The 265,869-nt window shown below is 38.6% G+C and overlaps 5 protein-coding genes, 1 long non-coding RNA gene and 1 other non-coding gene across 13 annotated transcripts; 3 read left to right on the forward strand and 4 right to left on the reverse strand.

The window, feature by feature from the left end:
- Positions 1 to 312: 312 nt before the first annotated feature.
- On the reverse strand, positions 313 to 94,143 carry LOC134657532 (disintegrin and metalloproteinase domain-containing protein 12-like). The gene is made up of 18 exons (XM_063513108.1): positions 93,817 to 94,143; positions 32,547 to 32,638; positions 30,626 to 30,781; positions 30,040 to 30,172; positions 29,446 to 29,609; positions 28,622 to 28,795; positions 27,262 to 27,431; positions 24,586 to 24,751; positions 22,008 to 22,144; positions 20,161 to 20,362; positions 18,906 to 19,046; positions 18,184 to 18,302; positions 17,645 to 17,805; positions 15,451 to 15,548; positions 11,817 to 11,931; positions 10,457 to 10,552; positions 5,838 to 5,967; positions 313 to 2,571 (listed from the first exon to the last, which is right to left on the reverse strand). Exons 1-18 carry the CDS (start codon positions 93,941 to 93,943, stop codon positions 363 to 365), a joined length of 4,590 nt encoding a protein of 1,529 aa, XP_063369178.1. The 5' UTR covers positions 93,944 to 94,143; the 3' UTR covers positions 313 to 362.
- A 3,645-nt stretch (positions 94,144 to 97,788) lies between these two features.
- Positions 97,789 to 108,721, forward strand: LOC134657387 (uncharacterized). 3 transcript variants are annotated; one of them, XM_063512933.1, is made up of 7 exons: positions 97,789 to 97,892; positions 99,978 to 100,166; positions 103,151 to 103,274; positions 104,162 to 104,352; positions 104,683 to 106,122; positions 106,794 to 106,895; positions 108,571 to 108,721. In XM_063512933.1, the coding sequence occupies exons 2-7, from the start codon at positions 99,984 to 99,986 to the stop codon at positions 108,700 to 108,702; spliced, it is 2,172 nt and encodes a 723-aa protein (XP_063369003.1). In that variant the 5' UTR covers positions 97,789 to 97,892; positions 99,978 to 99,983; the 3' UTR covers positions 108,703 to 108,721. The 3 variants fall into 3 exon arrangements, with proteins under 3 accessions (XP_063369003.1, XP_063369001.1, XP_063369002.1); XM_063512931.1 differs by having other exon boundaries at positions 97,795 to 97,813; XM_063512932.1 differs by lacking the exon at positions 97,789 to 97,892 and adding an exon at positions 97,998 to 98,027.
- A 9,461-nt stretch (positions 108,722 to 118,182) lies between these two features.
- LOC134657642 (uncharacterized) lies at positions 118,183 to 119,692 on the reverse strand. The gene is made up of 2 exons (XR_010097641.1): positions 119,367 to 119,692; positions 118,183 to 119,177 (listed from the first exon to the last, which is right to left on the reverse strand). It is a non-coding gene; the product is annotated as an uncharacterized LOC134657642 (long non-coding RNA).
- A 3,577-nt stretch (positions 119,693 to 123,269) lies between these two features.
- Positions 123,270 to 198,786, reverse strand: LOC134657462 (protein phosphatase PP2A 55 kDa regulatory subunit). Of its 4 annotated transcripts, XM_063513022.1 has the most exons (12): positions 198,717 to 198,786; positions 153,036 to 153,189; positions 142,514 to 142,668; positions 137,336 to 137,536; positions 133,347 to 133,483; positions 129,711 to 129,885; positions 128,140 to 128,203; positions 127,510 to 127,657; positions 126,906 to 126,984; positions 126,577 to 126,704; positions 125,706 to 125,835; positions 123,270 to 123,472 (listed from the first exon to the last, which is right to left on the reverse strand). In XM_063513022.1, exons 2-12 carry the CDS (start codon positions 153,169 to 153,171, stop codon positions 123,347 to 123,349), a joined length of 1,479 nt encoding a protein of 492 aa, XP_063369092.1. In that variant the 5' UTR covers positions 153,172 to 153,189; positions 198,717 to 198,786; the 3' UTR covers positions 123,270 to 123,346. The 4 variants fall into 4 exon arrangements, with proteins under 4 accessions (XP_063369092.1, XP_063369096.1, XP_063369094.1 ...); XM_063513026.1 differs by lacking the exons at positions 153,036 to 153,189; positions 198,717 to 198,786 and adding an exon at positions 148,828 to 149,008; XM_063513024.1 differs by lacking the exons at positions 153,036 to 153,189; positions 198,717 to 198,786 and adding an exon at positions 148,734 to 149,008.
- Positions 164,620 to 169,755, forward strand: LOC134657735 (uncharacterized). The gene is made up of 2 exons (XM_063513299.1): positions 164,620 to 164,755; positions 166,250 to 169,755. The coding sequence occupies exons 1-2, from the start codon at positions 164,620 to 164,622 to the stop codon at positions 169,753 to 169,755; spliced, it is 3,642 nt and encodes a 1,213-aa protein (XP_063369369.1).
- A 4,612-nt stretch (positions 198,787 to 203,398) lies between the features above and the next one.
- LOC134657442 (ABC transporter G family member 20-like) lies at positions 203,399 to 233,727 on the reverse strand. 2 transcript variants are annotated; one of them, XM_063512996.1, is made up of 15 exons: positions 233,574 to 233,727; positions 227,630 to 227,789; positions 226,260 to 226,522; positions 214,766 to 214,856; positions 211,818 to 211,956; positions 210,900 to 211,009; positions 209,801 to 209,904; positions 209,315 to 209,436; positions 208,758 to 208,882; positions 208,357 to 208,531; positions 207,986 to 208,089; positions 207,123 to 207,205; positions 206,019 to 206,172; positions 205,110 to 205,308; positions 203,399 to 203,650 (listed from the first exon to the last, which is right to left on the reverse strand). In XM_063512996.1, the coding sequence occupies exons 1-15, from the start codon at positions 233,693 to 233,695 to the stop codon at positions 203,436 to 203,438; spliced, it is 2,166 nt and encodes a 721-aa protein (XP_063369066.1). In that variant the 5' UTR covers positions 233,696 to 233,727; the 3' UTR covers positions 203,399 to 203,435. The 2 variants fall into 2 exon arrangements, with proteins under 2 accessions (XP_063369066.1, XP_063369067.1); XM_063512997.1 differs by having other exon boundaries at positions 233,441 to 233,713.
- A 5,318-nt stretch (positions 233,728 to 239,045) lies between these two features.
- Positions 239,046 to 239,117, forward strand: Trnat-cgu (transfer RNA threonine (anticodon CGU)). The gene has a single exon. It is a non-coding gene; the product is annotated as a tRNA-Thr (tRNA).
- Positions 239,118 to 265,869: the final 26,752 nt, after the last annotated feature.

Below are 265,869 nucleotides of genomic sequence, written 5' to 3' on the forward strand. Positions count from 1 at the left end.
ACAAAGTTTCGTACATAGTTAAGGCTTAATTTAATACATTATACATTGTGTAACATATTGGTAACACAATGGAAATAATTTGTTAATTTATTAAGGTCTTCATCTTCAAGTCTGATTTTATTTATTAGATTCGCACAGCGCCGGCTACTGTATCGATGCATAAATTCCAGTCGCCATCAGATATATCGGAGCGGCCGAGGTGCTCAGAATATCTGAACACGCACTCTAGCGCCTTGACAATAGAGGCGTGTTCAGATACTTGTGATCACCTTGGCCGCCCCGATATATCTGATGGCGACTGTACCTACTTGTAAATAAAACTGCTGAAGCTAAATACAAAAAAATAGCAGTTTTCCTTAAAACTATTTCTTAGCTACCGGCTCTTTGCCTATCGATTTTCTATTTTCAAACTTCTGCTGCAAACTAGCCACGTTTGACGGTTTAGACGTCAACCTACTAGCGTTAGGTTTAACATTCGAGTCTGTTCTTTGCAAACCCGTAGGTTTAGGGACAACTTTAGGTTTGTTTTTATTAATGTTGTCCGCTATAGCAGCTATGTTAGAGTCTACTTTGGAATTTGTACGGTTTATTTGAGGTTTTACATTAGTGACCGGTTTGAGTGTAGTTTTGATTGTTGGTTTTTTATCGACAGCCGGAGCGGGCCGCAAAGGCGGTCTATTGTCGTTAGGTTTGGCTGTGATGCTAGGTTTCGCGGCTACTTTCGGAGTATCACTTATTTTATTGTTGTTTATAACGTCAGGGGCTTTAACAGTTTTGTCAGCCACAGCACAGCTTGACACCACATCTGGACTGTTAGTTATTTTCTGATTTATTTTATTTGCAGCTTTAGGTGACTGTGGGACTGTTTTGAAAGTCTTCAAATTAGGGGGAGTCACCTGTCTCGCGAATTGTGGTATTTTTGAGTTCGCTTTTGGAGAAGGCGGCGCTTTTTCTTCCTGCTTATTTTCCACTTTACCTTTATTCAAGTACGTAGGTACATTAACCGCCGATGGATGTAAGTATCCACTGCTAGTGGTAGAAGCGACACTTTTTCCTCCAGAGTTGCTGTACACGCTTTCCGGGGCCGTGTTCATGTACGTGCTATCTCTGTCACCCTCATTCGCTCTCCCTTTCTTTTTTCTCAAGGTCGAAGCTGAGTATATAGAATCAAAGTTCCTGTTTTGAATCTCGTCAACGATTTCTCCAAGGAGACCCATGCTTTCTGTGCTGCCAGAATTACAGGAGATGGGTTTAGGAGTGTTGTATCCTACTGGTGGTGCTTGGGGTATCGTTTTTATAGGCAGAGGTACCCCAGGGAGGGGTTTCGAATGTTTCTCGGGGCTTTCCTCAATAATAGCATAGATATTATCGCCGGATTCTTCGTCTATATGAGCGAGAGGTGCCTGCTTTTCTTCTATACAGTCGACATAGTCTGTTTGTTTAAGATCTATCGGTTTAGGGTTCTGGTAGACTGGAGTTTCTTCTATAGGTGCTGGCGGGGGTGGGGCGGTTGGTCGGCCTACCCCTGAAACGGGTCGCGGGGCACCTGAGGGTTGCCTCATGGAGCCAAAGGTTTGTAAAGGCGCTTTAGGCACAACCGGCGCCGCTCTCATACTTTGAGTCCTGTTCACGAACGCTTTAGGATCATCCGCGTCCTCAGAATCTGAGACAACCGGTACCGTAGCTACTGGGAGTTCGATTCCCTTCTGTAAAATTGGATTTGATATCTGCAGGTTCCTCAGAGCAACTTTATCTACTGCTTTTGGTACTTTTATCTGATGAATAGGGTTTTTAGGGAGGGAGTGGCTTCTTTCAACCGGATTGCGTTCCTTTTCCTTCGGCTTGTCGTGTTTCAAGAAGGATGCTATCCTGTTTAACGATATACCTTCTTTGACCTTTTTAGGTTCTTCGGGGAGCGGTTTCTGGGGGACCGTACTCGCGTGCATACTTAATGGTCTCTTTGGTAAATCTGGGGACATAGTAGGAACATTCGGGGCCGCTCGCACCGGGCCTAAAGTCTTCGAGCCGAGCGGGGATATCAACTCCTTGGCCGTACAAGTGGAGGCTTCAAGTATAGGGCTGGATATGACCGGGCGAGACGGCGGGGTCGCCATGACGGGGGGCCCGTCTTCCCTCTCAGCATTCATGAGCGCTTTTATCCTCTGGACGGAGCTGTTGGTCCTTTTAATAGACGGACTGGTCCTCGGGCTGTTTGGAACTACTGGCAAAGGCGGCGCGCTGCGCAGAACAGGCTTTAAAACGCCCTGATTGGCTAAATTGTTACTACTGCTGCCGCTCCGATGTACAGGTGTTATCTTCGCGCTTTTGACCGGTTCCTTGGCCTGTTCCTTGTCCTCCTCTTTTTCGATAGGGGCGAGGGAGAAGCCCTTGAAGTTGCCGAAGAAGTTGACGGGGGGGTGGAGGGGCGGGGGGCTGGTGTTGTCGAGCAGGCTGGAGCTGTCGTCGGCGCGGGGGGTGGGGGGTGGGGGGGGGTGTGGCGTGAAGTTAGCGGCGAGTTTGTGTGCGCCGAGGGAGATGCGGTGCTGGAGGCTACTCTTCGGTGATTGGACCCTGCGGGGATAATAATTGTGTTAGTTATAGGTGGCAAGATATTGGCAGAATATTATCTAGTTATGATCCCTTTACATTAGTTTACATGATAAGAAGAAGTTATAGTTGAATATCAGATACGGACATTTTATGCTGTCTATGGGCCCTGCGGTGATAAAAATATTTTCATAAAACGCTGAAAGTTGAATTTTAAAATATTCCTGAATAATGAGAGATATCTCATATCCGACCGGGATAATATGACCCAACGTGCGTAAAATCCTAAAATAGATGTTCAGCTTCGAAATTAATTATAAAACTCGTAATTTTTTTCAACTGTTCTAATATTTAGCTGAAGTAAAAGAGAAAAAAAATCATTTGTACATGCTAATTTTTCCTAGATATTGTTTTCCACGTCCACATGAATGTGAGTTATATTTAAAGACACCCATTATTACCTACATTACAAAATTCGATTACAATGATTTCCAAATGACATCCTTATGGCAATAAATCTGTATGGCAATTTCAAGTTACATTTTAAACACTTGTTACCACATGCATACATATAAATGCTAATTTATTAGTACTTAAAAATATTTACAGAAGTTACTCGTTATTAAAGATGTGTTAAAGAAACATGCGATGTCAATTAATTTATTTTACAAATAAATACATAAAATTCAAACCAAAAACAGAGTTAGTAAATGAAAACGTTTTGTAAAACAATGAACTCACCAAAATGCAGAAAATCAAACCACCAACTAAAGATATATTAAATGATACCAGTTTTATTTTATTTAAAATTATTTTTTACCAAGAAAATATACAGGTTTCTAAACATAACATTTGGAAGTTACAAAATACACGTGTTGTAAGTTGCAATATGCCTATGTAGTTGCAAGTTGCAATATTTGTAATATTTATAATTTGGGGTTTAAATAGTGATTATTAAAAAAACTGGTAACATTTTTAGGAAGAAGGAAAAGAAGAAAGAGAAATGTTATAAAATTTTAATACAAAAATATATACAGTTTTAGTAAAAACATTTGTAAATCTTTGGAATAATGACTAATTTACAGTGAATTTCGTAGGTAATGTTAAAGCTTATCTTTATCCACATTGATAATAAAATAGTTATAATACAATGAGAAAAACCTTTTTAACAGTAAAGAAAATCGTTATCGCATTATAAGTTGAGGTCTCGCATACAACGTCTATCTAGCACAATTAGGGTTTGCACAACGGATCCGAAATGTATGGGAACATCCGCGGATCCGGATCCAGATAATTTCATACATTTCGGATCCGGATTGCAAACCCTAAGCACAATTTAAATTTAATCTCTGTTCTTTTTTCATACTACCGTTAACTGTTTAAGTAAAATATCTGAGTGACCGAGCTTCGCTCGGAAAACATATAAAAACTCGAAAATGCGCGTTTTCCCAGAGATAAGACCTAGCTAGATCGATTTTTCGCCCCCGAAAACCCCCATATAGCAAATTTCATCGAAATCGTTAGAGCCGTTTCCGAGATCCCCGAAATATATATATAAATAAATAAATAAATATATAAATAAACAAGAATTGCTCGTTTAAAGGTATTAGATAGATACCTACCATTCGTTCCATTCGTCTCAACTTAAAATGCGGTAACTATGTCTTAAAAGATAATTCGGACGACAAGCCAAACCACAAATCCCACAAAACATGCATGGTGACTAAGTTAACTTTTTACATTAACTATATTTGTATATCCAGAATTAGAAAGAGTAAACTGGGGCCGTAGCCAAGATGACAATCGTTTATCGACAAAGGCCAATCGAAAGTTAAAGTGTATCGGGATGTAACAGATACAAACGTAAAGTCACATGATCAGTTCCGCACATTATTTGAAGCTTTGATTGGCATTTACTATAAACGATTAAGCTTATAATGTCTGGGTGCCTAGCGTACGAAACGCAACTGTTTCCGTCGCACTAATATGGAAGAGTGATAGAAATAGACGACTACGCTACGCCACGGAGTGTTAACGATTTGCACGTTGGCTAGGCTCCCTGGTATGTACACCTCCTGCGATTGCGCGAACTCGGATTACACGCATTTGGGACCTATTTATTAGGTATTAAAACGATTTCCAGCTTGTTGGGAATTATTCATCGAAAAATCTACCTAATCTAAAAATTCAAATACTTAGTAAGGCCCTTACAGTCGCGGGCACGTATTTTACGAGATCGTTTAAACTTACTTCTTATAACTTGCTTCTCAACCATATTATTTTTAATAATTGTCAGTTTACTCTTCCTTATTGTGGATATTACTGTAAAATATCGGGACTAGAACTATACGCCCACAATATAAAAAAATAATCTTTAGAGAGCTAGTTTTTTCAGGCGTTTTCAAGCATAAATGTCTACAGCACATGTACAAACAGCAACACTCCTAACTATACATCGGTGGACCTTATTACAAAAGGCATAAGATCCACCGATGTACAGTTAACAGTGTGGGCGATGGTATGGTCGAGTTCACAAACATTTTTACAAGCCAATGTTGCAAAAACAAATGAACACAACCTTATTTTCAGTATCCTAGAGGCGTGTAAATATGTATTGGACTGTACACTAGTGTTTTAAGACTGGCATTTAGCTCTACTTCCAACTATTTCTAAAGCACTATTTAGTAACTTTACGTAGCTTAGATCTCTGGTTCACAAGCTCATTGGTTGTAGAAGCGAGACCAGTGTTTATTACCTCCGGTTTAGGTTTACTATCGCCTGGCAACTTCGGTATCACATTAGGCTTAGGGCTAACACCAGGCTTCGGGCTTAAATTAGATTTTAGTATTATAGATTTTTGTGCTGCCACCGGTGATTCAAAATTCTTTACAATTTCTACCTTAGATTTATTTAGGTCATGAATATAATTGGCGTTATTTTTTGTCAATTTCTTCGTTAAAACCGCTTTAGGTTTAATTTTAACATCTAATTTAGGAACAGCATTAGAATCAGCAATAACAATATCGTCTTTATTTATTTTCCGACCAAATTTTCCAGACTCTATATTTTTCTTATCATACACAGTTTTTTTTACTTGCACAGAAGGGGCCGTTTTTTCCGCATTTATAACACTAGATATATTCGCATAATGCGGCGTTTCAACTAGCTTATACTTAGAACTACTAGCCTCTTCTACAACCAACTTGTCCACACTAGTTTTCTTATCATTATTCAGCCATTTACTGAATGTAGTGAAGTTAGGCAGGGCCATGGAGGGGGTGTGTACGTACGATTTTCGGGGTTTCTTCCACCAGAGTAGAACGTTGTGTCGCGAGTAGTAGACCAGGAGTAGTACCAGCAGGATGCCTGGTATGATCCCGAGGAAGATCACGTACATGACCACCATGAAGTTCCTTTGGACTGTGGACAAAATAATGTGAATGAGTATTTTTTAGGGTTCCGTACCCAAAGGGTAAAAACGGGACCCTATTACTAAGACTCCGCTGTCCGTCCGTCCGTCCGTCCGTCCGTCTGTCACCAGGCTGTATCTTACGAACCGTGATAGCTAGACAGTTGAAATTTTCACAGGTGATGGTATTTCTGTTGCCGCTATAACAACAAATACTAAAGACAGAATAAAATAAAGATTTAAGTGGGGCTCCCATACAACAAACGTGATTTTTGACCGAAGTTAAGCAACGTCGGGCGGGGTCAGTACTTGGATGGGTGACCGTTTTTTTGCTTGTTTTGCTCTATTTTTTGTTGATGGTGCGGAACCCTCCGTGCGCGAGTCTGACTCGCACTTGGCCGGTTTTTTAATTACTAGCGACCCGCCCCGGCTTCGCACGGGTTAACAAATTATATTATCCAATATTATTATGGAATAATAACATCAATAAATTGCTCTGATAATTAGCTTAAGATAATTTATAAGTATGTTACGATTCATAAGTGCTTGTTGCTAGGCCTACATGAATAAAGATATTTTTGACTTTGACTTTGACTTTGACTATACATAAACCTTCCTCCTGAATCACTCTATCTATTAAATAAATATCCGTTGCGTAGTTTTAAAGATCTAAGCATACATAGGGAAAGACAGCGGGAAGCGACTTTGTTTTATATTATGTAGTGATAACTATAATGAGAATGAGTAAAAAAATACTATAATAAAAACAGCGGGTATTTCGTGGTAAGTTTGACGAAATATAAAGTGAGCTGATGTCTTGAACAAGTTAGAACAAGATCGGTGCACTTTATATTTCGTCAACTTTACTATTGCTGCTTTTCTAGTTACTCAAAAATTATCTCTTAGACAGACATACTAATATGTATTGGGACTGGTTAGATCATTTTCCCAAAATCATAATTTACCTGTAGCATAATTTCTATTCGCATTTTTTCCTATTCTTAATTTACACCAGACGCATTAATTCCTAACATGATTTTTCCATCCGCATTTTTTCCTATTCTTAATTTACACCAGACGCATTTATTCCTAGGTAAAATTTTTCTCATCATTAATACTTTCCAAGTCGTTTTAATCGTTTTATTCGCATTCTTTTTATTTCTTAGGCGATAATATTACCATGGTCCCACTGCACTGCTTCTTTTCAAAAAAACATTTAGTTTACAACTTAGCTAGCGGGGCTCCTAAACTAAACACATTAATTAACTCACACTTATAGACGGGTCTATCGCGAAATTTATTTTATTACCTTTATTTACCGACGTTTCGAAACAGGTTTCACTGGTCGTGGTCAGTTAGCCGCGACCACGATCAGTGGAACCTGTGTCGAAACGTCGGTAAATAAAAGTAATAAAATAATTTTCGCGATAGACCCGTCTATAAATGTGTGTTAACATGTGTTCAAAACGCGAAAGTTTTCAATATTATAAACACATTAACATAAAAAATAAACTTAAATAAATAAATAAATAAATATTATAGGAAATTTTTACACAAATTGACTAAGCCCCACGGTAAGCTCAAGAAAGCTTGTGTTGTGGGTACTCAGACAACGATATATATAATATACAAATACTTAAATACATAGATAACAACCATGACTCAGGAACAAATATCTGTGCTCATCACACAAATAAATGCCCTTACTGGGATTCGAACCCAGGACCGCGGCTTCACAGGCAGGGTCACTACCCACTAGGCCAGACTTGCTTTGCTTAATACAATTTAATGTGGTTGGCTGGCCGTGCGTGGACCTTATCTCGATATAAGATCTACGTTTGGTTAGTTGAGTGTGATGCTGTCCCGCAAGATAGATTTAAGATACATACATGTAAGTAAATTTATGTTCCTAATGCTAATGTGAGGTGGGGAAAATACTAAAGAGACAGTTAACAATAATTTTAATGTTTATAGAATAACCAAAATTCCAATCCATATATATTTATCTATACATATAGTAATTGTTTACTTGTTACATGTGTTCGTCTCCATTAATGTTTCGATCCTAGGTACCTACAGCTTTAGTCACCTCGTCATCATTTAAAAATGAGTCAATTCTCGAGTTTATTATATGATATATCCGTATATCCTTATGACTTGCAAGTCTATCCATTTTTTTTATATATATTTATTTAAGACGTCACTTTACAGGTTTTTTTTTTACATAAACACTTGAAGTGGGCATTTTATATGCATCACTTTTGGCAAGGGTACACAACGCTTTTATACACGTGGTCGGCCGACCTTAATATTTATTTATTTATTTGGCTCAGGATACAAGGATATTTTATTTTTGCGCGCGCACACATACATATATTTCTATTCACATTCAGGCAGTTCTTTTAACACTTCCTTACATCATAACCTTCCATGTGTCCAAGGTGTCTCCACAATTGATACTCGACCGAATCATGGTCAGACATCCAAGGATTCCGTGCCTGCCTTGTATCCTGGCGTACCCTTGTTAACCTAATCGCCCAAGGCCGCCTCTCGGGCCACCGAAGATGCGATAGGCATATTTAATTCTTGTAACAGCCTGTTATTAAATCTTCCTTACAAAACAAAACTTTCAATACTCGATCAAATATCACAGACACCATGAAAACTTCAATATATAAGAATTTCAACAACTCTTAGTTGATCAGGCCAATCGTTCTTTGAAAAACTTATACAAATCAGTGTTCCCAACAACTACCTATCTTAAACGCCATCCAAAAATCAATCAAATTCCATCTTGCCATTTAGAACTCTGAAACCAAACCAATCAATCAATTCACAATCAATTTACGTATTTATTTTACCTCTACAGTCTACACTACCTATACCTTTCTAAGTACACATGCAATACCAACAAACGTTTAACGATACATCCATCCATATACTCCATCATTGAAACAAACCAAATCATTATTTTTCCAACATAACTATAACTTTTCCACCTCGTAACTTTGTATCAAAATGTCACATCCGTATTCAATTGTCATGTCAGATACACATTATTATAAAATAATAACAAAATGATAAGTCCGGTACACTAATTCTTTAAAACTAAAATCTTAAATACAAACATAAACATTGATGTACTAAAATACCAAATCTATATCATGGTTAAAAATAATAAGTACCATTATGATTATAATTTAAATAATCTAAAACTGTGCACATTGCTTCATTTTATGACACCTGTGACTGAAATTTGAGATGTAATAACATACTCTCTGCATACCAAACCGTTTATGGGAACGCTTTTGCAACGCCGTGCTATATTTGTATTGTAAGTACCTAATACTCGTATAATGATTTACAACGAATGAAATATAAATATTTTTAATTATTTTCGGAACGTTATAAATGACACAATTATATAAATTAAAAAAAAAAAACATGTACACATGGCTGGAGAAACACTGGTCAAATGTATATATAAACTTAGGTCACATTAAAAAAAACTATTATTATAAAAGTGAGAAAATATATAAGTATTTTTTTGACTAACCGTCCTTTTAACCCTTTAAACTTAAAGTACTATATTTTCACTACTAAAACAAAAAAAAATAGTTCAAAAGGTTAATCAACAAAGAAATTAAAATTCTAAAAATATTATTTACGTACCGACAACCCTTATTAAAAAAAAATTATAATCACAACCTAGCCAATCAATTCACGTTAAGCACTTCTCTGTTTGCGCTGTTGTCGCCGAACTCGTATTGTACCTCCTGCCCCGGGCTCCTGTGCAAGGACACCGACAACTCCCGGCTGCATACTATCCCAAATCGTTTATAATCACTGTCCGTTTTTTTTCAATCACCGCCCGTTTTTAATTTTAAGTCCAGTCATCTTGTACGTACGTAAAAACTCGTGAAACACGTTCCATTCAATTAATACAATATGTAGGTATTTTAAAAGTTCACTTCTTTACTTATTTGAGTCACTCCACTAAATGATTTTGCAATGTTATTCACATAGTCTATTTATAACTGTTCGAGCACTTTCTCAATTTTATGTGTTGATTTTAAATATCAATTAAACAAGGTCACATATTAATTACTATCTTCTCTGGCTCATCAATCTCGAACTTCACTGGCTGGCGCGGCGCGCCGCCAGTGCAGCGCAAGGCCGCACTGGCAGGATCGCCATGTGAGGTTGGGCGTTAAAGGAAAACAACTAGCTTCGAGTATAGACGTATAATGCCCGTCAAATGATACATGTGTAGCCTTATATACTCTAACACTGTATATGTGTGGGTAAGGTATAGCACACACTACACTAACTTGTTACTATTAATAATTAGTGTACCTAATTTAGCTTAAGATTACTCTAGAGCGCACCGCCAACAAACTGTCTCACAGTTGGCGAAACATTAGATTAAGGTACTAAAATGCTGTATTTTTATGTATAATTAAAAAAAAAAAAAAGACCGGTCGTCAAGTTAATACTCACCACTAGGATCAGTAGCAGGGCCCGAGTCGTGGGAGCCCCCGGGGCCGGGCAGCGCGCACAGCGGCGGCGCGAACCCGGCCTCGCAGTGACAATTCCCTGCAACACATATTTCGATTATGTTCAACTGGGGCACTAAAACACTAAAAACACTAATTTGTAACAACAACACATAAAACACATTTTTTTTTAAATTTTTGACTCATTTATTATTAACTAGCGACCCGCCCCGGCTTCGCACGGGTTAACAAATTATACATAAACCTTCCTCTTGAATTACTCTAATCTAATATCTATGTAGTGTATAGAACTATAGATGCTCATGTACGTGTATTTCAATGCTATATAATCAATTATCTTTATGAATAAAGTTTAGTCTTATTTAGAATCTGGTTGTATCAATACACCTCCCGACATCCATCCTCATATCTATTAAAAAAAACCGCATCAAAATCCGTTGCGTAGTTTTAAAAATCAAAGCATACATAGGGATAGACAGACAGCACGAAGCGTCTTTGTTTTATACTGTGTAGTGATGGCCTAACACCCCGCACCCTAGTTGAGCTATAGCAACCTTACTCACCGGCAGGAACACACCACTATTAGTACCAGGGTCTAGTGTTATTTAGCTGCGGTTTTCTATAAGGAGGTATTTTCCCAGCTCAACAAGGGTGCGGAGTGTTAGCAACGCGCATGTAACACCTCTGGAGTAGCAGTCGTCCATAGGCTACGGTGATCGATTACCATCAGGAGGGCTGTAAGCTTGTTTGCCCCCGACGTAGCATAAATTGTATTTGTACTATTTGTTACTTCCCCAGGTCAACGAGGGTGCGGGGTGTTATGGTCGGCAACGCGCATGTAACACCTCTGGAGCAGGGATGTTGCGAACATCCGCATCCACATCCGCAACCGCGGAACTTCCGCATTATTTTCAACATCCGCATCTGCATCCGCATCCGCATAAAATCGATGTGGAGCTTATGCGGATGCGGATGTCGAACAAGTCGGGACAGGAACGCCTTAGAGGCGGCGTAAGTGCTAGGTAATTTCGTCATTACCTATAACGAAATCGTCTAGACTCTAGATCCAGTAAAGTCGGCCAAGTTACTGTTTATTAAATATAACGCACCTATATTCTTGCTCAAATACTAAACGGTTCGTTTTTTTTTATTACAAAAATACAAAAAATGTAATATTTGACGTTTTCTCAGTACCTAATCTTGACATCCGCATCCGCATCCACATCCGCGGATGTGAGCCTTTAAATATCCGCATCCGCATCCGCGGATGTCAAAAAATCTGCATCCGCAACATCCCTGCTCTGGAGTAGCAGTCGTCCATAGGCTACAGTGGTATTGGTTACCGTTAGAGTTGCAGATGCCGTGTCCGGAGCAGTTGGAGGGGCACACGGAACCCTCTCGCGTCGCCATGGCCGCTCGCACCTCGTCCACCGGCACGCACTTCTGTTGCATACACATCTGGAAACATTTCATTATTATAGTATTTTTTCTACTCCCGTACTTTTATTTGTCATTTAAAAGGTCGTACACACACCTTTAAACCCCTATGTTATAGTTGTCAAGACAAGTCTTTAGTCTATTCCCCAAAAAAGTATTTGTGCATACACGCAGTATCTTTTTGGTACTTTTACGATACTTCGTGTAATCACCACTAAAAAAATATTGTATGAAATACATTGTTGCCAACCTAATTTTAATTGTCATCTCTGTCAGATGAGTACTAACTAGTAGAAACAATAAAATTGCTTTAGAAATCAGAAACGCGCATGTGACACCCGTAATATAGCAAGACCCATAGACTACGAACACCGCTTAGCGTTGCTTGTTAGTCTCCATAGGCTACTGTGGCCAAAATCGAGAAAAAACTGTCCAAAATTGTAATTTAACTAAGAGCAAGTACCAGGGCCTCATGAGTTACAAGAAGGTGTCGCTGACCAACCGGCCGTGGGGTGCGGGGCGCGGTGGCCGGGTCGCGTATTTTAGCTGTATACTTTTGGTTTGTTTACCTACATATATGTCCTATATGATTCCACTTGTTTAAAGTATTATTTTTGTTGAATGAAAAATATTTTTTAATTTTTTTTTTCAAAGTAAGTGCTTGGTCGTAGAAAAAGTATTGTATGCAACGTTGTTTAACTGAGTCAAAAAATACTCGTGGCGTCTTTATTAACAATTTTCGGCTTCGCCTCAAATTGTTACTCACGCCACTCGCCTTTTTTGACCCCTTTTAAACAACGGTTGCATAAAATACTATTATGCAACCGTTGTTTAAGAGAGGTCAAAAAAGGCGAGTGGCGTGAGTAACAATTTGAGGCGAACCCGAAAATTGTTAATAAATACGTTACGAGTATTACAACGTTGCATACAATACTTTTTCTACGACCAAGCACTTACTTTGAAATAAAATTGTAAATTTAACAAATATTTTTAATTCGAGAAGTAGCAAAAATGGAGGGTACGGGCGGGAAAAGAATGAACGAACGAATGAAATTAAAAAAAAACATGTCTATGGTTCACTTATTTGACAGAGATGACATTTAAAATAAGGTTGCCAACACTGTATTTCATTCAATATTTTTTAAGTGGTCATTACACGAAGTATCGTAAAATCGCCAAAAAGATACTGCGTGTATGCACAAATTCTTTTTTGGGCCATAGACTAAAGACTTGTCTGGACAACTATAAGGTAGGGTTTTAAAGGTGTGTGCACGACCCTTTAAATGACAAATAAAAGTACGGGAGTAGAAAAAACCTATTAACCTAACTCTAATGGATCTAAATGTGCCAAACAAAAAACAACCCAGTTTTAAAATTAGAATTGTTTTTTGATACTTCTTGCTGACTATAATTTTATAATGTCATGTAAGGTAAACGTACTGGTGCTCGACGCGGTACCAGTACATGTCATCTTGAAACTTAAGTCATTGTCAATAGAGGTGACAGCAGGGTGCCATCTATTGGGCATTAGCGTGTCGAGCACTAGTACGTCTACCTTACTACAACACAGTGGTATAGTGAAAGTTTTCAGAAGATTACGTGTCAGGGCTGTCATTTAGATTTTAGATCGAAGTTAGGTATTTTCATCTCAACTGTCTTATTCAAGTTATGCACATCCATATTGTGGATATATCTTATACCTTCAAACGAGCAATTCTTGCATATTTATTTATTTATATATATATATATATATTATTATTTATTTATATATGTATATATCGGCGAAGGATGGTCCTAACGGCGGTGGGCGCGTGGGGTAGTACCTAGATGTATTACTTCACAGCCAAAATAGTAGGTATGCTACCAACGCATGAAATAAACATTCGGACTCATTAACCATACTAGTGCCTACTATTATTTCAGTACTAAATAATCAAAATAAACGATCTTACGATGGAATCGGATTCAATAAAAATAAAAAGATCACATGAAATCGTTCAAATCTTTATTTAAGTCAAACTACACCGGCTCCAACCCTACACCTCTGACCCGAGAAGATTTAACCCGGCAACAAACTCGGCGGGACACATCTTTTCAAAACAACACATAGTTTCTTTATTTTACAAAAGTAAGCTTATAATGGCACATAAGAAATCAAAATAACACTTGGAATAAAACACTTAGCTAAACGGTTAAACAACGTGAGAATCTATAAGCTTTCAGAATAATCCTTCAGGTGTAAGCCTTCAGGAACGTAGCGAATTAGGCACGAGCTTGGCTAACGTCCGATCTCTAGCGCGGTCCGATCAAGAAGAAGGAAGCCAGTTCCCGCGGCGGAGCCAACCGCTCCCGCCTCCAATTCAAGTTGGTAAACCTGCCTGACCAGTCTACCAACATAACGACAAAAATGCCTGCCCGTGCCTACGTTCACTCAAGATAGGTACACATCTTGACGTTCCAAAGCCTGTTCAAAACCTGTCATTTTAGTTCAACAATACGCCAAACATTGCTAATCGATTTTATACAGGCGTCTAACTATGAACTGTAATGCTGCAATACGTCTTTCTGGTGTCTCGCTCCGACATATATATATATATATATATATATTTCGGGGATCTCGGAAACGGCTCTAACGATTTCGATGAAATTTGGTATATGGCGGTTTTCGGGGGCGAAAAATCGATCTAGCTGGGTCTTATCTCTGGGAAAACGCAAACTTTTGAGATTTTATATGTTTTCCGAGCAAAGCTCGGTCTCCCAGATATTATTATGGATATGAGAATGAGGTTGTAGTAGTTTAGTATTCATATTTATTAGGTACTTCATATTCTATTAATTTGAGTGATAATCAAGCATACCTATAGGCGTATAGGAGATTTATTCATTGATATAAACATTGTTGAGGTATGAAAACAAAAGATATGGTCGAAGAAATTAATATTAATAATTAATTACCTTATTAACTCACATTTATAGACGGGTCTAACGCGAATTTTATAAATACCGACCCGTCTATAAATGTGAGTTAATATGTGTTCAAAACGCGAAAGTTTTAAATATTATAATTAATACCTTATCTAATTTAATTTTTAACAAGCAGAAACGTCTGCGACCGATGCTAGAAAAAGTAGAAAAATTACTGTCTCGGGTGAGACTCTGGAGAGGCCGTGAGTTCAAGTCTCAACCAAGACAGTAATTTTTCCACTTTTAAATTTAATACAGTGTATGTATTGTATTAAATTTAAAAGTGGAAAAATTACTGTGTCAAATACATTATATATTTCAGGATATTTCTATACTTCCTTTTTTTTTAGGATTAGAAATTTGGTAAACAATCTTGATGTGTCTTTTAATTGAGAAACACATTTTAAAAATAAGTTACGGTAAATATGTAACAATTATGAATCTAATACGATCTTTTATAGTTCTGCTTTCATAAGTAATAGTTATTGATTTTTAAAAAGTGTTTTTCAATTAAAAGACACATCAAGATTGTTTACCAAATTTCTAATCCTAAAAAAAACGAAGTATAATGCCTACCTTATCGGGTCCACACTTAGCACCATCGGGTACGAGACCGGGATCCACGTCGCTGAGACCAAGATCGATGATCACAGTGCGGCAAGGAATTATTATACCTGCAAAAATAAACACAATGTAACTTTGGTTCAAAATGTTTTACCGTATCATCCCACACAGTAGGGTGACATAATACGTGTAGTCAGCTTTAAAAAAAATCTTTTTTAGACATTATTTTTTCATTAAATACACTAGGAGCCTGTTATCCTTCCCAAATTTGACCAAAAATAAAATGGCGTCAATAGGGAATATTACGCGAAACTCTGCGCAGGGGGCGACACTCCCACAATAAGTCTAACAGTCTTGCATATTCGAGCGATAAAGAGGCAGATAGCTGAGATAGCCGAGTTTCGATTTCGCGTTTCTTTCCCGATAGGCCTTTTGTAAACAAACCGCCTTGATGTATCAATGTCATATTTGATTGGAACAATTTAAGGTAAAGTATGTATAAGTTACTCTATGGTTTACTAAAGTCGCTAGTGCTGCACTCTGGCGGCAAAACATTGCAGTAATACTCCCTATTTACTGTATACCACGGTGAGTAGTGAGTTTAAAGTTGTGCGCTTAAACTATACCTGTAAGCCGTAGGTCAACATTTTGTCCCTGGCATGCTATGGATATAGGTACACTGGTATATCAGACCCTGTTAGCATCAGCTCATTGTGGACCTATAACTCACCGTTGTTGTTGATGAAGGTAGCCGTGAGTACTGCCGCGTTCTCCATGCCGAACTCGAGCCGCTCGTTGAGATGGCGACACTGCAGCATGCCGCACATCACTGGTTACGTTGTATATAACTCACCGTTGTTGTTTATGAAGGTAGCCGTGAGTACTGCCGCGTTCTCCATGCCGAACTCGAGCCGCTCGTTGAGGTGGCGACACTGCAGCATGCCGCACATCACTGGTTACGTTGTATATAACTCACCGTTGTTGTTGATGAAGGTAGCCGTGAGTACTGCCGCGTTCTCCATGCCGAACTCGAGCCGCTCGTTGAGATGGCGACACTGCAGCATGCCGCACATCACTGGTTACGTTGTATATAACTCACCGTTGTTGTTGATGAAGGTAGCCGTGAGTACTGCCGCGTTCTCCATGCCGAACTCGAGCCGCTCGTTGAGATGGCGACACTGCAGCATGCCGCACATCACTGGTTACGTTGTATATAACTCACCGTTGTTGTTGATGAAGGTAGCCGTGAGTACTGCCGCGTTCTCCATGCCGAACTCGAGCCGCTCGTTGAGATGGCGACACTGCAGCATGCCGCACATCACTGGTTACGTTGTATATAACTCACCGTTGTTGTTGATGAAGGTAGCCGTGAGTACTGCCGCGTTCTCCATGCCGAACTCGAGCCGCTCGTTGAGATGGCGACACTGCAGCATGCCGCACATCACTGGTTACGTTGTATATAACTCACCGTTGTTGTTGATGAAGGTAGCCGTGAGTACTGCCGCGTTCTCCATGCCGAACTCGAGCCGCTCGTTGAGATGGCGACACTGCAGCATGCCGCACATCACTGGTTACGTTGTATATAACTCACCGTTGTTGTTGATGAAGGTAGCCGTGAGGACTGCCGCGTTCTCCATGCCGAACTCGAGCCGCTCGTGGAGGTGGCGACACTGCAGCATGCCGCACATCACTGGTTACGTTGTATATAACTCACCGTTGTTGTTTATGAAGGTGGCCGTGAGTACTGCCGCGTTCTCCATGCCGAACTCGAGCCGCTCGTGGAGGTGGCGACACTGCAGCATGCCGCACATCACTGGTTACGTTGTATATAACTCACCGTTGTTGTTGATGAAGGTAGCCGTGAGTACTGCCGCGTTCTCCATGCCGAACTCGAGCCGCTCGTGGAGGTGGCGACACTGCAGCATGCCGCACATCACTGGTTACGTTGTATATAACTCACCGTTGTTGTTTATGAAGGTGGCCGTGAGTACTGCCGCGTTCTCCATGCCGAACTCGAGCCGCTCGTGGAGGTGGCGACACTGCAGCATGCCGCACATCACTGGTTACGTTGTATATAACTCACCGTTGTTGTTGATGAAGGTAGCCGTGAGTACTGCCGCGTTCTCCATGCCGAACTCGAGCCGCTCGTGGAGGTGGCGACACTGCAGCATGCCGCACATCACTGGTTACGTTGTATATAACTCACCGTTGTTGTTGATGAAGGTAGCCGTGAGTACTGCCGCGTTCTCCATGCCGAACTCGAGCCGCTCGTTGAGGTGGCGACACTGCAGCATGCCGCACATCACGTCTTGCGCTGCGCAGCGCCGGTAGATCTGGTTCACGCGGTCGTAGCCGCAGTTGCCGTGGCTATAAAACGGAGCATTTTAAGGGAAACTACAGAAATTATAGATGGGATGAGACATGTTTGAAAACCATTGTCTAATGGGCTTGGCAACTGTCAATGGTTTGCATAGATGGCGCCATCATAGCTTGCTCCTTTTTCTATGAGATTTGGCTTACAGGGCATCCAGGGTATAAAAAACAAAAATTTTACACAATTCTAGGGATTGACAGGGCAAGCTATGATGGCAGTACTGATAATTCCGCTACTCGATGCTAGATGTCGACACTGAAAATAATAGTCTTTTTGGTACCAAAACAGATGTATACGAGTGAGCATTCTATGTATTTTTTTTGTCTATGGTATAGGCGACAGAGTGAATCTAAAGCTTGATGAACACTTACTCATCGCCCTTTATGTTGGAGTTGTTGTAACACTTGTCATCGGAGGAAGCGCCCGTGACGCCCCACAGCAGCCTGCACTGGTCTGTGTGTGACCGACATGAACCACGCACGCAGTAAGCCTGGAAAAAGATATTTAAATGGATAATATAGTCTGTCAAGCCATTTCCGTCAGTAGAAAAAGCGGCAAATTTAAAAAATGTAGGCGCGTAAGGTAGAACATTTGAATTTCGCGCTTTTTGCTACTGACAAACTTGTTTGACCGGCTATATTAATAAACACTGAAGAAAATCAACCAGACTTCCAGAGAACAGATCGCATTTGAAATATACTCTTCTAGCTTGTATTAATTGACAAATAATTTTATTTCTATTAAATGAGTTGCAAATTATAAATTCAGCAGATTATTCAGAGAGATTTTTTGCAGATTTAGCTTGTATTTCGCTTTCTGTGTATTTTTTCTTAAGGTGCACAATCACTTCATAGTATAAAACAATAAAGTCGCTTCCCGCTGTCTGTCTGTCCCTATGTATGGTTACATCTTTAAAACTACGCAACGGATTTTGATGCGGATTTTAATATAGATAGAATGATTCAAGAGGAAGGTTTTTAGTAAAGAATTTTTACTTACTTACTTACACTCTATAGTCATATTATTTGACAGTTTTCTATTAACATCAACCAGGTGAATATTGCTGGGTTATTTCGATAGTCTCAGAATGTACCTGGTCTCTCCCGCATAGCGTGGCGTCCATCTTGTGAACGTCATGCGGACAGAACTGCGAATGGCCGCTGCAGTACTCGGGTAAATCACACTCGCGGTCGGCGGCGCGGCATACTGTACCCGCCGCTTTGGGACGACACGTCTGGATAACAAATTGGTACAATAAATATCACTACATAGTATAAAGTCGCTTCCCGATGTCTGTCTGTCCCTATTGTGTGCTTAGATCTTTAAAAATTCAAGAAAAAAAGCGCTGGTGGCCTAGCGGTAAGAGCGTGCGACTTGCAATCCGGAGGTCGCGGGTTCGAACCCCGGCTCGTACCAATGAGTTTTTCGGAACTTATGTATGATATATCATTTGATATTTACCAGTCGCTTTTCGGTGAAGGAAAACATCGTGAGGAAACCGGACTAATCCCAATACGGGCCTAGTTTACCCTCTGGGTTGGAAGGTCAGATGGCAGTCGCTTTCGTAAAAACTAGTGCCCACGCCAATTACTGGGATTAGTTGCCAAGCGGACCCCAGGCTCCCATGAGCCGTGGCAAAATGCCGGGACAACGCGAGGAAGATGATTATGTAGAGTGATTCAAGAGGAAGGTTTATGTATAATGACGTACCGATTGTCACTAGTTTGAGAGTCGTTATAAATAAGCAGATTACCGAGAAACTTACCGTCAGATCGCAGCACTGTCCGTGTCCACACGTGGCGTTGGCTCTCAGAGTGCAGTCAGGTTTGCAACAAGCCGTGCAAGCGCTGCGGTCGCTGTCTTCAGGAGAGTATGCGCCGGGCGCGGTGCCGCAGTCGCACTGCTCGCCTTCCTCCAGGAACCCGTTGCCGCAGGTCGCGCGGGTTTGTTCCTGGAAGTTACCGTGAGATCGCAGCACTGTCCGTGGCCACACGTGGCGTTGGCTCTCAGAGTGCAGTCAGGTTTGCAACAAGCCGTGCAAGCGCTGCGGTCGCTGTCTTCAGGAGAGTATGCGCCGGGCGCGGTGCCGCAGTCGCACTGCTCGCCTTCCTCCAGGAACCCGTTGCCGCAGGTCGCGCGGGTTTGTTCCTGGAAGTTACCGTGAGATCGCAGCACTGTCCGTGGCCACACGTCGCATTGGCTCTCAGAGTGCAGTCAGGTTTGCAATAAGCCGTGCAGGCGCTGCGGTCGCTGTCTTCAGGAGAGTATGCACCGGGCGCGGTGCCGCAGTCGCACTGCTCGCCTTCCTCCAGGAACCCAAGCTGTGCGGGTTTGTTTCTGGAAGTTACCGTCAGATCGCAGCACTGTCCGTGGCCACACGTGGCGTTGGCTCTCAGAGTGCAGTCAGGTTTGCAACAAGCCGTGCAAGCGCTGCGGTCGCTGTCTTCAGGAGAGTATGCACCGGGCGCGGTGCCGCAGTCGCACTGCTCGCCTTCCTCCAGGAACCCGTTGCCGCAGGTCGGGGACTCGGCCAGCTGCGCGGGTTTGTTTCTGGAAGAACAAAAATCTAAGTGTAAGTGTAAGGCCTGAGTGGACGCTCGAGTTGGGCGTGCAGCGGGGCGGGGCGTGCGGCGTGCATGTTAAACAAATGCAAGCGTATAGGAGCGGCCTTAGTGCACGCTGCTCACATCACGCGTGAGCCCACAGCCACGCTGCACGCTCCGCCGAACGCTCCGCTTCGAGCGTCCACTCAGGCCTTACATGCTTTATCGAAGAACGGACGCGATATAAAGTTACCTCTTAACACTCATGGACGCTGTACAAATTGTAAGCGATTTTATAAAAAAAAACGTATGAAACGTGAAAACTAATCCGTTTTTGGAGATTGAAGAGCTGCGACCTGCGACTAGAGGAATCAATTTCTACAAACAACACATTTTACAAGTTTAACCCTTGGGTAATTCTAAGTTTGCCCTATAAGCGCCACTTGCACCATCCCACTAACCCGGAGTTAACCGGTTAGTCCGTTAACCCAGTGTCAAATTGTTATGGTAACAGGTTTAACCGGTTAACCCCGGGTTAGTGCATGGTGCAAGTGACCCTAAAGGGTTAATAAAACCTTCCGTTTTAATAACGAATTCAATCAAATTCTCACTGACAAACTTCAAATCGAAACCACAACCTGCTTGTTTATATTTCATTTCAATATATAATCATCATATATAGGCTTACCTGAGACAGTAGTCCATGCCTCTCTCGAAAGACAAGGCCAGGGACTTGAGACTGCAGGAAGACCAGTGTACCGGCGTCACAGAAGTGCTCGACGGACTCATGATGCACTTCTTGTCGGGACACTCGCAGTCCGGTTCCTGTGGAGATCAGAATAGGCTTACCTGAGACAGTAGTCCATGCCTCTCTCGAAAGACAAGGCCAGGGACTTGAGACTGCAGGAAGACACTGCACCGGCGTCACCGAGGTGCTCGACGGACTCATGATGCACTTCTTGTCTGGACACTCGCAGTCCTGTTCCTGTGGAGATCAGAATAGGCTTACCTGAGACAGTAGTCCAAGCCTCTCTCGAAAGACAGGGCCAGGGACTTGAGACTGCAGGAAGACCAGAGCACCGGCGTCACAGAAGTGCTCGACGGACTCATGATGCACTTCTTGTCGGGACACTCGCAGTCCGGTTCCTGTGGAGATCAGAATAGGCTTACCTGAGACAGTAGTCCATGCCTCTCTCGAAAGACAAGGCCAGGGACTTGAGACTGCAGGAAGACCAGTGTACCGGCGTCACCGAGGTGCTCGACGGACTCATGATGCACTTCTTGTCGGGACACTCGCAGTCCGGTTCCTGTGGAGATCAGAATAGGCTTACCTGAGACAGTAGTCCAAGCCTCTCTCGAAAGACAGGGCCAGGGACTTGAGACTGCAGGAAGACACTGCACCGGCGTCACCGAGGTGCTCGACGGACTCATGATGCACTTCTTGTCTGGACACTCGCAGTCCTGTTCCTGTGGAGATCAGAATAGGCTTACCTGAGACAGTAGTCCAAGCCTCTCTCGAAAGACAGGGCCAGGGACTTGAGACTGCAGGAAGACCAGAGCACCGGCGTCACAGAAGTGCTCGACGGACTCATGATGCACTTCTTGTCGGGACACTCGCAGTCCGGTTCCTGTGGAGATCAGAATAGGCTTACCTGAGACAGTAGTCCATGCCTCTCTCGAAAGACAAGGCCAGGGACTTGAGACTGCAGGAAGACCAGTGTACCGGCGTCACAGAAGTGCTCGACGGACTCATGATGCACTTCTTGTCGGGACACTCGCAGTCCGGTTCCTGTCAAAATCAGAATGCCATGAAAATCTATCTGAGGGTGGTATTCCATCCGTCCAATCTCATGGCGTCTCACTCTCTGTCTCATGTAAAATGTGAGACAAAACACACATTGGACAAAGAAATTTGACAGGTGGAATACACCTTGCAATACTGAAAAACAAAATAATTGAAAGTTATTTTAAAACGGGTTTTTCATATAATTTTAGTCTTATCGCTCGTCATGTTCGCCGTAAATGTTGCTGTTGCTCCAATTGATGATCCTCGAAACGGATCAAAATTTGTCGAGTGATAATGGTTAAAATTGCGCGAGTGGCCTGGTTTAAAATGATTTCAAGTGATAGTTTCAGATTTAGATGGCCACTCATTTAGATGGTATTTAAATCAATAAAGAAAAACTCAATGACATAATTCAATAAAGCTACTTCTTGATGAAATCGCTAATAAAAGTGAACTCTAGTACTGGTGAATAAAACTCAAAATATCATGACCAAATATATTTAGATGCGAGGTCTGCAAGGTAACTTTACAATTTCTATTCGAATTTTAAACAATTAGAGTAAGACCAAAGAAAGTCTGCAGCGCAATAATTTCACAGCGAATTAAAAAACTATATATGGCAATGTTTTTTAGCAGTCAGTAAACGTCATTCACTATGGTATGTGTTTGTCAAAATCGTTTAAATATTCGTTGTGTTTTGTGATGAACGGAAAAAACATGGTGAAACCTTACAAAACCGGCGTGCGGGAGTTACTTTTCCACGTGAATATATAATAATTTTACACCAGCACGAGGCGATTCAAGCTCAAAAACGACAATGTTTACAAAATTTGTAGTTGATGGCGGGTAAGTGGAAGGAAACATCTTAATACTTGCACCATATTATGTACATAATATAATATTGGTTTAGACTAAGGTTTCACAGCAAATTGAACACACCTAATAACTAATAGGTATAGGCATACTTACCTTATGAACTTCCTCTAACATTTCGAGAAACTCATTGGTACTAGCTGGGTTTCGAGCTCGAACCCACAGCCTCTATGCTTATGCTTACGGCATGGGTACCTACTAGTTAAAGCTTAAATTTATTCTTAATATATGTTTATTGTTTTACTGGTTTATTTAGTTTTTCCGCAAACCGAAGTTCGCAAGTTGCGGGCAATTTCTCTGTCAATCTAAATACGCCTTGATGGGAGTAAAAGAGACAGATGCCTGCAATTTCCGAACTTCGGTGTTCGCGGTAGGCCCTCTGTACCTATTTACCACTAGGCCGTCGCGGATTTTACAAAAGCTCAATAATTTTGATGATGCCAAAAAATTTCACATTCTCCCAATGTTATTTATCAATATTATTTTATGTATACATATTAATAGTGACATCTATTGTTTGAATTAAATTTATTTAACCATGATGCACAGCTTAATTTTTTCATAGACGGTAAATATGGTAGAAATTTCACAAGTCTCAAGACTATTTAATCCATTTTCTGTGGTGTTGTCACATACTGATTTTTAAAAACTACTTTTAATTTAGCGCTGCAGACTTTCTTTGGTTTTACTCTAACGCTACAAATTTGAATTTCGAATTTTAAACAAGCTCACCAGCAACCAGCGACCAGCAATTTCGGAACTAAAGTTCTTCAATAGAAAGGAGGATGGATCAATTAATATTATACATAGGGCTGCAGACATTTTGGACCAGTCATTGAGTTTTCACTTCTGTCGGCACTCCCGGAGTGCAACCCGTTGTTTTTTTTTTAGTTAGAGTATAGAGACGAATACCTGGTCATGCTCCATGCCGAAGTTGTGTCCCATCTCGTGCGCGATGGTCATGGCCACGAGCCCTATAACCCGCGAGTGGTTGGTGGCGACCCCGGCCGAGTAGTTGTAGGAACACATGAACCCCTTGAGGGCTTTACCGACCACGCCGGCTTTGAAGTTCTGCTGGTTGTAGAGGGGTTAACGCTTGGAGGATACAACTAAACGGAGTAGCCATTAACAGGCTTTCCCCTCTGTCGAAAATAGGCGGCCAACGGTCATACACAATGTATGGAGTGACGTTTATCTGACATGGCTATTTTTACGTTACGCATACATTTGACGTTCCCCTCCCCCGCAAAAATCGGCAGACTGTTTTGTACAGAAAATTACAGACATGGCGTCTCCGTTTGATTATATCCTCCAAGGGTTAACGTCACAACTCTGAACTAGTATAGAGACGAATACCTGGTCATGCTCCATGCCGAAGTTGTGTCCCATCTCGTGCGCGATGGTCATGGCCACGAGTCCTATAACCCGCGAGTGGTTGGTGGCGACCCCGGCCGAGTAGTTGTAGGAACACATGAACCCCTTGAGGGCTTTACCGACCACGCCGGCTTTGAAGTTCTGCTGGTTGTAGAGGGGTTAACGTCACAACTCTGAACTAGTATAGAGATGATTACCTGGTCATGCTCCATGCCGAAGTTGTGTCCCATCTCGTGCGCGATGGTCATGGCCACGAGCCCTATAACCCGCGAGTGGTTGGTGGCGACCCCGGCCGAGTAGTTGTAGGAACACATGAACCCCTTGAGGGCTTTACCGACCACGCCCGCTTTGAAGTTCTGCCGGCTGTGAAGGGGTTCAACTGTTTATATGATTGTAAAGTTTGGTTGAGGTGGAGGTTATTTACTAAGCAAATATTAATATTGGTTAGTAAAAATATGGTCTGTTGCGATATGTTTATTTGTATTTCTCTATGTAAGTGAATTGTAATATTCTTTTGGAGAAATAAATTCTTAAATCATAACCATAAACCATATGACACGAGTGTTGAGTTTATATCAACTCCTTAAGAATATATAAGAACATTATGATTTACACTATTACGATTTGAAAACAATGAATATCCATGAAAAAAAATCCTTAAAATTTTACTAGAACATATAGGTACAAAACAAAGTCAATAAACGCTAAATAAATACATTTTATAACGAAATGTTTAAAGCGTAGGTATCTATCTAATCAATGTAATAATAAAAAATTAGTGTAGTTTAGACCAGAAAACCTTTTGACAAATACATAACTCCCCACATTTAAGCGCGGGTTTAGACTTAGGCAGATTTTGATCTTTTATGTTTTTGTCTGTGCAAATAGTGGATCTTTTTAATGTCGAATCATTTACTTGTGAAAAGCTATACTCCGTCCTCTCTGACCTGCGATTCCTTTGCAAAACAACAGATTATAGTATGAATTATCTCAGACGAATTTTTCGGACTCGAGCACTAATCTGTTAAACAAAAGCCTTTGTTTCTTTTAAGAGCGGTCTTCAGCACGTGCCAAAGTAACCATGTCGTTTAAAAAGCAACTATCGTGATAGTATTAAGGTTCAAATTTATGCGACAGCTCATTCTGAGGACTATCAGGGTGGTTTTTTCTTTGGAGATAACAAAACGTGTTATCTCCAAATGGGTTGTTTCATGAATTTGAACCATATAAATAGAATGGTAAATTTGCTTTTTAAAACGGGTTTGTTCCCGTTACTTATGTAGGGTCTATTAGCAGTAAACAGGTGTAAGCACTGCATAAAGGAAACAATACCTTTTGTTTAATAGACTAGGGCCCGAGCCCGAAAAATTCATCTGAGATAATTCATACTATACCAAAATTACACTCACAAATGTGGTTTCGTGTAGTCGTAGTGAAATTCTTCTTTTTTGACGAATCGAGTTCCCCTGCGGTGAGATTAAATGGCTGAAAGACTATGCGTTAAACATCCCAAGCGGCTACTGATACACATGCAGTATCTACAAACAGTCACCGAACATGCACAACACAACAGAAAAGAAAATGTGGGCTAGGAAAAAGAAATAATAAAATATGCTCGGTAAACATCGAGACAAACAAAATCGTCAAAAATAGATGACGTAATTTATTAACAGCCCCTTAGACGGCGCGCGAACTCGTATACGATTTTAGCATAAAGTAGATTTTAGTTTAGTATATATGCTGTCTGTGATTTTAGTTACATTGCGGATTATTGAGGTTACATCAATTCAGCCGACCGATCAAATGACGCAATGTAATGAAACTCGCATGCGAGTTTTCGCACCGTCTAAACGAGCCCCTCTATAAATAAATACATCTATTTTTATTTTAACACATAAACAGTCTGATTTGCGACTTTTTTTATGATTTTTTTCTGGAGTGTCAAAGTAATTTTGAATACCATAAGCAGTAGAACAGAAAGTTGAAGAAAAGTAGTTCCAAACACCACAATATGACCAGAACCCATAAGCACTAATTGAAGGCCAACGGAACGTCATAAAGCTATGGTAAACTATCTAAACTTTACTGAAACATTATTTATTATAGTTGGTCTAACCAATTTGGCAGTAAATAAGAACAAAAAAAACTATACTCATCCTTTTCTTTTGGGTGCTAGTACTAGTGTAAAACAAAGATAGTATAATTCTCTCTGTCTGTTTGAAATCTATATATCTGTGTTTTTGACAAACTATATATCTGTGTTGTTTCTTACCAAATAATGTCAGTTGGTCGACAAACAAGTGAATAATTTCATTCCTTTTTGACAGCTGATGTGTTCAGTAACAGTGACGATTAATTTACTTAAAAAAAAAACAACAACGGGTTGCACTCCGGGAGTGCCGGCAGAAGTGAAAACTCAATGACATTGTAACAGTTTTTCGATCAGGTCACGTGTCCGTCTTACGAGTTTTCAATCTATCGAATCTGTCGGTCACGTGACCTGTCGCGAGTTTAACATTTTTTCCCCACCTCAAAAAGTGCACAGCGCCGCTAAAGATTTCACATCAAACATTATTTAATCCATGTTTACATTCTTTATGTCATTACGTTGGTCTTGCCAAATTTGTGACTTACGTGCAAAGTTAAAAGTTGATTATGAACATACCAAAGAGAGAAGAGTTGGACATGTCTGTCAGTTACTCCCCTGAAGATATGACACCAGCGGCGGTATCACACTTAAATCGCAATTTTATCACTTGTCATGTCATGCGTCACTTTCGCACTTACATACTTGTTAGAACGTGACAGGCATGATGACAAATGACAAAAAACCGACCATCTTAGCCCTACTGATGTTCTATTGCAGAACTTACGTAAGCAGTTGAGCGTTGTCGTTAGGTATCCTAGTGACTAGTACAGTCTTCCGGTAGTGCAGGAACTTGTTGAGAGTGGCGTCTCCGTCCTCTTCCAGCACGATTTCGTCGTTTTCTGACCAGATTTCTACGCCCACGAGCGCTATGAAGATGTTTAACGGAGCGTATACCTGAAAGTATAAATAGAGTCATAATTATAATTTATAATCATAATTGTTTATTGTAGCCATGGTATTACAAGATGTATTGATGATTAGTGGATTTATAGACCCTACTAGGGTTTGGCAACATTTTATAACCATAACCAGTGTTAACAACCAACCAACCATACCTTTCATCGGAATAAGTTCTGCTGTTTAAGCGTGAAGAGGTAACAGACAGATACTTCCGCATTTCTAGTATGGATTATGATTTTTATATCCTCTTAAGGCCCAAGGTCCTACATCTAGTACCTATTCAGTTCGATGTAATTTAAACCATGTTCAATTGGAATCAACGCAAAATCAACTCTATTTCCTACAATTTCAGTCGCAAATTTTGGATGTTTCGTTTGTATGGCTGATATTAGGCAAAAGATGTATCCATGCCTTGGACTCTCACGCTTATTTTCTGCGGGCCGAATTGTATAGTCTTTGGCTTTTTCGCTTCCATTCCGTGGGCCACAAGGCTCGCGCGCCTGAAATCTAGTGTCTCACCGAGTTGATGATGTTGGCCAGGTCCTTCATCTGCCGGTGGACCAGCTGCAGGTCTCCGCCGCTGGCGAGGAACTCCCCGTGGTCCACCACCAGCACGAGCCCCACGTGCGGTCGTTGTACTCTAGTGTCTCACCGAGTTGATGATGTTGGCCAGGTCCTTCATCTGCCGGTGGACCAGCTGCAGGTCTCCGCCGCTGGCGAGGAACTCCCCGTGGTCCACCACCAGCACGAGCCCCACGTGCGGTCGTTGTACTCTAGTGTCTCACCGAGTTGATGATGTTGGCCAGGTCCTTCATCTGCCGGTGGACCAGCTGCAGGTCTCCGCCGCTGGCGAGGAACTCCCCGTGGTCCACCACCAGCACGAGCCCCACGTGCGGTCGTTGTACTCTAGTGTCTCACCGAGTTGATGATGTTGGCCAGGTCCTTCATCTGCCGGTGGACCAGCTGCAGGTCTCCGCCGCTGGCGAGGAACTCCCCGTGGTCCACCACCAGCACGAGCCCCACGTGCGGTCGTTGTACTCTAGTGTCTCACCGAGTTGATGATGTTGGCCAGGTCCTTCATCTGCCGGTGGACCAGCTGCAGGTCTCCGCCGCTGGCGAGGAACTCCCCGTGGTCCACCACCAGCACGAGCCCCACGTGCGGTCGTTGTACTCTAGTGTCTCACCGAGTTGATGATGTTGGCCAGGTCCTTCATCTGCCGGTGGACCAGCTGCAGGTCTCCGCCGCTGGCGAGGAACTCCCCGTGGTCCACCACCAGCACGAGCTCCACGTAGCGCGAGCGACGGTCCGCGTTGTACGGCTCTCGGACTAGCGTGTCTTCGTAGGTGTCGCGTTTGTACTGGAATAAAGGTGATGAATCTTAAGAGGATATTCGCCATATGGAAATTATACGCACGTACACATTTGAAAGAACCAAGCTTTGGTATCGATGTTCATATGACACACAAGTTGAAAACATGACATACATGACATGTTCATATGACATACGTATCAGCCAACGAGAAATTAATAATATTAAGACCACTCAGACCAAAAGTCACTAATTACTATAAAATATTTAAACAAAAATCAACCTTCGTTTCATACTAATATGGTTCACTATGGCTATGAACTTGTGGTGGTACTTAGTGACTTTTGCTTGTCACCTGACGATATGTGGTACGAGTATTTACACGAGATTACACATTTAACACGAGATCCATCCAAAAGCTGTCTACACCAGCAACCTGAACTGAACCTTAATGCAAGATGCTAAGTTCATCAAATCATCACCCATGTACCTTGTTTTGTGGTTAACACTCGTGATGGTAGGTGTGCAGTGCTCTTCAAAATCTGAACAGAATCGAGCTCAGAAACTAACTTGAACTTAAAACATTAGTGGGCTTAGTACGAGTGCGCTGTGACAGTATACCGCACGCGAGATACGACTTCCAGACTTTTTCTAACTACAAATAAGCCTACAGAAAAGACACGCTTGGGATGACTCACCCGACTGACTCGAGACCTCTTGCGCGCTAGCTCTTCAGTCCTCTGTTGGAACAACATAGGGTCGAAGCTGGAGTTGTGTGTGGTGCCGCCTTCGTAGCCACAGCGGTGCTCTTTTGCCAAGTGTTCGTGGGAATACAGGAAGTGCTCCGCGTTTATTTCGTTGTCTAAAATAAAAAAAATAAAAAACGAAAAAATAAATAGACAACAAGCACAGAGCTGTCACATGAGACATCTTCAAAAAGGTAATGTTGCAGAGTTTTTGGTGTTTTTGTTCAGTAGCTAAATCCCGTTCTGATAACCACAGACAAGAACTGAATAACATAAACTGACGATGATTGAATACCTAAATAATGTTGCAGTTTCAGAAGTTCAAAACTTCATTCAGTGAAAATTTGTATAGTAGATCCTTAACGCCTTCAAGAAATAGGAGTGATTATGTCTTCCCTCTTTGTCAGTTTATTATATAGGGCTAGAGTAACTAAGTGGTACTGGCATCCTTACTTCGCCTATGAGCTTCGCCTCTGCTTATCTTTCGGTTCACTACAATACAGCCAAAGTTTTATTCATTGATGAAGAAATGAATGAAAGACTAACCATGTGCAGGCTCAATGTACCGAAGCTGTCGTCCATCGTAGATGACGCCTTTAACCCCGTGGCAGGTTGACACCGCGGCCCACGAGCCCGCCTTGCCTCGCACGCGTCCGGAGTACTGGCATATATCTAGCTCCTGGAATCACATGAAGTGCCGTTAGCTTATGGAGTAGGTATATCTAATGTATGTTTGTAAGAGTTGTTTCCTTGTTCGTCACGCCATATAGTGAAATTTCATGGCGATTGAAAAATCTTCTGATAATCATTATGGAAGTGCAGACACTGCCTCCTGTCACGGACAAGACGGATTGGGTTATCTTTATCCCAGCCTAGCGCAGATTAGGGACTTAACACATCTTTGATTATTTCACCTACGGCTGCACCTGTCCTCACATTCGGTTGACTTTTATAACTAGCCTATAATTGTATGCCCACCTCTTTCTCTGGTACATGAACCCTGCTGGTAGCTCAGCGAGTGTCCCCGCGGCACCAATGCCTCGTTCAGTCGCAGATCCAACTCGTGTTCTTCGCCGTCTATGCTGTTAGCCACTCTGTATGAGCCAGAGTGAGAGTCATACTGTTATCTTACCTCTTTCTCTGGCACATGAACCCTGGTCCGACCACCCTGCTGGTAGCTCAGCGAGTGTCCCCGCGGCACCAGCGCCTCGTTCAGTCGCAGGTCCAACTTGTGCTCTTCGCCGTCTATGCTCACTGTTAGCGTCACCTCGGGATGATGTGAACCCGTCTGAAACGTAAACAATTACGTTAGGTTGCCAGTCCAGGAGGTACAAGTTAAAATCGTACAGAGTGTAAACAGGTCCCTGTTTCACGACGATTCTCCGTTTATAATAAATTATAGATAATGGATTTCCTTTTAGAAAAGGGAAGTACAAATCAATAGAAAAACTTGGAGAATCCCAAACAGCGTGTTATTAAGGAAAATGTTCAATAGGTATTGGATTGAGGTGTCATTCAATAGAACTTGCTAACTATGTAAATAAAAGTTACTGTATATTGACATTCAGTGTCAATTTTAGTATGGCGGTTTGTTTACATACGAGGGGCGTTCAAAATATTCTCGGTATTGATATCTTACGACCTCTTCTAAAATTTCTTTCGTTACTGGCCGCTAAGGTTTATTCATTGACATTAAAAAAAAGTATAATTCGAACCGAGATGGTCTTTTGTTTTTCTGCAATTGCTGAACAAACATGAACATCCTGTGCGAATTGACAATGTTAACTAAATTAGAACATCGATGCGTGATAAAATTCTTGACAAAACAGGGTAAAAATCAAAAAACCATAAAAGAGGAAATGGATTGTGTTTACCGTGAGTCTGCTCCTTCTTTATCTACCATTCAAAAGTGGTCAAGCGAGTTTAAACGCGGAAGGGAGAGTATTGAAGATGACCCTAGACCTGGCCGGCCTGTAGTAGCTACTTCACAAGAAAATATTGATAAAGTGGAAAAACTTATATTGGAAGATGGTCGAGTGAAGGTAAAATCTATAGCACAAGTAACCAATCTCTCTATTGGTACCGTACATGATATTATACATGACCATCTTAATATGTCAAAAGTAAGTGCAAGATGGGTTCCGCGAATGCTGACTCGGCTTCAAAAAGACATGCGTGTAGCTTGTTGTTCCGATTTTATTGACCTGTGCGGTGAAAATCCTGATGAGGTGCTGCAAAGAATAGTTACTGGAGATGAAACCTGTGTTCATCATTATGACCCAGAGAGTAAACAAGAGTCCATGCAGTGGCACATTAAGGGTTCAGCTCATCCCAAGAAGTTGAAGGTCATCCCTTCAGCTGGCAAGGTCATGGCCACGATATTTTGGGATTGTGAAGGAGTATTACTAATCGATTATAAAGAAAAAGGTGTAAATATCACAGGACAGTACTACGCTAACATTCTACGTCAATTAAAGGATGTAATTAAAGAAAAGAGGCGAGGAAAGTTAACCAAAGGTATTCTGCTTCTGCATGACAACGCCCCCGTCTATACTGCTCATATTGCCAAGGCAGCTATTGTTGAACGTGGGTTTAAAACTGTTACTCACCCACCGTATAGTCCGGACTTAGCCCCCAGCGACTTCTTTTTGCTCCCCAATCTTAAAAAGGATCTGCGTGGAAATAAATTTTCTGACGATGAAGCATTGAAGGCGGCAGTGGAGGAGCATTTTTACACGAAAGATAAAAAATATTTTTACGAGGGATTAAAAAAAATAATTGATCGATCTTTTATGTGTATGAACATAGGGGGGGAGTATATTGAAAAATAAAAATATCAAACTTTTCGTACTTGTTTGTTTTCATTCTCATACCGAGAATATTTTGAATACCCCTCGTAGTTAGCAAGTTCTATTGAATGACATTACATCCGATCACCCGAATGACAGAAGACGTGTCATAAAAATAGTTATTTTGTGTTCATACCTATCTTTATCTGAAATTGTTGAATAATTTAAAACAATTGGAACTTCATATTATAAATATGTACTAACCTCATCTTGTGTCGTCGTAATTTCTCTTTTCGTCCTAGTGTGGTGAAATGTCGGCCTAACTATACTATGTTTACTGAAGTCTGAAGAGGGATCTGAAACCATAAAGAAATTAATTATTAGAAGGAGTTTGACTGTTTGACTACTGTTGTTGAACGGTAAGAAAAATAACGTACTACATATAACAATAAGATATACTTTGTACTTAAAGTTAAATATTTAAAGGTACAATTTACGTCCTTTGTTGGCGGAAAGGAATGGTTACGTTTTGTCTTATTACTAGCTGATTATTATTAAGTAAACTACTTTATTGATGACATGTATACTTATCCTTTTTCAATAATTGTGAATCATTATTTTAACAATAGTAAGACTTGCTAAATAGTAATGATTAGCATCATGTAAATAAACTTTATAGCGACATCATACATAAATGCAAATGTAGTAGGAAACGGCCGTTGCCAAGAAAGAAAATGAATCAGAATCATGAGACAACGTAACTTACTAAGAAACAGGAAATACGTACAAAGATATCATTTGTACTTGTATCTGTTTAAGTAATATAGATGGTCATGCAAATCTTGTCAGAAAAAAAAGGCGCAAATTCAAATTTTCTATGGCACGATATCCCTTCGCGCCTACATTTTTCAAATTTGCCGCCTTTTTCTACTGACAAGATCTGCTTGACCAAGTATATTTTACATATGCCTACTTTTTTTTTACAAACTTATTTATGCGTATGGGTATTGTACCTACATAGCTAACAATGTGTATGCGCACCTTAACAACACTTAGATCCCAAGGTTGCTAAGTGTGCGTCGTATTGTTCTATTGTTATATGCATTTGTAGAATCCTATCCCCTTCTGTTAGCTACTTTAGCACATACATTATATAAGTACATGCAATGATAACTGGCAGTTTTGTATGAAAATTGCCATAGAAAGTTTTCATTCCTCTTTCGTTATTGACACGCGTTCTATACATAGGTACCTCTAATTATTTAATGGTGGTTTGCACCCATTATAAATAGACTAATAAGTATCCTTTTTTTCTCTAACAAAAAAAAGTGTCCCCTAGACTTTTTTTTCAAAATTGGGTTTTTTTATGTTATTTTTACTCAGAATCATGAGCTCTTTTGATCCTAATGGGGAAAAAAGTGTCCTAAAATTTCCATACATTTTTCGATCTTTCCATTCCGTGACCGCCTATACAAAGTCTAAAAATGGTAAGGGAATGGGAAAAAACCTTGGGACACATTTTTCTCTAAGGATAGAAAGAGCACGTGATTCTGAGTAGAAATAACATAGAAATTCACAAATTAAAAAAAAAGTGTAGGGGACAACTTTAAATAAAATGGCCCTATTAGGTATGTCAATGCGAAAAAGATCACTTTTACCAAGGATCAGTTGTGTTCGGTATGTTTATCCAAAGGTCATACTTAATGTAGGTATTATAATATACATACCAAGTATTGATTACATTAGTCCTTGCCATAATCATGTATGTATTGCAAGGCTCAAAAACAGGAACAGAAATGCCGGATGCAAATATCCTGCGAGCTGTAATTTCCTTTTGCATGTTTACCCCATTTGCCAGAGAAGATAAGGCTTCGTCACACAGGCGCGTTTTCCAGGCGGGGCGCGAGCGGGGCGCGCCGCTTTTATATATAAAACGCTCACGCCTCGCTCACGCCCCGCCCGGAAAAGGCGCCTGTGTGACGGAACCTTTAGGTCGTACGGAAATTTAATTTGTCTTTCCTGTACCCGATATTTTACAAATTGAGAGCTTATATACTATGTAGACTTTCCTACCACGGTGCAGTATAGGGTACTATGAGGATATAGTACCGTATAAAACAGGAATTTGCAGTGGCCTTCCTAGTTCCTACTTAGGCATGGCCTGTTGGATTTTAGTTTCAAAAACCACTAGCAAACTTATATATCTATTGTTTAATATACATGCAACTTTAATCCCCATGAATGGTTTTGGTCCGGGTACCCCACGCGTCGCGTCCAATTTCGGCGTAACCCAGTTACGCTTTATTTTTACACGTTCACTTACGTCACTTTACCGCCAGTTATGCAAGTTGTTAGATTTACGCGAAATGCAGTTATTGGTTACGTTACGTTTCATTGAGTTGCGTGAGTTGTGGTTGTGGTAATATAGTTACATTTTGCATCTTTGCTGCATTGCAATTGTACAATGTAACGTGCGCTGCATCTAGCCATAGAGAAATATAGTAAGACAAGAGTGCTCACTCCATACATCAGTTCAGACTATTAATTTCAGTGTCTACATCTAGCATCGAGTAGCGGAACTATCAGTACTGCTACTTGACAATAGATGTAGCACCGACCGGAAAGTCGTATGCTGTTGAGATAAGACTTTCCGGTCGGTGCTACATCTATTGTCAAGTAGTAGTACTGATAGTTCCGCTACTCGATGCTAGATGCTAATAGTCTTTTTGGTACTAAAACTGATGTATGGAGTGAGCACTCTATGTATTTTTTTCTCTATGATCTAGCCGATTCCCCTTTAAGCAGGAACTTATCTTACAAAAGTGAAAGTTTTGAGTTCTTAGACACAATCCCACGCTTGTGCACATATGCTTCAAAACCAACATTGATAATAAAACTATATATGTATAAACATCCGTTATCCCGCAGCGTCCTCGAGCCCTGATCTCAAGCGCTCGGTGTCCCGATTACTGATAACGAATGATTTACGGAGACTGTTCCCTGTTCAGGCGGTCTAGCATGAGTTTGATCACTTGATGAGTTGCGTTCTCGCGCGCGGCTCCATACTTGAAGTCGCGCAAGATGTATGGAGTCGCGCGAACGCAACTCATGCTAGACCGCCTGATATGAGAGCAAGTATACGAGAGACACATCACTAGCCCTGTTTACTTAGAGACATGCAACAGAAGTCTGTGACAAGCTCGTGGTAAGGCTACTTGCCTCAAGTTCATTGCTAGTGTTGCTACCTAGGGTTAGGACATGTATATCGTATAAATGGGCACTATTCATTCCTGTCATAAGCCGATCTGGTCATATCTAATTTGCGACCACTACGTAACAGTTATAAAGACATAAACTTAACTTATCCGCTTTAGATATCAATATGGCGTTACCAGATCAACTTTCTATAAAAGTACTGAAACTTGTTCAAAAGGAGATAACAAGTAGGTACTTAAGTATATAAGGACTTATAAGATTATTCTATTACGGGCGTACGATGGGTTGAATTATCGACATGGTAAAGTCACTTTTTAACACCGCGTGATAAAACGAGATGGATATTACGAATGATAGAAGAACCTTCATGAATCTTATCAACAACAACACAACATCCGAAATGGCGTACAAAACATCCAATTCGAATATTTGCGTAAACTAACCAAAAATATATGATTTATGTTCTAAAGCTCACTATTCGAGTAAAATCGAAGTCGTAAAATACAAAGCACTTAGGTTTAAGTGTCTAAATTGCATTTTCAATAAAAACTTTCTACGTTTGAACACTATTTCGACTTTAAGTACCTATATGCTTTTTGGTCTACTCAATCTAATGTGCGCTTTCTAGTTTTATGATTACTTACTCTTAGGTACTAAAGTATAAGTAGTCAGTATCAGCCTCTGTGGTTAGGGCTAGATCTAGTTTAGAAGTATGAATCACCATTTCTTACATTCTTGTCCTTAAATACAACAAAGGAACTTTGGAATTAGTACCGTTCGGATTCTTTGGAGAGTTCAAATTGCGTTCTAATTGAAATTGTTTTAAACTCACTTGTATCTTGAAAGTTTAGTTCGTTGCTGCAATGTGTTTAAAGTTTTTAGCGAAGTATTGGGAAAGACAATGCACATTTCGTTTGAAATACATTTATACTTACCTATTTGATTTGATTCTACATCTTATTATTATGTGACAACGGACTAAGATGTTCAGGTACACACACTAAAGTGGTTCAGTCCACCTTCAAGCGGTGGCGTTCTTTCTATCCTTTTCATCATTTAGCTTGACACCCGCGAGTAAAAGAGTACCAATGTATTTCAATGTTTCTTTGACACATTCTGGTCACAACATCACCACCGTTTTTATGGCTCCCTGGTCACGACGTCCATAAAACTGAAAAGCATAATGATTTTAACAATGGGGTTTTTGGTATATTGTAGATTTGATCTTTTGACGTATAGCTGGATATCCAGTTTCGTCTAGTGTTCGACCGAAGATTCGGATTCGGTTTCGGTTTTGGCCAAAAAACGGCCGAACCTTTCGGCCGGGCCGAAACTTACAAAATGGTACTTCGTACTATGATGAATAACTGAAACTTAATTACGTGATAACGAGCAAAAGTTGAGGAACGAGTAGGACAACAATATTAATGTAGGTGATTTATTTATGTATACAGAAATGAATTGGTTTGTTAGAAAACACAATTCCCATAACGAGGGCGCCACTGGACGATCGGACGCAGTCTTAATAGTAATCGTGTATTAAAGCGGTTTTATGACATTTTTTCAACGATTTTAACAGGTCTACTAAAGTTTCGGTTTCGGTTTCGGCCGAAACTAGAGCCAAAGCCGAACCTTCGTTTTCGGTTTCGGCAAAAAAACATGTTTCGGTCGGACACTAGTTTCGTCCAAGCTATAGAATAGAAGCCAAAAATTAGGCATCTTCCCCTCGACAACGTAATATTTTGTGTTGTAAAACTTGTAAAGTGTGTCCCGCCCATTACGATTCGCTGCGCACCCGGCCAGACGGCGTGAGTAACGCCGGTGCATAATGCATTTTATGCATTTTAACGACACGCATCGACCCATGACCCCTGCTTAAATTGTTACCAAAACATTGTGTCTTGGCTGTAAGCGTGTGTCTAATATAACTTGACCTGAAGGTGTATGGTGGACACGATTGTCGGCGATTAAAGTATTGGGCACAAAGAGAGAAGTAATGCATTGGCCTTCTCTCTTTATAAACCAGATATAATATGATTCATATGATACTGGCCACGCCCCAGTCTAGCCGATTGAAAGTCTTGAATTTGAAACATTATATATTCTTTGTAGGGCTCCTAAATAGCCTTTTTTTTAATTCAACCCCAAAAGTGGTGCAATGAAGTAGTTAACATTAAATTAGGTATGGTATTGCTACTATAATAATAAAACAGCACTCTTGAGATCAGTGATCATGTCATCAATAACGGTCTTTACATTGGATTACAGGATGTGAACTAGATAGCGGCGAGCGGACCTGTAGGGGCTGTAGGCCTAGCACAGGGGGGTCGCGACAGTAAAGGAACATTTAGACAGCGCGCGAACTCGTATACGATTTTAGTTACATTGCGGACCATTGAGGTTACATAAATTCAGCCGACCGATCAAACGACGCAATGTAATCAAACTCGCATGCGAGTTCTCGCACCGTCTAAATGAGCCCTAACTCGCCCGCGAGATAGACTACCCGCCTTTTTCTAACTGTATTAATTAAAGAGGGACGGGTAGTCTATCTCGCGGGCGAGATACTGTCGCGTCAATCATGTGTTACCCACATCAGTGTGATGGATAACCGCGTTTACTGGTCAGACTAAGACGATATGCTATCACAAATATTAAGAATAACACCCCATGATGGTTCAACCCTACCAGAAAGCATGACCTACAACAGTGAGCCGCAACATTCAAACCAGGGCTCTCATCATTATGGTGGTGTTATAGTCTGCCGAACCTTTACCAAACACGGTTAGCATTAGAATCAAAACGGATGTTAGGTTGACAAAGAACTGAATGTTGATGCAGTCCAAACATCTGATTAGGATTCTATTGTCGATCAGTTGAATGGGATCGATTTTAAAGTTAAGGTTGGTCACGATCTCATTTATGATTGAATTGATTGAAATTATTATGATGTACCCAACAGCAAAAAAAAACCGGCCAAGTGCGAGTCGGACTCGCGCACGGAGGGTTCCGCACCATCAACAAAAAATAGAGCAAAACAAGCAAAAAAAACGGTCACCCATCCAAGTACTGACCCCGCCCGACGTTGCTTAACTTCGGTCAAAAATCACGTTTGTTGTATCCCATACCCCCACTTAAATCTTTATTTTATTCTGTTTTCAGTATTTGTTGTTATAGCGCCAACAGAAATAAATCATCTGTGAAAATTTCAACTGTCTAGCTATCACGGTTCGTGAGATACAGCCTGGTGACAGACGGACGGACGGACGGACGGACGGACGGACGGACGGACAGCGGAGTCTTAGTAATAGGGTCCCGTTTTTACCCTTTGGGTACGGAACCCTAAAAAGCAGAGAATCAGAGTAGCATTTCAGTGTCACTTATCTGTCGATATTTCATGAGAATGCTGCCAGTAGAGTTTTAATTCAACACTCAATTTTGAAACCAAACAAAATCTTAATACAAGTTCAATTTACTAAGAAGCTTAGCAGCTTGAACTAACATGCCCTTGGTTCTAAAAATATACCGTTTCAACAACATTGCCTGATGGAGTTACATGCAGTTTGTTAGTTGCATGTGTGGATATTACATCAGTACGTCAAATGTCTTAAGTTATAATATTTTATTACCCCTTTCTACCCATGTCCAGTCAGCAGCAGAAGTTGCTAAGCGGGCCAGGTGTTCACAATTACCTGGACACGCTCTTATAACCTTAACAATAAAGTTGCGTCAAGATAATTTTGAACACCTCGCCCGCTTAGTAGCTTCTGCTGCTGACTATGGTGAAATCCGTCAAGCAAGAAAGATAAGGTAAGTAAGAGTTGTTTTATTTTAGGGGTACTCCAAAAAGGAAATAACGTTTTTAAAGGGCAGATAACGTATATGTAACACCGACACCCCACGCTCTGAATAACATGATGCAGCTAGGGATCGGATAATACCGGTATTTTTTGTATGGAAACTAAAACTGTATTTATTCGTTCTTTGTTAATTATTTCATTTCTAATTGGGCAATCTAATAATAAGAAGTCTTTACCTAAAAACACAACTGAGTCCTGCATTTCGAGTATAAAATAATTCGAAATATATGGTTATTTTATTTTTTATTTAGAAGTTTTTGCAAAAAACCGGTTCCGATCCCTGACATGATGATTGTTGTTTTCTTCATAGATTGCGGCGACCGCTAACAATCACGCTGGTCGCCGAGAGCGAAAAAAATGCTAATTCTACTTAATATGCACAAACACGCCTCGGAAACAAAACAAATTTGCCGAGGGTTTATACTTTTTATCTCCACTTGTCAGTTTCAAAACAGGAATTTAGCGCCAAGGCCGCTGTAACCGTGTTTAAAAACAAAAGCGGACCATAGATATAATATGCACGGGCATGCACCAGTACTAGCAGCAACACTTAACTAACCATTGGTGAACCTTATGCCTTTGGAATAAGGTTTATGATACAACAATTTACAATGTGGACGATATGTGCGATTTGCATGAAATTTGAATTCTGCTCTGTATGCTGGTAGCGCAATGATCTGAATTCTGAATCTAGATAAAAGTCAAGGGTGACAGTAGAATCCAGAGTGACACCCGGAAAATTGTTGAATGTAGGTAAACGTGTTATGCACGAAACCGAAATCAAGCAAGGTAATATGAATCTAGGTAAGCAGGTATCTAGGTAGAGTGAGTCATACTTTGTATTGTTATAGTAGCATTTTTTACGGTATTGGACAGATTGTTCTCGGTACTGTAGTAAATTATACATTACATTACTTTAAGAGTATATAGTAAGTGTTACGAATTCGTTTAATAGCGCTACCTCGTTTCATGCAAAATAGGCACAACGATTGTCGATTTGCGGAAAATGCACAGATGCACTACCTAACTACGATTTGGTTTTAGTTTCGTAAGTACCTAATGCAACCCAGTAAACGAATGCATTATTAAATTACACGCCTACCAGGGTAACAGGGGTCAAAAGGAGGTTGAAAAGGTCTGACAATGGAAGGAAGTTCACACAGGCAAATGACTCATCGTCCCATCGCAGACACAAAGACGTTTTGACCCCAAAGAGGTTTTGTTTAAATATGAGTCTGATAGCACAATAAAAATTATACGGGACTGTAATAAAGTGCCATTTATTATGAGAACAGTGACAGTTTTTTTACGCTAGGTACCTACTCAAGATTGCTTGAGTAAGAACCTACTTGAATGCTTCAGATTTGTCTGAGCTTTAAGGAGTAAAGATGGGTGGTATGTATATACAACGACCACTAAAAGACTTTTTATACCTATTTAGTCCAGTATCTATCGCCAAACTGTGCACACAATGTTCCCTATTGACAGTCTCCTTCCGAACCAGGTTAGATTTTATCAACGCCAAGAATACTCTGCTCCGTTTATAGCCTCTTTCCTAATCTACCGGCAAAGGTCGGGGTCGCTTCCGATCTGAGATTTCTATTTTTGGAACCTTTCCCGATACCTATCTTATGTTGCCCTACCTTTACCAAGGGGCTACATTTTTAATGATCGTTAATTCGTTATCTATAAATCTACCGATCATAAAAAATAGGGAATAGGGAATCGAACCCTCTAAATAAAAATAAGTAGGCACATAGGTTTAAGTATGTACATATCTATCTAAGTATTTACCTAAGATTAAGTAAGTATGTATATCGAGACATGTAAGCTATGTAGCTGCAAAAGTGAATAGATACATTATGATTGAATTCATTCATGTTCAAATAGCAACACTCTTAACTGTCCATCGGTGGACCTTATGCCTTTTGTAATAAGGTTTACGAACTGTGAGGTATATTTGTCGAAGCGAAATCAAATAAAACATGATTATTTTTACGATTAAGTAGGCAAAGCCATTCATTCATGAGAATGTCTCGTCTCATCGAAATTACGAGGGGCGTTCAAAATATTCTCGGTATTGATATCTTACAACCTCTTCTAAAATTTCTTTCGTTACTGGCCGCTAAGGTTTATTCATTGACATTAAAAAAAAGTATAATTCGAACCGAGATGTTCTTTTGTTTTTCTGCAATTGCTGAACAAACATGAACATCATGTGGGAATTGACAATGTTAACTAAATTAGAACATCGATGCGTGATAAAATTCTTGACAAAACAGGGTAAAAATCAAAAAACTATAAAAGAGGAAATGGATTGTGTTTACCGTGAGTCTGCTCCTTCTTTATCTACCATTCAAAAGTGGTCAAGCGAGTTTAAACGTGGAAGGGAGAGTGTTGAAGACGACCCTAGACCTGGCCGGCCTGTAGTAGCTACTTCACAAGAAAATATTGATAAAGTGGAAAAACTTATATTGGAAGATGGTCGAGTGAAGGTAAAATCTATAGCACAAGTAACCAATCTCTCTATTGGTACCGTACATGATATTATCCATGACCATCTTAATATGTCAAAAGTAAGTGCAAGATGGGTTCCGCGAATGCTGACTCGGCTTCAAAAAGACATGCGTGTAGCTTGTTGTTCCGATTTTATTGACCTGTGCGGTGAAAATCCTGATGAGGTGCTGCAAAGAATAGTTACTGGAGATGAAACCTGGGTTCATCATTATGACCCAGAGAGTAAACAAGAGTCCATGCAGTGGCACATTAAGGGTTCAGCTCATCCCAAGAAGTTCAAGGTCATCCCTTCAGCTGGCAAGGTCATGGCCACGATATTTTGGGATTGTGAAGGAGTATTACTGATCGATTATAAAGAAAAAGGTGTAAATATCACAGGACAGTACTACGCTAACATTCTACGTCAATTAAAGGATGCAATCAAAGAAAAGAGGCGAGGAAAGTTAACCAAAGGTGTTATGCTTCTGCATGACAACGCCCCCGTCCATACTGCTCATATTGCCAAGGCAGCTATTGTTGAATGGGGGTTTGAAACTGTTACTCACCCACCGTATAGTCCGGACTTAGCCCCCAGCGACTTCTTTTTGTTCCCCAATCTTAAAAAGGATCTGCGTGGAAATAAATTTTCCGATGATGAAGCATTGAAGGCGGCAGTGGAGGAGCATTTTTACACCAAAGATAAAAAATATTTTTATGCAGGATTAAAAAAAATAATTGATCGATCTTTTAAGTGTATGAACATAGGGGGGGAGTATATTGAAAAATAAAAATATCAAACTTTTCGTACTTGTTTGTTTTCATTCTCATACCGAGAATATTTTGAACACCCCTCGTAGCACTAAATTATGTAAATGACTGAAATTTGTATCTACACATACTTATTACAATCTGTATAAATATATAGCAATAAATGTATAACGAGTAGTTCTCATGATTTCCAGTATGATTATCATAAAGGCACGTTTTGCACGTGTGTTAACAAGAAATATTACCAATAATATGCCATTTGACACGACTGCAAACGCAGAGATTGTAGTAAAACAATTCCTGATCCGCAATTAACTGAGTATTATAATAATACATTATAACAACGGTTACTGTTGGGGCTACCACACTTTCCTTAAAAAACACGTTAGCTATATTTTAAGAAGAACAATAACATATACTACGAGTACTTCAGTAAATCTTTATAAAAAATAAATCACGTCTTCCGAGAAACTAATTGATAACCAGTTTGATAACAGAACAAGTTTTTGCGAAACTATAAAAAATCACAAACACAAGAATTGTTTGTTTACAAAGATAATAAACCCAAGCAAACGTTGATAAATGACATAATAAAACTTGCACTAATTAAACAATAGATAAGATAGATCGTGCATAAAACACATAAAAAGAGTTGATAAATGATAAGTATGATAACCGATAAGTATCAAAACAAGCGTAAGATGGCGATGACTCACTTTGACGTCTATGACTCAAGCATTTTCCGATGAATCTCATGTTTTTTCCCGATATTTAAGATGACTCTTTGCTAATTTGCACTTGCTATAATACATATGTATAAGTAAACAACCAGTTTAAGGTCACGGACTTTAAGCCATTTATGCGGTTATCTCTCTGACACGGTTCCGTTAGACTTAGCCGCCATTTCAATAACTTGGATGTTTTCATTTCTCATGCTCTGAAAGAGGGCCATTGTTGTTCTAAAAGGTGTGCAGAAAGTGATACGTTTCTGCACTAGTGCATTTATCTTTCCAAGTACGATTTTTTTAATTTTTTTTAAGATAAACCATTTAAATTTGGTTTTAAATGGATTTATTAACATTTCCATTCTGATTTTTAACTCCTCATTCCGTGAATAACGATTCTTTTACCTAAATTGTTAATTGAAAGTACCCTCGAGAAACAGTATAAAAATCATGTCAGTCATGTTTTTTAAAATCACATGCATTTTACTTTCCTCGTATTCGTGTTTAACTCGGGTGAAAGGCATCATTTCAGCCTCGGACTACTGGCGTTGGCAGAAATGAGTGCCTTTCACCCCTTGGTTAACAATCTACTATAGATAGGTACTTCCTCTATGAAATAAGGGAACCCATACATTCTATGACACTTCTCTTTCGTCACAGACTATCAATAAAGTCCGCGACTGCACAAAAGTATCTATTATGCTAAAACTCTTTATTTGAATTCAAATGGACAATGAATAAGACGCAAATTTAAACATTTGCATGTCTTTTTTATAAGGACTATGTAAAATCGATGTTAATTTTACATACACTTATGTGCTAAAAGGAAACAGTTAGAGCATGTATGTAAAAGTATTAAAACAAAAGGTGCAATACACAAGCTTAATGGTCTCATATTATACCAAAATACTCCTAGCATTAAACTACGAGTACAAGCCCATATAAGACAACTCACCTCACAGCTTAGTACTGTGGAGGTAGTAGGTAGTGTAGGTAATGCACACATCTTACTAAAAATAAACACTCCTTATGTCGGCGAAAGAAGAAATAGGTATTACCTACCTAATGAGACATATTTTTGTGTAAGTTGTATATAGGTAACTAGCCTATCCATATTTTAACACGACTGTGTATAGGTATACACAGTCGTGTTAAAATATGGATAGGCTCAGGTGATCCTGATGGTCTAATACTAATTCAATAAGGGAGTGCAAGGCATGCACATGCGTTATAAGTATAATATGTGTCGTAAAGTCGAAATAGTGTTATGTGTATAAGTTAAAATATGGATAGGATCAGGTGATCCTGATGGTCTAATACTAATTCAATAAGGGAGTGCAAGGCATGCACATGCGTTATAAGTATAGGTATAGTATAGTATGTATAAGACAGCGTATTGTACAGTCGCCATCAGATATATCGGAGCGACCCAGGTGTTCACAATATCTGAACACGCACTCTAACGCCCTGACAACAGAGGCGTGTTCAGATATTTGTGAACGCCTTAGCCGCTCCGATATATCTGATGGCGACTGTATAATGACAGCGTATTGCAAAATGACAATACTTACAAATGCCTTGGTGGTCTACCTAATACATACATAAATCAGCTTTGTCAACTTTACATGCTATCAAGCAGTTCTGCAATTATAAAAAAAACTGCTATATAGATAAGGTAGAGCCATTTCCTTTATATGCAGACTGATAAACGCATAATTAAACAAACTAATTAGCAATTTACGAGTATTATACCTATTCGTCCCGAGTTATAAAATCATTTTTCCTCGTGAACACATTATATTATGACCATTGCGTTTAATGGGAAAATTGCATAAATCGCTAAGCGGGATCTCCTTTTTTGAATGTCTGTTAAAAACTGCCTTTATAAGTAGGTATAGTCTGGCAATCCAGCTTTGCCAGAAGAATAAGGCGGCTAATTTATTTTGTATTTTTACTTTATTGTAATGTTGGACATGTGTTATTTTGGCATTAAATATTTTGAAAATGAAATTGAATTTGAAAAATGTAGGCGCGAAGGAAGGCTTTTCCTACTGACAAAGTTGCCTTGCCAGGGTATAAATGTACATATTCACCTATAATTTAATGTGGAAGGCCAATGAAAGCTAATCCAAGATGGCGCTCTCGGCGATGGCATATTATGTAGGGAATCCGACAATACCACAGCCAATCAAAATGTCAATTTCTTGCCCATTATTAACATATAGAACAACGACTCTTGTCAGTGTTGTAAATAACGCTTATTTTTAGGCTTAAAGACTCGAGCCCTCGAGACTCGTAAGTCTTGAAGTCTCGACTATATTTGTATTTATTTATTTTACGCGTATGGATGTAAGAAATTGTCTTTGCCGCCTACGAGGCGTTAAGCCTCGAGAGTCTTAAGGGTTCGAGTCTTTAAGCCTCGAAATTAGCGTTATTCACAACACTAACTCTTGTTCATAATGAGGACTAGAATTGATCGAATCAATGACAGATGCTCCCATACATATTACACTACCGTAATACCGCCATACACTACGATAATTAAAGATACTTATTTTCATTGCTGTAACGTGTAGCTGTAGTTTCTTACTAGGGCCGCGTCCTTTCGCCCTCGGTGTAATATAATAGGTCATTATGACACGGCCTGACCTGACCCAGTCTTAGACGGTCTAATTTACGCGGTCCCTAGAGCTTTAATAACCATGACCCGTGTTATTTATGGCGATTCTTGAGTAGCTTCTAGTATATAGAAGGTATTTAATAACAAGTAGGTATGGGTCATTTGGGGATTTTCAATGATACTGGAAACCAAAAAAAATGTCTTCCAACTTAATTTTGACTGCAAAGTATGGATAAGTCTTCGGTATGTTTCTGTAGATATATCTGGAGGTATGCTTAGTTTGGTAGAGTGGAGGAAGGGAGGGGAGGCCTTTGCCCAGCAGTGGGACACAAAACCAGGCTAACAAAAAAAAATGCTTAGTTTGGGGTTGATCAGTGTAAGAGTGTCCCTAAATATTTATGATATTTATTTGTTATTTGAGAAAACTAATTAATAACAAGCATAAAATGTTTTCAAAACTTTTGCGTTAGAAAGAAGTGAAGCTGACAATCTGGGGTATGGACACGGTACGGTTGTAATAAAGTTTGTAATGTTTTAACTTGTACTAATGCGGCATATTAATAGCCTAATTTCCGTTCCTGCCCGGCGCTTAATGCGACGTTTTCCATAAAATTTCGAATATTACAGACAGCTTACTGCGCACCGCGTTTGCAGGTATAATGCCTTAAAGAGATAAAGTGAACACTGATTACAATAGACACCTGCTATATAGTCAATGCGACAAAGAATAAATGTTGAAAGTGCGAATCTTATCAATATACTAATGGCGTTATTCATAAACGGCTGCTAACTTAATCAATTGATGATCGTCGTTTGTCCCTATCTGTCGTTATGCCATAGAGAGGGACAACCGACGATCATCAGCTGATTATACTACATCCAGATACTATCACTATCACACATCACCACATTCAGTTACAATTACAATAGACACCTGCTAGTCAATGAGACAGCTGTTCGCTGACTCACTTGCGTAGGCGCAGCTTGCAAAACCCACTCATACACACCTCAATTTCAACTGTATCATTAATGTTTTAAGGTTGAATTCGGATTACAGGTTCCGGCGGCTGTTTTTGTATAGCTATGAGTAAATTAATAGAAAATTCGCTTGCGTTATTGTTATACAGATTGGCGATAAATTATCTGAACGCCATGGTGGCAATCAGTGAGAAGCGAATAACGATGAGTGATTATTTTTCTTAGCACAAGTGTACCACCGCATATAGGTACCTGTTTATATCGTACGTGGAGATATATATGGTCTCGGCCCGCTCGTGCCAAACCTACAGGTACATTGTATAGTATGTAACCTAAGTTAAAATTGCTAGAAAGTATAAAAGGTTTAAAAGAAAAGGGCTGGCATGTTTTTTTTTCACTTGAAGAAGCTTTAGACTTTTCTAAGTCAACCGAGGTAAATGAGTCTCTTGTGGTAAATGCGTCATTTGAAGATATCTTCGAAACGCAACATATTATAACTATTATAGCCGTCTGCATTAAAAGTTGAGTGACCACACTTCAAACAGAGAGGGTTGCAATAGTTCTAAAATGTCCGTTTAGAAGAAATCTTTAAAAGACGCATTTACCTCATTTGACGCATTTACCTCGGTTGACCTTACATCTTTTCTGTCTACATCTTTGTGCTGATCAGACGACAGGAAAGTACATACGGCAAAACTTTTTAGACTCCTAAAAGGCGACATAAAAAGAGCATTTTCACTATTAAACTTATCTTCTACTGCAGAAGACTTCGCCGCAGCAACGGTACATAACCGCTTTAATTTAATCCTTAATGTAAGTCCACTTGCAACCTGCACTAATTGCACTAATCTACTTTCCTAACAGCGGAAACGCCATTGCAAACTCTACTTTATCACCGAGCAATAAGACTTAATTACGTAATAGCAAGTATTTACGAGTTACGACATTACGTAAGTAGTTAATGGTTTGGCCAGACGAGTTCTTGACCTCTCTAGTCAGTAGTCTTGAGACAATAATTAATACCAAGATATATTGCGTATGTTGCAGCTCGTGGGACAGTGGCACAGAGCTCAAATTTGCGTGTTTTAATCATTTGCTTTGCTGGTCTTTCTAAATGCAATTAAACCATATAACCGCGAAATATGCATGCGTAAGTATGTGATGTGAATGTGAAAAACCGTTGACATATTTTTCTATGCTTTATCATCTTTATTAAGGTAAGTAATTCCAATAACTCATTGTCTGTGGATGTCGCGGTTTGCGGTCAGCGTTCGATAAACGGACAGGATTTACATTATTCAAACATTTTATACAAATGCATGCTATGGAATGGGTCCTATAATACATTTTTTAAATGCAGGCGTATGAATATATGGTATCCATGGGCAACGGTTTCGTCTTACCATTAGGCGGATCCTAGCTTGTTTGACCCCGCATTGTAATATTAGTAATACAAATAAATAAATCTTTCTTGGATTGCTGTACATTTGGTCATACCTAAGCAGAATCTTCTTTTAAGGAACTCCTTTTCATGACAACTTGAGTACCAACCACACCACAGTTTTAACTGACATTTTGTAAAAGTTAATGCAAACTCAAATGGTCTATCGATAGTCGGTTAAGATTGTTAGCTTGTTAGGGTTACCAGACCTGCTAGCATGAGTTGCGTTCTCGCGCGCGACTCCATACTTCTTACGAGACTTCAAGTATGGACTTGCACGCGAGAACGCATCTCATGTTAGACGGTCGGGTCAATTTCCTTTCGTTGTGTAACATATTATTGCAGGTGACTGTACAAATTTACAACGATTTACCATGATTAGCATGCACGCAAACCATGGAAAGCGAGTGTCGGTCAAACTACAATTATTAAGTGAAACTGGCGCTGCCGTGCTTGCAAGGAATCTCGATGGTTTCTAATTTAAAAAGATTTTTATGATTTTTATCAATAATACTACTAGCAGAAAAAGATTACGGAAAATCAACCGACTGGACCTAAGTTTGTAGTGTAATTAAAGAATACATAGGTATAGTTCGAGTTTACATTCAATGTTACCTATCTAGTATCAGTAGTATGCATATCTTACTTATAGTACATCATGAGTGTCATGTCATGACATGTAAAAAGTGCTCTATAACTTGATTTTTACTTGCTGCTGTAAATTGGTGCAAGCGGTGTGTTGCGCGCACACGCAATTTTCGGGAGATTTCAAATAGGAGAGTCTCTTTCTGTGACAGTAAAGTGTTTCCAAAATCTAATACACAGACCAAATACAAGCGCTTGTACAGAAAAGACCTGTAGCTTGCAATAAGTCGGATGGCTCTAAATGTATTTTTGGACGTAATTCCTCGAAAGACCTAAGCATATAATTTCGGGACCCTCAACACAATACCCCATACAAAAAAAACTACCATTTGTCCAAACAAATCACACTCGAGACACACAAACCAATCTTCACCCTTCACCCCACCCACCACCTCCTGCGACAAGGTTCCATTGTTAACAATCAGTGAGTGAGATGGAACCGTGTAACAGTAGCGTAGTGTGAAGACAATTTCAATTTGTCGCCTATTGTTGTCACAACGCGTGTAGAGTGGCTTCATTGTTATTATAATAGATGGACGTCTGGCGTCCGGTTCGAAGGACCATCTATTTAGTAATTAATTTTAATTTAGAAATATGTAATTAACAAAAACAAACTTAGTTAAAATGAAGTACTTACTTAACCCCCATTAAGCTTTTAGTAAAAAATTAAATTACATTTATCTAATACCTTTAAACGAGCAATTCTTGTTTATTTATATATAAATAAATAAATAAATATTGGGGGACATCGTACACAGATCAACCTAGCCCCAAACTAAGCAAAGCTTGTACTATGGGTACTAGGCGACGATATACATACTTATATAGATAAATACATACTTATATACATAGAAAACATCCGGGGGATGAATTTTTAAAAACGCTGAAATTAGTTTTCTTGTTTTTTAATTTAATACCTTTTTGCAAAGTTTCAAGGTCCTAGCTTATAATAAAATTTGCACCCCAAGACAAAGTTTCATCCCCATTTTTACCCCCTTAGGGGTTGAATTTCCTAAAACGTCGCAATTACTTTTTTTTGTACATATTTATATACATAGAAAACATCCATGGCTCCGGAGCAAATATTAGTGTTCATCACACAAATAAATGCCCTTACCGGGATTCGAACCCAGGACCATCGGCTTAGCAGGCAGGGTCAGGGTCACTATCCACTAGGCTAGACCGGTCGTCGATTTATATATATATTTCGGGGATCTCGGAAACGGCTCTAACGATTTCGATGAAATTTACTATATGGGGGTTTTCGGGGGCGAGAAATCGATCTAGCTAGGTCTTATCTCTGGGAAAACGCGCGTTTATGAGTTTTTATATGAAGCTCGGTCACCCAGATATTTTTTATAAAGTTATAATAAATGTTTTTATAAAACGTAAGTTTTTTTAAACAGAGGAAATTGTTATTATGATTCCTTGTTTGTCTATATCTAAATCCGTGTTCCCTCATGACCTTGCCAGTTAATAAAATGCCTAACAAGTCAATCAAGCATTTAAAGTAGTTAAACAATTTCCACTGTATAGTCGCCATCAGATATACCGGAGCGGTCAAGCCGCTCACAAATATCTGAACACGCCTCTGTTGTCAGGGTGTTAGAGTGCGTGTTCAGATATTGTGAACACCTTGGCCGCTCCGATATATCCGATGGCGACTGTACAACCAGAGCGATAAAACTGGAATGAAGAGTCTAATACGATCTACACAAGGCCACAGAATAACTAATAGTACTACCGTACTAGCTATGAGCGCCGCGCCGGCGCGCCGCCGCCGCCGACAAAATTTTCGCGCCGCCGCCGCCGACGCTGCGCTATCGGCGTGGCATCGGCGTGACCTTGGTAGTTACTACTACTTTCGGAATCAGATAATATATTTTTAATCGAGTTTAGATCATTAACGGCGCCACTTCGAATAGTTTATAGGCATTCAAAAGGTATTTTAGGCCCATATAATTCAAAAATATCGAAGGCAAATGCAAACTTATCTGTCTAGTAACCGCGCTACTAGTCTTGGGGAAACGAAATTATTTAATATCAATTTTAACATCAATATGCTTGTAATAAACATACTGATTCCCTTCCATTTTTATTGTGGAACGTTCCACATTACAATTTATAGAGTGTATATATACACTAGACATATGTCAATCACAATGAAAAAATTAACTGTGATCAATTCTGGCTAACGTGAGCTCGAACTCGAACCCACATCTTTGCATTACCGTACCGATCTTAATTTTGCCAGCTAACCATCATTTACCGCGAATTTAGCCATTGCAAGCATGGTTAAACGTCTTTAAAAGGTATAAAATGGGGTTAATTTTAAGATATTAAGCGTTTCCACGTCCAAGTCCAAATGTCCGGCCGTTGGCTTCGCACGGAAGGGCGTCGGAATCATGTCTCAATTAAACTTGGCCACTGTTCAAATTTCAAGCTTTGCTCTCTCGCAGCTCAATATATGGCCTTGCATCGCTCCCATGGAATTAAGCCGCTATCTGAACCTGCAAGTTTTTGGCCCTGTTTGGAGCTCAACTTTCGGCCTGTTTTAAAACGCTTGAGCCTTGGTCCTTATCCGATCTTAGCTCCATTGCAGCTCGGCCTTTGGCGTCGCACGAATGCGCCCGCCGGAAAGCTCCAGATCTTTAACACTATGGCTTCAGTCTTTATTGGCCTGCGCCCTCGCTCTGCTCTCATGCAGCTCGGCCTCGCACAGAAGCGCGCCGCAATTGGCGCTCCAGGCGTTCGGCCGTCAGCCAATCTAACACTTGGCGTTCGATTCTTAGCTGTATACTTACCTGCAGCTCATCCTCTGGCCTCGCATTGGGAGGCGTCGAAATCAAGTCTTCGGTGTTACATGGAGCTCGGCGTTGGGCCTCACTTTGGGCCTCACTATGGTTATCGATATTGGTTATCGATACGGAGACGGAGCTCGATTTCTTTTGGACTGTCGAGTCTGTCGACAAGACGTTTCCCTGATACAGTCAATCCGCAATTTTTAACTTAGCATTAGCACAAAAGAGTGCCTCGCTAAGATCTTCCGGCCAGAACCTCTCCAAGATTAAGTCCGCCTCTGATGCCGCGCGATACCGCTTATCCACTGTTTATACGATATCAATTTTTTTCGTACCATTATTCAATAAATTACCCTTGAAAATAAAAAATGCATTTATTTCATAACTTTCTTACAGCAAAAACATGTTTTTTCGGTAAAATTTTGGTTTGATTCTTTTTTCATTAATCGAAGGTGTTTCAAGGCCACGCCGCCGATTCGCCGCCGCCGCCGACCAATTTTGACCGGCGCGCCGCCGCCGGCTATATGCCTATCGGCGCTCATATCTATACCGTACAGAAAATTCACTCCTTCACAAAAGTCAGATTAGGTATAAAATTACACCTATATCGCCGCCTGCAAGCAAAATTGAAACTTATAACCGCGCACGAACCGTGAATCTCCTTTGCGCGCCGCAGTTTTATGACCGAGCTGTGAGTGTCGGCACGGGGTTATCACTTGACAAGTTTTTATACCTATACCCACTGATTTATTATTTTTAAGATAAATATGTAGGAATTACAAACGTTGATTATGTAAACATACATATTTTATCCGGAGATAGTATGCCTGAATCTCACGGAAGTTAGTTTCGAAGCCATTGTGTATTTTTAATTTTGCGCGAGCGCCGCGTGACACGACTATCGTGCGCAAGAGCGGCAGCCCACTGCCATACGCCTGTCCGATGGGCGCGCCGGCCAAATGTACCTAAACTGCGGAGTGACACCCCCCTGACAAGGCTTTAATGTCAAGAGAATAAAGCTCATTTACATACGACCTTATTAAAATCATATCCTCAAGGCGCCCTATAAAAAGGTCTCCTGTTGCATTCTAATTTGAATCTTTTTTTTTGACATGTCAATATTACATTTTAATTGGCAAGTTTTGACGTCTGAGGATCCGAGCTACCGCGAAAACCGAAAATCGCAAATTGCGGGGATCTTTCTCTTTTACTCCAATGAAGACGTAATTGGAGTGACAGAGAAAAATGCCCGCAATTTGCGAATTTCGCGGTTATAGCCCTGGGTGGCTAGGGGATATTAGACTTCATATTTTGCCGAGCAAATATTCTTACAGGCAGAGCTACTTATATAAAACAGGGGAGAAAAAAAGGAGAAAAATACACTACACAATAGTAAAAGCGGTTTTTTATACCTAACAAATTGTTCGGGCCTCGATCTTAACCCCAATTTTGCAATAGCCACTTATTATCATTATCGTTATTATTTAATTAAAACATTCAAACGGAAATCGATACTTGAATAGCCAGTTTTAACTTTTTATATCCGTTTCTTTTTATGATGTTTATATCAAAGCTTGAATTTGCAAGTTAAAGAGAATATAGGTACAACCAATACAATCAATTGAACACCATATTAATAATAACCGAAAGCTTTTTTTCTACTTTATTAAATTATTAATAATCTACTAACTACATTAAATTGTATTTACCTCGGTACCTCGGTTATATTTTCATTGTGACAACGCGCAATTCAAATTCCTTGACCGTATCGTATGTGATGTATGTATTTATAATTGTAACATATGTTATTATAACATAAATTATTTATTACTATTACTTAAGCAAGACTGCCAGTAAGTATCACTATAATTAGCATTATCAGTCCGCGTCCGCGGACAGGTTCAACTTTCCCCCCAATTCTGACACTGTGCCGTTGCAACATCCACTGCAATATTGCATGCGACCTTTAAATTAACTTACCAGTAAGGAGGGCTATCGGGCGAAAATCGAATTTCGCAAATTGCGGGCATCTTCTCTGTCACTCTTATTACGCCTTCATTGGAGTAAAAGAGAAAGATCCCCGCAATTTGCTAATTTCGGTTTTCGCGGCAGGCCCCCAGATATACATGGTATTACTGTGGTTTGGGAAGTAAATAGGTTAGGTTCATTGATAAATTAAACCGAAGGTTATTGTTTCTTTATGGTTTACATGTAGGTATACACTATCTATACAATCCTCTGAAATCACTAGTGTTACGTTCTATTAGAATTTAGGTATCTTAGGGTACCTATATTATCGCTCCGTCTGTGACTGGCCTAAACATCAAAATTCTATTACTGTTTAATTGATTTGAACAATGCAAATAAGTCGACCCACATTTGGAAATTAAATTGTTAAGTTTTCATTAGGTATGTTCGCGAAATGCCAGCAGCGTTACGAATTTATGAAACATCTGTTAATGAAATATAAACTTAATTATAAAGTGTGCCAATCGCAATATGTCCCGCTGAGATCATTGATCCTCAGAGTTTTAAAAACTTTAGTTATGTACAGTTTTTTAGTTACTTCGTAAGTTAATTTGGGTAAGAAAACTCGATAAAAAATGTTATCCGTTAAGAGTTTGATTATATTGATAACGTTATATGAGACATTTGTCTCTTGGGGTATTTACCCCAGAACAAAAATACATATGTAACGAAATACTGTAAAAAATACCCTTCCTGCATATAAAAGTTAAGGACAAAGAAAGAGAAGTAACCTAAGTTTTGACTCTGATAACTAATGGAATCGACGTAGATTTTGTAAATTTTTCGAAGATCGTAAAAAAATCGATCCTAATAGTAATAATACTTGCTAATATTACAAAAGGTATTTCTACTAGGACTACCTAGTGAATACAGACTACTGTATTCTACTATTTATACTTAAACCCCTACTCACTGTAAATAACTGGACAGAAAGCATTAACAAGGTATTTTCCCAACATATTCAACACATGCCATATAAAAACCTTGTAAAACTAAAAATGTGCATTAAGAAAACCATAACCGTGCGAAATATGCCGGCCGTGACAGCGGGTATTCCTCTCGAGAGTGGAGTGACGCACACAGCTGTTTAAATGTCGCGGAGATAAAAATACGAGATTTAAGACCAATGCACCGTACTACATTCAATATAAATACTAATTGCTAAATTTTATTGTAGATATTGTAATAGGTAAGTTTAAGTTAACAACAACAATAGGACGCGCACTTCCCCCTACTTCCCGTACGCCACTTGCACATTGTCAATTTGTCATAATCGTAACTTATACAACTCATAGTTTATGTTTATGTTTAAATACACAGTCGTGTCAAGATGATTTTGAACACCTCGGGCGCTTAGCAACATCTGCTGCTGACTGTACCTAACCTACTATGATTGTAATCTAAAGAAGACCAAGACGGAAATGTTATTTAAGCGTAACGCTCCATTCCACGCTATCTGCAAATGGACAATGACAGGCTTAATCCATTAAACGACCAACCCAGGTACGAGTCATTGACCTGAATTACGGGTCGGCTAACTTTTATTAAGTTTTTTTTATAGTACGTCGGAGGCAAACAAGCATACGGCCCGCCTCGTGGTAAGCGGTCATCGTAGCCTATGGACGCCTGCAACTCCAGAGGTGTTACACGTTTATATGCGCGTTGCGCCTAACACCACCCCGCACCCTCGTAGAGCTCTGAGGGGCTACCGCGAAAATCGAAAATCGCAAATTGCGGGCATCTTTCTCTTATACTCCAATGAAGGCGTAATTAGAGTGACAGAGAAAGATGCCCGCAATTTGCGATTTTCGATTTTTACGGTTATAGCCCTGGCAAGTAACTAATACGATACGTTATGTAAAATACAGCAGCCATCTGCCAGACAGGACAGGACAAGACAACGGGCAGCGGACGCTAGCTAGTAATAAGAATATAACCTGAAATTAACTCTGGAAACTCTGGTGCGCTGGTGGCCTAGCGGTAAGAGCGTGCGACTTGCAATCCGGAGGTCATGGGTTCGAACCCCGGCTCGTACCAATGAGTTTTTCGGAACTTATGTACGAAATATCATTTGATATTTATCTGTCGCTTTTCGGTGAAGGAAAACATCGTGTGGAAACCGGACTAATCCCATATACGGGCCTAGTTTACCCTCTGGGTTGGAAGGTCAGATGGCAGTCGTTTTCGTAAAAACTAGTGCCCACGCCAATTACTGGGATTAGTTGCCAAGCGAACCCCAGGCTCCCATGAGCCGTGGCAAAAATGCCGGGACAACGCGAGGAAGATGATGATGAACCCTGGAAACTGTAAGTACATAATTCTACTTACTCGTAATTAATGATGAATGAAGATTGACGATTGATTAGTTACTTACCTGAAATAAAAATTTCATATTAGTTATAATATTTACACTTCATATTATTTATTAATGTATTATATTTAAATTACTGTGATAAAACAGTTTGTTTTGCCGTGGCAATCGCACAATCGCTACGGCTATTTGGTTGGTTTTGGATCGTTGATTGTTTTAAGCTAATCTGTGTATTGATTGGATAACCAGCAGAAAATTACTCCCGTCTACAACAGTAAATCAAATGGCAGTTAGACAAGGACAGACGACAGATGTTTATACAGCTGTCACTTTTCATAAACCACGGTCCATTCTAGCGACCAATTTAGAACTATTACTGTAATTCGTTTTGCATCTCTTTCAATTTGCATATGTGTGATAAAGATAAAAGCCACAAGATGCTGCGCTTATTTTAGTTATCTTCACAAATAATCATTTCTTTGCGCTCATGTTATTTCAGCAACAGCAGGTGAATCTCTAAACAATACAAAACAGATTATACGTTCATGTAAATAAACATCACTTTCCATTGTATGACTCAAAGAGGCTATTCCTTTGACGACTTTATATCGCGAAAGTAAACACGTGTGGAGAAATTTTGTTAATGGAATTAGGACTGAGGATGAAGATATTATCACTTTAAAAGTAACCTTAAAGTGTTGACAATAAAGTTTATTTTTCCTAACCTGTCATTAAAGGTGCTGCGATGAATATTAACAACACCCTAAAAGTAACCTTATTTTTTTCTCCATAAGGTTTATATTTCGTAATCTGTTGTAGTCAAAGGTGTTTTTCGTCGGTAAACTGACTCGGCCCTTAGCCAAAGACAAGACTAGGGCAAAGGAAGTCTCAATTTAACGTAACTCGATAATGGTAACAGTTTCCTCCGCTCTTCCGTACGTTAGATCAGTTGGATGGCATGCTGGTTCCAATTTTGAATTTGCGTCGAGGATTGTGTAACAAAGGCTATTTCCTGTCTATAGTTTTAAAAATAAATGAACGAATAGAGGCCAGTGATGTTTTCTTTTCTATTAATTTATGGTTCGTTAGGATTAGCAGAAAAAATAGGTGTTTTTAGGGTTCCGTACCCAAAGGGTAAAAACGGGACCCTATTACTAAGACTCCGCTGTCCGTCCGTCCGTTCGTCTGTCACCAGGCTGTATCTCACGAACCGTGATAGCTAGACAGTTGAAATTTTCACAGATGATGTATTTCTGTTGCCGCTATAAAAACAAATACTAAAAACAGAATAAAATAAAGATTTAAGTGGGGCTCCCATACAACAAACGTGATTTTTTACCGAAGTTAAGCAACGTCGGGCGGGGTCAGTACTTGGATGGGTGACCGTTTTTTTGTTTGTTTTTTTTTGCTTGTTTTGCTCTATTTTTTGTTGATGGTGCGGAACCCTCCGTGCGCGAGTCCGACTCGCACTTGGCCGGTTTTTTTAATTTAGACACCAAACGGTGGATCAAACCAGATATACCTATGCATTCTATGTATTGCTCCTCTAATTAAAAATAAACTAAACAACCGTTCAAACATAACACACGTGTCTGACGTGTCATATAAACTTGCCCAAACTACCATAAAAACGCGTAAATTTCGTTCTAAACTGAAAAACCTAACGGGACATTTTTAGTAAAAATTTTTTACCAAAACTCGGCAGACGACCGCTAAGGCGTAAAAAGCTCGTAAATCGTACGGAAACTTTTTACAACTTATGCTAATAGTACATTACTGCAGACGCCGGGAAAGAAGGGCTTGCCGGGTGAGTAGGTATAGCCGGCCGACCGTAGGGAGGCCGGATAGTGATACGAAGCCGGCAAGACCTTTTCACGGCTAGGCATGTATAGTGCTTTTCTCAAACATGCAATGAAATAAAAAAATACACCACTCAAAAAAAAAAAACAAATTTATAATCTTTATAATAAAAATCTAACTTCACAACAAAAGTTTTTTAATTTTCCTTCCAATCCCGCCATAATTGTTTTTTTTTTACGGAAGTCGTCCGTATTTTGCGTGTGTTCGAATAGACCTTATTAGGGCCATTATACACAATCTGATAATAAGAATCTCAATTTCTATAAATAAAATAAATGCAGAGGATTTTAAATATTGTCTATGGTCTCTGATGAATTACGTATAGACAAAATTTTTAATTTATTCATCAACACATTGAATCATACAGATTCGTATTCTTAATATCAGTACGTTCGTGTATAACAGGCGTTAACACGGATATTTTGGTCCGATAACCATTCATTCACTAAAAATATTAAAAAAAAATATAATTCGGCTGTTTAGCCTGTTTATGGACACAGACTCCATGTTTACATTAGAATTTAAAAAAAAATTACTTCCCGGCCTAGGCCTTCAATTTCGTATGAAATTCCTTTACAGTTCTCTGGAGTTGCTCCGCCCTAAACGTGATACTTCGAAGCCTGATATAACGCCCGGAGCGACGACATTTCAGTGCATGTTTGAGAAAACTTTTTTTGTAGTTCGGTGATGCAAGGACTCACAAGGAGATATCCAACATCTGCTCTTCCTATAAATCGAGCCAAATTTAGACGCAGATGACAAAATGAGACTTTTTGCGGTCTGACTTTTTTTCTTAACCACCTTGGCACGCGGCAAATTTCGACCGTGTTTTTTTTTTTAATTTTAATATAACAACTGGAGCATACAGCCATTAAAGCGAAAAGATCATGTTATTTAATTAGACTGAAACATCTGGTTTCGTTTAATCGCCACCTGGCTGTTTAAAATAAACTGACACTAAATATCAAATGTAACAATGCAGTCGATCAGCCATCCAAAGGATCTGGCCACTGTAATTATTCCAAACACTTATCTGGTATTCGTCTCAAGCGGCCCAGGATGTGTGACCTAAAGATACAAAACTATGCTTATTTCGCATAATGACTAAATAGTATTTGGACATGTGGGATCTATGGGAACACCGGAAAGTAGATAAACTGCTATTTATTCTTCTGATCATCCAAAATGAAACAGCAATTATTTTTCCCCTATTTCGGGTTTGGTCCCATAGTAAAGCTTGTGCAATATGATCTACACACATGATAATAATATTCATCTCGCAAAATAAATATGGCTAAAAGTTGAAAAGACACCGTGAAGGAAGAACTTATGTTTTTTTATATTCCACTTAAGCCTTCGTCTCGCGCAAGCTTTGTAATACTTTGGAGCTCTACCACTGTATTTAGCTTTGACTTTTTGCCGTGCAGTTGGCAACACAGCATGCTCAGACGCGCTACGCAATTTTAAATATAGAACGCGCTTGACAGTTCGACGGTTTCAAATATGGAACGGACAATGGTTGGGCCACTGTCTTCACGCAACACTTTTTACCTTTACCAATGGTAGACCTTATGAGACTCACAATAAGGTTTACAAATGATCAGTTAATTGAGTCGATGATGGTACCTAAGTGGCAGTTTAGCAAACGCTTGACGTAATAGAGGTACCATTTTTCGTTGTGGGCTAATAACGATCCATTTGCAGTGTAAATAAACAAATTAGCGTAGAGAATCACATTAAAATAACAATTTGTAAGGGTTTTGCTAATAAACAAGAGTTAATAGCCTTTTCTCAAACATGCAATGAAATGTCGTCGCTCCGGGCGTTATATCAGGCTTCGAAGTATCACGTTTAGGGCGGAGCAACTCCAGAGAACTGTAAAGGAATTTCATACGAAATTGAAGGCCTAGGCCGGGAAGTAATTTTTTTTTAAATTCTAATGTAAACATGGGGTCTGTGTCCATGAACAGACTAAACAGCCGAATTATATTTTTTTTTTGGTGAATGAATGGTAATCGGACCAAAATATCCGTGTTAACGCCTGTTATACACGAACGTACTGATATTAAGAATACGAATCTGTATGATTCAATGTGTTGATGAATAAATTTAAAATTTTGTCTATACGTAAGTCACCAGAGACCATAGACAATATTTAAAATCCTCTGCATTTATTTTATTTATAGAAATTGAAATTCTTATTATCAGATTGTGTATAATGGCCCTAATAAGGTCTATTCGAACACTACACACGCGAAATACGGACGACTTCCGTAAAAAAAAAACTATTATGGCGGGATTGGAAGGAAAATTAAAAAACTTTTGTTGTGAAGTTGGATTTTTATTATAAAGATTATAAATTTGTTTTTTTGAGTGGTGTATTTTTTATTTCATTGCATTTTTGAGAAAAGCACTATACATGCCTAGCCGTGAAAAGGTCTTGCCGGCTTCGTATCACTATCCGGCCTCCCTACGGTCGGCCGGCTATACCTACTCACCCGGCAAGCCCTTCTTTCCCGGCGTCTGCAGTAATGTACTATTTTTGCGCAAGTTTTACTTTAAAACTCTTACTTAATAGTCCGCAGCAAGGTCGTTTCTCCATACAAACGTAGCTCGTAGTTACATTTAAAACGACTAGCTAGATTGCTCTGAAACTTTATACATACTTACAATCTGTAAAAGTTTATGTAGCTTCAGATACCATATGTCCATAGTAAAAAAAATACAGAGAATTTACGTTTATCGTTCGGAAAACATAAAAACTCAAAAATGCGCGTTTTCCCAGAGGAAAACGCGCATTTTTGAGTTTTTATGTTTTCCGAGTCCGAGCAAGGCTCAGTCTCCCAGATATTGACTATTATGAGAGTAAAAGACCTATGAGTATTAGTTTCCGCGTAAATTCTTCAGCTACTTATGTGACGTTATCTATGAAAAGGGACCTTATTGTCGATGTCAGTTACGCCATTATTAATGATGCTCCCATAATTCCCATATTATAAATACAATGCCGCGCGACTCTGTGCGGCGTAAGCGCCATCGACAATAAGGTCCCTTTTCATAGATAATGCCCCGTATAAGCGCCTCCGCTCCGCCTCGGCCTCGGGCAAGCAACGGACGCTAAGTGCAAGAACTGGTTTGACTGTATAAAGCTGCCGATCGATATACATGTGACTCATGTGAGACTTATAGTTGGTCAAACCAATTTGTCATTCAGTAAGAACCAGGATAATCTATACTCATCCTTTTCTTTTGGGTGCTAGTACTAGTGTAAGACAAAGATGGTATGATTCTCTCTGTCTATGTTTGAAATGAGACAGTCCTTTGACAAACTATATCTATATCTATACTTGCGAGAGGTTCCACATACAAATCATACAATGCAAATTTCAGTATTTAATTATTTATTCAGCAAGTTTTAGTTAAATTATATTTCAAGGAATTACTAATAGAGAAACTACTAATATTTTGGATACTGAAGGGATGTCTGTCCGCAAAATGTATGAATGTTAAGCCGGAATAGGTAGATTTTTAGAACCTACCTATTATTTTTAGAATAATTCTAACATAATCGAAATAGCTGGAAATAAATCGATCCCAAAACTTCGTAACACCAATTCTAATAAACTAATAATTATAAAATAAAACAACAGGCTAAAGACTTGCAAAATGACCGCATATAGCTAAATCGAGTTGCCAAACGTAATGGATTGCATTGCACAGATAACACACGCTCGGCCAATTCAATATGGCCGACCTTTTCAATCAACGGGATAAAAACTGCACAGTTAAAGTATACTTAGCAGTACTGTGAAATCTCGATAATTCAGCACTTCGATGGTCCGGTACATCCAGTGGCCTATTTTATAAAGCTACAAGTTACAATTTACAAGCGGAAGTCTCTTTCTAACCCTATGTGTTAGAACGAGACTTCCGCTTGTAAATTGTAACTTGTAGCTTTATAAAATAGGCTACAGTAATCCGGCACTAAAATAGAGGTGCAAGTGGTAATTCTATGTCCAAGTTGATTATCTACGCTTAGGTACACTATCACACTGCGTTCTCTTTAAATGTGGTTAAATTAAAAACCAGATATCGGTCGAATTTTCTTTGAACTTGTTATTTTAACGTCACATTGTCGGTTGTCGATAAGGTTGATTTCATATTGAAGTTATGTACCTATATGGAAATAGCTCCTTATTGACAACGGACAACAAGTATATACCCTTTTGGGTTGAAAAAGGCACAATTGTTAAGATACTGCTCATCAATAAATAACCTGTGTTGTATTGTCATTATACAGTAGTTAGTTTAGCATGCTTCTATTAAAGAGTATTAAGACCTTGTCTGAAATGAGATAACAGCAAACGCTTCAAACACTTGTACATACAAAACACGACACACATGCGCGTATTTATACGCTTGAATTGATGTGTGTAAATGTTTTTATGATAAGTAATTTGTAATGTGAATACTGTGCATGTAGGTATTTGAGTACTTTAATTGCTTGCTGCTGAATGTTTTTGACAGCTACATAAGTGGTATGGTAGATGACATTCGTTCGGCTCTGAACAACTTAGAGCATTCCGAACAATATGTTGGTTGTCAAAGTCAAAAGTTGACGTTCGATAAATCATGCTATACCACAAAATATAGTGCCGCTGCCGTATTATAGAGCCACCTTTTTCTACTGAAACACGCACGGGCGCAAACGGGCACGATTTTTCTTAAGGGGCCTGTCAGTTAGAACAAAAAGTTGACAGCTCCGAACAACTGGCAGGCCGATATCGTCCGGCGGACTGGTAATCAGTGGGCCCCTTTGCACATCATATAAAATCAACAAATTGCTTCATACGTAAGCTATATATACGTTTTTCTGTCACTTGGTTCATTTTCATAACAGAAAACGTTGCCTAAGACCGCATTTTGAGTTCATAAAAAATAATTATAATTTCGCTTCAACAACATTCTAGAATCTAATATGGCTTTAAGGGCACTAATATAGAACATAATTGCTTTAGTAACTTAAAAGCTGTAAAGGAGCTTTTAAGCTCGCGCCAGAGCAAGGTCACGAGATAACCGTCTACATTTACCTACGTAATGATTGATAATTACATGTTGTAACGTAGTTTTATGATCTACTAATTAACTGCTAGAAATATTACGCCACATCATAATCATATCAGCCCTTTATCGCCCACTGCTGAGCATAGGCCTCTCTTCTAGTACGCCACTTGTCCCGGTCCTGAGCTACTCTCATCCAAAAATGACCCGCAATTTTCCGGATGCCGTCAACCCAAAGAGCCAACGGAAAGGAACGGGTTCGTATTATGCCACATTTCTATTTTACAACTGAATCAATTTGCTTTTAGTTTTCTCAAAAACTCTACTAGATACCGCTGTATTTTAATACAAGTCTAAAATGGCATAAATTTGTGTTCGGGATGGCGGTCTGACAAGTTTTTCCAAGTAACCAACGGCAGTAGGACTCTACAGCATTAGACCGGACTGGTCCAAGATAACTCTGCACAGACTTCGCAGGTGCAGAGTTTGGAAGTGCTACTATAAACGACATCATACTATAAATTAATCGTTGGTAAAGGCTGCAGAGAGTTAACTTAGATAATCTTTTAATATGCCGAAAGTAAAAATGCAAGCAACAAGTCTACAATAATGATGGGGCAAGCAGTGGTGTAAGTACATTCTCTTTAGTTCAATCTTCATTAATATTATAGCCTCTGCTACTATTATGATTTATAAATCGTTTAGTATGAACAGCTTCGTCATAAGACTCATAATCATAGCTCGTAACAGTCGTGTAAGTGAATTAGCAGCAACTAAACAGAGCGCCTACCGCGAACCACGTTCGACGTGTTGCCTCTCTGTCGCACTTGTAAATTCGAACGTAAGTGTGACAGGGAGGTAGCACGTCGAAAGTGGTTCGCGGTTGGCCCTCAGTACTCAAAGCAAGGACGAAGATAACGACCAGCCATTCACTGATAATGACCAGCCTGTGTTACAGTCGCCCATATAGTGCAGAAATGCTTATCCTATTCGTTATCTCCCTCTTCATTGCACTTGTATTAGAGTGAAAGAGACGCATAACACATATAGACACACGATAGCTAAATCTCGATTTCCTGTGATCGCGGTAGCCGTCCAGGCGACGCAAGCACTGAGATATCTTGCGAATCTCTGAAGATCACAAACACAAGCGATAATGAACCTTAACCTTACATCAGATTAGTATATTTTTTAATATCGGGGTCAGCCGGTCAGGTTATACAGAGCCATTTTGTGAATGATAGACCATCAGCTACATTGCAGCTACACGCTTATGATCTCCTAGTGGTTCGCAGTTTGCAAACCCGCTTGAGATATAAAAACCATCATTATGTGCTAGCTCTTATGACACGGACTGCGATCTAAATATAACGAGTCTTAGATAAGGACTAGTAATTGAGTGAAGGGCTCTGCCGGCTTTGACTGGTCACCGCTTAATAACTGTCCTATATCAATTGCGAGATTTGCGAGACATAATATAATATTTATCATCTATTAGGTATTTACAATCACCTGAAATAATATCTTAGAAACAAACAAAAACTCTTAAATATTTAGAACTAGCGACCCGCCCCGGATTCGCACGGGTAAACCTAAACAAATTATACACCTAAGTCCTAAACCTTAGCGCTTCTATGGGAATCACTTTATTGATAAGTGAAAACCGCATGAAAATCCATTCTGAAGTTTTTGAGTTTATCGCGAATATACAGACAGACAGACGCGGCGGGGGACTTCGTTTTTGATTATTCCGTTTTAATTAAGTATTATTAGCTATCTGTTATAAAGTTGCGATTACATACAAACGAAAACAAAAACATAATATCGCCCACAACAAATGCGTGGGCCGGGATACAAGCTGAAACTACCAACACAGTCATATAAACTGTTATATTAATGTCTTCACTTTAATGTACAATGTAGACACACTTAATATAACAAAATATACCTAAGGACCGAGTAAATTTGAATTTAATATAGCTTTCTTTATTTCCGTACTGCAATATGTTAAGTCATGTGTTCAATGCTGTCTGCCACTTTCAAACTATACCTTCAACGGCTTCAACTCCATTATCAAACGTCGACCAAGTCAAGGTCACGACCGTTAAAGCGTGTCTTAACGCCGTGCTTAACGGATTTCCGCCATAACTGCGCGTTCTACTTTCAAATTAGTTTAGTTTCAGAACCGTTGACGGCTTGAGGCTTTAAGATTACTTTATTACTTACTTTAAATTCAAGGTTTTTTTAACCGACTTAAAAAAAATGAAGAGGATTAGTACCTATTCAATTTATCGGAACCTCTTTAAGAATGAGCTATGACGTATGGACTTGGACCTGACAAGACGAAATGCTCTCTTCTAAGTCCAACCATCTAGTAAAAAATCCCGTTCAGAAAACTCTCTGTAGTTATGTTTTTTTAATCTAAAACCCTTCAAACTCCCTCAAGGCAGCAGGCAGAAAAGTTACCTCCGCTTTCAATTCAACCATCGCGATTTACTGATTTTGTACAAATGATACGAAAAATCAATACCTCCCGACTCTCGAATTTAAAAACAATACGAACGAAAATAATGATGAATTTAGGAGGCAAAAACAGGAAGACTTGTACAATAACTATACTTAGCTCTAGGCTTCATGACCAAGTATATAACTGACAACGTCGTTCGCCGTTTTATTAGACAATTATTTGAAGCAGGCAAATTGGTGCGTTCACCGACCCGCACGATTGGTCCTCAATGCCTGGAGGCATGCCAACGATGTCAATTTGTGAAATCATCAATCCGTAGTCCGTATTCTAGGCATTCGCGAAGCGCTACCATTTCTATGAATGTGGACCAATTGAGTAAAAGCTCGTCTCAGAAGTCAGAAGGCCTTTCGAGAACTTTGAAAATTGAAATTGGTGTATGTCTATTATGTCTGGCATGCCACTCCAATACCCACAGAAAGAGAGATGGACATGTACGATTTTCGAATGTTGCATGTTCGTGGTAGCGGTACAGTATTCTTCTTCTTACTTCTTTTGAATACGAGGTTCTGGCGTCTGTTCCTCAGCAAGCGTATGTTCTCTTGCAGTTTTAATTGCACATATTATAAGCTTTCCCTCCATAAGGTTATCTATCCTAAAGAGAACTGGAAACGTGGCTGGTTCCCTCGTCTGTATTCTCTGAAAAGCCCATGAGTTTTAGTAAATCCCTAACTAAATATGTAAAATCTGTAGGTTAAATTATACTAGAAGCCTGATGTGAATACAAAACGCTTCGTGAAGAATAGCATCATTCTCTAAGAATATCCACCTAATTTCAAGGCACTACGGTATTTTTTCCTATAACACGTCACAGATAGTCAGTAGGCACGCTTCGGAAGTCGCTGATTGACGAAATGGCACCAGCAGAATGAAATAGGAAATAAATGAGAGAATCGTTTCTATATTGGCGCTCGTGAAGCTAAGATTGTGAATTGTGCGAATTGCTAGTGCCGTATAAAGTAACACGCAGTAAGTATCTATTGAAGTGTTTCAATTTAACTATAAGAGAGCTATGAAAGATATTAATGTTATTGTCACCGAGGCGAGATTCAACGAGGCTCAGAATTCATGCGTGTGTGTTGGGTAACTCGGAAACAATAAGCTGCACCGAAAATCTGATCATGATTTCAGGATCAGGATCGGATCGTTAGATAAAGAGGTTTTTTGGGAATATTTAACAGCGCACGGCCAATCCTTGTATAACTCCTCGGGGAAAACTTATGTCTAGCTATCAGCCAAGCCAACTGAAATAAAATGACAACAAACTGTGGGACCATTCACAGGGTCTTAAATAATAGAACATATGTATTTCGATCTGTAGAAAACGTTACAGTTTAGATAGATATCAAAACTCTTGAGTTGAAGTCCTTTGTTCCGAATGTCACTAATTATGGCATATTTGCCCCAGATCAAGGTTCCTTCCGCGAATCCGCGATGAGTCAACATGGTAATGTGGGTAAGCAAGACCAATGCCGTGATGATGCAAATTGGAACCAGTTTTTATTAGATAATCTTTGGAATTCAGCGCCTACACATGTTTTTGTTGGTCATCAAGTAGGGGTAAAAGTTTATGTATGCTAGTACAATGACCCCTATCCCTCGCTACCCATCGACGCGAATCGGTTCAGGGGAGACAATCACAATTAAATAAAAGACTACAAGGTCGTTTTTGGTAATGTTTAGACTTTGGGCGTTGAGTAATTAAATCACAACAGTAGCTGAGGATGAAACCGAGGTCAATAAGATAAGGAGAGAGAAAGAGTTTTGGTAACTCTGTGTGGTGGTGGGTTAGTTAGTCGACATATGAGGCAAAAAACAGATCATACATGCGTTCGCTGTTACATGATTACACCATAATTCAGTGTGCAAACACTGCAAACATGCAAAAAAGTTCAATGATTTCAAGTCTGCTATAACAAAACGTTCTAATCACAAATTAATTCAATTACGAAGAATGATTAGACTAAATTAAGTCCATAAAACAAATTACTTTACATTGTCTACTGTCACGCGAACACAAAATTTGCAGAAAATTAGAACAGAAAATACGTAGGTAGATGTAGCAGTTATTCATTATACATTTTGATTTGAGGTCAAGTTTAAGGCAAAACTGGCTGGTTTATCATGCAGGATCTTAGGAATCCTCCGGCAATCCGGCAACGCCAATGCGGTATTTGGGTACGCTAAATTTCCAAACATTAGACCCATTTTTATGCGAAATTACACATAAAGTAAAGCATTTTACTGGGATATCCCTTACGAATGCTAGGCTCTAGGAAGCAGACTTGTGATATGCCACTGCTATATTTTATATTCCAAACCATGTAATATATCAAAAGTGTAAAAATAGTAGCGCTAGTAAATGCTGCTCTGGCGGAAAGCCCCACTCCAAATTATGATCTTCGCCTGACCGGAAGAGCAATAAAAAAACATTTCAAGAGCAATTAAATCCCAATTTTGCACCTCAAGAGCTGCGTGGCGCTAAACTGTGCTAAACGGTTGCAAAAAACGTAAACATACGCCTACTTTGGTTGTCTGTTGTCTGTGTGGCGGGCAGTCAAGCGAGTTTAGAGGTTTAGATAACGTTGCGTTAGCATTTAGCACATGTCTAATTACGTTGGCAGATGTGGAATTGTGGATTGTGTCGATAAGTATAACGAATCCAAGCATAACATTTTTGATTTGGCGTAATTTATAAAAAAAGTTAGTATTGATTAGGTAAAATCTCTACTGCCAAAAGAGAAAACTGCTAGTGCTCCATCTCATAAACATAAAGCATATTAAACAATTTTCACATGTGAAGAGTGATGAAAATTCGGTCACACATCTTCGGTCTTCGGTCTTGTTGGGGCTCCTCTGTATGTCTTCGAGGTTTATTTCTAGCCCAAAGGCTATCGATACTTGAATCTATACTCCCTCCTTCCGCTACCACTTACGTCAGCCAAGTTGTCGGTCTCCTGCGGAACTCCTCATTTTCGATAGTGGATCTCTAATTGTACACATAGACAAAGATCAAATCTACAAAGCCTAAGTTAGTTGTCTGAAATAAATTTATTTTATTTATTTATTTATTTATTTATTTAAGTGTCAATGTCCAAAATCCGTACTTGCTTGAGTGACTTGAGTCATCAATACGTGAGAATCATTACGATTCAGTAGAGACGTTATTGATGACGAGTGTTGGTGAAGGAATGTTTATGCCTTCCGACCGGTTTGCGGACACGGTTATATTTGACTTTTTACGAATAGAATAAAATAAAATAATAATAGAATATTTTTTTTTTTTTTTTTTTTATAGCTGGCGGTTGGATATTTAATTTTGTCGCACACTGGTGGAATCCCGCCTTTGTATTAGTGGCAACTCGTATTTTTCTGCGAGAAACAGCAGTAATGGGGATAAATGCGAGCAAAACATTGTTTACGACTTGTCTCGAGTAAACAAGATATAAAGCGTATTTGTCTCTTATTTCTTTGTCTTAGGATTTTTTGGAATTGTTGGATGTTAAAGAAATATACAACAAATCTAGTTATGTATTAGGAAATTCATCCGAATGTCGCCGGTGAGCAAGTGAGAAAATATGGGTTCACTTTTCTGGACCATCAAGCGCGCAAATAAAATAAAAAAACAAAAAAATACCAAAATCATATATCAAACACTGCAACCCAACCCCAAGTTTTCGTCGAAAAATAACCGATAAACACAAACTGTATACCTATTGTGTACCTAAACGAACTTTACTCAGACTTGATTGGTCAATAAATCCCCATTTATTCCATTAGCAAAAACATTTCAGCATTCCGGCTAGAATTTCAGTCCAATTATCTAATGGAACAACACCTTGTTTTAGGCGTTTGTGGGTTCCCTAACCTAGGCGTGTCTGGATAGCACAGATCGCATCGCTAGATGGCACATTTAAGATTTATGTACAGTCACCTGCAATAATATGTTACTCTTCGAAGGCCGCAAAAATATGTGACACGCTCTTATGGCTCTACAAATAAAATCGTGTCAGATAATTTTGCGGCCTTCGTTGTGTCACATATTATTGCAGGTGACTGTACATCTTTATGTGATATCTGTCGTGGACCGAAGTCATACGGATGACCAGTGCTGGCTACACTGAGTATACCTAATGCTAGAGGTATACTCAGGTGTACCCAATTGTGTACAACGGACGCCAATGAAATGAATTTAGTATAAAAATGCGAGCCCTCGCTTTATTTGACCTAAATAGTGATGTGCCGTTCTCGAGAAAGTGCGAGAACATGAGAATGTTGCGGGCATGTTCTCGAGAACATTCTCTCGGGCGGAAATTTCCGAGAAAGTGTCCGAAATGTATAAAATATTTGTTTTTTTTTCATTGACATTTAAATATATTTACTATTTATAGCTTTATGTGAAACATTTAATCTCCACCGAATATTCTAGGAGGAAATTCTCAATGCTCTCGAGAATTTTCCCAGAATGTTCTCGGGAATGTTCTCCGGAGAACTTTCTCTGCGGCTATCTGGGTCATGTTAAAGGAGTTTTTATGTTAATAAAACACAGTGCGATATAAAAAAAAGTATTATAATGATTTTTGTATTGCACATACATATACTCTTAAATATTTGAATCATTTTCAATGATTATTACCTATATACAAAATCAACAATTAGAAATATAAACTAAAATCGTATCGCTTTCATTATCTACACAGTGTTCTTCAATGACCTCTTCGGAAGCTGCTGAATGATTATGGACAGTTTCTTTAAGTTTTTTTGGTTCCAAATCCCGTTTTACCTCAGTGGGGCTATTTTTACAGTTCAAAACTATGTGCCGCGCGAATCTTGTTGCATTTTTGTTCATATAAATTACAAAACAAACACACATATTTAACTCGGTTATTGTCTGTTAACGTTCTAAAATATTCAAAAACTTTACTTTTCTTCATTTTTAGTAACAAACTCGAGTACCATTTTACATAAAATGACAACTGTTCGGCGTATGAGCTGTGATGACACTTAGTCAAATGTGGCTAAACTAAATCCTAAGTAGACGTGTGCGCCGCGCCGGCGCGCCGCCGCCGCCGGCCTTTTTTGCCACGCCGCTGCCGCCGATAAATGATCGGCGTGAAATCGGCGTGACCTTGAATGTTGTTAATTAGCTATTCCGAGTTGGTATTTGGATTACAATATGAATTTTTTGTATAATATATGTTAGAGTTGTCAAATATACATCAATTATTAATTAAATGAAACAGAATAGCCAAGTTGCATAAACAATTTGACATACCAAGTAAAGTGTCACCGCAAAATCGCGAAGGAAATGATATCCCAATTTGCAAGAAAACAGTAAAAAACCGACATTTAAGTGCGTGTAAATAACCAGGAAGCAGCCATCAACCCGCAGAAGCTTCTGCCAGCTGCAGAACACAAAACTACAGGCATAGACTAAGAATCCTCTAGACGGAGTTTAGAGCAATTATTTCATGAAACCGATGCTGCCAAAAATTCTGGGGTGCGGGGGACGAGGTGAGCGAGTCCCCTTGCCGTGTTTGGTCCGTTCAAAGACACGGACGTCACACAAAGACACTTTGACTCGAAGATGGAGTAAAACTACCGTATATTTGTGGCAGAGGGGGGTAGCGCTACTATGCTCAGTCTAGAGGATGTCTTGTCTGTGACTACCGGTAAGCCCAGTCACCTTCCTTTAGGTCAGTATAGTGTATAGTACAGGTACAGCAATTACAGTCCACCACGATTGGCTTAACGCCACATTTTCTGGTATTGTTGATAAACAATTTGACACACCAAGTAAAGTAACTGAGTAATCCTAAGTATTCAAGAAAGATGAGGGGGCGATAATTATGAAGTAGGATTTGATCCTGTTAATTGGGAATTCACATTACCTCACATACGAAGGCAGAATGCTCTATCATAGAAAGACTTACAATTAACTAGGCAACGAAAACAGGGCTCATGTAGTGGAGTCAAGCAAAAATCTGAGAACATTGGTGTGCGAAAATTCACGAGACCCTGACTAAAAATGTCGAGAAGAAAGAGACAGAGTGACAACACTATAGATTCACTGTCAATCTGGCGAACAGCGCAAATGCTTGCCCAGCGGTAATGTGCAAGCTGTAAATGGGTAAAGCAACATTATCATGTCACTCGATGCTATTTCTTGTAACAAATTGTGCTACCTACTATTGTCGCCTTCCTGACGGGATTAACAAGAAGAAATACATCGACGACTCTTCTAAAGAAATTTGAAGATGAAAGTTCTAGAGAGGTCTTAAGATCAACAATTCCAAAACCAAAGTAAGGCGATTACGAAAAAGCGAGAATCTTGGGTTGATAACCAGTGCTGGTGGTTGCACGCCGAGATACGCCGCAAAGCTGGCATGGCTAAGAGTGCTATGGCTAAGGCTAACGTCGACAAGATCTGGAAGAAGAGAGGTATTCGAATTCGACGTGCAACTAAAGTACGCTTGCGCTTGATACGAGCTCTCGTCTTTTCAATATTCCAGTATGGTGCCGAAACGTGGAGCCTCAAAAAGTGTGAAGGATAATTTAGGAATGAATGGCAAACGTGCTCGAGTTGGAGCATTGTGAGATGGTAGAGAACGCTATGAAGAGGTCGGCTTGCGGCAGTCTGACCTCGCGAAATGGAGACAAAGTAAATGTGGTCGTAATCCTCAGCAATGTGAAAACGAAAAAGAAGATACGTCTCAGTGAACCTGGTGCTTCCTGCTTGTACGACAAGAAAACCAATAAATAAAAGCCATAGCAGTCCACTATGTCTAGCAAACTTCAAGGATATTTGGAGTTCTGTTTTGTTAAAGTACCTACGTCATTTTTAATACGATAAGGCAATGAAATCATGAGAATATTGAGAGTTACCGATCGAATCGATAGTCATTGGGACCAGGTAACCCCTTAATGCAAGCCAGTTACTAGAGAAATTTAAGTTATTATAGCTATGCTATATTAATTTACAAACCCAATTTTACTCAGTCTATTCAAAACAATACATTGTAGTTCATTACCCAGCAACCTGGATTGATACAATTTTCAAGAAAAACAACAAATTAATGATTTTTCTTAAGAAACCTGAAAGTCAAGGTCACGCCGAAAACACGCCGCCGCCGCCGATTTTTTGGCATACGCCGCCGCCGATCATTTTTTAATCGGCGCACACGTCTAATCCTAAGGGAACAAATGAGGTGATAGGAGTGGGGTCATCGCTGAAGAATCTTTATCTATACCGCAAACCCCACGTGTGGTTTAAAGATTTCTTTGTTTAAAAATTACCTGAAGAAGTAATTCGAGAGTCTCAAGCATTGTTGAAAATATGTCATGGTAATTAACGAACAGTAGTTGTCTTATCTCTTCTTACCTGGTGTAAAGGGTAATCCCTACTTAGAGTTAAAAGTTATAATGCTAAAAACTATTTAATTCTAAAGTAAACTCCTGTATTTGCTAAAACAAGGTTTTAAGTAAAAAATATATTTGTACTAAAAACAACATGGAGATCGTAGGAGATAAAATTGATAATTGATTAAATAACAAAGGAATGTATAAAAGTTTGCGAGCAGCATCAATTAATTAATTTTATAATAAATTAATTCTATTTATAATATTGAGTAGTTTCATTTCTGTAATTACTGTTTAATTGCGGTATGTACTAATGTAAAATAACAAGCAAATCGATAATTTCAAAAATTATCTCCTATTTTATTCGAAATTTTCGCCAGAACGTTCTCATCAAGAAAGTCCCAAGAACATTCTGGAGAATATTCTCGGGACTTTCTTGAGAACGTAGAGAAAGTAGTCTTTGAAATCTATTATTGTTTAACGGTCTTGCCGACACCTATTAGCCGCTTAAAGAAAAATATAAAATACAATAAAAACCCAAACTTTGCATTTATTTAATACACTTTCTCAGAAATTTCCGTTTAAGAGAATGTTCTCGAGAAAGTGGGGAAATTCTCACGAGAAGGAATTTCCGAGAGCGAGAACATTCTCACCGGCACATCTCTAGACCTAAATGATTTGGGTTCACGTTTGGTGTGGGTTCGTTTATTAAAAACAGCTTATTGTAGTTTATAATATACATTGGTGTGGGATACAACTAACTCGCGCTCACTAATTTTTCACAAATAAAAGACTGCCAGTATTTGTTGACACTAGCAACTAATGTTAACTATAGTTGGTCAAACCAATTTGTCAGTAAATAAGAACAAAAAAAACTATACTCATCCTTTTCTTTTGGGTGCTAGTACTAGTGTAAGATAAAGATAGTAAATGATTATCTCTGTCTATGTTTGAAATGACAAACTATACTTACTATTCTTCACAATGCGAAGTTCATGGGGGGGTTCAGTTCACAATGCGAAGTTCATAGTCTATGTCAGCCAAAACAGGCCAAACTGATTTAGTGGTCGTTTTCCCATAGATTTATTTAAATGAGCAATGAATTATGTTTGAGGCGTTTTTATGGCCTTGCTATAATTGAAGCTACAGTGGACAATTATTAGGAATTTAATGATTTTATAGCAGCAGCAGTAAATATAGTTGGTCAAACAATTTGTCAGTAAATAAGAACCAAAAAAACTATACTCATCCTTTTCTTGTGGGTGCTAGTCTAAGACAAAGATAGTATGATTATATCTATCTATGTTTGAAATGAGATAGTCCTTTGACAAACTATATATCACACGAAATACCCATTGTCAGAATGAAAACTAGGATTCTCATTAAAGTACATAATTCACATTACTGGGCCTAAGATGGTCGCAATTTTATCCTCTTTCACTCTGTGGCCTAACAAGTGTGGTCACTCTCGAGTCTCGAGCTCTCATGACACAATCTGCGACATATATGACAAGAGTTTATATATTTCTCAAATTGAAGAGTATACCTTCAGCTTCAGGTTACCATAATCTTGATCTAATGACAATGAAACGAACTGTAAACACTTTCAAACAAAAATAATAAAACATTCCCAATCGACCTATTGGTCGATGGTTGGATGATTATAGTCATGCGCAAAATGTGTCACTAAAAAGAAAAGATTGATATGCATCTTTCGTACGCTCTGAAGTACTTCACTCCTTTAGTTCACTAGTTCAGTAGCTCAACAGATCCATCTATATCAATAGTACTGGTTTCATTTCTCTCATTTGCGGATATATTGAGTTGAGTGAAGAATTTGATAGAATGAGTTTGATTCAATATGAATCACTCAAACAAATTAATTTATGAATCGTAGGTTTAACATGGCGTCCTTGTTACTCTCTAAGCAAATGAGCAAGTAAATGAAAAGGTTTATAAACTGAACTACTGAAGTAAAGAACTAAATGAATCCGAACTGAACTCTAATGAATGAACGAGTGACATCAAGTGAAGTACTTCAATTGAATCTTTCATTCGCGAACTACCCATGTCTAGATGATTATAATCATCTAATATGAGAAATTGGGGACCGTCAAAAAATCCCGACGAAACAAAAACCTCCTCCTTCCTAATTCCGAAGTCAATCTTAAAAATCAGCACAGGATTATCTTTATACTTACGTATTACGCACAATACCAACCCAACCCAAGGCCTGGGGCCCGGTTCTCAACAGCTTGTAACTTGTAATACAAGTGGAAGTCCCTTTCTAACAAATGCTGTCAAAAAGTAACATCCGCTTGTATTACAAGTTACAAGCTGTAACTCCAACACTATGAATTACAGCCCTGTATCTGGGACAGATGATCTATAACCGAACCCAGGACGGAAAAGCGTGCACGTGCACAATTGTGTCAGCCACGTAACAATGGTACGATTAGATCGAGATAAACTTCACATTAAGACGTGCTGTACCAGCTGTTTCGACGGTTAGTGTTTAGAAATTATACGCAATTCGAGACCGATTTTCGAAGTCGTTTCCTGCAATAAGTTATACAAACATAACTGAAATGAATACAGTTTGTCCAGAACTAAAACTTTCCGAGAGCATTCCCTCAACACACTTTGACGTCACCCTAAAGAAATGGTTGTGTTTTACGCACATCGACGAACGAACTGACACACACACAACACACAATTTGTTGCAATCGTCAAAAACAAGTGACTATCGGCAATAGAAGCAGGTGACAATAACAATCAAGCGTCTATGCGTAACAGAGTCATCTTTAATCTTCAACCAAGATTGTCGTCATACAAGCATTGTCTTTTTTTCTCAAGTGCAATTTGTGTTACATACTCTTATGCGTCGCGACCACATGTCCGAACACCCAGGAGATAATGGTCGTAAGTGGTATTGAATGTAGTATGTTTTGACGTCGTTTGGTTAGTGATGGTCTGGGATGTGACGTTTATGGGGCAATGTCAAAGGCGTGGGAATGAGGAAGCTTGTGAAAGTGTTACGGAGTGCAGAATGGTCTCTTACTCTGTCTTATTCAACAATCAGCTCACACTTACCGATGAAGGGTGTGGTTATAGATGTCAATCGTACTATTGCATATTTCTTATCACGCTTATCTTTTATCTACTTCGCACGTCTATGTAAAGTCTATTTTTTTATTCGGTAGACTGAAATGACAGTTAATAGTATGAAATGACATTTCATGTTGATACTATTAACTGTCATTTCAGTCTACCGAATAAAAAAATAGACTTTAGGTACCTGTTTAAGTGTTTAGTGTTTATGTCAATTTTACTAGCTCATCTTCTTAGTGTTTCTTGGTCAATGGTAATACTGTTTCACTCGTATATTCTAATTATTCTCTCGCGAATGGAAGGCCTTTATCGTCTGGTTGCGTTCTAATCCTTTACACGTATAAGTAGGTAATATGTATATGACATGATAAACTACGTTTCATTTGTCATCTCATATAAATGAAGACACTGTACAGAAGCATACTGTGACTAAAGAATATAGAGGACATTTTTAACCTCTAGCCGCCCAGAGACCTATAAAAAGGTCTCCTGTTCCATTCTAATTTGAACTTTGTGTTGACAAAATAAAATTTCATTTTGCTTGGCAAGGTTTGACGTATGGGCGGCTAGACTACATATAATAAGAATAACTTCCTTATTACGTTGCATGTAATTTAAACGTAAATTTAGTATCGTTAACCAAAAACTAAAGGCCGCAATGACATTAAGTATGAATTAAAAATGTTATTTACTCGGCAACTAGAAAGGTGTGCCAAGATTATTACGCCTCTGTAGGTTCTGTACAACCATTTTTTGGGACCACCAGCGCTGTGACCCTGTGTCCATTATCGGACTATATTTAATTCACCTTCGCGTATTATTTAAAAAAGCTTTATTACTTTCGGGTTATAACTTTGTACTTATAACATTGTGGTCGATTTCTGAGCTATAACTACGAATTTATCAGAGAAACTGATCATAAATATTAAAACACGTAAAACAGTTACATTCAGTTGTACTTGTTGTACGTAACAGTCTTAGTAACTAGCGAGCGCGTCTGAGTTGGAGAAAAAAATATGTCTGACTAGTTAGAATAGACTAGTTTGACATTCATAACAAGACTAAATTAAAAAAACCGGCCAAGTGCGAGTCGGACTCGCGTTCCAAAGGTTCCGTACATTAAGTCCGACTCACGCTTGACTGCACATTTCTAATAGGTTTTCCTGTCATCTATAGGTAAAGAACTAGGTTGTGTATTTTTTCAAAATTTTCAACCCAATAGTTTCGGAGATAAAGGGGGGGGGGGGGGATTGTCGGACAGACAGACAGACGCACGAGTGATACTATAAGGATTCCGATTTTTAGCTTTTGAGGTACCTAACCTAACCCTAAAAAAACCGGCCAAGTGCGAGTCGGACTCGCGCACGGAGGGTTCCGCACCATCAACAAAAAATAGAGCAAAACAAACAAAAAAAACAAGCAAAAAAACGGTCACCCATCCAAATACTGACCCCGCCCGACGTTGCTTAACTTCGGTCAAAAATCACGTTTGTTGTATGGGAGCCCCACTTAAATCTTTATTTTATTCTGTTTTTAACCGCCTTCAAAAAAAAGGAGGTTCTCAGTTTGACCCGTATGTATGTATGTATGTATATTTGTTCGCGATTATCTCGCGTTTGGCTGAACTGATTTTGATGCGGTTTTCAGAAAAGTGTTTCTTACATTCTAGAGAAGGTTTTAGTATACATAGATCTGAGCTGATGCTTAACCCTGGCTGTACCTAGTGGAACTCAGGTTTGGTGCAACATAGGCTCACGCTGTTTTGGTCATGGGACACGCCTTGATGAGCACTTGGGAGAGCAGTACCCAAGATAGAGCTGATGCTGAACCCTGGATGTACCTAGTGGAACTCGGGATGTACCTAGTGGAACTCAGGTTTGGTGCAACATAGGCCCACGCTGTTTTGGTTATCCGTCTCATCTTGATGAGCACTTGGGAGAGCAGTACCCAAGATAGAGCTGATGCTGAACCCTGGCTGTACCTAGTGGAACTCAAGTTTGGTGCAACATAGGCCCGCGCTATTTTGGTCATCCGTCATATCTTGATGAGCACTTGGGAGAGCAGTACCCGAGATAGAGCTGATGCTGAACCTTGGCTGTACTTAGTGGAACTCAGGTTTGGTGCAACATAGGCCCACGCTATTTTCGTCATCCATCACATCATGATCAGCACTTGGGAGAGCAGTACCCAAGATTAAGCTGATGCTGAACCCTGGCTGTACCTAGTGGAACTCAGGTTTGGTGCAACATAGGCCAACGCTATTTTGGCCATCCATCACATCTTGATGAGCACTTGGGAGAGCAGTACCCAAGATAGAGCTGATGCTGAACCCTGGCTGTACCTAGTTGAACTCAGGTTTGGTGCAACATAGGCCCACGCTATTTTGGTCATCCGTCACATCTTGATGAGCACTTGGGAGAGCAGTACCCAAGATAGAGCTGATGCTGAACCCTTGCTGTACCTAGTGGAACTCAGTTTTGGTGCAAAATAGGCCCACGCTATTTTGGTAATCTGTCACATCTTGATGAGCACTTGGGAGAGCAGTACCCAAGATGGAGCTGATGCTGAACCCTGGCTGTACCTAGTGGAACTTAGGTTTGGTGCAACATAGGCACACTTTGTTTTGGTTATCCGACTTGTCGTCGTGTGCCTATGTTGCGGAGTTCCACTAGGTGGGTCGATGAACTTTTTTTTTCTAACTGCCTTTAAAAAAAGGACGTTCTCAGTTTGACCCGTATGTATGTACGTATGTATGTGTGTATGTTTGTTCGTGATTATCTCGCGTTTGGCTGAACCGATTTTGATGCGGTTTTCAGAAAAGTGTTTGTTACATTCTGGAGAAGGTTTTAGTGTACAGTACATGGATGGTTTGAAAAACCAATTTGACCCGATAGGTGGCCATGCTATCGGTATACCTACCAACAAATTTATGTTGCTAAAACCGATTTAGATAAAATAGTGGGAGTCGGACTCGCACTGGGACTGGGAATGGGAGTGGAAGTGGGAGCAATATACATACAAATCATATTAACTCACATTTATAGACGGGTCTAACGCGAAATTTATTCAATTACCTTTATATACCGACGTTTCGACACAGGTTTCACTGGTCATGGTCGCGGCCAACTAAATCAAATCAACGTCTATAAATGTGAGTTAATATGTATTCAAAACGCGAAGGTTTTAAATATTATACATACAAATCGTTTAGCACCAAAACGTCATATTATGTTGTGTCGCGATAATCATCGAGTTAGGCCATCACCAACATTAGTAGACTAAATGGAGAGCCTAACAAACTAGTATTTTAGCCCAAAACATAAAATAAATGAAGTATCTATCACTAAAAAGTAAAAAATAAAATAAAATAAATAAAAAATAATTAAAAAATTAAAAATAAACAAAAATAAAACCAAAATAAAATAACTTAATATAATATCTTTTTTAAAAAAAGGGAACCGCCTTCAAAAAACCAACCCACTGAAAAGTACAAAATAATTTTTATATGGCACCCCTTTACGTCTCCAGTCCCTATCCCACGGCGTAAAGCAATTTTTTGCCAAAAAGTAATTAATACCTAATAATAAGAAAATTAATAATCATCCGGGTAATTACTTAGTTTTTGAAGGCGGTGCCAAACCAACAAAAACAGTCTTTACTACCAATCAGAAAAACAATACGAGTACGTAGTACCTACAAGAACTAAATTAATGAGTAAACTAAGTATGTCTTTATAATGCAAGTAGGGCTTGCAATTCGAATATTCGAATATTCGAATTTGTCGAATATTCGACCTGTTTTGATATTCGAATATTCGGCCGCTCAGGTTTCGAATATTCGAATATTTTTTATTACTATAAAAAAATCTATGTCATCCGCTGTAGTTACAGTTTCTGTGTGTTTTACGGGTATTTACAGTGAATGAGGAACGGTAGGTACCCAAATACGAAGGAAATAATATTTTTACTGTATTCCTATTTAAAAGAAAACGAAATCAAAAAGTATGTTATTTTTACGGTGCGTAAGTTTTAAGTTAAAGGGTCAAAACTTCGAAAATTCGCTTAACGTACGCTTGTACTGAATATACATAAGTATATTCAGTACAAGCGTACGTTAAGCGAATTTTTGAAGTCTAAACCATGCCACTTATCGCAATTCTCAAATTTAATCATACCAAACCTGCCCAACTTGGTAATCTAACCATGCACCTTTAGCTGACGAATAATCCACCCAGTACTCACTCAACTAACTTTTCCCCTTAAATATTCCAATATTATTATAATTAGCCGGCCATTAGGAATAATAACTTGCCAAAACAAATAAAGTCAATAAAGATTCAAAATACAATGAAATTAAAGGCCTTTTTACAGACCTCTGAGTGACAAGTTAATTTAAATCGGAAAATAATTACCTACTAAAAAAATATCTTACATACCTAGGTGTTTGGATGGTTAAAGTTATATTATTTCACGCAACGACGCATTTATAATAAGTTTTATCAAGAAATATTAAATACGTCTAATTTTGGCGTTTTACTTGTTTTTATAAATGTGGGCATCTTATAAATAGTAGGATGATAAAATCTAGTCAATTAAGTGGATTTCTGCCAAATATCCTTAGTTTTAGCAATATGTGAAAAAAGCTTTTGAATAAAACGATAATAATCCGATTTCTCGTTCCTTTTCTTATTTTTTATAATATTCGAATAATTATTCGAATATTCGAATACGTCGTCAGAAAAAGTCGAATATTCGAATATCTGAAAGTTTCGAATATTTGCAAGCCCTAAATGCAAGTAAGTACAGCGTTCTTCGTTGTCTAAAATATCGGTTCTCAAAAATTTTGGTTTGGCACCGACTTCAAAAACTAAGTAATTACCCGGATGATTATTAATTTTCTTATTATTAGGTATTAATTACTTTTTGGCAAAAAATTGCTTTACGCCGTGGGATAGGGACTGGAGACGTAAAGGGGTGCCATATAAAAATTATTTTGTACTTTTCAGTGGGTTGGTTTTTTGAAGGCGGTTCCCTTTTTTTAAAAAATATATTATATTAAGTTATTTTATTCTGGTTTTATTTTTGTTTTTAGTATTTGTTGTTATAGCGGCAACAGAAATACATCATCTGTGAAAATTTCAACTGTCTAGCTATCACGGTTCGTGAGATACAGCCTGGTGACAGACGGACGGACGGACGGACGGACGGACGGACAGCGGAGTCTTAGTAATAGGGTCCCGTTTTTACCCTTTGGGTACGGAACCCTAAAAATAGAGTACCTACTATTATGATAGACAAGCATGTCGGTTAGTAGGTAATGCAGTCTTCGAGTGATATATTATATTATATCAATATCAATATGATAGCCGCATAAATGTGACGTTATCTATGAAAAGGGACCTTATTGTCGATGGCGCTTACGCCATTATTAACGATGCTCCGATATAAATACAATGCCGCACAACGCTGTGCGGCGTAAGCGCCATCGACAATAAGGTCCCTTTTCATAGATAATGCCCCAAATGTCCTCGAATGTACGAAACCAACGGCCACAGGTTACAACTGAATGGGAAGTGGACTTCCCTACTAATTTCCATGACCTACTGCGTGTTCCGTTGACGAATTAGAGCTCACACAAATATGCATACTTGCCTAGTCCTACATTATCGCAGTAATGACTATAGGCATAGCAAGATAATATAATATGTTTGCACAGTATTTTGACTACTTTGTAAGGACGTTATGGCCCAAAAAAGCAAAAAAAAAAAATACTACCATAAAGCCCGTCACAGACGGAGCGATAATAATATATACCGTAAGATACGGTATCTTACGATATATTTTACATACTATTAGAGTCCACACACGAAGCTGTAATATATATTGTGATATCTTACGATTGCTCAGAAACTTGTGACTCCATTTTGACATATAGCTTACATATTAGAGAGCACGTATAGTCATACATAATCGTAGTTTTATAGTCACATAACACATTACATTTGCTAGCTTTATTACATTTGCACAGTGCAAATATGAACAGTTATTTGACTTGGGTTGACTGACCGAATGGCCCAGTGTTTTTGCAAATAGCCCAGAGAGCAGAGAGTTGCAGTCAGTTCAGCCAAGAAAATGTTTGAAGATTGAAGATCACTAAGATCAGTAGCAACGTACCTACACATTAGTACCGACGTTTTTACTATGTCACTGTGTTGTAGGTATATTTGTGATCCCGTTACTAGATCTGTGAGTGAATGCGTTTAGTTAATGATTAGCATATCCGTGTTATCGTGTTTTAACGTGTCAATGTACTGCTTGTATAATGTATACTTGTAATACTGTTACTAGGTCTCCGAGTGAATGCCCTTAGTTTATGACTATTGTTCGACGCCTAGTGGAATAGATTGGTGGGTGTGTTTTCGCTTGGTGATAAGGCAGTATTAAGGTTATGTCCAATTTACTATTGCTCTATTTAGGTATACATTCATGGGACAGCAGGGACGAGATACGTTCACAGAGAGAGGCCATGGTTGAGCGGATGAACCTGACCCTTAATCTCGTTTCCCAGTGGGGGGGGGGGGACACAATCTGGTCGCGTTCAATGCCTCCAAAACGCAAGCGTGTCTGTTTTCCGCAAAACGGAGTCCATTCGAACTGACTCCTTCTTTCAGAGGTGCATCTGTACCTAGTACTGACCGCCTGGAACTCCTCGGCGTGGAGTTGAGTTCAGTCCTCAACTTCGGCACCTTCATTGAATCTAAAGCACAGACTGCGGCCAGAAAGCAGACTTCTGGGCAGACTCGCTCCATCGTAGGCCACGTCTTCGCCTCGGCTAGTCTGTGGCCATGAGTAAGCACATTTTTAATTAAAAAAAAATACACACTTTTCGACAAATTACATACGTTGTTATTACTCGTATTAATAACTGCGACGTTTTATTTCATGTTAAAATCATCATCACTGGTCAGTTGGTACAGTGAGCAACAGAATTCGCTAAGCGGGCCAGGTGTTCAGAATGATCTTGACGCGACTTTATTGTTATGCGAATAAGAGCGTGTCAATGTCAAGGTAATTTTGAACACCTCGCCCACTTAGCAACTTCTGCTGCTGACTGTACGAACTCGGGGTTCGAACTTCGAACCACGATCTCCCATTTGGAAACCGCATGCCATACCGTTCGTCTATCTGTGTTTCCGGTCCAGATATTACAATATATTATTATATTTATATTATCTATAGGTAAAGCATTTACTCTTTATTGTACTTTACAATGCATAATAAAAAAACAATACAGGAATTTATTTCATATGCATTTGGGCGAATCTACATTTTATTATCATTCGTTGCCAGTTGCCATGGTTACGTTCAAAAATTGTTTTAGCCGCTAGCTAAAAGCCGCTGTTTTAGATACAGCGTAGATAGAGACATAGATACATTTAAAAATATGCTTTAGTAGATTAGATATTTCCAGTGTAGCACGATAACTAAGATCTCCATATGCTTGTCATTTCCAATAGCTCCCATACCAATGTCATTACACTTAAATCGGACGTGACGTGTCCAGAGGAAACGCTCCGTGTCCCTCCATGGAAGCCGTTCCCATCCTGGTCCCATCCAGAAATAACCTCCACCATACGCTACCACTAACTTAGTAAACCTCAACCTTAACTTAAAGAGTTAAGGTGCATTTTAGAACAGTCATCTGTCGATCCGTGCGATTCAAAATAGCGAATGCGCCTGAGGCGTATTTCAAAGTTTTGACGTTTCGACATGAGACGCGAATACAAGAAAACTTTACCGCCTTAACTCAAAGGCATAAGACATACTTTTGTAAAAAGTTTCTTAGAGTAACAAGGTCGTAAGTGTGTAGACTTTATTACTAGAATAAGACGTTTTAGTGTAAGTTGAATTGTACGAGGATCAATGTACGATGGTTGTTCTAAAAACAGCTGTGGATGCGTTCGCTTCGGTTTTTTCTTTATTGCTAGTGATTTAATTAAAGTTTAAGTGTGCTTGGGAAACAATCGGTACTTGTCGGTACAGTTAGCTGAAGTTAAATCTACATAGACAAAGTTCAGAAGAAACTCCAAAACGAGTGTAATGTATGACCAAGCGCATATTAAGTATTAGATTTCAAAGATATTTAAAGCTTTTATACAGTAGCTACATGCTATTTTTAAGAAAAATAACTACATAAAGAGTCATTCTATGAAACTTACTAACTATGTAAACAAACCGCCATATTGAAATTGTCTCTGAATTATGAATTTACTAGTGAGTTTTGTTTACATAGTTAGCAAGTTCCAATTCCAAGGTAGGCTATATACTTAACTTTTGTACAAAAGTAACCTTTAAGTTTTAAATACAGGTAAAGAAAAAATATTTTCCTGTTCTGTGAAAAAAGCGTGCGCCAGTAGCAAAAGCAAACAAGCATACAGCCCGAATGATGGCTAATATGTAGTTACTGTAGCTTACGGACGCTTCGGTATGTTCGTTTTATAGAATATTAGGGCCTGCAGGAATGCATTCCACACTGAGGTATGTATTTGAATGAAACCTATAACACTAAAATATTATTATTATTGTTTGATGTTTCAATCCAAACATTTAAAGCTTCTTCGCGTTATCAATGCACTTACATTATTTAGATATTTCACTTTAACGAAACACGGTTTAATCAAAACTGAACTCTAATTTGTGGGTAAAAAGAACGAAAACTCTTGGATTTGAGATAAACATCAAATTCTCTACGATACGACCACGAGACGACATTTACGATTCGACATAACATCATCGAATAGAAACAGTCTTAAGCGACACTGATGTGAGCCCCGAATTTAACTCCTATCGATAACTAAATAAAGCATAGTTTCGACTGAACTACTAGAATTCATGAAATGCAACTATAACTCAGGATAGTGCATCAGTCACCGTGCTACACTCATAAAAGTTCCTGGCGACTAATAAATATAAAGCTACGTTAAAAAATAAACAAAAGAATACATTACACGCACATGTGACGTAGGCACAACGGATGTCGGACGCGTTTTGTTTTTAGAATTCGATGATGCATTTGGAAAAACGGCTGCGGGTGCCACTTCTAAAGTTCTATATGACGTCTCCTCGTAGTTTTAATCAGGGATGTTGCGGATGTAGATTTTTTGACATCCGCGGATGCGGATGCGGATATTTAAAGGCTCACATCCGCGGATGCGGATGTCAAGATTAGGTACTTAGAAAACATCAAATATGTATTACATTTTTAGTATTTTTTTATTGAAAAAAACCGAAACGTTTAGTATTTGAGCAAGAATATAGGTGCGTTTTATTTAATAAACAGTAACTTGGCCGACTTTTCTGGATCTTGACGATTTCGTTATAGGTAATGACGAAATTACCTAGCACTTACGCCGCCGCTAAGACGTTCCTGTACCGACTTGTTTGACATCCGCATCCGCATAAGCTCGCGATTTAATGCGGATGCGAATGCAGATGCGGATGTTGAAAATAATGCGGAAGTTCCGCGGTTGCGGATGCGTATGTTCGCAACATCCCTGGTTCAAACTATATTATGGCGTTTCCTCGTAGTTTTAGTTGCATAGAGTCGGAGGCCGAGCTAACTCTATGTCAAGTGAAAGTTCTAAGAAAATATGACCTTTGTAGTGACACTACCACTCAATGTCACTACAAAGTAAGCTTAGACGAACTCTAGAAATAATTTAAAACAGCAGAGCAATAAAAAATCATGCCTATATGTGTGACAAGTGCATAATGAATCAGCCATATAAAAAAACAATTGTTAGCTAATCGGAAGCCATGATTCATACAGGAAATACATGATTGTATGCAACCGAGAGGCAATTACAACATCCGAGGTGTACTATACAATATTGACAACTTTGGCAAGGTTTGCCTGAGACTTCGCGTAGAACTCGTAGGTTACATTTTCGTGCCTTTTACCCTGTTTTGTATGTGAGATTTTTCGGCTATAGGGCTGCTATAGGACTCTATAGCCATCGACGGCGATGCTGGACCCCGTGAACCCACAAACGCCGCAACAAACATCTACAACATATGCTGTGGCCAATAATGATGATATATTATTTTAACTTATTCTTGAAATTGGCTTATCATATTATTTTTAATTATTGAATAATAAAGTTACAGTTAATATTACTACAAGACCCAATCGTGGGCAAAACCTTGAAGAGGTTCTCTAATAGAGGAGGTAATCTGTTTGTTATTCGAACGCCTACCGAAATAGGCCTGCAAGTCATCAAATATAGTTCGTTAAGTGAACGAACGGGACACTGAATACTCGAATAGCTAACGCGTGTCGCGTTAGGCATCTTAATGTGTCCCGCTTTGGCGAGCGTGTCTTGTGCTTAAAATGTACTCTACTGATACTACTGATTATTCGCAATGTATCATCACAGAATCACTTTTGTCAACAGCAATATATTCGAGCATCATTCCGGAAATTAGTCCTTAAAGCCAGTAATGTGTATCAAAACAAAACGTCGTAGATACACAAGCCTTCTAAAGACGTACGTCGTTTCTAGTTCAGGCCACTTGGGACTTCTTTAGAACATGTGGGCTGTCATGTCAGTGCTAGACTCGGCTTGACTCATCAGATCGAAATACAACGGGTATTTGTAGCATTATGGTTGTCGATGAGACACGGTGCGTTTAGAGGGAGAAAAACGGTTGTAGATTTGTTGTATTTAGGGTAAATCTTTTCTTGTCAGTCTTGTCACTCGTTGCCATGGTTACGTTCCCTGGGTCACTCTTTAAAACCTGGTTTTTAGGCATTTAAATTCTCCAAACACGCTTTTTTGTGAAACTTATAAACCCTTTCCATTGCGGGTCGTCTACCAAGCGTGTCAGAAAAAGGTGGTGGACAATGTCTTCTAACAAACTATGCTACTATTGTCTCTTGGCTGAACGGACAGAATAACAACAAGAAATAGTTGATCCACCCTTTAAACACATTGAGATTGTACAGTCAGCAGCAATAATTGCTAAGCAGGCGAGGTGTTCAAAATTATCTTGACGCGACTTTATTGTTAAGAGAATAAGAGCGCGTCAAGGTAATTTGAACACCTCGCCCGCTTAGCAAGTTCCGCTGCTGACTGTATAGTCTTGCAAATTAACCAGCAGTGCTTATTATAATATCCATTTCAGATGCAGACAAAGAAGCAATGGTCCAGCCAGCCCGAGCCGTCTGTGTCAAGCGAAGAAAAGGTACAGTCGCCATCAGGTATATCGGAGCGGCTAAGGCGTTCACAAATATCAGAACACGCCTCTATTGTCAGGGCGTTAGAGTGCGTGTTCAGATATTGTGAACACCTTGGCCGCTCCGATATATCTGATGGCGACTGTACAGCGAACATTATGGTTGCGTTTATAGCATTCTAATGACCAGATGAAGTTTGCGTCTCTAATTGTGTTTGCGATGTTTATTGTTATTTTGCGCTATATAAGTTGACAGCCAAAATCCTTATCTGCCTCTCTATCACTATCGCATATTCGAGAGAGAGGCAAATAGACGAACGAAAGAAATTGTTCGCGGTAGGCCGTGGCTTTAGGGCCAAATGCGATGCGAGCTCAGTCATTTAATGAAATGTAAACATGCCTTTAGATTGACGACGCGACGTTACTTAAGGAAGTTAAGGATCTCAGAAATGTTACCACGAACTCAAGTACCTATTTACATACATTATGCACCAATGCAATAATGTTTTTTGCTATATAGGGTAATTCGCCATTAACTGGTCACCCTAAACTAAAAATAAATTATATTCACCTATAAACAAAATTCATTTTAGTATAAAGGTTCAATAACTGGCCAGCCTTCAATAACTAGCCAATTCATTTTTAGTTTAGGGTGGCCAGTTACTGGCGAATTAGCGTAATTAACCATCGGAAATGCTGTCAACTATAGCCATTTTTATACGCCGCCATATCAGTACATCTGACAACTTCCTTTCTTACAAATAGCGTATGCAATGCGAAGTATGGTCAGAGACTTGTGGGGATTCAGGAAGGTCATTCAACTTGGCAGCCGCAAAGGATAATAACGACATACTTGGTGCTATATCATATCACTGTCAGCCCATTAGCATGGAAGAAATAGGAACTTAAGTAGATACATATAGCCTAAGCACAATTAGGTAAAGTGTCATTCTATGGAACTTGCTAACTATGTAAACAAAAGTCACTAGTAAATTGACATTCAGATACAATTTTAATATGGCAGTTTGTTTACATAGCTAGCAAGTTCCATAGAATGACACTTTAGATTTTAGATGGTACCCATGGGTATAGTCAGCAGCAGAAGTTGCTAAGCGGGCGAGGAGTTTAAAATTACCTTGACGCGCTCTTATTTTCTTAACAATAAAGCAGTGTTGCCAGATGGGTTTTACGTTCCGTTACGCGCACCTCTTAAAAATAGTACGCAAATTCAAGTTTGAGTACGCAGTATAAAATTTACTGTAAAATAGTAGTTTGTGCAACTGGGGCATAATGAGAGGCCTTAAAATTCGAAAGTGGTTTTATGAAACGAGAATTATAGCTGTTCAAGCAAATCTTGTCAGTAAAAAAAGGCGCGAAATTCAAATTCTCTATGAGACGATATCCCTTCGCGCCTACATTTTTCAAATTTGCCGCCTTTTTCTACTGACAAGATCTGCTTAACCAGCTATATGTACAGTTGCATACAATTCCTTATATACACACATATTAAAAGTACTTACTCTAGAGCCCCCTCCAGACCATGTGCGTGAATCGCGGCGCGAAGTTCGAAAATCGATTCCACACTCGCGTTCGCGCTTCGCGCTGCGATTCGTGCGCGAGTGTGGAGGGGCTAAGTCATCAGTAAACTAGCTTTGGTGAATATCGTCTGAGGGCCTACCGCGAACCACGTTCGACGTGTTGCCTCCCTGTCACACTTACGTACGAATTTACAAGTGCGACGGAGAGGCAACACGTCGAACGTGGTTCGCGGTAGACCCTCTGGACACAGAGCGCCTACCGCGAACCACGTTCGACGTGTTGCCTCTCTATCGCACTCATAAATTCGTACGTAAGTGTGACGGGGAGGTAACACGTCGAACGTGGTTCGCGGTAGGCCCTCAGCTATATCATTTCGTCAGCTGACAACAGTGACAACCAAAACTCACTAGTTATTGTTAAGGCCCCAGTACACAATGGGCCATCGCCGGCCACTCCAAGGGACGCATTTATGCGTTAGAGGGAGCAAGTGATATTGCTATCTCATTCTACCGCATGGCTGAAAAAGGCGGCAAATTTGAAAAATGTAGGCGCGAAGGGATATATTATCATCCCATACAAAATTTGAATTTGGCGCCTTGTTTTACTGACAAGATTTGCTTGAAGAAATACAATAAAACTTCGTTTTCTGTAGGGTGAAAAGAGGTATGAAACCAAGTTACAGGTACAAATGTAAAATGGAGTATTACGCGGAAAATTGTATTATCGTTTTAAAATGTATGTATTATGTCTATAATTCACCTGTTAACATATGGTTAACATCCGATCCAATTAAAGAAAAGAATGTATAGTAATACTAACTCGCAATTTGATCCTTTTTTGATCGATATATTAACTATTATAAACAACAAACATGAAAATATTGAAAATTAAACCGCCAAAGAAAACTTAGAAAACTACAAACCAAAGCGCCAACACAACAACAGCAGAGCATAGCGCAAACCAAATTAACCAAAACAAAACATACAGGGGGCCTAGCCAAAACGCGTTTTGAAAAACGATATCGCTAACGAAACGATAAAAAATGTATGGGAATGACAGGTACCGTTGATGAGTTAAACTAAACAAAATCAAACTGTAATGCACAGCTAACATGTTCGATTTTGCCTTGACGATGTTGATGGTGCTAATGTCATTAGATTGACCATTGGCAGCAAAGAGTAAATAAAGTAAGTAGTGATTGGCAGTGTCACTTGCTTGTCGTGCGTGCGACAGGCACAGATAATCTATAGAAGTATGTTTGAGTAGTAAAAATTATTTGAGTGCGTTCCTAAATAATATTAATCGGAAAACCTAAAAAATATTTATTCTGTTCAAGTGTAGTAACAGGTGATAAAATATAAAAATAGTACGCAAATCGCCGGATGAGTACGCGAGTACGCATGACCATAAAATAGTACGCAAGGCGTACTATGGCGTACCCATCTGGCAACGCTGCAATAAAGTCGCGTTAAGATCATTTTGAACACTTGGCCCGCTTAGTAACTATTGCTGCTGACTGTACCTAAGGGCGTCTGCTAGCTGGCGCGGTTGCACGGAGCGGGTAAGTGGGTTGACGAAAAATTGTATGAGGGTGGTATTCCACCTGTCCAATTTCTTTGTCCAATGTCAATGCGTCCCACTCTCACATTCAAACAAAATGTGAGATGCAAATACACATTGCCACCCTAGAATACCACCCTGAGCAACGCTAGCTGACGCGTGTGAACAGAGCGGGCGCCATTGTAGGTATAGTTGGTCAAACCAAATTGACAGTAAATAAGAACAAAAAAATATATACTCATCCTTTTCTTTTGGGTGCTAGTACTAGTGTAAGACAAAGACAGTATGATTCTCTCTGTCTATGTTTGAAATGAGACAGTCCTTTGACAAACTATAAAATCCGTCGCATGCGTCCGCGCGAGTTAGCGTCCGTCACTGACACTATTTTACGAACGCCCTAAAAGGATGGTGCTTTTAGCGATAATTTTATAACAGCATAGGAAATTAAAAAAAATAATTGGTAATATTTCCGACTGCATCCAGTGACACAGCAGGCCATATCTCCGGTTGTGTCAACGACACGTCGCTTCGCAATAACGGAAGTTGTCCTACTGTTCCACATCCTTTGATAATGGGCTTTTACTCTGCTGGTACTTTTGTCAATTATTAATATAAATTACACTGCGGTAATTAGCTGTAGCAGAGTGGTAAGTTTTCACATTGGATGTTGTATGTTACGATGAGCGGGATATAGTCGCCATCAGATATATCGGAGTGGCCAAGGTGATCAAAATATCTGAACACACACTCTAACGCACTGACAATGACAATAGAGGCGTGTTCAGATATTTGTGAGTAGCGTAGCGTTGTCTTGCTCACACCGGTGCGGCATGCGGATCCATATCAGTGTAATCAATGTGTAATGCTAAATTTCCAAATTTATGACTGGAGGTCATTCTTTAAACCCTGGCCTGGGTATACGAATAACTCTATTGTTCGGGTATGCTACACTCGGCTCAAGACTTCTAGAACATTGTACAGTCGCCATCAGATATATCGGAGCGGCCAAGGTGCTCACAAATATCTGCACACACCTTTATTGTAAAGGCGTTAGAGTGCGCGTTCAAATATTGTGAACACCTTGGCCGCTCCGATACATCTGATGACGACTGTATGAGATCCAATATTATAAACGTCAAACTTCTATGAAATTATGACACTTGCACTGGGTGTGCTATCAAAATCGTTGCAGACTACAATACAAAACTAGAGTTACAATAAAACCGGCCAAGTGCGAGTCGGACTCGCGCACGGAGGGTTCCGCACCATCAACAAAAAATAGAGCAAAACAAGCAAAAAAACGGTCACCCATCCAAGTACTGACCCCGCCCGACGTTGCTTAACTTCGGTCAAAAATCACGATTGTTGTATGGGAGCCCCACTTAAATCTTTATTTTATTCTGTTTTTAGTATTTGTTGTTATAGCGGCAACAGAAATACATCATCTGTGAAAATTTCAAATGTCTAGCTATCACGGTTCGTGAGATACAGCCTGGTGACAGACGGACGGACGGACGGACGGACAGCGGAGTCTTAGTAATAGGGTCCCGTTTTTACCCTTTGGATACGGAACCCTAAAAACGATGAATCTTACCATATCAGTCTATGCACAGTTTTTCCACTTACAGTAGTGTCATAAATTGCATTTTATCTCTGTAGACTATACAAAGAGGTGCATCATTAAATCAATATGCATATTAACACAGTAAGGCTTCGCTGCATTGCAATAGTTTGTGTAGGACTACAATTACCATAAGAATGCATGATAAACAGGTTTACAATACTTGCAGGGCCATGAATTATGATTTGTGCTAATTTTATTTGTTTCAATTATTTATTTATTTAAACTTTATTGTGGGGTGGAGTGGCGGGAGTGTGCATTGGACAGAGTCAAGTGGCGGGAAAGAGGGGAGGCCTTTGCCCAGCAGTGGGACACACCAATAGGCTAAAGTAAAAAAAAAACTTTATTGCACAAAAGAGAACTTATCGTACAAAAGGCGGACTTAATGCCAAAAGCATTCTCTGCCAGCTGCTCTTCTTAATGCCAAAAGCATTATAACTTTGACTGTGTCTTGATGTATAGAGAAACAATACAAAATTACTGACCAACTTACCAACAGCAACACTCTTTAACTGTCCATCGGTGGACCTTATGCCTTATGTAATAAGGTTTACAAACTGTCTGTCACAATGGATGTGAAAAATGCTCAGTAAAATAGTAAGTCTTGAAATGTTGAAAAACTAGGTAATATACCAAATAAAATGTATTTGTATGGGAGCGCTCATGGAATGCTCCCGGAGGTCCACTATACAGTGTAAACTCCTTATAACATCACTCGATATAACTTTTCACTCCCTATAACGCCGACATTTTTGCCTCTAGTTGGTTTACTTTAATATTATTTTCTCTCTATTTAACGAAAACTCTCTATAACGCCAAAAAGTGTCCAGTCCCTTGAGTGTCGCTATATAGAGTTTACACTGTATGTCCAAAAAAATCTGATTGAGGGACAGCCAGACATTCTGGATTTTGTGTTTGTTATCCCAGCTTCCCAGGTTGGTGGGTGACTAATTTTGCCTCTTGCAAGGTAGCATGGCAACCAAGGACAAAACTATCCTGCCCTCCTAATGTCACAGAATACATAATAGTACTAAGTACAGAAGACTCACTCACAAAACGCGTCTGTTACGATCAGCACAGATATGGCCGCTAGGTGGCGACAGCGCCACGCACGGCTTATGGCTTTCCCCAAAATTTGGGCCCAATGGATGTACTTTTAGCTACCTGTAGCAAAGCGACGAAATCCCAGAGTGAGACACGCCTGCTAATGTTAAATGCAATAACTAATTTTGAAATCTCATTCAATATGAGAACAAGGTAAACAATTATTTTTGTCAGATGATGCACTCTTGTACTAACAGGGTGTCTAATTGTCTATGTTATGTTGTTGTATTGTTTCTCTACATGATACATTATTTATGAATAGTAAAACTTAACAGTATTTCGGAATTGTTTTCTACAATAATAATAGGAAAATTCAGTTTTTGTACTTACAATTACATTAGCATTTGTGTACTTTAACAAAATTCCAATAAGAACAACAAATTATCTTCCAGATTTCCCAAATGAAATGAACTTTGAAGGATCTAAGAATATTTGTAAGTATAAAAAATACTTAAAAAATTAAACACTTCAAGTATAGTTACAGTTACTAACAAATTACACCAATAAATGTATTGTAATATATATTACCTATTACTCCCAAATACTTGTGTTAAGCTATTTGTTTTTGTTTAATATCCCATGGAGCGTATGACTGTCTAGTGTTTGTTTACTGATAACAAACTTAAAAAAATAAGTTTTCGTTTCAATGCTTTAAATATAGCAATGACTTACTTCCATAAGCTTCGGTGCAGCGCGTCGCCAAGTCCAGTAATATCAGGAAATACACAAGATACAAGCACCAGACACATGAACCATCACCTCTAAACATTTTACCACTTCTTTTTGTGTTTTGTGACATGATTAACAACCAAACACTATTAGGGCTGTAAGCTACTATTTACACCATAAATATCAACTAAACTTTACATTTTTATTATAAAAAGTTAAAGTTTTTGTTCTAACAAAGCAATTCACGACACAACGTTCATAAAAACAACTCGACTGTGACTTGTCCGTTTCGACGCGCACTCAGTACGAGACAATGCGACGCACTCGCCTCGCCTCACTTCACAACATTTGCTCACGTCAATGTCAACGTCAAAGAATACCACGAATACCATAGAAGGTAGCATTCTATAGAAGTGGTCTACGCGTGCCTCCGTGAGGGACAAAACATATAAATTCGACCAATCATAGCGTCGCATTGCGCCGCTATGATTGGTCGAATTTATTTGTTATGGGGGCAACAAATGAATTCGACCAATCACGGTGGTCAATTTACGGTGGGAATAAAACAGGATGTGAGACTGTGACAAGGACAAACAATAATAGCGCTTTCGCTGCTACTCCTACTGAAAGATACATAAGACTATCCCGTTCTGTCAGTTATCCCCACCACTCATGCCCAATCCAGTTATACTAGATTCATGACGAATACATTGTATGTTATCTGTGATCAAAACGTCAAAGTGTTGGCTTTTTGTTATGTTGGTCAAACTGAATTTTTGATCATTTATTATAGTTATAATCGTACGTGAAATTCTAGTAAAAATTTATCGAAGAACCTTATCTGTGGTTGCGCATTAGTGTTGCTATATTACTAAATATAAAGAGAAACGGGGTATTTTTAAGTTACGTAATCATAATAATTGTTATGGCCCCAGCATGCAGGGCCGGATCTAGGGTAGAGCGAGTGGAGCGGCCGCTCTAGGCGCCGGATGGCAAGGGGGGCGCCAAAATGGCAAATGATAAAAAAAAAGTTTTAAAAGACGCGACTGTGGCGGGGGCCCAAAATACGCTTGAAAACTTCAACGAAGGGCGCCAAAACCCGATTTCGCTCTACCCTGATCAAGGGCTAGGGCCGGCACTGCCAGCATGGAGTTATATTTTTGTTTATTAACTCTAAATCCGTGGACCCCAGTACACAATGGGCATGAATCTATACTTGGTCAACCAGATCTTGACAGTAGAAAAAAGCGGCAAATTTGAAAAATGTAGGCGCGAAGGGATATCGTCCCATAGAAAATTTGAATTTCGCGCCTTTTTTACTGACAAGATTTGGTTGACCAGCTATAGTATTAAACTGGATTGGGCATGAGTGGCGGGGATAACTGACAGAATGGGATAGTCTAATGTATCTTTCAGTAGGAGTAGCAGCGAAAGCGCTATTATTGTTTGTCCTTGTCACAGTCTCACTTTTTTTTATTCCCCACCATAAATTATAATAGTATGATGATTGGTCGAATTTATTTGTTGCCCACCATAACAAATAAATTCGACCAATCAGCGTCGCATTGCGTATTATGTTTTGTCCCTCACGGAGGCACGCGTAGACCACTTCTATAGGATGCTACCTTCTATGACAATGGGCCATCGCCGGCCACTCCAAGGGACGCATTTATGCGTTAGAGAGAGCAAGTGATATTGCTATCTCATTCTACCGCATGGCTGCGTCCCTTGGAGTGGCCGGCGATGGCCCATTGTGTACTGGGGCCTTAACATATATTAGAGTCTGTTATCAGATTAAATTATCTTTCCTTTTCTCAAAAATGGACGGCAAAGTCGACGTTGCTGGTTAAAAAATTGGTCGCGAAGTGCGTAGTTTATGGTCAGTCAAAAAATTAAAAAGTTAAAAACATTGCAGTCTCGATTTCGGGACTGCAATGTTGCATACAAATTCCATTATTTAACGAGTCCCAAACTTTTTAAAATTTGAAATGAAATGGAATGAAAAAAAAAATTAAATGAAGGCATAGGTCCAATTAACAGCCAAGCACATGATCAGCACTTATTATTATAATGTTGGTAGAGTCAGACCAAGAAAAGTCTGCAGCGGATTTGATAGCCCACGCAGTGCACGTGTCATTTTAAACGTCAAACTTCTATGAAATTATGACGTATAAATAACACTTGCACTGCGTGGGCTATCAAAATCGCTGCAGACTTTTCTTGGTCTAACTCTACCGCGACTATTTAGGTGTCTCAAAACGGTTGGCGTACTTTCAGCAGAAAAATATATTTTTTTTTTAAGGCGGCAAAGGAAATATTTTCAATGGTTTTATTTTTTTCAGACCGTTGCTCCGGTAAATAATTTCTATTTCTTGACCATTTTTGAGAAAAGCACTATATACTAAAGTCCGTCAACCAAATCTTGTCAGTAGTAAAAGGCGGCAAATTTGAAAAATCGCGGGTTAGCAACACTGTGTTCGAATAATTCCAAAATGCGTGTCATCTGTGTTTTATCTGTGGAATGTGGATCGTGAAATTCGTGAACGACAGCCGTCACCTTATTTGTTTTCATTTGGTTTTCATTCTGAATCGTTTCTGTTTCAAGAGATATTTCTGCTGTCACCATTAAATACCAATACATTAAATGAGAATAAGCAAAGCTAAGGGGCCTACAATGTACAATCATGCTCGTTGATGGTAAACATTACTAAAAATTGAGGTTATGACAAGTACATGGAAGAACTCTTTCGAACTTTTAAGATTATGTTCAGTTTTTTTGTTTTAGGGTTAAAAGGCATAAATAAAATTAAAACGTATCCTAAGCCTAAATCTATCCAACAAGACCATAAATTGTGTCCTGGAAACCGTCCATAGGCCCACATGTCTAATATTTTCAGCAATCAGTTGTGACTATTTACAAAGATGCAATAGAATACTACAGAGTATTATGCTTGGTTGAAGTGACCCGGTAACATTGGTAACTTCATTATATTTTTTCAAATAATGACCTGAATTATAGTGTAAGCTAAAGTGACCCTTATCTTATTTACCTTTAAATTAAATAAACACCCAAATATCAGTTGTTTTATTTTCAATATGTAATCCTATTTTACAATATAATTATACCAATCAAAAAAATTACACAGGTATGTCATATTCATCCAGAAGAGTACACTAATTTACATTAACAAGTGGCATATTATATTGTAAATAACAAATATATGCACTATCTAATTATCTGCATTTTGATATGATTTTATTTTAGTAAACTTAGAAGACATAGATAGGGAACAAAGAGAATATAAGCACTACGATAGGGAGTTGTTTTTGATATCTTCAAATTTGTTCATCATTTTGATTAACATTGTTTTAACATCGCTTTTAAATTGTCCGTCCGTTTCAAATTTTTTCAATAAACCGCGAGTGACAATTTGAATTGACGTACGCAGGGCGCGCTCAGCGGAAAAAAAAATTCTTTTGGTTCGACGTACATTGCTGCTTTTCTTAGCGCAATACTGCTCTTTGAGTGTTGCCCTACTTTAGTTTGCTTTACATTGCTACTGACAAGATTTGGTTGACGGACATGACTCGGCTGGAAGGCTACTATGCTGGCTTCGGATTCAATTAAACGGACTCCCAAGGTCGTCCGTTTAAAACGAATCCTCAGCCAGCAAGTAGCTACTTCCGAACCTCGACAATAATGTACTATTATTTGCCAAGTTTTATAAAGTTAGTATTTAAAGAACAAGGCTTGGAATAAAAGAACTGTGATAAATGGTAGAATGGTACGGACAATTCTACTATAATAGTAACTGGCAACTTGATAAAACTGTCATTTCTGTCTTCTGTCATTGCCATTTTTCAAAATTACCCTTGTTGTTTCAAAATAAATACGTTGTATAAAAAGCTTGTTAATCTTGTTATGTGAACTGTGTCTTAGAATTAATAAAAGTACTAAATAGTAGGCATCTTCTTCAAGGGTGACCGTTTTAAAATTAATGTTTGTCTAAGGAAAAAACGTAAGCAAGGGGATTTCTGTACGCGCAATTGTCGCCCAATGAAAAAATACAAATTCATTCGTAAGTACGTGTATAAAATCAAATGATTCATGGCTTAGGGGCTTAGTTTGCTCAGAAACCCCGTAGTGCCACACGCGTAGCAAATATTGATAAATTACAGTACAACTGCTTTTGTCGGGTTTGCTGGTCAATGAAGTAAGTAGATCATTATTTCTCATTTAAGAATACATACGCTTTTCTACTCTAGACAATATGTTTTGCCCAAGAAAACGAAAAATTGAATTATATTTTTTACATTGGTAGGTATACCTCGGCTTGCATTTCAAATCCCAGAGGCATGCTCACCTACACCCACCTTTTCCCAGTGGTAAAAGGTGGGAAAAAAATCCCAGTAGTTACCACTGGTAACAACTTGGTGGTAACTAGTGGGAATAACCCAAATTACAGATAAAAGAGCTTAAATTCTATTCTGCTATTTAGCTATTCTGGGGAAGTTTATTATTTAAATTAACCCCGTACTGCAAGTAAAACTAATTCAGTAATTTTGAACTTTAATAGCTGTCAATAGAGTTGAATATTATATCCGCCATAATTGGCTTCGTATGCGGTAAAGGGTTAAAAACAAGTAGAAATAATTACCTGTATATTTCTAGTGTAGTATGTAAGTACAATTAACCTAGTTATAAGTAGCTGAGTAACAAATGTGGACTGTATATTGTCTGAATAAAGAAAATTATTATTATTATTAAATTGCATTCCAAAATTATCAACATCCCTCACTTGCTCCTTAACTAAAAATAGATATCAGTGGCGGCGCATCAAACATATCCATAGGCAAGCCTAATTTGGCTTACATATTTCCTTTACAACTCTGCTTCAACGTCCAAAAGCAGGCAAGCCGGTGGGAGTCGGCTTTTATGGATGCACCGCCACTGATAGATATTCCCTAAAATATGTAGGAAAACCTATGAAGGTAAATCTTAAATATTGAGATTACATAGGTACTGTAATTACTTTTATATAATATAGTATTTTCATCACAATAGTGAGGTAAAAATTGGCTTGACTTGACAGGAAAGTTTGTATGCTTCTTAGTGTAAGGCCTGAGTGGACGCTCGAGTTGGGCGTGCAGCGGAGCGGGGCTTGCGGTGTGCATGTTAAACAAATGCAAGCATATAGAAGCAGCCTTAGTACACGCTGCTCACATCACTCACTCGTGAGCCCGACGCCACGCTGCATGCCCCGCCGAACGCTCTGCTTCGAGCGTTCACTCAGGCCTTACACTTATGCTTTGCGTCCCTAGTAACACTTGAAACTGTACCCTAATAACCCCCATTGAGTATGTTGCCTACTTAAGAAGTAGGTAGGTATGAGTATATATGAGTAAGCTGAGTAGCTTTCAATATAAGTTCAAACTGTATCACATTGCAGCCACAATTAATTACAAATTAAAACAAAATTTCCTAAAACAGTGTGGTTTAGGCTAATAGCATAGCTTGCTCAATATCCTGTTGAACCATAGCTCTTAATCCAAAGAACTAAAGTCTATATTTGAATGAACTTATTACATTGTTGATATGAGCTCAAATACAAACTGTTGAGTCAGTAGTCAGTAAAGGACTTTGTTTTGGCTGAGTGGGTGCTTATCAAGACTCATTACTTAATGTGTTATTAAATATCTTTAGTTATACATACTACTTGTTCATGTTGACACCATGAAGGTTAGTTTAGTTTATAATAGAGATGTGTTGTCACCTAATCCTGTTTTAAATTTGTTATGTTATATTATGTTTCTATAAATTCAAAGTGTATTGTCACCAAATAGTTTTGTGTCAGCCATTAATGTTTGGAACATTTTTATTTCTTTATGTATCATCTAATTTAAATAATAACAATGTCTTCAAATATTATTGGTTTATTTCTATGTTGAAATGAAAATCCCAATTTTTGTAGAAAAGGTAAAATAGAAAAATATCAGTGCCTTGAATTTGGAGAGAGACTGAGATACCAGACCGCCTAGCACCATATAGCTAGCGCGACTTCAAATATGGAGTCGCGCGCGACAGCACTAGTCAGTGAGTAGTGCTAGGTGGTATGGTAGGGTATTACTAACTTTAACTGTCCTTATTGTTTTTAAATCAACAGGTGAACATGTCTTCAGTATTCAGTAAAAACTCGATACTGACGGGATGTGTGGATTACTTCTGCTTGGCCTGCGAGTCCCAGCTCCGGGGTGACGAGGATGCCATCCAGCACATCGGCAAACCCATACACAAGAAGAACCTGGACGCCACCAGCTTTCTGGACAAGCATAAGGATGACCGTGTTAGGAAGGTATGTTTCTACCAGGGATGTTGCGAACATCCGCATCCGCATCCGCAACCGCGGAACTTCCGCATTATTTTCGACATCCGCATCTGCATCCGCATCCGCATAAAATCGATGCGGAGCTTATGCGGATGCGGATGTCGAACAAGTTGGTACAGGAACGTCTTAGCGGCGGCGTAAGTGCTGGGTAATTTCGTCATTACCTATAACGAAATCGTCTAGATCCAGAAAAGTCGGCCAAGTTACTGTTTATTAAATATAACGCACCTATATTCTTGCTCAAATACTAAACGTTTCGTTTTTTTTTAATAAAAAAATACTCAAAATTTAATATTTGACGTTTTCTAAGTACCTAATCTTGACATCCGCATCCGCATCCGCGGATGTTAGCCTTTAAATATCCGCATCCGCATCCGCGGATGTCAAAAAATCTACATCCGCAACATGCCTGGTTTCTACATGTCTACATTATTATTCTTGTTGTTAGGGGCTATATGAGGCTCCATAGCCTACGAGTATGCATCACTGCGACCATTACTGATCTATTGCACAGTATAATAAAGAGTACTAGCATACAGTATGGACGCTCCCTGCCTCGTTGAAAGTGCCGCCCACCGAGACCACTGAGACCCGCTCTCGGTTACCTCAGTTACCCTACAATGTCTTATCTCACTCACACAAGCATGGTACGCGTTCACCTACACGAGCTTAGGCTGTGTGCGTAGGAACGCGTTTGTTTCATACATTTGATCGCCAGTGTCCGAGGTGTGTCTATTGTAATGTAAATTAGTATAGTTTCAGGCCTTTTTTTAATCCCTACATATGTAATAGTTATAATGACTATGTATTAACAGTATAAGTGTTTTGGCATATCTAGAGCTGTAAACTTATACCTGTATTTATTTAAAGAATAAAGAATAAAGTAATCGCCACCTACTACAACTCTCGATCCAAGCCTGCAACTTCAAACAGCTGCAGGATCTTTTTGATCTCGAGAGACTTTAATTCCATGTTTCTACATGTCTACTTCGTTTATGTTAAAATTATTCTAGGCCTACTAGTAAAGATTGCATGATACATTTGATGGGGGCAAAGCATAGTTATGAAGGTGTAAATATCCTTAGGCTAATAATTATGATGATGATGATTCTTAAATAATGTTACAGAAAACTCTCAAACTTTAAATTGAAAACCATATAAAGCAGAGCTCTGAAATGCATTGCATTTGTAATGCATTGTAGCCGTTATTTATACGTTTTTAGGGTTCCGTACCCAAAGGGTAAAAACGGGACCTTATTACTAATTTTTGTCGCTCTGTGTCGGAAACGGCCTACAGTTAACGCATTGATTATAATAACAAATGTCCTCGTTGTTTGACACATTAGGTACTTAGATAAATAAAAATGATAAGATAATATATGTCCGGAACTGATACAAATAATTAATGTAAACAATACTATCTTACTATAAATGTAAGTCACAAAAGGCGGACTTAAATGCCATGTGGGGTTCTCTACCTATATATAGGGACCTTGGCTGTTACAGTATTTATGGTCTGATGCCTATTTTTTCATGGTCTCAATCTATTCTGTTTTTATCATATCGCCTCATTTAATCATATGTATAAATGAGGCGAACTTCATTTATGCAATAAAAACAACTGTTGCCAGATATGTTCGTTTCTTCGTAGAATGAATGAATGAATGAATCAAATCTTTATAATAAAGAATAATAAAGGGTATTGTATAATAAAGGGCCTTCCACTGTGGCTTCATATTGTGACTCATGTTTGTATACCTACTTCCGAATATATTCGTCACATTTAATATATATTATGACACCGTAAGATTGTGAACCCGTTAGTTTATAATCTAACGTAGGTTTAGGTTAGGTTAGATTGTAATCTCCCTACCGTCAGTTTATAATGTAACTAGCGAGATTATAATATGACGAGTGTTTACAATTTTACGGTGACATATATAAACAGGATGAAATCCTCCTCCTCCCTATATCCTATGGCACCCCAGAGGTGCAAAGAGCCTTTACAAGCTCGCGCCACGCCTTCATCTTCAGCGACCTTTCTGGCCTCGCTCCAGCCGGGTTAGCACATGATTGGCGCGACAGTATCTCGTGGCGAGATAAACGACCCGTCCCTCTTTTATTAACATAGTTAGAAAAAGACGGGCAGTCTGTCTCGCCGCGAGATACTGTCGCGCCAATCATGTGCTAGGGGTGCTGCTCAACCCGACCGCTCGTAGCTCATTTGTGACTGACCGTGGCCAAGAGTGTACACTGTACAGGGCGCCCGCCCACGGTTTCTTCTGTCGGGCGGCAGGCGTGGCTCACTCCGCGATTTCGTCGCGTCGCAACAAGTACCTAAAAGTACATCCGTCCCATACCAATTTTGGTGGTTAGCCATAAGCGGTCATATCTTTCCTAATCGTAACATACGCGTTTTGTTAGAGTTCGACTCTTCTGTACCTAGGGGCTATTCATAAATTACGACATCTGGACATGGGATGATGGAATCATGTCGTAGGAGGAAACGGGGTCATTTGAAGCACGATTTTTGGACGATATTAGGGGGTCGGGGTCAAAAATCGTCAAAAATAGATGACGTAATTTATGAACAGCCCCCTAGTACTATTATAAATAAAATAAATAAATAAATATTCGGGGACATCTTACACAGATCAACCTAGCCCCAAACTAAGCAAAGCTTGTACTATGGGTGCTAGGCGACGATATACATACTTATATAGATAAATACATACTTATATACATAGAAAACATCCATGACTCCGGAACAAATATTAGTGTTCATCACACAAATAAATGCCCTTACCGGGATTCGAACCCAGGACCATCGGCTTAGCAGGCAGGGTCACTACCCACTAGGCCAGACCGGCCGGTCAAATTATTTATTCTGTGCCGGCGGTTCTGTTTGAGGATGAAATAAGGGCATAAATATATGAAATAAATTGCTTCAGGTCAAGAAAGGCTACTACTGCGAGTACTGCAACGTGTTCCTGCGAACTGCGGCCAAAGTAGGCCCCCATGTGGCGGAACCCGCGCACCGCGAAAACAAGGTCGCGCGACCGTTCAGGAGAGAGGGTAAGCAATGTATCAGAGTAAACTAGTGGCCAGAGCCACTAGTACTACCTAGTAGCACTCCCTATTCGCGGAGTCTACAGGTCACAGATGACCTGTAGACTCCGCGAATAGGGAGTGCTCCCGGTACTGGTTTTCTATACAAATACAGTACCGGAACCGGAATTACCGGTTCTCGCCAAAACAAACTACAACACAAACTCAGTACCGGGAGCATTCCTTATTCGCATACCGCCGTATTGAAAAATTCCAAACTCTATTTCCACAAAAAACGAATCTAAGTAGTCGATCATTTATCTGGGGGTTTACAGAAAAAGTGTAACATTTACTTTTTTACGAAAAACTAACATTTTTAGGGCCATTTTGACTCAGAATCACGAGGAATATTGATCAAAAGAAAGAAAAAAGATGTCCCAATTTTTCATACAAATTTTGGCAGTCCGTTTTGTTACGGTTCATACAAAATGTATGAGAAAATGAGTCAAAAAACTGACAATACACTTTTTGTCAGTTTGTAGAAACAACCCAAAAAAATAATGAAAAAAAAGTAAATGCTACACTTTTTTCTAAAAAATGCGTATTAAATTACATGACCATCCCACACCGTGCCGCTTCAAATATATGAGAGGTTTTCTATAAAAACAACAATAAACAAATTAAATATTATAAGACATTAAGTGTAAGGCCTGAGTGGACGCTCGGAGCGGAGCGTTCGGCGGGGCGTGCAGCGTGGCTGTGGGCTCACGCGTGATGTGAGCAGCGTGCACTAAGGCCGCTCCTATACGTGCGCATTTGTTTAACATGCACGCCGCATGCGCCCCGCTGCACGCCCAACTCGAGCGTCCACTCAGGCCTTACACTAAGTCCCAAGTAATAACGTTGTGTTAAAGGCAACGGCGTGCTAGCGTTCGACAGCGTGTTCATAACCGAAAACGCGTGGCACGGCCTCATCGACGACACGTGTGCGGTCTGCGACGCGGAGTTCGACAACGCACAGATACACAGGACCGACACCTGGCACTCTCTCAATCTGGTGTTAATTGAGATTGAGATCGGCGATGGCAATAATGTGTATAGAAAGGTAACGTTATAGCGAACTTTCGTCACAATTAACATTAACATCATCATCATTGCACAGATTTACTGAAGCCAAAAGCGATCATCATGCATTACTTTTTCTTTTGGATTAGTCATCACTTTTTCACTGATTGGTTTGTGTTATATTACCATCACTCACCCATTAAGTCTCTGTTAAAATCCGTTTCTACCTTAAGAATTAAACCGGTTTCCTAATTACCGGTATTTAAACTGCCACTTATTAACCGTTAACCGGTTTTCAGTGCGGTATTATCATATACGTACGACGTACGTATCCGCCTAGTTATATACATTTTATAAATATTGTTTTTAGGTTGACGAGTCCACATTCCAATGCCTGACGTGCAACTTGGTTTGCGCCCAAAACACAATGGCGGAGCATTTCGAAGACGCCGAACACAAGAAACTGTACGAACAGTGCTGTGTATCTGCCAAAACAAAAAACAACGAGAAACAAAACGGTATAGAAACGGCAAAAAATGAAGCGTCGATTAAATCCTCGGAAGAAGATGTAAAGGAAGAAAAAGCACAAAAGACAGCTGAAAAAGAAACAGCAAAGGATGATAAACCTAGCAAATCACCTGAAAGTCCAACGAAAAAGTCAAGGAAATCGCCTGAAAAAGAATCTAAACAGGAAACAAAGAAAACAGAAGTAGAAAAGAAGCCCGAAGCAAAAGCACCCGAAAAGAAGGAAATAAAGACTGCAGAAGTTGCAAAGAAGGAAGATAAAAAACTAGGCAAAGGAGGCAAGGATGCGCTTGGCAAAACCGATAGAGACATCGTCAAAGGCCTAGGAGCCGTGAACTATATCACCAGAGATGTCTGCGGGAAGCAATGGTGCATCCTCTGCGACTGGGCCATGGACGACAGCGCTGTCAAAAGTCACATCGAAAGCAGACATCACCAAACCTTACTCAAGATGCACAAAGAAAGACAAGATAAGAACCAAAACGGTGAACTCGATAATGGCGAAGACCTGAATGAAAACATGAGCAGAATCTCTGATTCCGCGAGTGAGTTTCAGAAGAACGATATCAAGTTGGATTTGATCGCTGGTGGTGCGTACTGTAGGAAATGCTCGAAGAGTATTGACTTCGATTATGACGTGATTAAGGATCATATTGAAGAGCATAAAAACAAAGCGGCCAAAGAAGTAAAAGAGGTGAAACCATTCCCAACTGGAAGTGAAACGAAATCTTCAACGAACCTCTTCACGGCCCCCGTTCACAAGAACGACCCTAAACCGAAACAGGAAAAAAGAGAATCGCGAGCATCGTCAGTAGCTTCCAATCGGGAAGAAGACGAAGTTGACGCATTCGCAAAACAGCACAACTTGACACACAACACTGGCAACAGCAATGTATTCTGCCGCCTCTGCGTGACCAAAATACCGGCTTCAATGAAAAACATGAGAGAGCACGTGAACGGAACAGGGCACAAGAGTAAAATCGCCAGAACGACCGTCAAATCAACAGTCAACGCGCCCACTATGACGGCTTCGCATGTCTTCGTGGACAGCGTGATAACTGTTGAGAACATGTTCTCCAAGGACATTGTGATAAATGAGAAGTATGTGGTGAATATACTGAGTTTTATGATGATCACGAAAAACGGCGCGAAGCTGAGGTGTCAGGCTTGTGAGGTGAATTTGGCCATGTCGGACATAGACAGGCATAAGAACACGCCGAAACACGAGAGGACTATGAACGAGGCTATGGTCGCTTCGTCTGAGGATTCCGAATTCATTAGAGAGGTATTTCTTAAATCCTTTTTAGGGTTCCGTACCCAAAGGGTAAAAACGGGACCCTATTACTAAGACTCCGCTGTCCGTTCGTCCGTCCGTCCGTCCGTCTGTCACCAGGCTGTATCTCACGAACCGTGATAGCTAGACAGTTGAAAATTTCACAGATGATGTATTTCTGTTGCCGCTATAACAACAAATACTAAAAACAGAATAAAATAAAGATTTAAGTGGGGCTCCCATACAACAAACGTGATTTTTGACCGAAGTTAAGCAACGTCGGGCGGGGTCAGTACTTGGATGGGTGACCGTTTTTTTGCTTGTTTTGCTCTATTTTTTGTTGATGGTGCGGAACCCTCCGTGCGCGAGTCCGACTCGCACTTGGCCGGTTTTTTCATTTGACTTAGTAAATGTGATTTCATACTGATTAATTTCAAATACACCACCACACTTTATAATCTTTTCAATGAATATTAACCGGTTATTTTAACCGGTTAAAACATCGTTTACTCAGGTCAATTTTCTTATGCTACAAGTCAATAAACCATAAAATAAAATTAGTATGGTTCCAGCAAATACTTTACAGAAAAATATAGAGATTTTTTAGCGCATACAATATTTTAATCACTTGTTTTCTCATGGCTGCTTCGTTAAGGTATTTTTAACCGGTTTTAATGTTACAGATCCGTGAGAACCTGTTCCACTGCGGTTACTGCAACCAGCTGGAAGCCACGTGGGCCACCATGAACACTCACCTCAAGAGCACAGCGCACCGTGAAGCTAAGGTTCCTATTCCAGATTTATCTATTTTACCTGACCCTGATTTACGACTGTGTAGTGCGAGAAACAACAACAACAAAGGCCCTTACTCGATGTCCATTCGAATATATAACCAGGTCCCCCAGTACATAAAAAATGAAAATAAATATGATAACTTTGTAAATAAGCTCAAGACTTACCTTTTAACCGAATGCTCATACACTCTGCAAGAGTTTATGGACAATTAATTAGTTTAATTTCCCTTATATACCTATGTATAATATTATTACGTTGCCACGCCCTTGTAGGCTCCATGCTGTACCTAATCTAAGTTAACACCTGTAATACCATGGATTGCGATTAAATGATTATGATTATGATTATGAAACTCTATATTAATATGTCTAAGGGTGTGTTGCGTCTCACATTTTGCTTAATGAGAGAGTGAGACGCAATGACATATACCACCTTAAACTTTTGAATGGCGTTTCGAAAATGACCCAAAATTTTGAATTGGAATCAACTGGTGTCCAATAAAAACAGAAATAAAAGAAAAATATGGAGAGGCTAACAGCCTATGTTTCTCTCTTATCGTATGGCATCTGGAAAAGTCCATACAATTTCACCGACTATACGGAACCGGTGCTTAACTTAACACGATTAGTGCTTGAAAATGTGAATTTAGATTCTCTGAATAATCCCGTGAGCCGTGAGTGACCATACTCTGGCAATAAGCCGGCTTATCCCGGGTTGCGCCATTCCACTAACCCGGGGTTAACCGGTTAAACCTGAAGGTACCATGGTTACCAGTACAATTTGTCACTAGGTTAACGGTTTAACCGCTTAATCCCGCGTTAGTGGGATGGTGCTAGTGGGCCTTAGTTACTAACTTCTACTGTAGAAAAAGGCAGCAAATTTGAAAATGTAGGCGCAATACAAACTTCGCGCCTTTTCTACTGACAAAAGTATAAAACAGTTATTTTCACACCACCTATTCGGAAATGAGCTTTTTATTCCCTGTTAGGAGGGATCAAAGTAACACTTTTCTGTTCTAGCACACTATTGTTACATTTTTTTGCACATTATTTTTTTAGCTTAAATAATCTGTTTAAGCATCAGATTGTGTCAACACTAAGATTTTTTTATTTTCCTCATAGTTGATGTGAAAAGCAGTATGTGTCACACGGTATCAAAATGATTTCGTCTTGGGCGTTAACACTTAAATCCCTCATTACGCTCAGGATTCTACTTTAGAATCCATCACTTCATTCAGGATTCAATGTACGCCCTTGACGGAAATATATCATTTTGATCCCTTGTATAGTTTGTAGCTTTCTAGTAGAGCCCGAAGGCTTATCCTATTGTCTATTGTTCAGTAAAACCGCACGTGCTACTTACCTGCAAAAAAGGGTCCTAATTATTCTATTTGGCACCTGAGCGCGGGCTAGTCCAACGCTCAAAAAACCAGTGTAGGTGCGCTCTCCGATAACGCGCATTTGTTACGCATCTCGATGACACATTTTAGACTGGTTCTGTAGCGTTCGACTCGCCGGCACTCAGTAACCGAAGTACCGATTTTTTATGCAGGTGGTTGTGGCACGTGGCACGAGCGGTTTTACTTAACAATAGACAATAGGATTAGCCTTCGGGCTCTATTAGAAAGCTACAAACTATAACACAAACCACTATTTTGTTTTCCAGACGTCTGCGTCGTGGCGCCTGCACGAGTACGTGCCGATGATCGCGCAGCACAAGATGCGCCAGCGCATGCAACTCGACCTCTTCACCAGGATGCTCATGGGACAGATGTTCGGAGACGACTCGGACGACTAAACACGTCATACTGTTAGGGACACCCCACACTGTTAGCGTCTCCCGGGGCCAGTTTTTCAAAACCTTGTAACTTGTAATACAAGTGGAAGTCCCTTTCTAACAAAAGCTGTCAAAAAGCGTTGGCGTCTAGTCAACTCTATGGCTGCTGCTCGACGCAACGTTCGCGCAATAGGGTATTATACATATACGTACTGCATTTAAAATAAATTATTTCACACCATGCATGAAATAAAGCACCAGATAATTATAAGAAAAACATAGATAGCAGTTATTTTTAAACACACGTTCTATCATAGAGAAAAAAAATACATAGAGTGCTCACTCCATACATTAGTTTTAGTACCGAAAAGACTATTAGCATCTAGCATCGAGTAGCGGAACTATCAGTACTGCTACATCTATTGTCAAGTAGCAGTACTGATAGTTCCGCTACTCGATGCTAGATGTAGATACTGAAATTAATAGTCTGAACTGATGTATGGAGTGAGCACTCTTGTCTTACTTATTTCTCTATGGTTCTATTTAATAAAACTGATATAAATATAAAAAGTAGGCGAGTTGACCGTGACGTCACGATGTAATGTTTAATATAAATTCCATATTAGCAAATCGTTTTGACAGTTCTAAAAAAGAAACTGATTTGACTATAGTTTGTTTTTTTTAGCATTAGAAAAAAAGGTAAACAACCTTGATGTGTCTTTTAAATGAAATACACGTTTTAAAAATAAGTCACGGCAAATATGTAACAATTATTAATCTAATACGATCATTTATATTCTTCAGCTTTCATAAACAATAGTTACGGATTTTCAAAAAGCGTTTTTTAATTAAAAGACATGTCAAGATCGGTTACCTTCTTTCTAATGCTAAAAAAAACGAACTATAATAATAGGAGAATACCCTAATTGCGCAGTGACGTGATTTTCCATAGCGCTGACTAGACGCCGACATTCAAAAGATGCTAGTGTGGGGTGACTCTTAAATACTGATTATGATCGATGAAGTTCCTCTCTAAAGCTACATATAGAGAATCCGGTATGTTTAACCAAAAAACCCATTTATTCATTAACCGGTTAAACCTGTAGATTTCGTCATTTTTATTGGCAAAAGAAATACAGATAATCGGAGACGACTAGAGATCGAAACCGTATGTTTTTATTTGAAATATCCGTTAATCAATTAACCGGTTAAGACACGTGTTACTTGGAACCATAATTTGAATAGAAGTTTTCACATTTACCGGTTGCCGAAATATTTCCGGTTTTTGTTGATTTAACGGTTAATGAATATAATTAATCCATTTTATAGACTGTATTATATGCCATTCTTAAACCGGTTCCAAATTACGTAATCGTAACGTACCAACTGTAAGATTTAAAACCGGTATTTTTTTAATGATTCAACTGATTAACGTTAAGTGTAGTATTATAGATTTAGGTATTCTAAGTTTTGTTACGTATCTTAAGCGGTTAAAATGAACACTAGCTTTTTAAGTACCTAAACGAGATCTAAAAACGGACTATTGAAAGTTTTTCAATGGCGACGAAGTGATATATGGCTACTCAAATCCATAATGATGTATAGTCGCCGTCAGATATATCGGAGCGGCCAAGGTGCTCACAATATCTGAACACGCACTCTAACGCCCTGACAATAGAGGCGTGTTCAGATATTTGTGAGCGCCTTAGCCGCTCCGATATACCTGATGACGACTGTACATCATGGTGCTTGCACGTGCGATTTAATGTTATTAATAATTGCCATCTAAATTTACGTTGTATAATTATTAAAGTGATTTTTGATTTGATCATTATTTGCCTATAGTTAGTAAGTTCCACCTAATATCGTTATGTAATCGTTTGTAATGTCCAGGTATCGGATTTTTGGGGACAATATTAAATGACAAGGAGTTCTTATGTCGATAAACTCAATCATTCTATTAGGTATCCTGTCGTTTAATTTCGCCCCCAAAAATCCGATGTCACTACTAATGTCGTAGCTTAAGCATAATATTTAAGTTTTTTTTCTCAAAAATGGACGGCAAAGTCGACGTTGCCGGTTAAAAAATAGGTCGCGAAGTGCGTAGTTTATGGTCATTCAAAAAATTAAAAACATTGCAGTCTCGATTTCGGGACTGCAATGTCGCATACAAATTCCATTATTTAACGAGTTCCAAACTTTTTAAAACTTCAAATGGCCATATCAAATGAAGGCATAGGTCCCTTAAACAGCCAAACAGATGATCAGCACTTATTATTATAAAGCCTATAACAGACTATCGCACCGCACCGCGACCTTGGAGCGTCGCACCCATAAGTGAGAGCGAGAAACAGATATCTCTTTCTCGCTCTCACTTATGGGTGCGACGCTCCAAGGTCGCGGTGCGGTGCGATAGTTTGTTACAGGCTTAATGTTGGTACCGCGACTATTTAGGTGTCTCAAATAGGTTGGCGTATTTTCAGCAGAAAAATACACTTCTTTTTTTTTAAGGCGGCAAGCTAATTTTTTTAATGGTTGTTTTTTTTCTGTGAAAATTAATGGAAAATTAGAACGTTGCTTCTGTAAGTTCTGTAAAATATTTCTATTTCTTGCACCATTTTTGAGAAAAGCACTATATATGACTCGGCTGGAAGGCTACTTGCTGGCTTCGGATTCAATTAAACGGACTCCCAAGGTCGTCCGTTTAAAACGAATCCTCAGCCTGCAAGTAGCTACTTCCGAACCTCGACAATAATGTACTATTCCATGTCTAGAATTGCCTTTTTAAAATATGATAAGCAAATTCTTCGTTGTCTTCATCCTATTACCTATATAAAATGTTGAATACTAGCTTCATGATTTGTGAATTCCAAATACTATGATAATCATCTGGTCAATTTCTTGTGATAAAATAGTTACTTTTACCAAAATAAAAATTATTCATCGTACTTTTGGATTGTTTTTATTATTTATAAAGTATACTGAAATGACGGTTTTATAGTCTTATTTACTAGAGTCGGGCTAAGATAACTGAACCGTATTTCATAACACAGTGTGGATATGTCATCATAAGCGTCAAATGTCCATGAAACTGATGATTTTTGTGTTCATTATTTAAGTCCATTTTTCGCGCTGGTGGCCTAGCGGTAAGAGCGTGCGACTTGCAATCCGGAGGTCTCGGGTTCGAACCCCGGCTCGTACCAATGAGTTTTTCGGAATTTATGTACGAAATATCATTTGATATTTACCAGTCTCTTTTTGGTGAAGGAAAACATCGTGAGGAAACCGGACTAATCCCAATACGGGCCTAGTTTACCCTCTGGGTTGGAAGGTCAGATGGCAGTCGCTTTCGTAAAACTAGTGCCCACGCCAATTACTGGGATTAGTTGCCAAGCGGACCCCAGGCTTCCATGAGCCGTGGCAAAAGGCCGGGACAACGCGAGGAAGATAGATTTAAGTCCATTTTCCTATTACACCTATTGGCAAACCTTAATAATAAATAACTTAATATTATAAAATAACCTAAGTGAGAGAAATAAAAGAAATAAAATAAAATTGACGTTTATAATGACACTTTGTTCAGTGAAAGTCAGTGTAGGGCTAAGATGGCCGGCTCTTTATGACTTGTCACCATGGCTGTCACCTTCTAACAAATATGTAAGTGCGAAAGTGATGCATAGCGTGACAGGTGATAAAAATGCGAAGGTTTTGATTTTTATTACACTTTAAAGTTTATTCTAAGACGCAATGTATTGCAAATTTTGTTATGTTTAAAGCGTGACAAGCAACGTCAAACACACTGATGTCAGCGTACATTGAAGGCAATATTTATTTTGTATGAAAAAGAGGAAGTCTAAAGGATTCATAATTTTCAAAAGTTGCTGAACAAATGTTGGTCAGTTTGAGGAGTACAGCCTACAGTTTAATTTATTGCTCCTATTACAGGAAGCACTCTGTATAAGAAAAAACAAATACATGTGGCGTCAACAACCAGCTGTTTAAACTTAATAACAAAATTAACAAGTGTGTGGTAGTTGGGTGTTCTTATTTATAAAAGTATAAAAAAGTGGAATTATATTATTTGTTAAGGGCCACTTGCACCATCACTAACCCGGGGTTAAGCGGTTAAACCATTACCCCGTGTCAAAATGTACTGGTAATCATGGTAACTCCAGGTTTAACCGGTTAACCCCGGGTTAGTGGAATGGTGCAAGTGGCACTAAGTCGTCTGCTGCTAGCACAAGAAGCGTTTATCGTTAAGAAAAATCGGTTCAGCCAAGCACGAGATAATCGCGAACAAACATACATACATACGGGTCAAACTGAGAACCTCCTTTTTATTTTAAAGCGGTTAACCCATTCAGGGCCAGCGACTCAGCGTATGGGTCATGCTCAAACAGTTCCGCAGGGCCAGTGACTCACATGTGAGTCCTGAATAAATTCTGATTTAAACTTAAACGAAACGTAATTTGATGTAATAACGTAAGTAACATATAAGCTAACAATCATTTCTATAAGGCATATTAGGATAAAAATTATAAACACGTTTTTTTTAATGAAAACAGGGTCTCGAATATTCAAGTTTGGTTTACTATCAGTGCAATATAGTAAATATACTGAAATTCTAGATACATAATGCCATGCAAGCAAACAGAAAAATCTATATTGAAAAAATACAGAAAATATATATATTTCAGAAGTTATTGACAGGGCTCAAGGTATGGGTCACCGTGGCCTGGCGCTACTTGTAAAAACTGCTAATGTTTCCGTAGCAGGCTAAAATAAACTTTATTGGCTGGTTTTAAAGCTTATTTCATGTTGAAGCTGTTTGATATTGTACCATTTTACAACTGATTACTGTTTGGATGATGGTAAGCAACAATTTGTAGGAACCAAGATAATAATATTTTGTTTTGTATGAGGGGTAAGGCAACGAGGATTTTTTCCCACTGTACTTTTATGTCATAATATTTGGTGATCGTTGTATTGTATCTTAGGCAATTACCTACTTGATACAATGATGTTAAAGATAATTTTTTTTCGTTTCAATATAGAACAAGGCGGTTGAAACAGTCACCACTAACTAATATGTATTGTATAACAAATAGTTTGTGACAAATATTTACAAGTTTTTTCAAACATCGTGGTTTCTACGGCAGATTAGAAAGTAAGTACTATAATACATTTTAAGTTCTCTATTGTTACTAATATAATGGCGTTTACCAAAACAAAGATAATGACCGACCAGGTGTAAGCTTATCGGACACACTTGGACAATAAACAAGGAATGCATCCGAACGGCGGCGGCGGTATTATCTTTCATGTGGTATTTGTCACAAGAGTTCAAGATGTGATTCATCCCATCCCCCCTATTAGAGATGTATTTTGGAGTAACATGGAAAATATTATTTAGTCACAATTTATTCGTTGGCGACTTTATACTCCTCCTGTGCTGTTTAGTGATTTCGTATTTTGTGACCATGGCTATGGATTACCGGAATTTGAACCCGCCTAACCTGACCGACTGTGCTATGAACTGGACCCCGAACCTGCTTCATCCGAATGACCTGGCTACGAATTCTGGAACCCTGAACTCACCTTTGTTGAATTTCATCTAAATCGGGAAACGGTTCTAATTTAACTTCCAAGATTTGCCCCAAAAAACAACAACAAAAAACACGGCAAGTTAAATAGAATCAGACTAAGCTAAGTTGGCAGCGATTTTGATAGCACAGGCTGAGTACCTAAGTGTAATTTAAATGTCATACTTATATGAAATTATGACGTTTAAATGAACACTTGCACAGGCTGGGCTATAAAATTTGCTACCAACGTAGCTTGGTCAGACATTAAACGCTTGTAGAAAGTAAAAATATTCACTCCTACAAACTGCAATAATTAGTTTCTTTTTTGATAGGCACAGAAAATCGGTGGTTAGTAAAAATGTTGCATAATGCTGTCCAACTGGCCGGCTTCATAAGCGGCGATTTATTTACCGTTCGCGCCAGGCTCGAGACCCATAAGCTGAGTCATGCGTTTTAGCTAAAAACGATTTGTATGGTGGCCTGGCGTATTGTGTACGCTCGGCGGTTCGTGGCCATGAATGGGTTAAACACAAATTATATTTTTTATACACAATTTCTTTTTTTGGTACCTACTCTAGATTTTACGTAAAACAACACCGCATTAGGAAGACCGTTAAAAATCCAGCATACTAAAATAGTATTTTATGCAACCGTTGTTTAAAAGAGTGGCGTGAGTAACAATTTGAGGCGAAGCCGAAAATTGTTAATAAAGACGCCACGAGTATTTTTTGACTCAGTTAAACAACGTTGCATACAATGCTTTTTCTACGACCAAGCACTTTGAAATAAAATTGTAAATTTAACAAATATTTTTCATTCAAGAAGTAGCAAAGAATGGAGGGTACGGGCGGGAAAAGAATGAATTAAATAAAAAAACATGTCTATGGTTCACTCATCTGTCAGAGATGACAATTAAAATTAGGTTGGCAACAATGTATTTCATTCAATATTTTTTAAGTAGTGATTACACGAAGTATTGTAAAAGTGCCAATAAGATACTGCGTGTATGCACAAATACTTTTTTAGGGAATAGACTAAATACTTGTCTTGACAACTATAAGATGACAAATAAAAGTACGGGAGTAGAAAAAACCTATTTTTCTACTCCAGCACTTAAATGTGTCAATTAAATGACTGACAGTGATATCTAAAGCAATGTCATTTGAATGCTTTGTCTATAGGCTCATAAGATGACTGCTAGCAGTCATCTTATGAGTATAATACAACTGCTTTATTTTTTTTAAAGATACAAGTTCCGATCATCTTGATTGAAAGAGGTATGTTTTCATTTACAATAATAACTCTTTTTTTTTTAAATAATAACTCAATTTTTTTTAAATAATAACTCTTTTTTTAATAATCTCTTTTTTTTTAATAATAACTCTTTTTTTTTTTTTTTGCTGCAGCTGTCATAGAAAAAGTAATGTATGCAACAGCTCATAATTGGTTCTTAAAATTCTCGGGTCTTTTTTTACAAAACTCGACTACGTCTCGTTTTGTAACTTCGACCCTTGAATTTTAAGAACCCTTATTATATCACTGTTGCATAAACTACTATTATGTTGTTAACTTCATAAATCTTTAATTTTATTTGAACATAACTTTGGGTACGTTATAGTACTACAAATAAAACACACCAATCAGATATAAAAATTTATATTATAGGAAATATTTTGGATTCAACAACACTTCCCGTGGGAACGCCGCGCCCCGCTCATGGCACATACTGACAGTCCTTCAATCGTGACAGTACGTCTATTGACAATATACTTAGCAAAACATGTTTTAACCCTTTATAAGGCAGAGGGAATTTACTATGATTCTAACTTTATTGCAAAGTGATAGGGTTCCATTTTGAATAATTTCTGACACCGCGTTAAAGGGGTGGTGCGTCCAAATTTGGCGAACGCCATTCGCGAACGGATTGCTATTTCCTCGCGCGTATTTCTTATACTCGACAAATATGTATGTTACGCACCTTTTGACTGCTATGACAATTTAATATAAACGCAATAGTAACCTTTATCAGCATGTATTAAAGTTCATTTTACACTGTAACCTTTGTCGGCTATGGCGGTCACTAAATTAAAGTACACGTACACTATTGCGTTGCGGTTTATAATAAAGACAGACATGTTACTCGTAATAATATTAAATGTACTTGGTTGTGTTCCTCATTATTTTTGTAGGTGGCGACACTTTAGTGAGATTTCAGTATATGTATTCTGTATTGATTCTCTCATAGTGGGGTCAATTAAATGGTTATGAACGATGCCACAGAATAACTAATAGTACTACCGTACAGAAAATTCACCCCTTCACAAAAGTCAGGTTTAGGTATAAAATTACACCTATATCGCCGCCTGCAAGCAAAATTGAAACTTATAACCGCGCACGAACCGTGAATCTCCTTTGCGCGCCGCAGTTTTATGACCAAGCTGTGAGTATCGGCACGGGGTTATCACTTGACAAGTTTTTATACCTATACCCACTGATTTATTGTTTTTAAGATAAATATGTAGGAATTACAAACGTTGATTATGTAAACATACATGTTTTATCCGAAAATAGCATGTCTGATTCTCGCGGAGTAAGTTTCGAAGCCATTGTGTATTTTCAATTTTGCGCGAGCGCCGCGTGACACGACTATCGTGCACGCCGAGCGGCAGCCCACTGCCATACGCCTGTCCGATGGGCGCGCCGGCCAAATGTACCTAAACTGCGGAGTGACACCCCCCTGACGATGCTATACAAATATAATAGGACTAAGACTAGTCATTTTTTTTTTATAAGGCATGAGGTTGACATAAATTATGCAAAATTGAGCCCTATCACTTTGGAACAAAATTCAAAATCATGTGGGAAATATATTTGGCTTCATTTGAGGATATAATACCAATAGACGCACTGACGCTTTTACTACATTCAACATTATTGCATTTATTGCATTGTAAAGCTCTCGAGCACAACAGACGGATAACTGTGTATAATAAAGTGACAAGCATATAAAATTCACAAAAACGTGTACATATTGCCAGTTCACTGGTTTAAAATTCAAAGTTTAGCTCTGCGTAGACCAAATGCTTGTGACCACTTACCGAAGTCCTTTTCAAGTTCTGTAGAACTTTTCAAATCAATTCTTTGATAGTCAAAATATGCTGCAATTTTGGAATGCGTTTCAACATATGGTCACGTTACAGCAAACATAGTAACTCGTTAGTACAAATTTGAGCCCTTTCAAAGATTCCATATTGTTTATGTTTGCGTTCGATACCAACATGTGTCATATTTTCAAGTTGCAGTTATTTTTGTAGCGATCAAAGAAAATATTAGTCCGAATATTATAAATATTATGGGACAATCTTACACAAATCGACCTAGTCCCACGGTAAGCTCATAAGACTTGTGTTGTGGGTACTAGACGACGATATATATATAATATATAGATACATATAAGTACTTAAATACATAGAAAACATCCATAACTAAGGAACAAATATTTGTGATGAACACACAAATAAATGCCCTTACCGGGATTCGAACCCGGGACCTCCAGCTTCGTAGGCAGGGTCACTACCGACTAGGCTACGGAGGCCGTTTAACGAATGTTGGTTAGTGTCACAAACATTGGTCGGGCAGGCGAGGCGCGGTTCCAGGGGCTCCCAATTCGTTGTCCAAGACCGCACTCGAGGTCTCACTACCTAAGTGTAAGGCCTGAGTGGACGCTCGGAGCGGAGCGTTCGGCGGGGCGTGCAGCGTGGCTGTGGGCTCACGCGTGATGTGAGCAGCGTGCACTAAGGCCGCTCCTATACGTGCGCATTTGTTTAACATGCACACCGCACACCCCGCCCCGCTGCACGCCCAACTCGAGCGTCCACTCAGGCCTTACACTAACACCGCTCAACTGCGATTATATCACATTTTGTAAGCCCTCCGTTGATCCCTCGATGCAAAAAAAAACTGATTTCTCTGTCTGCGCTCTCACAGTTTTTGCCTAACTATTAACTAGACTTAAACTATCTCAGTCACTCGTCGCCTCTCGCTCGCACACTCGCACAACTATACATGTCTTTGCTTGTACGCTACAAACTCACAGTATATTACATTGATATTTCGGGACTGAGTCAATTCCTGTACTGTCAAGCGATGTCTAGACATAGCTGCAGTTAGCTTTTTTTGAATTATCACAAATCGTTTTTTTTTTAACTTACATCTATCGAGCCATGGCTATGTAGCGAACAGCGTTGTGAGACTAAAACTAGTTTTTTTAGGAATTGACTGCGCCCCTTACATTAGAAAAAAAAACTAAAACTTAACACATCCTATACAATCGATCAACATAAAAAAATGGAGATTTTATAACGATCCCAATATATGGAAGTGCCTGAAATTGAGATAGGGCTTAAGCAAACGCTTTATACAGAAGTCTAAACATGGATCACAGGCCTCAGAGGCGCCTAGAAAATATTTTACAAAAATCAAATTCATCACAAATACTTTTTCCAACATAATTTCACGGAAGCTTTACACAATTTAAGTACAAATATATATAACTCTGTACATTAACATACATTGTGACAAAATATACTATATTTATATTATTCAGGCCTCCATTCGTTCGCTATATTTACATTCTAGAAAATGTTTTAAGCTTTCCCTTGCACATTTATCCAGGAACGGTACCACGCGGTCAACCGTCAATATTTTTCACAACCGACAAAATGGTACCCATTTTCCTGATACAAAAACATTTCAGGGAAATTCCATTTTGCAAAACAATGAGACCCAGCAACGGGCACGGGTATTGGACACTTGTTTATTGAAAGACATTTAATAGCTTTCTCACTACGAAATTAAAAAGTTGCGTTCATAACAACTTACGAATTCTTAAGATATGAATAAGTGTAAGGCCTGAGTGGACGCTCGAAGCGGAGCGTTCGGCGGGGCGTGCAGCGTAGCGTCGGACTCACGCGTGATGTGAGCAGCGTGCACTAAGGCCGCTCCTATACGTGCGCATTTGTTTAACATGCACGCCGCACGCCCCGCCCCGCTGCACGCACAACTCGAGCGTCCACTCAGGCCTTACACTAACGCTATCACATCTCGCGGTCTCCGAAAGCCACGCCACATATGCCTAAGCGACTTCATAAGTAAAAAAACGATCACAAATATTTTAAAAGGTACAATAATAAATAAAATAAAAACGACTAACAAAAACTGTACGCACACTAAGGCACGAGCCTAAAGTTAGGTGTCCGTGTAAACAAAAGTGTTACGTATGTGTAGGTAATATCACTAACAAATTTATATTGCTGTAAGTCAAATTTGAAAAGTATCATATTATTTGTGAAGTTCGGACTTATTACCAGCATTTAATTTGTAGTGTTACATTTAATTTCTAAATAAGACTTTTGAAATTAAATCATAGATATATATGGAGGTAAGACTGAAAAGAACATTAATTGGGTTTCTACGCTAACGTATCACTTTTAATGTGTAATAACAATGCATTATGGTTTAAGTTTAGTGACATTTCAAGGCGAAACTACTGGTACCACACAGTTTGTAAGTCGAATTTTTGTTGAATTTCTATGTGGTACCATTTTGCCTGACAATGACACTTATAATTCGCAACACCATAATAACTGTGATATTTTAAAATGGAAGCCATAACTGTGGATCTATTACATATTGAAGAAATTCGTCCGTCAATAGCTGATATTTCTAAAGTTCAATTCGACATAGCAATGCCTAAAACCATATTATGGAACTAAATTGTATTGGACACTAGGCATTTTCTTGTACAATTATATTATTTTAAGGCATAATGTGATCATGATGCAACAATGCACTGCTATACCGGTTCAAATTTACTATTAGCCGCTTGAAATGTACACAAACGGTTTTGGAGATCAATTCCGGAGTATGTTTTTAGTTTTGACATTTAAGCCTTTATAAGGCAGATGGAACATATTTCCCACATGATTTTGAATTTTATTTCATAGTGATAGGGTTCAATTTTGCGTAATTTCTGACACCCTTATGCCTTATAAAGGGTTAAATCTCATTTTTTGATCGATTGCTCGACACAACTGTCTATTAAGTCGCAAAGTATTAATTAGAAAGGTTTTTTTTTCTTTTGTTGCGCGACTAGTGTCATATGTTCTACATCCGCTCTTTGTAGTGTAGTATATGAGGTCGTTGGTAAATATTTGCAAGTCTCCATACATTTCAAGCCAGCAAGCATCGTTATTTGATAATCCTAACTAATCTCATTTTTACTCGGTTAAGGTAATTCACCTTATGGTGTCATTAAACAATAAATACTTAATTAATCGCTTAGAACCTTAAGTTATTACAAGCGTATAAATTATATCAGATTTTAACTAACGGACTTATATCCTAACTAGGTACTAGAACATTGTATAGTTGACAATTGATGTAATGTCTAATTTAGTCTTTCAGCGACGCCATTTCAGGCTAATGCCACAGCAAGACAAGGCCTAATACATTTGGACAAAAATAATTACTTGTGTATCATATCATTTAGATCGCCAATAAGCAATGTGTCAAACGCCAAATTCTTTACAAAAGAGCGAAGATTTATAGTCCGACAAGAAATTGTAGAAAATTATTGAGGGCGCCACTTCCTACGTACCTGTCACATTTTTGACGTAAAATGCAATAATTTAGTATGTTTTTTTTTTGTTCCATTTTATATTTCTACTATTTCACGTCGCACTATATCTAAGTAGAACGAATGTCGACTATACAATGCACTAGATATTTTTTAACAATACTGCAGTGGTAGCTGTCAAAACGCAACTTCATTGGTGGAGATTAAATCGATGACTAGTTTTAGGGCCACCTAACACTGGCGTCTTTTGAGCGCCAACGTTGCGTCGAGCAGCAGCCATAGAGTTAACTAGACGCCGACGCTCGGGAGACGCCAGTGTGGGGTGGCTCTTAGAGGTGGAAATCATGTTAACACTTTTGTATGAAAATATCTGGTTATTTTTTATGGACATGGGTGTTATTTCCATTAATCCATTTGAAAGTTTGCACATTACTTCTATCTGAAGAAGTATTTTTGGTTGAGATTGTATTAGTATTATTTAATCCCAATCTCATTTCTGATCACAACTCTAGGCAAGATAATGCTACCATATAAATAGGGGCTTGACTTTATCGTATATCAATGTAACACAACGTTTTTGTAGCGCTACGCTCGTAGCCGATCCCAGCGTTGTCCCGCTTTGTAGAGGAAAGTGACTACTAAATTTAAATATCCCCTGAATGACGGGACAAGTTCGTCTTATGACACTCACACAATCTGAAAGAGATAGTCGTTAAAACTAGAGGACCAATGTAAGATGACGGATTGATAGCTACCACAGCGATTTCTACCGTATGTTTCTGACCTGCCTTATCGACACCGTTATTAGTTCACGCTTCGAGTTACACAGAGGAAGATCAGGCCTTAACATTACCAAAGATAATAGAGTGTATAGAGAGTTAATGTCATGGTAAATTATGTGAGCCACAGTACATTTACTGTCATCTTTCGACGGAAGATTAAAACTTTTGGAACGCCATTTGACTTTGATCCTTATTCTTTCACTGATATACATGTGTTAATTTGTTAAATATCATTGACATTGACAGTAGGCCAAAGGTATGGCGCCATCGTTCGAAAAGATTACACCATACCTTTGGCCTAGTCTCGAGTAGATGGCGTTATTTTTTTACAAATTAACACATATTAGTGAAAGAATAAGGATCAAAGTCAAATGGCGTAACAGTTTTAATCTTCTGTCGAAAGATGGCAGTAAATTTACTGTGGCTAATAATTTACTTTGACAATGCGCCTCTATTGCAGATTCTCTTTGATATTAATGTAGATATTTTTCTTGTTCCGCCAATCCTATTTAAGCAATCCGGGTTATTACTAGGTATGACATTCTAGTATGTTCAGGTGTGTCATGAAAGTATCTCGTATATTTAACAAGTACTGGCGTTATCCATAAACATCTGCTAAGTTAATCAGCTGATGATCATCGTGTCCCTCTCTATGGCATAACGACAGATAGGGACAAACGATCATCAACTGATTAAGTTGGCAGCCGTTTATGAATAACGTCATAGCATTGCAAACTGTGGTTGCGAGTTCAGTCAGCATCAAATAGATAGCGACGGCCAAAGTGGCTAAATATATCGTAACACCCTTCTTACCATAGAAATAAGGATGTGTTCAGATATTTTGCTACTTTTGCTCGTCACATCTATTTGACTCTCATCGTACTCACAGGTTTCAGCGATAAATAGATAAGTTCATCAAAATGTGTGGTTACCCAAGGGTTTGGCAGCCTTTTTGACAGATTGACAGTTGTAATTCATTTCTTGACAAACTTCCATCTTCCCATAATCCAACAATACGCTTTTGCCTCCAGGGCATATCAACTCGCACGTAAGACGTATAAATACCAGGTTTACTTACAATCCTATTTGTGATAAGGCTCAAACTAAGGCCTTTACCAAGAATTCAGAGTTATAGTTTGTAGCTTTCTAATAGACCCCGAAGGCTAATCCTATTGTCTATTGTTAAGAAGAACCGCTCGTGCCACGTGCCACAACCACCTGCATAAAAAATCGGTACTTCGGTTACTGAGTGCCGGCGAGTCGAACGCTACAGAACCAGTCTAAAATGTGTCATCGAGATGCGTAACAAAGGCGCGTTATCGGAGAGCGCACCTACACTGGTTTTTTGAGCGTTGGACTAGCCCGCGCTCAGGTGCCAAATAGAATAATTAGGACCCTTTTTTGCAGGTAAGTAGCACGTGCGGTTTTACTGAACAATAGACAATAGGATAAGCCTTCGGGCTCTACTAGAAAGCTACAAACTATACAAGGCTGTTAAGCACTGTATCTTCCTCATTTTGAACTCTAAACCTTTGTGATAAAGCTCAAAACTGAAGGTCTCCGCTTTTTAAGGTACATCTAGAACCTCGTTGTATTTTGAGCCGTATTACCCGACAATAAGGTCCTCAGTGCCTGGAAGGTTCGGACAGGGTTGGCGAAGGCTAGAACTTGTCCTGGAATATGAAGAGGTTGTTGGTGGCGGCTACGGCGATGATACTCTCGTGCGGATGCCACGCCGTGTGTAGGATTTTTTTGTTGAAATCCAGGCAATCTACGCTGATTTCGTCCTGTGGAATAAGTGTTTTTGGGTAAGTAAAATATACTTGGTCAACCAGATCTTGACAGTAGAAAAAGGCGGTTTGAAAAAAAAAACCGGCCGAGTGCGAGTCGGACTCGCGCACGGAGGGTTCCGCACCATCAACAAAGAATAGAGCAAAACAAGCAAAAACAAACAAGGAAACGGTCACCCATCCAAGTACTGACCCCGCCCGACGTTGCTTAACTTCGGTCAAAAATCACGTTTGTTGTATGGGAGCCCCGCTTAAATCTTTATTTTATTCTATTTTTAGTATTTGTTGTTATAGCGGCAACAGAAATACATCATCTGTGAAAATTTCAACTGTTTAGCTATCACGGTTCGTGAGATACAGCCTGGTGACAGACGGACGGACGGACAGCGGAGTCTTAGTAATAGGGTCCCGTTTTTACCCTTTGGGTACGGAACCCTAAAAAATGTAGGCGCGAAAAGATATCGTCCCATAGAAAATTTGAGTTTCGTGCCTTTTTTTACTGACAAGATTTGGTTGACCAGCTATATCAGTTTTTTTGCCAGTTTTATTTCCTTGGGTACAGTTTTGCCTTTTTTTTTCACTGTCTAATATTTACGGTAGTTTAGTGTCTCCTACAAATGTCAAAATATCATTTTCAAAAGTCCAAAGCAATAGTTATTTACGATACAAGTGCGGAAAAGAGGAAATTTGAAAGGAGTGGCGACAAATTAAAACACGACCGAAGGGAGCGTTTTAAATCGACACGAGTTGCGAATTACCTATTCGCACGTGTATCGTATAACATTTTACAGTACATGTGGCACTTTAAATTTTCGACATACGCACTAATTCGGGAAAGCAGCACATAATCGCCGTATGTACGGCAGGCTGCGGCTATGAATATGAATTGTAAGTGCTCTTGGGATGAATGTCATATAATAATATTTGGAATTAGTGTAGCACCCACTTGTAATAATATAAATATAAACATCGCTCCCGTCGTCTGTATTCCCTGGGCAATAACCGCAAAAATCAAAGTTGCAATTTGCGAACTTTGATTTTTCTCTTTCACTCTAATTACGCCTTCATTGGAGTAAAGGAGAAAGATCCCCGCAATTTGCGAATTTCGGTTTTCGCGGTAGCCCTTCTAGACAAGAGCCCTTCTAAGGATGTCGTTGAGGGCAGCGTGGCGAGACAGGCGGCCGGCGCCCGAGGAGCAGGAAAGGCCGTGGTGGCCAAGCCTGTCCACTTGGGCCCCACAAGAAGCACAAGTGTGGTCTGTGCATACATCATATAATATTAAATATTTATACATTTGCTAGAAATTTATATACCTACTCATAATCGTAAACACTACCAAACTCTAAAGGACGAAGGCAAATATTTGGTACCTACTTACTAGCAGAGCAGAATAAACTAGGTTCAGGGAGGATTATTTTATTTATCTTAAAATATAATATAATTTCCATTACTTTCGAAAAAAGCTTTTAAACCTTATTTACTCATATCTCCAGAATCACACATCACCCGACCTTATTCCATTTTACGACACGTACCCGCGATTCTCGCGAATATATCATACCGCCTGAAGATACATCTTAACGGCATCTGAAGATATAGATAACACGATTTACCGCCAGATGAAATTATCTCGTGAAATATTTATCAGGCCCATTGTGCCGTAAAATAAATTAAATGGGTTTTATAGAAGTCTTCTTCGAGACCACACGGGGACAATGCCGTCCTCGAAACGTCGGAGGTAAATTTAAAAACTTAATTATACGCGATTAAGTCTCGTTTAGTAAATAAAAATCGTGAAAGTTTAAATCTGATGACACTTAGAGACATTTACATCTCTAAATAATTTTAGATTATAGTTTTGTATCTTTGTGTTCTTTTTTTCAATACTATTGTTATAGCGTTTTTTTGTTGTAATTCGACATTTAGAGACTTTATACATCTCTATGTAATACTTTAGTTTGATTTTATATTTGCGGCTTAGAAAGTTGTATTTTATAATTGTAGATGTGTTTTTTTTTTGCTGTATGTAAATTCCATGTTGACGTGTAAAAGTGCCCTTGTGGCCTATTTGCTGAATAAATGTTGAGGTTTGATGTTGATGATGATGTTTAATCAGTGTTTTCTTGGAAGCACCTGGTAAAAGTGGTAAACAGTACATAAATTCGGTGTAGTGGTACTAGTGTGTGTGTGTGTGTGTGTGTGTGTGTGTGTGTGTGTGTGTGTATGTCACCTTCTTCCTCTTGGCGGTGGTGGCGACGCGGCGCGGGCGCAGCGGCTGGCGCGGGCGCGCGGCCGCGTCGCGCGCGGCCTCCAGCGTCAGCTCCCCGCGGCGGCCCCCAGAGCAGGCGCGCTCGAACACCCTAGGGAAATAATGACACATTAGCATCGGTCGAAGGCAAACGTCGATATTCAACGATTGCTAACCGGCCGTTAATGGTACACAGTTAGTTAAAAACACAGACAAAACATCTAGACTGAGCATAGTAACGCTACCCCCTCTGCCACTATATACGGTAGTTTTACTCCAACTTCGAGTCAAAGTGTCAGAATCCTGTGCCGTGATTGGTCCGTGTCTGAACGGACCGATCACGGCACGGGACTCGCTCACCTCGTCCCCCGCACCCCAGTGTTTTTGGCAGCATCGGTTTCATGAAATAATTGCTCTAAACTCCGTCTAGAGGACTCCTAGTCTATGGGTAAAAATGCCCATAAACGGCCTACAAAAACGACGGAGCGAACCATCGTCATAATCCGAGGAACTAATTTATTATTATACATCCACTTCTTAAAAGGATAGTGAAGCGAAACAGGCGGAGCAAAGAAACACGCACAAAACGGATAAAAAAGAATGAACGTAGCTCCAAATAACTGATTCGCGAGACCGAAATGATCCCATAAATGTTCCATGAACAAAGTTTTGCACGGAACACTAAAAACGGCTATGCAAAAATAGCACTAATCTGAAAAAACCGTTGTATGAGCCGGTCATGAGCCGCTGGTCGTCCCCGCTCCGGCAGCACTCGAACTTGTCGAAAATGCAGTCATTTTCGTACAGCGAGCACAACTTCGACCGCAGACACATACTAAACCTAGATACTAACCTGAAGAAACCGTTGTATGAGCCGGTCATGAGCCGCTGGTCGTCCCCGCTCCAGCAGCACTCGAACTTGTCGAAGATGCAGTCATTTTCGTACAGCGAGCACAGCTTCGACCGTAAATACTCGTGCACCTAAAATTAAAAAACAATCTTACAATAAAATAAACCTACCACTTGATTTTCAACTTAAACCAAACGTATGAAGACTAATTTCCTTCCCACACATCGTTAATAAAATAAAAATAACCATCAACATCTCTGCCATATTATTTTCACCGAAACTAAATCGATAACTAAGTAAAGCTTATAAATTCACGTCAAAATAACACTTACTGGATATGTTTCTACTGGTTTCGTTTCCATTCTAAGATCCCATACTTTTAAACCTAAATAATCTCTTGACATCATATATCTGAAACAAACAGAAAATAAGTTTTTAATAAAAAAAGGTTAATGTACAAAAAGGAAGGGAATTACAATTTGGTGCCGTGACCAGGATCTTACTTATTTTTGACGATTTTTATTTTATTTATTTCCGAGACTAAAAGTACTAGTCAAAGTTCTATTTTCTCATTCTTCCACGTATCCGCATTCAGCCATATCTCCTACAGTACTGATTTCAGATTCATCTGCTAATTTCTCTTGTATGATGGGCCTTAGCATTCTAAGGCTCATCATTAATGCTAAACGCAGGGATACTGTTTCTCGTGTTTTTATTTCTATGTACAATAAAGTATATACTTTTACATACCATCACGCTATTCACGCTCCGCGATTGTTACGCCATTTACGGTTTAAGCTAAATTGGACATTCCATAGCGTAAGTTTGGACAACCAATTTAGGTAGGACCCTAAATGTAGTAACAATTTCGTGTGGTGACTGTTCATACGTAAATGCAATTTCTCCCTCCAAATGAAATAGTGTTATGCCACTCACCGTCCCGAGTTGCTGAGCTTGACATCGGATATGGACGAGATGATCTCCGAGAAGAAGGAACGCGCATGTGGGTCCTCTGGTTCCTCGAAGAGCTTGGCGTGGCGGTCGCACAGCGCCGCGGCTCGCATGTCGCACAGCCTTATTGTACCTTAACACACGCAAACATATTAATATTATAGTTAACCCAAATGACCTACTAAAGCAGTGGTTCCTAACCTTTTCAGTCCGGTTACCCCTATGACTAACTAGGGAACCTGATTTTACTCCTCCTCCCAATGTGGTAATAAAAAATAAAACGTGTACGTTTGTTGTATTGTTAAATTAGGTTAGCTTATTACCCCCGTAAAATACCAGTTTTACCCCCACGGGGGTAATTACCCCCAGGTTAGGAACCACTGTACTAAAGTGTCATTCTATGGAACTTGCTAACTATGTAAACAAAAGTCACTAGTAAATTCATAATTCAGAGACAATTTCAATATGATATGGCGGTTTGTTTACATAGTTAGCAAGTTCCATAGAATGACACTTTACATTACTAATTACTGACTGTACGGAACAAGCATTTATAAAATATTGTATGCCCACAACGGGAAGTTGTGGATACTATAGTACTATTAGAATACTCACCCTTACTACTAGAATATACAAAGAGATTGCATTCAGTCGGATGAAACTCTGCAGCGGTGATCACCTGAAAAAAGATAATAACTGTTTAAAATCACTCCCTCGCTTAATTACGATATATAATAGAATATTATTCTAATACATATAGATCTAGTGATGTCATTTGGTGCCACATTTTGTGACATTTTTGTTTGGCTCTGAGATTTATTTTATTATACATCAGTGCAAAGCCCACAAGTACCTTTTGCGTTTTGAAGGAAATCTTCCCAACCGATTCTGACTTGGTCATTCTGAAAGGCGCGTGTCCTCGTGTGTTTTCATCTTATATAGAAAAAAAAAATCTGTTTCCTCTTTACCTCTGTAAGCTCCTCCATATTGGCAGGCTTGATGTCGACGATGATGAAGCTCTGGTCCGTGATCTCCAGGTGCCACAGGTTAAAATAATAAGTTAAGGTTATAATATAGCGACTCCGACTTGGCCATCCTGATATATACATGACCCTGTGTGTTTCCTCTTCAATAGAAATTGTATAGTCTCCTACCTCTGTAAGCTACTCCATATTGGCAGGCTTGATGTCCACGATGTTGAAGCTCTGGTCCGTGATCTCCAGGTGCCACAGGTTAAACTTATAATATAGCGACTCCGACTTGGCCATCCTGATATATACATGACCCTGTGTTTTCTCTTCAATAGAAAGTGTATAGTCTCCTACCTCTGTAAGCTCCTCCATATTGGCAGGCTTGATGTCCACGATGTTGAAGCTCTGGTCCGTGATCTCCAGGTGCCACAGGTTAAACTTATAATATAGCGACTCCGACTTGGCCATCCTGATATATACATGACCCTGTGTTTTCTCTTCAATAGAAAGTGTATAGTCTCCTACCTCTGTAAGCTCCTCCATATTGGCAGGCTTGATGTCCACGATGTTGAAGCTCTGGTCCGTGATCTCCAGGTGCCACAGGTTAAACTTATAATATAGCGACTCCGACTTGGCCATCCTGATATATACATGACCCTGTGTGTTTCCTCTTCAATAGAAATTGTATAGTCTCCTACCTCTGTAAGCTCCTCCATATTGGCAGGCTTGATGTCCACGATGTTGAAGCTCTGGTCCGTGATCTCCAGGTGCCACAGGTTAAACTTATAATATAGCGACTCCGACTTGGCCATCCTGATATATACATGACCCTGTGTGTTTCCTCTTCAATAGAAATTGTATAGTCTCCTACCTCTGTAAGCTACTCCATATTGGCAGGCTTGATGTCCACGATGTTGAAGCTCTGGTCCGTGATCTCCAGGTGCCACAGGTTAAACTTATAATATAGCGACTCCGACTTGGCCATCCTGATATATACATGACCCTGTGTTTTCTCTTCAATAGAAAGTGTATAGTCTCCTACCTCTGTAAGCTCCTCCATATTGGCAGGCTTGATGTCCACGTTGTTGAAGCTCTGGTCCGTGATCTCCAGGTGCCACAGGTTAAACTTATAATATAGCGACTCCGGCTTGGCCATCCTGATATATACATGACCCTGTGTGTTTTCTCTTCAATAGAAAGTGTATAGTCTCCTACCTCTGTAAGCTCCTCCATATTGGCAGGCTTGATGTCCACGATGTTGAAGCTCTGGTCCGTGATCTCCAGGTGCCACAGGTTGATGCGCAGGTCGTCCGCGGACAGGTACGTCTCCTGGTCAGAGTTGAGCGAGATCGAGTTTATGTGGTAGGTGTGCGCGTTCGCGAATATCCGCCTGGAATGCAAAAAGGGATATATTACATTTACAGCGTTCACTTGTATCTAGGCAAAACGCGGGTCACTCACTTTTTCGTGAGAATTTTGGAGCGATTATTTTCATAAATAATTAAGTAGTGGCCCTGTGAGTTTTATACCTTAACACATTAATTGCCACCCAGCCAAACAAGACATCCGCGTCAGGCCACAAAAATGTCGTCATATAATGCTGTAGTACCACGATCCCGACTATCGGGTCGCCCGGCCTGGGAACGGAATCATGGAATACCCGATAGTCGGGTTTTCGGCACTGAATGTGTTAATGATCACTAAATAAAAAATAGGGACATGACGAAAGCAGACGTGTCTCACTCCGCGATTTCGTCGCTTTGCTACAGGTAGCTAAAAATACATCCGTTCGGCCCCAATTTTGGGGAAAGGCATAAGCCGCGCGTGGCGCTGTCGCCACCTAGCGGCCATATCTGTGCTGATCGTAACAGACACGTTTTGTTAGAGAGCGAGTCTTCTGTACTTTATTATTATTTATTCTGTGACGAAAGTAAGTTTTTGCTACAACCTAAAATAATTATTGTAGACATCCTGAAGACTATAACGAGAGACTAAACTATAACAGTTTTCTATTAAATTTTAAACTGTAATGTAAATCTGCATATCATATTCCCTGCTTTAATTATGACGCATATAAACGATATAGATGCATATAATACATCAGACGGTGTATGATTACACGACACCAACGCAATAAAAACCTTAATACACAATTGACGTCACACGGATGACTTAATTCGTGCATTTATTGATAACAAAATATGCCTACTTATAAACAAATCAAGTTTGCCGCGTTTGTTTGGCAGATAAGACTGATATAAATTAATAAAATATTCATGCCAATTGTTATCTGCACTTGGAATGTTATTAAATAAGTCATAAAAAATTGATAACCACAATTGAGCCAATCAAATTGAGATAGGAATACCCCTTCTTTATATCTCTTTTATTCGGAATGATCAGATTGGCGTGGCAGTTAGTAACAACCTTGTTTGTTCAACCAATGTCCTCAAACCCAATTAGGTACATATATATCGTGTACTATCGTCGAAATGAAACTGACCATTCAAAAACATTGCAACACAGACAAGACATCCTCTAGACTGAGCATAGTAACGCTACCCCCTCTGCCACTATATACGGTAGTTTTACTCCATCTTCGAGTCAAAGTGTCAGAATCCCGTGCCGTGATTGGTCCGTGTCTTTGAACGGACCAATCACGGCACGGGATTCGCTCACCTCGTCCCCCCGCACCCCCGTATTTTTGGCAGCATCGCATGAAATAATTGCTCTAAACTCCGTTTAGAGGATTCCTAGTCTATGCATTGCAATGAGACGTCTAAAAGAGTATGTTAAGTGCATTGCTATCAATTATTCGTAATAATCTGAGTTGCTTTACAATACACAAGCTGGTCGTGCCTTAGCTTACTTGAGCAAATACGATCAGCGTTTGAGTGAAATAAATCTTCAATGATAAGATGATGAAAACATGTTTATGCTTTAAGTTGCCGTTTCTTTGACGTTTTATCAATGGCATGGCAGTATTGGCAGTGATTATAGCTAGATAGCACGATAAAAACGGGAAAAAGCAGATTTTCTGATACTCGACCAAATACAAATGTTTTATCTGATCTTTGTGATAAGTTGATAACGTGGCTTCACTGCATAGTATAAAACAAAGTCGCTTCCCGCTGTCTGTCTGTCCCTATGTATGCTTAGATCTTTAAAACTACGCAACGGATTTTGATGCGGTTTTTAAATAGATAGAGTGATTCAAGAGGAAGGTTTATGTATAATTTGTTAACCAATGCGCAGCCGGGGCGGGTAGCTAGTATAGTTATAAGTCATTAACATATATATATCTCAGGACTAGCCTGGCAATAAGAATGGAGCATGAATGGGGCCAGTGCAGCGGTGTGAAAACGCTGCAACGCGATTGGTTGATGAGTTCGCATCACGCGCGCGCGGCCGCGCGATTGGTCGCAACTAGTTGCGTTAGACTACACGATTGGCTCGAATTCAAGAGTAACACCGCTGAACTAGTACCATTTTTAGTGCACGTAAGGCCAGTCCTGAGATATAAGTCAGTGTTATAAGCAGGGATGTCGCGGATGCCGATTTTTTGACATCCGCGGACGGGGATTTTTAAAGGCTCACATCCGCATGCGGATATCAAGATAGGTACATAAAAAACGTAAAATATTACATTTTAGTAATTTTTATTTCAAATAACCGGCCAAATGCGAATCGGAATCGCGTTCCAAGGGTTCCGTATAGTCCCACTCCAGCTTGACTGCTCATTTCTAATAGGTTTTTACGGCTAATGACTGACCTAGCAGTCTAGCACTTACACAGATGCTAAGACGTTCCTGTACCGACCTGTTCCGCATCCGCATTAAACTCCGCATCGATTTTATGCGGATGCGGATGTTGAAAATAAGGCTTAGCACGCACTGCGGTTTTTTTCTTGCGGTTGCGGTCAGAATGTAGCAAGTTGCGTGCGTGCGCTTATAAGAATGCCGTACGTTACATTTTTTGCGGTAGCGGAACCGCTTTTTAAAAACCGCAGTGCGTGCTAAGCCTAATGCGGGAGTTCCGCGGTTGCGGATATTCGCGACATCCCTGGTACTGACCAGGGATGTTGCGGATGCAGATTTTTTGATGCGGATGTCAAGATTAGGTACTTAGAAAACGTCAAATATTACATTTTTAGTATTTTTTTATTAAAAAAAAACGAAATGTTTAGTATTTGAGCAAGAATATTGGTGCGTTATATTTAATAAACAGTAACTTGGCCGACTTTTCTGGATCTAGACGATTTCGTTATAGGTAATGACGAAATTACCTAGCGCTTACGCCGCCGCTAAGACGCTCCTGTACCGACTTGTTCGACATCCGCATCCGCATAAGCTGCGCATCGACTTTATGCGGATGCGGATGTTGAAAATAATGCGGAAGTTCCGCGGTTGCGGATATTCGCAACATGCCTGGTACTGACCTGGAGGAGGCCTCGACCATGGGTAAAAACGGGACCCTATTATTAAGACTCCGCTGTCCGTCCGTCCGTCCGTCTGTCACCAGGCTGTATCTCACGAACCGTGATAGCTAGACAGTTGAAATTTTCACAGATGATGTATTTCTGTTGCCGCTATAACAACAAATACTATAAAAACAGAATAAAATAAAGATTTAAGTGGGGCTCCCATACAACAAACGTGATTTTTGACCGAAGTTAAGCAACGTCGGGCGGGGTCAGTACTTGGATGGGTGACCGTTTTTTTTGCTTGTTTTGCTCTATTTTTTGTTGATGGCGCGGAACCCTCCGTGCGCGAGTCCGTCTCGCACTTGGCCGGTTTTTAGTGCACGTAAGGCCAGTCCTGAGATATAAGTCAGTGTTATAGGTGAGCTGACCTGGAGGATGCCTCGACCATGGGTTCGGCGGGCCGCCACGTGGGCACGCGCAGCTGCGTGATGCGCGCCGGGTCCCGCGCGCGACCGCTCTCCTCGCGCGTGTTGTAACCGGTCACGCGCTTATCACGCTCCGACACCTGCAATATTTTTTTTTTTATTAAAAATGGGCTTACTCATGGCCACAGACTAGCCGAGGCGAAGACGTGGCCTACGATGGAGCGAGTCTGCCCAGAAAGTGCCTGTTCACCCTTGATTTGAAGGAATATACAGGAATAACTCAATATTTTCAAGGTTGTCTGGAAGAGATCGCTCTTAATTTAATTTAATTTAGAAATTTAATTCAGGCAACAAGGCCCATATTACAAATACCTTACAGGCTAACGTACATATGTATTTTATAAACTTAAAATTAAACACTAGTTATTTAGTCGATAAAACGGCGTGGCTCCGTTGCATCGGCTGCTCCTGGTCGGATTCGGCAGTTTGCCCCGGAACCTCCGAAACACGACACCCTTCGGCCAGAAGTCGGCGCACTCGATGGTCCCCTGCAGCGGTCGCGGCACGCGCACCACAAAAGAGTTGAAGTGCACGTAAAGTGTCATTCAATAGAACTTGCGAACTTTGTAAACAAAAGTTACTAGTAATTTGACATTCAGTGTCAATTTTAGTATGGCGGTTTGTTTACATAGTTAGCAAATTCTATTGAGTGACACTATAGTGGCGCGATCGAAGCGGGAACACCCTCAGCGTGTAACCGGTCTTCTGGTGCACATACTCCACCACTTCAGCAGCCGTGGCGGTGTAATGCAAGCGCGATACGTACAGCCTGTCCGTACCCCCAGACCCGAAAACTAATTTTGTCGTTGTCTCCCAGTATGGCTCACATTTGAGCCACTGGGAGTTAAGTGGGAGGTTTTGAAAATCGTGGGAAATCTGGAAAATTTATTTACGGCTAGATATGAGCGCCGATAGGCATTTAGCCGGCGGCGGCGCGCCGGTCAAAATTGGTCGGCGGCGGCGGCGAATCGGCGGCGTGGCCTTGAAACACCTTCGATTAATGAAAAAAGAAGTCAAACCAAAATTTTACCGAAAAAACATGTTTTTTGCTGTAAGAAAGTTATGAAATAAATGCATTTTTTATTTTCAAGGATAATTTATTGAATAATGGTACGAAAAAAATTGATATCGTATAAACTGTTGATAAGCGGTATCGCGCGGCATCAGAGGCGGTCTTAATCTTGGCGAGGCTCTGGCCGGAAGATCTTAGCGCGGCCCTTATTTTTTGTGCTAAGTTAAAAATTGCGGATTGACTGTATCAGGGAAACGTCTTGTCGACAGTCCAAAGAAAATCGAGCTCCGTCATTAACCAATATCGATTCAATAAAACCGATTTATGTCAAAAAGTGAGGCCCAACGCCGAACTCCAAGTAACACCGAAGACTTGATTTCGACGATTCCCAATGCGAGGCCAGAGGATAAACTGCAGGTAAGCATACAGCTAAGAATCTAACGCCAAGTGTAAGCTTGGCTGACGGCCGAACGCCTGGAGCGCCGATTGCGGCGCGCTTCTGTGCGAGGCCGTGCTGCAAGAGAGCAGAGCGAGGGCGCAGGCCGATAAAGACTGAAGCCACAGTGTTAAAGATCTGGAGCTTTCCTGCGGGCACATTCGTGCGACGCCAAAGGCCGAGCTGCAATGGAGCTAAGATCGGATAAGGACCAATGCTCAAGCGTTTTAAAACAGGCCGAAAGTTGAGCTCCAAACACGGTCAAAAACTTGCAGGTTCAGATAGCGGCTTAATTCCATGCGAGCGATGCAAGGCCAAAGATTGAGCTGCGAGAGAGCAAAGCTTGAAATTTGAACAGTGGCCAAGTTTAATTGACACCCGATTCCGACGCCCTTCCATGTGAAGCCAACGGCCGGACATTTGGACGTGGAAACGCTTAATATCTCAAAATTAACCCCATTTTATACCTTTTAAAAGACGTTAAAATTGATATTAAATAATTTCGTTTCCCCAAGAGTAGTAGCGCGATTCCTAGACAGATAAGTTTGCATTTGCCTTCGATATTTTTGAATTATATGGGCCTTAAATACCTTTTGAATGCCTATAAACTATTCGAAGTGGCGCCGTTAATGATCTAAACTCGATTAAAAATATATTATCTGATTCTGAAAGTAGTAGTAACTACCAAGGTCACGCCGATGCCACGCCGATAGCGCAGCGTCGGCGGCGGCGGCGCGAAAATTTTGTCGGCGGCGGCGGCGCGCCGGCGCGGCGCTCATATCTATTTACGGCTCATATTTGAGCCCTTGGGATATGATAGGTTAAGCGATAAGACCGCCTGTTGTTACCTCTATTGTCTTTATGTTACTGTACATTTATTGTAAACTACGAGTTAGGTGAGGTGTGCAACAAAGAGTATTATATTGTATTTTATTTTATGATCGAATTTAAAACTGTTGTGAGACATACTATGACCCTAGGAGACCTAGGCTCTCCGAAACATGTCGCGCGAGTGACTTAAAACAAGTGAGTCTAAACCATAAAATTATTAAATATTTTATGGGTAACACAAATTGCGACAGTCTTATGTTTTGCCTTGGAATTTCGACCTTTGCTCATTAAGGCCGGAAATTCTTAGCGATCGAAGTAGTTTCCGTTCTTAAAATTAAACTCGGGATTTTTACTAAACTTACAAGAGACTACTAAAGAAAACAATATTTTAAGACGTAAGTCCCTAAAGTGTGGAAACTATACATTTTACAAATCTAAATAAATAGTAATAAATTTTGATAAGGGGCTGTTCATAAATTACGTCATCTATTTTTGACGGTTTTTGACCCCCCCCCCCCTAATATCATCCAAAAATCATGCTTCGAATGACCCCGTTTCCTCCGACGTCGTGCTACCATCATCCGATGTCCAGACCCCCCTGGACAATGACGTAATTTATGAATAGCCCCTAAGTCAAAATGACTTTGGTAAAAATCATAATCAGATTAAATTTACTTGAGAATCTCATAAGCAACAAGCAAGGTGGTTTAACAGTTAGCAAAGAAAATGAAAACTAGGAGAGCGTGGGTATTTAAATAGTGGTGCCGTGACCAGGATTTTCATATAAAAGAAAGCATTAATTAACCCTATCTCGTCTAGTTGCACTTGGTGGTTTACAAATGGTTATATATGTTGCATTTTAAGGGTCTTTATATTTAATTTAACCTATCGTGGCGCGTCATTGTGAACCTTGTCGGAATGCACGAAGGTTAATATTGCGCTATAACCGCGCGCGTAAATTGACGTCTTTGGCGGTCACAGAGTTAATTGGACATACGCGAATCTTAGGAAAAAAGCTAGGTTTCCTGACATGACAGAAATTTATTAATTTCCGCTACCTAAAGGTTGTCTGGAAGAGATCGCTCTTTAGCGATAAGACCGCCTGTTGTTTAACCTCTTCATTTCTGTATTATTTGTATTCTTTTCTGTAATGAGGTGTGCAATAAATGGCTGTATATCTTGGCTGTAGCTGTAAACGTATACTTAGTGTTTGCCTGAATAAAGAATAAAGAGTATTTGTATTGTATTGTAATCTTATCTTATTGTTTTCGGGGGCCCTTACGGATACACTTCGACCCATAGGGATCTTTTGTGCAATTACCCCTTAGAGAAGATCCGTCAACTACTCAAGAGCTTTTCCCAACATATCTATGTGTCGGATGATGGAGCTCATGGGTAGTGTTTTAAAGTCCTTTGGTTCCAGATATCCTGCTCCAAAGTCCTTTATTCTTTGTCTGGCGAGGGCGACATTCACACATTAAGTGTTTCACTGTCTCTTCCTCTTCGCCACACATACGACAATCGGTGTTGTCAGAGTGTCCCATCTTGCCCAGAATTCCTTTGACCCCGTAATGGCCAGTAAACACCCCCGTTACGATTTGGAGTTGTCTTTTGCTAAGTTTCCAAAGCTTTTTGCGTCTATGAGAGTCTCACCTTCCATAGTTTAATAGTCTTGTCGTTAGTGGATAGCAGGAAGTGTGCTTGGTTCTTGCGCTTGAGCCACCGTATCTTGTTTATCTTCTCCTCGATCTCGAGCGACTTGAGGTAGTCGAACTCTGGCTCGTGGGACTGGAATGTCGAGTACACGTTGTACTCTCCCTTCTTGGGCACGCACTGTTTCGATGCTGGGTCCCTCTGAAACAAAAACAATACCACAGATAAATAATACATAGGTACAAAAGATTCACTCTCTAACAAAACGCGTATTACGACAGATATGGCCGCTAGGTGGAGCAAGCGCGAGCAGGCGTCCGTTCCGTAGCGGTGCGCGGCAACTACTATGGCTAGCTAGACACCAAAATTGGTGCGGTGAGGGCTGCACGTACTTATAGGTACTTGTAGCGACGCGACGAAATCGCGGAGTGAGCCACGCCTGACAATACGTTAATCAATATAAGTCTCTTCTGATATTTTTTTATCAAAACCAGTCACATAGTTTTGTGTTAATTGTGTTGTATTAAGATAAGATAAAAGATAGTTTATTCAAGTAGGCATAATTACAATGCGCTTATGAACGTCAAATAAAGCTAGGTAGACCGGCTCCAACCCTACACCTCTGCCCCGAGAAGATTTAAATCCCCCCTCAATTGGAGGAGGGTATCCCAATATGGGACCGGCAACAAACTCGGCGGGACACATCTTTTCAAAAATAATTACATCTTATAATTAACAAAATGGTGGGAGTTTGCTTCGTCAATTACACTGACTTAATATAAAAGAAATAGACACACAAAGCAGAACAAAAACGTCAAGAAATGTGGATCCCAATGACGTTTCGCACCATTTGCATTGATGATAAAAACGCTTACGTACATTTTGAGTCAAGATAAATGTTTCGTACAGAAAAGAGCTTAATGTCATATGCATTAAGTGTCAAATTTGCATACATAAGTACCAACACTGTTAAAAAATTTAGTCCGATGGCACTAAACGTAACGTATTTACGTCAAGCAACGTCAAACGAGAATAATGAACGAATGGAGTCACTTTGGTACACTTGAATAGGTATTACTGTACAGAAAAACCAATTGAAGTAATAAATAAAACAAATTTAATTTAATCGGGAGTTTAAATAAAATTAATTCGTGGTTCAAATTCAAACAAATTAAATTTTTAATAAGTAAGTATACGTCTTTAAATACTAATTTCCTTGAAATAAATTCAACTTATTAAATAAAATAACTGTGTATTTTAGATCTACATTTACTCATCGCACGGGTGCACGGGGACATTTAGGTACTGATTGGTTTTTTTTTATAAAGTCCATACTTTATAAAAAAAATCGGGTTGTTCCCACTAGTTACCACCAAGTTGATATCAGTGGTAACTACTAGGATTTTTTTTTCCCACCTTTTACCACTGGTAACTACTGGGAAAAATAATTCCCACTAGTTACCACCAAAGCGAGTTGGTGGAAATAACCCAAAAAAATCCTGTGGTTGTCACTGTGTTCAGACAGGTTTAGCATTTACAGTTAGTCGATATAAGCCCTTATTGGTTGTCGGAAACAGGGAAATGGGCCGATCACACAAGTGCCGTTTTGCTTTGTTTAAAACTGCATCACCCCTATCTCTTGCTATAATTAAATAACAGTCCACTTTGCACGTCGCGTAGGTTTTCTTGGAAATCTTGAATTTAAACATAATATTATTCCTTACGAATTCCATATAAAAATAAAAATAAATATTGACCTCACATCGACTCATTAGATTTTTGTTCCTTGACATCCCTTCTTTGGTACTAACAAATTAATTTATTCAAAACCATAAAATTACCACCAAATTACATAAATTATGTAATGCTATCCAAAGAACTAACCGAAAGAAATACATTCCATCCTTTTTCCTTGTTTTATCATTGTTATTTTTACATATTTTAACGGCACATTTCGTAATTGTTGACAACTTCACATTTGAGCGTTTCAAACAAGACTAAACGAAAAAGTAACGCGTGATCTGTTTCAACGTTACTTTTGTGGGGCCATTTTTTGCGGCTGATTGGGTATCCAGTTCTTTATTCTATATCAATGGTCAATTAGCATAGTTTTACGGAAACTTATGGATATTTTAATTGAGCAATTGAATATTTATGCATGTGCCACTTTAAACCTATACGGCATTCAAGCAGTCAGTTCAGTATTTTAGTCAAGGTGACTTTTTCACTCACATGTGAAAATATTTTGTTTGTAGTTATAAACCCCTTGGCTGACTGACGCCCATTAAAGTCACTTTGTCGGAGACATCGGCTACGATCTACGATTGTATAGTTTGGGATTTAGCTTCTATTCCAAACATTTTATTTAGAATATTAAGGAAGCCGCTGAAAAGAAACATTTTTTGTCGACTGATATGAAAAAAAAAAATAGTCGTTAGCCGTTGTCAACTGTTATGACAAACGATTATGTATATATGAGAAATACAGTCAGCAGCAGAAAATGCTAAGCGGGCGAAGTGTTCAAAATTACCTTGACACGCTCTTATTTTCTTAAAGTCGCGTCAAGATCATTTTGAACACCTCGCCCGCTTAGCAACTTCTGCTGCTGACTGTACGATGAAAAGTGAATAATATGAAAGAGGGTTGAAAGAAAGAAATCCGGTATGTGGCATATCTCTTCGTAAAACAGGAGCGGATTGTAAACTAGTATGCAAACAACCAATAAAACCAAGTGCGACTGATATAAAACGCAATAAGATAAGAAAACAATCAAGACCCCACTTAAGAGGGCATCTTATCAGGAAAGAAAATATGGTCAGTACGTTTTGCAATGTCTGGTCTTTATAAATGTAAACAAAAGAATCAAACATCCATGTTAAGCCGGCGCCTTTGAAACGGATTGGAAACGGAGATAAAATCGGAATTAACAATAAAACGTTTATAGCGCGCGTGGTGAATGCTAATTCGCGTTACTGGGTCGTCGGTGTCACTGATCTGCGACAAAACGAGGATTACAGGTGAGCTTAGGGTATGTCAGTCAAAGTGTCGTCTGCAAAATCTAGGGCTCAGTAATATTAGCTTCGTAATCAGTAATTTATCTAGTGACAAGACAAAGATTGGGTATTGTTTTATTTAGGAACGAATATTTATCAATTTTATCATTACATTTATTTGTCGAAAGAGAAAGGATTATAGAACAAAGCTAAGTTTAAGGTACCTATGTCAGTCAAGAAGAGTTGTTTATTAGAGGTGGATAATTTTGCATTTGTATCTGGAGATTAGGGTTGCCAGATCGAAAAGTGCTATTATCGGGAAAAAATATATTTTTTTCGGGATTCTGGGCCTTAAGTCGGGAAAAAAAAACATCGCACCCTCACCGCAAGGTCCCACGACACGCGCGCCCTGCGGGCACGCTGACGCGCTCGACGCGGGCACAGAATAAGTAATAGTATTACGCGGGTTGCTCGCTCGCTCGACGACAGTTCGAAACTTGAAATTAATGTTTTATAACGTGAAGCTGTTTTTCGGGACAATTTTCACTTCGTCGGGAATCGGGAACACATGCTAAAATCGGCAGAATCCCGCCAAATCCCGACCATCTGGCAACCCTACTGGAGATACACAAAATCAAAATATGTTCTTTCACGACTAAGAATAGGTACATATATAAAGTATGTAAGAGAAATATTCTCTTTAGATATTTTATGATTTGGTTACTATGAGAGGCAAATCAGTTCGCATATATCTTGATAACTGAATTGTTAAGATTCGTGTACATCTATTTACTTCAGAGTTGATAACTTTTAATACTATTTAGACTCAGAGACCGAATACCGGTATATTTTTCATACAAATTAACCGGTATTCCATTTCGGTATCACGGTTGTTTATGTATATTTTTGCACTTAATTTAGCTAATCTGATCAAGCATTATCCGTACGTCAATACTATTTTATCATATCAAAGTTATATTGCGAATACTATGACATATTTTGATTTTTACTTATACCTACCGGTAAGTGTCTGTTTAGACTACGATGGATTTAATTATTCTAATGACTGTTTTAGCTGGATAACATGCTAGAATAAGAATTGTATGATTCCTTTTTTAAATCTAATAGTTACCAAACGTTTGCCTTTAATATAGACTTGCCATAAAACACGCATCTTATTAGATGCTCGCACGTTCATTTGACAACTTTATCACCCATTAACCAGTGAAACGCCGTAAAAAGATAATTGATCGCGTAAAGCTTGTTACCATTACATGGATTTGTCGTAAATAAAGTTAGCGATAATATGAAAAATACCTACTGAGCTGGTGACGAATGTATGCGTGATGTCAGTACAGATAAGGACTGATAGTGATAAGATTCTAACTAGACGTTGCTTACAAGTTCAACACGGCCAAGTTTAAAGATAAGATAATTATGCAGAAAAGTTACGTACAGAAACAAGTAATTGTAACATATCTGCTGAATTTTGTCTGCGGCTTGGTTTTTGGTATGTGGAAGCCTCAACAAGTCTAATTACATGGAATATGACAACGCGGCCTCCCTTGTCGCCAGTGGCGAGCAACTCGCCATCGTGGTTGAACACGCAGGAGATGAGGTCGACCTCTGTGACGTCACTTGACTCAAACAATTCTAATTACCTGGAATATGACACGGCCTCCGTAGCCTAGTCGGTAGTGACCCTGCCTACGAAGCTGGAGGTCCCGGGTTCGAATCCCGGTAAGGGCATTTATTTGTGTGTTCATCACAAATATTTGTTCCTTAGTTATGGTTGTTTTCTATGTATTTAAGTACTTATATGTATCTATATATTATATATATCGTCGTCTAGTGCCCACAACACAAGCCTTATGAGCTTACCGTGGGACTAGGTCGATTTGTGTAAGATTGTCCCATAATATTTATTTATTTATTATATATTATATTATTTATTTATGACAACGCGGCCTCCCTTGTCGCCGGTGGCGAGCAGCTCGCCATCGTGGTTGTAACGCAGGAGATAAGGTCGGCCTCTGTGACGTCACTTGACTCAAACAAGTCTAATTACCTGGAATATGACGACGCGGCCTCCCTTGTCGCCGATGGCGAGCAGCTCGCCATCATGGTTGAACACGCAGGAGATGAGGTCGGCCTCTGTGACGTCACTTGACTCAAGTCTAATTACCTGGAATATGACGACGCGGCCTCCCTTGTCGCCGGTGGCGAGTAGCTCGCCATCGTGGTTGAACTCCACGCAGGAGATGAGGTCGGCCTCTGTGACGTCGTCCTCGAGCGTGCCTTTCACCTGGCTGAAACACCATGTCGTCTCCCCACCATTGCCTGAAAACATAACACGTGCTAAAGCGGATCCAAGTGTTAAGGCGTGATGGGCCTAGGAGGGTTTTACCGCGAAAATAGCACACTTATTTTTCTCTTAATGGCTCTTGCATATTTGAGCAATATAGAAGCAAATACCTAGTCGAAGCAACTGGTTCCTTGTTATAACCCCTGGGCTATAGGATATGCCTGCCTCTTTTTACTATGCTAGAATATAAAACCTTGGTGACTGTCTAATTGCAATCAGATTGACGAAAAACTGTCTATTCGATTGTAAAAAAAAAATTAAATCTTGCTATTTTTTGTGTCAACAGATTTAAATCTGTAACCATTCTCGGTTTCAATAACTAACTGTCATCTTTAGGTACTTTGATAAGATATGATAAGATAACAAATAAAAGGTACCACTTTGCCGGTTACCAAGGCGCGACTGATATCCTACTTAGAAAATAGTCCTTTTATCGATATTTTACACAGGGAAATCTATTTAAAGATTTAATCATAGGTACTAAAAAGGTAAGAATAGACGTCTAGAGATAGAAGGTTCACCTTGATTTTAAGTTTGGCGTGCAGATGTGTCTGTTAAGAGGTGCTGACAGAGTGAATTAGATAATTGCTCTGGCAAATAAGTAAAGCATTGCCTTCCTTTGGCTAAATTCATGTGCCCAGAATGTTTAACAAAAGTTATCGTGTGCAATAAAGTTTTCTCAAAATCTAAGTCTGAACACTACGATTTCAAAAATATATATTTCTCATGAACTGGCTATAATAGAGAAGGTATCTAGTTACTTAAGACAAATGCAATTGAACGATAATTATGAGCAAACAGCAATTGAAATGGACTTTAGTTCAGTTCAGTATAATTGATTGATTGATACACAATGACCTTTTATCTTTATATTAGAATATACAAAAGTTATGTTATTTACTTGTGTTACGCGTTATTATTGCTTATGGTAGGTATAGTATATAATGCTGTAAAACTCCACCGAGTATTTTTTTTAATTGCAAGTTTTTTTTTATTAACAAGGAGATCAATCTTATTTTAAACTTTAATTAATACAAAAGTGCTGTAAGTATAACATTCGTGTATGTATTTAGCATCATAGCTCTCATATTTGAGCACATTCTTCAGTAAAAGCTTATTGATACTTAGATGTTATAATTTTGTCACTGGTTTAAAAAATTATAGTTGTTAATTATACCTAATTAAAACATCGAGGTCCTGTGTTATTTTTAGACTTGAGTCAATTTGCATTCCTGCAAATCTTGCAATTTAAATGTAGTGAATCAGTAAGTCACGAGTGAATAGGACTAATTTATTTTTATTGCCCCCATGATGACAAAGATAAGGATTGTTATTCCTAGGAATTGTTTGTTGTAGATAATAATCAGAATTTTAATATGTCACCTATATCTATTCTCACGTCTTCTATTATATTATATACAACTATTGGATAGAAAAATATATCAAACATCATGATCATTTGCATTCCAAAGTAGAAAGGATTAGTACTAACTAAATACAGAGATTAACAAAAGAAAATAAGTACAGTCAGTAGCAGAAGTTGCTAAGCGGGCGATATGCACAAAATTACCTTGACACGCTCTTATTCTCTTAACAATAAAGTCGCGTCAAGATCATTTTGAACACCTGACGCTCTTAGCAACTTCTGCTGCTGACTGTATGTTAGCAGTAGCACACATTGGTATAACCAGTAAAAATCAATTCACAAAAGCTGGTATTGAATGTGAATTTTTTTAATCTTATAATTTTATACCATGCTGCTGTAAATTGATTTGAATTATAAAGGAATTTATTAAAATTATTCGTAAATGCAATGTACTCTAAAAAGGTATAGAAGCTAAGTAGGATAAAAATTGGCAAAACCACACCACTTATCAACATTGAAATTAAAATTAGCAAGTTAGTTGAAAGATTATGCAACAATACTAAAGAAACTAATTTCGCAAATTATTTACATGTAGTCACATGCAATAATTTGTTACTCTTCGAAGGCCACAAAAATATGTGACACGCTTTTATGGCTCTACAAATAAGATCGTGTCAAATATTATTACGGGCTTCGTTGTGTAACATATTATTGCAGGCGACTGTACTTTGTCATACTAGCAAAAGAATCGTCCCAACAGTGATTTCCTTATCAATAAAATTAGTACTATGGTTATGTCAAGATGAAAAAAAAATCTCTTTGTATCATAATTATACTTTCAAACTGTAGTCAAAGATTTGGTTTGAGAGCCATTTTTAGTGTACCGCACAAACTTTGTTCGCGGTACACTTATGGGATCACATCGGTCTTGCAAATCAGTTAAATGTGTTTTTCTCAGAAACCGTTTAACGTAGATAGCTAAAATTTGGAACAATTATAGCAATTACCATCACTAACATTATTAAATTTCATTGTTATTGTAGACTGGATAATCTGTAGCCGCCCAGAGACCTATAAAAAGGTCTCCTGTTCAATTCTAATTTGAGTCTTTGTTTTGACAAGTCAAAATTGAATTTTTATTGGCAACGTTTGACGTCTAGGCAGCTAGAGGTTAAAAAGGCCAAAACTAAAATAGAGAAAAAATACAATTACTACTACAAATATACCTAAACTAAGAAATCATTGCTGGGTTCATAAGAGGAATAATTCTTAATTAAATTTAACATACAATCGCACACTGTGTTCCAATGGAGTCGGCACGAAGGGTTCCGCCAATTCGTAAAGTTATCATTTATCCGAATCCGATGATTCGAAAACCATGGCACTTCTTTCTTTTTCAACATTTTAACTTGTATAAAGAACCATAAGAAAATCCTAAATTTTTAATAGTACTTGAATTAACACCAGCGTTAAAATCAGTTAATTCTTACTTAATTAATTTTTTTAACAGACAACAAGTGAAGTCTCAAACACACCTAACCTACAAATGCCTTACAAAGATGTCTAACCTGTTCCTACTGTAATAGAATACTTTAAGAGATGAATACGAAACATTACACCTCTTTTGTGATGTTGGTTAATAGACAAGCAGGATTTCCAGTTACAGGTCCTGAACAGGGATAATAGGCTATGGATTATATACTGCTTATGAAAGAGTGCACCTTGTTGTAAGAAGATAAGGTCCAAATTTGTACAGTAATTTCAGGACCTACAGAAGATGGTCCGCTTTTCAGTCATTCATCAAAATATGTACACCTACTTTAGATATAATACGCGAAGTGTATCAGATAAGTACTCATATAAATAGTAGGTAACATAGTAGTAGCATCATTTTATAGGTAGACACTGCACCTGCAGTAAGTAGAGGTCTTGATTAAACTCATTAATACAATTTTCACATGTATTTAGATAAAAAAATTGTTAGTTTAGTTTTTGTTATTTAGTAAGTGAAAATCTGCTTACAAATGACTTTGTGGAAATAAACATGTTGTACCATTGTAAGTTAAGATACATGCTTGAAACAAGTTGCAATAATAAGAAGACATTTTAAGGTCTACACTGGCAAATCTGCTAACAATATTATTAATGGTACAAGACATGTGTTTAGGGTTCCATACCTCCAAAGGAAAAACGGAACCCTTATAGTTATAGGATCACTCGTGCATCTGTCTATCTGTCTGACCATTGCCATATTTTGTAATATGGGTTTTAAGACTGAAATAAATGATTTTTATTTATTTTTAATTACATATTAATCTTTGGTGATGCTCAGAAACCTAATTAGTAATCCATCAACCAGTAAATCAAAGCTCGATATGTTTTATAAAGAATATGTCACATGGAAACAAACAATTTGGCACAGAACCAAGTGGTGTCTACACATTACCAATGTAAAGAAAGACCCCTGTCCTTGTTCATGGAATAAATGTTGACAGTGTCTGTTAACTGACAATTTGTAAATTTGTTAACAATATAAGGTCCATTTGTGGTTAGTGGTGCTGAAAGATACATTAAAGCAGCTGAGGTGCTCAAAAATATCTGAACACACACTAACGCCTTGACAATAGAGGCGTGTTGCTAGGGAGGATCATAGATGTTGACTTGCATTAATACAGAGTACTGCATAGACTGCACAACTATGCATTTAGTACATACAAGATTGCAGTTCATTAATATATGACATGGCATCAATCTAAATTATGACGCGCAGGCTCAGATAACTGTCATGTAAAGGACATATGTGACGTTCCACGGGAAAAGGTACCTTATGGCACTGGGCGCTTACGTCGCATAGCACCGCAATTGTATTGGAGCCGCGTTAATAATAGCGTAGGCGCCAACCGCCATAAGGTACCTTTACCCATGGGACGTCACATATGACAATAACAATATGGTATGCATGGTATATTGTTTTGTGTGTATTTTGTTATAGGTTTCTTTTATTGGATTTACTACATCTACTGACATGTGTAAATTTATTAACACATTCATTGCCACCCAGCCAAACAAGACATCCGCGCCAGGCCACAAAAATTTATAAAGGTGTAGTACCACAATCCCGACTATTGGGTTGTCTGGCCTGGGAACAAAATCATAAAATACCCGATAGTTGGGTTCTGGGTACTGAATGTGTTAATATTACTACCACTACCTAAAGGTTGTCTGGAAAAGCATTTAAGTGATAAAACTGCCTGCCATTTTCCGCAAATTTCTCTTTTCAAGCCTGTGGTAGACCATGTCGGTCTCACATCGCTCTGTTCAGCCACCAAAAACGGTGTTTCTCTGGTGTTATACCATAACGCAAAGGCCTATGATAATGTTTACCTCTACTTGTGTTGTTGTTTTCTTTCTCTATTATATAAAGTGTACTGGCTGTCTCAAGTAGTCTCAACTGGTCTCAGTTAAAAAGAGGTGGTAGTAGCCGCTCAAGATTGCAACAAATGAAATTTCCCTTCGAGCCCTATGTCCCTAATGAGGGAAATTATCATCATCATAATCAAATGTCCCATGATATTTGGAAAATAAAGCAACTTCACTACAGCTTCATACATGATTTTCATGCTTTTAACATAGTTAGTGGTTAATTTTGGTTATTATAAAGCAAAAGTCGTAATAGTAAGTACAATTTTGTCATTTAATATTCATATTGGTAAGAAGACCATCATTAAGATAAATACAAGGTGTTTTATGCAGAATGAATAGCGGAAACCGTTTTGTAAAAAGCGCATTTACAAATGATCAGGTCATTGACTTTGTACTATCAGTTTTTAAACAACATATACAGATTTAACGTACCAGTTTATAAACAAACGAATCTCAATACATTCCGTTTTAAATTTGTAAAAATTAAGTTCACACAACCAAATTGTTGTACTACAAAAGCATGCTGAGTAAGTAAAAAATCTACCAAACGTTTTTACTGAAAATGAAAGACAATATGAAGAGTAAATTCACTGAATAAAACGTTTACAGAAAGGGTAGATGTAAAATTTAAGTATTTTTTTATTGATTACCCTAGAATTTGAACATAACAAACAAGGTATGATCACTATTCATAAGGTGTTTACCTCCATTGAACTGAGCAAAAAGATTGCAAACACATGTAGGGAGCCCAGTAAACCAAGGCAATCTTCATTGTATGTTACCTAACACCAACATCTGGTCACAATATGAAAAAAATCTTGCTATACTGTGCCTCGGACAAATATGTATCGATTTAAGCGTTTATCTCGTGTTTGGAAGGTTTAAATAAGTGTATTGTAAGCCTTACATGTTACTGAATTGTATGTGTTCGATGTCAAACGCTTGGCGCTTCTCTGACCTTCACAATCAACAATTATATCAATCATCTGTTACATTGCAAACAAGTCTCATTTACAGTGTTTTACACAAAAATGTGACTTCAATAATGTAAAATATACCGTAATAACCGTTGCGAGAAACTTCCCCGTGCTCAAAACTCCAGTGTAACAGCTGAATGTAATAAGTAAAGGTTAAAAACGATCGGCTTTGTAAGTTACGACAAAATAACCAAACACTTCCACTATGCTATGGACACTATTATCAAAACACTAAATACAAAGAGCACACCAATTACAAGAACATTGCATTTACCGTCGGAGTTTGAACGATAAAACATCTTCGACTTATTGCGATTCTCGATTCCGATTTCGCCCTTGACTAGCGGGCGCTAAAAGTCACCACTTACCGGCCATGACAAAGCCCAGCACAAAAACTTAAGGAGTTCGATAGTTTTAGTACACAATCACTTCAATGTTTTGCTAAAACATCACATAGATTTGCAGATGAAAACAGATTAAAATCATTTCAACATTACATCGGTAAAAAGCAATGGCGCTCAGAAATACAACAAATTGCTACTGCAGAGTTCAGTGTTGCAAGACTAATGGTTACAGTTTCTACTATTTCTACTATAGCCTTTATTTTTTTCTACTAGTCGAGCGTCATTAAATAAGTAAAGCTATAATAAACAATATTATATAAGAGAATCGTATTATAATTAATATTCATGTGATTAAATGAACAAACAAATAACCAACAAGTTTTTTTTCTTTAAAAATAAATTTATTTTGGAATTGTGCACATATCTACTGTATACAAACACGAATATTTTCTATACTGAATACAAACACGAATATAATAATGAATTACTTCAATTTCTGATATTAATTAAAACTATAATATTTAATACACTTTAGTAGATTTAATTACTGCTAGTAATACTGTCCAATCAACTGTCAAATAGAAATATTTGTGTTGAATCGAGTCGTTTGAAAGCCCGCAATTCATCAAGTACATAGTGCTGCCATCTATTAACAACTTTGCGAATTACGACGATGCGGTGCCGGGTCGTATAGTTGGCAGCATTGTCGTTATTCCCGCCAACATTGTATGAATTCAATACAGCTATAGCTGGTCAACCAAATCTTGTCAGTAAAAAAAGGCGCGAAATTCAAATTTTCTATGGGACGATATCCCTTCGCGCCTACATTTTTCAAATTTGCCGCCTTTTTCTACTGTCAAGATCTGGTTGACCAGGTATACTAAAGTTTTGATTGAAACCTTTGATAATATTTATATTTGGGAATAAAGCAGATTATTCTAACGAATTTTCATGTCATGCATATTTGATAGAAAATGCATTTTTATTGCTTGCTGTCAGCTAAATACCTTTGGCTTATACCTACTCTATTCATAATTTTTCTGTCTATCAGAATAAAAAATTGTCAATGTCAAACTTTTAAATAGAGTGGTGGTTAATATTTCCGGAGCCTTAATCTTTTGAAAAGCAATACAATGGGTGGGATAAAAAAAGATGACAAAGACGAGGAGGAGGAAGAAAAATTGGAACTATGGAGTGCAGTAAGTAATATTAACTAATTTCCTTTATTGGGTAAATTTGATACATCATTTTCGATCGCTTATGGGCTTTCGTTCAATGGTTCAAACACCAACAAATCGAATGAGATTTTCGAATCGGCAATGCGATTACTTGCAAGATAAGTGGACCTATTAAAAAATAATTACTGACCACAGTTACCACCATAAATAGATAAAATAGATCTCCAGGGGCTAGCATAAGTAGGTCTCCGATTATAAACAGTTATGATAAGCCAGGAGGTCAAGAATCAAGATATATACCGGCACCTAAAGTGTCTAAGATATACAATGTACAGTGTAGGACAAGGACTAAAAAAATATTGATGACCGCAGGCTTAACCATTTGATAGCCATTCGTCATTTACAGGAAAGTTATTGACACACCAAACTTTTCGCTCAGGCATTTAACCTTGTAAGGGGGTGTTTGTATACTGCTAATTAACTGCAGATAAAAACAATCTGCTCTGACACATAGGTGGGCTGTGGGCTTTACAATTAAATTAGGAATGGGGGTGGCTTAGGGTGGTATTCCACCTGTCAAAGGGTATAGCCGGGTAAGCGAGGCCAAACTGCCCTTAGCAGAAAAAACAATTTCCTTTTACTGGATTATTAACCTATATATAAATAGTGCTTTCACCAAATATTAAGCCTCAAATGCTTCAGATATTAAAAAAAAATGCAAAAAAATAAAAATCATTTTTATTTTATTACAGCCAAAGTACTAATCCGATTTCTTTGTAATTTGGGTATGTTGTATATACAATTAAGGTCGCTTTCTGAAAAAAATTATATTGAATTATCTCTTAAAATAATAGTAAAAAATTGAGATGAAAATTCTCAAAAAAATAAAAAAAATACGTGCGAGATAGCGACAGTTATCAAATTTACATATTTTATGTAGAATTTAATAATGTTTAACATATATTTTTTTCAAAAATTAAAATCGGGATTAACAGTGTGAAAAACTCGAATTTGTAACATCCCATAATACTCTCTCTTCATACAAGCAAAGCTAAGTAGTCATAAACGAATGAAGTATATTGTGAACGCAGTTTTTACGAATTTGAATTTAGAATGTGACGTATTTTATTCATCAAAGGAACAGACATTTTTCAATCGTTAACGCTGTGTATAAAATTCGTGCCTATTTTCCTGTTCCCGCGCTTTTTAGGGTTCCGTACCCAAAGGGTAAAAACGGGACCCTATTACTAAGACTCCGCTGTCCGTCCGTTCGTCCGTCCGTCCGTCTGTCCGACCGTCCGTCCGTCCGTCCGTCCGTCCGTCCGTCTGTCACCAGGCTGTATCTCACGAACCGTGATAGCTAGACAGTTGAAATTTTCACAGATGATTTCTTTGTATTTCTTTTGCCTAACAACAAATACTAAAAACAGGATAAAATAAAGATTTAAGTGGGGCTCCCATACAACAAACGTGATTTTTGACCGAAGTTAAGCAACGTCGGGCAGGGTCAGTACTTGGATGGGTGACCGTTTTTTTGCTTGTTTTGCTCTATTTTTTGTTGATGGTGCGGAACCCTCCGTGCGCGAGTCCGACTCGCACTTGTTTTTTAAATCTCTGAATGCCGTTCGCCCTAGCCGCATACAGCCACGGAGTTTAAGGTCCGCGCTCAGCAAAATAAGTCGCGTTCTAAATTCAAATTGCGTTGGGAATATAACTTTCTAGTATAACGTACAAGTTATTTTGTATGAAGAGAAGGTATTATGGGACGTTACAAATTCGAGTTTTTAACACTGTTAATCCCGATTTTAATTTTTGAAAAAAATATATGTTAAACATTATTAAATTCTACATGAAATATGTAAATTTGATAACTGTCGCTATCTCGCATGTATTTTTTTTATTTTTCTGAAAATTTTCATCTCAATTTTTTACTATTATTTTAAGAGATAATTCAATATTATTTTTTTCAGAAAGCGACCTTAATTGTATATACAACATACCCAAATTACAAAGAAATCGCATTAGTACTTTGGCTGTAATAAAATAAAAATGATTTTTCTTTTTTTGCATTTTTTTTTTAAATCTGAAGCATTTGAGGCTTAATATTTGGTGAAAGCACTACTTATATATAGGTTAATAATCCAGTAAAAGGAAATTGTTATTTTCGCTAAGGGCAGTTTGGCCATGCTTACCCGGCTATACCCTTTAATTGTCCAATGTGTATTTGCGTCTCACATTTTGCTTAATGAGAGAGTGAGACGCAATGCACATTGGACAGGTACCACCCTTATCTAAATAGACACAGGTACTTACCGTAAATGTGCTCGATATTGTTTACCGTACCAAACATTGCCTGATTGCCAGGCGTGTCTCACTCCGCGATTTCGTCGCTTTGCTACAGGTAGCTAAAAGTACATCCGTTCCACACCAATTTTGGGGAAAGCCATAAGCCACGCGTGGCGCTGTCGCCACCTAGCGGCCATATCTGTGCTGATCGTAACAGACGCGTTTTGTTAGAGAGTGAGTCTTCTGTACCTAATACTATTATCTATTCTGTGACATTGCCAAACTAAACAGTTATCTAATTTGGTGGATTGGGTGCTTAGGTAGGTAAGAAGAAGTCTTCTTCCTCTTCTTTGTCAAACAAAGAAGCCTCTACCAAACAGCTGGATTGGGTGCTTAGGTAGGTACTTCTTCTTCTTTGTCAAACAAAGAATAAGACTACGTAACAGCTGTTTAAGGGGTATTGGGTGCTTAGGTAGGTACTTCTTTTTTGTCTTTGTTGTTTCATTACTGAGGATCGTGACCATTTGGTTTTGCTCTTGTCTTCTGGTCTTCTCCCGTAGCCGTCAAGCCGCCGTGTGTCTTATTAGTGGAAGAGTTATTTGTCTTTTAGTGGAGATCGAGAGGCGTTCAATCTGTTACGACCAGGTGGAGTGGAGGGGCGTTCATTATTTGTGTATTTTAGTGGACGTATACACGTCCCTTTTACGTCTTTTAGTGTAGAAATAAAAGAAAAAGGTCTTACGTCACGTCCATATTAGGTATACTCACCATTTTTATGTGAGTGGTCAAATATGACGCTCAGTTTGTGCAGACTATTTTGCCGCGCCTCGGCGAACAGGCGTCGTTTGTTCTTCGGCGAAGACTGCGTGGCCAGCGGCGATACTACCATCGTGGTGGTCGCCATCTCACCATCACAGGTAGTCTGGAACAGAGAAATATATGCTTAGGAAGGTGAGGGATTTCCTTCCTTCGTTTGTGTTGCCTCTCTATCTCTCGAATTTGCAAGTTATGATAAAGAAACAGATAACTAAAGGATCGGCCAAACCGCTGCTTAAATACCTAGGTAGGTAAACTAACGTAGGTACCTATCGTAAATTGAGCTGCGTCAATATTGCAAGAAGATTAGATGCGACCATACCGATCGGCGTTTGTAATGTATGGATGTAATATACAGGGTGGCCAAATAAGAGGTATACACTTTATTTTTGAAATTTTATTCTATAAAACATAAAAAATATTAAGTATTCCTTGTTAAATATAATATGTAGGGTCAGCAATTACACATGGAAAATAATGTCAGACAAATGTCCACCTCTAGCAGCATGGCAGATGCGAACCCTTTTCATCGCGTTTTTCATCACTTTTTCACACATTTCTGGCGTTATCTCAGCGACAGTGTTTCGAATATTTTGTTTTAATTGCTGAAGGTTCGTTGACCTATTAGCATAGACACGTCCCTTTAGATAGCCCCACAGAAAAAAGTCAGGAGCTGTTAAATCAGGCGATCTTGGGGGCCAGTCAATGTCACCGTTTCTCGAAATTAATCGACCGGGAAACGTTATTTTTAATGTTTCTATTGTTTTTAATGATTAAAACACGTTCTTCCGTCGTAAAACGCTCCATAATAAATTTGCCGTATCTACACAAACTAATTTTCATGCAATAACTGTCATATTTACCGCCAAAATAAAATGGCGGCAAAAAAAAGTTGTATACCTCTAAGTTGGCCACCCTGTATGTATGATATGTATGCCAGCTATCACATCAAAATGTCAACAGACATCATCACTACATATATGCTCGTAGTATAAAACAAAGTCGCTTCCCGCTGTCTGTCTGTTTGTATGTATGCTTAGATCTTTAAAACTACGCAACGGATTTGATGCGGTTTTTTTTAATAAGTAGATGTATAATTTGTTAACCCGTGCGAAGCCGGGGCGGGTCGCTATATTATTATAACTCCTTACATTACAACCGGCGCAAGCAAAAGCAAGCGATTTAACTTACGCAAATTCAAACAATTTTCTAAGCTACCAACCTCGGCTTAATAGAGAATATCTAAGGAAAACAGGACCAAAGTCAATGAAACCTAATTAACATTGCGAAAACAATACGTCAGTGAGTGTTAAACAAAGAAATAATACGAGCAACGAGAATTGTCAATATAATTACAATATTTAGTTTACCATTTGCAAAATAATGGTTTATCCAGTGCGAAATCGTGTTGTGTGTGTTTGTTTGTGAATTAGGTGAACACGACACGACATGGATGTCCTTGCTGCAGTCACTGCAGATATTTTGTTATTGACAACTTTTTAATAGTAACTCATTAAATATAAGTAGGTATGTCAAGTACATAGAATTAATTGAATTGTAAAAAAGAAGCAGATTTTTGTAGACTTGTCAATCATGATTGCCTCTTATTTTTTTAAGAACAATGTACGCAAATACACTCAAAAGCAATAATGAACCACTTTGTATATAATTTCTAAAGAGAGGCTCTAAAAGTTTCAAAGCGGTCGGGTATTAGCGTTCTTGTAACATAGTTAATCAAGCAGATCTTGTCAGTAGAAAAAGGCGGCAAATTTGAAAAATGTAGGCGCGAAGGGATACCGTCCTATAGAAAATTTGAATTTCGCCTTTTTTACTGACAAGATTTGCTTGACCAGCTATATATAGGCTGACGACAATTTATATTAATAATAACACGCGGTCAAAGTGTTGCCATGTGATTAATCGAACTAACTAGGTATATACCGCCTGGCAGGAGCCCCACATACTAATTAGTTTTGCCATTATTGATTATAGAAACCGCAAGAATGCTCTTAACGTTCTAATTAAGATTTAACACGATCACGACTAGTATATATTCCCTTATTGATAAAATGATAAGATAAATAATTATCTTCTACTGGTTTAACTTGGTCTGACTCTATCCTCGTGCCGCCCAATGTACATTAGGATGTACACTCAGTTTCGATGGAATGTCAACCTTAATTAAAAACAAAGTAGGTAGCATTTCATTTGTCTCGTAAAATTTTCGAACGAATGAAATTCAACCCAATTGAAAATAAAACAAGATTCAAACTTCCTTGGCTATAATTTTGTATGGCGGGCAGCACGAGGCTATCTGAATTATTTATTCTCATAATCGGGGTAATTAGGCTTTAGATTCACAGGAATGATATGTATCACATTTTGAAAAGCGGAAATCCATCCAATACCTGGTTTTAGTATGTAGGTTGAATATATGGTTAATAGTTGCACTACTGTCTTAGGTTTACCTGTAAAGATAGTTGTAAGTGTGGTAAAAAAAAATCTATTTCACGATGAGTGAAAATTAAACCAGGAGACACAATTAACATTCGTAAATGAGGTCAAACAAAATTGAACTTGAAAAAAAAAACTTGAGCTAATAAAGATGGTGGTAGTAAATTGTTAGTCAGTTAAGCGTAAAAATATCTTATTCACGATTTATTTTTCATTCTATGTATATTATATCTTATACCTTTAAACGAGAAATTCTTGTAGGTATATTTATTTATTTATTTATTTCGGGGATCTCGAAAACATCTCTAACGATTTCGATGAAATTTGCTATACCTATGGGGGTTTTCGGGGGCGAAAAATCGATCTAGCTAGGTCTTATCTCTGAAAAAACGCGCAATTTTGAGTTTTTATGTTTTCCGAGCAAAACTCGGTCTCCCTGATATTATAGGTACCTATATATACAGGGTGTAATCTAAAACGTGATACAAGATAATCAAACCTGAATCTTTTCATGATGTTGAACAACTTTTACTATGGGGTCAACTTTGTAAATTAACAATAAAAAAAATCTTTGCCATACATTTTTGTCTACCTCTCCTTGACCATTTCTATGGAACAGCTCAATTTTTTTTTATATTACAAAATTGACCCCATAGTAAAAGTTGTTCAAAATCATGAAAAGATTCAGGTTTGATTATCTTGTATCACGTTTTAGATTACACCCTGTATATATACAGGAAATACTCGTCATGGGACTTGTTATGTCCCATCAGCACTGCAGCGCGTCGCATCAAATCGGAAAGAATCGGTTATGATTGGGACCGCTCATTAAACTTAATCAAGCGGAATGTCACTTCCATCTACTCACAATCAATTATAATTGTCCGGTGGTTCCCCTTTTACTTGACAATTTTGTTGGCTCCTAATTTGGGGCATTATCTATGAAAAGGGGCCTTATTGTCGATGGCGCTTACGCCGCACAGTGTCGCGCGGCATTGTATTTATTTCGTCGTTCGTTTATAATGGCGTAAGCGTCACATTTGATAAAAAAAATTAACCACGTGACTCGGTCATTCGGCAGGGTAATCCGTAGATACGAGTACAAAATCTCACAAGAAAATCCCAAAAATTGTAGTTCTTGTGTTGTTGTTGTGTTGTATTGTTGCTCACAAAAATGGTAGTTACCTCAGGTACCTAACTACAATTTTTGTGCTCGTATCTACTAGCAAATCTCATCGAAATCGTTAGAGCCGTTCCCAAGATCCCCGAAATATATATACATATAAATAAATAAATATACAAGAATTGCTCGCTGTAAAGTTATAAAATAGTAATATAATAATAACATACCTTTACAAATAATATCCAATCTTTTAAGGGAGCAACGACCTATAACTTATGATACCTATAAAGTCCCAGTCCCCAATTAATTAATTATTTTTTCTTAATTAATTAATAATTTCTTAATTATTTAATTAATTTCAGGAGGCGAATGACCAGTTGGAGAGAGAACGCGGAAAATGTCTGGCACGTACGTAGACCGTAGACCTATCGCTAAGCTTTTATGTAGTCCCACCTGTTCCGTGTCTGTACGTCTGTCTGTAATCAAATCTTGCAAGTAAAATTTAACCCACTTCCCTGTTTCCGCTGAAGCTGAAAATATGTGTCCGGCAAGTGGCCGCTCTCGGTCCCTTGTCACCAATAGGCCTCTATAATTGAAGTATGGAATCACTTTTAAAATCTTATCCCTTTAAACACGCAATTCTTGTATATTTATTTATTTAATTATATTTATATATTTCGGGGATCTCGGAAACGGCTCTAAGGATTTCGACGAGCTATATGGGGGTTTTCGGGGGCGAAATATCGATATAGCTAGGTCTTATCTCTGGGAAAACGCGCATTTTTGAGTTTTTATATGTTTTCCGAGCAAAGCTCGCGCGGTCTCCCAGATTTTAAATCGTGATACATTGCCCTTAGTTGTAGTAGTAATAAAACACACTTTATTGTACAAAAATCTGAACAAAACAGGAAATATAACATTCGTCATTAGTACAAAGGCGTACTTACCCCTTTAAGGAAACTCTTCCAGTTAACCTTTGAGCAATTGAGGGAGAATTGGAGACGGTAGACATTGGAGTTGTTTTCTTTGTTTAGAGAACCACCACGTGCAGGTGGTCTTTAAAGAGCTGGACGAGTGTCAGAAACGAGTCAAGGGTAAGGACTACACGGCGGAGACCTGCCACCAGGAGATGAAGGACCTCATGGAGGCCGTGGACCACTGCGTTGGCGACAAGGCGTTCCTTTTGTTGAAATAAAAATGCAATGGTATTTATGGGTTTTGTTCTTAATACGTTTTCATCCCAGTCGAATCTTCCTCTCCTAGAGTTACCAAGCTAAGTTAGCAGGGATTTTGATGGCATAATCATAGTCATAGTCATAGTCATAGTCATAGTCATAGTCATAGTCATAGTCATAGTCATAGTCATAGTCATAGTCATAGTCATAGTCATAGTCATAGTCATACTCATAATCATAATCATAATCATAATCATAATCATAATCATAATCATAATCTTTATTGTTTGTGAGAAATAGCATAGACCAGGGGTTCCCAAACTTTTTTTAGGCACGCCCCCCTGCTGCCTAAAATGAAGTTCCCACGCCCCCCTGCGCTTTCGATGCAAGGAAACGGAGAACTATTAGGTAATCGTGTTCAAATTTCCCGAGGCCTCGCGCTCCACTTAAAATGTGGTCGCGCACTTTGAAAACCCCTGGCATAGACTGAGCAAGTGTTCGAAGTTCGAAAGCATAATTATCAATGATAGTTATCATATCGGATAATTATCGCGATAATTATCAAAGTTTTCGAACCCTGTTTTGAGCGTCAACCTTTTATGAAATTATGACGTTTAAAATAACACGTGCACAGTCTGTGCTCTCAAAATCGCTGCCAACTCTAAGGTTGTCCCAATGGCTCAGTTCGGGAGATCAGCCGTAGCCTAAACGGAATAAATACTGAAAAGACTAATATATTTCCTTCCTTCCTGTAAGGTTTATTTGTGGTTTAGTATATTTATGGCTTACTAAAACATAAATATTACCTATAGCGAAATTCGCTCGTCTTTAAAAATGCTTATACCTTACACTTCGGTACACATATTCTTATTCTCACATTTATATACCTACCGTTTATATGGCCCTACGGGGAAATTCAATATGGTTCAGAGGGTACCCTCATATAATATCTATGCTTTCGTGACATTTGTGCGACAGTGCGGACCCTGGGATAGCGGGGGTCCTTAAGTATGACGTATGGCGGCCCTGGGAAGGTAACGGTTTATTTGCGCTACCTATTCATTTTGTTGACATATAATTATGTGGTGTGGCAAATAGTTTTGAAAACTGTGGACTTTAGAGGATTACATTAAAACCATTTTTAAATTGGGCATTTTGTTTTTAACATTTGGTATGCTTAGGAGCAGATCTGCTCACATATATATTCAACCTAAACATGTATTTATTATGATTAGTATATAGGTAAATGACAAATTTTTGACAGGAGCATACGAAAGTTACACAATCTGTACTGTACTGTCATAATCATTAGTCATAATCTTTATTGTTTGTGAGAAATGGGTTGCCAGTAATTACGAGGGGCGTTCAATATATTCTCGGTATTGATATCTTACAACCTCTTCTAAAATTTCTTTCGTTACTGGCCGCTAAGGTTTATTCATTGACATTAAAAAAAAGTATAATTCGAACCGAGATGTTCTTTTGTTTTTCTGCAATTGCTGAACAAACATGAACATCATGTGGGAATTGACAATGTTAACTAAATTAGAACATCGATGCGTGATAAAATTCTTGACAAAACAGGGTAAAAATCAAAAAACCATAAAAGAGGAAATGGATTGTGTTTACCGTGAGTCTGCTCCTTCTTTATCTACCATTCAAAAGTGGTCAAGCGAGTTTAAACGTGGAAGGGAGAGTGTTGAAGACGACCCTAGACCTGGCCGGCCTGTAGTAGCTACTTCACAAGAAAATATTGATAAAGTGGAAAAACTTATATTGGAAGATGGTCGAGTGAAGGTAAAATCTATAGCACAAGTAACCAATCTCTCTATTGGTACCGTACATGATATTATCCATGACCATCTTAATATGTCAAAAGTAAGTGCAAGATGGGTTCCGCGAATGCTGACTCGGCTTCAAAAAGATATGCGTGTAGCTTGTTGTTCCGATTTTATTGACCTGTGCGGTGAAAATCCTGATGAGGTGCTGCAAAGAATAGTTACTGGAGATGAAACCTGGGTTCATCATTATGACCCAGAGAGTAAACAAGAGTCCATGCAGTGGCACATTAAGGGTTCAGCTCATCCCAAGAAGTTCAAGGTCATCCCTTCAGCTGGCAAGGTCATGGCCACGATATTTTGGGATTGTGAAGGAGTATTACTGATCGATTATAAAGAAAAAGGTGTAAATATCACAGGACAGTACTACGCTAACATTCTACGTCAATTAAAGGATGCAATCAAAGAAAAGAGGCGAGGAAAGTTAACCAAAGGTGTTATGCTTCTACATGACAACGCCCCCGTCCATACTGCTCATATTGCCAAGGCAGCTATTGTTGAATGTGGGTTTGAAACTGTTACTCACCCACCGTATAGTCCGGACTTAGCCCCCAGCGACTTCTTTTTGTTCCCCAATCTTAAAAAGGATCTGCGTGGAAATAAATTTTCCGATGATAAAGCATTGAAGGCGGCAGTGGAGGAGCATTTTTACACCAAAGATAAAAAATATTTTTATGCAGGATTAAAAAAAATAATTGATCGATCTTTTAAGTGTATGAAAATAGGGGGGGAGTATATTGAAAAATAAAAATATCAAACTTTTCGTACTTGTTTGTTTTCATTCTCATACCGAGAATATTTTGAACACCCCTCGTACTATTAAAAATATGGATGCACAAATCATACTCAAAAATATGTCCCATATAGTTCTTATGTCAGCGATTAAGAACTATGGGACATATTTTTGAGTAGGTAAGTTCTCTATACCTATATTTTTACACTTGACTGTACCTATACTATAGAATCTATAGAGGTATAAATAAGGTAAATCATTATTTGCAAATATATTTATTTTACCTTCGACATCTCTGTGTTTCCCAATCCTTTGCCAAGTAATCATGACTGAAAGCTAATAAAATTCTATAATACGTCTTCAAAGGATGAGTAAAGTAGGACATACAATAGAATCTTTATCTCAAAGCAATAAGACTCATTTTCAAACAGCACTAAATATAGGTACTACATATTTATACGGGACAAGACATTTACACCCTAGGTGCTGGAATTTACGACATGACACATTCCTGCCTGTGTGTAGAGGAACGATATCGACCTAGATTCAGGCCCTAAAATGTTAGGTACTGGGAAGACAAGTTAGTGATAAGACTGTCAATTGTTGAGATTGCGCAACCTATAAATATGAACATTGGAAGACGTTTCCTATCTAAACACTTACGTACCTTGATCATAAAAAGGGCAGTCCCAAACACCCACCCGAAATCCTTATTTATTCCTTTATAATTAGAATATAGGGTTGTTCATAAATATCTAACTATATCACTTGTCAAACAACTGTTATACGATGTATAGGTAGCTATCTTCTTTAATTTAATTTGCTTTGAAAATTGCGACTGCTGTGCTGTGATTCGCGTTGCGTGGTGGGCGCTACTACATTTGATTTTCTAAATTGAAAACATAAAATTAAGTCGATACTTACTGAAAAGTTTGAATTACAGCACCGTCTTGTAAATCGTTACCTACTTCATGATTAAATCATTTCAAATTTGAAATTTTCATCTGACAACCACTAAAACGTAAAATTAGTAACATATAACCAGGGAAACATCCCAAGAGTATGTTTGAAAAAACTCCATCTAACAATATTGATGAGGAAACTACCGTACTGTGAATTCAATTGAAATTGAATTGCCAATCTTTATTATTTACTTGTGTGTGGTATACAGGATGTTTGGTAATTGGATTATCCGTGAAATAGAGCGTGGGGCTGAATTCCGGAGCTGTTACACGTATTGAAGTCTTTAGTGTTTACGCTCTTATATGTATTAAAGACCATAAATCTGGGTGCGTAGCCAACATCCCAATCGTTTACGCTCCGTAGCGAAAACGGTCACTGTCGCACAAGCATAGGGAAGAGTGATAGAGGGAGACAAAGCGTCTTTTGTCATTTTGAGAGAAGAGATGCAAATAACTCAATAGCAACCACGAACTAACAACAGACTTAAATTCCTAGCAACTTTAGGTAAAACCTTGGACCTTTAATTGAAAATCTAACTTCAACGTTGTTTAAATAAGCTTAGGGATTACAAATTACAAACTAAAGGGTATTGACTTACACTTTGAGGCCTTTGTGTTTAGTTTTCTCTACGCCTTTGCCTGAAATTACAGATCACACGCCTACAGAACCCCTAGTGTAAATTTCATTTGATAGCGTGACGTGCTTTCCCGATTGCGGTATGTCTACTTTTTGTGTTATCTATAGCTAATATTATAACCGGATTAATGGGAACTCTATTCTCTCAACTCCTGCTTGTAATATTAGTTGTAAATTGTTCAGGAATACACTTTTCGTCTGTCAATCTATTGTCAAGTAACGGTACTGATAAATCCACTACTTTAGGCCACCAAACGAAGGAATCACAGCGGATATAATACATGTGTAAGCCAATTTTAGCATGTGGTGTAGATAATGGTGTATTAAACAAGATACTAAAAGTACCGGGGGGTGGTGGTGAAGCTAACGGGTAGGGGGGGGGGAGGTTTGAGGTCCCTTTTTTATAGTTTTTCGTAAATAATTCTTAAACGGTGGCAGGTAGCAAAAAATGTTCTATCACATAAGTAATCTACATAAAATTTTCTACAAATAAGATTCAGTGCACTTTTTCGCTAGCATCAATATTTTAAAATGTATTATTTAAAGTGGGAAAGTTACGTATAATTTGTTCTAGGGTCGTTTTTTTTAGTTTTCCGTAAATAACTCGTAAACGGTAGCCCACAGTAAAAAAATATGTTTTACATAAATAATCTATTTGAGATTCCTTATAAAATAAATGCTACGTTTTTTCGCTAGGATCACGAAAAGGACTACGAAAATAAGCAGCGCAGCGTTTTGGTTACGCGCTGGTCAAGGGGATTGGGGGTGTCCGACCCTGCGGCCGGCACAATTTTGGATTAGGATAAAAACTGGTTCAATGGTGGATAACTTGTTGAATAAAACGTTGATTTCTATAAAATGCACATTGTATTTACTTTTCACATACTTTTTGCTATGAATAGACATTATAACTAATTTTACTGGTTTTGTATAAAGAATTGCAATTTGCATGGGCAGCCATTTTTGGTAGAGAGAAAAACATAGATAATATATCTTTGACATAAACCTAGGTCGAGCTGTTTGAGGTATCAAAATAAACTATCTCAACAACGAATGGCAAATTACTCATAAATCTTATAATAATACATATAACGCTCAAACATCCCGCCCGCCAAGAACAGAATGTTCTTCTTACCGCCCGCCATGACATCACATCATACAGAAATATATAGAAGTACAAACATAACAAGGTTTAGGCACTGCACATTACTAAGTTAATAAACTAAAATTATTAACTAGAGTCAACATAACATCAATAAATAACTTTGAACTCTATCTAAAATTTTAAACAAAACAATACAAGTTAAAATGTTCACTAGTCTATAAGTAAGAGATCATGAACATCTTTGATAACAATCTATAGAGATAGAGATCACAGGCTTAACTAAGGCAAGTTACATTTCTATGCTAAACACTTCTTAACATTCACTACTATACCCGTACAAAGTGAGTATCATCAATCATTAGGGGCTTTACCCTTTTATAACAACATAACATAAATGAAATTAAAAGAGAAACATTTATAATTATACCTATTAGGCACAAATAGTACTCTTTCCTATCAGTCATTTTGAACAAGTACACTAGCATAGTTTTACATAACTAGTAGAATTTAAAGTATTAAATTATTAATAGGAACTTTAGTGACAGCTTTGTAGGAACTTCATTAAGTACCTAACATTATACAGTAACAGTGTTCAATTATGCCGTTCATATTACAATGTATTTTTCGCATTCACTGTGGCAACACCTTGTCACAGTTAAAATTCAAATATTTAAAAAATAAACTGTTGCTCTGTCATACAGTTGACAGAGCCAGTGTATCAAAAACCTACCACCAGTTCACATCCCCTTTCGTTGCTCTCGTCTATTTTCGCACCTTTTATTTAAAGCACTACTATACTAAGTACCTTAGTACATTATTAAGATCAGTGTTGTGTACCGGAGGACGCCGAACTCATCCGTGGCGGGGAAAATCTGAGGTCTAAGTTGGCCGACTGCAGGTAACGATTTTACGCTTCCTCTAGCTTGCGACAGAAAGCCAGAATCACCACCAGCGGTCTCCAACGGTGACCAACGATTTGGTTCCCACTGTCTCCGGATCAAAGGTAACTTCGCTTACACCTATACACACTTTAGTTTCAATTTCCATATTATTTATCCCCGATTTATCCCAACTTTCTTGCTCCATCGGCCCTAAATTTCACTCTCTCTTTCGCCCCTTTTTCGCTAAATACAGTCCACCTTTGCTATCGAACATTTTGGCCTTCGAGCCGGATATTTTGATAAAGCACCTATGGTTTGTCGTTTCTCGTTTTAGTATTCATAGTTGCTTATCGAATTTGTGTTGTCATCTTTTACATTTAAAATTTAGGGTAGACTTATAAAAGTTCGAGGGTAAGCAAGAAAGTTGGTCGTGTAGTGGTGCTTTAATAAAATCATTCGGTCACCTTGTTAATATCACTGGCAACATTTTTCATAATTGTCAAGTGTCAACTGTCAGCTGCCAGCCAGTCATTGAACTCATTGAAATTGTGGAAGGTGAATTGCAGTTTGTTTTGAACATTTTTTTGTGTAATTACTGCAATTGTTGTGGAGTTTTGTGTTTATTAATATGGCAGGCGGTGATAAATCTGTCGAGAAAGAGGATGCTGGTGTAGATACGGTGATGATTGCTCGTGACTATCAGGTAATGAGAATTGAGTATTTGCAAATGTTGTCGGATGCTGAATTAGCGTTGTGTGACGAGAGTGAGTTGTGTACAATTGCGAAGAACTTTCATGAAGCTCAAATAAAGCTTCTAAGTACTGCTCCGCGAAGCGAACACCGCGAGATTTGTTCCCATACCGCGATGTTCGACTCTAAGGTTAGGGCAGTGAGATCGCGTTTGCAAAATAGAAAGCAGGCTTTCGCTGGGGCTTCCGGAGTGTCGGGGACGCCGCAGCCGGTCTTGCCGAAGTTGCCGAAGTTGCAAATTAAAGCTTTCGATGGGAAAATTGACAACTGGGTAACATTTATACAATTATTCAACTCATTAGTACATAAGCGAACAGACATTGCCCCGGTTGAAAAGTTACATTATTTGTTATCGAGCGTTCAAAATGAGGCATATGACCTTATTAAAAATTATCCTGTCACCGATGACAATTACAAGGTAGCATATGAGGCGCTGTACAAGCAATATAATAAAATTAGATTAATTGCTACAACTTATTATGACAAGCTTGTTCAGTGTGAACCTGTAAAGGCGTCCCGGGCTAGTGACCTACAGCGGGTTCATCGGGTTTTCACTGAGAATCTGTCTATCCTGAAAGGTTTCGAATTGCCGGACAAGAATTTCTTGCTTATTCAATTATTGTGGTCAAAGCTGGATAGGAGCACAAAGGAGCAGTTTGAGTTAGAGCACAACTCGGATGATATCCCGGAGTTTGGGAAATTGCAGGATTTCATTGAAAAAAGACATCGGGCACTAGATGCTGCAGGGTCAATGGGGTTTGTCGCTAGTACTCCTCAGCCTAGTAGTAGTAAGCCTTCTAGTAAGTCAAAAATGGCCTTGGTGGTCACCGCTCCAACGTGTGTAGTTTGTAAACAGGCTCATAGCCTCGTATCCTGTCCAACCTTTTTAGAATATGACCCCGCTGATCGGTTTAAATGCGTGAAAGAAAACAAGTTGTGTATTCTATGTTTGTCGGGATCTCATTCTGTCAAGTCCTGCAAGTCAAAACAGCGGTGTGAGCAGTGTCGTTTCTCCCACCATACGCTGTTGCATTTTAATAATGTAAATGTGCCTGTCTCCCCGGCAGTGGTTGTAAATAGTTCGAAACATCCACCTGACACATCAAATCCACTGGCAATGGTGGCAAGTAATGTTGCGGCCTCTTCTTTGTTTGCAACTGCCAAGGTTTTGGTGAAGAATGCCCAAGGCGATTTGGTAGCGGTAAGGGCTTTGCTTGACTGTGCCAGTGCTTGCAACTTTGTAAGCGAGGCATGTGCAAAGAAGCTTGGTCTCCGGGCAGAATATGGGAAGCATGCCGTGACTGGTATCGGTGAAGTGGTGTCTAGGCCTGGTGGCACATTGTCATGTACCGTCTCGTCCAGCCTTGGAAATTCTGATACTGCTATTTCGGTAGAGGCTTATTTGTTGCCAAAAATCTGTCCGGAAATGCCAACGGATCACGTTGATGTCTCATCATGGCGACATATCAGGGGCTTAGAGTTGGCTGACCCTCATTGGCACATTCCAGGACCTGTTGACTTGCTCCTGAACGTTAACATTCTCGCTTCTTCGTTGCGCCCTGGTTTAATCCATGGGGCCCCTGGCCAGGCGACTGCCCTCAACACCATTTTCGGGTGGATTCTGATGGGTGACGCTGGCGACTGTGCTACGGACATCTGTCGTTCTCGGTTCCGTGGTAACAGTTGCCAACTGGTCGTGGGCAAGTTATCGATTGACGACTCTATTAAGAGGTTCTGGGAGTTGGAAGATGTCAGCTCTCCGAACACCGTCATCTTGTCGAAGGAGGATCAGCTGTGCGAGGAATATTTTCTCGCTAACTTTCGTCGCACAGAAGAAGGTAGATTTGTCGTTCCTCTACCTTTCGCTGACCATTCCAATAAACCCACCTTCTCGGGCTCTCGAGCCATCGCTCTTAAGAGATTTTCGTCGCTGGAGCGGAAGTTATTGAGTAACTCCGACTTCTACAAAAACTATGTAGCCTTTATGAAGGACTACGAAAGCTGTCGCCACCTCGAGGAGTGTGACCCTCCGAGGGTGGATGTGGGGAAGTTCTTCTACATTCCCCACCACGGAGTATTGAGGCCTTCGTCAACCAGTACTCCTCTCCGGGTCGTGTTTGACGCCAGTGCCAAGGACAACCGAGGCATCTCGCTAAATGACGCGCTACTACCAGGGCAGAAGCTGCAAAACAACATCTTCCACTTACTCCTTCGTTTTCGGTGGCATAATGTTGTTTTCACGGCCGACGTCAAGCAAATGTATAGGCAAATTTTAGTGTCCCCGGAAGATGCTGAATATCAGCGTATCCTATGGCGTCCGTCTGTCAATGAGCCTGTCCGGGACTATCGGCTGCTGACCGTTACTTACGGAGTTTCGTCCGCTCCTTACCAAGCTCTCCGCACCATTGCTCAATTGGCGAGGGAATCGGGGGAAGAATACCCTTCTGGTTCAGCAGTTTTAGACCGCGACATCTATGTCGACGATGTGGTGTCTGGAGCTCATTCTGTCGAAGAAGCACGGAAGCTTCGTTCGGAGTTGTCGACGATATTAGCTTCTGGTGGCTTCCATTTGCGGAAGTGGACGTCGAACCACCAGGAGTTCTTCGACGGTGTCCCCTCCTCAGACTTGTATTCTGAAGACTTTCGGGAGTTCAACTCCATTGGGGACATCTCTCTAAAAATTCTTGGCCTCTCGTGGTTACCTCAGGCGGACGACTTCACCTTTCGAGTGGCTGTCGAAGATCGTCGGTGCACTAAACGTACCATCCTCTCGGAAATTGCTCGAATTTTTGACCCTCTGGGCCTGCTCTCACCTGTGACGTTCTTCGCGAAGTACCTCATGCAGTTGCTCTGGGTCTCAGGTGTCTCATGGGATGACGACGCGCCAGAGAACATTGTATCCGAATGGCGTGAGTTCAAAGCGCAGCTGCCCTCGTTGAAGTCCGTCTCTGTTCCGCGTCGTATGGTCAAAGATTTCGTTTCGCTCGAAGTCCACGGGTTCTGCGATGCCTCAGAGCGAGGGTTTTGCGCGGTGGTTTACGTTCGAACGTCAGGCGAGGACGGAACGCAGTATGTCCAGTTGGTCTGTGGTAAATCGAGGGTGGCACCCCTGCGTAAGTTGTCTATACCACGTCTGGAGTTGCTGGCCGCGGTACTGCTTGCCGACCTGGTGGAGTCGGTCGCAACAGCTCTGGAGCCTCTCCACAAAATCGATAAGGTACAGGCGTGGTCCGATTCTAGCGTTGCGCTTACTTGGATAAAGTCTTGCCCTTCCAAGTGGAAAACTTTCGTGGCTAACCGCGTGAGCCACATCCAGGAGATTATTCCTCCCGATTGTTGGCGACACGTGAGGACTGGCGACAACCCAGCCGACTGCGGGTCGCGGGGGCTCTTGCCGGATGACCTGGTCCACCATAGTAACTGGTGGAAGGGTCCATCTTGGCTCGTGCTGGACAAACCTGACTGGCCTAAGTCAACGTTGTCAGTCGACGTGGATGTCCTACACGAAGAGCGCAAGGTGACTGTCCTCACTGTCTCAGTACAGGAAACGTGGACAGACAACCTAATGAACAAGTTCTCGGCACTGAGGACACTCCAACGTGTCCTCGCATATTGTTTTCGTTTCGCGCACAACGTAAGAAACCAAAAGACGTCCAACAACCTGTTGGACGGTCCTTTAACACCCCTGGAGATTAAACAGGCGCTTATGTTCCTCGTGCGTTCTGTTCAACAACACCACTTTGCCTCGGAGATCGAGAAAGTTAAAAACAATCTGTCGAACTCTCTCCCGAAGGCATTTAAGAAGTTGTCTCTATTCCTCGATGACGCGGGTCTCTTGAGGGTGGGCGGACGCCTGTCGCGAGCTTCTCTCGAATTCGATGTTAAACATCCCCTGTTGTTACCCCGCGACGATCGTCTTACCTCCCTCTTGATCGACGAGTACCATAAGCGTTTCATGCACCCAGGCGTGCAAACGCTTCATAATTTGCTAGCGCAGCATTTCTGGATACTGTCCCCAAAACGAGCTATCCACTCAGTCACGTCGAAATGCATGAAATGCTTCCGTGTTCGACCACTCGGTGCTCCTGCGCCGTTCATGGGCGACTTGCCGTCTTATCGGGTAGCCCAGCTCAAAGCGTTCCTGAGTGCTGCTGTCGACTTCGGAGGACCTTTTGACATAGCTCTGGGTCGCGGGCGAGGCAACAAGACCTACAAGGCTTACATTTGCGTCTTCGTGTGCACTTCGACTAAGGCTGTACACACGGAGCTCGTCACTGAGCTGTCCTCAGACGCATTTCTCGCCGCGCTTCGCCGCTTCGTCGCGCGTCGTGGTCGGTGTAATCGGTTGGTTTCCGACCAGGGCAAGAATTTTGTCGGCGCGAGCAATGTTCTGCAACGTCTCGTAGGAAATGCTGCTACGAATAGCGAGATTAAATTCGAATTTAATCCGCCAGGCAGCCCTCACTTCTCAGGTCTGGCTGAGGCCGGAATCAAGGCTGTCAAAACACATTTGGCTCGAGTCATCGGTAGCCAGAGGTTGACGTACGAGGAGTTTCTGACAGTCTTGACTCAGGTTGAAGCTCTCCTTAATTCAAGACCTCTTACTCCTCTCAGTACCGATCCTAATGACTTATCGGCCCTCACTCCGGGCCATTTTCTCACAACGGAGCCCTTATCTGTCGTGCCCGAGGAAGATCTCTCGGATGTTCGGGTAGGGCCACTTCAACGGTGGAAGTTGCTGCAGAAAATGCACCAAGACTTTTGGAACAAGTGGTCAAAAGAATACATGCATACTCTGCAGCAGCGAATGAAGTGGCACGACCGGCAAACCGACGTCCAAATCGGTGCTCTCGTGCTCGTGGTTAACGAGCAGACAGGCCCCATGAAGTGGCCTCTGGGTCGCATCGTCGACACTCATCCCGGGTCCGACGGGATTTGTCGTGTGGTGACCGTGCGCACGGCTACGGGATTGTACAAACGGCCCGTGGTCAAGCTGTGCCCTTTACCCGTCTAATCGCTCGTTGAGCGCTACTATCGTGTCGTCTATTCTGTGTATAGTATTAGTATTATCGTTCTAACTTTACTTGTATCGTCTTTCTTTTTGTCTAGTCAAAATACTAGTGTATTTTGGTGGGCGGAAATGTTCAATTATGCCGTTCATATTACAATGTATTTTTCGCATTCACTGTGGCAACACCTTGTCACAGTTAAAATTCAAATATTTAAAAAATAAACTGTTGCTCTGTCATACAGTTGACAGAGCCAGTGTATCAAAAACCTACCACCAGTTCACATCCCCTTTCGTTGCTCTCGTCTATTTTCGCACCTTTTATTTAAAGCACTACTATACTAAGTACCTTAGTACATTATTAAGATCAGTGTTGTGTACCGGAGGACGCCGAACTCATCCGTGGCGGGGAAAATCTGAGGTCTAAGTTGGCCGACTGCAGGTAACGATTTTACGCTTCCTCTAGCTTGCGACAGAAAGCCAGAATCACCACCAGCGGTCTCCAACGGTGACCAACGATTTGGTTCCCACTGTCTCCGGATCAAAGGTAACTTCGCTTACACCTATACACACTTTAGTTTCAATTTCCATATTATTTATCCCCGATTTATCCCAACTTTCTTGCTCCATCGGCCCTAAATTTCACTCTCTCTTTCGCCCCTTTTTCGCTAAATACAGTCCACCTTTGCTATCGAACAAACAGTATAAACCATATACATTCGCTGTACCATTTGGGTACCTACAACTAACATTAACACATTAATAACATACTCTTAGTCTTGCTCTGACTGGTAACAAGATAAGAATACAGAAAATAAAACAATAACTAGATTACAAATAATACTAGTTAGCAACCGGCAACACTATTAACTTGGAAACAGGTCTCACAAGTGTGGAATGTTTACATTTTAAGGTAACGACTCTAGTGACATTATCTGGACCAGGGTGCTTTTCTTGCACTAACCCGTATAACCACTTCGAGGGGGGGAGATCATCCTCCTTAACTAACACTACATCACCTACCTGTGGCTCCGGGGTGACCTTAGTCCACTTGTACCTCTGATAGAGCGTTGTTAGGTACTCCTGAGACCATTTTCGCCAGAACTGCTGCATGAGCTTCTGGGTGAGCTGCCATCTATGTAACGGGCTGATCTGAGAATCTTCATAGTTGCGATCTGGAGCAGTTACCAGAGCTTCGCCAACTAGAAAGTGACCTGGGGTGAGTGGACTCGTGTCCACTTCACTTGACGGCAGCTGGTACATGGGCCTACTGTTTAGGCAAGCCTCAACCTGGACCAAAACCGTTGATAATTCCTCGAACGTGAGAGTGGTGCCATCTAGGACTCGTTTCAAATGGTATTTAGTAGAAGCGACACCCGCCTCCCAGAGTCCGCCGAAATTAGGAGCACGGGGTGGAATAAAATGCCATTCGGTACCTTCATTCGCTAAGGCCTCGGCGACCTCTTTCATGACAGAAGACTCGCCCTGCTGGAAGAGGACTCGCAGCTCCTTGGATGCACCGACAAAGTTGGAGCCGTTGTCGCTCCAAATCTCCTTACAGGGTCCCCGACGTGCGACGAACCGTCTGTAAGCTGCTAGAAACCCTTCAGTGGTAAGTGAACTTACTGCCTCTAGGTGGATACAACGTGTTACCATACATACAAACAGTGCTACGTAACCTTTATAGCTTTTACATCCTCTACCTTTGGATATTCTAATATTTATAGGGCCTGCATAGTCGCACCCGGTGCGGTGGAACGCACGAGCAACAGTCACCCTTGTACTAGGTAAATCAGCCATGAAAGGTTGATTTTTGGTGGCTTTGTACTTAATGCATCTCACGCATTTACTTAGAATATGCCTAATCAAGCTTTTGGCACTGATAATTAGAAACTTGGATCTTACATAATTTAGGGTGAGTTGGGGCCCTCCATGGAGAGTCCTTGTGTGAGCGTCACTCACAATCAACTTCGATAAGTGATGGTCATGAGGCATTATTATAGGGTGTTTAACATTATAAGAATGATCGCTATGCTCAATCCTACCTCGAGTTCTCATAATGCCATCCTCGTCCAAGAAGGGACACAATGATACTATAATGCTTCTCCGGGAGATTGGATTAGAATTATTCAAGTTAGTTAACTCCCGAGAGAAAGCTGAGGATTGACTTGCTTTGATACCTACCTTTAAGGCATTATCGAGCTCCCTTGCGGTCAGATAGGATGGAAACGATTCTCCTTTCAGTTTTCTACAAAATCTGAGACAGTATGCTACTACTCTTACCGTCTTGGATAAAGATGAGTATCTCGTCCAAACACTCAACTCTTCGGATGGCTGATCAGAGGATAAAACAGTACATACATTTACTTTCATGGGCTTGGCTTCAAGCTCAGTGGATACAGTTTCGGATGTTGGATGCTGGTAGTTGGGGTCTTGTAGCCATGCTGGACCCTGGACCCACAACTCGAATTGGATAAAATCGGCTGGTGACATTCCTCGACTTGCACAGTCTGCCGGGTTGCTGGTGGATTCTACATGCGCCCACTGATCATGGTTTAGTATGGATAGAATATCAGTGACGCGGTTGGCAACAAACGTTGTCCAGCGGTTCGGCTCCCCTTGAAGCCAAGCTAGGACTATAGTCGAGTCTGTCCAAGCCCTGCAATGACTGACTGGGATGGATAGAATAGCGGATACTTCTCCCAGCAGTTTGGATAAAAGAACTGCCCCGGACAGTTCAAGTCGGGGTATGGATAATTGGCGGATTGGAGAAACCTTCGTCCTGGCTGCGACTAAATGGACAGTGACATTACCTTCATGATCCACTACACGAATGTATACGACTGCTGCATAAGCGTCGTTGGATGCGTCGCAATAGCCATGTAGCTGGATATCACTCGCGTCCTGCCGGACACCGACCCATCTTGGCAAGACGAAGCTGTTGAGAACTGGCAGCTGCTCCCGGAACTCGTTCCACTCCGTCAGCAAGTTGGAAGTTACTTCCTGGTCCCACGAGTGACCTGAAACCCACAGTTTCTGCATGTATATCTTAGCTCGGATAATAACTGGGGAAATCCATCCCAGTGGATCAAAAAGACGTGAAATGTCAGACAAGATGTTTCGCTTAGTGACGGGGTTTGGCTGTGGAGGTAAGTTAACCTTATAGTGAAATGAGTCAGTCTGATGATTCCATGACAAGCCAAGGATTTTGATCATGTCATCCATTTTTATGTCTTTGTCAGAGCTAGTAACTGGGCGTGGATAAATTGTTTCCATTAATTTTTGGCTATTAGTTGCCCATTTTTGTAATTCAAACCCAGCTTTACTTAGCAAACTGACCATTTGTGAATAGATTTGGATGGCTTCATCATCAGACTCACACCCACTCATGAGATCATCCATATAGAAATCTGTCAGCACCCTTTCTGCAGCCAATGGATAATCTTTACCATCATCTTTAGCCACTTGCTGTAAACTTTTGACTGCAAGATAAGGAGCTGACGAGACCCCGAAAGTTACACGTAACATCCTGTAATCTTTTACAACATCATCAGAACTTTCACGCCACAGCAGGCGTTGGAAATCAGTATGTTTGTCCACGACTTTAACCTGCCTGTACATTTTTATAATATCCGCTATAAAGCAGATTGGATGAATACGCCATCTCATAATGATATGACGCAGTTCTGGTTGTAGTCGTGGACCAACCAAGAGATCATCATTCAGAGACCTGCCGTTGACACCTTTAGAAGAGCAGTCAAAAACCATCCGAAACTTGGTTGTGGATCTGTCGTTGCGAATAACAGCATGGTAAGGCATGTACACACAACCTGGTTTCGCAGCTTCTTGCTGATCTTGGATAAGTTCCATGTGATCGAGTGATAAATATTCATTAATCACTTTGGTATATTCCTGCTTTAGGAGTGGATCGCAATTCATCTTTTTCTCCAAGGTGAGAAATCTCCTTAAAGCCACTTTCCGTGAATCCCCATACTGACATAACGGGTCATCATCACGAAATGGAAGACTAACAACATAGCGACCTGTACTGTCCCTAGTTGTAGTGGATGCATAATACTCCTCACACGCTTGGTCTTCCTTAGACAACAAGGTGCGAGGCTGATCAGTTTCAATTTCCCAGAATTGACGGAGTGTATCATTAATGGAGCTATCCAGAATATGTGCAGTTATAAAGCTATTAGAATGGTTACTCACTTGTGTTCTTCCTGACAGGATCCAGCCCAAAGCGGTATTTTGTGCTATCAGGGTAGACTTCGGATCCCGTACAATACCATCTGTCAGGGTCTGTCCATACACCTCAGCACCCAGCAACATGTCCACATGGCCTGGAGTCTCATATCCTGGATCTGCCATCTTTAATTTCTTCAATTGTGGCCAATCATGAATCTCAACTTTCTGTGAAGGAATGGGATTAGTAACCTGACTTACCACATATGCCTGAACAACACAACTAAAAGAGCCACAAGTGGATTGTATTACGAATTGAACCTTGTGCTTAATTGCTGTTGGCAATGGAACTTTCTCCCCGCCCAGTCCTGATGGATCAACACTACCATTTACAGGTATCTTGTGTAACTGAAGTAACTGAACAGTATGCTCAGTCACAAATGATATTTGTGAACCCTGATCAAGAAATGCCCTAAGTGTATGACAATTGCCCTTATTTTCTACCTTAACTAATGCCGTAGTTAACATTACCTCACTATTGGAAGTATTGGATTCACACGAACCTTCAGTAGCATGCGCTACAATGTTACTAGGTACAGGTTCCTTCTGCTCTGGCTTCTCATGGATAGCTTCACGCTGTTTGGTGTGGATCTTTTCCCCTTCACTGACTCGACTTGGTTGCACTGAAGGTGGTTGCTCGCTGTCCAGATGCAGCAGGGAATGGTGACGACGGCCACAACGCTTACATGATGTGTCGCGCTTGCACTGTACTGCAGAGTGCTTTGCTCCAAAGCAGTTGAAGCACAACGCCTTGTTTTTGACAAAGTCCCGCCGTTGTTGTACCGAGTCCTGGCTAAACCGCTTACATTGATACAACAAGTGAGCCTCTGCACAGCATGGACAGGATACAGATGACGCCGTTGTAGTAACACTGAACACTTTAGGACGCTCTGTTTCTTTGGGTCTTGTTTCTCTCTTGTTACTTGGCTCTAGGAACTCTAATGCTCTGAATCTGGATTCCAGGAACGTTGAAAATTCACTAAAAGTTGGTAGTGAATCTGAGTTATCACTGATCTTGTGTTCCCATTCTTTCCGGGATTCCTGATCAAGCTTCTGTATGATCAGGTGGATAATGATGAGATCCCAGGTTGAAACGTCAACATTCATGTTGGTGAGAGCACTTAAACATTCATTTGTTGTGTCTAATAACTGCTTGACTCCATAAGAAGATGCAGTGGATAAGGTCTTTTGGCTTATTAATCGGTTGAGTATGCATGATGAGATATAGCGTGTGTTGCTGTACCTTTTCTTTAATAAAGCCCAACATTGTTCATAATTAGCATCAGTTATAGGTGTGTGTCGGATCAATTGCTCTGCCTCACCTGTCAGGTGACCTTTCAAATAATGGAGCTTCTGCACAGGTGCTAAAGTTTGATTGTTGTGGATCACAGATTCGAATAAGTCATGAAAGGTAGGCCACTCTGCATACTTGCCAGAAAACACTGGGATAACAATTCTTGGTAGCTTCACTGCACTGGATACGTTGGATACATTAGATTCATTTTGCATATTGTGTGAGTGAGCTGTGGATGCTGTTGGCAAGCTTGCTTGAGGGTTGATTTTGTCCAAAGCCTCTTTTAACTGACATTTATATTCGATGTATTTTTCTTCGACTCTATCATAAGTTTCAGCCGTGAAGTAGGTATTGTTAGGATCCTCGGATTCTAACACAATAGCCTGATGATTGTTCTCGAAGCATTTCCAATAGCCTTCTAACAGTTCTAACCTTGTTTCTAAGTATGTAATTGTAATCCGCGACTTGGGTGATTTTTTGAGGTTAGAAGCGGCTTTATCAATCTTCTCTTCTGTATTTTTCTGTAATTTTATGTATGAGTCGACTTCCATCTTGATATTGGTGATGAATTTTCACTGATTTCAATTGTTTCATAAACATCCGGTTTCGTTTGGACCAAATGTCCGACCCTGCGGCCGGCACAATTTTGGATTAGGATAAAAACTGGTTCAATGGTGGATAACTTGTTGAATAAAACGTTGATTTCTATAAAATGCACATTGTATTTACTTTTCACATACTTTTTGCTATGAATAGACATTATAACTAATTTTACTGGTTTTGTATAAAGAATTGCAATTTGCATGGGCAGCCATTTTTGGTAGAGAGAAAAACATAGATAATATATCTTTGACATAAACCTAGGTCGAGCTGTTTGAGGTATCAAAATAAACTATCTCAACAACGAATGGCAAATTACTCATAAATCTTATAATAATACATATAACGCTCAAACAGGGGGTCTAGTGTTATTAGTCTATGGCGTAGTCTATATAAGGGGTTGTATATACCTTGACTACCCTCAAGTTAATATTGACTCTGGACGGAGCAAATTCTTTGTCTTAATTGAAATGCCTCGACGTACTTCGAGCGTAAAACTTGCTCGCTTGGGCGTAAGCTGCCCTTTTACTCTACTTTCACAGAAAGGGTTATGTTTTTGCGAGTATTTGTTGGAACTAGCTTACAACAATGATGTTGACATGTGCGTTATCGTTGTTAGAACATATTAGAGTTCGTATAATGATATAAAAATACACTTAAGGCAAAATAAGTTGACTTTTATCACTTCACTATCACTACATAGTATAAACCAAAGTCGCTTCCCGCTGTCTGTCTGTCTGTCTGTATGTATGCTTAGATCTTTAAAACTACGCAACGGATTTTGATGCGTTTTTTTTAAATAGATAGAATAATTCAAGAGGAAGGTTTATGTATTATTTGTTAACCCGTGCGAAGTCGTGCGGGTCGCTAGTTATTATATATATATGATTTAATTTATATAGGTAACTAACTTATATAAATTAATGGGTATAGGTATAGGAGGAGGCCTATACCCAGACAGGGGTTCGTATACAAGAAAACGATGATGAAATAGTTCAATAGTATAATATATACTTATGAAATAACTTACGTGATGGTAAATAAATGGCTTAAATAATAAATAATAATAATATGATGTAATTTATTATGTTATCCGACTAGTCTGTGACGTGACGCGCGATGCGTAAAATATGTAAATGTTATGTTAATGTTCAATTAAAATTTAATATATTACTTATAAAGAGAGCAGTTATACCGGTTGTTTAAGCATTTGCTTATGTAGTGGGTACTGAGCAAAGGTTGATAACTAAAACTACCTAAATTAACAGGTAAAATTAATCCGAATAGGTATATTTAATTTTTGGGGAAAATAGGGTTAAAATCTTTTTGCTCTTAAATCTTTAGACGAGCAATTCTTGTATCTGGGGGCACGGCAGTGTAATGCTTTACTCGTACCGTACTCGTAAATATGTGTAATGCTCAAACTGCAGTTAGCGCTAGCGTTATGTTCAATTAGAATTATTTTTAATAGGTGACGATGATCCTTTTGTCATTATGCAGCCGTGCGATGGCCAAGTCATTTTACGTATTACAAATTAAAGATATCTTATTGATACGGTTTTAACACCCCCTGGCACTGATTAAAATAACCGACTTGGTTTCACATTACATCTCAAAACTTTTTTGTAGTAAAAGCGTTGCGAGACTTGCACCTTTTTACATGTAATGTTTTTGATGGGATATTTATATATTTCGGGGATCTCGAAAACGGCCAGCTCTAACGATTTCGATGAATATGGAGGTTTTCGGTGGCGAAATCTAGCTAGGTCTTATCTCTCGGAAAACGCGCATTTATGAGTTTTTAAAAGTTTTCCGAGCTAAGCTCGGTCTCCCAGATATTTATGTTAAATTTCCTAAACCTAATATTTAAAACCTTTAACTTTAACTTACAGCGTCCCACCGTCCTAAGTCTGTATGCATCCCATACATACATACCTTATAGTTACAACATTTTTCTTTTGTTTGTCAGAACAAGATACGAGTTTTATTTTCAAAGTAGTGCCGATATGTATAACATAATTAAATCTTTGCAAAGGGGTTGTTGTACGACACACTACCCGTTATTATAAACATGTTCAAAAGGTCACGCAATAAGGGAGTTTCCCATACTATTTACTATAGGGAAGCTCGACTTTGGTCCTAGTAAACCGGAATTCCTTATAAATATGTTTACGACTAGTCGAGGTCGTATATAGTCGAGCGAACTGCGACCTTATTAGTGGGTAGTAGAGTTTATTATGGTGATCATAGCAATGAGGCGTACGTGAGAATTGTGGAAGTGGATGCGATAGTGCTAAGTATTGGCATCAGCTGTTCTCAATCTTTCTGTGTGCTTAGCAGGCTAGTGAGTCCTGAGTAGGCCTAGCACATGATTGGCGCGACAGTATCTCGCGGCGAGATAGACTACACGTCTATTTCTAACTACGTTAACCCCTCGTATGCTGCCTGTCAAATTTGATCATTGAAAAAGTGACCTTGACATTTACAACAATAGATGAAAATTCCCACGCACGGATCCGTGTCTTAGACATTATTATATTATTATTGCGAGCCTATTGTGTCCCACTGCTGGGCAAAGGCTGCTGTCTTAGACATACGAGGGGTTAATCAAAGAGGGACTCAGTGTTGTCTATCTCGCCGCGAGATACAGTCGCGCCAATCATGAGCTAGCCCGGCTGTTTTAAGACTCGACACTAAGTTTTTCAGATTCTTATAACTAAGTCGTATCTCGAGTCCTTTTAACCAGCTAGAGACCCGAGCGTTGTAGAGACTTGGGTTTTTTCGGAGATTTTTTTTTTTTTGTGCACAACGCATACTTAGTGGGAGGGTGCCATTCCCGATTGAGTCAAATAAAACCGTCAGTAAATTTATGGCAATGGCGGGATCTGGTGATCGTTCGAACCATGGTTTAAATATTTAGTATGACCTACATATTCATATATCAGCATAATAGGCAGACATGTGCTTACAAACATATCTCGAATACTCACATCGGCTTAAAAAGGTTTCGCTACATTTTGAGAACCTCTGTTTGCCAAGGAACTTAAGTGCATTATGTCATGCCATTGGCTGAAGTGGGAACGAGTAGCTTTTATCGCCAATATCGGGTTCCCGAGAGTTCCACACTTTTTGTTCCACGAGGAACTTAGTACTGGATATATTGTACGTAAAAATTCAGTCAATTTTGTTCACAGCTTAAATATATAGTGACGGCCAAATATAATATTAAATAAGTGAAATAAGACTGTAAGGGTCCGAAACTTCGGGATGTAGTAGAAATTCAATATACCTACGCGATATAATCCGTTTAAATAGTTTTATTTCATGAGTAACTATCGCGGTAACCGAAGACAATATTATAAAATGAGTGGCGAAATATATTGTAACATACGTTTATTAGGTAGTACATAACATAACATCATTATTTCATTAGGTTCCTACACTTCCTACTTAAATATACCTACCTATTCGTTGCTAGGTAACTAATTTTAACCTTCGCCAACGCTAACGTTCGGACAATTACAGCAAACCATTAATTTCTTACCCACAATCATCCCACAATTAGTCCCAAACATGTCACGTGCAGAAACCAGGCGTTCGTAAACGTTCTCCCTTTTACAAACAACCCTAAAGGGCTAATTATACGTAGAGATGCCACGAATATTCGGCAACTATTCGGTATTCGGCCTATTCGGCCACTATTCCTACTATACTATTATATACTATTGCCTACTATTCGGCCGAATACCGAATATCTGTTGCACCTACCTAAAAAGAAAAATTGCACAATAAAAATTACCAAAAACTAGGTATTGAATAGAATCAGGCGTTACTTTGCGGAAATACATATTGATTAAAACCAAAATATTAGCAAAGTAATATTTTGGTTTTAATTTTAAAAACTAGGTATATTTAATATGTGTTCTTGGAAAGTTGTCAAATACGAAGACCCTTTTTTTTATTAAAAACACATCTTATTTTTATCATGGGTCTGATTTGTTTGACTCTGACTACATTAATTAATTCTGTTCAATAAAAAATGTCTTATAAGTTTTCATAATAATTGTGACTCAAAATGTTTGCATGTCATGCCGAATATTCGGCGCTTCGGCCGAGAGGGGCCGAATATTCGGTATTCGGCCAAAACCACTATTCGGGGCATCTCTACAGTAATTAGATCGACACTTGCCATCGGGCCAATAGAACCACATAGTACATTGTACCTAGATTTAGGATAAGTACTTAATAATAGTCTAGGCCGGGACCCTAACTTAAAACCGGGACGTGGGGCCAATGACCCCGCCTCGCTGTCACATAAATTATGAAACTTTTCTTTGCATAGTAAATTGGAAGTGAAAATGATAAGAAAAATATTTTCTCGTAATTGCTACTGAAATGAATGGATTATACCCTCACTTTATTGAAAGAAGGATAAAATCAAATTAGATAAGTTACTTACATTTTTTGTGGGTTAAGCTGTTTTGAGATTGCAGTTCCTAACCTACATTGCTGCTCGGTAAATTTTCAAAAATTATTTACTGGGTCAAAAAAACTTCTTAATTAATGATTACCTACACGGATAAATTCTATATCTGGTTTAATTTTTCGCCCGTATTGGATTTACACATTGTATACAAATAAAAAAGTATCGTGTTTCGGAGGTTCCGGGGCAAACTGCCGAATCCGACACAAGACAAGAGCAGCCGATGCAACGGAGCCACGCCGTTTTGTCGAGTAAATAACTAGTGTTTATAAGTTTTAAGTCTATAAAATACATATGTATGTTAGTCTGTAAGGTATTTGTAATATGGGCCTTGTTGCCTAATTTAAATTTCTAAATACTAAATAAATAGATAAAGACAATGGCATTATGAAATTTAAGTGCAATGAGGCCAATGAGCAAGTTGCATGCATGAACTATTAGGGTTTTGTAAAAAACGGTTTTTTTTCTGACTTGACAAAAAACATGAAAAAAAACCGTGAAAAAAAAAACCGTTTTTTTTCTGGAGTACGTTTTTTTTTCAAAAGTATGAAAACTCAAAATTTGCAAGGCAGTTAATACTTTTATACGGTTGTTTTACTTGTTTTAGACTTTATGTTAACCATTAAACCAATTTAATTTAACAACTTTGATTAATAACAACATAAACGAAATCTGTAGTAGTAGTTATCGCAATTTACTGTTGGCAACACCAACGCCTCTCGTCGCCGCATCGGGGAATTCAGGGATTCCGGATACTGTACTGACATACTTACTTTAATGTACTTAGTTTTAAGTTACTTATATAAATAAATCACGAAAAACTGTTATTGTGGCATATTTATGTTCATCTGAAAAAAAAACCTAATTTTGAAAAAAAAAAAACCATGGTGCCAGGTTTTTTTTCATGTTTTTTTTTCATAAATTCGAAAATAAAATCATTTGGTTTTTTTTCTATTTGCAACCCTATGAACTATCAATATAAAATGTCAATAATTTAGGTCAATCACGCTCAGTTGAACATTATATATGCTGTCATTTAGTACAAGGAAACAATGAGTCTGAAGCCACAGAACCCAAAACAATCACAATGGCATGATATCATTCAGTGGCATGTCGCGACAATGTTGTGACAAAGATTCATCGAGGCACTGTAGTGTGTCAGCCAAGTCACGAGGTTGCAAGTCAATAATCTTTAGCCCCCTTAATGGCAAAACTTTACAAATGTTTTATCCCTTTCTTAAAAATACATGATTCAAAATTAAAACAAACGTTTAATAGCTAATTGAGGTTTGTACCAAGCTTGTACCGCATTTATCAGTAACGCCATTACAGAACGCCTAAGTACATTATGAAATTTAAAAATAAAAATTTGCAATGCCGTTTTGGAGATAAAGGGGAATATTTAATTCGTATGCCTACACAACAAACAATTGCGAAAACTCGTGAAAGCGCGCAAACACAACAGTGCAAGAAATACAGTAGGCAAGTAAGAATTGCGTAAGTAATAATTAACTTACTGCACGCAGTTTGGCTCTAATAGTTTGATAGTAACGGTTGTTGAGTTTGCGTTAAGGGCAGTATTTAAACTGAATCTTCATCTACAAGGGAGTTGCTATCCTGGAATCGCGAGTTCAAGTCTCGACCGAGGAAGTGATTTTTATTTATATCTGATTAATCGAACTACTTTTTGGCTGGTAAAAAGACTAAAACTTATTCCAAATCCTAAATATTGAATTAATTAGGCATTAGGTACCTAAACGCCTATGAACAAGTTATAGTGGAATAGGGATGATGACACATGTTGAATTTTATAACAAAATCTAGTAATATAGATAGCAAATGAGCAATTTTTCACAATATTGTGGATATTTAAAAAAATATATGGAAATAATACAAAAATACAGCACCTGAAAGTTTCAAAATTACTTAAAGTTTTTTTTTAACTTTCAAAAACGATATAAAGATTGTATAGCAAGCGACTATATACATAAACGCAATATTTCACCCACAAAAATGAAATTTTCTTGTTTAGTCCCTACTTCAAGGTGCGATCTCATCAGTGAGCTTGACGTCACATAGCGATTTGTTAGGGACGTTTCGCGAGTGAAGTAGGTACGACTGTCGGACTTTGACTATCATTTCTGACTTTTGTATTGATTTAATGCAATGGGTCCCATATAGACATCGATCCTTAAAACAAACCTGATCGATTGATACCATAAATGAAAATTTGTCATCTAGCCTATTATGAATTAATGCTAGTTAAGGCGAAGCCTTGAGGTAGGATTAACGATGAACATGTCAAAGACCAAGCTCATGACTAACAGCCCGAAAAGAAAAGTGGTAGTGGATGGAGAGGAAATGTCATATGTCCAGGAATACATATACCTATGTCAAATAGTCTCTTTCCAGGCACGACAGGACAAGGAGGTCGCAAGACGAACCGGAAGTGCCTGGAAGAGCTACTGGTCTATGAAAGAGCAAATGAAGGGAGATTTCCCCATATCCCTAAAACGAAAGCTCATGGACATGTGTATTCTTCCCATCCTAACCTACGGAGCACAGACTTGGTCCTTGACAAAAGTTCAAAAATCCACTCTCAGGGTTTGTCAACGCGCCATGGAGCGTAGTATTCTCGGCGTGAAGTTAACCGATCGCATCAGAAACACAATACTACGCTTCAAAACCCAAATAGCTGACGTGGCTGAAACAGCCGCCAAGCTGAAGTGGGACTGGGCAGGACACGTTTGCCGTATGCCAGATGACTTGTGGGCTAAATCAACCACCAATTGGGCCCCACAAAATCGAACTCGAGGTCGCGGCAAACCTCGACGGCGTTGGCGGGATGACCTCGACGCCTTTGACAGGAACTGGTGGGAGACGGGTCAAGACCGGGATACGTGGAAAGGGAGGAGGGAGGCCTTTGCCCAGCAGTGGGACACTCTAGGCTCATATAAATAAATAAATAAAGGCGAAGTTATGCACTAAAGGCTAATTTAATTTAATTTTAATTCTGTTTTTGTTTTTAATTATGAATTTTATATGTAGGTACTAACATCTAGTTTCTAAGTTTCGATGTAAGTAGACTAACACTATGGATGTAAAAGTCTGAAATAAACAATTTGTTTTTAGGGTACGTATTGCCAACCATTATTTTCAAAGAACTGCAACATTAATAAAAAATATGTGATCCGGCCAATAAACCTAGTGATTCATTACATTAGTTAGTATTCTTTTCCAATACTACTAATGTGACTGCCAACTACATTTGTTTACGTTGTAAACTGTAATCAGTTCAATGATTTTCCGTACTACAGTTATTTTTAAACCTGACGATTGTCTCTGTTATATATGTAGAAGGAAGTGTTTGTTATAAATAGATTATAATTTATAGTCATTTTAACACAGCCAACTGTCAACAGAATAGATAGGTCACTGATGTCTAACTAATCACTATCATCATCAATTGTGTCTTAGAGGTATAGAGATCCATAGTTGATCACAAAAAAAAAACATTTTTGTATTATGTGTCTATAGTTATTTGTACAACAAGTGATCAAAGTTTGATATTTCTTCGAGTGCTTATTTTGAGTCCCGTGCAAGCGAAAGATTCTATAATAATAATTTAGAATCTTGAGCGTAGTAAGGGACTCAAAAGCGCACGAGATGTAAATAACTTTGATCTCGTGTAGTACACAACATTTTTGACCTCAGCGCAGTGAGAACATACCTATTAGACAACTTGAAAAATGTAATCCTTCTTCATCACTAATACCTGCACTCATGTTTTCTTAATATACAAACAATTAAGTTTAATTACCGCAATGGAACACAAAAACAAAACGTAATAATAAATTCCAGTAAAATAATATAGAAATAACAAACATTAACTGACACTTCAATCGACAACCTTTTTTTGTAAAAAAATCTTTGTAAGATACGGTCCGAATTGCGGATACGTACTATTTGTAAACTATGGTAGAAATTCTTAAAAGTAAAATAATTAATTTTGCGTGATTACAGTTTACAACGTAAACAAATGTAGTTGGCAGTCACATTAGTAGTATTGGCAAAGAATACTAACTAATGTAATGAATCACTAGGTTTATTGGCCGGATCACATATTTTTTATTAATGTTGCAGTTCTTTGAAAATAATGGTTGGCAATACGTACCCTAAAAAAAAATTGTTTATTTCAGACTTTTACATCCATAGTGTTCTGTTAGTCTACTTACATCGAAACTTAGAAACTAGATGTTAGTACCTACATATAAAATTCATAATTAAAAACAAAAACAGAATTAAAATTAAATTAAATTAGCCTTTAGTGCATAACTTCGCCTTTATTTATTTATTTATATGAGCCTAGAGTGTCCCACTGCTGGGCAAAGGCCTCCCTCCTCCCTTTCCACGTATCCCGGTCTTGACCCGTCTCCCACCAGTTCCTGTCAAAGGCGTCGAGGTCATCCCGCCAACGCCGTCGAGGTTTGCCGCGACCTCGAGTTCGATTTTGTGGGGCCCAATTGGTGGTTGATTTAGCCCACAAGTCATCTGGCATACGGCAAACGTGTCCTGCCCAGTCCCACTTCAGCTTGGCGGCTGTTTCAGCCACGTCAGCTATTTGGGTTTTGAAGCGTAGTATTGTGTTTCTGATGCGATCGGTTAACTTCACGCCGAGAATACTACGCTCCATGGCGCGTTGACAAACCCTGAGAGTGGATTTTTGAACTTTTGTCAAGGACCAAGTCTGTGCTCCGTAGGTTAGGATGGGAAGAATACACATGTCCATGAGCTTTCGTTTTAGGGATATGAGGAAATCTCCCTTCATTTGCTCTTTCATAGACCAGTAGCTCTTCCAGGCACTTCCGGTTCGTCTTGCGACCTCCTTGTCCTGTCGTGCCTGGAAAGAGACTATTTGACCTAGGTATATGTATTCCTGGACATATGACATTTCCTCTCCATCCACTACCACTTTTCTTTTCGGGCTGTTAGTCATGAGCTTGGTCTTTGACATTTTCATCGTTAATCCTACCTCAAGGCTTCGCCTTAACTAGCATTAATTCATAATAGACTAGATGACAAATTTTCATTTATGGTATCAATCGATTAGGTTTGTTTTAAGGATCAGATGTCTATATGGGTCCCATTGCATTAAATCAATACAAAAGTCAGAAACGATAGTCAAAGTCCGACAGTCGTACCTACTTCACTCGCGAAACGCCCCTAACAAATCGCTATGTGACGTCAAGCTCACTGATGAGATCGCATCTTGAAGAAGGAACTAAACAAGAAAATTTCATTTTTGTGGGTGAAATATTGCGTTTATGTATATAGTCGCTTGCTATACAATCTTTTTTTGGATAAAATGTGAGTTGAAACGTTTTTGAAAGTTAAAAAAAAAAACTTTAATTTTGATATTTTCAGGTGCTATATTTTTGTATTATTTCCATATATTTTTTTAATATCCACAATATTGTGATAAATTGCTCATTTGCTATCTATTTTACTAGATTTTGTTATTAACCGACTTCCAAATCTAAAAGGAGGAGGTTATCAATTCGGTTGTATGTTTTTTTTAATTTTTTTTTTATTTTTTTTTATGTTTGTTACTCCATATCTCCGTCATTACTGGACCGATTTTGAAAATTTTTTTTTTGATTGTATGTATATGCATACAGATTGGTCCCGTTTTTGTCAAAACCCAGTTCTGATGATGGGATCCATGAGGAATCGAGGGAACTCCTCAAATCTTAAAGGCATACATATAGTGATTTTTATGTTTTTATCAACAAATCAAGCATATACATTTAAAAAAGTGGCATTTGATGAAGTGGAACTGCTGATGATGATCAGAACGGAACTCTTCAACGACGCATAGTACACGTTTGACGATTTGTCCTCTTCGTTATGTTTGTTAAGCAAGTTAAGTTTTTAAGCCACATTTTTGTCAAGCTCGAGTTCTGATGATGGAATCCACGAGGAATCGAGGGAACTCCTCAAATCTTAAAGGCATGCATATAGAGATTTTTGTATTTTCATCAAAAAATTAAGCATTTTCATTAAAAACTGTCGCATTTGATGCAGTGGAACTGCTGATGATGATCATAACGGAACTCTTCAACGACGCATAGCTCGCATTTGGCGATTTGTCCTTTTCGTTATGTTTGTTAAGCAAGTTAGGTTTTTAGGCACATTTATGTCAATCTCAAGTCCTGAACATGGGATCCATGAGGAATTGAGGGAACTCCTCAAATCTTAAAGGCATACGTATATAATTTTATATATTTTCATCAGAAAATCAAGCATTTACATTACAAACTGTGGCATTTGATGAAGCGGAACTGCTGATGATGATCAGAACAGAACTCTTCAATGACGCATAGTACACGTTTTGTGATTCTGAATTTCGATTTTGACTTGGACTGGGCCCGCCTCGGCCGGACTCGGACCCGTACTCGGACTCGGACCCGTACTCGGACTCGGACCCGGATCCGGACACGGACCCGGACCTTGATCCGGAAAACCACTATGATACCTAAACTAAACAAACCACTATGATTACCATAAAATGTATACATATAACCAAATAAAGTATAAGCGCCGTTAAGTGGGTCCAGGCTAGTAGTTAGAGAAGTCGGTTTTTTTCTATTAAAGATTATAAAATTCAACATGTGTCATCATCCCTATTCCACTATAACTTGTTCATAGGCGTTTAGATCCCTAATGCCTAGTTAATTCAATATTTAGGATTTGGAATAAGTTTTAGTCTTTTTACCAGCCAAAAAGTAGTTCGATTAATCAGAAATAAATAAAAATCACTTCCTCGGTCGAGACTCGCGATTCCAGGATATTAGCAACTCCCTTGTAAATGAAGATTTAGTTCAAATACTGCCCATTTACGTAAACTCAACAACCGTTACTATCAAACTATTGGAGCCAAACTGCGTGCAGTAAGTTAATTATTAGGTACTTACGCAATTCTTACTTGCCTACTGTATTTCTTGCACTGTTGTGTTTGCGTGCTTTCACGAATTTTCGCAATTGTTTGTTGTATAGGTATACGAATTAAATATTCCCCTTTATCTCCAAAACGGCATTGCTAATTTTTATTTTTAAATTTCATAATGTACTTAGGCGTTCTGTAATGGCGTTACTGATAAATGCGGTACAAGCTGGGTACAAACCTCAATTAGCTATTAAACGTTTGTTTTAATTTTGAATCATGTATTTTTAAGAAAGGGATAAAACAACAAAGGGATAAGAAAGGGATAAAACAAGGCATATAACACGTTAATACTAATTCTGTACTATATCTCTGTATGTATGTTAAGGGTATTATTAGATTTTGATATGACAACTCTGTCAAATTGGGTAACGTCATTTTGATATGGCAATATTATATTATTTTTTAAAATAAGAGCCTGACAGATAACTGAGAGGGAGAATTGACATTTCTGGCTGTAAAACATATACCTGTTGATTTCCTTATTATTTTCACTAATAATATACGAAAATATCTACTGGAAGTGAGTTTGATTCAAGACCAAGACAAGACCCTACATAACTATGTAAACAAAAGTTACTAGTAAATTCATATTTTTTGACAGTTTCAATATGGCTGTTTGTTTACATAGTTAGCAAGTTCCATTGAATGACACTTTAGGGTTGGGGTCAGATCAACACAAAAAAGTTCAGCGGTTTCCTGGGTTTTTGTTATTCTGTTATTTAATTAACATATAATTAACAATCAGCGAATGATAATTATTCTTCAATATAAAAACTAGGAAAACCCGAATCATAACATGTTAATAAGAAAAAAAAAACACTATTTTAGAAAATGTGTATACTTAGTCGGTTTTCTTACATTTAGCCACAATTTTTAAGGGCCCTCCCAAATCTCTATCCCCCCTTAGTGACTCCTTATCTATGGATCGTATCCATAAGGCGGTCTTTTTATAACTTCCGGTCTATGGTTTTAACAAGACAATTAGCTACTGGGGATCTGTTTTGAACCGATGCTATAGGCGGTTAACCTTTTGGACGCCAATGACCGACATATCCGCACCGTAGGTTCAACGCCAAAGACCGATTAATCGGTCACAGATCACAGAGCAACATCGACCTACGTGCATATACATAAAGTTCAACTTCAGTTTTGACACTTCAATGATGTGGCGTCTGAGTGACAGCTTTTGTGTTTGACACGGCGTGGAAAAGGTTAATAGTTGTAATTGCAGTATTTGCCGATTGCTGTTAATTCACGATGACGTATTTATTCGTTGTAAACAAGGTAATACAGTCACTTGCAATAATATGTTACTCTTCGAAGGCCGCAAAAATATGTGACACACTATTACTCTTATGGCTCTACAAATAAGATCGTGATACTTTTGCGGCCTTCGTTGTGTAACATATTATTGCAGGTGACTGTACCTATGGTCTGGCTAACTATAGCGTCACATTCACATAGTATGACGAGATCGGCGATTCAGTTGCCAATAGTGTAAAGTAAAATGCAACGTTTTTCATAGGTAGGTAAAGTCGACGTCAAAGATATGTTTACATTTTTCGCCTTTACAAAGGAGTAAGGTGCAAAAGTGGGGCATTATCTATGAAAAGGGACCTTGTCTATTGTCGATGGCGCTTACGCCGCACAGCGTCGTGCGGCATTGTATTTATATCGGAGCATCGTTATTATGGCGTAAGCGCCACCGACAATAAGGTCCCTTTTCATAGATAACATCACATATAAGAGCTAAGAAGAACGGTAATATTCGATTGTATGGTGGCGGGCCTGGCGGCTAAGGTTCTTGCGACAGTTAAATACCGTTTTTGTGAAGAATCCAACCGATATTGCGTGTTTAGACAATTTTTAAACAATCCGTTTTCATTTATACGTAAACATAATAGTAACTTTAATATAATTATTATTAACCCCACGTATTTTATGGGTTAATATAAATATATCTACCATAAACACATAATAAAAGAGATAATGGATTTGACCTTTAGTTTTATATGTCCGCCCACGTAGCATCTAATGACAATAGCATTAAGTTGTTACTTTATAGCGTCATTATCTATCTCATTCTATTAAGTACTTGCATAGTAAATAAGCAAGTGAAATTACTTCCGTACTCGCCTACTATACGGATATTCAGTGCTAGGGTATGAATAATAAAATCTAGATTTCAGTTAAAAAGTGAAACCAAACTCGCCGTTTTACCAAATGTTTTAAACTGCGCTTAAACTGTTTTTAAACTATGTTCTTACCAAGAAGTTAAAGAGCTATAGGTATGTATGGAAACTATGTCAGAATGACACAGTAAAATAATATATGTAATAACTAGTTACTTACGTGTTTGTTGCTAGGGCTACATGAATAAAGTATATTTTGACTTTGAATAAAGTAAAAGGGATTTATTTATCTACGATTCTTGGTGTGTCGACGTACCGACCGTACCGTACTATTAATTAAAAATATACTGTGGGCCCTAAAGGGGCCCACAGATTACCAGTTCGACGGACGATATCAGCCTGTCAGTTGATCGGAACTGTCACAAAGAGTAGTATAATATATAAACTGTCACCTTCTGCGTTTAACTGACAGGCTGATATCGTCCGGTGACCTGGTAATCATTCACTTACTCTTTGTGGTAATCAGTGGGCCCCTTAATAGACCAAGTGAGAAAACAATAATATAAGTACTTCTTAAGTAAATAATGTTATATTTTCTGTGGCTAAATAAATGTCATGCGTGAGTTGTTCGTAAACAAGTCATTAGGTCACATTACGATAATAACAATTGACACTTGACTACCAATAATGACAATAACACGCTAATTTAATAAAATAATGGTTCTCGTAAACTGAGCGTTTTCCCATATTTCTCTCAGTCATTGATATAAACAGTGTATGAATTCTACAAAATATTTACACGGTAACTTTGAATAACAAAATGATGACTTCAAAAATCTAACCCTAAACTTGCCTGGGGCATTGTACCCAGGACACTTGCCGCGTTCCCCCTCTGCACAGTGAGGCTGAGTTTTTGTACGAATGAATGAATGAATGAAGTTATACCTACAGGCGTATTCTAATTTTAATTAATATAAGATATGAATTCGATCTGGATTAGATATGAATCGAACTCCAATCCTATAATCAAAATTAGAATAGGTTAGAGCCGTAATCAGATTTTAAAATCGTTTATATTTTGGTATTTGCTAATGCTTATTGTGCTCGCAAATGGCACTACGAGTCGTGTCATATGGTAGCATCTCTCTCGGACTTTCACTACATAATATAAAACAAAGTCTCTTCCCGCTGTCTGTCTGTCCTACATAGCTTAAATCTTTAAAACTACGCAATGGATTTTGATGCGGTTTTTTTTTAATAGAACGTGTGATTCAAGAGAAAGGTTTGTGACTTGTTAACCCGTGTGAAGCCGAGGCGGGTCGCTAGTTCTGTATACCTAATAGAAGACATGTCATGTCAGGGTCGTTAGATTTAGTTTTCCTCCTTATTTTTTTTTACTTGTTCTGTGTGTGTCTGCCATTCATTCACCATTCGTTCCACTCGCCTCTCCTTAACCTCCAAGACGTATATTAACGTCTAATCAATTAGGAAGGATGTCATGACTAATGATTCATTCGATTGATCTCTTGAACAAAAGAACAATACTTGGGAGCGTCTCAGATTGCTCTACGTCGAATCTCTGGTACAATGAGCATAAACAACAACACAGGCAATTGGCTACTTTCCTACTAGTCAAATCAGCTTCTTTTTTAGAAAAATCAAAACGATTTGCTAATATGGAATTTATATGAAAACGTGTGTAGTGACGTCACAGTCAAGTCACCTACTTTTTATACTTTCATCCGATTTATTAAATAGAAATTGTGTTTAAAAATATCTGCTATCTATGTTTTTCTAATAATTATCTGGTGCTTTATTTCGTGCAGGATGTGAAATAATTTATTTTACGTAGAGGATACTACCCCATTCTGCCAAAGGATAATACATTTTTCACCACACCAGCTCGTAAAGGCTTACTTTGCACTTCAAAAACTGATAGTAAAGTTGCATTTTATTCACATGTGAGGCAAAGTAATCATCAATCAATAATGATTACGTAGAATAGGGGGCTAGGCACTGACCTGACACGGACATATTCGCTAGCGTGTGCGTAACTTACACTGGTATATTAGGTAGTACGAGCGAGATGTATAGAAAGTAAGTTACGCAGATGTTAGCAAATAGGTATGTCAGTATCAAACTTATGGTAAAGCTGAAATTTAAATAATGTATGGAAAGGGGCGTAACTTTTCGTACGCATCTGTGATCCCGATACATGATTATTTCTGTCGAGAAATTTTTACTTTTCGATTGGCGCTTGACGATAAACTATAGGAATAGTGGCCCAGGGGGTTTCCAAACTATTTGACCTAAAAGCTTTCGGCTTTCTCGCTTGCTTTCCCTATAGGGATTGTATGGCCTTTGGCTTATCCGCGAACCAAAAAGAACGGCTCACTTGAAGAACTCTCCTTGTGAATTATCGGGGTGACTACGAAGTGACAAAACTAATTGCAAGTTAAAGTCAAAACACTTGACATACTGCCTAATTGATTAGACGTTAGTATACGACTTGGAGTGGAGAGGCGAATGGAACGAATGGTGAATTAATGGTAAAAGTGTATAGCCACTCGGAAAAACCGGTAAATCTCACATAAGCTACGTCCACTCGTTCGTGGGAACGTTGCGGTAATCATGGCTTGCACGCAGTTCCGGTGGCTCACGTGTCGTGACACGAGACATGGGTAGCCTGTAGTTACTAAACTTGGACACTATGCAACGCCGTCGTTGACTTTTTTAGTCTCTGAGCACACTCGACTATTTTGACTTTGGCGAAATCAAAATATGCTCATAAATTTGATGGAAGCCATTTTCTTTAAAGAAGAAGTGTTAACTTAGGATTCTATCTAAGATAGATGTTAAGTTAGTTAATTACCTTCTATTATATTGTGACGTATAACAGTCTGCATCTAACCCAATTGTAATGATGAAGTCTATTAACTAATGACTGTGTGATTGTTAATCATTAGTGGCCAGCGGTCACGTACGCGGGGCATTTGTCATCAAATTGTCATTAACTCTTGTCATTGATAGACGGAGTTGCTTGGGAGTTTAGGTTAACCCTTTCATCGCCAAACGCACCTTTTATTAACCTCTTGGACGCCAATGACCGATATATCCGCACCGTAGGTTTAACGCCAAAGACCGATTAATCGGTCACATATCACAGAGCAACATAGACCTACGTGCATATGCATAAAGTTCAATTTCAGTTTTGACACTTCGGTGACGTGGCGTCAGCGTGACAGCTTTTGTGTTTGACACGGCGTCGAAACGGTTAAGCAATTTAGGTTATAGTGTTTCTAATTTTACAGGTACAACGTTTTACAGTACATATGGCCTTTAAAATTTTCCACATACGCACGTATACCTAGTGCTTAGTTATCACACTAGGGCGGTAAATTAGCACCATATGTACCTACTGTAAAATCTCATTCCTACTAAATATAATATAATCTTTATCTGTAAGGTAAGTATATTCAATAGTTTGCGGTGCAAAAGGGGCCCACTGATTACCAGTCAGCCGGACGATATCGGCCTGTCAGTTGTTCGGAACTGTCAACTTTTTGTTCTAACTGACAGGCCGATATCGTCCGGCGGACTGTTAATCAGTGGGCACCTTTAGTAGGTTAGTCGGATATACTTACTGACCAACTGGCCGTGTGTACAACCTTGACATTGGCCGAATCATCAAATTCAAGGCTTTGATCGAGCCATAAAAAACCGGTTCTTTCAATACCTAGTGAATAGCTAGCTATAGCCGCGAAAACCGAAATTCGCAAATTGCGGGCATTTTTCTCCGTCACTCTAATTACGCATTCAATGGAATAAAAGAGAAAGATCCCACAATTCGCAAATTTCGGTTTTCGCGGTAGCCCCTCAGTCCCCACTCCCCAACCTCCATGATATGATATATAGCGCGACAAACTTGCGGACTGGCCAATAAAGTCATAGTTAAAGCCCGACCAGAAATATATGATCATTGTCAAGAGGGCGCTGTTATTCTCATGTATAGGGTGACAGTTCAGTATAGTATGAAAAAGAAATAGTTCCGGTGAAATTCCGCAACATGGCGCGTGATCATATATTTCTGGTCAGGCTTTAACACACAAAAATTTATTGTTTACAATAGGTATGCCCAATGTCAGTGGCCACTGACATTGGGTACACTTTTACTATTAAGGGGCCCACTGATTACCAGTCCGCCGGACGATATCGGCCCGTCAGTTAGAACAAAAAGTTGACAGTTCCGAACGACTGACAGGCCGATATCGTCTGGCGGACTGGTAATCCGTGGGCCCCTTTAGTAAGACAGGTTTAACGACCTTACGAGCAATTTAAATATCATACAATGACAAGAGGACGTCATTCCTTTCTTAACCCGAGTTCAGCGTAGATAATTTATAGTATACTTAGCGACCCGCCCCGGCTTACAACAGGTTAACAAATTATACATAAACCCTCCTCTTGAATCAATCAAAATCCGTTGCGTAGTTTTAAAGATCTAAGCATAGGTACATAGGGACAGACAGACAGCGGGAAGCGACTTTGTTTTATACTATGTAGTGATTGTTAACCAAGGGATGAAAGGCACTCATTTCAGCCGAGGTAGTTTGAACGCACGCAGTGAAAGGGAAACCTAATGGCAAATACCAAACTTCAACCCCTAAAGCAATAGAAATAAGGTTGAAAATTAGGTGTGCATTTACCGTGAGATTTATTCTAATTGTAATAATAGGTGACGAATTGGATCTAAATTTTTTTATTGATATGAATGGTTAGTGTCAAAAGTGAGGTTTCTAGTTGATGGATCATATCTACTTATAACAAAATTAACAAATCCATAACCTGTTATTATTACAACCAAGCCTCCGTGTTCTACGCGGTCAAAGTCGCGGGCAAAAACTAGTAGGTATCTACATGAACATACTTCAAACATTAATAATATTTACATACTGAACCTCCACACCCTTTGCATTATCCCAGCCTGATAAAAATCCACATGAAATAATGAAATATAAACAAGCCTTCCTTTTGTATAACGTACGGTGAAGCAAAACAATGATCTAACAGTAACATTCTACATATTTAATGTGATATTCAGTCGGATATGATGGTTGCACTTTTATCGTCCATCATGTCATGCACCACTCATTAGTCTCATTACATTTACATACTTTTCAGAAATGGACGGCCACGATGTAAAACATGTATTCTTGTACTATATCTTGGTTGATCTTTATATTTGATAGTTTATATGTATGTATACTCCGTTTCATTATAATAGGGAATATTACGCAAAACTTTCCGTAGGGGGCGCCACTACCACAGTCCATCACAATCTGAGGGTCTACCGCGAAACAAGTAAATCGTAATTTCGTTATCTAACCTCTCTATCACTCTGAAAGGGCAGATAACTAAAGCTACTCTATGGTTTACGATACGATACGATACGTGCTACACTCTGGCGGACTAGAGCCTTTCATAAACCAAATAAAGTAGCGTTTCTTATCTTTCATTGCTTTTTCAAACAAACGAAATTCGTCTCAATCAGATGTCATTTCAGTACTAAGGATAAGGTAAACGTACTGGTGCTCGACGCGGTCCCATCAGTACATGTCATCTTGAAACTTAAGTCATTGGAGGTGACATCAGGGTGTCATCTATTGGGTTTTCTATGTCTATTGGGCATTAACATGTCGAACCTTACAACAAGCTTCAAATTAAAAATAGGAAAAACATGGTAACTTTGAATAACAAAATGATTAATTCAAAAATCTAGCCCTAAACTTGCCTGGGGCATTGTTCCCAGGACACTGGAAAATTTTGTATAGTGTGTCTTCCGAGGATTTAAATCGGACCTAATTCGAATTTCATACATGTTACTTTGCAATACAATCATGTTTGTGGCATTTGATGTCGAGACACTGGGGCCGTGGGGTCCAAGCGCACATGTTCTTTTCAAAGAACTATGTAAAAACCTCGTCGATACAGCCGGTGACCAGAGAGCTGGCAGCTTTCTCTCGCAGCGCATAAGTGTTGCCATTCAGCTGCCAGCATCTTCACAATCACAATGCCGCGGGGCCTTATTTAGATGTTTTTTTATTTTTATTATTTAGATTAGTTTCGTTTTTAATTTTATTATAAGTAAGTACTTAGTTTATTTTTAACTTTTCTTTTTAATTTTAGAGTGTAATTTTATCTGTTGTTGCATGAATAAAATATAATTGATCATGTTTGTTGACTATTTCACTAATACATACAGACGTACTCGCATTACGTCGACCCAATAAGGTGATACAGCAAAGCAAACTGGTTCGCAGCAAGGCCTCCTCAAGGCAATGATGGTTAGCTTTGACAACATAATAATGCTTGCAATTTTATAAATCGTTGTAACTTTGTTATAGGTAATGGTAAGTCATTTACTTGTGAAGACTGGACAGGTTCCAGGAAGTAGGTCCAACTACCTACTAATAGTACTAATAAATAGGAACTAGAATTAGTAGAATTACATACACTTAGATGTAGGTGTGATGTAGAGACGCCCGGCTGGAAAGTGTTCTCCTAATATGCACTATATTATAAATATTATAATTATAGTCTACATACACATAAGAGATACCTACCTACCTACACCAAGCGAAAAACATACACTAGATTTTTTTCAGTTTTTCAATTCATCTTAGTCTAGACAGATCATGTTGTCAAAGGACTCAAGTAGGACGTCGTGGAACTCGTGGGGTAAAGAACTCATTAATTTGATTAATTCGATGTTATATGAGTCATCGGCTACTAGTTTTCATGAAGTTATAACCTGTGTTCACGGGATAAGTCCGCATTTGTGCACATTAATTTATTTCTCATGTAATAAACACATGAGGTACTTTTGTTGGAAATTTCACCTACCATTTCCGTTTAATTCCAAAACGTAACATGGATTATTTCTATTCCGAAGAATATGGATAAAAGAAAGTAAAAAGTGAATTTCAAAATGTATTAAAATTAACAAAAACTCTTCTTTAAATCAATAGTAGGTAAGTACCTCACATTTGATAATTTAAAAATAGTTTTCCGAACTTTTCGTGACTCTGAGTAAAATTATTCCAAAACTTTCTGTGTACATTTGAAAAAGTTAACTGTTAAAAGTTTCTAAAAATAAAAATACGCTTTTTCTCAATAAATACATATTACTAGTACCTGCTGCTGCTTGTTGAGCGTTTGTTTTATTTTTTGGCATTTTAATGTACTTATTGTGACCTTTTTTGCCACTTTTGTGTTATTTCTAGTCAGGACCGCGAGCCCTTATTTTTATCCTTAGGAGAAAAAAAGTGTCCTTAAATTTCCATACCTACATTTTTCAAACTTTACTTTTTGTTACCACCATACGAAGTATATGGGGAAATGGTAACACAATAGGAAAAAACTCTGGGACATTATTTATTCGATTAGGATCGAAAGAGCTCGTGATTTTGAGTATAGAATTAACACAAAAAAGGCAAAAAAGGTGACATATATAAAAATGGCAAGAAATAAAAGAAACGCTCTGTTATGAAGTCCTTATTATTGACATTTCTCTTCAATCGTGACAGATGTGTGTATAACTGTCAGTGCAGGTCGTATTGATACCTTATCGTCGAGGCCACCGTATTGTTTGTCTGTCTGTCTGCCCTTGGCTTACAAACTTTTGGCGTGCAATTAAAATGTATATTGACACGATTTGGTCACTTCCTATTTGTTGAGGCTTGGTGTTATTGTAACATTTGTTGGTTTAACAACATAACAGCTACTTTAATTATAGCGAGGTTGCGATAAATTTTGATCTTTGATAAGTTTGATAGAGAGAGACTAAGCAAAGTTGGGAGCGATTTTGATAGCATAGCATAGACTGTGAAAGTGTTATTTTAAAAGTCATAATTTCATTTCGTCGACTCAGACAGAAAGGGGAAGGCTCCCGCTCCGAGTCGTTCCTCGTGCAAAGGCTGTCCGTGGTGATCCAGCGTGGCAATGCTGCGAGCATCATGGGCACCTTTGCGCCGGGAACGACTTGAAGCGTTGTCTTTTTTTTAAATTTATAATTTTAATTTTAATTTGTAATTTTAGATATAAATATTAAATTTCAATAAAATTTATTTTATATTTCATAGAAGTTTTATGTTTAAAATAACACTTGCACAGTCTATGTTTTCGAAATCACTGCCAACTTAGTTTGGTCTGACTCTAGGGTTTACTAGAACCACGGGGTCTAAATTTATCAAATTCCTATCGATTGATTTTTTTTTAATACTTTTTAGTGTTGTAGACCACGTCTTAGAGATCATAAAAACATATGTCTTAAAGGTCATGACCTGACCCTATATAAAACTGAGGGATGATTTCCAAATTTTTCGATGTGGAGATTTTTGCAAATTAGATTTTTTTCGTTGTTATAGTATGTAGGTACTTGGTTGTTTTCATCCCAGTGAGTGGTAAAGTCGTAGCCGGATGGATATACAGGTAAGTATATTAGGATAAAGTGTTGTATTCGGGCGTTTTTTTTGTTGTCCCCTACACTTTTTTTTTCAACTTTTGGGATTTTTTATGTTATTTCTACTCAGAATCACGAGCTCTTTCTATCCTAATAGGAGAAAAAGTGTCCTAAGGTTTTTATTTCCATTACGTCACCATTTTTCATAGGCTTTGTAGGGCGGTCGCGGAATGGAAAGATCGAAAAATGTATGGTTTGGGACACTTTTTTTCTCCTATTAGGATAGAAAGAGCTCGTGATTATGAGTAGAAATAGCATAAAAAATCCCAAATTTGAAAAAAAAAGTGTAGGGGACAACAAAAAAAAAAAAAGCCCATTGGCTATGTGAAGTTTTAGTTTTAAGTTTATGAATGCAAACATGCGTTGTTAAAAAAAAATTGGTACTCAGGCTTTTGATGTTGATTGTACTTTGCACAGTCAGAAAATACTCATCGAGTGCCAAGCTCCCTATTTCCAATACAAAATGAACCCGACTATCGGGTTCTTGGCACTGAAAGTGTTAACATATTAAATAGAGTCTAATACATATAGGTAAGGACCAAAAAATATATCGAGTTTAAACTCTAGCCGCCCAGAGACCTATAAAAAGGTCTCCTGTTCCATTCTAATTTGAACTTTGTGTGGACAAAATAAAATTTCATTTTGCTTGGCAAGGTTTGACGTATTAATACAGTTGAACTTACCTGTTGCTGTTCCAGATTAAAAGTTATGATGAAGGTCTGATGTTTTTATAAATCCAGTAAAAACTGTATTAAAAACGTCACATAAACACAAATCGAAACAAAACTTATTGGACAATATAGTCAAATAATTATGTTCCAAAACCAAATTTTCAAATCACTTCACTCAACCACGATCAATAAGTGCACGTAGATTTTTTACAAGTTTTTGGTTTGTATACAAAACACATTTAAAGTCACAATCATTCAATATTTATTACGAGAAAAGCCGGCAAACCGCGAACGCGTGTTATCGGCGTGAAAACGTCTCTACAATTGCTTTAGTAAAGAGCGTACGTAAACATCTGAGTGGCGTACACCCATTATCCTAACATTTACGGTTAGCTAGCAAAAATTAACCTTATTACTTGGGAATAAGACACCAATGTTGATGTAAATAACTTTGTACCGTACGCGATCGCGCGTACTGAGTTTATTTACCTACATCAGAGGCTATTGAACGGTTAGTTCGGTGGCGCCATCTATTGAAAAACATTTATACTGGATTCATCGTTAAGACTAAAATGGGCATGTGGTGGAGGTGCAAGGCTTAGCTAACATGCCTGAACGCGAACATGGATTTTCTTGAAAGTAAGTGTAGATGGCTCTGTTTATAGTTATGAATTTGGCGGAGCGTTGTCGACATCTTAGTCACTTTGTATGGTTCGCCCTACCGTCCATAGTTCGTCCTGTATACATATGGGCGAACATAATGTTTACAGTTCGCCCATATGTATTCTTGTAATTTATGGTTACAACTGGAGGTTGTGTTCTTTGTGACCGACGCCGTGTCAAACACAAAAGCTGTCACGCTGACGCCACGTCACCGAAGTGTCAAAACTGAAATTGAACTTTATGCATATGCACGTAGGTCTATGTTGCTCTGTGATATGCTGATATGTGACCGATTAATCGGTCTTTGGGGTTGAACCTACGGTGCGGATATATCGGTCATTGGCGTCCAAAAGGTTAAGAATTTGCTAATTAAAAGCACTCGTGCCTCAAGAAAGTAATTTCGATTTCATAAACGGCCCATCTCTGTACATATACAATTGTCGTGGTAAGGCATAGACTAGGAATCCTAGTCTATGTGGTAAGGTAACGTATTATAATTAGTATACTCGTATGTATGTAGTTATTTAACTACTAGGGTTTAAGTAAAGAATCAGGAAAAACAGTTAATGTTGAATATTTTTATTCATAAATACCCTCACAAATCACATTTGTATCACGAAATGCTATAATTACGGCAATATGTCTGTTTTACTGTCTATACATTTTCAATAACAACATTTTATACATTTTAAATTGAAAATACTAAATAACTAGTACCTAACCATTTATTTTATGAATACCAAAATATTAAACTTTTGCAAGTCAGCTTGGTCAGTAGAAAAAGGCGGCAAATTTGAAAAATGTAGAAGCGAAGGATTGATCTGCATACAAATTTTGAATTTCGTGCCTTTTTCTACTGAAAAGGGTGGCTTGCCAGAGTATACATCTATATGGTTTTACATCACCTAGGCATTTTTCCATGGTCTCTACTAGTCTCTAGAATATTAACCCTTTGAATGTCATGCATACTGAACAACGTCACTTACAAGCCAAGATCATTATCAGAATATTCAGAAAGATCCTTACTTGAAAGCATATAGTAGATTGTTAACCAAGGGATGAAAGGCATTCATTTCTGCCGAGGTAGTTTGGCGCTCGAACGCAGTGAGAGCACCAATAGTCCGAGGCTGGAATGATGCCTTTCACCTGAGTTAAACACTCTACTTTTCATTTAGAATACGAGGAAAGTAAAATGCATGTGTTTTTTTTAAAACATGACTAACTATAAAATTTTATAGTAAATGTTGATGGTACTTTCAATTAACAAATTAGGCAAAAGTAACGTTATTTATCGAATGGGGAGTTACATATCAGAATGGACATTGTATAACAATCCATTGAAGCCCAAATTTCAGTTCCTTATCGTAAAAAAAACATAAAATCGTACTTGAAACGTAAAATGCTCTAGTGCAGAAACTTTTCATTTTCTGCACATCTTTTACAACAACAATGACCCTCTTTCAGAGCATGTGAAATGAAAAATATTACTCGGCACTCTCGGCAGCTATATATAATACGCCCGCATTCTCACGAGGACTTTAGGTGTTCTTGGCGCCCAAAGGGTTAAAGTTTATTCTGGTCTTTCAGTTTTTCATCTGGGTTTATTTCCTGAGAACATTCGTTATAATGCAAACTTCCAAAAAAATCGATTCTACCCCCATCACACAAAAATAACAATGAAACATTTCGTTGCGAGACAACATGGAGACAACGATTTTTACCCACCCAGCTAGTTGTCAAAAATCTTTATTTTTTTTGTAAAAAATGTATATATTGTATAGATTGAATAGATAAAGAAGTTGTATAGATATTGACACCGGCAGTAATATACTGTCTGTGCAATATTTTCAAAATTATATAATTTTATTTAATAACTATATTATTCAAATTCATACAAAATAAAATCCGTATAAAACTTATTCCATAAAAGCTATATACACGCTACCCGATGAGCTATAGCTCAAAAACTACCCTTACCTACGAATATACAAGGTGTAACGAAAATTCTGTCAACATTTTAAACTTTTTCCTAATCAAAATACGATTACTGATCATGCACTATTTTCATCATCAGTATTTTGGTTACACCCTCTATATTATTTACATACAAAATTAATACAGTATCCAGTTTTGGTCATTAACCCTTTCTTTACCATACGTTATTATATTATATAAAAATACGTCTCACACGCCAACATCATTGGTACCTACAATAATTATACAGTTTAATAAAAAAAATGAAGGTAACTTTGACAGCTTACACTATAACGCGTATAGACGTTCTTGTCGTTGTTGGTTCAACACTTTTAAGTGCTCACGTCGTGGCATTGAAAGGGTTAAAAACTATAAAAACTTAATCTTTATAACAGTGATATCGGTTGGCAACATTAAAAATGTCTTACCTGAGACAAGGTCTTTATAAAAAAATTAATATTAAAAACCGTACGTTTAGTAAATTGTATCAACAGCCTATTTATTTTATTTTATTCCTAACATAATACACAACTTATAATACATCTTATAGTCTTATTGAGCAATCTACTAAATTTTAATTTACATCCATAATAATAAGATGGATTACATTGTTTTAAGTAACCGACTTGTTTTTGACTTTTACTTCAACTTTGCAATGCAAACCTTTGTTAAATTTTGTCACTTCAACTCTCTAAATACTTTTTTTATTAATACCACTTCAATTCAAAGGTATCGATGTACCGTGGATACAGCCGATATATAAAGACGGCAAAGGCGCATAAAAATATCTGAACGAACATGCACGCTAATACTTAGACATAGAGGCGGTGTTCAGATATTTGTGCGACGACTGTACGATAAAAGACTACTATGTATTAAGTCGTATCCTGGGCAAATCAACCGATTTGATCAGGAAAATAATTGGCGCCAATCTCATCTAGCGTCCACACGTACACAATTTAATCACCAATTTGCATTCCATAGATACTAACTTCGAAAATTGGCATTTTTGTGTCCGCACCTGCTGATATGATCGGGGAATCAAATTGGCGTTTGCGTCCGCACGGCCTGATTCGATCGGACAATTTCATCAGATTGGCGAAAAATTGTCTCGTCTGGACTCCACTTTAGATAAGCCAATTAGAGTTCAAGGTAAATTAGTGGCTCATTTCATTACCCTAATGTAATGTCCAATGTCAATCCGAAATTGCTTAACAATTGTGACGTTATCTATGAAAAGGGACCTTATTGTCGATGGCGGTTACGCCATTATTAACGATGCTCCGATATAAATACAATGCCGCGCGACGCTGTGCGGCGTAAGCACCATCGACAATAAGGTCCCTTTTCCTAGATAATGCCCCAATTAAAGTCCTCGGCTATACTACATACTCCACTAGACTTTCACCTCAACTTTCTTAATATATTTACGCTGACTCAAAATATGTCTTGGCTACCGACACAAGAACATGCCACAATTTTCTTAATAAAACACAAGTTCAAAATACACAAAATTATCCTACTGTGATAAACTGATAATAAGTTCCAACTTTTAACACACAAAATTAAGTCATCAGCCTTAAGAAACACAGGCCCATGGTAATGACATTTCAGGCCATATTGATGAGAAAACCTGTGTATACATATGTATCCAATATGGCGGAGCCCGTTTTCATGATATTAATAAAACACAATTTTAAAATACAGTAAAATATTCACATGTGATGATTCCCAACACAAGAAATTACGTCTTCCTATACTTCAGCCTTAAGAAACACAGGCCCAGAGTAATGACAATCCACGCCACGGTGATCAGGAACCCGCTGTACACGGAGGTATCCAAGATGGTGGAGCCCTTTTCCATGATGTAAACAGTAAAATATTCACATGTGATAATTCCCAACTAACTGCGCAAGGAATTACGTCTTCCTATACTTCAGCCTTAAGAAACACAGGCCCAGAGTAATGACGATCCACGCCACGGTGATCAGGAACCCGCTGTACACGGAGGTATCCAAGATGGTGGCGCCCTTTTCCATGATGTAAACAGTAAAATATTCACATGTGATGATGCCCAACTAACTGCGCAAGAAATTACGTCTTCCTATACTTCAGCCTTAAGAAACACAGGCCCAGAGTAATGACAATCCATGCCACGGTGATCAGAAACCCACTGTACACGGAGGTATCCAAGATGGTGGCGCCCTTTTCCATGATGTCTCGGAGGGACTTCGATGGGATGGTAAATGGGAGGCACAGGGCGATGTATTGGAGGTACTTTTCCATGCCTTCCAAGGGCCAGACGATTCCTGTGATGAAACATTCTCAATTAGTATAAGATGATTGGAAACGATATTCAAAAATTTGCCATTAAATTCTGAAATAAAAAGATTTAGTACCAGGGGCCCCGTTTCTCAAAAGCTTGTAACTTTTGTAATACAAGCGGATGTCACATTTTGACAGCTTTGGTAAGAAAGGGACTTCCACTTGTATTACAAGTTACAAGCTTTTGAGAAACGGGCCCCAGGAGTGAAAGACAAATAAGTATTAAAGTGTCATTCAATAGAACTTGCTAACTATGTAAACAAACCGCCATACTAAAATTGACACTGAATGTCAATTTACTAGTAACTTTTGTTTACATACCAAGGTAGTTAGCAAGTTGCTAACTATGTAAACAAACCGCCATACTAAAATTGACACTGAATGTCAATTTACTAGTAACTTTTGTTTACATACCAAGGTAGTTAGCAAGTTCTATTGAATGACACTTTAGGTACCTACATACTTTCAGGATAATTATGTGGTGGCTTGGCGAAGACTGTCTATCAGGTAAAACCATCTACATGTTCTTTCGTCGCTTCTAAATCTTCCGTTTGTAAACATACTCCACTTACAGAAAGTCGGTAGAGCAGAAGGAGTGGAGCTCTTCCTTTCTGACTGTGTCAGAGCGAAGTTATACATATGTACTTATAGGTAAAAATACGAGTGTTCTTGCCACATGACAAGAAAGTCATCCCCACATTGATTTTATGTCTCAATTTCATTTAAATTGTGATACTCCTTACCTCAATCAAGTACAAGTAGTACAATCGATATTCAAGCATTATTTCTGTAGCCTAAAAAACTTACCACACAGCAATATCATGGGGTAGAAGCTGCCAGTGGCGATGAAGAAGGACATGGTGTAGCTGGATCAGCAGACAGAGAGCAGGAACCCGTAGCACATCCCACAGAGGCCTTGGAGGAACAGCAGGCAGCCACAGGCGAACAGGGAACCTCTGGTGGGGAGCCCATAGCCCACGTAGCCGAGCAGCATCATCTCTATGGCCTAAAAAACTTACCACACAGCAATATCATGGGGTAGAAGCTGCCAGTGGCGATGAAGAAGGACATGGTGTAGCTGGATCAGCAGACAGAGAGCAGGAACCCGTAGCACATCCCACAGAGGCCTTGGAGGAACAGCAGGCAGCCACAGGCGAACAGGGAACCTCTGGTGGGGAGCCCATAGCCCACGTAGCCGAGCAGCATCATCTCTATGGCCTAAAAAACTTACCACACAGCAATATCATGGGGTAGAAGCTGCCAGTGGCGATGAAGAAGGACATGGTGTAGCTGGAACAGCAGACAGAGAGCAGGAACCCGTAGCACATCCCACAGAGGCCTTGGAGGAACAGCAGGCAGCCACAGGCGAACAGGGAACCTCTGGTGGGGAGCCCATAGCCCACGTAGCCGAGCAGCATCATCTCTATGGCCTAAAAAACTTACCACACAGCAATATCATGGGGTAGAAGCTCCCAGTGGCGATGAAGAAGGACATGGTGTAGCTGGAACAGCAGACAGAGAGCAGGAACCCGTAGCACATCCCACAGAGGCCTTGGAGGAACAGCAGGCAGCCACAGGCGAACAGGGAACCTCTGGTGGGGAGCCCATAGCCCACGTAGCCGAGCAGCATCATCTCTATGGCCTAAAAAACTTACCACACAGCAATATCATGGGGTAGAAGCTCCCAGTGGCGATGAAGAAGGACATGGTGTAGCTGGAACAGCAGACAGAGAGCAGGAACCCGTAGCACATCCCACAGAGGCCTTGGAGGAACAGCAGGCAGCCACAGGCGAACAGGGAACCTCTGGTGGGGAGCCCATAGCCCACGTAGCCAAGCAGCATCATCTCTATGGTCTGGAAGAAAAATATATTAGTTTTAGAAGTGGGGTCGGAACATTCGAGATTCATGAACGCCGTGTACTTATGGCTAAGATTAATTCGCTAGTTTTTATAACCTAAACCCGACGTTCTATAGATTTATGCCTCCTGTAGAGTACGACATTTCGAACAAGAGCAATTTAGTTTTACCACGAGGTCCTCCACAAATGAATAATAAATGCTCGGTGACCGAATCCAGCAATAACGATAATAAGGGGGACTAACTAGATGGTCTGCAAACTGTATTCAGCTCTCCTTCTAATTTCTATCATGGGAAGAGATATGGGATGCTTTTAAAAACTAAGATGAGACAAATGACGGGAGTAAAATCTATTCCATTAAACTACAATTTGTTAATTAATAAAATTGTCATGATAGACAGATAGATCATGTTTTAGTTTATAAAAATGAAGGATTAAATTTGGGTTATTTTTTTCATATAGGTAGTTGTTTCGGATGTTGATATAAAAATACCTGTACTAAAATAACGGTGGCCTGTATCCCGATATGCACATGCAGCATCTCCTTGGGCTGCACTCCTGCGACTGCGCTCCGCTCCCACACGCCCTCTAAACGGTCCCCGATCATCAGGGTTGACGTTACCACGGCCGCCAGGAAGAAGATTATTCTGGAAAACAGCATTCAACATTTATGTGTACGGTCTTCTTCTTCTTCCTCGCGTTGTCCCGGCCTTTTGGCCACGGCTCATGGGAGCCTGGGGTCCGCTTGGCAACTAATCCCAGTAATTGGCGTGGGCACTAGTTTTTACGAAAGCGACTGCCATCTGACCTTCCAACCCAGAGGGTAAACTATTGGGATTAGTCCGGTTTCCTCACGATGTTTTCCTTCACCGAAAAGCGACTGGTAAATATCAAATGATATTTCGTACATAAGTTCCGAAAAACTCATTGGTACGAGCCGGGGTTCGAACCCGCGACCTCCGGATTGCAAGTCGCACGCTCTTACCGCTAGGCCACCAGCGCTTCTAAATTTATGTGTACGGTCATTCTCAAAAAATATGTCTGTAGTAAGTATTATTGCCGCGACCCATACAAAATGTACGAGAGTAGTGGCAATTAGATCCAACCGCAGACATATTCTGAGAATTTTCCCATACACATGTTTTTGATTGTTTCCTCAGGTGGTCTTTGACCCTAGAGAATTTTGAGAAAATTGCAATCACCTAAAATCTTGACATTGCATAAATTTTAAAAATTATTATTAGAGTTTATACAAATTCTTAACAATGCTTTTCGTGTCAAAGAGCTGATTTCACTAGTAGATATCTAAAATTATTCGTTTTTGTATTTGCCAATTCGGGACTTTTTATCGTTCGAGCGGTCTTACAAGCATGGCTCTACATGCATACAGCATATTTTCTCCAATCGTGCAATCAAGCTGGTCTGATGATATGAACGAAGATGGTCATTAGGAGCTTTGTAATAAAATGTGATGAAATGAAAATGAAATGAAAATGAAATGAAATGAAAAAATGAAATGTAAATTCGGTTGACATCCTAGGCTGTCGTAATATTAGACATTCTGGGCACTATATTCTGAACAATTTATTATACTCACGTGATCATAACGCCCGGTGCCATGTAAGCCACGAACTGCCCGTTCATCCTTCCGTAGATCGGCTCGTTGAAGTGCACTGGAATCTATTTAATACATGTCTCACGTAGGTACCATTATTTTACGAAATAAAAATGGACAACCATTTAAAATTAATATCACTTAATCAGAAATTTTCCAAACGCAACTTTACGCGATTATTAGACCGTGACTGCCTGTTAATGCCATGTTGGTTTTTGAATTGATGGTAAACTTAGACCCCCTGACTTGGTGATTTTAATGTCGGGCCAATTTCTTTCGCTTTTGCTTATTTTAGACCCCAAGACAGGAGGTCTTGTGGTCTAAAATAAGCAGATCATGTGCTAGAGAAGGGAATTACTTATCTGTATGTTGGGAGACACATTCTATATGGAGGATTTAGGAGTTACAGGGCTTAAGGAGTGTGTTTTTAGTTATAGTTCAGTTACTTTGGTAATTTACTTCTAAGTTAGTAGTTACACGCTAAGGGTATATGATGGTCTCTCGTATCTTTAAAACATAAAGACAGTAAGTATCAGATAGGTATATAAAAAATATGAATATGGCTGAAATCAAAAATGTATTCTAGTTTCGTTACCTTAGTGAAGTATAGGTACATGTGATACGATACAGGGTGCTTGCTGAAACTTTACATAAATAAATATAAACAATATATAATTATATGCATACATGAATTTTGAAATTTCTGGGTAGCTGCATTTTTCAGTCATGATAGAAAATGTAACAGCCAATCGCAAGCATGTGATTGGTTGAGACTAGATATTTAAATGAGTTGTGAGGTTATATACAAATATATACATACAATTTGCTATTGTCGGGATACGAACCTGCACCAGTCGTTCGGGTCTACCACAGGCCGTCATCGTCCGTTTCGTGAAACCTTCGTAAGCCTTGTGGAACTTTAGTTTCAAGAAATTGGAGATTTGGTGATCTGGGAAATGAGAAATAAACCTAATTATTTCTGTAAATGTACCAATAGTTTAAAAAGCCCTGATAAAGATAAAAAGATTTATTCGTGCCGACATCAAACCATGTACGAACAAGTACAACAGTGCATCAGGAATGGACCCAATTCTGCATAATGTTAGCTATAAAACCAGCGCTTACGGCCACTTTTCTTAATAAGTTTTTGTTTCATACTCTGAATCCAAATCAAAATTGCTAAGAAACCCTTGTTTCAATAAGTTGATAAACTTACTGGTCATATCAAGCCACACGCCGACTGTACTCTCGTCCACGATATCATCAGGCACATCACCCTCACGGAACCGTTCGCCCAGAGCCTCACTGAAGTTCCGCGGAATGTACACGGCTCCGTACAGCTTGCCGTTTGTTACTTCTGCTTTGGCATCTTCTATTGTATCGAATGGTATCTGAAATGTTATTTCAACTATAAGAGCTCTCAAAGGCGGATTCGCTTGTTTTTGTCTAGGATTTTCTTGATTTATCAGACCTAGTTCACTGTTACTAACATACTTTTAGTCATACCAGGCTACCAACACTCGATTGTAAAAGTTGTGTAGGTATGCGAGAGTTAGAGTGATATGAAATTTAATTACTATACATAATAATCTACATTTTAAAAAGGTTAAAAATTACCTCATAAACTTTGTATTTGGCCATTTCTTCAATTAACCAACAACTTAGCATATATTGCGAGCAAGTGTCATTGTCGTATCGTACGATTGGCTGTAGGCTGCTATTTTGGCAAATACTGAGACCATCTGGAAATACAACACATTATACTCTTTACTGCACACCTCACGCAGTTTCAAATTACATGAACATTAACATAAACTAAAATAATAAATAAAACAAAAATAAAACATATATTTAAAATGCATTTAAAGGTTTTAACTGATTTTTACACACTTTTTTTAATTATTTATTTTATGGAAAAAATATCAGTAAAGCGCGGTAAAGCGCAGTATAGCTTTCGATTGTGTTAACCATATTATTTAAAAATACAGTACATAGTAGTTAATTGATCTGAATTTCCTGAACGTTTATCCCGATGTAGTTAATTTCAGAACTGATATTCAAACTGCCAAAGTATGTCTGTTTTAATGGTGAAATATTTAGTATTAATAGGAATTGCACAAGGTAGTAATCTAGGATCAACAGTGTTCCTTCAATGTGTATTAATAGGGACTTACATGGTGATAACCGTGCTTCGTCGTTGACTACGGCGACGTGCAGGTCACGCGGGTCGTGTCCTATAGCCGAGAAGAACGCCGCTACTTGGATAATAGGGAATAGAACCGAGAATATCAGCCCGCTGAAAATGTAAAGTGTGTTTTAGAATATTTTGTAGAAGTACCTATTTTTTCTTTTTGATGTTCAAATACTCTGGCCGGAGCTGACAATAACTTTTTCTGTAAGAAACAAGAAGAACTAAAAAAGATAACTGACATACCATTTGGTTTCAGCTTTAAACTGATCGTTACGGCACACGTTTGACAGCAAGCAATAACATCAAAAATCTCAAAAAGTATCAAATGCTTATTGAAGTAAGGATTTTCAATATGATGATGAGAAATTTAGCAGAGAATTTAGCTTCAGGTTGATATCCTAGAAGGCTAATTTAATGTAATTAATGAAATACACAATCACAATTGGGAAAGAGAAACGAAATATCTCACCCAGGATGCCTGGAGAATTGCTGGAGGCTCTTGATGAAGACGGCCTTGTACCGCCCCCGCGACTTACCGCTACAGTCTTTGGCATTCTCTTTTTTGGTTAATACCTGAAATTGAACAAAATAAACCAATAACCGTGGGCTATAGTTTATCATTCTATTTTATTAATTGGAGAAGAGCTGTGGTCAACCGAGAAACTCTTACAGCCTTTACTGTCTGTTTTAAATTAAAAGTTAGAGTCTGTCCAGGTAAAAAAGTGCGTTTCGAATGTTTTTAAACAATCTACTCTTACATTATTGTTCATTATACGCTTTAGTACACTTCTGGATGTATATGAGTTATATGACTATGCTGTGACACAACAATGGAGTTGATTTTCCGCTCTTCTGTCAGTCCACTTACTGGATAGGTCTGTCCCATTAGCACACCAATGAATTCCAACTACTCGTTGAATTCCTGCGAACCACCTTCATATAGTTAGTTAACACTAATTCCAAATTCGACTTAAGGCAATATATATTCCGTATTCCATACTACATACAAGTGATACAAGGATAATTAATGAGCAAAAGATTTGCCCCTTATTTTCGGTAGAAAAATAAAATACCTTCAAGCATCATTTAAGCGTATAATTAACAATACCTAATTAAACTTATTTTCGGTAGAAAAATAAAATACCTGGGATAATATACTATAATGGGACCGACCTATTCAATAAGTGGACCGACAGAAGAGCGGAAAATCGACTCCGTTGTTGTGCCATAGCAGTCATTTACATCCAGAAGTGGACTAAAATAGGCTGATATTGACGATGAAATATATATATTTTTTAATTTATTTAGGAAACAAACAGTCACATACAAATATGTTTAAACGTGTAGATATACAATAAGACCTATAGTTCCATTAAGTATAAAATAATGATATTGGTAATAAGTAGAAACAGGGCAAGTTCGGTTATGCCTATTAATAGGAAGATACACAAAAGTAACAATTGGATACACAACTTATAAAGTACCTAAGTATCGATCATGCTTACAAACATACATACATTTCATAAGACTGCAAAACAATGACGTTTTTTTTTATTGTGTGAACTTACGTCAGTGCTGCTGGTGACTACACTAAAGTCTTCCCGGGAATCAAACTGCCCCCGGCTCTCCACGGCGTTCACCACGCTGTCCGGGATCACGTCTGGGGACGTGGTCAGAGCTGAAATAATTATAATTATTGTTAAGTATTAGGCCTTCTCTCAGCATAGGACATGAAGTATAAAGTAACGTAATAAAACTACTTGCTATGACATCAGTTCCTAGGAAATGTCTTTAGACTATGTAGGGACACATTGTAACAGGAATGCTGACAACGCATTCTCGATGCGTCATGCGTCGTTTTGTGTCATAACTATTGCAGAACAGTAAATCTTCTGATCCTGGAGTCTATACTCGTATAATATACAACTACAATACCTACTCTTATAAAGAAAACAAGTACAACTCTGGTACGGTTAAGTTGGTAGAATAAGCTAACTCTAGAAAGAGTTGACTCGTTACTCTATTTTAATATAACAAAAAACCTTCTGCAACCATTCTTTGAAATGAACTCCCAGTCGAAATTTTCTGGATTATAAAGTCATATAATGCCCATGGAGTTCCAAGCATCTACAAGCCTAGTAACCGCTTACCCCCCCCTCTCTTTAGCCCCTTTCTACCCTTCGGGTGTAGGCCTCCTTCATTTTACGCCACTCGTCACGGTTCTGTGCAACCTGGAGCCACCTCATCCCCGCAGTCCTTTTGATGTCATCGTCCCAACGCATATTGGTTCTACTTTGAGGACGCCCTTCCCCCCATGGTCGCCACTCGAGTAGTCGTTTACTCCACGAATCGGTCTTTCGTGCTATAAGAGCAGCTTACCATCACAACAGATGTAGGGTATTAATTGGTACATACTGCTCGAAACTAGATAACACCCTGTGTATGAAACGCGGAATATAGACACGAAAAGACGAATTGGTACTTACTCGATCTTCTGGGAGACAGCTCATGGTGCCTCATGGCAAGCTGCAGGAACGCTTCTTCCAGGTTATTGCAGTCTAACTTGCGCATGAGTTCTTCTGGGGATTCTTCTGCTAGTAACTGTCCATCTCTGAGTAGACCGATCTGTTGGAATGAATGAATAGATAAATTAAGAAAACAATTATTGAACATAACTACTTACAATTTTTTAAATAAAAGGAAATTGGAAAATTCACGGCTTCGGAACTCTCAGTTTTGGGACATCCGTTTACCGCACTACTAACTCAGCTGCCGAAACTTACCCGATTGGAGCGAATATTTCCGTCATATATTTAGGTACTCATATACTTTAATCTGGTAAGTATATATTTGCCTGTATACTTAAGCAAAAAAGCTTAAAATTTTGTCTGTAATTAAACAATATCTGCCTATTGTTATTGCTAATGAATGTCTAGTATAGTTATGGTGATCCTAAATACCTAGATAATAAAATGAAATTTGCTCTAGAAATAGGTATATGTACCATCATGGAAATCTTGGTTCAGAAATAACGTAATTATAAACAACAACAAGTATAAAGATGATCGCGTGCTGATATAATTGATCATTGACGTGGCCACCTATAGATCTTAGATATTAATCAGTCAGTATAACAAAAGACACGGTGAAGTAACTTGCAATTAAATTCAGATAATATCGTAGAGGTCGGAAATAATGATCTTCTTCCTCGCGTTATCCCGGCATTTGCCACGGCTCATGGGAGCCTGGGGGTCCGCTTGACAACTAATCCTAATTACGAAAGCGACTGCCATCTGACCTTCCAACCCAGAGGGGAAACTAGACCTTATTGGGATTAGTCCGGTTTCCTCACGATGTTTTCCTTCACCGAAAAGCAACTGGTAAAATATCAAATGATATTTCGTACATGTTCCGAAAAACTCATTGGTACGAGCCGGGGTTTGAACCCGCGACCTCCGGATTGAAAGTCGCACGCTCTTACCGCTAGGCCACCAGCGGTTATGGGTCCAAAATAATGATAGTTCATTAAAATATATTCAATAAACTAAAACCTGGTAACTACCCTCAGACAGAGATGAGTGATGACGAAACGAGGAAGAAGAAGAGATAACAGGACATTCACGTAATTTACAAATCGAATTCAAATCGAATCGAAATTCGAATTTCGAAATATTTTCATCCGTTACGAGGATCCTTCGGTGAGCTTTCAGTGCTTCCTTTCGAGAATCCCATTACGGAAACTCTTAACTCTAAACGTGTAGATTGAAACCGGCCAAAATTACGTTTCTTTAAAGTAAAGTTATTAATATTTTATGCATGATTTATTAGCTTAAGTTTTTTTAATATATACTTACAAGCTACATGATGCTCTCCATGACGCCAAAGACAGACAGATGGAGGCAATGATTTATAACTCAAGATAGGTTATAGGCGTTCCAAAATTGAAGCGCGTACCTAAGTGACATTTTGAACAGTCGTCTTCGTCCTTCCTCGTCAGTAAAAAACATCCTCACTCTGTATAGTATTTACCTATAGTTTTACAGCAGCTCGGAAATAAACTTTGATCTCCTTCCCTTGCATGTTCTAAGATAATTTGCATTATTCTAAGACAACCTTGACATAGACGTATTGTTGCAAGCGTTTGCGCAGTCTCAGATTGATTGGTCAACTCTTTAGAAAGTATTGTTGTATTTGTTTAGGTAATGTTCGATCAGAATCTTGCAAAGATCTAACAATGTGATCAAGCCACTGTACCTAATTTTACGCATTTGTTTTTCCTCAAGTTTTTTTTACAGAAGTGTGCCAATAAAAACCATTATATCTATCAGTGGTATCATGGTCGCATTTTTATCACTTGTCATGTCATGCGTCACATTCGCACTTACACATTTGTTAGAACGTGACAGGCATGATGACAGATGATAAAAAAAACCGGCCAAGTGCGAGTCGGACTCGCGCACGGAGGGTTCCGCACCATCAACAAAAAATAGAGCAAAACAAGCAAAAAAACAAGCAAAAAAACGGTCACCCATCCAAGTACTGACCCCGCCCGACGTTGCTTAACTTCGGTCAAAAATCACGTTTGTTGTATGGGAGCCCACTTAAATCTTTATTTTAGTCTGTTTTTAGTACCTATTTGTTGTTATAGCGGCAACAGAAATACATCATCTGTGAAAATTTCAACTGTCTAGCTATCACGGTTCGTGAGATACAGCCTGGTGACAGACGGACGGACAGCGGAGTCTTAGTAATAGGGTCCCGTTTTTACCCTTTGGGTACGGAACCCTAAAAACGACCATCTTAGCCCTATTGGTTATCCAATTCTTGAACGGTATAAAATTACTAGTGTGTTAATTGTTCTTTCTTTCTTTTCTGTTATGAAAATACACATGGTTTGATAGTTTGCAGACCTATATGGAATTTATTTCATAAAGACGACTTGACAAGTTGACAGATCAATTATCAAATTGAATGAAACCACTTACTTATTCCATTAATAATAATAAAACAGATAAATATCCAATTATCCACTGAATTATATGACTGAGCGGTGCACTTAATTTGATAATTAATGTTAATTAATGTTAATTAGTGTTAATGCTAATTTATGGCATAAAAGTAACCCATTTGAGTGCAATTATGCACGGGAATAGCGTCCTTATTCATCCCATTTAGAGCAACTATTCATTTTGTGTATGTACTCTTAGTTAGTTTTAAGGTTATGTCTTTCTTCTTTTTCTCTTTCTTCTTCTTCTTATTGCATTAGCCATACATATATTTGTTACTTTCCATCAGAGAAGAGCCCTTATCTTTCTTCTGCAATAAGGACGTTTCTATCGAAATTTCTATTCAAATTTCAGATAGTAACGCCCTTATTGCACTTGAAACATAAGGACCCTTCTGTGAATAAAGCCAGATTTAAATTGGTAATTACCTTGTGTGCTTGTTTGGTTTCGTCGATGTAGTGCGTGGTGATGATGACCGTGGTTCCTCCTCTCGCCAGTTCGGACAAAAACTCCCATATTCTGCAATGAGACAAATGAATTATGAAAATCAAGATCCCGGAAAAAATGTAACACTAAGAAAGTTAAAATATAAAAAAATACTTCGGGATTACAACGGGTCACTTCCGTAACTTTGATTGAATTTGGCTCGACATGTTATCTTATCCGCCTAGAGAGAGTCGCGGGGATGGTGGCTTTAAATGAATCGGAACATGTCAAGCTTAATTTGACCAAAACTGTTTTAAAAGTTAAGTACGTTCTAGAGACACAATAAATACGAGTTGCTATCCGATCACGATACATACTACAAAAATTATATACAGGATGCATGAGGGAAACTTCTAACGGGATAAGTTCTAACATGGCGTAGGTATGAAAAAGTCAAAGGTCTCGGAGACAAGAGTAATAATCTCTTACATTGTAGGTAATAATTATGAAATTATGGAAGAACGTGAACCGAGCTAATTTACTGCAATCAATCATTGTACACGTGCATCCATCACAATCACAGAAATTTTCCAATATCCATTTGAAGTTATTAAGAAACATGCCTCAAGGGCCCATTTTAGATTTAAGCTAGTTATTAAATCAGCTGCTGCATTTGTCATCCGAACGTCACGTGTCTGGTCGTTATCATTATCACACTCATGGTACCGTGGTGCCGCATTCGGAAACAGCATCAGTGTGATAACCGCTTAATTTTTCGGAACCCACTTATATGCATTTTTTTTAAATTATATTGACAGTATTCGATGTCCACGCGCAGTCGGCACCGATAAGTTAAGCGTTAAACGTCAGTTTTGACTATTGAGGTGTTTTCAACACAGTTTTGTAGCAGTATTTGTAAAAATCATACTCTAGCAAGACTTACCGTGATGATTTTTCAAGGTCACTTACGATATCTTAGACATTACAATTAGTTAATTGTGATTCTAAGCGAGTAATTAAAAGCAAGCTCGTCGCGTGTAGGATTCGCTTGGCTTGGTTCTTCTTGTATAGTCAGATACAAAATAACGTTTACTGGTGAAGAAAACATTCGTAAAAAAATGTAAATAATAGAAAACCTAGGGAAAGTAGCATACCTACACGCCTTTGGTGACTAATACCAATCTAAGAACCATCGTTGATACATTCTTAGGACATGAAATTGTCTCAGATCCCTTAGCGTAGTAATGGGCTGGCTAAGATCCAAAAGTATGACTTCGATAATCCGAGCCACCAGAATGTGTATCCGTGGGACACGGCACAAATTCAAACCCATCCAACATTTCTTCGGTCTCAATGACGGTGCAGCCCTACCTAACCCAGGCGCTAGCGCTATGTTTTTGTTGTTGCTCATTCTGTTTTTTTATAATTTTATATCCGATCAAAAACATTACATGTAAAAAGGTGCAAGTCTCGCAACGCTTTTACTACAAAAAAGTTTTGAGATGTAATGTGAAACCAAGTCGGTTATTTTAATCAGTGCCAGGGGGTGTTAAAACCGTATCAATAAGATATCTTTAATTTGTAATACATATAATGACTTGGCAATCGCACATAATGCTTTACTCGTACCGTACTCGTTACATGTAATGTTTTTGATCGGATCTCATCTCATCTCTTTTTATAAGAATAAGAATAAGAATAAGAATAAGAATAATATTTATTAAAAGAAAAACCTTATTAATAATACATAATGTCCAGTGGCCCCCACACTAGGCTATGCCTGTCACGTGGTGGCCGGAATCGAAATTCGTAAAGTGAAGGTAAAGAACCAAGGACTAATCTAATAGAAGGTAATGAAAGTAATAGTTACAGGAATTAAGCAATTCAAAGAATAAGGAAAAAAAAAGGAAAGAAAAAATTGTGTCTGTGTGCGCGTGTGTGTGTGTGTGTGTGTGTGTGTGTGTGTGTGTGTGTGTGTGTGTGCGTGTAAGGCTACAAAGATAGTTAGCATGTAAGTTAGGTGATGACCTTCAACAGCATCTCAGTTTGATTGTAGTTAAGACTTTTTAACCAGTGCTTAATTACGAATTTTGCTTCAAGAGGGGACTTTTCAGATATGTTGCAGGACTTTGCCACTGTATTGTAAATAAACGGATGCAGGAAGTTAGGAAGACGCCTCGCGAAAGCGGTTTTTATGATGGGAGTAGGAATTTTAAAGATTCGATTACGGATTAGGGTAAGATATTCTGCCGAATTTATAGTTTTTTGATGCATGTGAGTTGCAACTCGTAAGATCAATAATTGCCTCACACTAAGAACATCCGCGTCTTTATAAAGGGTAATCGTCGGAAACCATCGAGGCTTTCCAAGCATGACCTTGAGCACAAACCTTTGGGCCCTTTCGAGAAGCAGTAGTGCAGAGCTAGTGGAACCACCCCACACGCCAATGCAGTATGATAGGACGGATTCGCATATTGAAGTGTATACAAGCTTAAGCAACTCCCTCGTAGCAGAATTTCGTAGTAGTTTCATAATGAATACTACCTTTCTGACTCTAGCAGACAGCACTTCGATGTGCTTTTTGAAATTAAGATTTTCATCAAGCGTAATACCCAGGTACTTTATGGTGGTACAATTACTAATCACATCGAAAACTCTACATGAGTGAATAGCTGGGTCGTCCTCCGCACTGCCACAAGAAAGCTTGAGATCTGGCCGTGAGCTGGGGGCAGAAGAGGCCGTTTTATGAAAGCATAAGTATTTTGTTTTTGAAATATTAAGTGAGAGCAGGTTGTCAGCGAGCCACTTTGTAATCACAGTCAAACCTGACTCCGCTACTGCAAAGCAACGTGCCCATGAGACATCGTGAAACAGCAGAGCAGTGTCGTCTGCATAGCAGATAATTTCTGCCTGACTGATGGGAAGAGAGATTAAGTCATTGAGGTAGATCAGAAATAGGGTGGGACCGAGGATGCTTCCCTGCGGTACACCGAAAGTTATCGGGGCTGAGTCACTGACTAAAGTGCCAAGTCTTACACATTGCTTCCGGTTTGTAAGGTAGCTTTTAAACCAGTTCCATGCGATACCGCGAATACCTAACAGTTCAAGCTTCCTAAGCAATATCGGGATTGAGACAGTGTCAAATGCCTTGGCCAAGTCTAGGAAGATTCCCACGCAGGATTCTCCTCTGTCAAGATAGGAAGAGACAAGGTTAACCAGTAAGGTGGCGGCTTGCTCAGAAGATCTCTTTTTCCGAAAGCCATATTGACTTTGGGAGAGTAGGTGTTCTGATTCAAGGAAATTGACTAGTTGAATATTAATAATCTTTTCCAGCATTTTAGACAGACTACTGAGAAGAGAAATAGGGCGATAATTCCCGGGGCAGCTCTTGTCACCTCCTTTTTGTAGGCAGTCTTTCTTTTCGGGTACTCATACCCATACTATGTATACACATATCATAACTAAACATATCTTCATTCATACTCACATCGTACATCATAGTGTACCTTTACTTTACCTACTATTTGTAGGAACTGCAACAGTAACTTTGTAATATCATATATTTATATGGGATTACAAACTTACTTATGCAGTTCTTAGATCTTTAAAACGTGACTGATATTGCAATATTTTTAGGTTTTCCCTTTATGTGGCCATTAAACTCTAACTCTGTACCAAATTTCAGCTCTCTGAGTTTATGGGAAGTACTAGTTCTATTCTGATGATCATGAGTGTACCGGTCGATGAGAGATGTGGGAGAATTAAAAATGCAGCGTTCATGCAGATAGGTAGTGCAAGACTCTTTATTCAAGTAAACAACTATGCTTGATGATTTTTAGGACCCGTAACGCCATCTATTAGAAGTAATGAGTATTATTACATAAGATTGATACGTTCAATGGTTCACATGCAAAATTAGGACTTTAAAATTATTGTGATTACATAGTAGATGGCGTAAACATCAAATCGTATATGAATTAACTTGAACATACTCCCCCGGAAAGGACGGAGTCCTTTACACAAGGTAAAACACATAATTTAGTTACAGATCTTTGCAAAACGCCAGAAATTGTACGTATTTCGTAAGTCCGAGTTAAGCCATCAGGGCCTGGATGTTTCCCTACAATACGACCCATCAGCCAGTATTTAGATCGAAGATACATCACCATCAATTGCGGACCGCCATGTAGAGTGCTGCTGTGTGCTTCTGCTAGAAGAAGAGGTAACAGAGCATTGTCTTTCGTGATTATAATGGGGTGCTTCTGTTGGGCTTCTAAATCAGCATGGCGTAGTCGGCCGCCTACTCTCAACACACCCTTTGGATCTAAAAAGGGGGCGAGTGACAACAATCGACTTTTTCTTTTCAGCTGTCTCTTACTCTTTAAATCTTCAATTTCTTCTTGAAATTCGATTTCCTGGGATCGTCTTAAGCAAATGGTAAGTGCTTCATCTCTCTCTTCAGTCGTCAGGTAAGTTGGTAAGTGGTCTTTATTTTCTCTCTTTCTTTTCAGGTGCAGCATCCATCTACGACAGTATGCGATTATTCTAACCAGTTTCCCGAGCGACGAGTATTTAGTTATCAAGGTAAGTATTAAATCCTCTTCATTTTCTTTAGTTGTAGTAACTAATGTTTTTATAACCTTTCTGCATTCTAAGTCTGTTTCAGGTACTGCGGTTCCCGGCAGTTCTATGGCTGGCTCCTTGAGAAACGCCGGTCCATTCCACCAGAGTGTATTTGTCAACAGCTTTCTAGGCATCACTCCTCGTGAAGCTGGGTCCGCTGGATTGTGTTTAGTATTGACATAATACCACCCGTTTATCTCATTCATCTTCTTTATTTCAGTAACTCGGTTTTTAACAAAAGGAGTCCATCGACCTGGGTCGCCTTTTATCCATGACAGTACCACTTGTGAATCTGACCAGGCAAATACTTGATGTTTTTGAACTTTTAATATGCTTACAACATGTTTCAGAAGTCTGCACAGCAGAACAGCAGCGCACATCTCCAATCTGGGCATGGATATTTGCTTTAAAGGCGCTGTTTTCGTTTTAGCCGTGAGTAGAGATACTTGTACTTGCCCGTCTGTTTCGATGACTCGGACGTATATTACGGCTGCGTACGCACTCATCGAGGCGTCAGAGAATCCATGAACCTCAATCGAGCTTCTGTCTGCGTTGGTATGTATCCAACGATTTATCTTTACTTCTGTCAATGCAGGAATCTCTTTTCTAAACTTCAGCCACTCTTCCTTCACGTCATCTGCGAGTTCTTCGTCCCAACCAACACCTAATTGCCATAATTTCTGCATGAATGTTTTAGCGATTACTACCGCAGGCGCCAGCCAACCCATTGGATCAAATAATGAAGCTATATCGGCTAAAACATTCCTCTTCGTGACAGGTTGTTCAGGTGAGTCTTTCAAATTATTAGTTATTTGTAATTTGTCTTCTTTAGTGTTCCAAATGATACCCAAAGTCTTAATACTGTCTCTTCCATCTACTTCTCTTTGGGCCTTTGGTGATCGTTTTACAGGTTCAATCTCTTGCATGAATGCTTCACTATTTGAACTCCACTTTTGAAGCTCAAACCCACCCTTTTTGAGGATTGCTGTGATTTCTTTCTGATTTATTTTAGCTTGATCTTCTGTCTCATGCCCCGACAGGACGTCGTCCATGTAGAAATCCTCTAGTATTATACGCTGTGCTTCAGGATACTCTTGACCCTCACCTATCGCAACTTGACGTAAGGTTTTGATGGCCAAGTAGGGAGCGCAAGAGGTCCCGAAGGTGACGGTAAGTAGTTTGTAATCTTCTATCGGTTTTTGAGCATCAGTTCTCCAAACAATTCTTTGATAATTTGTATCTTCTTCATTAACTTCAATCTGCCGATACATTTTAATGATATCCGCGACATATGCGATTTTGTGTGTTCTCCATCTCAGCAGTATGTCGCGTAAATCTTCTTGCAGAGTAGGGCCTACGAGTAATGCATCGTTTAAGGTAACCCCGTTAGTTCCAGCACATGAAGCATGAAATACAACTCTAACTCTTGTAGTTTGTTTGTCGTCTCTTACAACAGCATGATGTGGTAGGTATACGCAATTCTCGGTTAGTTCTTTATCATCTACTTTCTTCATGTGTTGCAGATCTAGGTACTCTTGTAAGACGTCGTTGTAATCTTGTTTCAATTTTGGATTCTTATCTAATCTTCTTTCTAGCGACATCCATCTCTTCACTGCTATCTCTCGTGAGTCACGTGGTAGCACAGGTGGTTCTTCTCTAAATGGCAACCTGACCACGTAACGACCATCTTCTTTTCTTTTGTGTGTCTTCTCATAAATGTCTTCTGCCTTCTTTTCGTCTGAGGTTAGTGTATTGCTTTCTTCTTCTATGGTTTCTAACTCCCAGAACTTCTTCAGCATGTTGTTAAGATCAACATTAAGATGCATGCTGACGATGTTTTTTATGGCAGTGTGCTCTGTCCTCACATTTCCGCAAATAATCCACCCCAGGTGACTGTCTTGTGCTATAGGTGTTCCTAAGGGGCCATTGATCACTCCAGGTTTAATAACTTCGCTCCAAACTTCGACTCCTAAAAGCAAGTCGATGTGACCTGGAGTGTGACATGTTGGATCTGCGAGGCACAACTTCTCGACATGTTTCCAGTTTTCTATCTTCACTTCATTCTCCGGCATAATGTCGGTGACGTGTCGTACAACATAAGTAGTTGCCTTCATCTTCATCTTAAGCTCGATTCTTGATGAGAACTCTATTTCCGTTACATACTTGAGTGTAGTCTTCATTTTCTCAACTCCCGTGACATGCCCACTGACTGAAGTACGTCGTAAGCGAAGCCTTTGTGCTGCGGCCTCAGTTATAAAAGACTCTTGTGAACATGGGTCCAACAGCGCTCTCATCAAGTGTTTTTCTCCGTTTTCAGCATATACTTGCACTAATGCAGTTGGCATCAGCCGCGCGCGACTCCCCGTAGTGAGGTGAGATATAATACTCTTTTTATTTTTATCTTCTTTTTCTTCCTTGGTATCTTCTTTATCCTCTAAAAGCTGCGCTGATGCCTCCGGAACCGGCGCAGAGGTCTGAGACTGCGGGCTCCACGTGCTGTGCAACAGAGAGTGGTGTTTTCTCCCACATCGGCGGCAAGAAGATCGATGTTTGCAGAACTTGACTGAATGCCCCGGTACCAGGCAATTAAAACAAAGCCGCCAGCCTTGCACATATTCCACTCTCTTATCTACTTCAAGCTTCGTAAACTCCTTACAAGTGTATAATAGGTGGTCTTGGTTACAAAAAATGCATTTCTGTTCGCTCTTATTTACATGAAAACTTCTTTTATTTACAGGTGCACTCGACGGCGGAGCTTGTATCATTTCCAAAACACGAAATCTTTTTTCCAGGAACTTGTCTAACATGTTTAGTGTTGGTAATTCACTAATCTCTAGGGACCCGAGCTCGAGTTCCCATTCTTTGTGTGATTCGGAGTCTAACTTATTGACAATTAAATGAATTACCAGTGTATCCCATGTATCTACTTGTATATCTTGATTTTTCAATTTATTCATACATTCACTTGTGGTGTCTAACAAATCTCGTAACCCTTTTGATGTTCCCGTAGTTAATTTTCGTTGATTCACTAATCGTGCCAAAATTGTGTTTACAATAATTCGTTTGTTGTTGTATCTTTTTAATAAAATATTCCATGCCATGTCGTAATTACTCTCGCTGATAGGTATATGCTTAAGTAATTGTTCCGCCTCACCTGATAAACCACTTTTCAAATAATGCATTTTTTGCACTTTATTGAGTGTGGTTTTATTGTGTATTAGCGATGTGTACATATCGTGAAACGAAGTCCATTCGTGATAACTGCCCGAGTACTGTGGAATATTAATTTTAGGCAGCCGGACTTCATCACTAACACTAGTGGCAGTTGGAGGGTTATGTGAACTCGATGTACTTTCTCCGCTCCGTGAACTTAACTTCAATAACAAGTCCATCATATCTGACCGTAACTCGATGTATTGTTCTTCGACTTCCATAAAATAATCTTTTGTGAAATATTCATACTTTCCTCGTTCATGTTTAGGTACCAATTTCAACATTTCCATGTGATTGCTGTGAAACTGATTCCAATATTCGGTCAATATTTCCATTCGTAACTGTACATAACCACTAGTCAGTCTTTGTTTCGGCGATTTCTTGTAATTTGAAATAGTTTTCGTCAACAACGCGTACACGTTTTCTTGTTCCTTAATATAGTCTTCCATAATGAAGATATACGCACACCAACGTTTGTATACACTTATCAAGTCTATTTATCACTTATTATACAGTTTTTTCACTTTAATTTCTTCTTAAATCCATTTAAATTCGTTAAAACGTAAACAACATTTGAGGTTAATTTCGATGTCACACTAATATAGTTCTTATATCCGTTCGGTAAGGACCACTTTTGTACCGGTCGATGAGAGATGTGGGAGAATTAAAAATGCAGCGTTCATGCAGATAGGTAGTGCAAGACTCTTTATTCAAGTAAACAACTATGCTTGATGATTTTTAGGACCCGTAACGCCATCTATTAGAAGTAATGAGTATTATTACATAAGATTGATACGTTCAATGGTTCACATGCAAAATTAGGACTTTAAAATTATTGTGATTACATAGTAGATGGCGTAAACATCAAATCGTATATGAATTAACTTGAACAATGAGTGTGTGAGTCAGTGTCATAAATGCGAAACTTTGCTTTCGCTTAACTTCGGAACTAAATGATCTACAGACTTGAAATTTTGGATTTTAAGTATGTGATTATAGCTTACTGGATGACGAAAATTTCTGCGTTCTGGTCTTATCCAGAGGTTCTCAAATAGGGGCCTGAAAATGCGGCGAAATGGTTCCAGTAAAGGATGGTACGGCAGTGTTTGCTTCGCGCTCGACTTGGCGGGGGCACTGCCGTGCCCCCAGATTTTTGATAATTAAACGTGATTATACTAAAATTAAACAAAGTGTTATTTTTAATATTTTATTAACGACAATGTTTTTCAAATTATAAAAAATATATGGATTGAAACTATGTATTATGGAGGTATACACTCATGGACAAATATAGAGGAATGCATGAAATTATCTTCATTAATCCATGGGTCTGCAAACGTTTGAGAAACGAGCCAACTGCAGCAGAAATCATCTAGTTTTAGGAATATCGAAAGAGCCGCATATAAATATAAGTTGGTCTAAAAACCTCAAGTGTTATCTCGAGCTCTTTGGGTGAACTGAAGAGCCAATATCGTACATCCAAAAAGCCGCATGTGGCCCGCGAGACGCGTTTGCCGACCCCGATCGTAATCCATTACCGAGCAGAATATTGTACAGACAATTTAGAACACTTCTTTTGCTGTCCACTATACGCAGCCACAAAGTCTCGGCCATTGTGCGCAAGCGTGTTTAGCAACTTTAATTAAACATTAGCATCGCAACCGCGACGAACCTCACTTGTACACGATGCTTTATCATTTTTAGGGTTCCGTACCAGAAGGGCGCCAAGGAGAACCGAAGAATGATTATTCTAGCATTTAATTAAGTTGTCCGATGGTTCCGGGACTAATGGTGTACAGGAAACATATAAAATAATCAAGAAATTTGCAACATTTCGGCGAATAGGTACTAAGATATTGGCCCAGCAATGTCCGACGGTGCATCCAAATAGCCATTGCCAAACGGCGGCCTTGGTCAATGTGTTGGCAACGAGTCATTGCAGGTGTCCCCAGGTATTTCAGCTAATTGCCTTTTATAGGACGCAATATAAAACGACACACAATATGATTGCAACGTCATTGGTGACGCATTGCGTTAGTTTTATCTACTTGGCTCACGAGACATTTTATTTGCAATAAACGCGAAAAGCTTTTTGCAATCATATAAAAAACATGTCATTACGTATGTCGAAGTAATACAGGCTACAGACTTTTGTTTAATTCTTTATAGAGACTCACTTGATGAACATTAAGTATTGAAAAGGCCATAAAAGGGTTCAAAATATGTAGCATATTCACTCTTGTTTGCGCCGTTAGAGATTCAGATGACGTAAGTAGCTTAGTACTAAAAAAAGGAAGAACTAAGGAAATATTTAACTAACAAGATTATTTTGTTTTTGTTTAAGGCCCTTGTTTTGACATTGACAATCAATTATGATCCATACATGAAGGTTTGTTTAAACATACAAGCTTAACACATTAACTGCCAGCGACTCGCTAGGGGAGTTCACTGTTCGTAGGCGCTTTTCGCTACATACGGTTTTTCCCGTGTTATCGGCTACGCTCGTAGCGCGTAGCTCGCGCTGGCACTGAATGTGTTAAGTGGGACAGGGACAGGGCTGTATACATAATTGTATGTTGATCAGAAAAGGATCAAGAAGAATAAATAGGTAAAAGTACCTAATACAAATTAAAGGAATTAAACGATTAGCCAATGTTTATCCTTTAAATGCCAAAACTCTTCACTGCGTCATAATAATAAATAATAAATATTATAGGACATTTTTACACAAATTGACTAAGCCCCACAGTAAGCTCAAGAAGGCTTGTGTTGTGGGTACTCAGACAACGATAGATATAATATACAAATACTTAAATACAAAGAAAACAACCATGACTCAGGAACAAAAGCTGTACTCATCACACAAATAAATGCCCTTACTGAGATTCGAACCCAGGACCGCGGCTTCACAGGCAGGGTCACTACCCACTAGGCCAGACCGGTCGTCAATAATTAAAGCAATAATGCAATTTATTTATGGGTAAATTTATACCTTGCTAGCTCCTGCCAATCGTGTTAGCGTGTGCGTAGATTTTTTAGATATAACATATGGCGATCAAAACTTGATCAGTAGGATACGTGAGAGACTATTCTATAATTAATTTGTCTTTTAAAATCCATACTTCCTTCCAATTAAATATTTACAAAACCCGGTCAAGAGTCAAGTCACGTAATGTTGAAGATGAAGACCGAGTAAACTTTAAATCGGCGATGTTTTGTGGAAATCGGAAACACCTTGACATGCTCGTTTGTTCATCTGGGTAAATACCGCTGTGAGGTTTCTTTGCAGAAGATTGAACGTGGAAATAAACGGTTAACTTGTACTTAGTTTTTAACTCTATAGGCACTTCCAATACATTATTGTAAATTATACTAAAAATAGTCTGTCAAGCTGGATATGTCAGTAGCAATGTAAAGCAAACTAAAGTATGGTCACAGATTATATAATAGTTGTATGGTAAGTATTCATAGGAAACAAACAAAAAGCAGCAATGTACATCGAACAACGATGAAGTGTAAACAAAACAGTTCCACAGATAAGATATAAATAGACATGCGATTTTCGAACAATTCAAACATAGTGTTGCTAGCCCGCGATTATTCAAATTTGCCGCTGTTTTCTACTGACAAGATTTGCTTGAACAACTATAAAAGACTTACCGTTCTCTGAGCACAGGATCCAGTCCAACTGTAGGTTCATCCAGGATAAGCAGCTCTGGTTCATGCACAAGCGCTGCAGCCAGTGACACCCTCCTCTGCTGTCCTCCAGACAACTGTTTGATAAGTCGCCCAGCCGGCGGCAGATCCAGAAGATTGCTCAGGAACTCGAACCGATCGGTCAGCTTCTTCATCTTCATGCCGTAGATCCGGCCGAAGTAGTAGATCGCGTCACGCACCGTTAGTTCCCCGACTAAGGCTATGTCCTGAAATTCAATGTTGTGGTTAAGACTTTTTAATAAACCACGAAAGTATATACAGGGGTGAGCGGCCCGATAAGTCGATCTTATTAAAATTAAAAATGTATCCAAATAAATATCGGATTTGACCGCTAATCCCTCGATATGGTCCTTATTTTGAATGCAAACTCCATTGAACCAACAGAGAGGGAGATAAATAAATTTGATTTTAAGAATTTCGTATGCTTTAGCGAGAATATGAAACTACTCCATAATTATATTATCATGTAATATTGCTGTTATATCTCTAATTTACCGGAATAGAATCACTGTCTGTTGCATGTCGCATCTTCCTATCTACTTACAAATCATGTCCGTCTATCGAAGCTTGAAACATTACGCAACTGTACACCTTATTATCATACAATAAGGCGCAAAATTAAACTAGTTCTCTCTGTAAATACGTAAGACGGATATAGGTAGAGATAGATTACCTACGTATAATATAAAGGTCATCAGGTACAAATTGTTGTGAATTATTTCCGTCGTTATCCCGTAAAGAAAGACTTTTCCCACACTTAAGTTTTTCTAAGTTCAGAAACAACCTATTATAATCACTTTGATGAACGGCACAGCATCGGCACAGTCATTAATTAGAGTTTTTTGTTTAAATCGTTCAATATACTTCATGGAATTATACGTACCTCAAGGTAGTTGACAGCCGCTGAAAGATTAAACAAGCGTCTGTCTTTTGATAGATCTATGCTACGGTAAACCGGATCACTTCTGGATGAGATTGATGATGATGATGATAATGATGATCCTTCCGGCCGATTTCGGCCATGGCGACCACTTCGACTCCTAGTTTGCTCGGCGCTCGTGCGCCCGAAGATGGCTGACGTAACCGATCTTCGAGGTGAACCCCCGCGCACATTATGATTACTCAGGACCTGGACATGTGATTTATGCAAAGAAAGGCTTATCCTCAGTAGTAGGCGATAAGAGGATGATTGCTGTATAAACGTCAGAGTAACTGTACTTCCTTGTCTACAAGCTTGTCAAAGCAAATTCATAGTGTCCTCCAGTTTCTCCACATTCACTCAGCGCTCTGAAAGGATGCTTCTTAGTTCTCACCTGTGGCATGTACCCGACCCTGGGTCCAGGCACGCCGCTCCCCTTCTCCCCAGGTCTCCCACCCAGCACCCACACCTCCCCGCTGTCCAGCTGCCTTCTGCCGACGATGCAGGAGAGCAGTGTGGTCTTTCCGCATCCTGATGGACCAAGGAGACCGTATCTGAAAAAAAAAAGATTCAATTCAGTATTTTCATGGCAATCACTACATACACTAAGGGCTCATTTAGACGATGCGAGTTTCATTACATTGCGGGTTTTGATCGGTCGGTTGAATTGGACGTAACCAACAGTCCGCAATGTAACTAAAATCGCATGCGAGCTCGCGCGCCGTCTAAATCAGCCCTAAAACAAAGTCGCTTCCCGCTGTCTGTCTGTCCCTATATTCATGCTTAGATCTTTAAAACTACGCAACGGATTTTGATGCGGTGTTCTTTAAATAGATAGAGCGATTCAAGAGGAAGGTTTATGTATAATTTGTTAACCCGTGCGAAGCCGGGGTGGGTCGCTAGTTATAAATAAATAAATATAAAAACGCTTAAGTGCGGAATATTGAAGCCGCAAACTATTTGAAGTAGATGGAGTTGTATGGCCCCCATCCATATTGAATAGTCTACTTTGTCAACAAACATCACACGATTGGGCGGCGTAGCTACATAAATATTGACTTAATTCTCTAATTCTTGTAAAATCATCTGCCAGGCACAAACTATAACTTGGATAAATAGCATTGTTAATTTGCGTTATCTACTTATAAGATGTAAGTTATAACCCATAACTCAATTCGTTCTAAAAATCTAAATCTATATATATAAATGCAAGTGTCCTGACTGACTGACTGACTGACTGACTGACTGATTCATCAACGCAGAGCCGAAACTACAAAAGATAGAATGTTGAAATTTGCACACTAGGTTGCATTTATAAAGTGTACAAGAGATAAGAAGCGATTTTGAAAAATTCAACCCCTAAGGGGGTTAAAAAGGGGATGAAAGGTTGTATGGGGAACAAGTTTTATTTTAAGCTAAGAATTTGAAACTTTGTAAAAATGTATTATATTAAAAAACAAGAAAACTAATTTCAGCGTTTTTGAAAATTCATCCCCCAAGGTGGTGAAAAAGGGGTTAAAATTTTGTATAGTGATCAAATATTTTTGGGTGTGTGGGACTTGAAACTTTGCATGTGGGGATATTATTATAAGACAGGAAAAGTAATTTCAGCGTTTTTGAAAATTCATCCCCTAACAGGGTTAAAAAGGGGTTGAAAGTTTGAATCCATTACAAATGCTTTGAAACTTCTTAGAAAGGCATAATAGCCGATTACAAAAAAAAAGTAATAGCAACGTTTTTGGAAATTCAACCCCTAAGGGGGTTAAAAAGGGGATGAAAGTTCGTCTTGGGGTGCAAATTTTATTTTGATCTAGGAACTTGAAACTTTGCAAAAAGGTGTTAAATTAAAATACAAGAAAACTAATTTCAGCGTTTTTGAAAATTCATCCCCTAAGGTGGTGAAAAAGGGGTTGAAAGTTTGTATGGATATCAAATATTTTTTCGAGCGCGGGACTTGAATCTTTGCATTTGGCGATATTATTAGAAGACAGGAAAAGTAATTTCAGCGTTTTGTAAAATTCATCCCCTAACAGGGTTAAAAAAGGGTTGAAAATTTGTATAGGGTTCAAATTTAATTTTAAGCTAAGAACTTGAAACTTCGTAAAAAGATATATTTTTAATATGCAAGAAAACTAATTTCAGCGTTTTTGAAAATTCATCTCCTAAGGTGGTGAAAAAGGGGTTGAAAGTTTGTATGAATATCAAATATTTTTTCGAGCGCGGGACTTGAATCTTTGCATTTGGGGATATTATTAGAAGACAAGAAAAGTAATTTCAGCGTTTTGTAAAATTCATCCCCTAATAGGGTTAAAAAGGGGTTGAAAGTTCGTATAGGGTTCAAATTTTATTTTAAGCTAGGAACTTGAAACTTTGTAAAAAGTTATTAAATTAAAATACAAGAAAATTAATTTCAGCGTTTTTGAAAATTCATCCCCTAAGGTGGTGAAAAAGGGGTTGAAAATTTGTATGGATATCAAATATTTTTTCGAGCGCGGGACTTGAGTCTTTGTATTTGGTGATATTATTAGAAGACAGGAAAAGTAATTTCAGCGTTTTGTAAAATTCATCCCCTAACAGGGTTAAAAAGGGGTTGAAAGTTTGTACGGGTATCAAATTTTATTTTAAGCTAGGAACTTGAAACTTCGTAAAAAGGTATTAAATTAAAATACAAGAAAACTAATTTCAGCGTTTTTGAAAATTCATCCTGTAAGATGATGAAAAAGGGGTTGAAAGTTTGTATTGATATCAAACATTTTTTCGAGCGCGGGACTTGAGTCTTTGTATTTGAGGATATTATTAGAAGACAGGAAAAGTAATTTCAGCGTTTTGTAAAATTTATCCCCTAACAGGGTTAAAAAGGGGTTGAAAATTTATACGGGTATCAAATTTTATTTTAAGCTAGGAACTTGAAACTTCGTAAAAAGGTATTAAATTAAAATACAAGAAAACTAATTTCAGCGTTTTTGAAAATTCATCCTGTAAGGTGGTGAAAAAGGGGTTGAAAGTTTGTATTGATATCAAACATTTTGTCGAGCGCGGGACTTGAATCTTTGGATTTGGGGATATTATTAGAAGACAGGAAAAGTTGTTTTAGCGTTTTGTAAAATTCATCCCCTTACAGGGTTAAAAAGGGGTTGAAAGTTTGTACGGGTTTCAAATCTTATTTTAAGCTATGAACTTGAAACTTCGTAAAAAGGTATTAAATTAAAACTGAAAAAAACTTATTTCAGCGTTTTTGAAAATTCATATCTGAAGGTGGTGAAAAAGTGGTTGAAAGTTTGTATGGAGATCAGATATTTTTGTGAGTGCGGGGCTTGAATTTTTGTACAGAGGCATTTATTAGAATACAAGAAAAGTAATTTCAGCGTTTTTAAAAGTACATCCCTTAAAAGGGTTAAAAAGGGGTTGAAAGTTTTTATGGGGTTCACATTTTATTTTAAGCTAGGATCTCGAGACTTCTTAAAAAGGTATTTTATTAAAAGAGAAGAAAACTTATTTCAGCGTTTTTGAAAATTCATCTCTCAAAGTGGTGAAAAAGGGTAAAAAATTTGTATGGAGATCAAACATTTTTGTGAGTGCGGGGCTTGAATCTTTGTAAAATGGCATTTTATTAAAATACGAGAAATGTAAATTCAGCGTTTTTAAAATTCATCTCTTAAAGGGTCGAAAGGGGGTTGAAAGTTTGTAAAGTTGCAAACAAACTTGAAACTTCGTAAAAAGGTATTTCATCAAAAGAGAAGAAAACTAATTTCAGAGTTTTTGATAATTCATCCCCATGGTGGTGAAAAAGGGGTTGAAGATTTGTATGGAGGTCAAACATTCATTTGAGTGCGGGACTTGAATCGTTGTAAACTTTGTATATGGGCATATTATTAAAATACAAGAAAAGTAATTTCAGCGTTTTTAAAAATTCATCCCCTATAATGGTTAAAAAGGGGTTGAAAGTTTGTATAGGGTTCAAATTTTATTTAAAGCTAGGAACTTCAAACTTCGTAAATAGGTAGTTAAGTAGTAGGTTTTATTAAATAGAGGACATGAAAATCTTCTGGTTGAGAGGGATTATACCGAGAACAATTTTATTCAGTTAGGGGCTTAAAGCTTCGTAGGTTGTGAAAGACAAGTATCATGCGTTGTAATATTAATAATTAACAAATGATTAACCGTCCTACTGCGATCTTTTGCTGCATAATGTTCTAAGCTAATGTAGAATATATAACCACCAATATACAAATCCACGCGTACGAAGTCGCGGGCAACAGCTAGTTTAAAATAATCATAACATAAGATACTTATTGTGATATTGAATATAACCCGAAAAGAAAGCCATCGGGTTTTTTATTGTACTAGCGACCCGCCCCGGCTTCGCACGGCTTAACAAATTATACATAGACCTTACTCTTGAATTACTCTATCTATTAAAAAAAACCGCATCAAAATCCGTTGCGTAGTTTTAAAGATCTAAGCATACATGAGGACAGACAGACAGCGGGAAGCGACTTTATTTTATACTATGTAGTGATTAAATAAGTAAAAATAATAAAAAGTATTGGTCAACGTAATTCAATAAATCTGTTTTTCAGGTTATTAGGTAAACATATTGAAGAAAAATATGTATAAAACTTAAACTCGTATTTATTTGTCATAAGCAACCGTTGAACTTAATCGAATCCAGTTCCAGTGTTTCAGATAAAACTTTGGCATTAAAGCGCCATAAATGAAAAAAACTACACAAGTAATATAGCCTTTATTGCAATATGTTTAAGATTGAAATTAAAACGAACTGTATAAGGAACATATTGTATGTAATACCGCTTTTCCCTCGTTGCATATTCTTATGAAATAAACGGTCATGTTCAAGTGGATTGCTATGCCCTTAGTTTACAGAGAATTCGCCTTAGCATAACCTTAAAATAGGGTATTTTTTAGGGTTTCATTCCGGACAAAATGAAACCATAAAATGTGCCTATAGCCCCAGGATTGCCTTCAAAATTACAAAATTTTAAATTATTTTTATAATGCGCTGATTTAAAGTATACCAGTGCTACTTAAAGTATACCAGTGCTAGTGCTACTATCATGTTGTAACACTTTTGGAAGCACAAGATTGACATAAACTGTTGGAAGCACATTTTTTTATAGTTTTGTCGTGCCCGTGATGCCCGTCTGTCTGTTGGTATATCGCAGCCATTTTACTAGATTAAAGTACAAGTATTTTTAGGAAGGATGGAGTTGCGCTCTATAAAATTTTAGTAGGTACATATATACTTGTATTTATGTAACTCTATCTCTCATGTTTATTTTTCTAGGTATTTATAATAAGGCATACAATACACAACTGTCATTGATTTATTGTGTGTCCGTTTACTGCGAATGTTAATAAGTAACGGTGCCTACACCAAACAGGTGCTGCTAATCACGAATGTAACTTCCTAACTGTACTTTTGAGTGCAAAAAACTGTGTGTAAATAAAATGTCGTTCTATCTGGCTGTTGTGTCGGATTTTAGGAATACATTTTTTGATCTCGTATTTGCCAGTCATCATGTCCTTAAAATGTGAGCTCTTTAGAGAGGAGGAGGTATTCAGACGGAAACTATATAATATGAGGGTCTAAAAATAAGACGAAACGTTTTGAGAAAAGATAAGCAGTGCCTTGTGGTTTTCTTTCTGGTGCACTAGTTAGGCATATGCGTACGTACAGATGTGTCCACCCGTCAGTTAGACACATTTGCCAGACAAATCTGTCAATGTATGACAAGAATTAAACACAGAAGTATAGGCCTTAATGTTTGTTACTCGATATCTCCGTCATTACTGGATCGATTTTGAAAATTCTGTTTTTGTTTGTATGTATATGCATACAAATTGGTCCCGTTTTTTTCAAAACCCAGTTCTGATGATGGAATCCATGAGGAATTGAGGGAACTCCTCAAATCTTAAAGGCATACATACAGTGATTTTTGTGTTTTTATCAACAAATCAAGCATATATATTAAAAAAAGTGACATTTGTGGAAGTGGAATCGCTGATGATGATCAGAACGGAACTCTTTAACGACGCTTAGTTCACGTTTGGTGATTTGTCCTCTTCGTTATGTTTGTTAAGCATGTTAAGTTTTTAAGCCACATTTTTGACAAGCTTTCTGAGTTCTGATGATAGTAGTTAGAGAAGTCGTTTTTTTCTTTTAAAGATTATGTTAATTACTTACATGATGCCCCGCTCCACGGCCATGTTAAAGTGCCGCAGCACGGGCTTGTAGTCGGGTTTGTCCTCCCGCCCAAAGTACTTGTACGCCCGGGACACCACCACCGCGAGCTCCCGCCATATTGTTTGTTACTTACATGATGCCCCGCTCCACGGTCATGTTAAAGTGCCGCAGCACGGGCTTGTAGTCGGGTTTGTCCTCCCGCCCATAGTACTTGTACGCCCGGGACACCACCACCGCGAGCTCCCGCCCCGCCATTTTGTGTGCTTAGTGACGCATGCTTGGGATACCTGAGGACAATAACAAAAACGTGTTATGAAAGGAAGAATGAAAAAATACCTAAACAATACAATAGAGCATTATGAAAGATGTCACACTGCTTGTACGGTTCTTGCCCATGACGTAAAGCATTGGGTGTGCGACTGCGCACATGATATGATGTAGCGCTTCGTCTTTCACCAACCTACTCAGATTTTAAAACAAAAATAGTCTCTGTGGGCAATAGTTAAAATCGCGGAGCACTACTGGATGAGCCCAGGAACGTGATAAGTGGAGTACACTAAGAGAGGCCTATATGCTCAGCAGTGGGCGATAGGAGGCTAAAATGATGATGATGAACTTTGGAGTTTGGTTATGTGCATAAGAGAGACGTGAAGCTAATTGCTATCTTGACCCGGTTGCGTGTGCTGTAAAATTATCATCTCATATGCGATTAGCGCGACCATAACATGCCCGTAGAATTTGCACCGGTTGAAGAATTCGGTAAGAACATTATAATTTGTAGATTACTCGTAAAGATTAAAGAAACCGCCTGTGCCAGCGATATAGCTTCCGATGCACAGACATAAATACAAAATGCTCGTCACATGTGAAATCACACTTAAACCATGTCATCATCTGTCATTTTTTAATCGCCACTTGCGACGCCACGCCGTCTGTTAATTGCTAATTAGTAATTAGTACTAAATTGCTGCAACACGAATGACACCATACATTTGCATGTACACCGTGATTACGAACGTCCGGTTGTATGACATTGTTTTTTTTTAACTACTTGTCACAGAAAATTGCGTCCTTATGACTAGGTATTCACGGATCTTGAACTTATAAAGAATCAAGATGAATAGAATGGCTTATACCAACTTATAAATATAACAACAACAAAATTAATGTCCTTTAAGTCAACGCCGCTGAAATGTATGTTGTAATGTTGTTGATATTATTTTCATTCAGTTCTCTATGAAATAAGGACACATTTTTTTACCACATTTACTTCTTGACCTTTGTGGCGGTGTGCCACAAATGGCAGCCATTCATTGAGTAGGTTATATCATACATCCAAATATCTGACTTCTGGGCGACTATTGCAACAACTTTTTGTTAAAAGTATCTATCTGCTGAATGACTCCGCATTTTTTAATGAAAAGAATGAAATGTTACAATATTACACTAGCTCCTGAAATGTGAATACTTAGAAATATTTATTCGATCTGATCATTTCTGTAATGTTTTATTAGGTAGCTCTAAATTAATACTGTAAAAGATTAAGGATGCACTGGATGCACCACGTACCTACTACAACCAACGAATCTTATGTCATTCCATTGAGAACCTGATAAGCACATTTTACCTAACTACGATATCGTTGACAGACGGTTTGGTGCAACCGGCCTTAAATAGTTAAGAGGCCGCGGTATCGATTTTAGTCGCAAAAATGTAAAATTGATAGATTTAGTCGATGAAATTGTACACCTTTTGTTACGTAATAGAAATAACAAGTACTGGTATCTATTAGCATGTGTTCTTATCACTTTTACAGATCATTTTTTTGAAAACAGACTCATTAAATTAGTAATGATTTTTTTTCTGATGGACGTTTAGGTAAACGCTCGTAAAGCACTGATTTTGTCGATCTTATTTGTAAATTTCGTAAAGTTTGGACTGCTAAAAATGGTAATTTTGTATTTCACATATCCTGTACTCCACCTTTTATAGACTAGGTACATTTTTGTTATATGATATTGAACAAGAGTAAATGAAAGTTAGACAAAATCAATTTTCATCAGAAATTACTTCAAAACAAGTGACAATTTTTCGTGAAAATCGACTTAATTTCAACGTAATTTTGATACTTAAACACTTTCTACCACTATAATTCTATGATGAATTTTTAAAAACTGCCCCTTCTCGTCATATATTGCCGGTGATGCACGCTCGGGACCTCATTATTAAAAGGCAAGATGAGAAGACGTGCTAATATAAACTAAATATACTTGTTATTTAGATATTACGTAACAAAAGGTGTACAATTTCAACGACTAAATCTATCAATTTTTCATTTTGGCTCTAAAATCGTTAACGGGCTCTTGTTTCCGCAAAACTTTATCTCTGAATCTACGTTGTGTAGGTATACATAAATGTGTTAGTTAATGTATTTGTCGTGGTAGGTCAATAGACGTTGCTCTAGCTAGTCGTTGTTTTCCACAGGTGTCGACACGATGACAGATTAAATTTAAATACTAAACATTAGACTAGTTTTCTTTGGCGGTTAGAGTAAAAAATGCATCATTTACGTGAAGTTCGTAAAAGTTATCTGAGATTAACGTAGCCTAAGGGTAACATTCCATTTCTGACCGCAGCTGCATTACTGGTACTGAACGCGTCGCTGTTACTGTCAATTTCCATAGTAAAATGAATAGTAGTGCAGCTGCGGTTGGAAATGGACTGTCACCTTAAGAAGGGTTGAAGTCGTGAAAATATGTAAATGAAAAAGGCCCGAAGGAAAAACAATGATATTAGGTACATATCATAACGGATTGTTTCTATAGGTATACAAATTCAAGATTTTACATAAAATTAGCGTATTATCTAAATATAGGTAGGTAGGTAAAAAAACAAATGAAGAAAATTTATATATTCAGCATTTTTGTTTTAGAATTTACAAAAATCCATCACATTAAACTCTGAACCCTTTCTTACTCAATGTAGGCCAGAATTTTGTATTTTCTTTTATGTATTTTTTTCCCAAGCTTGAGGGCAATGAACTTCATTTGGCTATTTCGTGTGCGCTAAAGAATTAACCATCTCTCGCTGCTAAGATGCAGTTCTTACAAAATGGACTTAGATCTTCAGATATGTCCATCTGTGTCGGCAGCAGCAGGCAACACTGACGCAATGCATTACGTGCGGATGGCCGGACACCGGGCCAACTTCACAATTATGTCATCGACCGGCCGAGGTCGCTGGTAACAACCTTGCTCGACCCAGTTGGATGCTGGGGAAATTGGACGGTCAAGGGAATAGGTCAGGTTTTGTCGTAATGGGAATTGACGAAAAAGGTGTGGGGTATCATTTTAACCTTTTGGACGCCAATGAGCGATATATCCACACCGTATTAGGTTCAACGCAACGCCAAAGACCGATTAATCGGTCACAGACCACAAAGCAACATCGACCTAATACGTGCATATACATAAAGTTCGTCTGAGTGACAGCTTTTGTGTTTGACACGGCGTGGAAAAGGTTAAAGGGGTCCACAGATTACCAGTTCGCCGGACGATAACAGCCTGTCAGTTGTTCGGAACTGTTACCTTTTGCGTTTAACTGACAGGCTGATATCGTCCGGCGAACTGGTAAGCTGTGGGCCCCTTAAGGTTAGTAGCAGGGGCGGGTGTTAAACATATCCTTTGGTATCCTTTTTTGACGACCGTGGCTTAGTCGGTGTCTAAGTACACACAACACAAGCCTTCTTGAGCTTACTGTGGGGCTTAATTTTTTGTGTAAGGACGTCCTATAAAATTATTTATTTATTATTTACCAGCGACCCGCCCCGACTTTGCACGGGTTAACAAATTATACATAAACCTTCCTCTTGAATCACTCTATCTATTAAAAAAACCGCGTCAAAATCCGTTGCGTAGTTTTAAAGATCTAAGCATACATAGGGACAGACAGAGCGGGAAACGACTTTGTTTTATACTATGTAGATGTATAACATTCAGCTGCAATAATATCGTGCACAACGAAAGGAGCGAAAATATGTATAATGGCTCGATATATGAATACAATTGTGTCAGACATTTTTGCGTATTTAGTTATGCAAGATATTATCGCAGGTGACTGTTCGCTCACATAATTATCCACCTTACACTTTTCTGGTGATGATTGTCTAGGTATACGGTTCAAGAACTTGAATGATTTTAGTTACATTGCTTTTTTTGGTCGATGACTGAATTAATAGTAGTCTGTAGTTAGCAATAATGTATCGATGCATGCAAGTTCTTGAACCGACTGATTGGAGCTTAAGAGTAGGTAACATATTCTGATATTACCTCCCCATAGACTAGGAATCCTCTAGACGGAGTTTAGAGCAATTATTTCATGAAACCGATGCTGCCAAAAATACTGGGGTGCGCGGGACAAGGTGAGCGAATCCCGTGCCGTGATTGGTCCGTTCAAAGACACGGACCAATCACGGCACGGGATTCTGACACTTGACTCGAAGATGGAGTAAAACTACCGTATATTTGTGGCAGAGGGGGTAGCGTTACTATGCTCAGTCTAGAGGATGTCTTGTCTGTGTTCCTCCCTTACATATGCTAGCACAAAGACTGAAATTTTTTAAAGGTTTAGCACTTCCTTCGCAGGTTCCATTTTGCTATGTTTAAAAAAGCAATGCCCAAATTATTCACGCCTGGTTCTACTGTCGTGTGCGTGTGAGATTGTAAGTGTAAGATAGTAATCATAGATCAACACAAAAGTCGCTTTTTCTCTCTCGACGTAATCCGGAGGCTCTCGGCCAAAACCAAGAGTGGCCACGACGCAATTGGCCCCAATTATAATTATATGCGTATTTGCATGCATTCGCAACTGAATGGCATGTCGAAAGATGACCCTTTGTCATAATCTGCTATTGAGTTACTGATGTACCTTGACCATGGGTCAAATTGAACCTTATGTTATTACTGTAAGGTTGAGAATGAGTTAAAAGTGTGAGTACACTCGGGTACAAAAGCGGCTGCGTATCGCTATTGTAAGGTAAGATATTAAATGAAGCAATAGGTGGCAGGTGTCATGACATACAAATGATGAAGACACATGTGTCTTGACAGTTATAACGTAATAATATGACCAATCAAGCGCATGCATGAGTAGGTGTCATTGCAAGTCAATGACCTTTATCGATACTTCAGGTAATAAGTTCTGTTACAAAGATTTTGACTGATATAACTATTATAGGTTCAGATGCCTTATTATTCATATATATATGGGTTGAAAGCTTATTGAATGCTGAATTACTTACAATATAATTAAACGTAATTTGCTGTCTCCGTTTTGCATAATTCCATGTACCTAATATTCGAAAAAAGTTATAATGTAAAAAATACACGGCCTTTTCGAGGTGATTTTTGATCTCTATTTATTTATGTCTTTTTTACATAGTTGAATCTTACATAAAACAAAATCTGGGTCTTTTATCTTTCTTTAGATAGGTATATATTTATAAGTAATTCATGTGTATTGGACTGCCAAAATTAATTGTGTTTGGTGAAACTGTCCCTTTAAGAGGATTCCAAATACTTCTTCAATATTCTATTATTTTTTTCGTGGCCGGGTGGTCTAGTGGTGAGGACGTTAGCCGCGTAAGCTCAAGACGCGGGTTCAATTCCCGCCTCGGCCACCGGTGGACTTGGTCACTTTTTCTTTATGTATGTTATTTCAGATTATACTCTACTAGCGACCCGGAGGCTTCGCACGTGTTAACAAATTATACATAAACATTCCTCTTGAATCACTCTATCTATTTAAAAAAAACGCATCAAAATCCGTTGTGTAGTTTTAAAGATCTAAGCATACATAGGGACAGACAGCGGGAAGCGACTTTGTTTTATACTATGTGTTAGCGCTGTTGGCAGTACCGCCACCTTCGAGCCAACCAATGATGTGTGGCAACGCAGCTCTGCAGCTCCAGGATGCCAACATGCACGGCAAGGTCAGCGGCCAACCAGAAAGCGCGATGCTGGCGCCAGAGTTTCGCCTATGCAACGCATCTCCAGGCAGCGCGCCGCAAGCATCGTTCTCTTGCATTCTAACCACCCGTACCCATCGCGCGTGTCCTAGACAAAGAACTTATATATTGTACTCATCTAAAACCATTAAAAATGGTAATTTGTTTAAACCTTTGTTTTATTTTAATAGCGCCAAAAGGGCGCAAACACTATGTAGTGATTCTTTGATAAAACCAATGCAAGCTATCAATGACTTTTGTCTCCGACTGTCCATTCGGTTACATCAGCGACGGACTGTCATCCGATGACGCTTGCATAACATTGATTACTTATAGGAACACCTAATGAGAGACTATGCTCGACTGCGTGTGTTACATGCGGTGTCTATACTTCCCAGTCTATATACAAATAGAAATTACCTAAGCTATTGAAAAAATAAACATTAGAGAATTTTATGCAAAAAAAAGAGGTCGTCCAGAAACCATGTGATCATATTTGGCCTATTTTTGACTCCCCCCCCCCACAAAGGTAATAAAATTCCAACAATACTCACGGCATAATTCGAACTACAGTATTTATTGTCTGACAGCTCTATCAAATCGCCATCAAATACAAATATAAATACATATATGAATTAATAATCATTTATTTACAAACAAGATATGTACAGTGGAATTACTAAAATAAATTAAAAAGTAGCTTGAATCTAAAATAGACCCTTGAGGCATTGTACCAAGGATGCTGGCGACATTTCCTCGCTGTATCGCAATGCTGATACGTTGTGCGAGGTAGCCGCCAGCGCTTCGGTCACCAGTTACGTCAACCAGACGCTTCGCGATTTCTGCGAACAACTTACGCGCGCTGGGACCCCATGGACCTAGAGTTTCGACTATATATATTAGGTTTACACACAGTTTATTTAGTGCACAGTGCACCGCATGCTCAAAGCTAGTTAAGAGTCAATTTTTTTCATTTTATTTTAAAACTTTACTCATGACTTATGAGGTAGCTGTAAAACGCACAAGTCGCATAACTTTAACAAGTTTTAATCGTAATTAAAACACAACAGTACGATGTTTTTTGTTATTTCTAGTTTATCAGTTTGTCATTTACCTTACCCAGGCATTGGCCTGGGTTAAAGGTACATAATTACTACGATTGCGTAGTAATTATGTGAAAATCTTATAAAAAATAATATGTATGTAGCAGGGATGCTGCGAACCTCCGCATCCGCATCCGCAACCGCGGAACTTCCGCATGATTTTCAACATCCGAATCTGCATCCGCATCCGCATAAAATCGATGCGGAGCTTATGCGGATGCGGATGTCGAACAAGTGGGTACAGGAACGTCTTAGCGGCGGCGTAAGTACTAGGTAATTTCGTCATTACCTATAACGAAATCGTCTAGATCCAGAAAAGTCAGCCAAGTTACTGTTTATTAAATATACCGCACCTATATTCTTGCTCAAATACTAAACGTTTCGTTTTTAATTTTAATAAAAAAATACTAAAAATGTAATATTTGACGTTTTCAAAGTACCTAATCTTGACATCCGCATCCGCATCCGCTTCCGCGGATGTGAGCCTTTAAATATCCGCATCCGCATCCGCATCCGCGGATGTCAAAAAATCTGCATCCGCAACATCCCTGGTATGTAGTACCTACTATAATATCTATAATGTGTTTTATAATATTTCAAATCGATTTATTTTTATATCTGATCACATTCTGAATTAGGCACGAGAAGCCATCTTGAATTACAATCACGAAATAATCTATTGTTATTCTTTGTCAGAAGGTCAGAACATTTGAAGACCAAAATCATAACGTATATATTGCGCGCTATGAATAGAACATTACATTAGGAGAACAAATAAATTGTATATGCAGATGTCAAACATAATGAAAAAATCAACGATGATCAACTCTGGATGTTTGTGAAAAACGTATTGATGTATTATGTATACTAACGTAGGTACATTATGAAGAGTGGGGTTTAAAACCGCTCTGGATTAGTTAGTACCTACCTAATACTAGTATTTTCTATAATCACCGTTATTTCCAGCTGAAATGATTTAATAATAAACTACATGCTTATTATGTTTTATTTGAGTAATTACTGATACTTAGAATAGTTTGACATAATTGTAATTATTATAAGTTCCAGTTTTAGCTGAAATTGAAAGGTAAATAGTTAAATACTACTCACAGTAGGACGAGGACGCGCGTAAGTATTATTCGTTTTAGTTTTTTCGTCCATGAAACCTAGGTCTGTTATATAATCTGTGCCTAGGTTGTGAAGTGCTATTTAACGTGTAATTTTAATCGTATGTATTAGTAAAGGTAATTAATTTGAGTGCCATTTGACATGAATTTGGCAAATGCACCGCTCGCGCGGCATTGCTCGCGCGCTGTAGAGTCGCATCAAGTTAACTCTACATGGAACTAGCTACCCCACTCTCGACACGCAAAATAGGCGCTAGTCGTCGAGTTGCGGAAAAATCGCCCGTGTTACTATATAATACAAATGGTATGCTACCTGGTTATGGTCAAATCCGTCCTACCAAAGACATATGCAACTACGTATAAGATGAATAAACTTTGGAAAAAACGCGCCCCGGAAATTTTGAGTTTTAATCGTGTGTTGATAGATGGCAGTAAATTTACTGTGACTACATAATTTACTAGGACAGGACCCCTTTATAGTATTTATTCTCTTTCGTCCTACTCAATAAGGACAATAACCTATCAAGTATTAGGTTTCATCAGACGTTGGCGTGTATTCGAAGCATTATATAATCTTATAGGAAATTTAACCGTCCGGTATCTCTGCCAAGGTAACCGACTATCGAATCCCTAAGTGGGTACTGTACTGACTAGCTTTTACAGTTAGATAATTCATTATTTTGTACTAAGTATTGTAAAGGAAAATAATTATGATTTCTATGCTTTATTGACGGTAATTAGTTAATTCAAATATTGGGATAATCGGACAATATGGAGAATTATAGTACCTACCTATCAGACTAAATTAAGTTTAATTTTAAGGCGCGAGTAAAAACCAAAATGCCGCATATTGGGATAGCTTCACTTTCATCTCATCTAGGTACATACTTATTGACTCTAAAGCCCTGTTGCCACGACCCCAATTCGGCCGGTCGCATTATCTTACTTAGCATTATCAACGATAAATAGTTAGAGATAATCACTAAACTGGCAACAAAATTTTAAATTTCGGGCCAGGCCAGGATTTTGACCCTAAAGCCCCGTTGCTTGACCCCTAATCGATCCGACAAATCGATAGCTTGAACCATGTTAAGAGATCGTCACAAAACTGATTAATAAATGTCAAACACCAAATTGGTCATTGGACAAAACCGTGATTAGTTTCGCCGCGCCATTAGTTTCGTTTCGTCACAAAAAATTAACGTTTTGTGACGAAACTAACAGGGGTCCCCAAACTTTTTTTAGGCACGCCCCCCCGCTGCCTAAAATGAAGTTCCCACGCCCCCCTTCGCTTCGATGCAAGGAAACAGAGAACTATTAGGTAATCGTGTTTAAATTTCCCGAGGCCCTCTTAAAATGTGGTGGCGCCCCCCACTTTGAAAACCCCTGCCTTAATTCATACTTAACCTAACTTAAGTAAGTTTATCCATAAATTATATCGGGATATGTTCACTTTCATTTCACGTACATTCCGGGCCAGGCCAGGATTTTGACCCTATAGCCCCGTTGCTTGACCCCAATCCGGACCGGTCCGGTGACCCACGTTACGTGGCGTTACGTCGGAGCGTTGCCTCAGTTATCGAGATAAAAAGTATGGCTATGGACAAATTTTCTAGGGTTCCGTAACCAAGTTAAAACAATACATTAGTGATAATGTATGTACCTATAGGTACCTATTAAGTGTCATCGACAAGCTGGATGTAACGGATGTAATTATAAACCAAGTATGAAATTTTTATAGTTTAAGCTCACTGTAAGTGAACTATTGTTCTTTATGAGTACCTAATACAAATGTTTAAACCACGTTTAAACCCAAATCCTTAAACCCACATGGCAATAATGAATTAATAAAAAAAATTAATCTCACTCAGCTATATAGTTCTAATTGAGCTCAAAGATCTTGGACACACCAGCTTTTAATTTCTACTTATATTTAAGAACCATCTTGCAGACAAGACTATCAAATGAAATCGCACTGAAATCGGTTCCTCACTTTGGAAATTTCAATAATTTAAATTTTTACTAAAATAATTTGTCTCCCACTCTTCTGTGTTTCAAACTGTCAATAAAAAAAATAATAATTAGCCACTACTTTTTTCAAATGTGACCCGTAACGTTATACGTTTTGTATTTGTAGCACGGAACCCTGAATTATGCGTTGTTTGGCTTTTATTTTGCACTTGGCTTTTATTTTAATGTCTGCAAATGGACTAAGGATTTTTCAGTTCAGGTTAATTAAGTAATTTAAAATTAAATACTCAATGTAAGCAATAATGCCGATATCATTTGATCATTAAATAATTTTACTTAATTATAATTTGCTTCATTAGTAACTATATCTACATAAGATGCGGACTAGATACTATCAGAAGGTATAAGACTGAAAATACTTCGAAGTAATACTTACTATTTGGACATTACTGTTGACAGTGTGTATGTATGTATGTCACTTTATTGCACATAAACAAGTTTACACAAAACAGAAACAACAGAGTAAAAGATGTAAGTGTATTGTACAAAGGCGAACTTATCCGTAATAGGGATCTCTTCCAGCTAACATTTCAGAAAATGAGAGAAGAACAAACACTAAAAGGTGATGAGTGTAGTCATTGGAATAACATAAAATAATGTTAAAATTGCAATAGAAAAGAAGAAATACATAACAACATTATTAATGTAATTCCTTCTGATAACTGATAATGCTTGGCCCGCAATAAAGTCTGAAATGCAAAGCTTAAAGATGAACAAGATAGTAAGAAGATGAGTCAAGATACTGGTCAAAATGTATTAAAACTGCTACGAGTGCGTCCGTGTGTTTACTGTAGATTGCGCGCTTTATGCGAGTCTTGCACGAGTTGCGCTAATCAGGCGCGCAATCTGAAGCAAATATGTGTAATCGCGGGGTATTCGCTAGATCTGGACGAACCTCGAGAGATATTTCGCACAAATAACGGTATAACCGCTATTCGAGACAGTGCGTGACGAGGCGCCGGCGAAAGTGATGTTCGTATTCATTTCAGCCAGCCTATTATGGATAGCTTTATCCATCTTTATCCACGTGATAAAATAACTGTCACTGTTTAACACCGTGGGAAAGAAAGTGACGGACACCGTTTTATCACGCTGTCACGTAGACAAGAACGACCATCATATCCGTACAGAGTGCGATATAGTTTATATCCGACACGGATTCCTGGCAGGAATTTCTGACGATAACTGCTGAATGTCCAAATAAGTACTTATGCATATTTTTGACTTAAAACAGTCAAAATTTTATTAAGGCCTAATGTATGTGGTTGCAATAACCCAATCTGTCCTATGGTCCTACCATACATAGAGTCGGACCAAAAGTTAACTGTGCACTGAACTTATAATGACGAAGTGTGGAGGTGTCATCATAAACGTCAAATTTCTATGGAAATATGACATCAAAGTCTGCGCAAAGTTAGGGTTCTCTATTTTTTGCTGGTATTTCTCCGGGATCACACGGGTAATACATATTTAAGTACACAAACCGGTCTACCGCGATATAGTTTCATTGTTTTTACCTTAAATTCCGACGTTGCAGCTGAGTTGCACCAGCTGTGGTCACGGAAAAAGAAAAAAGCAAAACACGAAGACGGAATTTAAGGTAAAATCAATGAAACTATATCGCGGTAGATACGTTTGTGTAAACATGTGTACAAAACCCGAGAGTGTCTTGTCACATGGGTAATATTCTCGAATCATTGGAGCGATAATGTCCCGTTCTATTTTTTTGTAATAAGATATATGCTTACTCGTAGCTTCGCTTCGTAGTTAGTGATGATCTTAGAAGTCCCTTACCTTTATAAATCAGTCACTTTTCAGGCCACACCCAGTGTATCTGTAATGTCTCAAGTTATGCACATACGTACACACACATATAACATAGTTTTTACACCTTGACGTAACAGTTAAGATGGCCGCTTTCAAAATGGCCCGGGAAGAGGAACTCGCGCACTTGATACAGATTGTGAATATGATGTCACACGTTACATGTATGTTACATCTACACTAGATGATTTATGTCACACTGTTTAGGTATATGAAAACTTGATCGCTCACAATGGGTCTACAATTGAATGTTCTTGGTGGTATGGGCACACAACAAATAATAGTACTAGGTACAGAAGACTCGCTCTCTAACAAAACGCGTCTGTTACGATCAGCACAGATATGGCCGCTAGGTGGCGAGAGCGCCACGCGTGGCTTATGGCTAGCCACCAAAATTGGTGTGATACGGATGTACTTTTAGCTACCTGTAGCAAAGCGATGAAATCGCGGAGTGAGCCACGCCTGGTACTTATGGGTAAAGCAGAATCGAGCACGGATCACGCGCTGTAATTTTCTTTTAGTAATTTGATTTGATTGTTAATTTTAATTTTATTTAAGTTTTCCCTTATTTTTGTACATTGTATCCTTTTAATCCTTTACCGAGTGCCACCTAGTCCATCCACTGGTCCTTACTGAAAATCAGCGCTGCAGAACGTGCCATGTGGCGCATACCGTGACACCTAGGACCATTTAGCGAAACTTTTCCTTTTGTGTACTCTTTGTTAGTTTTAAGGTTATGTTATGTTACTGTGCTAATAAATGCTTTCTTCTTCCTCTTCTTCGTCTTCGGTATTAGCTGTTTGGTGTGTACCAACAGGTAGTATGTCTATGATATCACTGTAGTGTATAGAACTATAGATGCTTATATACGTGTATTTCAGTGCTATATAATCAATGATCTTTATGAATAAAGTGTAGTCTTATTTAGAATCTGGTTGTGTCAATACACCTCCCGACATCCATTCTCATATGGCGATCCTGCCATCGCAGCGCTTTGCGCGCTGCCTATCGCGACGTCCGCGACCGTGACTACCGCGCGCGAGTGTTACATTTATTTATCAAGGACTAAATCTTTGGCTGTGAAAAACAAAATTAAAGACGGTGCTCAACATGGGACTCATTTCAAATATGAAATTATAAGTGCGGAACGAAGATGGGGTCTTCTCAAGCAAAAGAAGAGGTCGTTATAGCCCAGAATGCTGCCGGGGGCTCCAGCAACAGCGCCGAGGTGGTTAAGAGTATAAATACCACAAATATTCTGCTCGTCGTGGTGGTATGCATCTTTGGTATCATATGCTTGGGTGCTGCATACTACTTTTATAGAAGATGCCACAAAAGGTGGATACGTGAGGAGATTCGCGGGCACGCATTGAGGAGCTCGATTTTTCGCCGGACGCCGAAATCGGAAAACGAGGTTTAACTACGTGCGTGTTTGAACTTTTGTAGCGGAATACGGACTATAGACAGCTCAATGAACAAAAGCGTCGAAATAAAAAGTGCAGTGTAAAGTGTAGTGCGCGTTGTAACCGTTTGTGCCATGTGTAGCCGTCTGTACCTACTCACCGGACAATGAGTAAGATTAGAACTTAATTGGTTTATAATTAGCATATCACGTAGCAATAGCTTAAGGCGAATATATGTTTTAATTTTAATTATGAATTAGTATGGCAGATGAATTATTAGATTTAATTAAGCAGCTAACTGTTATAAGACAATATTTAATTAAAATCGGTCCTAAGAGAAGAGTAGGACAAATTGTTAAAAATAAGTCGATTGAAGCACAAGCTGTGCATGCTGATTATTCTACTTTTTTGGATAGTTTAGAAGAAATTGAAGAGAGCATAAAAAACGACGATCTTATAACTATAAAGAAATTTTGTAGCCAGTTTGATGCATTGTATGCAGAAATTTTAGAATTGTGTAGTGATACTAATATGTCCGAGATGGAGAAGTTTAACTTAAAAACGGCTTTGAGTTTATTACCAGTAATGAAAGATGATATTAATGAAATTCAGAATTTAATTGACGGTATTGAGTATTATCAATCACTTCTCGATAACGATTCAAAAATGAAACTGGTAACCTTCGTCTTAAAAAGTAGGCTTTCTCAGTCAGCTAAACTAAAGCTGCTACCAGAATATACTACCGTTGACGCTTTAATCACGGATATGAAAAATGAGCTTTTACCAAAAAAGTCAGTGCCATGTTTACAAAAACAACTTTTAAGTTTAAAACAAAACGAAATGTCTATCGATGACTATGGTAAACAATTAGCAGAAATGTTTGTCGATCTTACTTTGTCGCAGGCGGGTGATAATGCCGATAATTATAAGGTATTGCGACCCTTAAATGAACGCCAGGCTATTCAGAGCTTCGCTGATGGGCTGCGAAATCGCAGACTCAGCACTATAATCGCTGCGCGGAATTTTACCACCCTAAAAGATGCAGTTCAAGCTGCCATAGATTACGACCGGTCCACTCCAAGTACGTCTGAAGGGATTTTGACAATGGCACGTAATCATAATTATAATTCGAGATATTTCAGAGGCCCATCATCCTCATACTCTAGGGGACACCGTGGAAGGTCGTACTCAACACGCGGCCATCAACCGGCAAGGTACGGGTTCAGTAGCCGACAGCGAGGCACGGGACGTGGCTTCCAACCTGCGGCTGCCCGAGGAGCAACGAGGCCTTACCAGCAGAATAGAGGTAGGTCCCAATTCTATTCCAACAGAGCTAGGAACAATGGGATACGCAGTCAACAGCAAGTACATGTAATGACGGATAGTAACGTGTCGAATAGTAACGAGAATCAGTTTTTTCGTGACTGAAGAATATATTTTAATTAACAGCAATAAGAAACATAGTTATGTAGAATTATCTTTTGGTAACGGTATTTCGACTCAATATTTAATTGATACGGGTTCTACCATATGTGCTATAAAATATAAGTACATACATAATCAGAATATTCCAATCCATAACGATAATGTAGTAGTCAGCGGATTGGGCGGCAAAGTCCAACCTATCGGATATGTTTACTTAGACCTTAATTATGGAGATCATAGCCTTAATCAAAAGTTTTATGTTTTCAATTCTTTGCCATGTACGGCTGGCGGCATCTTAGGACATGACTTTTTCAGAAAGTACACGTCAACTATAGACTACTATGATAGCACTTTGACTTTAAGGAATGGCTTAGATTATAAAATAATATTACCGCTATTTATAGAGGATAGCAACCGTTTGACGGTACCGGCTAGGTCGGAATCTATACGTTACATAAATACGAATATGGAAGAGGAATGTGTGGTGTGCGCGAATGAGATTCAACCCGGATTGTTTATGGCTAGTGCATTAGTGAAACCTAATAATGGAAAGATACCTATTCGTTTGCTTAATACGACTGAAAATGATTTGACTATTAACAAATTAAACCCGACTATTCACAAAGCAAGTGATTACGATGTATGTATGTTTGGCGAAACGCATAAAAATGCGGAACGGGTTAAAAAGATGTTTTCTTATTTAAAAATTAGTCACTTAAATAGAGAGGAACAAATTTCTATTGAGAAATTGTGTGCTAAATACTGCGATATTTTTTATTTGCCAGGGGACAAATTAACGACAACGAACATTTATAAGCATAAAATTACTTTAAAACAGGATGTACAACCAGTGTACTCTAAACCGTATAGGCTGCCATATTCCCAACAAGGTGAAGTACAAAGACAGTTAGATAGTATGTTGGAACAAGGTATTATAGAGCCGTGCAGAAGCGAGTGGTCAAGCCCAATATTACTAGTGCCTAAAAAATCGGATAGCAGTGGAAACAAGAAATGGCGATTAGTAGTGGACTACCGTAAACTTAATGATTGTATTACAGATGATAAATTCCCGCTTCCCAATATTACAGAGATTTTAGATTCGTTATCCGGTAGTATTTACTTTACCCATTTAGACTTAAATCAGGGTTATTACAACGTTGAGTTAGAGCCAGACAGTAGAAAATATACAGCTTTCTGTGGGGGTAGATGGCAAATGACTCGCATGCCTCAAGGGTGTAAAACTAGTCCGAATTCATTTTCCAGGATGATGACCATGGCAATGGCTGGATTAACTTATCAAAAATGTTTTGTTTACCTAGATGATCTCATAATTTTCGGCCGTAATTTAAATGAACACAACAAAAATTTACAGGATGTTTTTGAAAGACTTAGAAGCGTAAATTTAAAATTGAATCCGGAAAAATGTGATTTTTTGCGAAAAGATATACTTTATTTAGGACATGTCGTATCAGGTAATGGAGTGTTGCCAGATCCAGCTAAAATTGAAATTATGAAGAATTATCCAGTTCCTAAAAGCACAGACGAGGTGAAACGTTTTGTAGCTTTCGCAAATTATTACCGAAAATTCATTCCAAATTTTGCCGAAAAAGCTTATTACTTGAATTTGTTATGTAGAAAAAATATTAAGTTTCAATGGGATGATAACTGTCAAAAAGCATTCGAATGCCTCAAAGACTGCATGGTATCACCACCAGTTTTACAATATCCTGATTTTTCAGAGGAAAATGAATATATTATACAAACAGATGCTTCCAAATTTTCAATAGGTGCAATTATGTCTAATTCAAATAGATTACCCATAGCTTACGCAAGTAGGAGCTTAAATAAAGCAGAAATTCAATACCCTACAGTGGAAAAGGAATTGCTCGCCGTGGTTTGGGCAGTTAAACATTTTAGGCCATATCTGTACGGGCGTAAATTTAAAATATGTACCGATCATAAACCTCTCGTGTACTTATTCAATATGAAAGATCCCTCGAGTAGATTATTAAAATTTAGAATGGCATTAGAAGAGTACGATTACGTGGTTGAATATGTGAAAGGCAAGGACAACGTGGCTGCAGACGCATTGTCCCGGATACGCATTACGTCAGAGGAATTGAAAGAAATGAATGAACATGTAATTAACGTGATGACTAGAGCGCAGAAAAGAAGGATGGATGCGGTATCCCCGGTTGATATGGTTTCTACTGACGACAGGTCTGATCAACCAAGAGTTGTAGCAACACATAGCAAACCGAAGGATTCCGTAGAATTGAGATTTCTAGATATAAAAAGTATAGATAGGTTAAAAAGAGAAAAACGAATTAATCACGAGAGTAAAACATTATGTTATAGCCAGGAAAGAAAGACAATTTATATTAAACAAGTATCTCAATCACAACTGACGCGAGCCGCTTTTGTGAGAGAACTTAGTGAGTTATGTAAGAAAATAAAAGTTGAAGACATATATTTCATTAAAAATAAATATAATAATATATTTGTCGAGAAATTAGTTAGCGAAATACAAAATATGGTGGATTGGTCCGGACCACAACTACATATATTAAATGAAGTAAAGCGAATATATGACAAAGACGATAAAAGAGTCATACTTAATGATTTTCACCTTTTACCCACGAGTGGCCACGCGGGTATAAGGAGAATGTATAACAATTTGAAAAAGTACTATTACTGGCCTGGCCTTGAAAACGATATTAAAGAATTCGTAAGTAAGTGTGAAAAGTGCCAGCGCCAAAAATATACGGTTCAGATAAAAGAACCTATGGTCGTGACGTCAACAGCGCACTCTGCGTTTGAAAAAATATTCTTAGACATAGTGGGCCCTCTAGATAAGGATAATTATAATCATTCATATATTCTAACTTTACAATGCGAACTATCCAAATACGTTTGTGCATATCCCCTTGTTTCTAAAACTTCTACAGAGGTTGCAAAATGTTTTGTAAACAATTTCATACTTCAACATGGCATACCAAACACCATAGCAACTGACAGAGGCACAGAATTTATCTCCACAACTATGAAAGAGGTATGTAAAATTTTAAATATTAATCAAATTAACTCTACCGCTTATCATCACCAATCTATTGGATCTCTGGAAAATTCACACAAACATTTAGGTGCATTTCTACGCATACAGACCGACAATCACCCCGAGGCTTGGAGTGAATGGCTTCCCTTTTGGAGTTTCGCTTATAATACGTCAGTGCACTCGGAAACGCAGTTCACCCCTTTCGAATTGGTCTACGGTAAGCAATGTAATTTACCAAATAACTTAGTCACATCCATAGACCCGCTTTATAACTATGATGATTATCCAAAAGAACTAAAGTATCGTTTACAAGTTACACAGAGAGAGGCACGTGACAACTTATATTCTAGTAAATTACAGCGTAAATTCAGGTACGACTCCTATATAAATCCAGTCACTTATAAACCCAACGATCAAATTTTAATAAAAAACGAGACTGGTAATAAACTCCAAAGCTTATATTCAGGACCATATATTGTAGTAAAAGACATTCCACCCAATGTAAAAATAATTAAAAATGGTAAATATGATGTAATTCACAAAAACAGAACTAAGCCTTTCATACCATGATGCAATGTTAGCATACTGTCTATTTTTGTTTTACTGTGGTTGATGCATTAAATGTATTTGTAATTCGATCTGCATTGTCTGTATTATTGTAAACAAGAGTTGTAACTCTTAACATACTAATTAGTTTTAAGTAATGATAACATCAGATAGGTAATTTCATTGTTAAAGCATGATAATTTCAACGAAAAAAAAAAAAAAAAACTCTTGTACTTATTTTTTTTTTTTCCCCTCCGTGGGAGATGTAGTGTATAGAACTATAGATGCTTATATACGTGTATTTCAGTGCTATATAATCAATGATCTTTATGAATAAAGTGTAGTCTTATTTAGAATCTGGTTGTGTCAATACACCTCCCGACATCCATCCTCATATCACACTACTTATTTGGAGGCGATGTACACAGTTAAGATCATTTCCTCACCATGGATTCAACGCAATTAACTGACCAGCGCAATTTTAAACAATGTGGGCTTCTTATGTAACAATTATCTGAGGCAGAACGTACTAACGAAAACCTTTACCTTTAGTAGACCTTATGCCTTTGTAACAAGGTTTGAGATTGCAAGATTGCAGGTGTTTATTCGAGTGTACAATATAATGTACGAACAGTACCTTGACTTTGTACGATTTGATTGAGAATACATGGCGACTGGATATTCTTATACGTATCAAATGTTGGCTGCGGCTTAAAATTATGTTTGGACACCTGCGGGGCCTAGCCAAGATTCAAATCATTTGCGCAAACGATTTTCATCTTGGCAGGGCATCCTGAAATTTGATAGGACGTGTTCAATACATGTTTTGGATGGGTCAGAAAGTGGCGTCTTCAACACAAAATGTAGGTCGGTAGCCATTGATAGTTGCAAATTGATTTCAATGCTTCGTAGTGCATTTTTTATTGTATTTTTTTACTCACTGTATATTTTAACTACAGAACTACTCGAAGCTCAATAATTAAATCACTTCAGACAAAGTAAGGCGATTTATTTTTAAATAATTTAAATTCCATTGTATATTTGTCTGATTCATGACTGATTTTATTGCCCTTGAAATTTGGTAGAAATTTTAAATACTTACTTATAATATAATCTAGTCAGTTTCATTTTTATCATAGCATATAAGGTAGTTAGAGACATAGGAAAACACCACAGGACGAAAAGTGCTACAATAAAAGATGAAAACGGTAAAATTTTAATAAACAATGAAGATATTCTGAAAAGATGGATAAGATACATTGAAAAATTATATGAAGGTACTGGTTTAACAGACAGTATTTTAGAAACCGTAAGTCAAGTAGATGATGATAGATTAGGTCCAGAAATTATTAGAGAAGAATTTGATAAAGCGGTAAAAAGTATTCAGAACGGTAAAGCTGCAGGAGACGATCAAATTTACATTGAACTTATAAACAAATTAGAGTGTGATTCTATGAAAAAGGAAATATTTACTATAGTTAAGGATATGTACAATACAGGCGAAGTTCCAAGTGATTTCAAAATAAGTAAAACTATCACATTACCTAAGAAATTAAACACACTTAAATGCGAAGAGCATAGAACATTAAGTCTTATATCACAGGCCTCTAAAATACTTTTAAAAATCATACAAAGTAGAATAAGACCGATAGCTGAAAGCAACAGAAGGACTCAGACAACATGAAGGAACTAGGGAAGCCATTCTCGCTCTTAGGATAATTATTGATAGAAGATTGGACGTAGGACTTAAGACCCACATAACATTTATAGATTTAGAGAAGGCATTTGACAAGATAGACTGGATAAAGATGATGAAAATTATGAAAACAATAGGCTTAGATTATAGAGACAGACGAATTATACATGTATTATATAAGGAACAGGAAACTATAGTAGAAATAGGACAGGAAAAGGAAAAGCGAAAGTAAGGCAGGGAGTGCGTCAGGGTTGTCCACTCTCGCCATTAATTTTTAATATATTCATTGAAACTGCCATCAGAAAAATTGTGGATTCAGGAAAAGGGGGGTGTAAAAATTAACGGGGAAAATTTTTATTTCGTTAGGTTTGCAGATGATATAGCAGCAATCGCTGAAAATTCTATAGAACTAGAGCAGCTGGTATCAGAAATGGATCACATATTTACAGAATTTGGACTTAAGATCAATATCAATAAAACAAAAACATTAATTACATCAAAACACAAATACAAAAGAGCACCTATAAAAATCAGAAACACAGAAATTTAACAAGTAAAAAGTTTTAAATATTTAGGTAGCATTATAACATGTAACTCCAGATGCACTTCGGATATCATCACATGTATAGCCATAGCTAAAAAAGCTTTCAACACCAAAAAACACCTATTCAAAGCGAAGATATCCCGAAATATAAGAAAGCGATTTATCAAGACCTACGTCTGGAGTATAGCGTTATACGGAAGCGAGACGTGGACATTAACCCAGCGCGATAGGGACAGATTGAACGCTTTTGAAATGTGGACATGGAGAAGAATGGAAGGTATAAGCTGGAAAGAGAGCAAAACAAATACGGAGGTATTGGATTTGGTAGGGGAAAAGAGATCCTTGTTTAAAACGATTGAGAACAGAAGGGGAAGCATGTTGGGGCACCTGATACGGCACGATACTTACATAAAGACTATAATTGAAGGAAGAATAGAAAAAAAGAGAGGCAGAGGAAGTCCGCGACGTGCGTTTTTGGACCAAGCCAAAGAGAAGATCAACGTAGTGACGTATCAGGAGCTCAAAACAGTGGCAGAGAGAAGAACATAATGGCGATTACTCCACCGACAAGAGCCAGGCTCTTAAAATTGTGATGATGATGATGAATCATTTTCATTAAGTTTCTGTCACGTAAATTGTAATTATGAGAGTTAATGTACTAATTTATTTATTACTTAAACTGTGTTAAAATGGTATGGCACTTACACACCTCGATAATAGACAAGAATTGCAACAATAATAAATGCATTGCGATAATCTTATAATAGATAAACCAGCCATTAAAAACAAATTGCTTGTAAAGACAGGTCTATAGTTTTCCTTGTTGCAATAAAGTGTCAAATAGGTTAGATGACAAATTTTCATTTATGATATCAATTAATCATGTTTGTTTTTAGGATCAAACAAAACAAGAAAATTGCATTTTTGTCGGTGAAATATTGCGCTTATGTATACAGTTGCTATACAATCTTTTTTTGGATAAAATGTGAGGAATCGAATGTTATCCTTATTTATTTAGTTTTTGAAAGTTAAAAAAAACTTGAATTTTGAAATATGTTCACTGTGCTCTCTTTATTCTTCAAAAACTTATGAGAAACTTGCATTTTATCCACAAAAGTGACAAAGTAATTTCTTGGCAATTTTGAGTCGTTTCCTCTTGTTTTTTGGTAGAATTGATTTTAATTAAGTAATGATTTTGAATGTTAAATATAAGTAACGTTCATATGGATTTGATTTGTAATGTCTTACAGTTATTATTTTCTTCGCTTTGGTGTGTTGAAAATTTTTGTTTCACCTGGTAACAATGTTTGTTTAACCCTCGTGCCTTGAAACCCTCGTACCGCTCAAGATTCCACGTTTCGAAGGACTCGTTACACTCATGATTTCACATGCTCGAGTATAAATATTAGCACGACTGGTTAAACAACAACTGTGCCCCTTTGTAAAGCAAATAACTATTTAAGTATCCATGATTATATTTTCCGTAAGGTCAATGTGGCTAATTCCGTCACAGGGGGCTATTACGTCTACGAGCGTATACTTCTTTAATTTAAAATCGCAGGAAAAAACCAACTGGTTTTGATTGCGGAAACTAGAAGCAATCGCTGCTTTGTCGATAAAATTATCAATTTTGTTCGTTGTTCCAGAAAAAACGCTAGTGGACGGAATAGTCCCTATGACGGAATTAGCCACGTTGACCTTACCTAATTGCACAGTTTTCTTTATTCTATCTATCACGTTTTAAGTTACACTTTGACTATTACGAAAGATGAATTACCAACTAGTTAACTGTAAAAAATCTTGTTGATATTATCGTTCGTGCGTGACATATTTTGTCACCTACAGCGGTATTCTGATATAAAGGTTTAAGGTATCAGTGGGCGAGTATTTAATAGGATTATCGACGTTATCGTAAATGGCGTAAAATTAAACTATTGTTGGTCAAGCAAATCTTGTCAATAGAAAAGGCGGCAAATTTGAAAAATCGCGGATTAGCAAAATCGCGTCATTTATATCTTACTAGCGACCCGCCTCCGCTTCGCACGGGTTAACAAATTATATATATAAACATTTCTCTTGAATCACTCTATGTATTAAAAAAACTGCATCAAAATCCGTTGCGTAGTTTTAAAGATCTAAGCATACATACAGACAGAGAGACAGACAGCGGGAAGCGACTTTGTTTTATACTATGTATTTAGTGATCTGAGGAACTGTTTTGTTTACATTTCATCGTTGTTCGATGTACATTACTGCTTTTTGTTAGTTTCCTACGGATACCATACTTTAGTTTGCATATCCAGCTTGACAAACTATAATGGCTATGTGAGTTGTAGACCTTGTGAACCCCCATGGCTCCACCATTTAGAAAAAAATACTGTTTAACTAAAGTCTATTTTTTTATTCCGTAGACTGAAATGACAGTTAATTGTATGAACATGAAATGTCATTTCATACTATTAACTGTCATTTCAGTCTACCGAATAAAAAAATAGACTTTAGAACTTGACTTTTTAGCAAGAAATACGTTATTTGCCTACTTGTGTGTGGCTTAAGGAGTTGAAGTGCAATAGTAAATACAAATTATGTTATCCAGCTTATTCTGTTTTTCTATTGGTTGTTACTGATGGCGTATCTTACCTACTTATAGTAAATATTGCAATGAAGCTTCTTTAGCCAGAACAAACACATTTTACGTAACGAGCGAATCAACACGAGTTTGTTATTTTGTGGTATAATTCCCATGTGTCATATACCTGTATAATTATATTATAATATAGGTAATTATACAGGTCATTTTTACAAACCTTTAGGCCCACTTGCACCATCCCACTAACCCGGGGTTGTGTGGTTAAATCGTTAACCTAGTGTCAAATTGTACTGGTAACCATGGTAAATGCATGTTTAACCGGTTAACCCTGGGTTAGTGGAATGCTGCAAGTGGGCCTTAGTCATCTGTGAGCTGCGAGTTAAAAAAATAGGGTCCGGCCGAAACCGCTCTTTGCTTTAGATTAGGCCGAAAACGAACCTTTAGTCGAAACATGATTTTTATACCTACTTATTTTTTATGCCATATCCTGCCGAAATCGAAACCGAAACTTCGGTTTTTACCTTAAATTCCGACGTTTCAGCTGAGTTGCACCTGTGGCCTTTCCGTGACCACAGCTGTCTAGGTTTAGTTAGGCTCTCCAAAACATGTCGCGCGAGTGACTCAAAACAAGTGAGTCTAAACCGTAAAGTTATTCAATGTTAGTATGTCTCACAACAGTATAAATTCGTTAAAATTTACATACATTTACGACACATCTTAAAATAAGTAATCGCAGACATAATTATATCAACACCTTATTATAATTAACGCAAAGAAAGCGCAAAACTGGCTAGAATGACAATCAAGAATTAGCATAGAAACTTGAGCCAGCCACACTACTTGTAGCTTTACTGTTGCCATGATAATGTCTTATCTCTATACGATCTTTACTATCACATACGACCTTTTGAATGATACAATGTCCTGGAGTCATTGTCCACCGAATTGAGTTGGCTATTACATGACCACTTTGTTTGATGCATTCTGAAGTGAACTAGGAATATTTTTGATAATCAATATATCGACGCGATATAATTATATGTTTTTAACTAAATTAAAATTAATATTTAGGTGGAGAAACTTTAATAATCTAGTGTGTTTAAGGTTGTTTCAAGATACGAATATTACCTATATGATGTTAATTGATTGATGAAACAACATGATGTTAATTGATTTCACAGTACATATGGTGCTGCTAATTTACCGCCCTAGTGCTGTAATTAGCACAATACGTATGTACCTATGTCGAAAATTTGAAGGGCCATAGTTATGTACTGTAAAACGTTTTACAATACACCTGCGAAAAGATAATTCGCAACTCGTGTCGATTTAAAACACTTCTTTCCGTCGTGTTTCAATTTATCGCCAATCGATGCGAATTTCCTACTTTTCGCACTCGTATCGTAATTTTATTATTCACTTAACTGGGACATGTGGTCCTAAAGAAAGTCTCCTTCGACATGTTTATGATTTCTTAAAAACGTAACGGGTAATTTTTAAACTTTTTACGCATTTAAATTCCGTACCATGCATATCATAATAAGTACATACTAGTATTATGTTTTAGATACTGTTTTAGAAGCGCTGGTGGCCTAGCGGTAAGAGCGTGCGACTTGCTATCCGGAGGTCGCGGGTTCGAACCCCGGCTCGTACCAATGAGTTTTTCGGAACTTATTATGTACGAAATATCATTTGATATTTACCAGTCGCTTTTCGGTGAAGGAAAACATCGTGAGGAAACCGGACTAATCCCAATACGGGCCTAGTTTACCCTCTGGGTTGGAAGGTCAGATGGCAGTCGCTTTCGTAAAAACTTGTGCCCACGCCAATTACTGGGATGAGTTGCCAAGCGGACCCCAGGCTCCCATGAGCCGTGGCAAAATGCCGGGACAACGCGAGGAAGATGATGATGATACTTATAAAAAGGATATAATTTAAGACGGCACATATAATGGAATCAAGATTTGATACCTACGTGTAATTTAAAGGAAACAGTACCTACATATTGTTCTTGACATCCATAAACCTTCGAAAATATTAGCTTTTCCCTGAAAACGAGGTTTTTCTAGAAAACAGACGGAATAAACATTTATATTGTCCGCTCAAAGTCATTAGGTAATCATAATTTACGTAGTTTTAATTACATTTGTAATTTGTGGGCAAACACATTTGTGCGTAAAGTATCAAATACGTCAATAATAAACTCAAAACTTACGCTCTATCCAAACGGATACGTAGTTGAGTCATAGAAATTAAGGTAATCTGTAAAATTCCGTAATTAGTTTTTAAGGTTATATGTGACGTTATCTATGAAAAGGGACCTTATTGTCGATGGCGCTTACGCCATTATTAACGATGCTCCGATATAAATACAATGCCGCGCGACGCTGTGCGGCGTAAGCGTCATCGACAATAAGGTCCGTTTTCATAGATAATGCCCCATATTCTTTTGATTTCGTTTAGTGAAATTCCAACATGTGCTTAATTGATCGTTTAGTTATTAATTAATAATACCGACGGTGTGTGGGCGCGCCATCATACACATCGAATGAGGATAAATAAACACGCAAATCTTAACCCGCTACAATCATTTGAAAACAACATTAATAAACTCAACATACATTAATAAATTTCATTTCATTTCAAATTTTCAAATTTCATTTCAAAACATGTCGCCAGAAGATATAGGTACAAAGAAACATAAATAACAGTCTACCTACATACTTTTTTTGGATCCTAACTGTTGGAACCATTTATAGTCTAATTTTACATGTCGTGAGTCATACTAATATTATGGTAATTATACGGTCTAACTATTACCTGCGCTCTCCGAAACATGTCACGCGATTGAAAAAACGTGAGCCAAACCGTAAAATATTAGCTAAACATTTATAGTAATTTTATAGTGACGATTCCAAGTCCTTGGCTTAGACAGACTCCATATTCGTATTATTGAACAATATAATTTAATTTGTTTATTTTTATGTCGATTACATTACAATATAACTATGATATATTTATTATAAAGATACAGTAATTTCGTACTTTATACAAATATACATCTAGAACATCGATGCTCACATAATGGTTAATTGTTATAAAATTATACGGTTGAAATTAGTTCACAGCCTATAATAAATAAAAATAGAGCATACAACACTAATAACCACTATCATATCGATACTATCGATAGAATGCAAATTACTAGATATTATGAATTAACGAAGTGAGAGCGATCAAATTGTCATAGTCATGTTATACAACGTTGGCTGTCGCTACGTACGGACTTGGCGGACATTCTTTGCATTTAAAGAAGACATTGTTTTAGACTCGTGTTCATTTATAGTCACACTGGTCACTGTAGACTGGATTCTATTCAACATGCTTAATCATAGAGCCTTTATTTTATGACGAATGACGGATTTACGTGCAATCCTCTTTATTTGGATGAAACCTTTTTTAGTATGTGTTAGCGGTAGGTATGCGTCTTTCCTGTGGACATATTATCATACCATAAATAAAATTTAAAGCCAATTTTTTGCTATTATTCTTTTTTTTCAATTATAAGACGTTGCTATTTTATTTATTTATAAGTATGAAACAAACGGTCGTACAGAAAATATTGTTACAGTTTCTTCTCTTAATCTAGACCTATAGTTTCCATTTTTGTTAAACATATATTATATTTAGATATTTATATTGAAGCACGAAAAAGTACCTATCTTGTCTTAGGTCCACCTGATTAGTAAAAGATTACACAGATTTGCGAAATCAGTTATACACAATAGTTATTTGTACAACAAGAGATCAAACTTTGATATTTCTTCGAGTGCTTATTTTGAGTCCCGTGCAAGCGAAAGATTCTATGTTCACAACTTCAAGGGCGCTTAAAAAAATAAAACATACTGGGTAATTTTATCTTTCTTGGCATAAATTTTTTTTTAATTCCATTCAAAGATCTAACGATAGTAAATGTTACCATACTGAATTGGCCTATCTATCAGCTTAGCACACAAAAAAAATCAAGCATCTACCGCAATAATTCACGTCACCATAAATAAAAATCTCATCGTACTCGGCGATAGGTGAAAAATTAAAAAAAATCATAACTCCGAAAATACGAAAAATCGCGGAACATACATGGGGGTGATTCAGATAGCCCTCTAGGTCCTCTACCTCCCAGCTTCAGTATATCTCTACTTCTTGGGACACCCTGTAGATGGGTCTACATTAACAAAGATTCATTTATAATGCGTGTAGTATTAAATTATGTTGTGACGCATCATGGGATTTACGTATAAAACCTTTTCTTGGTTACCTTTATATGTTCTTTGAAATGGAATATCATAAATATGCATATTAAGCGATATCTTACTTTTAATTTTCTGGGTTTACCTCCTTGCCGCCTTTGGATTAATCATCCTGTATTATTATTGTTAATATCACAATATAAAGATAATCAGACCAAGCTAATTCAACGTGGCGTTCGTAATGTCAAAGTGTGGCCATGTCATAATTTACGTCAAATTCTATGAATAATGACATAATGATACTCCTTCACTTTGTTCTATTCAAATTGATGCACCAGACAATAAGGAAAAATGTAGTAAATCAGAAAAAAAATCATAGAAGTTGGTCATTTGATCGTGACTACACATGCAAGTATTTCATTCAAGGTGTACAAAAATCGTGGGATCCTTTTAGGGAAATAAATAGTAGACAATAATATTTGACCACAATTTTTTTTGGCTAGTTGGAAATTTAGATGACATGCCTTTTCCCCTAATCAGAATACGATGTCGGTCATGTTTTTAAACGAATCCTATTTTTGTTACACCTTATATAAGGTCAATGCGGCTAATTCCGTTCAGGAGCGTATATATTTCTTTGATTTTCAATCTTTGGAAAAAAAGCCATCTGCTTTTGATTGCTGAAACTAAAAGCAATCGCTGCTTTGTCGAAAAAATTATCAACTTTGTTCGTTGTTCGAGAATAACGCTAGTAGACGGAATAAATAGTCCCTATGACGGAATTAGCCACATTGACTTTACCTAAAGTCCACAACTGCTTTTCAATTTGATATGTCTAAAAAGACTCCTTTGATCTGTCAGTTAACGTCTCTATTAGTGTATGGCCTGAGTGGACGCTGGAGTTGGGCGTGCAGCGGGGCGGGGTGTGCGGCGTGCATGTTAAACAAATGCAAACGTATAGGAGCGGCTTTAGTGCACGCTGCTCAAATTACTTGTGAGCCCGACGCCACGCTGCACGCCCCGCCGAACGCTTCGCTTCGAGCGTCCACTCAGGCCTTACACTTAGACATGCATTAAGATTAGCACATGTTGTCTTAAGTGATCTAAATTATTCAGTTGTCATACGGTCAATCAATGAAATGTCAGACATGTCCTAACAATGGTAGCATTTCTCAACGCGGTAGGATCGTTTTCGTAAGGCCGTAGACCGAAATAAAGCGGAAAGCGTTATTTAATAACACATTGAAAGGATAATAAAATAGCCAAGAAAACAGGAAAACAACAATTTTACAATTAACAAAAATCTTTATAGTAAATCGACCAAGATAATCATCAAATCACCAATCAACATTAATGCAATGCAATATGCAAATGTACAAAGCTCCTAGAGGACCCAGAGCTCAGAGAACAAATGTGACGTTATCTATGAAAAGGAACCTTATTGTCGATGGCGCTTACGTCATTATTAACGATGCTCCGATATAAATAAAATGCCGGGCGACCCTGTGCGGCGTAAGCGCCATCGACAATAAGGTCCCTTTTCATAGATAATGCCCCAAATGAAGTCTAAAGGGGCCCACTGATTAACAGTCCGCCGGACGATATCGGCCTGTCAGTTAGAATAAAAAGTTGACAGTTCCGAACAACTGTCTTTAAGTAGGTACACTTTGTTTCTTTTTATGAAACAGGTATATTTCCACCATTACTTTGAACTTTATTTCTAAGTGTTAGGATTTAAATTTGTGTAAATTTCTGATATTCAAACCTTGGAAAGGATACTGGCGGCCTAGCCAAGGTTACAATCGCTATCGCATCGCCATCGAATCGCTTTGTGTCTCTCTATCACACTTCCATATTAGTGTGACAGTGACAGTTGTATTTCGATCGCTACAGAGCGTAAACGATTGGCACGTTGGCTACGCGGCCTGGACTCAATTCTCTTATTGCTTGGAATACCGATTTCTCTGGTTGGTCTAGCAATGAAATAGTTATTTTCGATACAAGTGCGAAAAAGAGGAAATTCGAAACGAGTGGCGATAAATTAAAACTCGACCGAAGGGAGTGTTTTAAATCGACACGAGTTGCGAATTACCTGTTCGCACATGTATCGAACAACGTTTTACAGTACATATGGCACTTTAAAGTTTCGACATACGCACGAAAAGTGCTATTTTACGCACTAGTGCGGAAAAGTAGCCCCATATGTACTGTAAATATAATTTTACAATACATATGGCCCTATTTTCCCGCACTAGTGCGTAAAATAGCACTTTACGTGTGTATGTCAAAAGTTTAAAGGGCCATATGTACTGTAAAACGTTGTACGATACACATGCGGATAGGTAATTCGCAACTCGTGTCGATTTAAAACACTCCCTTCGGTCGTGTTTTAATTTATCGCCACTCGTTTCGAATTTCCTCTTTTCCGCACTTGTATCGTAAATAACTATTGTCATATATTGGAGAACAGCTCAACATTTTGCTAGATCCGCTCAGCTTATCGCTTCATTTGATGACACATCCTATTACATTCTCAGACCGATTCAACGGTGAAATTAACCTTGGATTCTCGTCACGCACCACATTACCCTTGAGCGTGTGCTACTGGATCTGCGCAAGAGTTTCAACTGTTTAAAGATGGCGGTTTAACGTTTGAAGAACAAAAGTTAACGGCAGAGCACGATGAATATCTGAAAGATCTGGGAAACTTTTCAGAAGTTTGTATATTTACCGAAATTTCTTCGATTATTTCACGCAATTAAGTCCCCAAATAATGAGTAAAAATCGTGAAAGTTGAAATCAGGGAAATTTCCTCTTTACTACTTTCTTTATTTTGATTCGTAAAAACATTTGGTAACTATTCACCAAAAGTTTAAGTCCTAAGCAACTTTTAAAAAATAAACTGTATTTTTCTAAATTATGATTGAAAATTTGAGTCTGAACACAATTGAACCCCTTTAAATAATAAACCTTCTAAGAGTAGTACTTTGAATCGTAAGTCGAGTTGTTTTTCGAGACTTTTTGAAAACTGACTCCTTCGAACAGTCCTAAAAACAAGTATTCTATACCTAAATACAACAATGTATTAATTAATAATACCAAGTCCCACCCAACGGAATGCTGTCATGGACCTCTTAATACGTGCAAAAAAAGCGCTAGTATGATTTTTCCTTATCATCGAATTTTTCTTACTAAATGCTATGTTAAGAGCCCATCAACGTGTACACTAGCGCCACTGCTAAATAATCGTGATTAATTAAATTTAACGAAATATATTTAAAAAAGGGGGCCGCTACGTACTGTATCTTGTATTAAAGTACCTTTTGAATACATCAAACTAGTTTCTATGTTGCTGGATTCGTCAATCTATGAACTCAAAACAAAAACGGCCGTTTTAACTTTGGACGCATAGATTGAATAATCACGATTATTTAGCAGTGGCGCTAGTGTGCACGTTGATGGGCTCTTAAAACGGTACCGTCTTCTTGTTCCCCATCAAACGTTGGCGGGCAATAGTAACCGATTAAATTACGTAGATTGCTTTTGGTATGTATTCGGCAATAGTAAATCGGTATTTAAAATTTCGTCGCATTGCGTATGTGTTCTGTGTTCAAGGGCGCACGTGTGTAGCAACTATAGTATGCTTTAGTGTTTGAAGGACAAAAGTTAACGACATGGGACATCACGTGGAGATCGCTAAAGTGGTACTCGAGTAACTCGAGTCTTATGTAAATTGGGAGAACTTGACTCAGTCTTACAAGTAGGTACAGTCACTTGCAATATTATGTTACACAACGAAGGCAGCATATATGACACGATCGTATTTGTAGAGCCATAAGAGCGTGTCATATGTTTTTGCGGTCTTCGAAGAATAACATTATTGCAGGTGATGGTACCTACTGATGTTTCAAACCGAAATTGCGAAATTTTCCACATGGAAAATTCTTGGAATTTTGTAGTAGGAACATTTTGTTTTTCTCCTTTATTTCTAGTAAAATGTTCAGAAATCTGTGAGTTTTTCCAACTTTTTGGAAATTTTCCGCAATTTGCACGTCTGTGTCTATTTTATGACATTGCACTTAAAATAAGATTAGTCTTTTGAGTGGTGAGTCCAGAATCCAGATACTTCTTTTTTTTGGTTCTTTATGAAGCATTGGAGACTATACTTACTTCAAAGCTTTGCTATGGCCTATGTTTTTAAACAAGAAATAATTTATACCTACATTTTTAATATGCAATTATGCATCTGCAGTCTTCGACGCTGTTGTCACTATAAGATTGTATGTAAATAACACCAAAACAAAACCAAAATTAAACAGATTATGATGTCACCAAAATTTTGCATATTCATAGGCCCCAACAATGGCCATCATTTTGTATGACATTCAGACAACCGATATTATGTAAACTAATCTATAAAATATACGTGTGGGTATTTGACGATTCTCACAGGCGTATGATTTTTTTACATGTACAGTCAAGAATTACTATTTTGTTGCCATAGTGACAATCAATAATTAATCATATGGTTTTTTTTATGATATATGAGGAAAACGGGCAGACGAATTTCCTGATGGTAAGCAATTACCGTCGCACATGGACACCTGCAAAAACAGAGGGGTTGCAAGTGCGTTGCCGGTTTTTAAGATGGGAGTACGCTATTTTCTTGAAGGTTTGAAGTTCGTATCGGTGCGGATCTCCGCTACCACGCGTGACAGTTCATTTTACAGTTTAGCTGTGCACTATCTAAGAGCCTTGGACCATTCCACTAACCCGGGGTTAACCAGTTAAAAGGAGTTACCATGGTTAGCACAATTTGACACTGGGTTAA

The sequence above is a fragment of the Cydia amplana genome, chromosome 20, assembly GCF_948474715.1.
Source record: "Cydia amplana chromosome 20, ilCydAmpl1.1, whole genome shotgun sequence".
In the NCBI taxonomy this organism is placed as follows: domain Eukaryota; kingdom Metazoa; phylum Arthropoda; class Insecta; order Lepidoptera; family Tortricidae; genus Cydia; species Cydia amplana.

Excerpts from the sequence above, each read along its gene's own strand:
- LOC134657532 (XM_063513108.1), bottom strand. The coding sequence starts at position 93,943 with ATGTCACAAAACACAAAAAGAAGTGGTAAAATGTTTAGAGGTGATGGT. Across the intron at positions 22,145-24,585 it reads TCGGCATGGAGCATGACCAG|GAACCGGACTGCGAGTGTCC; the intron begins GTAATCATCTCT and ends TGATTTTGACAG. Across the intron at positions 19,047-20,160 it reads GACAGTGCTGCGATCTGACG|ACGTGTCGTCCCAAAGCGGC; the intron begins GTAACTTCCAGA and ends TTTGTTATCCAG.
- LOC134657387 (XM_063512933.1), top strand. The coding sequence starts at position 99,984 with ATGTCTTCAGTATTCAGTAAAAACTCGATACTGACGGGATGTGTGGAT. Across the intron at positions 100,167-103,150 it reads AGGATGACCGTGTTAGGAAG|GTCAAGAAAGGCTACTACTG; the intron begins GTATGTTTCTAC and ends AAATTGCTTCAG. Across the intron at positions 106,123-106,793 it reads ATTCCGAATTCATTAGAGAG|ATCCGTGAGAACCTGTTCCA; the intron begins GTATTTCTTAAA and ends TTAATGTTACAG.
- LOC134657462 (XM_063513022.1), bottom strand. The coding sequence starts at position 153,171 with ATGGCGACCACCACGATGGTAGTATCGCCGCTGGCCACGCAGTCTTCG. Across the intron at positions 142,669-153,035 it reads TGACCACTCACATAAAAATG|GCAATGGTGGGGAGACGACA; the intron begins GTGAGTATACCT and ends TTATGTTTTCAG. Across the intron at positions 125,836-126,576 it reads TCATACAACGGTTTCTTCAG|GGTGTTCGAGCGCGCCTGCT; the intron begins GTTAGTATCTAG and ends TTATTTCCCTAG.
- LOC134657735 (XM_063513299.1), top strand. The coding sequence starts at position 164,620 with ATGGCAGGCGGTGATAAATCTGTCGAGAAAGAGGATGCTGGTGTAGAT. Across the intron at positions 164,756-166,249 it reads ATTAGCGTTGTGTGACGAGA|GACCTGTTGACTTGCTCCTG; the intron begins GTGAGTTGTGTA and ends GGCACATTCCAG.
- LOC134657442 (XM_063512996.1), bottom strand. The coding sequence starts at position 233,695 with ATGGCGGGGCGGGAGCTCGCGGTGGTGGTGTCCCGGGCGTACAAGTAC. Across the intron at positions 227,790-233,573 it reads ACCGTGGAGCGGGGCATCAT|ATACGGTCTCCTTGGTCCAT; the intron begins GTAAGTAACAAA and ends TTTTTTTTTCAG. Across the intron at positions 209,437-209,800 it reads CAATTCTCCAGGCATCCTGG|CGGGCTGATATTCTCGGTTC; the intron begins GTGAGATATTTC and ends TTACATTTTCAG.